Source organism: Mastigoproctus giganteus, chromosome 2 (assembly GCF_048544385.1).
Source record: "Mastigoproctus giganteus isolate SK-2022 chromosome 2, ASM4854438v1, whole genome shotgun sequence".
In the NCBI taxonomy this organism is placed as follows: Eukaryota; Metazoa; Arthropoda; class Arachnida; order Uropygi; family Thelyphonidae; genus Mastigoproctus; species Mastigoproctus giganteus.
The window spans coordinates 143,140,997-143,384,429 of NC_143576.1; the positions used below are offsets into that span (position 1 = coordinate 143,140,997).

The 243,433-nt window shown below is 37.5% G+C and overlaps 1 protein-coding gene across 2 annotated transcripts; it reads right to left on the reverse strand.

Annotated features, from left to right (window-relative positions):
• Nucleotides 1-5,309: 5,309 nt before the first annotated feature.
• LOC150089627 (U-scoloptoxin(11)-Sa2a-like) lies at nucleotides 5,310-175,224 on the reverse strand. 2 transcript variants are annotated; one of them, XM_090368694.1, is made up of 5 exons: nucleotides 175,094-175,224; nucleotides 53,236-53,398; nucleotides 17,287-17,451; nucleotides 11,126-11,344; nucleotides 5,310-5,738 (listed from the first exon to the last, which is right to left on the reverse strand). In XM_090368694.1, exons 1-5 carry the CDS (start codon nucleotides 175,183-175,185, stop codon nucleotides 5,556-5,558), a joined length of 822 nt encoding a protein of 273 aa, XP_090224820.1. In that variant the 5' UTR covers nucleotides 175,186-175,224; the 3' UTR covers nucleotides 5,310-5,555. The 2 variants fall into 2 exon arrangements, with proteins under 2 accessions (XP_090224820.1, XP_090224821.1); XM_090368695.1 differs by lacking the exon at nucleotides 175,094-175,224 and adding an exon at nucleotides 117,789-117,875.
• Nucleotides 175,225-243,433: the final 68,209 nt, after the last annotated feature.

Below are 243,433 nucleotides of genomic sequence, written 5' to 3' on the forward strand. Positions count from 1 at the left end.
CGTGGTTTCCCCAGGTAAACGACGTGAACCGTGGTTTCCCCAGGTAAACGACGCACACGTACCCGACCGTCCACATGGTGCAACAGAAAACGTGATTCATCGGACCAGACGACCTTCTTCCAATCACTCAATGTCCAGTTTCGGTGCTCGCGTGCCCATTGTAGGCGCTGTCGCCGGTGAACCGTGGTTAGCATGGGCACTCGGAGCGGCCTGCGGCTATACAGCCCCATTTTCAGCAGAGTTCGATGTACTGTGTGTTGTGACACATTATTCCCGTCACCAGCATTCCAATTACCGGCGAGTTGCGCCACGGTCGCCCTTCTGTTGCCATGTGCCATCCGGGAGAGCCTTCGCTCACCCCGAGCATCGACGAGCCGTGGTCGTCCAACACCTCGCCAGAGATTCGTGGATTTTCCCTCCTCGGACCACTTTTGGTAGGTACTAACCACTGCTGACGGTTTTTTTGATTTTTGATTTGGTAGTTGTTGGCGCATCGGCTCCTGTGGCCATATTGCACCTCCCAAGGTTTTTTTGCAGTACTTTGATCCAAGCCCGAGGCGGGAATCGAACCCGCGACCTTTGGGTTGCCGGGCAGGTACTTCACCCACTCGGGCTGCTGACGGTGAGCATCCCACCAGCCGTGACGTTTCGGACACGCTCTGACCCAGTTGTTTGGCCATTAGAATTATTTGGTCGTTATCAAACTCTTAACTCTACTGCCTTTCCCATCTGAAGAACAAGAGTAACACTGATTAACGGAGCTCAGTATCATTTTTTTATACCGTGTCCCGACTCGCAGTTCACCTGCAGTTGCTTCGATTTCCATAACGACTCGCTGGTCATATTTTGGCTCATTGGTGTACATTGCAACAGTAGTTTATCCCCCACTTCTCTGTGCTGCAGAGATTTGGGCATTCGCATCTCCTTCTACTACCAAACCAGTGTTCCCCTCCGAGTATTGGCTCTTCAAGTGGGCTTGTCACAAGCTTAGCTTACCTCCTCAGGTCTGGACCATCGATATGTCCACCACACTGAACATCCCATGTCTCACTGATGAAAGGAGATTAGTCACAACGGTTAAGCTATTGATTGACTGGTCTCATCTCATCTCTCTCCTCCTGGGACAACTGTACACGAAGGATCGCAGTGGCAAATCTGCGAGCAACTCCACAGCTATGCCCTCATCAAACACGCCTTCACTTAACGGACCGGTTCCTTCCTCAGCAAATGTTATCACGCGTCCAGGACTTAGATGTCGACCTTAACAAGTTTAGTCAGGACTGACAATATAGAAAGAGAATACTCCGTTGTGGATAACCAATTGTCTGTACGCTCACTTAATGTTCTCTATCTATAGTATACTCAGTCGTTTCCACACTTTGTTTATTTTATCTATTTATTATTGTAACTTTTTTTTGTTTGTTTGTTTGTTTGTTTATTGAGGCAACTCTTCTTTATAGTACTGTACATCGTAAATCCCACCGTGACGAGCAGTTGGAACTACTCTACTGCGTAAAATCGTCATCTGTGTGTTGTAATAAAGATTCTTATATTTCCACAAAACTGCCATTGTGTGACCGTAGTCAAGTGACTAGCGTGTCAATACAGAATTATTTTCAAGCAATGCATCCGAATCTGTGTACTACAAAATATCCTTGTATTCTCTATCTTGTAAACTTTATCTGACACAGAGGATAAATAAAAATTATTTTCATTTATATTCAAGTTTCCAGCTATGTGTGTGTGTGTGTATATATATATATATATCTCATTTATGTTCAAGATTTCAAAAAATAACTTCCGGAATTATAGGCATATCCCTAAGTGTTGTTGGAAAGAGTTGAAATTGTGGAATATTCCTATATTAGGCATGCACTCGAGTTATTCGACGTTTAGATTTGCATAACTGTATAGTCCGAGCGTTGTGCCCATGCTACCAGTTGCCTACTGTTAGGGCGAATGAACAAACTGATTCAAAACACGACGACAAAATGACTAGTAGAAAACTTCATTATCTGTGTAAACACCATTCCTTTGATGCGACCACCACTGGTGTCTCCAACACATCTGATCTACAATAGGCTAATCTGCATACCGGAATATTTGTATCATATTTAAAGTCGTCTTCAGTTCTGCTATTGTTGAGACGCTCCGGCATAAATTCTGGACAGCAGCGAAAAAAACCATACTATATATAGGTCTGGAAACCTCATTTCAGGAACGAAATCTGCTTGCTTGAAAGGGTCCAAAAAACCAACAAGATTAGCTGTTCACGCAAAGGATATTCTTACAGGAAGAGACTCCAGTTTTGCAAACTGCAAAGTTAGAAACTAGGTATCGATATGCATATAATTTAAGGGTTCAACACATTTAAGGAAGGTAGTCTTATTTTCTCTTTTTATGACACAAACAAGGGGATATAGATTTAAATTTAGTTAGTTATTAAGCGCCAAATAAAATAATGCCATGAGGTATCAGTATATTGTGTTTGTAATTGCATGCGTTTTTCTGTCGGTTTGCTGCAGAAAAACCTGCGCTTCGGGGGGAAAAACGTGACTTCGTCTGAGACCGACTAACTCAGAGGTTCTGATAAAAAAAAAAAAAAAAAAAAAGCCCATAAAATTTCCTAGTCATTGACGGAATTCGTATTGACTATATTACCCGCTACAGATTCAAATTTAGAAAAGATAAGTTATAACAGGACCTGACAAAAGATATTATCTTTGAACAAAGTAAAATGTACTTGGAGCACGTTACCATCTATCTTTCTATAGTCAGGGGGTTTATATTTGATTTCAAGAGCAATTAGATAAATATTTCAGTAGTTAAAATATTAAAAAAAAAAAAAAAAAAAAACGAGGAAGACGTTTTATTTCTATTTATTCATATTTATTTTTATAATTCTATTTTTGATGGCATTTGCTACATAAACTTTACTTCTTGCAAAATCCCTTTTCTTTGTTGAATTAATTTAATGGAACAGCCGGGCATTCGATATACATAATTCATCGTTCCTTCTTTATGCAGTAATTGTTATAAAAGTCAGAAAATATATAATCTTGCAATCAAACTTCCTTTCAGAAAATGCGAAATTCTCGAAGCAACTTTTGAACTAACGAAAATTCAGAAGATATAAAACAATATACACTGTCCTACCATTAATATCCGGACACCCCTACATGAATGGGGAAACAGATCCTATGCATACAACACGTCACAGAAAAACTGCTATAAATATGCACACTGGGCTTCGAACAGACAATTGCAAAAGTGGGCATGCAAGATAACATGTTGAACAGAATTGATCACCTCAACAAATGCAAGACGCCGATTAATATGGTGTAGGGAGCGCGAATCCTGGACTGTAGAGCAGTGGAAAACAGTCATATGGACAGACGAGTCGAGGTTCGCACTCTACCAGTCTGATGGCCGTTTCTGGGTGTGGAATGCTAGGGGAACGGTTCCTTCCTGATTGTATCCTTCCAATAATCAAGTTTGGTGGAGGCAGTATCATGGTATGGGGCCCCTTTCATGGTTTGGCTTGGGCCCATTAGTCGTTATCGACAAAACCATGAATGTTGTGCAATACCAGGACATCCTGGACAATTATGCACTTCCAACAATACGGCAATACTTCAGGGAAGACCCATACCCGTATCAGCAAGAAAATGCGCCAAGCCATACCGCTCGGATCGTAACAGAGTGGTTTGAGGAAACAGGTGTGGAAAAGTTCGATTGGCCAGTCCAGAGTTCTGCTCTGAACCCTATCGAGCATCTTTGGGATGTATTGGATCATCGGGTACGTGCACGTCGAGATTGCCCAAAGTACAAGGCCGAGTGGAGGAATATATCACCTGACATTTATAAAAATGTTGGTTGAGAGTATGCCGCGAAGATTGAAAGTACAGATTCAGCACAAAATATTAAATAACACAATAAAAGATCTTTTTTGTATAAATGCAGGCGTCCGGACATTAATTATAGGGCAGTGTACTTCTAACATCACAAGAACAGGGTCAGTTTCGTGTTACATAAGTATGTCGCGTTTGGCTAGACCAAGAAAAACGCCATACCATCTTCCACTTTGTTAGGTTTTAATTTTAAGTTAGAATGTTGGATGACTTTTATACTATGTACTGAATATAAAAAGATATAAATAAAAACAAAGATTGCAATAAATAAGATGGAAACGCGTTTTATAAATTTTAATCCAAATACTGAAAAGTAAAAAGATATCAGTTGGAAAAACCACAAATAACAAAGGTTTACATTTATTTCTTAAGAATCGTTTTATTTTCTAGTTATTTTTTTGCCTTGAATTGTGTATATTGTCTGTAAATTACGTGTGTTCTGTGGTCGATTTTCTGTTTGCTGAAGGAAATACTCCCGAGTTTCCGGGAACAAAAACCATGCTACGACTAACTCAACCACGTTGTGAAAAAGGCCCATAAAATTTCCTCCCGTCATCGACGGGAATCTAATTCAGATCTTTTCCACTCGGTGTGGGGAGGACGATCCTACCAACTGTGCTACCCACGAAGGCTTAGACTGTAGCATAAGTTACATCCTGCAAGGGTTAATGACGCTTCCCTTAGTGGAAAAAAAGACACTGGTTCGTGAAGAGATTGTATTTCCAAGATATCTGAATTTTTTTCCAAAGTTCTGGAGAAGGGGGAAGAAACACTTCCAGTATGCATTATTATAAGTATCACTAATTGTATCACAATTGAAAATGATGACTAATCTTGATATATTTGTAATTCATTCGTTAATAGTGCTTTACGAACACAAAAATCAGTAAAGAAAGAAAACGACCTTTTGAGTATAAATATTGAACATCTTATTTTTCTTTCAGGTACACTTTACAAACATTAGATATCTTTATACAACCAACTTCGATTATTTTCGAATGAATTATTTTAACAAGTTGATGCACATTCTCAAATACTCCAGAAACAAAATCTTAAAATATTATCTTGGTTTTAATATTTCTTTCAAAAATCTTTTTTTGAATGAGGAGCGAGAATTGATGTCAAAAAAAAAAAAAAAAAAAAAAGATGCTCATAAAATGGTTCAGATTAAAGACAATATTAACGACAACACATCATTAACAACATACATATTTTAAGTATTTCTCATTTATGTATGGATTTGTAATTTAGTTTATGAAATTTTTAAATTAGTTACACAGTTAATTACGACATGAATATTCTTTACATGAACCCAATCAGATTTTTAAGTGACTGTTTATATTCAGATAACATAAAATATGAAACGAAGGAATTAAGCTTTAATATTTTCACGTATCAGTTATTACTTTTAAGAAAGTCGGTCGTTATCGTTAATTAGTTTCTTTTTGAATAACTGTAGGAATGGCTTAGGGGTTAGAGATGAATTTTCGGTCTTTTAAAATAAATTCTTGTCAAGAAAACGACGTTAAAAGCCCGCTGCAAGTTCTCATGTGGAACTTTCTGTTCATTAAAGAGGGATTATCCAACATCTTTGGAGATGATAGTTAAGTAGAGCATTACGTCATCCTGAGTCTTGGGAGTCAGTCACAAACAGTGCATCATGTAATAAGCTCCTCTATCCAATTCTATTCGTTCGGAAGCCAAGCGTATATTGTTTGGACAGAAGAGACCAAATGGGCATGCGCACTTCCGTGTTATGAAACTAGTAGCATCATCAAATGATTCCGTGATCCCCATGCAATAATCATCCGGTAAGCAGTATGGAGGCTGAAAAGGGGAAAAAAAGAGACGTATGATATAAGAATTAATAGATTTATATAAGTGCAAGTTTGTAGTTTAAAGATATCACTATGGTAATAACATAGATCCATATTCTGCAATATAGCAACTTAAAAAAAAAAAGCACGTGAACTGGAAATAAGTCTGCAAACCTAAAGTATATATTTTCATTATTTTTTACAAAACTTTGAAATCATCACTGTAGGAAACAGAATTATTAGTGAGATTATTAAATTTACTACAAATAAAATAAATAAGAAAAGAGACTCATTCCAAGAGAGCAAACGCCTTAATCCCATGCAGTGAACTAAAGGGAGTTTTCAACACAGATGGAGAATATAAATGAAATATTCTATTAATATTTAATCCGAACGATTAAATATTAATGGAGTACTTCTGAAGGATTAAACAAGATCAATTCATTAGAAAAATTTTGGGTAAATTATGTAATGTATAACTTATGAAATAAAAGTATAGTAATTATTCAAATCTAAATTCCCCAATATCCCGTTAGCGATAAAAAATTTATATTATAGTGACCTAAAACAGAAAAGGCCATTAGGATCGATATAGTACTATAACGTTAGATTGGATTCGTGTTGTTAAGGGCCAAAGCAACCAAGACTATGAGACGTGACGTCAGTATAATGTGAGCAATGCGTGTGCTCTTCGGTCAGTTTGCTGCACGAAAAACCTGAACTTCCAGGGTTAAAAATGCGATTATTTTTTTCGCAGGGTAACCGACTAACTCGGCCATACAGTAAAAATAAGTCATTAAAATTCCTCGAGTCTTTGACGGGATTTGAAATCGGGCCTTTTTCACCAGGTGTGGGAGGACGATGATTATAATCATTGTGGTACCTGCGCGGGCCAATATAATGTTGTAAATGAGTTAAAAGCCAGAAGAAACTTTCCAGCACTGAAAAATTCAGTAAGTCGAAATTTTCAGGAAGCATATAAGGAGGGTAGCTGTTCAAGAGAGTAGACGAAGGGGAAATGAGAGTTTGTTCTTAACGGGTAAATTTGGGGTTCGATCATAAATGAATGGTGAGTTGGTGAAACAGTTTCGAAGTTGTATCATTATAGATGCCAGTTCAGAAGAATCGTTCCATGGAAATATCTCTAGAAAAACAATACAGCATAAAGGTTGACTGTTTCTGTGATAGGAGAACAGCGAGTTTGTCAGAAAGGAATAATTATTTTATAAGGTTTTGGGTACACTGCTGCATATACTGTATACACGAGAATAGTATCCATGTCGGCTAAATTTAAGATGATTTTTAATAGTCGCTCAGAAGAAAATTAACACCGGAATTGAATAAGAAAACTTAGAATTTTGGAAGCAAATGGAAACTATATGTATATAGCTTCCATTTGCTTCCAAAATTTTAAGTTTTCTTATTCAATTATATATATGATATGTTCATGCACAGGTGGCCTGGGGGTTGAATGATTCAAATAAAGATAGCTTGATTCAAATAAAGTTGTGTTTATACGTTGTTATCGAGAAAAATGAGTGTCGTTGAACCTAAGAATGGGAGTGGATTCATTTTTAATGAGAAATATGGCAGGATCAGGTTTTAGAGAGACTGCAGTTCTGTACCTCTCCTCCAATTCGATAATTTTATGGAGATCAGAATTAAAGGAAATGGTGGATATTCGAGAAATTGTGGCTTTTTTCGCAGAACAGTTTTTAAAAACAGGAATATAGGATACTATCATAAGCAAAACGGGCAAGGATTTCAAGCCAGTCAAACAGAGTCATCGGATATACAAAAGAAGAACAAGAATAAGTTAGAGAACAGAACTGCGACATACTCCAAAATTGGTAGAGAAGTTAAGGACAAGAAGAATGCATTGATCGACTTAAAAATCAGAAATAAGCATACAACGCGACCTTGCTTGGAAGATCGTGATGTAAAGCCTGATTAATGCTTCTAAACTGAATCTATACTGAATAATCATTAATTCAGATGAAAAGTTTCGAAATGATGTAAGAGTTTGAAGTTACTGGATCCCATTCTATTTCGTCATCCATTATTTTATAATGGATGACGTAATATGATGGGATAATAATTGAATTTGCCTCCTTTCTTAGAAATCTGGTGGAAGAGACCTTATACGCAAAACATAATGAAAGAGAAAATCGTCTAGTAGAATAATAATATTAAAAAGTACTGCAACACAAAACAGAAGTTAACTCTGGAGCACGGTTTTAAGAGCAAGCAAATAAGCGCCAGGAGACGAATTAGCATCACGATCAGTCAGAATTCTTTTCTCCTACCGTCAAAACAGAACTGAAAAAACAAAACAGGCATTACGTTCGTTGACTGACTGGTTTAGATAATACGTCTAAGAAATCAACTCTAAGAGGTGTCGAAATATCGTGTCTATAAATAGTTTATTTAGTTTCTTCCCTTTTGTTTTTTCTTGCAATTAAAAACAAGAATTTTGGAGAAAACGCCAGGTGACCCTCGACGAAACTGCTTAAATTTGACCACGGCGTGAAAAAAAAAAAAAATAAATAAAACAAAAAATCAAATAAAAATTCTTCCCGTTACAACGGACGTTTTTACTCTACTTCTGTGGACAAGTATCTAATTCGCGTCTTGTTAATTTTTTAAAATATTTATTATATTTGTTTGCCTTTGAGGTTTTCATTTCAATTTTTTAATGATCATAATGTGATAAATTCACCAGTGTGCTTTTTAAGGAAACATTTTTAATAGCAGTTATTATGCTCTGTATAATAACGCAATTTTAGGGTTATAGCCTCAGGTCGCGAAAGAAGTTAACTTACGTACAAGTTAGTATAATTACATCATTTTTTCACGCAGCCAAAAAATCGGCATCATTTATATATTTCATATTGTAACTCACAACGAGTTACCATGATATTGTATTACCTCGAATAAGTAATGCTTCGCCATAGAAGACTATTGTTATTTATTCTCGGCGAACACCACCACCCAATACGGCACCGTTTCGGAACTTATTGGCTCCTCATCATGGTTGGGCAGGTACCCTAGTGTTGCAATGATGACAACTCAGTAGTGAAGTATAACTCCACAATATGAGAGAAGACTGATCCGAGGTAGTGCAGTATCATGGTAACTCGTTGTGAAGTATTCGCAATATGAGATATACTTAAATGATGCCAATTTAACTACTTAATAGTTGGCTGTGTGTAGAAATGTAATTACACTAACTTACCCTGTATAACATAATATATTTAGCATTATTCTTACCATAATATTCGGTTTTGTATCCCTCGCATGTATCTATAGTCATTGCACAAATCTTTTCACTGCTTAATTAAGTAATGGCTCAATTAGTTAAGAATAAATAATAATAAAGTTAAGGGCGTAAGGCGTCCGTATATCATGTCTATAGCTTTCGTGTGTTTTACAGTCGTTTTTCCTGTTTTACCGGTGGAAAAGCATGAAATCTTCTTTAGACTGATTATGGCTATTGTGTGAAAAAAAAGTTAGAGGATCCTCCTGTGGACGGGGAATTCAAACCCAGGTCGTTTCCCATACTCTGACAGAACAGCGGTTGTAGTCACTGTGGCAGTATAGCAAAGAACGGATAAGAATTACGTGATTCATTATGCTCTAATTCTTACATCTCCTCATGTGGTATCCTGATATTCCAAAGTTTTCTTATTTGTGATTTGTCTGTTTTCTATTGATTTCCATGTGTTGTTCTGCAAAAAATTGTGGAATGAATAACACATTTTCTTTCAATACGTATTGCTGATGGGTTGACAATTTTGACATTTCTATAGTGTGTCGGTATGCTGGATAATGGTTTCAATGGGGTTTTCATATATGCTAGTTATCATATATGTTCATTTGTTATCATATGAACTATATATAGGAGCACATGTGAATTTAACATAATGTAGCAAGTTGTAAGGATTTGATCATTTTATATACATACTTATAATTATCATAAGTCACATTACGCCATTTTCCATACCAGCTCTTTGTGAATATTGTAAGAAATTAAATAATGTGAAAACATCTTTGACGGCACCTACATTTTTCGGACTGAAGTTAAACCGATTGGTAAGGAAAATACGAGACGGAAATGAGGTGATCGCTTCCCTGGTGACAAAATGGCCAGAAACAACTAAACAACACACGCACACTGCACAAACATATCACTACGCACATTTCTGGACTTTTACAGAGTTCTGTATCCATCACAGTGTACCAAGGCGGAGTTGAACTGACGTTCAGGTGCCGTCCTACGTAGGATACTATACATGTCTAGAAGCTAATGACGCTAACTCAGTCACTAACGTTGTTTGTTTGTTTGTTGTTTGGTTTTTAGGAGCATTAGCAACTAAGGCCATATTGCTCCCGGAATATGCGGTTGTCATTCCTTGACCTTTCCGCATCCTCTGTATTTGGTGGGGATGGGCTCGAACCCCGGTCTAAACAAGAAGCGTGTGCTACGCACTGTTGCTCCGTTCCCACCTGGCTACGGAGGCGCCCACTAACGTTGATTCGGTAGAGTAAGTAATGGGTTTGAGCATAAAACGTTACCTCGTTCTCGGTTCTAGCTGTTCGATTTTAAAAATTTAAACGTTTTTATTTTCGTGAAATATGTTTTCACATAAAATAAAACATCTTTCGTGCGTACAGGGTACACGTGTTTTTTGATGTGAAAACATTTATAGCGGCACATAACAATGGAATGTAACGAAAATGCGACATGAAAAAAATTGTTGACAAATATTTGTATTGTTGCACTCATACTATTCAACAAATGGCTACAGTCATACTTCCTAGCTATTGGCTTGGATTTCACTAACTTCTTCCAAACCAAGGATGTTTTCACATAAAACATCTTTCGTGCGTACAGGGTACACACGGGTTTTTTAACCGCTCATTGAATTCAATTATATTTAGAGGACCCTTGAAACACTAACAGTTGAATCTGTCCTATTTTTGTTTTTAATTCTCTCGCTGAGCATCTCTGCAGTGTGGTTAATCAACATTGTACCATATAACACAATGGTAGGCCTCCTCTTGTAATTTGCCATTAGGAGTAATTCTTTTTTTCGAGTAACTAGTGTTCTTTTAAACCGAAATGAAAATAATATAATATTCAGTATATTTGGAACAGAGAAGAATACCAAAAGTTTGCAATTTAAAAAAAAAAATGAAATGCAACTAATTTTCAGAATGTGTATATGTGGATCAACGAATAGCAACAAACTAGACAATGTTTCATTTTTGAAAAACATCACAGCTTGTTTTAAAAGAACGATAGGTTCGACTATGTACTGCAAAAATACGTCAACTTTTGGAAAAAGTATGGTTCATATAAAATTACATAATTAACATATACGAATTGTTACTTACTGGAGCACAAATGTGGGTCACACTGAAGGCACTAATCCCTCCCAAGAACTGATGAAACTTGGTGTTATTCCGCTGATACAAATAAGTTGGTGGACACAAACAGTGTACTCGGGCAGTATTCGCTACCATCTGCATGGTGTCACTGACCATTTCTGTGTACGAACTATAGACGACATCGTGCTTTGAACACAAATCCAAACGTGGAGATCGTTTGCAGAACTGAAATGCAAATATCCAAACAAAGAAAACATTATGATAATATACATAAGTAACGTAGATAATATCATAGGCATATATATACACACACAAAATGCAATATTCTTAAATAGGTAATGCCATAATTTTCCGTTAATCTACTTGATTTTGTTTAACCTGGTGTAATGGATCCAATACACAAAGCTACGTGAAAGCAAATTGACTGTTTCCTTGATTAATTTGCTGTATTACTTCAGCTGTAAAAATTAGCACATAAAAGCAAAGTATTTTGTCCCTTCAAAATGGGCAACTGATTTCTTTTATCATTTCAAAATTTATTAAAATTCTAAAAAATATGGCATTTAACCTTATGAATTATATTAATGCAGAAAATTTGGCGTTCTTTTAGCCGTGCATTCGTGCCCAGATTGATGGAATTAATAGGCTTTTCAGGCAGCGTGTTTTGTGTATAATATATATATATATATATATATATTAGTGTGTGTGTGTGTGTGTGTGTGTGTGTGTGTGCGCGCATAAGCGCCTGTGTCTTCACATGTCCGTCCGCATGTAATACCTCGACTCACACTGGACGGTTTTAAATGAAATTTTAAACAATTAAACCTGTAAACATTTGTTTTAAAACATTTTGAAAAGTTTTAATACAGTTAAAGCTGCCTGTTGAAAGAATTCAAGGAAAGAAGTGCCAGAGCAGCCAAGGTCATACAGACCCATAGCACTCCTGCCTGTTTTAAGCAAAATATTTGAACGTCTTCTTTTATCCAAATTGGAAAAACACTATAAAAATGCAAATCTCCAGTCCCCAAACCAGTTCGGTTTTCGGGCAGGCCGTTCAGCAGAAGATGCTCTTGGACAGCTCACGGATTCAGTCAAAAATTCGGCCACCAAATACTTCTTAGTAATATCAGTGGATTTCGCCGGGGCCTTTGACTTGCTCTGGTGGCCAAGTATACTACGAAGACTCAGAGAAGCTAGTGTTCCAGCAAATCTTTATAGCTGCATACAGGACTATCTTCACAACAGAAGTGTTACAGTCAGAAATGCCTATCGACAAGTCTCCAGAAATGTCTACAGAGGATGCTCCCAGGGCTCTGTCCTTGGCCCTTTCCTATGGAAAGTGGTCATGGACGAGTTCCTGAACCTAGACCTGCGGGATGTTTCCACCCAAGCCATCGCAGACGACTTGATACTGACACTCACTGGAAACTCCAGAGCTTCCCTGGAAACAACAGCCAACGGAGCCCTTACAAAGCTACAAGAATGGGCCAGCCTCCATAAACTCCATATATCCCCTGAGAAAACTACTTCAATTCTACTCAGAGGAACCCTTCAAATAAGCAGGCCACCGCAGATTAAAATTGCTGGTAGAACCACCAAACTGACAACTGAGATGAAGTACCTTGGGGTAATTCTCGACCCCAAGCTCACGTTTTACCCGCATCGCATAAGTCAGGAACTACACGGCAATGGTAGTGAGGATCAGCAGGTCTGACTGGCTCCTAAATCGCCGCTCACTGCAAATGCTATACAAAGCTGTATTTATTCCCACTATAACCTACTGTGCAGGTGTCTGGTATCATCGTGCACTCATTGTTCGTAACCAAAGGAAACTCACCTCCATCCAGCGTAATATCCTTCCCACTATCACCCGTGCCTGCTGCACAGTAAACAACCCAGCGCTCCAAGTCTTGGCAGGAGCTCTCCCTCTGGACCTGTAAATAATTCGCAAAGGCGTGCACTACCGGCTCGTAAAGGGACTCCCTACCACCATTCTGGATTTTACTAGAAACCCAGCAAACGCCATCAAAGAAGAAAAAAGCGCCTTGCAGTCTACCTTCTTAACGCCCGGCAAAACAGATGGAATACCACCCCCAAAGGTTCCAACACTAAAAAATTCTTACCTGAAATAGCCCAGATCTACCCTAAAGCTCCAGCATGGTACAGCTCAGGGTTATATACTACTTTCCTGATTACAGGCCATGGATCCATAAATCACAAACTTGACTCTATGAACATCGTGGATGACCCTCGCTGTCTTTATGGTGAAAACGAAGACTGGGATCACCTATTCTATGTTTGCCCGCTCTACGAGGACCTGCGAACGTTGCTCATATCAAAAATACATGCCTTGCCTCGAGGAAATTAACATTTTCTGATCAATGAGGAAGACCAGTACCACGCTTTCTCTGCCTTCGCCCATGATCTCTTCACCAGAAAAAGATCACTGGTACAACGTCCTGGAACTGATGCACATAGATCAACACCCTTTTCTCATATACTGAAAATCTTCACCTAGATTGTGACCATTTCTAGCTACTGAACTTGACACTCAGGTCGCTTGAATTGTTTCTTCCTTGTCTCTCTTGATACGTGATTGTCTTCCCACCCTCTCGAGGGCCCTCTTCTTCCACTTCCGCTTAGGTGGAAGAATTCCCACTCAACCTGCGGAGGATGCCTTCTCTTACATCCTCCGTCTATACCTCCTTTCCTTTACCTGTACCCTATTTTTTTTAATTTTTTTTTTTTACTTGGTCTCTTTCCAGGAAGTTCAGGCGACCTGGAGGAGACTAGCCAGAGAATTATGGGCAGCCTGGCTACCTCCTAGTGGTGTGTGCGGGCAACGTGGTGTCCCACCAGGGGCCCTGCGGCCAAAAGCCAGGACACCCAACAGAACCCAGCACAATACTTCATTTACAACACAAATTTTTCTGGCTTTCACAGTGATACTGTTTGTCTCCACATAGTTCATATGGCGCAGATGTGGGAAACCACCAGAGGCGCCCCAACACTATGCACACTATGTTGAAAGAAGTGCAATTCCAAGGAAACTGGTTACAAAGGGTCTGTTTTGCTGTGAGAATCAAGTCAGTGTCATTATCCATGTAGTTTAAATCTTGATGCCATAAAAACAGAGGCCCTCATGGTAGCACAGTTAGTAGAATCGCCGTCCTGCCCACACCGGTTGGAAAAGATTTGAGTTCGAGTCCCGCCACTGACGTGAGGAATTTTTATGGGCCTTTTTCACACCGTGGCCAAGTTAGGTCTCAGGCGAGAGTAGCATGGTTTTAACTCCCGGAAACTCAGGTTTTTCGTCCAGCAAGCAGAAAATCGACCACAGAACACACGCAATTTACAAAAACAGTATAGGAGCAATATGGCCTTAGTCGCTGATGCTCCTAAAACCCAATAAAAACAGATGAAATAACAAGATAGTCATTATAAATACAGATGTAAGTAAATTTATAGTCCTCAATATTCACTGAAATTTGCTCCTCTAAAGATGCTCAACCACTAGGTATAATCCTATTAAGTCTGGAAAAGTGCGAAATCTGGCACCTCTAAATCCCCTAGAGTGCCGAATTTTAAAGCGTTTACTGTAATTATCTTTATATATCATTAGTTAATCTTAATACCAAGTAAATTACTATTTACTTGGTATTACGGCAATTAATTATTTACTTTTTATTAATAACATAAAAAGAAAACAAATCAATTAATTTAAGAAATCGAACTCACTTGAAATGTAACGCCCGGTGTACATGCGCTCTCGTGAGTCAATGGCATGAGGAATTTATGGACTTTTTCACAACGTAGCTGAATTAATCGGTCACGGGTGAGAGTAGCATGGTTTCCCCCTCCCGGAAACAGCAAATAAACAACAGAACACAGGCAATTTACAGACATATTATATATACGACGCAATATGGCTCAAGTTGCTGATGCGCCAAAAACCCTACAACAAGAATTGCCTAACTAGAGACCAATACTAACTTGGCCACAGCATCGGTCTCTAGCAGGGCCAGTCTGGGGAAAGTGGGTTTATGAGGGTCATTCTAGCTTAATAGAAGCTTCAGCTTTTCAGATAGGTTTTTTTCCTCAATAATTAGTGCATTTGTGTAGAAAAAGGCTAGAAAAAAAGTTGTTAAATAAGAAGTACAGTACGTTGCAATTATGTCACATTTTGTGTCCTATTCTGTTTTCTGGTACCTTCATTTTTAAGCGCGTTGGCATATATGCATACGCAACTATTGTCTTCACCACGTCCTTCCGTCTGTCAGTCTGCCCGTACGCATGTAACATTCGCATGTTTTCAATGAAAGTATGTTTTCGCATTAATCAACAAGAAAAATGCGGATTACTATCAAATTTTAAACACGTGTTCTGTTGGTCCCTGAGATAGTTCTAAGTTCAATTTCATGGAATTTATCCCCATTTTCTCCGTACAGAAGTATTACTGTAAATTTGGAACAGGAACTCTGATCCATTTCAAAATTCAGTGCTTACTTAGAATATTTTAGGAATCTCTAACAAATTTTCATATCGATGACTTGATTTTTGTTATAAATTATTACCGTTTGTTAACGTTCCTGAAATTTAACTCACTGTGTGCAATCAATAAACTTGTTTATTATGGCTAGAAGCCTCAAAAGTTGGAAGTATTTCTGAACCTCTGAGAAAGCCCAGTTTCGAGTGAGAACTGCATCCCCCCCCCATAAACTTGGTTTTTAATCCAATAAACAAAAAACATACAAACAAACTGACCAAAGAATATATGAATACAGTAGATACAAATATTATTGCTTTGGAACAGATTTTAAGCAATCAAACCAACAGTAAAGAAGAATGGAAGCAGTACATCTCTTGCCTTGATTGCTTTCCAGCCGTAGTCAGGCATCTTCATAGTTAGGCGCGTTCTACTAGTAGAAATGAAATCAATCTGCTCTCAGATCCACTCTAAAAAATTTTTCCGGATACCATCTCTGAAGCTCATATCAAAACGACCACGCCCGAGCTTAACTGAGTGCTTTATTTTATTCTCAATAATGACACCCCCTATGGTGTCACTGTTTCAGAATCTATGCGTACATTAAAAAAAAAAAAGATAAGTACCAGTGAAAGAGCTTATCATTTAAATTGCTCTTTCTATTTTCGTGTTTGCTCTCATGATGTCCATAAATCGTCAGCTATCCTGAATATGCTCAGTTGCAATACAGTAGCAGCTTAAACCTTGAAAGCTACATATAAACGCTCTGCTGGGAAAAAATTCAAAAACTACAAAGTTCTGTTAAAACTAGAAAAGTTTTATGCATTGAGCTCTGTTACAATCAGCATGGGATATAACGAGTGAGCTATTTTCGTGCGCTTTTGTAAAACTAATAAATGAGCTAGAGAACGTGTATAGCTTTCACAATCATTATGATCTGCTTATGCGAAATACATTCTGTACCTTTACCACAATTACATTTGAAGCTGGTTCATTTCCTGGACAGTAACCTTGAAAATCTCAGCTGGAGCAGCAATTAATACAATTAAGGTGGTCTAATAACAGTACGTAAAATCGCATGCTAAAAAAAAAACACACTACTTTGCTTATATAATTTAAACTAAGCTAGAGTATTCGATAATCTGGATTAGGATGTTATATTCAAGTTAAAAAAAAAAAAAAAAAAAAAAAAAAAAAAAAACCAACCCCGGATTGTCAGTCCCAAAGAAATAATTAAATCCGGGACATTAAGCATTAAGACTCTTTCCTGAGTATAATTATCTCGATCATTATTTCCGTGAAATGAAATGTTCTAATATGAAATTAGAACAGTCAACATTTCAGGACATAGGTTTCCATAATTAATGATAAAATAACTTGTTTTGTTTAATTAACCACATCAGAAGATTTGGGTTTTTACTGAATTACAATTCCCTCGAGCAATTACGTTTTCTCCAATTACAGATAATTACAATGCATACACTATTTTAGGAATTTCACTGAATATTTTAATACTTGATAAATTTAGCCAGGTAAGTATTATTGCTCTAATTATGATTTTTTGTCTTCTTCGACCTTATGCAATAACATCTCTGAACCATCATGTTTAAATAAACAGGTATATTTTAATAATTTGTTGCTAATTAAGCTTAAGCAGAAAAAACTAAACTATTGTCTTTACCTTGTACTGATCGTTGCCATGAGTAACTGTTCTGCCGTCTAGAGGATCCCATTCTAATGGACAATCAACCCCTTCAGCACAGCTACATAGAGGCTGCACGCTGACTCCTCTTGTGTTCAGCTGAACGTAGCCACAGACACTGTTCGATTCACAGGGCGGAAGATCCTGAGCGACAAAGAAAGATTGCATGTTGCTGTTAGTATAAAACAGCTTTTATACGTGCTTATTAATAATGGTAATTATTCTTGTTATCATTCAGCAATTATTGAAGACTAAAAAATATCGGTAGTTTCTGTAATGATTTTTCGCAATTTTAACCGATATTCTATTGTTAAAATGGCGAAATTCTAACTCCCTGTGCAAGCATCAAGTATGCAATCCATTAACTTGTATCTATCCGTATGCTGTGCATGTTCTATGGTTGTTTTGTCTGTTTGACATAAGGGGATTTCCAATTCTGAGGGAACCCTGTAATACCGAGGTCGAATAATAGGACCACGGAGTTCAAAGAAGCTCATAAAAACTTCTCCCACAACAGACAAGTAGGAATCTACTTCGGCTGAGACGGATATTTAACGCAGGCCATTTCCAATCAACGTAATGACGCTGTCCACCCGCTACCCCCTAGGACTTTAACCAATGTTTTAAAACGTAGCCCAATAAATAATTTTTTTTTTGGATTCTGTAAGAAAATGCGAAAGCGTTTGCAGTAGTGCAGTGGAATAAAATCGTCACTCTCAACTGAATGGCCCAAGTTCGATTTTCGTCGTCAGCCGAAGTTGAAAGACGATTCCCATTGGGAAAGAAAGTCTTTATAGGCTATTTTATAGATATATCCGGCAATGTTCGCATGATAACCCCACCTCGTCCAACACATTTTTTTTTATTTGGGATCAAAAAATACAAATATCCATTACGGCCACTATACCAGGGCCTTAATATACAATCATAATGAACTACAACAGTATTTAAGAGAAATCAATGAGAAAAACAATCTAATCTAAACAATTTAAAAGAGAAAGAACAATTACAGCAATTTTAGCATGAGATAATTTGATAATTATAAAACAAATTAAACTGTGTAAGAGTTAGGTACACGGTAATAAGAATTAACCATGAAAAGATAAAATATCAATCAGAAAGTAATTGCACACAGTTACAATAGAGATTATATAACGCAAATAGCACCAAACGAATTTTTTTTTTTTTTTTTTGATTTGGTAGTTGTTGGCGCATCGGCTTCTGTGGCCATATTGCAACTCCCAAGGTTTTTGCAGTACTTTGATCCAAGCCCGAGGCGAGAATCGAACCCGCGACCTTTGGGTTGCTGGGCAGGTACTTTACCCACTCGGCTAGCCCCGTCGGCTACCAAACGAATTTGAAATTATTATGAGGAGTCCAGAAAATGAAGACTCAACCCCTCTACAAGCTACACAATACTGGGAATAAAATTTTATTCAAAAATTTAGGTTAGATATTTAATTATTTTTCTACATAACAGCCAAGGACTACTTATCTTATCTAGAGAGCAATTTCTTTTCTTCTTCCCCCTCACAAGGTAATAAAAGTCCGTTACCTGATCTTTTAGCCAATTTGTAACTTCAGTTTTCACTTCTTCGCCATCGAACTTTTTCCAGCCATGTTTATCTTCAAAAGCAAACAGAGGTGACAAGTTCGGACTACATTGTGAGTGGTCAAAGATTTCCCAGCGAAATGGAATTAACAAGTCTTGCTCTGCATGCAAGTGGCAAAGCGAAATTTTGCCTTATCGTACAATAAATCACGGTTTTTGTTTTGAATGGCTGGACGATGTTTCTGTAAAATCTCGCAGTACTGTATGTGCCTGCATTTATGATTGTTCCTTGTGGCATAAATTCAACAAACTAAACATCCTTTCCGTCTTCAAAAAACAGTAGCCGTAATTTTTCTCTCAGAAAATGTTTATTTGAATTTCTTTCGAAATGTTGTTGTTATTTGATTTTTAGGAGCAATAACAACTAAGGCCATATTGCTCCGGGGATATGCAGTGGTCATTCCTTGACCTTTCCGCATCCTTCGTATTTGGTGGTCACGGGCTCGAACCCCGGTCTAATCAAGAAGCGTGTGATACGCACTGCTGCTCCTGCCCGCAGTCCACCTGGCTACGGAGGCGCCTTCGTTCGAAATGAACCCGTATGGTCCCACTGTAGTGAGCGCTCTTGACTACCTGAAGTGCGATGGCTAAGTAATATTAACGTCAATATTGATAGTCTCGTAGTTCAAGTACAAGGCCAATCTTCACATTAAATTGTTATGTCGTTCATTATATTATAAATATTTATGTAGAGCTTTATACCAAAGCATTATATTATAAATAAATGAAATATGAAGTAGCAACTTGTTTTAATTCATTTAATATTAATTTATTTTATTTAATAATTTGGTCCGGCCCTTGACTTGGAGACAGAATGATAATTTGGCTTCCGAACTAGGAAAGGTTGCCCATGCCTGATCTTTATTTCCCGGACATGCCTCGCATTAGAATAATCAGGATTTTTACAAATGAATTTTCGGTCATGAGGAAGATAGAATATACAGAGGTATACGGTGTAGTCAGTGGAGGAGCGGGTGAAGGATCTTGTCCATAATGACCAACTAGGCGGTAGCTTAGGACGCCAGAAACCACAGCATGTTTGCCCTTAAGGCTAGATGGAGGAAAGATGGGCGATGCACGGTTCGCATGTGAACGCACACTTGTGCAGACATAATACAAGACGGAATCATATGAACTGGAGTACATAAGAACTGACGCACAATGTCCTGAGTAACCCATGCACGAAATTTTCCAAGCATAACAGAAAAGAAATTATGTTACGTTCAGTTTTGTGAGAAATCAAAACCACTCAATCTCAAGTATTCCCTTGCAATACGAAGTCGGTAGAAATTTACGTCTAATTTGGTCCGGATTAATTAATTTCCAATCCTTTAACCGAATGAGTCAAAAACTGCCGAATGTCTTAAAATTAATTTAGTGTTCCACTTGACGCGAATTCTATTGCATACAACATGTAGCCGAGCGAAACTTTCGCGCCGTATGCATTACTAACGCAGCTCATATGACCACTCCGCCACTTGACAACAACTGAAACAGTCTCGCCGTCTCCGACGCTACCTCTTGTCTGTGGATCGATTAGTACACTGCTTTAGAAGAGGCATCACTTCCGATAAATAAAATGAAGGTATAGGCGAGTAGATATAAAATAAGTGCAAAACAAGACATATCAGAGTCGCCCCCCACCATCCCTTCACGTCGCTTTCAAGCCGCGACCATTTCTAAAATCTGGCTTTACGAATTCTAGAACGAGCATCCATTAAGCTGTCAATAGCTCAGTTTCTGAACTTCACGGATAAGTTTAAAACGGCAATAAATAAAAGTACGGTCGAATAAATGGTGGTAGAGATGGGCAGATAAGAGTTTCAGAGAATATAAGGAAAGTAATAGCAACATTTAATGCAATAGAGGTGTGTCTAGCTGATGGGGAAAGAAATGGAGAAAAAAAAAATCACTATCGTGTTCAGTGTAAACAATAATATAATCGGCCTCAAGAGAAAACTGAAGATGACGTAATCTGAAGTTTTATTACGGGAAGAGAACTCCAAGAAGAGATCTGGCCAAAAGCCAATAACGTGTTCAAGGCCCTTTCCGAATGTTTCTTGTTATCTGCATTTCTTAGTGTGACAGTCCACTGACCTCTTACAGTGCTACTTCCGATTCAAGCCATACAAGATTTACAATTATGCTCATATATAATGTAATATTATACTCGTATATTGCGGAATATATTATTACAAATTACTGTATATATTCAGGATGGTCATAAAACAGCTAAACTTAAAACTATGTAAATGTTTTGACATTCATTTACATACAAGAAACTATAATAACCAAGTTTTATTGCTGGACTTGAAAGGAAAAGAAGAATATTTAAATAAGTAACACGTTGATAAATAATATTCAAATTAAGACTAAGATATGTACAGTTAATAAAATCGCAGGGCCACGTATGGATGTCAAATGTGGCCCTGCCATAGGCATTCACCATAAACTGAATGAAGATTAAAAAGACTGAGAATTTTCGAATTTGTAATTCATTTTAAAAATATATGATTAGAATTGGCATTATTTGAATAGGTTTTTGTAATCCTGACGCTTTATATAATAACTTAGTTATTTTTAATTAAATTAATTAAATTATTTAATCAATTCTTAAACATTGTTAATATTATGCTTTGATTGTATTTTATTTTCTTAAATTTATTTAATAATCAAACAAATTATATTTAATTTAATTATTAAATAAGAATTTAATAAGTCAAAAGTAGAAGGGAATCACCAAGAAAGAGACCCTGGGTGTGCCAATTTTCTCTTCATCACATATTTGTCCTGATATCATTTAAATTAATAAAAGTTGTTGGGTTATGAAGAAATTTGTTTCGTCTATGACATGAAAACATTTACAAATTATATTCTATAATTCGGGTTTTGTGAATCTGTCTATCCATTTAGCCCGAATTACTGAATTTCTACTGTACTAAAGTTACAACACATGCAGAACTAATGGTTAAGAGAGGCATTCAAGACATACAAAGAAGCTTATACATAATCAAAAAGAGTTATTTTTGAAAGAGAGTAAGAAGAGTAAGAGCTAAAACAGAATACGGTAGTAAAATAGTTCTCTTCTCAATCCAATTTGCCACAGAAACTCTTCTTGGCATCTAAAACTGACTTTCAATCATAATTTAATGATCTAATCACCTCATTTGACCAAAATCTAGTTTTCAGCACTATTCTCCAGGCAGATCAAAAATATCTATCAACTTGTACGATACAGAGTTTCAATTGGACTAGAGATAAACCAAGCTAAGAGAGCTTAGATGTTTATCACTTGGAAGAAGTTACGGAATGATATCAACATCAAACGATCACCCATTCAAAATGGTAAAACTCACAAAAAACAGGGGTTAGTATATGAGATAAGGGGCTGACACTCAAAACTGTCATTAGCCTTGGTAGAGTCATACGATGCAAGAAAGTAAGGTTATGCAGCCAAAAAAAAAAAAAAACACCCTCCCATTTCACCCCTCCATTCGTTCCAAATGCCTGTCCAGCTCAGCCTTAAATTATTTAGACTATCAACTTCCACAAAAGATTGAAGTCTGTTCCACCAATCAACTACCCGTTAGCTAAAGGAAAATTTCCGCACATCTATTCTACAACTGTCTTTCCTCAATTTGGATCTGTGCCCCTTCAGGTCCTTAATCTAAGCAAGAGAAAGAATCCATCAGCATTCAGCTTGCTCAACCCATTCAAAGCCTTATACACCTCAATCAGATCACCTCGCAGTTGCCTACTTTCCAGGCGCTGCATTTTGCAGAACTGAAGCCTTTCTTGGTAAGAGCACCCGTTTGTTCTCCTCACCAATCTCGTTGCTCTTCTCTGCACTCGTTCCAGCAGTTCCACATCATTCCTAAAATGAGGATTCCAGACCTCATTTTAGGAAGGATGTCGAGCTGCTGAACTTAGAAAGGAGGAATGCAGAAATTTAGAAAAAAGAAAATATTATATTTTTTATCCATTTATTTTGTATAAGTAAAATGATTAAAGTATTTTTCAAGTATTTCTTTACATCTAGTGTAAAGAAATACTTTACACTAGATGTAAAGTATTTCTTTACTCCATATCAATGGCCTTTTAGGTAGCATTGCGGTTAGGATCCATGCCCGTCACACAAAGGAGAAGGTTTTTTATTCGTGGGTGCTTGGTTCCCCTTCCCCACCTGGTATCGGGTTTTTTTATGAAGCAAACAAGGCAAACAGACAACACAATGTATGCTATTCACAGTCATTATATACAGACGTCTCACGACTTTAGTGATTTGGTACAAAAATAAACACCCTTTTAACTACCGTCCTCCATGCTAAGTATCTTTTGATATACCATCGCATATTCAGGAACGTCGAGAAGTGCCACGGGCCCTGGTGAAAACGCTTCACTGAGCCAGAGCGTTTTTCCATATAGGATCTTTGACTCCGATTCCGACCCCTACAAAATCCCCAGGGAAGCTTACCTGCCTGCCATTTACCCATTCGTGCTACTAGCCTACTATTTTTCAATTAAAAAACTATAGCGTGGATTGCAAACAGAACGTCAGAGATGCACAGCCGGTTGTCATGCACCGAATAGTCATACAATTAATAGGCGTGCCCCCCCCCCGAGCCCATCTATAGTCACTCCGTGGAAACAATATACTATGACTATCGTAACTAACCTACGAGTACTTGCACTGTCCAGATTCATCACAGGACGCGTCGACGCCCCTGATATCGTAGACCTCATTATAACTCCCAGATTGCCGAAAGAAGCCAAAACTTCCAATCCGAAACTGTACAACATCAAAGGACCGAGACTCATTTCTGGAAACACGGTAATTTGATTAATAATCTGGTAATTTCTGCCAGCATAAAGGCGACCCAAAACTGATGGAAACAGAAATTTATCATTATCAAGTCAAGGGTAGCAGAAGAATGAAAATCAGATGCCAAAGCTACCCATGACGGTTAACAAAATAGTATAAGTCAATTTTCTCCCTCTAACTACGACATTACAAGAGGTTCTGTATAGCAAGCTGAGCTGTACTGAAAAGAAGTAAAACCTCGGACGCCAATGCAATATTCTTAATGTTATAATTGCAATTAAATCCTTTATGACATGTTTCTATTTTTGCATAATGACTGTAGAAAAAGTATAGTAATGACTCTTCACAGTCCAAATAATTGTAATGTAAATATTTAAATTAAATAATTGCAAAATAAAATGCAACAAAGCACGTTATTGTACATATTAGACAAAATTAGATAAGAAACTATTTCTGCAGTTTGAGTATGTTATCCTCTGAAAACTCGGACTATGTAAATTCTTTACGGCTCAAACAGAAGCATACTCCTACATGTTGCTCCATGTATCCAAGGGCACATGTTCCTGTTTTAAACCCTCGAATCTAATATCGACATCCACCTAACCGTCGTTCAAGGGGGTGGCTGATGAAACGAGCAATAAACAGATGCTTACTACTACTATTAATTATATATCTATATTGTAATAATAACAAGGCCATACTAAGTATGTGTCAAAGTCCATTAAGATGTTCATTCAGCAATAAATGGGCACAATTTAGAACAAAAACAGTTCCTAAATATTGCGAAGGATTATGAGCAGTTCTTTATATGTTATAAACCTATCAAAGTGAATGCGTAACGTTCATTTACGCTACATCAGTAGATGCGTGTACTTCATTTGTATTGCTAATATCAGCTGAAGAATCTCATGGGAAAAAGACGATATCAGAACATTATCAGAGAGAGATTTATTTTTCGTATTTTTAGTTGGCAACATAGAATATTGAAATAAAATTTGAATTTTGATTCCACATTTTAAATTAGTTACATTTCAAAGTTAATGGTTGAGAAATAGCCATATTTTTCAGACTGGTTTTTCGTGGTAGTGATTCATTGAGTCAAGAAATTCTGTCCTGGACATTTCTGCTTGATTACGTCCATTCTTGGATTGTTATTGGGAATCGTGTGCATCTATTGTCGAAGGATAGCATTGTATAGTAACGAATGGGCCTGGTGTACTGGGGTCCATGGTTGAAATAACATACACGTATAAGTTATAAATCCAGTTTAATGTAAAAATACAAATATATACTAACAGGCTGTTAGTATATACTGTATTTGTATTTTTACATTAAACTGGATTTATAACTTATACGTGTATGTTATAGCATGGTATCTAAAGCATAAGGATAAAGGAGATTGTCTGAATACGTTAAAACAAACTATCAGTTATTCCACCAAATGCTGTTCATTAACGTGATTGCAAATTCAGATTTCAGTTTTCAGATTCAAATTTCATCTTAAACTTTCAAAGCATCTGTAGAATCTATAAAAAGAATCTATAAAAAATCTAAAAAATAATAAAATTGGTGTTCATAATTGTCATTTAATTCCTTTTTTTTTTTCTTTTAATTCGAACTTCGTTTCTTTATTCTGTTACTTTAGTCTTAAAATTGAAGTATGATAGTTGACAGGCAGCAGATCAATGCTGACTCACTTTAGAATTATATATAAAATAGAGTTTTATTATTCCTTTTACAACCCAGTGGAATCCTTTGCTTGAAATGAAAAGAATATAAAAAAAGATTTAAGTCACCCGACAATCTCTTTTCAAGATAGATATTTACTACAAAAGAAGGGATTCCAAGAAATCTATAAAACTGCTGCTATGGTTTCAACCTGTTCGTCAGAATTAAAGTGAATCTTGTGCATTCGTCTGGAAATCCTCCACCAGTGCACATCCCTGATGGAATATAGAAAAATAAAATACAATATTTCATGAATTCATAGGAGAGGCTACCTCTGATATTCTCCGATGTTAGATGACGTAGAAAGACCGTAAAGAAAGGGAAAAAAGTGCTAATGGATACTATTTCGGCAGCGCCACTATTTTAGTGAAAAATTTAAAAGTACATTTTGCAAATATGTTTACAGCAGTCGTATTCGTTTTAGTAAAAAAACATATCACCAAAAATATGGCATATTTTTGCTATTATTAGATTTCTACTGTTTCAGTGCCATCTTTACTGAAAAAGAAAAGTGATGTAACAAAACAATTAGTCTCGAAATTTCGGACTTGTCTCTAAACACACACTCCGAATTAAATAAATTTGCACTCGAATGAATCCCCCCATCCCTTTGTATCTACATCACTCAGCCCTAAATCCCAGGAATTCGTAAATTTAATAATACATTTTTCACAAAACAGAAAAATCATAAGCCCTCGTGGGTGGCACAGTTGGCAGGATCGCCATCCTCCCCACACCGGGTGAAAAAAGACCAGAGTTAAGAGTCCAGTCGATGACCTGAGAAATTTTAATGAGCTTTTTCACAACGTGGCTGAGTTAGTCGATCTCAGGAGAGGACAGCATGGTCTTTCTTCCAAACAGAAAATCTACCTCAGAACACAAGTAATTTACAGAACAATATACACGGAGCAATATGGCCTTAGTCGCTGATACTCCTCAAACCTAACAACAACAAAAATCACTATATGAATTGCACGTAAAATAACATTATGCCCATCAGTTACTTACTAAAACATTATGATACCAACTTCGAGAATTCGAAGTTGGTATCATAATCGTCTACGCTAGTGTTGTTTTAATTGTGTAAAACAAAACAAAGTGTGTTTGTGTGTAAAACACAAGTACACCATACATAAAAAACAGTTAGCGCATTGGTTTCAAGTATATTTAATGTCATTACATCCTATTGCAAATTTCCCAACTGGTTCGAAATTTTTATTCCAGTTAACCAAGTGGTTGGGGTTTTTTTTTTTTGTTTTTTTTTTTATGTTGGTGCATCTGCTTCTGTGGCCATAATGCACCTCCCAAAGTTTTTGCATTTACTCTGATCCAAGCCCGAGGCGGGATTCGAACCCGCGACCTTTGGGGTTGCCAGGCAGGCACTTTACCCACCCGGCTAGCCCGGTCGGCGTGGTTGGGTTGGTTTCTAAATTTGTTCTTTGTCCCCAGTAGTTAACTAATGCTTTCCAAAAATAGAACGTAGGCTTATGAGTGTATCAAAATGTTTAGAGGACACTCCAAACTCTTATCCAATAACTGCGGAGATCATTCCTAGTACTGGACTATTTGAACACTGTTTCCGACTGGTCAATGACCATAATAGTTAACACTATTTTTTCTGTAGTTCTTTTATTTGTGTGGAAGATTCTCACGATTCTTCACTCGGAAAATTACTACTTTTTAGTACATATGTGAACCCACGGTCTTCAGTTTTGATATGATTAATTTCCATGGTCTTCAATTTAATCTTCAGAGCACGGTCTTCAGTTTTGATATGATTAATTTTTACCGACTGCTCAAAAACGTTCACAGTTGTTTGTTCGTTCGTGGCCTGTAGCGAATTTAAAGTTTGTCTCGAGAAGATTTTGATTTGGGAAAGGCGAACAACGTCGTGTTTTCAATAGTTACAGTGATTTGTTTTAAATTCCAAGAGAAACCCAATCTTATATAAAAACAACGGCTTTATTAAAAACAATGTCTATATGCTGCAAGATTAGCTTTCCCTGTTTAATATCGATATTTGTTGCTCAGTTAAACCCTTAACATTTTCAGAGATGAAAATTAATTAATTAATTTTCATTCATTTACAGCCTATATAAGCACTTGGTACTCCCAGCTGAAAGTTATCTTTTTTAACTCCCAATTATAAATTATTTCATACGAGTACTTATTCAGCAACATCTAACCATGTTTTAGGTGAGATTTAATTCGTTTCTATGCTTCGCAATCCTTTCATTCATCCCATTACAGGCAGAGCCGAACATATACCGAGTTAAAGGCTGGTCATTCCGTTGCCTGCCTTTTATGTATAAATTTGCAGTTATTGTGCTCATTCCTCTGCCTAATCGTTGATAGATTTCTGTTTCATTCAGAAGAATATAGCTGGAATCTATGCCATACACTGTCACTTTGCAGCTGCTGATCTTAATTCGTTATGTATGCATTCTTCAGGACATTTCGTAACCAATTTATTATAACCAATTTATTATATCCCGTTTTTATATCGGGTTTACTTATTTCAGGGTCAAATTTGGTTTTTAGAGTAACATTTATTTTTATTACCATATTTTGCTTTATTATATCAGTACTGTTATGCTATTGTATCCTCGCCCACATTAGAATTATCCACAGTAAGCGAGAATTTCTAATAGCAGTCAATCGATTAAAAATATGAACGATCCAAAAACTGTAAAATTAATGAAATAATTCAATATAAAATTAGCAAACACTAACTTTCGATCTTTAATATATACATTACGCCCCTATTAAGCAAGTTAGAACACTAATTATACTTTTTTTTTTTAAATTTCAATAGACGAAGACAGCTAAGAACTAGTCTGAAAAATAAATGACAAACGCATTTTGTGTCATTTTTTATTGACATTAATTTCTTAAACTATGAGGGAGTAATCATAACGAGTTGCCTCAATGACACAGTAAAAATAAAAATCACTTCTCCTAAAGAAATTATAACGCCACCTATAATATGTTGCATTTATCTGTCCCAGTGATGGGAGAGGGGGGGGGGTCTTTGATCGTATCTTTAGGCAACCCTATACAGGAGAGAAATCAGATAAAAGAGGATAGAATCAGGATATAGGTTGCATAAATTATATCAAAGATAGCGTTTTGGAATCGAGACCCACCGATTTAAATGATTTAGTTCACAGACAAATTCACTTCTATTCTAAGGAGATGAGTTTCTATAGGGATTTCTTCAGCGTGTAGCACTCGAGTTATTTGATGGCGAAAGAGAATTTCCAGTGAGAATGTACAGAGACGATGGCAGTTTGTCCACTTAACGGGAATTAAGTAATCCATAGTATTGATTTCCTTTCTATGATGTTCCTAGGACAAGGAGCATCTTTATAAAAACTCGTCTCCTTTAAGCAGAGCAAACTAAAGGTTACTTATAATCAAGTTACCTGAATTACCAGTACCAATTTGCCACCTTTGTCACTTCGATCGATTCATTTAATTAATTGTTGTCGTAGAAAAACACAAGATGATTAAAAGCCCCTCCCGTATTTTGTCGAGCGGTGGAGGGAAGTTTCTAGATGTTTCATCAAAAGAAAACAAAGTACACAAAGAAAAACAAAAGATTTTTGTTATTTTTTTCGCTATTCGAGAGAGTGTGTTGCTGTAAAACAAGAACTTTGGATTCTCAGCATAGAAAACTATATTCCTTAACAGAAAACGGTATCTATTTAAAAAATCTTTTTGTCACTAAGTTCCTAAATGATTAACTAAAATAATTAATCTTTTAACGAATTTGTAATTACAACTGTGTGCCTATTCAAAGAGATTATTCAGCGTACTTCTGATGAATACAGGGCAATTTCGAAAAGTGGGAATTTCGAAGATTGTATCAGAAGCACAGCCGTAACTAGGTATACCTAGTCCCCCATAAATAAATATTACGTATTAAAATATATAATAACATATAAATAAGTAATTAAAATGAAAAATACGTGTCGTACTCGCTCAATTTTTTATATATAATATTTTGAAACCATATGGTTTTGTGCCCTTGGTTTTGATGCTTGAGGCAAGTGACCCGCTTGAGTGGTTTAATACCGATCACTGTTCGGCAATATTCAATGAGAAATAGTTGCTGTGCTGAAATTGGCAGAGAGAGAGAGAACGGTTGTTCAACCCTTGGAAAACATGAGTACAACGTGATGCAAACCATGTAGACTTTTCTAGTAATAAGATATCTGAAGTATAATCATACAAATTAAACTTGAAAAATGCAATTTTAAGTCCAAAACAAAAAATATAACTATTACTTGTAATTCATACATTTAAAGCAAGCACTGTGGGTGGATAATCTTATTGCTAGGATAGACCTGTTTGTACTAATCTGTGTAGTGACACCTAATACCTAACAACTAAGAATGATACTGATGATTTCGTTACTTTCTAATTTAATGTACTTTTAGAGTTAATCATCTACAAACATTTTAAAATCAAAGTTTCACTAAATTCCGATAGCTATGCTCAAAATGCCTGAAGATATCTGTCCAAATTTCATCCCTTGTTCTTATTAACTGTCAATGCTTGTCAATCGCAGAACAATAGCCGCAAAAGATTGGCTCTGAATAACTTCTTTGAAGACTACGGAATAATTGTCAAAATCAGAGACGTTCTTTTTGAATTTCTCTGGAATTTTTTCCAGATTAAAAGCATATTCTGAATAAATAAACTGTCTCCTTAAAGATTCTTCTGTTTTTGAACTTAGTTCTATTCTGAAGAAAAGTGTGTAAGATTATTTAACAGTTATGTTTAAAAAAACTTAAATTTATCTGAACTCCTATATGTTTTCGAAAAAATATGTATGTTTTGCTGGACTTTTAAACTTATTTATAGCATTAAAATTAGATAGGACATCAAACGCTCCTCCATTTCAGTTCGCTCACCTTCATAACTAAAACAGGATCAGTGAACATTGTCTTAATTTATATTTTATGCCTCCTCATTCCTTAACCACAGTAGTTCCGAACATGTTCGTATTTCTTAAACTGTCTTTCGTATAATGTTTCACAATTCAGTTTATGTTCGATTTTACCGAATTTTTAAATTTTTTTTTCTTTACGCCGGAGTTCATTGCCCTTATTGTATCAACCTACTCTCTACTGAAATTGTTTTTTAAAACACTATACTTCGATGTACAGTACTTCATGGTGAACTTTAAAAAAAAAATTAAGTATCCAGCAGAAAATTACTTGAAAATATGAATTTCCATACACACTCGTCAAGCATACAAAATTGTTAAGATGCTACTTAATACCTATTTGGAAAGGTAAAAGTTCGAATCTTTTCGATGATGTGAATTTACCTTTTCAAGTGGAGTTAGCGCTCGGTTTTTCGGTCTAAGAAGACCGTTTTCAGCTATACGAGCTTCAGAAATCCCTCTGTGCTAAAGTGCGTTTTTGTACATTGGCAGCCGCTACGCACCTCCAATTGGACCAACTCATCGTCATGGTACTTAACTTTTATGAGATCTTCAGGTATCACACATCGCATTTCAGTAAAGGAGAAAATACCATCGCAAGAAACAGAATCATGTTCTTGATAAGCACTCAAAGAAAATGCAATTCAACTAGATCGCCCATATTGAATACAGCTAAACCCGTTCAATCCATCGTTCTTCCCTTCAGATTATAACCTGTTCATGCTGTTGAGGAGCTTCATTAAAGAGAAGCCCATGGAGATAATGAGGCAGTCGAAAGGGCGGCGTGCAGCTAACTGCAAATGGACTTTATCACAAAGGGATTTTTGAAACATACAGCGCTAGCGAATTATATAGCTGGTTGTGACAAATCTATCTACACTGAGTGGACAGAAAATATTGGGATACCTACCTAGTAACGGGTAGGCCCGCCTTTCGCCCGGATAAGGGCAGCCACACGACAAGGCATTGAGTTCACCAGTTCACGAAAGCGTTCCACAGGTATTTCCATCCATGCTTGCTGCACCGCTGTCCATAATTCCGTTGCATTCCTAGGTGGAGGATCCAAAGCTCGAACGGACGTTTCCACAGCTTCCCAAAGATGCTCCACAGGGTTCATGTCCAGTGAACAGGGAGGCCATTCCATGGTGGTAAAATCTGCGGGATACTCTTCGAACCATGTTCTAGCCACCACGGCTCTGTGGGGAGGTGCATTGTCCTGCTGGAAGAGTATTGCCCTGTGGGTGCACGATGACCATGAAGGGATGCAGATGGACACGTAAGCTGGATCGTTTAGAGATGCATCTAGACGTACCAGAGCTCCCAACGTGTGCCAGTTGAATACGCCCCAGACCATTACCGACCGTCCACCTGTCTGAACAGTTTTGTTGACATGACAGTTCCATAGCTTCGGGCAGTTTCCGCCAGATACTGCACTATCCCGTCCGCTCGAAATAACTGGAAACGGAACTTATTGGACTAAGAGACCCGGTCTCTACTCATCCAAGGTCCGGTGCAGATGTTCTTTCGCCCAGTTAAGGCGTACAGTCCTGTGTCGTGGTGTTAGTAATGGGACTCTGGTGGGTAGGCGGCACCCATAACCTATTGCGGCTAATGATCGCCTGATGGTCTTGGTGGAAACGTTTCTGGCACCCACCTCTCCCGTTGAAGTCAGCGGTGATTTTTGCCACTGTCGCTCTCCGGTTGGCTGAAACAATGTGAGACAAACGTCGACGGCCACGTTCATCCACCACCTTTCCCTGCCCACGTTGAGATATTATTCCAGAAATGGCATATTCCCGATACACTCTTGATACTGTCGAACGGGGATAGTGCAATTTATGTACCACCTCCGCGATAGTTATCCATGCGTTGGGCACCCACTATCATCCCTATTTCAAAGTCTGTTAACTCACCACGTTTATCCATACTGACATCGAATTACCGTCTATGTGAATGTAGTGATGCAATGTACCTATATACCTGCCAAGCTGTGGGTTCAGCCACTAGCGAGAGGGGTGACAGCGTCGCGTTGCCCAGGAACTCGAAGAATTCTGCCCTTTCAGTGTATACTCCTATCTACGAATGTTTATGCAGTTTTAGAACAGTGAGAGATGCCCGAGACCATCTTTACCAGATCATACTACAAGCAGGTGTGGACCGTGACAGTATACCAAAGTGACTGCTACAAAATAAAACTATTTCAAATATCGTGAATTCGAAATTTTTCCTTTAAGAAAAACAATGTTCGGTGGGCTATGGACCGTTAAATAGGCATGTAAATATATTCTTGATATGATGTGTATATCTTAATTCTCCTGATGATTAATTTGTAGAAATACGTGGATATTAATAATAATGTAAAATATTCAAAAATTAACTCTTTTCAACAAAGACTTTGAAAAATATCCACAAAACCGAAAAAGTTACTTTTTAATAACAGTCTATACCTGACGGCCTTATTCCAAGTGTTCCTTTCACTCAAGATTTTTTTTTTTTAAGATAAACAACTTCATTATTTGTACGATTCTCGTAATTTATAAGTAATTTTAAAAAGTAATTCACCATTTTTGTATTCCCAGTTTCTTCTTCGTGCCTGTGTCTGAAAATAAACCAGTGCTTTTTACCCTTTCCACGGTTGGCCCATTATTATTATTATGTTTTTTTAACTTTCTTTACAAACTATAATATCCTAGCGAACAAATGTTCAAAAAATGTTCCTAATCTGAATAGTAGGAGCATTTTTGTTCACGGCTCACGCTGCCTCCAAAAACAGTCAATTAAGACTGACTCTCCGCATATAATTAGTAAAATGGGGAAGAAATAAAATTACAAATGCAAGTCTCGTAACAGACAATACTCTCGCAGATGAAAAGTGCCATGTCCTGCGGTTCTAACACACTCTTCATAGATGGAGCAAGTTAGTTAATATACGCAGTGCGTTACATTTCAGAAGGGTTAGCAAATAATAATAATTCACGATTTATAAAAAAGAGTAACAACGACTTGTTTGTTGCACGAACTGAGAACATTTCGTTTCAGCACATCGGCGGTCCAATTTTAATGAAATTTGGGAAGACTCGACATATTGTTCTGAAAAGTCCAAATATAAAATTTCATGAAAATACATCCATTGGGTTTGATTTTGATTTGATTTGGTAGTTGTTGGCGCATCGGCTTCTGTGGCCATATTGCACCTCCCAAGGTTTTTGCAGTACTTTGATCCAAGCCCGAGGCGGGAATCGAACCCGCGACCTTTGGGTTGCCGGGCAGGTACTTTACCCACTCGGCTAGCCGGGTCGGCCATCCATTGGGAGTCGAGTTAATACATGCAGACGGACGGGCAAAGAAATAATTTCCAGGTTTTTATTGGTCTAATTTCAATTATTAAATTAGTTCGGGATGGCTCGAAAAATCTTTTTAAAAGAGCTAGATGTAATATTTCATGAAATCCATCCATGCTCTAAGATCCCAGCTATTGGAATAATCGCTTAGGTACCCGATGTTTCATTTCGAAAAGCATACACCGGACGAGTAACTTTTCTCTGTATTATTCAACAATTTTAAATGTTTAACCTTCTGGATTGTTTTATGAAAAATCCAATACTATATTATCGTTTTTGTTTCCTTTTGAAGTCGAGTTTGAAGTCATTTGTTAGGCGCATTAGCATATATGCTTTAACACACATGCTAACACGCCTAACAAACAGACCTACCGAATTAACTAAAAAACACTGCCAAAGTTCCAACCATCAAAAATGCGCTATCAAACAGCAATTAATGCTGATGTTTCTTTTTCTGTTGGATCCCAACAAAACATCATGTGATTCAGAAAAAAAAAATAAAAATATGTATGTTGCTCTAAATATTTTTTTTCCCTGAATGAACATGGTACGATGGGGTATGCGGTCATTAATTCAGCCATTCGTTGAGAAGAGCCAAACTTCTTGTAGGAAGGGCACTTATTGAAAAGTGGAAAACTTCTACATTTCCAGTGTTGTTGAACCACGAAGGTGGGGCCAACCGTATTGCAGGCAATCTATAGTGTGTACACTTAGCCGTATTTGAATCAAACAAGGTCAAGCATGGAAGCTTTCCGGTTTGGAACCATTGCCCATTCCTAAATTTGGTAATCTAAGGAAAACAAACCTGCCACTATCTACAGCTGTACGAAGCGAAATTACGGGGTGCACCCTCTGAAAAACGAACAAAGTTGTGTACAAATTGGAAAAAAAAAAAGAAAAAGTTCGGAAAAAACTTCTTAGATAATCATAAACCTGCAGCATCTCACTCGATATCAGAAGGATGGTGACGCTTTTGTAGTAATGCAAATATAATTAATCGCAATATATCCTTGGAATTTAAGAAAGCAACGCAGGATAATTGATCCATTTGGAGAATGATGTGCAGGGATTGGCCAATAAATTCTTTCAACTGCGATCGACACTGGTTTATACAAAGCGTACTATTTTCAAAGTGAAATATTGGGACTAAGTGATATGGCCTTAGTCGCAAATGCGCCTAAAGCTCTACTACGACAACCTTCTGGATTTTTTTTTTTAAACCGAATACTGTGTTATCTTTTATACTTCCTTTTGGTGTAGGCAGAAACTGCATAGCTTCTACCTGCAAAGGATAAAAGAGAAATAGCTGTTAATTTAATCATATTATGGTCTTCTTTCTCTTTGTTTTAAAATCCATTTAAAATTTCTGTTTCCTCTCCATTTTATTCTGTCGCTGCTTCTAATTTTAGAGCATACTTTATCATGCACACTTGGCTTATCCTTATTTGGCCTTCCCCTTTTGTGACAAGTTTACTGTCTAGTGCGACACCATATCATCATTTTTCTTCATCGAATTATTTGGGCGTATGACTGCCTCGAAAAACACCTGTCGTTTTTCTTCTGTACATGTCAGCCTTTATTAATGTTTTTAAAACCATGTGCGAAGGAGCGCGCATAGAGCAGCTATAAGAAGGTTTATATTGTGGTCTTTACCTTGGACTAAAATTTTCTTGTTATGCATTTACCTTCAATTTTTTTTTTTTTTTTTTGATGCCCCTAATGATTATTCCATCGCGTGCAACACAGTGGTAAACGATATTCCGTTTGATGCCATGCGAAAAAGGCAGAATTTCGAACCCAGTCTCGACGGGAGGAGCTTTTAACAACGTGGCCAGCTATTCAATTTAGGACGAGTTTTGCATCTTCCAAAAACTTTTTTCGTTCAAGAAACAGGCAAATCGTTCGAAGAATACACCCTATTATAGACATAATACCCTGACGCCTCATGGCCTTAACGCACACCACCTTTAATGGATAACCTTCCAGGGGTTTCAATTTCTTTTAGTACAACTACAAGTTCAAAATTTTTTTCCTAAGGACCTTAATGTCTAGTACTATCTGACACCAGTGCAAGTATGACTTCGCCACATTGTTTTCCCAAGGAACTGTTTTCCCACGGACAATGAAGAAAACTTTTAGAGTTCTCTTACTCATAGGAGTTTAGATTCCTGACAATTGATCTTATATAAGCGGTTAATGGTTACGTGACTGTCAGTAACATTTGTGTAATGCCTGGTCGTAAAGTCCTCTGATATACTGTATATGATCATGACGGAATGTAAACAGAATATTTTTAATGAACTGTTTTTGTTGTAGGATGCAGTGTCGACTTCGATGCTGCTGTTTATGGGGAGAAAGTAGTTACAGGGGTGATGAATATATCAGCAAGTAGCTCTGTACAAATCTTTTATCAGCTCTGTGTCAAACATAATGAGAGCAGCCAAGATACCAGATGCTTGGAGGGAGAGTCTTACAGTACCGATATATAAAAGGAAAGGAGACATACAAGAGTGCAACAACCATGGACCTGTCAAACTAATGAGCCAGTCAATGAAGTGGTTAGAGACGGTTGTCGAAAGAAGACTGATAGTTAAACTGAAAGACCAGATTACCAAGAACCAGCTTGGCCTTATGAAGGGGAGAAGCACTACCGATGGAATATTTATAGCAAAGGTCCTGCAAGAGAAGTGTAGGGAGAAAGAACAAGCTCTCCACTTAGCCTTCATAGACCTACAAAAGGTTTATAACAGAATACCTAGGAGTCTTTTGTGGAAGTGTCCGAGGAAGGTGTGTTCCTGAGACTTATGTCAAGCTTATCCAGGATATGTACCAGGATAGCAGAACTAGAGTACGTAGTGCAGCTGGAGTTAGTGATTCCTTCACTGTTAACGTCGGCTTACACCAGGGCTCTGTCCTTAGCCCGTTTCTATTCATCATCATAATGGACACACTAACCAGAGACATTCAGAGCAATGGCTCTGACAGTTTACTCTTTGAAGATGACATCATGCTTGGTGGCGAATCGCGAGAGACAGAGTACAGGAGAAGCTAGAGAGATGGGTAACAGTTCTAGAGCGGGAAAGTCTAAAAGTCAGCAGGAACAAGACAGAATACATGGAGCGCTTGCAACCGAGACGGCTCTCTCAGCATTGGCAATGCACAGCTTAATAGGGTTAACAACCTACAAGTACCTTGAATCAGTGCTAGACACAAATGACAGCTGTGAACAGGACGTCCGAAGTCGAATAAAATCTGGATGGGGCAAGTGGCTCGAAATGTCTAGTTTTGAAAGACAGGAGGATGCGAACTAAACTGAAATCAAAAATTTACAAACGGATGGTAAAGCCATGTATGTTATATGGTTCGGAGTGCTGGGCTGTCAGAACAAAAGAAGAATGAGATTTAATGTAAGCAGAAATGAGACTGCTACGGTTGAGTTTGGGAATAACCCTGAGAGGTATTCTGTCATAAATGAAGATGTGAGACAGGAGATGAAAACTGCACTCAACTTGAAAATTAGGGAGAACAGACTTAGATGGTGGGGGCACGTCCAGCGCTGTGAGTTTACCCACATTACCAAGCATGTGCTTAGCTGCACGAGTTCCAGGTCGAAGGAGGAGAGGCAGGCTGAAGATGGCAATCGAGAGCAGAGTGAGGAAAGATATGCAGGAACTAAGGCTCACTCCAGCAGTTGCAGACTAAGTAGAAGCGTTCCATCCATGTTGCTGACCCCTAACCGGGACAAACAGCGCGGATAAAGTAAAGTAACCCTATACAGTTCTTTTATCAACTCTGTGTCAAACATTGCTCTGCTAAAGATTGAAATAAAGTTTCAGGCAGTGTGCACGATGGTAAAACTTCGGATGCTTTACTGATTATCTGTCTAACAGATCTTTTCTATAGGGACTGGTTGGAATTTAGAGTCCTCAGATCGTGAAAAGTGTACGAGGTTTCAAGCATACGGACCTTTAAACAGATTACATTTCATGTGATGCGATAAGATTTGATATTAGAAATCTTTATTAGGATGGATTTTTTTCTTAATAAGAAAAAATCCATCCTAATATCAAAACTCGCTGAAAGTGGGATATGGTTTCGTAAAGATTCCGTCCTAGACTAAAATATTTGTTTGGAGTTTATCATAACACACGAAACTTAATCACTATTCAAACATTCTGACATGTAAAATTCATTTTTTTATCTTTCAGGGTCCATAGCGTGGAAATGAATAAACGAACGTTTCTTTCGTACCATTTATATACAATAGACAGTCATGTGCCACGCCTAGCGGGAGTTCATTCGCGCAAAACATTTCATACTGAAGCTGCCATAAGTAAAATGTCTGTATTTATCCTCTAAGCATTTAGTATAATTTTCTGAGAGTATATTACTTTTAATTTCATGTTTCGTACCACTGAATTTGTCCTCATAATGAATCTCTTCTGCCGAATTAAAGGCTTTTGCGGCATAGTCTTGTTTTTTTTTTTTTTTTTTTTTTATCATTCTTGGATATAATTTTTGAACCCATGGGGGCATTTTTTGTCCTTCAATTTGTATATTATCAATCATAGAGATAACTATAATGACTATTTCGGCGAGGTCGTTAACACCTTCGTTCAATCATTTGTTCAAGGCCAAATAACAGAAAGTTCTTTTTATATTATAGATGGTCAAAGGATCTCTCTCTAATTCCATGCATGCAGTTGGTAGAGTAGTGACATAGTAACTCACCAAGAAAAATATTCTTAAGAAGTTACATACGAAACGATAAACTGTGTTCTTAATAAAATAATCAATGAAAAAATAGTTCTGAATTTAAAAACATCGAGATTCATTAAGATTCCACCCGGCGTACAAAACAACCAGGATTGCGAAATTCCTTGCAACCATGTGAGAGTTAAGTCACTGCTTGGTGTTCCAGGTTACTCTGTTGGTCAAATCAAATCCGGTAATATTGAGTTTATTAATCCACTTATGGAAAGCAAGTCACCACCTCCGGAATTATTAAAAGTTTGTTTATTATTATTAAAACCAGTTTATTCATCAAAGCTGTTTCTTCAATTTTAGGAAGCAAATCTTGTCAGCGGCAGCTTTTGTGCAAGTGAGTTTTGAGATCTTGGAAACGTATTCTCGAGTGTTTGAAGCTTAAAGTATTGACAGAGGCGACTAAAATTTTCTAACGGTAGTACATTGCCTCAAATTAGACAGCTGATAAATTTTCTTTTTTTTCTTTTTGGTTTCTCAAGCTTGTTCATAAGGCAGACTCGGAAGGGATTAGTACATGTAGAGAATATTTGAAGGAGGGCTAAAGCTTCAGTCGTCAAAATTGAAAATCGGTAATGAATAAATCGAAAGATATTAATTTTGATAAAGCCGAGTCTTGCATACTTGGTTTACCATTTGTGCGATATTTGAGTTGAAGCAGCAGTTATTTGAAGTTAAAAAAATAATAAAAGAAAAGAAAATCCTTTACTTGGGAAACTTTCTGGATCACTTACTGTTTAACTGAATAACGGTTCAGGAACTTTCTTTCTCCTATTCTATGAATGTTACGGATTCACATCTGGAGAGATTAACCTCCAGTCCGTTTTCGTTTGTTCAGTCAGCGAAATAAGTGGTAGTGTCTCTGTTATTGTCAACTTCACATCAATGGCAACATCAGCAGTTGCATTCCATTGGCAATGTAGAGATTGCAGAGGTGTTTAGTAAAGGTTCTGAATAGTAGTGGGCTTAGCAAAGAGCACTGAGAGACGTCACTCTGTGGATAGAAACCATGCGAATTAGTATTATCAACTATTATTAATAGTTCTATGGTAAATACAGATGGAAATCCGAAAGTTAATCTTGTCAATAATATGGTAGTGATAATTTCTTACAAAGACGCTTATGATGCACTCTGACAGATGCATGTGCTAGATCGGCCTATATAGCATCTGCTGTTTGGAAAACTCCAATGAGACACTGCTAGCCTGCATTCGTGTACATTGGTCTCGAGGGCTGTTCTATTATTATTGGTCTGATATTATTGAAGGCTGACGTAGTCAGTCTTCAATAATATCCGACTAATAATAGTCACTCCAATGGTTATTGCCAGAGTGCAGTAGCACGCGTTTGAGTTGACCGTTGTTCTAGCTCATACCACTGCTATGGGCGGGAACGAGATTAGCTCGGTACGGGCGAAGTTTTTACGGCTCCAGCTAATAGAGAAGTTTCTTAAATTTTTACCATTTCATTTACTTAATTTATTTTCTATATGTAGCTTTATATTCCTAGTTACGATACTTAGTTTATTTTTTAACTTAGATAGATTTTATAGGTTATTATTTAGTATCGGAAAAACTTGTACCGTTCGAAACTTGCCACCATTGTGTGGTATCGATACGGATGTGCGTAACGTATACTTCGAACTTGACAGCGTAATACGTAGCACTGTAGTAGGAATCTGTTAGCTTAGTTATGCTGTTAGTTAATTAAATTGTATTTAAACGAAAATCATGCCCCAGACTAGAGCAGCAAAGCAACGTGCACAAAGTAGCGAAAGTGCTGTGGTTCGGGGGAGAACCGAAGGGGGCGTTTCTCCAACGCACCACAGTCTAAAAAATGTGCAAAATGCGACATGTTTGCGGAACTCTCTCTCTCGAACAGGAGTTGATCTAGCCATGGAGGATGTCTTTGTGTGTGAAGAAATTAGGCACCAACTCGGGGTTCTGATGGGAGTTTATAAGAGCTTGAAGAGTCTGGTAGATGTCCTCGAAGGAATTAAAATGGAAGCCCATCACGCTTTCAGCTGCCCAACTCAACGCCAGAGCGCAATCTTGTGCACCAGGCAACAAAGTGGCAATCTTCAGGGCAGAATGCGCTAATCCCAGAGAAGCCAGATATTGTCGGTGACTCAATTGTCAGGGAAACAGGAAATATATTGTGCAAAAAGGATAGGTGGAATAGAACCATAGTATGTGTGCCAGGGGCAAAAGTTGATGACGTTGTAGAGCAGATATCACCTTTTAAGGGCAAAAAAGGTGATAAAAAACAAACAAAACTTATTTTTAGGCCATTCGAATAATTAAATTCAGTGGCATTGTGTATTATGTGGCATTGTGTATTATGTCCGTAAATTGAGTGTGTTCTATGGTCGATTTGCCTGTTTTGCTGGACGAAAAACCCGAGTTGGCGGGGGGGGATACTTTGCTATCTACGCCTGAGACCGACTAACTCGGCCACGGAGTGAAAAAAGCCCATTAAAGTTCCTCGCGTCATCGACGGAATTCGAACCCACGGCCTTTTCCACCCGGTGTGGAGATGACGGTGACGATATCACTGTGCTACCCGGGCAGACAAAAGGTGATATCGTTTTACACGTTTGCACCAATGATATCAAGTGTAGGAGATCTGCGGGTTTACTTAGCAAGTACAGGTCAATGTTAAAAAAAGTCGCGATATGGGTTAAATTTGAAAGTGTCTGCAATCCTGCTCACGATAGGAGGGAGTATATGATGAGAGCCTTGTCAATCAATTCGGACCTGCACGGTTGTGCAGGGCTCATGGGGTAGAATTTTTCTCAGCGTGGTCTGTTTTTTAATAGGAGAGATTGCTTCTACAGGGAGAGGATACACTTAAATAGAAAGGGTGCAAGAATATTTTCTGACGTTATGGAGGCAATAAGTGGGTCAGAAAACTGCTAGCTTAGGGGGAATTCACAGACTAATCAGTTAACAGTAGCCACAGGCAGAGATGGAAATGATTCTTGCACTGCTTCTATTGGAATGAGCAGTAGTCCAGAAAGCAAGTTGCTGGGAGTCATGAAACAAGTACATGAGCTGTGTTAGAGTAACTGAGAGAAAGAACAGGAGCATGTATACTTCCATGTACACCAATGCCAGAAGTATAGTAAATAAATTTTATGAATTTGGAGTTCTGGTTAAGACATCAAGGCGAGGTTATTGTTGGGATATCAGAGACCTTGGGATATAAGGGATGCAATTCTGCATCCCTTATATCAGATATCAGAGACATCAGATATGCAGAATTGGAATTTGAGGAGTACAATGTATACAGAAAGGATAGATGGGATAGGAAGAAAGGAGGGGTTATGCTGTTAGTTAAGAAACACAAAATCTAAGGAAGTGCATCCAGTTGACATAGATGGACAGTGCAATGTTGAGTCAGTTTGGAATGACAAGCACTGGGAAAGAAAAAATGAGGGTAGGAGTTTGTTATAGGCCTAATGACTGTGATGAGTACAATGAACAATTATACACAGAAATAGAGTGGGCTAGTAAATCGGAGTGTCTTATAATGGGGAATTTTAATTTCCCAGATATTGACTGGAATTTGTGGGTTTGTCATTCACACACACTAGTAAGGCATTTGTGGATTTAATGGATGATTGTTTCCTACAGAAGCATGTTCGGGAGGCAATTAGAGGAAGTAATACTCTTGATCCGATTACCAGTAGTGATTCTTCATTAATTAAGAATATGCAGATAGAGGAACCACTGTGTGGCAGTGATCACAGTGTGCTGAAGTGGGATTTACTCAAAGAGGTAACTACCATCAGGGGTAAAGGGAAGGGTTTTTGCTTTCGTAAAAGGTAACTACAGTGGTCTCAGATTTTAGGTTCTATACAGTGGGACCAACTGATGATGTTACCAACATCTAATTCTAAATGGGAAGCATTCAAGGAAATAATTTTGGAAGATACTAGGCTTTTTGTTCCAACTAAGAAATACTGTTCAAGGCATCAAGGCAGTAGGCCCAAATGAATGTCAGATGAACTAATGATACTCTTGGCAGAGAATAAAAATGCACGGGATGCATATAAATTGTCAGGCGACACAGAAGACCATGGTAGGTAAATGCTAGTCTGTAATCAAGTGACAAATGAATTTAGACCAGCGAAGGCAGATTACGAGAAACCTTTGGCAAAGGATGCAAAGAAAAACAGTAAAGACTTCTTTACTTATATAAATTCTAAAAGTAAGGGAGAGAATAATCAGATTGGTCCACTTGATATCAATGGTTTGACTGTAGATGACCATTCTCAGATAGAGCCAAACTAAATGAGTATTTTGCATCTACATTCACACATGAGGTGTTATTCAAGGAGGAGAGGGTCAGATGTTTATGAAACTCTAACAGGGAGTTAAATGATTTTGTAATAACTAAGAGCAAATTGGAGGAGAAATTGTTGAAGTTAAACATAAGAGAGGCACCTGGAGTGGATGGCATCTATCCAGTTATATTAAAGGAGGTGGCAAAGGAAGTAAGCAAACCCTTAGCCATAATTATGAGGTCATCCTTGGACACAGGGGAGGTCCCCACGGACTGGGGATGTGCAAATGTATCTCCAATTCACAAAGGGGGATCAAAGGGTGACACGAGTAATTACAGATCTGTTAGTTTGACTTCTGTTCCAGGGAAAATAATGAAGTCACTGGTTAAAGAAGCATTGCAGGATCATCTAGACAAGACATCAGTAATAATCCAAACACAGTATAGGCAAGTTGCTATAAGGGATAGAAGGACGGTTGAGCGGGAGAAGACAGAGTGGTAATAATAGATACTGCTTTACGTGGACTAATGTTATTAGTGGTGTCCTTCAAGGTTCGGTGTTGGGTCCACTGTTGTTTTGCATATTTATCGATGATATTGATGAATGTATATCAAGCTTAATGTCAAAGTTTACAGATGATTCAAAGGTTGTCCTGGTTGTTAATAACAGTAATAACAGTATGCTGTTGCAACAGGATCTGGAAAAGTTGGAGAGATGAGCTGAGACGTAACAACTGAAGTTTAACATTTACAAATGCAAATGTACTGTATATGGGTAGCAGTAACCCCAGAGAAATGTACCAACTGGGTGGTGCTACACTCACGGTAGCGGAGAATGAAAGAGAACTTGGGGTAATTGTGCAGTCAGGCTGCCAGAGTCTGTTATGGAGTCTTGTCAATGATATACAGGAATTTTACGAGCAGGGATAAGGGGGTTATTATCCCCTTGTACAAAGCAATGGTCAGTCCACACCTTTAGTTATGCCTACAGGTTTGGAAGCGTCATTTTAGGAAGGATATAAAGTTGTTAGAACGAGTTCAGACAATGGCAACAAGACTGGTGAAGTCAACAAAGGGGTGCTGCTACGAAGAAAGGCCTAAGTTATGCAAATTGCAGCTTCTGGAGACTAGGCACCTGAGAAGCGATCTGATTGAGGTGTATAAGGCCTTGAATGGATTGAGCAGGCCCAGTGATGGGATTCTTCCTCTTGCTGCTCAGATTACAAACGTGAGGGGGGTTTAGATTCAAACTGAGGAAAGACAGTTGTAGATTAAACGTGCGGAAACATGCCTTTAGCCAGCGTATGGTTGATTTCTGGAACAAACTCATCTGTTTTTGTGGAAGTTGATAGCTTAAATAAATTCAAGGAGAACTAGACAAACATTTGGTACGAATGGATCAGTGCAATGGGAGGGTTTTGGGTTTTTTTTTTTTTTTTTTTTTTTGGCTGATACTGTTTGGCTGATAGCTTGCTTTCTTGCATCATATACCTCTACTAATGCTATATATTAACGATGGTATTCTTGCCATAATTAGTTTTAATCTCTGATTCGTTTGGTTGTGCCGAAGTACAAAGAGAATAATAGAAGACCAATACTACACATAGTAACAACGCTTGAGCAGCTTTGGTAGCAGAATTCTAGTAGCCTTTCTATCCTTTTTTTGCTATTATTTTTATGTTAAAATTTTGCTACTATTATATGCAAATTTAAAATTACTGTATTATTCAGAGTACGATGTGCCATCGTGAGTGCGGTTTTTTTTTAATTTTTTTTTTTATTACTGCAATATTCTTCTCTAGTTTTGATAAATAAAGAGGAGTGTGTCCCGCTTTTCTCCCTCCCCATTATGCCTCGCGAAACTCCTCCCCTAAAAATTAGACCACTTACAGGCACATCAATCTTTACAATCAGATACTTCACCAGAAACTGGCACGTATTAGTTAGTGCCGCCCTAGCTCATTTGTCTCTTCCCACACACTCCCACCAACGTTTCTAAAGTGAAATCCTTGAAGTATCTTATTTTCACAATAATGTATTTTAGAACTGTTATGTAATCACAGTATATTTTATTGCCAGTCTTTCGACGTTCAAAAAAGTTCCATGATTTGTCGCATGGTTGTGTACAATTTAAGAAGGTGCCCTGAGGCTTATCTCAGCCGCTTGTTAAAAGAGAAAGAAGAAATGTGAATATTTCGTTTTGTGCCGAAGCGCACTTTGTAACCCAATAGTAAAACGCTTCGATCTCCACCATTAGGTCATAACAGTGTTATTTGTAATGACATGTGATGTTACTATGACAGCTAGCTTTGAACATTTGAGATCTGAGCCTCTTGAATATTAATTATCTTTCCAGCAGATCTCCATCGTTGTCTCTCCCAGCCCAAATGGTTTGCAAGAGTAACTCCACAGACGTTTACGCTTTTGACGTCAATGCTCATCACGCAACAGAGACATCTATGTTGTTAGGCTTCTCTGGTGCATTTACTTTCAATCTGATCATACAAAAACAGTATCAGTTTCCAAATCAATCTCTTTATATCGCGTATATTCCTTCGATTCTCTAAACGCACGCTATTTTCAGAGTGCTCCGCTCCATCTGAAAAAGAAAATAAAAGTATTTGTTTAGTAACGTATTGTTTACGCGCACCTTATGCATAGTTATGGTGAGCAAGCTTACATCCCACTACACAGAAAATTGAACAAGCTAATATCCCATAATAATAACAAACTGATATCCTAAAAGGATATTTTCCAACAAAACATTGCTAATGATAATCATTTTCGTATTTATATACAAAGTGATACTCTAACTTTGTGTAGCTTTGGAAATCTATATGACTCTCTTTATGAGAGAGAGAGAGAGAGAGAGAGAGAGAGAGAGAGAGAGAGAGAGAGAGAGAGAGAGAGAGAGAGAGAGAGAGAGAGAGAGAGAGAGAGATACACACAAGATTGAAAAATGCTTTTTTTACCCTCAACAGCACTGTTCTAGTTATTGTGCAGTATATCACTGGTTTCATAAAGTTTCTTTTAATAAAGAACATGAGAAAACGTTACGTGGTGATTTTCCATGGAATCTAGATTTCTATAAGGATCACTCTTATACCATGAGTTAGTTTATTTAACTATTAACTAAATCACTATACATTAAGGTAACGTTTCGGGAACCTTGTCGAAACCCATCCCCAGACCATACATAGGCTGCTGCCAGCCACTTGCTTGCCGAATGTCTCAATTCCGACTGCACCATTTTGTCTTTTAAATTAGCATTTGGTTCCCATCACCACTCGCATTAAATGAAAAATAGTTTCTTGAACAGAAAATCAATCTGAAATTGTTATTTTTGTTGTTGTTATGGGGGCTTGATGGTGCATAAGCTACTATGCCTATAATGCGCCTGAAATTGTTATATTTTTGTCTGAATGAAAACTAATTCCTCGACAGGAAAAGTGGAAAAAAGATTAGCTTCATTTCGTTGTGCTGTTGCAGAGAAAATCTTTCCTCCCCCACACATATAATCGAATTTATTTCTTTTGAATATAATAAACCGATTTAAATGATACTAATGAGACAATCAAAATATATAGTTTTGAGTTATTCGAATTTGGATTACTAAACACTCAGATTATTTTGAAAAATAGGCTTACCATATCCATGTGTTTCGCTATAGCAAGCAGAAAAACAGCAAACAGCTCAAGGTCACTCAATTTGCTTCCCCCTCCGTACTAACGCTATTGAGCAGAAGTGTGTTCACGGACCGATTTGCGCTAATTGACTTAATTTGACTTAAAAAATCCAATTTAATTTCACTAAAATTAATGACTAATTAGCCCCGAGATCGGCTAATTACAGCCTCGATTGAAGAGAACTTTAGAAATTCCTCCAGTCGTCGACGAGATTTGAACTCAGAATTCTCCAAACGAGTGAAAAGTGGTGGAATGAGTACAGAGAAGAGCAACGAGTTTGGCGAAGTGAACAAAAGGGTACTGTTATCAAGAAAGGCTTCAGTTCTGCAAATTACAGCATCTGGATTCTAGGCACCTGCGAGGTGATCTACTTGAGGTGTTTAAGGTTTTAATGGTTTGAGGAAGCTCAGTGCTGAGGGGATTCTTCCTCTTTCTCACTTGAGGGGGTCATAAATTCAAATTGAGGAAAGACAGTTGCAGAATAGATGTGCGGAAATTTGCCTTTAGCCAGTGAGTGGTTGATTGCTGGAACAAACTTCCATCTGTCGTTATGGAAGTTGATGGCTTAAATTCAAGGAAGAAGTAGACAAACTTTTGAAGGGAATGGATAGGTGAAATAGAAAGCGGGGTTTTTTTTTTTTTTTTTTTGGCTGATGCTATATTCGTTTGCTTTCTTGTATCATCTGCCACTAAACTGTCACAAATAACTAGCAATGCAGACATGATGTAGAACGGTACTCTTAGGGAAAATGTTATAATTTCGATCAGATATCTTAAAACAAGATGGTTGCCACTCAGAATTTAAGCGCCACTTGTTTAAAACTTACGTGTTTATGGCATGATCGAAACCAAATTTATAGCACATATGAATGGGGATGATATTCAGACGTATATATATGAAAAATAATAAATGCAAAAACTGATTTGGGTGGTGAGGAAGAGACCCGATGGGTACTTCATATATAATTTTTCAGCGTAGTCTGTACTACCATAGCAATATAACCAATCGATTTCCGATTAACTGTTGTCATTCTCATTTTTATCAGCTAGAAATTCTTAATTTTTGATCATACTTATTATGCAAATGATCATACTTATTTTTTTAAAAACACCCAGGTTTATCAAATACAGTATACCAAAGACAAACGAAACGAATTTTCTTGTACTTCAAGCATTGTAATAATACAATACAATTATTCCTTCTTTTTCTCTTTCCTTTCGACCCTTCGAAGCAGACTTTTTTTTGCCAAAGATGGAAAGAATAATAGAGGTTTCTTTTCGCCCTTTCTGAAAGCACATGAAATTTTTTAAAATCTTCCAAAACGTATTTTTTAGTGTCTATCCGTTCTTTTTCCACTTCTTTCGCAATATCAACTTAAAAAGCGAAAGGAAACAATCCCAGTTCTGATGCACGCTTAAAACCATCGATCCCTACACAAAAGACAAAAACGTTAGTAGTGTTTGCTACTTTAAAAGTTACCCGTCTATGATTTTGCTTTTCATATTCAACGCTTTAATTTCCAACCTACAGACACCAGACTTCAGTGCTTTCTCGATATTTAATACAGTCGGCAGATTGTTCTCCAGAATTAATCCAATTTACCTCTGACTATCGTAGACTTTATTGAAATTATGTAACATTTATAAATTCTTTATGACCATGTGTGTGCAGGTATCAATCGCATAAAATTAGAGTTAAGAATTATTTCTAACCGCTGATTGCACAGTTTTCTGTGCAGAATTCACCCCAACACAGCCAAAGACCGGGGCGTATAATTAGTTTCAACAGCTTTACAGAAATAGAATTATGCCTCTGCCTTTCATTACTTTTTATTAAATTATAATTTAATATTTAAATAAATGAAATTCATTAAATTTATTTCATAAAATTATTATTAAGTAATCATTTCATTAAACAAATTAATTATATTATAATATTAATTAAAATGTTAAGCTTGCTTAATTTATTAATTATAAGATCAGTTAACATTCTTTATTTGTTTATTGATATTCATTAATTATTATAATATTTAAAAAATAGATTTGAATTAATATAATTACATTTATTAATTAATATTACAATGAATTAACATTTTAACCAGCAGAATTACCGCAGTTATTAAACAAATGGCGGCAAATAAATAAAATTTTGCTTTTCTCAAATTATTTATTTCTCATAGTATCCCTATTTTTAGGCGCGTTATCATTTATGATGCGCCTATCTTCACCATGTCCATCCGTCCACGTGTAGCAACTCGATTCCCAGTGAATGGATTGTCATGGAATTTTATGTTTGCTCCTTTTATAGATTTGTCGACCCATACCAAATTTCATTAAAATCAGAACAATCTTTGAAATCTTATTGTTTCTTTATCCGTCAGTCAGCAGGTAATAGTTCGCCTGTCAGTGAATGGATATTCGTTAAATAAATAAATAAATAAATATATATATATATAGGATGTGTGTGTGTGTCACATGGACTATCCATATATTGTAGTGGAAGCACTGAATACTCTGTGTTGCCATGCCCTGGTTGGAGGAATGAATGGGCAATGTGACTGGTGCGCAGAAACGAAATACTGTTTTTCGCATAAAATTCGTTGCTTTTTTTTGACCATTTTTTGTTATAAATCATGAATTATTACTCTTTGCCAATTTTGTTGAACTTGTTTTTTTTTTGAAGATAAATCATAATGAACAAAAAACATCCTAGATAAATCCTCTAAATGTTTTAGAATGTTCACGTGAGATTGACAAAGTTGAGTACAACATCTGCAAAGGCGCACAATTACCAATCTAAGTTCAGAAAAATATCCCTTATTAGAAGTGGAATGCAGGATTAATAACGAATATAGTATCTCACAATTTCTCTACTTTCTGTTAAGAACATGGCCTCCATGAAATAAGAGCTTATACAACGATGATATTAAAAATCCTGAAGCTTTTTGAAAACCAAATCAAACCTCATGGGTTGCAAGGCTTCAGAACGAAAGAAGTATCTCTTTCAAACAATTTAAATAACACAGTTAACGGAAGCTTATGGACAACATCGAGTCTGATCTAAATAGATTATCCTCACTTTAATTCTGATATCTCGCCATGTTGTATTTTCTATGTTTATTTTATTTTTCAATACATAAATGATCTGCTAAGTTCGTTTATGTAGATTAAAACCATCTGAGCCGTTTACCTTTTTGAGACTCATTTTAATCGGCACAATTGAACTTCCAAGCTGTTTTAGTAAATTTAATGTCGTGATATTTCGATTTTACCATGATATAAACTTGATCATCTCCATCTGTTTTAAATTATGTAAAGCTCCTTCAATACTCTCTCGCAAAATACGCTTACAACTAAATATTTCTAAGTGTGCCTTACGAAGGATGCGAATCTTCCTCTGAGACCATCTGAACTCAACTCAGAGTGCAATGATCATTAGAAATTCTTAAACTCAGAAACAGATTCGAATATGGGAATTTTCAAAAGTTTCGGCGTAGCCACTACAGTGCTACAAAGGAATAAAGTGAAGTTTAACGAAAACTTCGAGTGAGATTCACAAGATAGGGTCAGTTTTTTTTTCCCTAATGGACAAATGATTTTTATATGAATATTAATCGCACCTACGCAGGAGATGAATATTAGGGATGTACTCCACTAGCACATACTGCCGTATAGGGTGAAACTGATAGAGTAAATAAATAAAGTAGAGTCTAATAATGCTAGGGTTAAAATTGTCATTAAGGCAACCCAAAAACAATTTCATTGTCCATAAATTGCACGTGTTCGCTAGTCGATTTTCTTCTTCTGCTAGACGAAGAACCCTAGTTTCTGGAGGGGAAAACCTCACTGTCCACGCCTGAAACCGACTAACTCAGCCACGGAATGAAAAAAAAGACTCATAAATAAATGTCACACTAGGATCACCCAGAACATTAGTTTAACTACCCAAGTGTATTACGCTCGTGAATTGAGTGTGTTCTCTCGTTAATTTGTTCTCTCGTTTTGTTTATTTGCAGTGCCATGCACAATGAGTCAATTCGCTTTATTCAAAAGAAGTAAATGAGTAATTTGTATAGCTCTAGGCCACTGTGTCTACAATAAGAACAGTATACTGTAATACAGAAGCAAAATAACCCTCGAGAAAATATTTGTATTGTTTGAGTGAAAATTTTTTTGCTTTTGTTCGAGTTGTTGAAAGAACTTTCATCACACGCTGTTTTCTAGATATGAACTTGAAACTCTTGGACCTTCGACTCAGTCGTTAGCTGTCGAGTTTATATTACGTGCGGGCATTTTCTTTGTTTTGCGTAGGCCTGCCACACACAACTGTCTAGAAATAACTTCAAAGCGGGGTCTACTACAGGCATTCATCATCTGTGCTTATTTCTTAGGCTGAATGATTACTACTAGCAGTAATCACAGCTAGGGTTTGGTAACTGAACAATTGCTAAACAAGCAACAGTTATTTTCTTTATATCCCGTATAGTCACGTATTTGAAAGTAATTAGGAGATGACTTGTTTCTCCGAATTTCGAGGAAATTCTTAAACTTTTTGACTTAGACTAAAAGAATATTTACGACAAACATCAAGAAGCAAAAAAAAAAAAAAAAAAAAAAGAAAAGAAACGCAGGAGTGGATACTCCTGGAAAGTGGAATGCAATTTGGATTTCCATTTCTAAAACTTTCACTTTCAAAAATCATTACCTACAATTGCCCCGAGCCATCCTCGAATAATAGGGGTTTAAAATCCTTTTGAGTCCAAACTTATAAATGTTGATAATCCAAATCAAGTAAGTTTTGTTTAATTCTGAAAAAGGCATAAGAAACTTGAACAATTAAATGACAATGTTTTCGTGATTTGAATGTTTTCTTCAAATGTAGAAAAAAAAAATTCGCTATGAAATGCTGAGAGATTCTACTTTAGCATGTATTTCTTGTGAACTTTTTAAACCTCGTTAAATGTTATATTTTTTCCCCCTTAAAATCTGATTATGCTCGGTTTCACTTTAAACCAGACTCCACTCTGCTCCACGTGCGGATTTCAGATTGGTACACAAAGCGTCTTTAAAATGAATAGTATTATACTCCATGGAGGAAGGGAAAACAACCGACAGCAGACATTTGTGCCCGAGACAGTAAATGCAATTATTTTGCCAGGAGTAAGTAAATTACCCCGTCAAACTAAAGGTTTTGCACAATGGCAGTGAATTTTTACAACTTGGAGAATTTTACGAAAAAAATTGTTCGGCTGTCGGCAAACAGCGTTTACGACGATGGCTCACTGGCCACTTTACACGATTGATCGTTTTAATGTGCGATTTTGTTCGTTGAAGTTACTCCCGGGACTGCTTAGTAACATTCTAATTTCAACTGATGCCACAAATAAAATAAACTACCGGTTTTATTAACTCATATCTTGTAAATTCGAATGAATTCCTCAAATTTCGTTATCTAATACTAAAATTGACAAAACAGATATTTGGACAAATTCAGAAGATAATAAAACCTACCTGTTAACACCAACGAAATACAGGATGCGCAGGTTTTACATCTTACTCTTAGCGTAAATCAATATTCACTCTTACTTTAGGAATTTAAGTGTTTACGCTTAAGTGTCAGATGGGTTTTATATAGAGATAAGAGAACCACCAATTAGTCAGCGTGTTTCTATTACTATTGGGGTGTCCAACCCTCGGCCAACGCTTTCACTTGTGTGACTCGCGGCCATGTTGGCAACTTTCATGCGTTATTAGCATTTAGTAGAGGCATATGATGCAAGGAAACAAGCTTATATAGCGTCAGCCAAAAAAAAACCTTCACATTTCACCCATCCATTCACTCCAAATGTTTGTCTAGTTCTGCCTTGAACTTATTTAAGTTCAAGGCAGAACTAGACAAACTAGATAAGTTTTCGATCTCCACAACGACAGATGGAAGTTTGTTCCAGCAGTCAACCACCAGCTAGCTAAAAGCTAATTTCCGCACATCTATTCTACAACTGTCTTACCTCAATTTGAATTCATGGCTTCTCAAGTGCGTAATCTGAGCAAGAGGAAGAGTCCCATCAGCACTGTGCTTGCTCAAACCATTCAAGGCCTTATACACCTCAATAAGATCACTTCTCTGATCTAATTGAATTCGTAAAGGCTTAAGTTCTGCTGCAATTTGCAGAACTTAAGCCTTTCTTGGTAACAGCAAACTTTTGTTCCATTCACCAATCTTGTTGCCCTTCTCTGTACTCGTTCCAGCAGCTCTACAATCTTCCTAAAATGGGGCACATGCGTCTTCCAAGTTTAAAACTAGCTTGTCACAAAATATACATTTCACATTAACTTTTGAAAATATCAATTTTTAATATTTGATTATTCTATGTTGCTTTCTCATGTTTTATATATCTTCCTCAGAATATAGCATTATTATTATAACTACATAACAGGAATATTATTAGTATTATGTCATAATTGGTGATTTTCGTATTTAATTATTAAATTTAAAAAAAAACTGCAAATACGAACGTGTAAACGATAATTAAATTTTATTTCGAAAAATGCAAAATTAGTGGTAAGGACTTGCAGCCAGCAATCTCTTGCCGCAACCTTCAATATTTGTCTTTTGGATCTCAGCAAAAAAGGTTGAACACCCCTGTATTAACTATTTTACTAGATAATATAGGGTTATCATAATGCAAAGTACTAATTAATGTCGATGAATTAATAACGAATTTCCTCCTTACCTGCCATTTGCTTTTGACGTCATTTGATTTTCCCGAAACAGGACAGAGCTGAAGGGTAGTTGTTATGACCAATAGCACTGCCATGACCTCCTTCAGGTACAATGACGATTGCTTCAGTGATTGCCACATTGAGGTAAAGGAAGTCTCACTCAACACTCGTACTCTGAAAATAAAACATTGGTATTTTAGTACTGTTTTGTTATTTTATCGGAAAACAGAACAATACTTACTGTGCAGATCTATTTTCTCGATTAATTAATAAAATAATTTCAGAATTTACATTAATTATTCAGTTCAACTGTTAAAAGGAAGTATTGTGGAGGCTTTGATGTCAAACAGCACCTACGCCCGTTTGAGAGGTCTGAATTTAATTCTCTTAGTCGGATCGAATCTGAGTATTTTCCGTCACTGCCTACAGGAACTTCTAAAAAGGTCTTCCCAATGCCTTAGGGATCTGGGTGCTTACTCAAAACAACCGAACTCGTTCAAAGACTAGTCAAATTTCTTGATCAAGCTCTGACACTAATTCAGGACTATGGGTTGAAAAACGCCTCCACTTTAAGTCCTGGATTAGAGTGAGAGCTTAATACCGATGTGTATTCCCGTTCGGAATATGTATCGGCAATGTCATATACAGTATATACTTTCTGCCAATATGCCAAATTTTTTGGTCTTTCACTTAATCCCCAGAAGTCAAGCTATCATCTTTTTTCCAAGTCGCATGACGACCTTACTTCCGGAATTAGCAGGAAAGGTTCTGACTCCCACAGACAGTGTCAAGTTCCTAGAGGTAATCCTGGACGCAAATCTCACTTTTAAACAACAAATCAAAGCCCAGCATTCCAAAGCCTTGCGAGCCTTCTGGGGAATGAAAATAGATTTATGCAAATAATCAGGAAATACCTCGAAACGTACTTCTCTAGCGTGCTTTCCTATGCCGTGGAAATTTAGTCTGTCGCACCTCCCAACCAGCCTCAAGAAACTATGAGATCTAGAATTCTGGGTGCTGGAGTGGGCCAACAGGTGGTCTCACCAGATCAACACGACATCCAAATCTGTACTATGCTCCAACTTGCAATACACGCCCGAAGTCCACAGAGCCCATGTGCCGAAAATAAAGGCATTCCTTCATCTGTGTTCATCTAAGCATGATCATATGAACATATGGAACACGGTTGGTTGGCGTTTGCCAGGAAGGCGCCTTCGCATATCCCATCTTTGTGCTCAAGGTCCCAGAGTTTCAATACACTTCCCAAATGTGACTTTGGACACTCAACTCGCTGAACATCAACTTGGACCTATGGTCGATTGACAAGTCATATCGAGATGACATCTTGGGCTTTTTTACTGTATGTAAAGGACAGGTGTGCAAGTGCCGATCCTAGTATGCCAATGTCATTTTATTGCTTAATTTCTAGTCTTATTTTTTTTATCAAGATTGATTCCCTGTTCAGATATTTTGTCTTTAATGGTTACTTTGTAGCTGAACTTTGTATTTTTGTGATTGGTCACTTGTATTATGAACGTTTTAAGATTCCTCTGGTTATCTGTGCAGGGAATCAAAAATGTATACCAGTTAATTTATTAAAGAAATTTATTTTATTATTATATATGACATTAAGGATAGAGTTGCTAGAACGAGTACAGAAAAGGGCAAGATTGGTGAGGGGAGCCTTTAAGCCTTTCTCTTACCAGAAAAGGCTTAAGTTCTGCAAATTGCAGCGTCTAGAGACTAGGCACCTGCGAGGTGATCTGTTTGAGGCGTATAAGATCTTGAATGGTGAAGGGGTTTCTTCAGGTTATAATCTGAAGAAGAGGAAGAATTATAATTAAATTATAATAATTTTTCTAATTATTATTCTAATTATTAAATTAGAATTAAATTATAATTACGAACCTGAGGGGGGCATAAATTCAAATCTAGGACAGACCGTTGTCGAATAGATGTTGGGAATTTGCCTTTAGCCAGCGTGTAGTTGATTGCTGGAACAAACTTCCATCTGTTGTTGTGGAAGTTGATAGCTTAGATAAATTCAAGGAAGAACTGGAAAAATTGATTACTTGTATCAATCTAAAAGAGACGATATTTCATTTAGTAAGAACAAAGGATTTGGCAAGGTTCCCAGAGAATAAAATAGATGAAGCATCTTCTTCTAATAAATATATTATTGTAACTCAAACACTGAAGAGAATGATCAAAGTACAGAATAATCCATAAAAGATTAAATCAAAGCTTGGTTTAAATAAAATTCGAAACGTCGGCTTTTGTCCGAGACCAAAGGAATATTAGTCAAAGGCTTTTGCTATTCTTTGCATCGGAGCTGCACTGCATAATTAAACGGCTAACACACACACACACAGAGAGAGAGAGAGAGAGAGAGAGAGAATCATATCTTCTATTGACGACAGACAAGGTTTGATCTTAACCATCGCTATAACGATGGTTCATGCGAGCATACGAAACAACTTGGCTTGTGACAGGCGGTGTAATTGTAGTTGAGTTTTGTGCGACTTCTAAAGAAATATTTTTCCAACGACTCACTCACCTCAGGTATTAAGTCTGTGTTCATGTAATATTATTATAAGTAAAATAACAGTCTGTTCGATTATGTAAGTTATGACATGCTTAATTTGCTTAAGACAATTTTGCCTGCACGTGATTCCTTAAAGGGCTCGTTGATAACTTCCGACAACTGCACTGGTGTTCAAAAGTTAAGGAATATTCTTCGTTTATTACTTGCATTATCAATTTCAAGGTAGTCGTGTATAATTTTGCAAAACGATTGTCACTGTTTTTGCAAAATTTTGCATATTTTCAAGGTGCAAAATATTTTTGCTGATTGCTTGTTATAAATGGTAGAAGTCACTAGAAATTTTGATTGAAGTCATGATCAATTATAATTCCTTCAACATAAAAAGATTGTTTATTAACAGTAAATGGTATCAGGCTGTAAACAGCAATCTTGAAAGGGCTCTACCTTCGGAAACCCCAGTAGAAAATTCTCTAGGAATAGACGCCTTTATTATTTTGAAGGTGAAATACTGTTTGTAAGAAGAGATGTGAGAAACCGCAAAGCGCTGCCTTGAATCAGTGCGAATATTTCGTAGATATGAAGCAGAGTTGGTATATTGATAATGTCGAAGGCTGCTTGCATATTAAAATAGAAATAATGAAGGCGAAATCCACTTTTTCATTTATTTCCGTTGAAATCCATTACAAATTCATATAATGAATTTGTGGAGGATGAGATAGGATGTGGATGATCGGAAATAGGAGTAGTGTCTATTCTAGCAGTTTAACATTTTAAGAAAATCGGACAAAGATGTTGGACTTCCTTGGATGTCATGATAGTAGAGTGACAGATATGCTGATACGTAAACCAGTCGTCAAGCTTATTCGAAAAATGTAGCCCGCAAGTAGTTTCCAATTCTACATGACATGCACGCTTACTTGCCAATTCAAGTCGCAAATAAATATTCTTCTCGTACTCGCCAATCATATGATCTCTAACACACCACTACTATCAGCTTTTCCACTGAAAAATGTAGGGCTGATGTATTACAACTAAGAATGGTTTTTTTTGGAATTTCACTTTTGTCACTGTTAAATTTGCACTGCTCTTCACGAAGGCGGACTACTAATGTTATTAGTAGGTCCCCCCAGGGTTTATTGCTGAGCCGATTGTTTTCAATATTTATTAATGATATTGATGAAGGTATATCAAGCTTAATGTCTAAGTTTGCGGATGATACAAAGGTTGGCAGGGTGGTTAATGGTAGCATAATGAAAGTAAGCCACTACAACCAGATCTAGAAATATTAGACAGATGGGCTGAAAAATGGCTCAGCCCATTTCTGTTGAAATTTAACATTAACAAATGCAAAGTACTGCACATGAGTAGCATTAATCTTAGATTAACATACAAATGTGTGGTACTATATTCAGCTTAGTGGAAAATGATAAAGACCTGGGGGGTAATTGTGCAGCCAGATATGAAGTTCTCTGAGCACTGCAGGCAGGCTGCCAGGACAGCTCATGGAGTTTTGTCAATGATATACAGGAAATTTGCTAACATGGATAAGAAGTTAATTATGCTTGTGTACAAGGCCCTGGTTAGGCTGCATCCTGAGTGCTGTATACAGGTTTAGAAGCCTCATTTTAGGAAGGATACAGGTCTACTATACAGGATGCAGAGAAGGGCAACGAAGATAGTGAAGGGAACAAATGAATACTCTTACCGAAAAAAGGCTTCATTTCTGAAAACTGCAACGTCGGGAGATTACATATTTGTTAGATAATCTGATTGAGATATGTAAGGCTTTGAATGGACTGAGTAAGCTTGATACTGATGGCGTTCTTTCTCTTGCTCGGACTACACACATGAGTGGAATAAATTCAAATTGATGAAGGATGGTTTCAGCATGGACGTGTAGAAGTTTGCCTTCAACTAGCGGTTCGTTGATGTTTGGAAAAAAACTTCTGTTCTGGTGGAAGTAGGTTGTTTCAATAAATTGAAGGAAGAACTGGACAAACTATTAGCGGGGACAGACAGGTGATGTGGGAAGTTTTGTTTTGGCTGTTGCTATTATAAGCTTGATTTCTTGCATAATTTTCTACTACTAATTTCTAAGTAGCAATTAAAGCGCTGCAATTTGTACACTGCTGACTGAATATCTGGAAAGATTGCACCAGTAATTAACTCTGTACTAGCTGCAAGCGAAACATGGAAGTTTAATAATGGAATAAACATTTTAAATACTATAGTTCAAACCAGATGTTCACAAAATTTCGCAATCGGAAATACTTTCCTATCAAAAACAATAAGCTACTCATTTGATTGAAGAAACTGTTGTAAATGCGATATATGCAAATAATTTGGCCGATAAAGGAAATCAGCAATTAGCTCGGAATTCATTTAAAAATTGTGAGCAGTACGATGATCACCCGAAAAGAGCTAAGAGTTTCAGAGTAGAATTATAGTTACTGTTATATACTGAAAATGTCGACACGTGCTATTACCTAGGAAATAAACATTTCGAAAGTGAGAACTGGCAACGTGCTGAAGGAATGAGAGTCCAAGAGGTGACAATATGCCCCACGAAACGACCATATAGGCATAAAATACTGACTAATTGGAGCCTTGAGATGATTACCTTATTCTGCCATTAGAACTAAGAGTTTGGAACAGCTACAGATAAACCTGTAAGTTGTTCCCTGACATGTAGAGAGCAGCATGCTGTGAATTTTGACGGAAGAGCTGCAATCCGGAAGTTTTCATTGATAAAAACATAGGCATACCAACCAGTGGCATGGTGCAAGGCACAAGGAACTTGGATAGGAATCAATGGAAATCGACCCTATGGAGCGACAGATCAGACTATACGTTCTTCCAGTCTAACGGGTGTGTTGAGGTGTAGAGGCCTAGAGAACGCGTATTACATGTGTATGCTGTCCCAACTGTGAAGTTAGGAAGAGCAGGTGTCATGGTTTGGGGACGTTTTTTATTATTATTATCCGTTTATTTCCATAAGGAAACCACCCCGGGACGGCAAAGTGCCAGGAGGGTGCTAAGTACATATCAGGGTACGAGATACTACGTGCAGTGGGTTACATATACTGAACACGTAGTCTCGTCCCGAAATATTATATACACATTTTATGTTTAATATATACAGTATTTACACATTGATGATTCTGTACATACATTATACAACTGATATATTTACAATTCACTAATAATTCCATCTATAAATTACATATTTACATAACTGTTACAGAAGGTATATTTTTACAGTCAACAAATTATTATTGTTCTGAAAGCAGAAAGTTTCTCTTTTACTCTAAATTCTTTGGTACTTTGCAGCCGGTTCATATTTTGGTAAGTCTATACGAATCCTGGAAGATCTCTTTCCGGTATGTTGCATCCTCACACAGTTTTTCGGCATCTATCTGTAGTGAGTTAAATATTCTCGCTGCATTTGATGGGAAGAATCTTTGCAGGCTACTAAGATTGTTCAGGACTGGACGCAGTGGATTATTTACTTCCCCGCAACGTCTAGCAGTGGCACGCGGTTTGACTAGAATATTATCCAGGACTGGAGCATCCACTCTGCCTGTGAGCATTTGTGCGAGAGTGTGTATGTTCCTGTTAATTGTCCGCTGCATCCAGGGTGTGATGTTAAGGTTTGAGTTTCTCGTGGCATGGAGAGAGTTCGCCAGTCGCAGCGCTTCGAAACACGAATGCTGCGCCCTTTACTGATGTTCTGGAAAGTTATGCATTTATAAATTGTGATAACTTTATGGAAGCGGTCCTTATACATTTCAACACGATAACGATCCCTCTTAGAAAACAAAAAAATTTTAACCTGTGGTCTGAAAGGAATAACATCGGAACACTGCCAGTAACAGAACGCAACCCATGGAAAGCAGAATTAGGGCAAGGCCGTTTTGCTACACAGAGATGGTCCGACCCACTTCGTTACTGCAGAAGCTCACGAATGCTTTAAAGGAGTGGAGCGCATTTCCAACTTTATACTAGAAATTAGTAGAAAAATCTCATGTGGCAAATTGAAGCAGCCAGAGTTGTCAAAGCTGAGCTAACACACGCACGCTATTAACTTCGGTTTATAAAATACATGTTTTTTTACATAATTACCAGGTGTCCATGACTTTTGGTAGAATAGTACATGTTTCCAGGTGTGATTCGTTATTCATTTATTTTTAATCTTTTGTAAATGTAACAAGTCAGCAAATGTAATTGACAGAAAGAAAGCGGGAGTGTATTTTATTATTATTTTATTATTATTTTATTATTATTTTTTTAATTTATAACAGGAATATATAGAAAAGACAAAACATTCATTTGATTCAACAGATCTACAATACCAGTTTATGGCTGGAATAATGTAACTCTTGTGTCCATGTCTCACAATTTCCTTGAAATTCTAAGGGCTTATGAAGTGAGGTGTCATACCTCGAGCTGATTTAAATAAAATAAATAAAAATGATTGCATGGCTATTATATTTATGCAGTATGCTATAGGATGCGCTCAAATCAAGACTTAAAGAAGTGTTCTTTCGACGAATCCCATTACTTGAATATTTTGTAACTGGTATTCTGAAAGAAGAATAATTACAGTAGATCGGAAAGAATCATTAAGAAGAGTTCAAGAAGAGCTTTTCTTCCTCGTTTATCCCTTCTACTTTTGAAACAACTTTCCTTCACATGTATTTTCCGAAAGTTACAATTGACACGGATTTAAGTCTAATGTGAACAAGCATCTTCTGTCTTCCCAGCCTTCAACCCATACCTCACTTCAACCCAAGTACTATGGCTCCTAAATACCTTTCGTGTCGGGATTTTTCATAAAAAATCATTAAAAAGAACCTAAAAAGAAATGGTCTGAAAATTCTAATCGCCCTTATTGTTCATCAATAATGCTTTTAGTTAGTCAAACAGAATAGATAAAAAGTAAGATGCGGGTTTAATGTTTCAGGCTTTTGCTTTCATCCGAGATGTTTTATCTATCTCTCCTCCATACTTCTTTATTTCATGGACCAATCAGAACACAGGGAACTATGCTAGACAGTCTCATTTATTTTTCGATGTTGGTCCTGAACGAGTCCTATTTGTCTTTTTTTTAAAAAAAAACTCTTATAAGCGCAGACAATCCTTCTTGATGGACGCAAGTTTTGTAAGGCAATAACGGACTTTAGATAAAAAAAAAAGAAAGCGGCTGGCTTCTTTTCTTTTAAGTTACGAAACGTGTAATTGAATACAAAAGAGCTTATCGAAAAGTGGAACAAAACTGTTCGCAGACAACCACAAATAAAATTTCAGTTTTTGCCAATGAAACAAAATTGGCATATTCTTTGTATGTTCGTATTAGTTCTGAGGAATCTCAATGCAGGAATTTATATAAATTTTATATTACGAATTCTGTATCAGATTTTTTGTTTCAATATTTATTTTAATTTTGAAAATTTATAGCATTATTATAATAAAGGGCGAATCTGTGATGCGTTTTTTTTTTAATAAATCAAATCAAACTTGATTTTATGTATCTGTAGCAGAAGGATTTAATGCCAAAGTTTAATATCGATAATCTCTGAAAGCAACACAACATGACAGACACTAAGAAAATACATTACACAACTTACACTCTCGGAAAGATTCCAAAAAGAATGGATAAGAAATGATAAAAGAAACTGACAGACCGCATAACTCCATCATTCAGTCTAAAAAGTGTATTTGTCTGACTCAATTCAGGGCAGTGGTTCCGAAGTAGGGATGGAAAGACATGAATATCTGTTGCCTATGAGCTAGCTGTTTATCTGTTAGCAATGGAAAACGCCTTGGAGATACGAATAGCCTCTGGTCTCTGTATCTGAAAATTCCTTGATAGTTATCTGAAATCACTTCGCTGAGATTTCCTTAAATCTTCTGAAACCATTACGACTTTCAGAAGATTGGCCTCTTCTGTGCATGAAATGTTTACTCGTAATGCATGTACGAAATAGATGTATACCTAGAGGTGGCCATATTCAGCAAACCTCCGCACAAGATAATTAGCCACACACAAGGTAGTTATCAAAGGATATCACAAAGAAAATAGAACCAAATAAATCTTCAGAACTTCATTTATAGTAGTAAAAAAAAAGTAAAGTGCAGCCATTATCAACCCACTGCAGGATGGAAGCCTCCTCAACAATTCATGCTGAGGGAAATGGACCATAATCTGCCACGCTGGTCCAGTGCGGGTTGGCAGATCGACCGTATTCAGCAGTCAGGGGCTTGAACGCCGGTCTACTCAAAGAGCGTGTGCTACTGCACTCCCGCTCCTGCCCACTCGGCTACGGAGGCCTTATAGTAGTACACTAGTGTGAAAAACTTAAGGACCAGTCAGGTTTTCACCTGTAGCTTCTCATAGGAGTGGCCTGGATATGGGGAAAAGCATACCAAAGGAACCTCGTGAGGTATAGAAATGAAGTAAACACCGACACAACAACGGAAACAAAACGGTACAGAGGGACTTTATTTAAAAATGGCAACTTAGCACTGGCTGCCATGATACAGATGAATCACTGCCAAAGATGGAACAAAGGGAAGAGGTGGTCCTCAGTAGGAGATATGGTCACTCCTAATGTCGATGCAGGCTTTGCACCGCCTGTCCTTACTTAAAACAAGGTTGTTGATAAGTTCCTGCGGTAACATCGTCCAGTCCTCTGTCAGCGCCATCTTCAGCTGGTGAAGATTTTCTGGTGGGTGTGGACGTACTGCTAGGGGTCTCCCCAGAGTGTACCATATGTGTTCGATGGAATTTAGATCTATGGAACGGGCAGGCCAATCCATACTAACAATGTCCTCGCTTTCCAAAAGCATATCAACAGCTGCAGTGTTGATATGCCGATGGGATGTGGCGTTATCACCCATAAACACGAACTCGGGGCCAATGGCACCTCGGAACAGACGCACATGGGGAAAGATTACCTCAGTACAGTAGCGTGCACCGGTTACAGTACCGCCTTCCAGTATCTGGAGTTGTATACGTTCATCCAAAATAGCGCCTCCCCAGACGAGAACACCTCGACCGACATATCGATCCCTTTCAGTGATGTTTGCGGGTGATACCGTGTGCCAACCCCTCGCCAGATTACCTGAAGTCCAGAATCGCTGCTGAGACTGAATCTACTCTCATCAGTAAAGAGTGCCTTACCCCATTGCGCTGCTGTCCAGTCCTTGTGTTCGATGCACCACTGTAAACGGTGTCTCCGATGGGCACGTGTTAAAGGGACACAGCGTACTGGCCGTCGGGCAAACAGTGTACCTTTGTGGAGTCGCCTGGCCACAGTAAACCGCGATATTCTGCGTCCTGTGCAGGTGGTTTGCAATGGATTCCGCTGTCTGGTGTCGGCCCCTCTTTGCCTGTAGGAGTATATAGCGGTTATCATTGGGCGTTGTTTTTCGTGGACCACCACTGGTCCTTCGAACAGCTGTACCTATCGTTCTGAAGGCAGACCACGCACGTGAGACGATGCTATGGGCGATACCGAACTTTAGAAATAGCGTTGGTCCTTAAGTTTTTCACACCAGTGTAGTACTGGTAGTAGCAAATGACGCAAGAAAGCAAGCTTATATAGCATCAGCAAAAAAAATAAATAAATAAATAAATAATAATAATTACACCACACGCTTCCTCATCCACATCCTCAAAGAAATTGTCTAGTTATTCCTTGAATTTATTCAAACCATCCACTTCCACAACAGCAGACGGAAGCCTGTTCAACGATCAACCACCTGCCGGCTGAACGCAAACTTCCGCACATTTATTCTGTAACCATCCTTCCTCAACTTATATTTATGACCCTCATCTGTTTAATATCAGTAAGAGGAAGAATGCCATTCACATTCAGTTTTCTCAATCTATTCGAGGCCTCAATCAGATCACTCCGCAGGTGCATAGTCTCCGAAAGCTGTAATTTGTAGAATCGAAGCCTTTCAAAGTAAGAGCACGCTTCTGTTCCCTTGACTGCATATCTAGAGGCGGACAAATGTAGATCTGCGTTCCGGCAGATCTACAATACTCAAGATGCAGCCAAGTCATTGCTTTATGCAAAAAGATAATCACCTGCGTATCCCTGCTAGCAACGTTTCTGTATATCATTAACAAAACTTTATTAGCTGTCATGGCATCATATGCTCAGCGAATTTAATGTCTGACTGCTCAGTTATACCGAAATCTCTTTCATTCTTCCCTACCACACAGTTGATAAGTTACTTCAGAGTAACTTGTATGTAGTAGTATAAACTCATACTACCCATGTGCATTTGTCACTGTTAAGCTTCAACTGCGATTCTCAGAACATCGACCCAATTTTCCTAGATCTTGTTGCAGTAGCTCACTCTGATGACTGTCGTTAACTCCTCTGCCAACGTATGTATCATCTGCAAACTTAGACATTAAGCCTGATACACCTTCATCAATATCATTGATAAATATTTAAAACAATGGAGCGCCTCCGTAGCCAGGTGGGAAGGAGCAGCAGTGCGTAGCGCACGCTTATTGGTTAGACCGCAGTTCGAGCACGTTACCACCAAATACGTAGGATGCGGAAAGGTCAGGGAATGACCACCACACATTTCAGGAGCAATATGGCCTTAATTGTTAATGCTCCTAAAAACCAAATAACAAACAAAACAATGGAACTGAAACATGGGAAACTCCACGAAGAGCAGTGTCCTTTGAAAACCACACTGTTATCTTCCACTTAACCATCCCTTTATCCATAGCAGTAACTTGCTCTTAATGCCATATTGTCCCAGTTTATACAAGTCTTGTGTGCAACAATATCAAAGCCTCCCTGAAATCAAAGTATTTGATATCATAATTATTTTTTGCATTCAGTTCCTTGGTCACTGCATCATAGTAACCCATGAGATTGGTTAGACAAGACCTCCCCTTAACAAATCCATGCGGTGACTGCAGTAAAATTGCATTCTGTCCAGATGGTCCTGCATTACTTCTTTAACCAGTGACTCCATTATTTTCCATTGAACAGATGTGAAGCTAACAGGTCTGTAATTACTCGTGTCACTTTTTGATCTCTTTATGAATTATGGATACATTCGCACATTTCCAGTACACAGAGACCTACCCGAATAAAAAGATGCTCTCATAATTATGACTAAAGGCTTAATTACATCCTTTGCTGCCTGTGGTGATTTTAGCTCTGCTGGACCCCTTTCTGTGCTATTGTTCTATGTTCAAAAATCAGTTATGTCACTGTGTCCATTTTGCACCCACAATTGCACATTGGCAACTGCCGGTATTATCTGCATGGAATGTCAACACAACAGAAAACATGCTTTTAAGTAATTGCCCACTAATTACGAAACCGAAAGGAACAAGTACTTAAATACGAATAATCTAGCCATAAGAAGCATAAAAAAATAAATAATAAAACTGGTTAATTTGCGTGTATTGCTGTGACAAGGCAAAAAAAAAAAAGTTTCAAAGAAATTGATACTTTATATTTAGCGGATGCGTGCAGTAAAACTGGGCCACTGTAATCTTAGTGAACTTAGCTTCGCCGTATTTTTAGAGTGGAAGAAGCATGTAATGAGAAACCTGTTTACATGAAAGTAATGGTTTAGTCATGGTTTTACTGCGCAGAACAGATAAAATTGTAAAAAAAAAAACCTAACTAACATAAGACTAAATCGAAATAAAGAAGAGTTAAACTACTAGATTAAGATAAAAGTATGATTCACCACCAATAGGACCATGAGTTAATATGTTGAACCCCAGTTTAAGGTCATCTCTGTGCGAAACGACTTGGTAACAACATCAAAATGGTGTTGAAAAGTGAGCGAGAAATACTGAATCATTCTTGTAACAAAAATTTCCTCAGTTCCTATACAGTCCTCTGTAGGCAGGGGATTGTACTGACCAATACACCTTTCGGTTCATCTAACGAATGTTCGGTGGGATTGTAATCCGATTATTAGGCTTGCAACGACAGATACCCGAAGCTTTCCATGTACACCAAACCATTCTTTAGCACACCTCGTGCGATGAATAGCCGCAAGGTCATATTAAAAAGGAACGTACTTCCTCCAAGGGTAAGCATGCAACATTGCCGGGTATACCTGATCTACAATGATGTTCACTTATTCTCTGGTGTTCACGATCGCCTCCAGTGGGATCAGGAGACCAAGGGTATGGCACTAAAACATTCCCCACCATCACACCTTTTCCAGCAGCGTATAGTGTTTGTACACAACATGAAGATTCCAACGCCTCTTGTAGTTTCTTCCATATGTGCACTCATCCATCAGTGCCCAAAAGCATAAATCGGGACTAATCGGACCGCATGATATCTTCTGTTTTCGTGTGACCATCGTTTGCGTTCCTGGCTTCCAATACAGCTGCATTTTCCGGTTGGTGTCCTAGATCAGTGGCTTCCGTTAAAGTCTCCTACTCGCGCAGTGAATTCTTTGTAGGGTTCTTCGCATGGTGCGAAGAATCATGCCAGTTTTGCCTTGTGAAGTTCCCACAATAAATTCAGAGGTTAACTGTTTGGGGACAACTGCACGATTATCCGCTCAAATGTCGAACGTCTCGCTCCGTCACTTTACATTTTCAGTCAAAGTTGTGCCTGTGTTCAGGGATGTTTCTCGAACGTCACGCTTCGTTAAAAACCAAGTGACACTAGTTTTTAAATGCTCTCCTCTTTACTGCAGCATCTGTTAAATGCGCACAGAATCATTCCTCATTGGAAGTCTGCCCGTTCCCCATTGCTGACAAAATAATTTGGACATTAGTTGGGTCACAAGGCTTTATAGTGCCGTCCTACACACTTCATCCACCACGTGACCTCTTAGATGTTGCAGATCGTTCCAGAGAACTCAAACCTCCATGGTTCTAATGAAGTGGCCAAGCAGTCTACAGGATGCCTGAAAAGTCTAAAATCATAGGGAAATACTTTATATACAAAATAATTTAGAATTTGTTTTAATGTCTCGAAACATGCATGCAATCGAAACCTCATGCTTTGAACAGAAAATTAATTTCAATTGTAACAGATTTTATCCAACTTCCTCCGGATTCAGAGTTTTAGGACATCATGTAGATCAAGTTAAGTTGTTAGCGTGTCATTTTTTTATCATTTTAATTGGAAATTAGTTCGCTGGGTGAAACAGAAAACCTCCTCCTCCTTCAAGCCACACATGTTTATGAAGAGTAGTTTAAGCAATAAAGCGTCGAAGAATTATCTGGACGAACCAGTAAATTAACTCAATTTATTTTTAACATCCTTTTCTAGAGAGTAAAACCGAAAGGTATTAGGTGATCAATATTTTTGCATTCTATCGTATACGTAGGACAAGCGTAGGCATGACAGTCGACAGAGGAACTTATCGTTTTTTTTTTACGCTGTGGCCGAGTTACCGATCACAAGCGGAGGGTCCATGGTCTCTCCCACCTCACGCAAACAAAGCATATCGACCAGATATGCTTATCTTGTGTGATGAATAATCCCATGTCCACTGCACTGCACCGACAGTATAATGGACACAAGTCCGGCTCCGTGTGACTAGGAGCGGGTGCCGGGTAGCAGTTACCCTGATGTTGACTGCCCCCTGGTGGCTAAGTGGAATGAGTATAACATTAACACACACACACACACACTTACACTTGACATAAACCTAACATCTTTTTCTCAGGCCTGTTTTACGTTGTACGTTTAACTAAGTCAGCAATATTTGGTGAATTTTGGCCACTAGACATTTGTCCGTCTTTGGACAAATGTCTAGTGGCCACCATAGGCCATAACATATACGCACATAACCTCATTTAATGATATACTAACACCTGGAGAGTTTAGTTACCTCTAAATAACCACAAGCAGACAATTTTAGGATTACCCGAACCGAATTTCATGCACCCATATGTTTAATGTAAACCGCGCGTGTTCCCCGGTGGGGTTGCCTGTTTGTTGCGCAATAAAAACAGGGACAAAACCTCACTATGAGCCCAATTAATTCAGACACAGTGTGACAAAAGCCCATTAAAGTCACCTGATGACCGCAGTTACAGCGGATCAGAATAAACAGCCATCGCAATTATTTAGTATAAAATAACACAGCAACTGGGTTGTTTGAAATTTGCACCATGGCAACCAAGGCCGAAAAGCATCAGTGAATCGCCTTTGTAAATAGTATCGCAGATTCTGATAAGTTTGTTTTTTGCAAGATGAAAACTGAGTTTTTGGGAGTAACTAACCATGCAACTCTCGTCCAGCAGCAGTTTATAAGCGCGACCACATTAAAAAAGATGTCCTTGTGATTCCAGCCTGGTAACTAAAATTTGGTATTCTGAATACTATGTTTGAGCAAACTGGAAATGGAGTGTGCAGAATGTACCGTGGGAGATGTGCAAAAACAAAATAAAATTTTGAAATTATTGCATACTTGTACAAACTTATGTACAATTTTACACGATTTTGTACAAGACGTTGCATTTATGCTTCTTTGTCCTTACTCTATTGATCATTTCACTCTGGTCTCAAAATTAAGTGATGCGCTTAATTCACTAATGCGGAAGTCGAATTGAATCAATAACTTTCCACAAATGTTCCATTTAAACTTTTACATTCTTTGATTTTTATATTTTAAGTTTTCTTAAACGGCATGTAGTAGAAAAGTGTTCAGTTATTTGACATACAGCAATACCCATTGGATTCAAAAGGATTTACTTATGAAAAGACTGTCTGATAATTATTTTTCTTACATTTTTCGAATTTGTTCCCCCTTTGTAAAATTTAAAGAACAAATCTATAACGAATCCAAAATAGTTCGTGAAAGAATCGTCTTGCAGAGTGTCCTTGTTCTTTGTCCAACTGAAAAGAACTTCGACTATGCAAATGAATGGCTAGACATGGACAGATTTTAATACAAAGCTGCAAAAAAGGGAAAGGTTTAGGTTGATTGCACCAATTATTTCAGCCATTAGTTACTAAGTTAGTTTATTCTCAAGAATTCATGAACGCTCAGATTACTTCAGTACAATTACTTCCGTTTCGTTTGCAATATTTTCCTTAGATATTTACATTTTAAAGCATACTGACGTCGAGTGGTGTGACAATTATGAGTATTTTCATGATGGAATTCGATAACAACAGCAAACTATAGTTGCATGCCTGAAGTAATCGTTTACTAAACTCCAGAGGAAACACTCTTGTGATGATGTACATTGCTTATAAATTGCATTACAATGTTTCGTGACCGCCCCAAAGGTCAAAAGGCGTAACAATTTCAACGGTTGACTTACTTCTCTCGCACTTTTGGCAGACTACATCGCCACAAATGCCAAGTTCTATTTTATATAATTTGAAATTATAACTCATGAATGAACGTGAGTAATAATTTTCACGCATAATTATGAATAATCCAATATAAATAAATGCCCGTGCGCAGACAAATATGCATTTTGCGATATCAAAAATTTGAAATACGTGACCAAATGCCCATGCCTATTTTATTATACAACTTTTCCACATTCATATGCGAGCTGAAGATATACAGTTTATGAGAAAATATAGTGCATGGGACTTACGTTTGTTATTTCATTATATTACATACACTTTTGAATACACTGGCGATATTCGAGTGTTTTTATCCTTTATTTTATAAACAACATTTCGATTTTTGCGATTTGCTGCTTAATTCAACAGATTCTATTCAATGTATTAAATTCAATATAGATGTCGTTTTGTACTTATTTTTAAGAAAATTTCTGGGAATTTTATCATTTTTCTATTCAAGCCTTTTATGTGCATTTATTCGAACGCAGAAAATCTTAAAATTGAGGATGATGGTTTTTCAAATGATTCTATTAGATATAATCGCAGACTTGAGAAAAACTACGTTAACGCCGAGTGTATATTGTTACATCCTTGAGTTCATTAGTAGAATAAACATTCTCCGATATGCATTCGAACATTGAGTAAATATTGGAAGAGAGAACTTTGACTTCGCAATATTACGATGAACGTAAATTGCCTTCAGGCGTAAAATTTCTTGATAGCGTCTAAAGTGGAAATAACGAAGGTAAATAAATCCAGAAACCAAATTATTGGGTGCATTCAAATTGGAACAAATTTGCTACTATAGATTTGCAAAGCAAACGAACGCCAGCTCCATGGATGGTCTAAAGAAGCCAGATCAGATGAGTAGAGATAGAATGAATCTTTTAATGCGTTTTATTGGTTTTCGACAAATTGGTTTTTATTGGTAATGAAAATCGGTGACTATTTTTAAGCATTCAAGAATTTATTCGATATATCAAGTGAATCTTTCTCGCACTTTTCTCCATTTTAAACGGGTAAATAAGAAAATGACTTTAGTAATTATACCAGTAAATCTTAACCCTTCATTGATGACGCTGAACGTTTCTTCCTCTCGAAAGATTATTTTTTTTTGGTTGAAGGTTTTTTCATCAACCTTTTTTCCAAATTTTTTCTACCTTCATAAATATAAACATTTTACTTGGTATGATTTGCGAAGTTATTTTGTATACTTTCGAAAATTAATTACACGGGAGAACCTGTCAGGTGCGCGCAGCCGTTGAAACTTCTTTCTGAAGAGTGGCGTAGGGCCTGACAGATGCCGACGCTAGGAAGCTTGAAATTCTGTGTTTGATTCTAGTTCAAGGTTAGTTTCTTTTAGACTGACTAGATATTTATAGAATTAATTTTCCCACGAGTTTTATAAATATTTAATCTTAAATTACTTGTTTTTGAAATATTCGCTATTTTTTTCGTATAATTCAATTTTCGAAGTGAAATTTGAAATAAATTTGAAAATGTATATGAATAATGGTATCTAATATGATGTATTCTTTTCTAATTTTTTTTAGAACTATTTACGTATTACATACAGTAATACAGTTTGAAATTTCGCACGTTTAATAGTTTTTAGAAAATGGAAGAGGGGAATAGTTTTATCTTTATATTATATGCCCATAAAGGTTTGTTCTTTTTTATTTTATATTCATCCGAATTAAGAATTTAAAAATAGTTTTAAAAATATAAAAAATGCGGCTTTTTAAATGTTTGATTTATTTTTTATTCTATCTGTGTTCGACTTTATACGGCAAATTGTAGCCTTATCGTTCCCATTTTTCAATGTCGCCGCCGGACTTGGGCATCTTCAACTTTCAAAATTCTCTCTCTCATAGTTGACATTCCACACTCCCATGATTTTCTAGGGCGTCCTCGTCTTCTCTTCCCTTGTGGTATCCACTCATAAAATTTTAGGCCATCTCTCTTCATTCATGCGCAGATGTCCAATTTACCATCTCATTCACCTATTTTCAATTCATTCTATAATATCTTCATTGCGTACAAACGCCTTCTAATTTCCTAACCGTAACCCTCTCAAGCTTGAAAACTAGCACTTCGACGAATGTAGCCCATCTCTAGGGCTACAATCTTCTTTTTGTAATCCTTTCAGTTTCAGTGTCCAGACCTCACATCCATAGTATCGATTCCACTAACGACTGTCCGACATTTTTTTTTAGTTCTAAGGGAGATAATTTTTTGCTTCTGCAACTATCTCTTGAGTCTTATTGAGCTTCCGCGAACATTCCATGTACCAAAACGAACCTTCCTTTTTCCGCGCATAGGTCGTTTTCCTTTAAGTCCATCCAGCTTCTTTGTAACAATGGTATTTTTAGCGGCAAAGTGTTTTTCCAAGTGCCAGGGTGCTGGCCCGAAACCTCAACCTGAGGGACCAGGGATTTGAGTCGAGGTTACCTTCTCCTTTGCTGATCCAACAGCCCTTCTTGCAAGGCAGAAAGTTGGCAACACTTATAAGGCGACGTTTCCTCGCCTTCAACACAAATGTCATTGAGTTATTGTGGCATTTAAAAAAAGAATGAACCTGCCACAGTTCATCCCTCCACACTTCTCTGCCCCCTCAGTCCGGGACTACTTATTGGTTATTCGCAGCTAATCCACCTACTATGGGCCATTCGCTATCCACCACCCGTCTGGTAGCTGAGGCTTGCCCCAGACTTTAATTTTTACTTAAATTTTACATAGCATAAATGCTATGTCCATTAAGCCAGTTCTGAATAGTTAAGCCAGGTCTGCAACTGATTTAATAGCCATCCAGAAAAACAGCAAATACATACAAGAGATTTCACTCTTAATGGCTTTAACTGCCTCAGCAAACCCAAAATAATCCAACCCAACGTATGTACTCCGTTGAAGATCATTATGAAAAGGATCAAAGAGTTGGATATAGCTGTTGTTTCTTTCTGAACATACTGTTCAGAAAGAAAATAAACGCCTATTTTCTCTAAGATATAGAAGAAATAGGCGTTTAGTTTATATACTGGTATGTTTTATATAAATGAGCATTATATAAACAAACAAAAATATTTATATTTTGATATAATATTCGATTTGTGCTACATGTTTCACTTGAAGACCAAAAGAATTACTTATTTCATCGCACAGGTAATCATCATAGACATATTACTCAACCGATTATCAGAATTTTGTTGCACCCACCCCATCGCAGTGTCTGAATATCTTAGGTGAAACCTCCTCATCTGATAATAAAAGTATGCTTCGAATTAAACTCAGTTCACTTAAAACTGGGAAGAAGCAGCATACGATCATTAAAATACAAGAATGTTTCCAGGTATTTCTGCTAAGGTAAATGTTATTATTTCCAGCTATTGTTTACAGTTGCGTGTAGCTGTTGTCATTTCGGCTTCTTAAATAGCCTTTAACTTTTATTTCATAAAGTAAGGTGATTACAAGTGTTATACATGTTTGAAAATTTTATTATCTGTGCATTAAAATACTGCAATTAGTTTTTTCCGCTTTCAATTTCATAATGGGCAAGTTTCAAAATTGAATTGATTTAAGTTGCTTCCGGAGATATGGCAATTTGACTGCTTTTAATTTTTTGTGGGAAAATGTATTTTGCCATGGTTAAGTAGTTGTATACTTGTCAGAAACTAAATTACTTTAAAGAAACTGTACATATATTGCAGTACCATACATAGAAAGTGTACTATTCTAAAGAATTTTATTTATCATAATTTAAAAAAATGAATTTTGATCATAATTTGAAAAAAAACCCTGAAATCTGAATTTTTTTTTTAATGTTAACTAGGGGTTCCACTCCCTGCTCGCCAGCCGCCATGCACACTTTTCTACGTAAAATGTAGCTGTATGACGGAGTAAGTCAAATATTTTCTACGTAAAAGACATCTGTGGAGACGCACTGATGTTCTTCCTTTCCTTTTTACTCCCATTCTTCACTCACTCATGCTTTTTTTTTTTTTTTGTTCTCCATCAGGAAGCTCAGACAACCCCTGATAGAGAGCAACCAGAGTATTGTGGACAGCCTAGCTCACCTCCCAGTGGTGGTGGCGGGCAACGTGGAGTCCCACTAGGGGCCCTTTCACCAAAAAGCCAGCACAAACAACAGCACCGAGCACTAAACTACACATGCACCACAGCACTTTTCTGGCTTTTATAGAGGTTCTGTATTTATCACAGGAGTATTGATGGCGCAGATGTGGGAAACCATAGGTGGCGCCTTACTCAAACACTATGCTCTATATCTAATCAGGAAATGTATGTAATTATTTACCTGTGCATTTGTAGTGACGTAATTTACCCGCCCACCTTTACCACGTCCGCATCCTTCTTCTCCCATTGGCTATCCCATCCCTATCACGCGGCATTCTCAAGATTGAATAAATGTCACTATATAATTATTTACTTGCTTTTACATAGGTCACTTAGGAAAAGTGCCTTTTTATTCGGGTTCCATAATGCATGAGGAATATTGTTGCATCCCAAAGAGCAGGACTAAAATATTTACAAACTATACAAATATCTAAAATATTTATAAAATAGTAAACTATTTAAAAATATATAAACTATCGGGTCCCTTCATCGGCTGGCATTACAATGGAACATCAAATGATGCGTGGGCAGTCATGTATTACAGAGTGAAGCACGTGCACGAGGTTGGTGAACGGCACGGAGACAGTTGTCTTTCAATGGACGAGAACAACAACAATGTAATTATTTACCTGCGCATTTGTAGTGACGTAATTGCCCCGCCCTCTTCTCCCATTATCTCGAATAAATATCACTAGGAGGAAAACTTTTTTAATATATAGAGAGACCATAAGATAATGTTAACGTAGTAACAATTCTTTTCATTAATCATGCATCACGAGCCATTGTCCTCGTGGATTATTTCCATTGAGAGAGAAAAGTGAATTAGATACACCACATAGGCAACCCCTGGCTCTCTACTTCTTTTGATCCGGCCCTAATCTATTTCAGCGAAATTTGTCTGATTCATGGTGGGAAGAACACATGGTGTGTTCTACTAACTCACATTAAGCTGACGTCATATGACTTGCGCAAAACACACCATGTTTTCTCCCACCAAGGCCTCTTTCTCACTTTGACTAGCGGCGTGCATGCGTTGATGCTGTGTTCTGTTCGGTGCCTGCAGTGTAGAAGACAGTTTGACAGTTCTGAATATCGCTTATAAATTTGGGACAATGTCAGGGGTTATGTCAAAAAAAAAAAGAAAAGTAGATGCAGAGGATCGTCAATTTCAAGACAACTGAACGGAGGATTATTATTTTATTCTGAAGAAAGGATTTCCTGTATGTTTGCTGTGCAAGGAATCCATATCTGTTAACAAAGAATACAACTTGAAGAGACTTCACTTCGAGACATGCGGATCACCAAAAAAAATTGATGGACAACTACGAAAAGATGAAATACAGAAGTTGAACTTGGATACCCAGCACAATGTTCAACAAGCAAAGAACACAGCATTGTCAAAGCCAGCTTTGTGGTAAGCGAAAAAAACCGCTAAGCATTCTAAGTCATTTGGTGAAGGAGAATTTATCAAAGAATGTCTGCTGGATGTTGGAAGTATAATATGTCCTGAAAAGAAAAAAGACTTCGAGAATATTCGTTTGTCGAGACGTACTGTTGTCCGACGGATAGAAATTATGGCTGATGATATCAAAAAAAAAAGTTTAAAAGAGAAGATTGCTAGATTGAAAGCATTTTCAATTGCTTTCGATGACAGCACCGCTGCCTCCGATACAGCACAACTAGCAATATTTCTTCGAGGAGTTGATGCGGATTTCAACATCACAGAAGAATTATTTGCGCTTCGGCCGTTAAAAGGAACAAATGCCAGTTAAGATATATTTGAAACAGTCAACAGTCTTCGAGAGATTTGGGCTTAAATGGAGTTCACTATCTGGCATATGCACTGATGGAGCCCCTGCAATGGTTGGTGCACGGAAGGGATTTATTGGAATAGTTCATGAAAGAGCAATAGAACTACAGATCCATCAGGAAAATTTAACAAATTTTCACTGCATTATCCACCAACAAAATCGATTAAATTCTCAAATGTTATGGAAGTTGTAGTAGCCAGTATTAACTTTATTAAGTCACGTGCACTTAATTACCGCCAATTTAAGGAGTATTTCGCAGACCTATTTTCGGATTATGCAGATGTCTTATTATTTTGAAGTGAGGTGGTTGAGTAAATGTAAAATGTTAAAACGATTTTATGATCTGAGACAAGACATTGCAGATTTTATGGACATAAAAGGAAACACAATTAACCAAGTAAAAGATGATGAGTGGGTGTGTGATTTAGCATTTCTTGTAGATGTCACCGGATACCTAAACGAACTGATTCTCAAATTGCAAAAACAAGGACAATTGGTTCACGAACTGCATGGACATGTCAAAGCTTGATGTAATAAACTAATGTTGTTGGAAAGTCAGATAAGAGCTAAAAATTGTTATCATTTTCCTACTCTCGCAACTCATAAAAATATCCCTTATAATTGTTATGGAGAAGAACTAAAGGCACTAATAGATCAATTTGATACAAGGTTTGCGGACTTTCAAAACAAAGACTCCACATTCGCTATTTTTGCTCGTCCGATGGATGCTGATGTAAATAATGTGCCAGAAAACTTACAGATAGAACTTATTGAGCTTCAGGCGGATTTAGTGCTAAAATCACAATTTAACAATATTACTTTGACGGATTTTTATAAATTTTATTTGGTGGAAGAAAAATATAAATTTATGCGCCTTTTCAAGAAAAAATCATTTGTCTTTTCGGCAGCACATATGTGTGAACAGTTTTTTTCGAGGATGAAATACAATAAATCAAAAATTCGGAAAAGAATAACGGACGAAAACCTCAAATTCTATGCCATTATCCTAATATTAACGTCAATATTACTAGTCTCTAGTTCAAGTACAATATTCACATTAAATTGTTATGTCGTTCATTATATTATAAAATTTATGTACAGCTTTATACCAAAGAATTATATTATAAATAAATGAAATATGAAGCAGCAACTTGCTTTAATTCATTTAACATTAATTTATTTTATTTAATAATTTTGTCCGGCCCTTGACTTGGAGACAATGATAATTTGGCCTCCGAACTAGGAAAGGTTGCCCATGCCTGAGATACACAATTAATCCACAATAATAAAACTGATTTATTTTGAGCATTATGTTGCAGAACCTTTGCCACTTTGTTCACAAGCACTGATAATCCACATAATAAACCAAGAACAAAAATACAAAATGTAACCTAATTAATTTTAGGTAACGACAGATACATTGATAAACATTTAACACTCCCATGTTATATATTATGTAAACAAGATTCTGCATGTGCTTAGCAATGCCCGAATTAAAATAAAACTCGCTAATACCTGGAATGTGCCCAGATGAGAAATACTATCACGTTTAAACGCTCACTCAGAAAATGCTGTATTTATGGAATCCAGGAGTCATTTCTTTTTTATTGTCATTTCTTTCCCATGCTTTGATGTCGTAGTCTTGTTAATCTTATATTGTTTTTGGGCTCCATTTTTTTTATTTCACCAAACTAGCGATTATACAAAATATGACAGGAAAGTTCTCGCGCTCGCTCTCTCTCTTATTGCATTGTGCTTGTTCGTTCCTCTCACATGAATGGAATAGTAGTAGAAACATAAAAATTTTAAACATGTTCAGTTGAACGTTACTACTACAAACTTTTCTCGTTTTGTCTCCTTGTTTATCCCTATAAAAGAGAAATTTTAGGTAATGGAATATACGTGAAAGGAGACAGGAGAAAGTAACGAGATCGAGACCGAAAAACAAACACGCTCTTCGAAGAAAACATGAAAAGTTCAGCTGCAAGTTGCTTACCAAGAAGCCGTCCACTGATCAAATTACTGGAGCAAATTTGGTTCATTTTCAGTAGTAACTCTTCTTTCCTCCTACCATGAAGTACTTCCAAGAATCCTTTTGATCGAAAGTTTAATATACAAATAGTGCACATTATTCCCCAAGGAACTCTCGTTAATGCATTGTGTTCTGAAAACAAAATTCAGAAATATGCTTCAAATAATAAAATGGAGCAACTGAGAGGTTCTTATGCATTTTCCTAAAGGAGATACCGATAAGTTTCCAGTTGATGTCTCTTTGATACTTCGATTCGAACATATCTGTAGTCCTCTCTAACAATATAATGATTTCATTAGTTGACACTCGTTTGGAAAGGTCCGTGTTCCAATCCTGATCTCAGGCGGTGGGAGCAGAGTTTTCCAACGCACACATTACGCAAATTGCCCCTGAACGCGAACATGGACAACTTGAGCAATATGCCTAAGTTAGTGATGCCCTTAAGAGATAACAACAGCCTTCTAGAGAGTTACTATCCAATATTTGAAACAAACTTCCCACGCATAGCTTTATTTCAAGATAAAATCGCCACGGTCAGGAGTTAAATCTTCTCCACTTAACGATTCAGTTGACAGTGGTGCGAGTTTTATTCTTCTCCCAAACTACAGTATTTTCCATTTATACACGATATTCACAAATTGTTTTCAAAGCCTTTTTTTTAGCAATGTTACATGAACCCATTCTTCCTAGAAAATTTCTTGAAAACCGTACCAGCTGATTTATAAGCCAATTGTATTACTGACGAACAAATATAAGAGGTTGAATCCTATTACAAGAATTTTAGGTGATTCCTTAGAAATATTACGTAGTATTACGAATGCGCAGGGGACCGGAATTTAATTGCGGACTTGTCCTCAAGTATGTGGAAACTATCGACCCCCCCCCACCAGTGTTTCACCATAAAAAAGCCCATAACAGTTTCTCACCCGTAGATGGGACTAGAACCGAGGCTTTCTATCCAGAAAAAAGCAGCATGGTCGTAAAATACCTGTGCTAGCCGCATTGCCACCAGCTGACAATGAATAGAAATGTCTCATTTCTAACACTGTTAAGAGATTGATAGTCAAAGTTCTATCACTATTTTTACTTCCAGATAAAGTTATCATGCTGCAATATCTTCATATGATCTAATTACACCTAATTCAACTCGTGGACCATTTGAGTTGTATAAATGATATCGCATTTGTTCCCCTGTGCCAAATTACAATTTTTTACAATAAGAAATTCATTAGTTTACGGAACTCCGGACGTAAACAACATTTGCTTTCCCATCTTTACGTTTTAAATTAAAATCACCACATGGCCACTGCTATAAAATGAGTTTATTGCGATATAAAATGTAATAACCAGCGGCAGGGCTAGTTGCTTAAAACAACCTTTGTTAGGATATTAGTCTAATTTTTAAATCCCTTATGATCAGCAGCACAGTTTTATTTTCTATTTTTCCCAGTGAGCGGTTAATGTCTGTTTTAAATGCGCCGCTTTTTAATGGTAGTAAATTATCGTTATTCTTCCCCAAGCCCGAGGTTCTTCCATAATATTTCATTTCTTAAATTAGCGTTGCAGCCTTTACACGCTGTACCGAAGCGCTCAGTCTCCAAAAGTCTCAGATTCAGAAAGGAGCTAAAAAAGTTGTGGTTAGATACTAAGAAATTTGGTTTGTTACTTCATCGCTTCGAAAGACAGCAAGGTTGCATTATATTTTTACTCACTGATTGTCCATAATAAACATTCACTAATGTTACTGACAATCACTGTCAAGCATCTCTTCTGTCTCATATTTGCTAAAACTTAATATCATTCCCCTCAAAGTTCTGTGCAGTAGTATTTTAATGGTGCTTTCCTCTTAACAAATTTCGATTTCCATTATTTATTTTAACCATTAGGCTCACTACATTGTTGTACTTCAAATGGGAAAAAGTATTTTTAAAATCTCATAAACGTTTGGTAATGTGAAGCACCAAAGAAAGTGACTTGAATATTGATATTTAAAAATATACATTAAATTGCTTATACTTTTTAACGTGAATGAAGTCAAGTGGGAAGGAGCTAAAGTGGTTCAGGACGAAAAATATTTAGGTGTTATGACTCACTCTGTCAATTTCTCGTGAAATAGTAATAGAGGCAAGAAATATGATGTATCATATTTCTTGCCTATCATCAAGTAATATGATGCAAGAAAGCAAGCATATGAGCCTATGTAGCATCAGCCAAAAAAAAAAACATGCATGTATATATTCACACAACCATTCCCTCTAAACGTGTGTCCAGTTCATCCTTGAATTTATTTACGCTATCAACTTCCACGACAGATGGAAGTTTGTTCCAGCAATTAACCACCCGCTGGCTAAAGGCAAATTTCCGCACATCAATTCTACAACTGTCTTTCCTCAATTTGGATTTATGCCTCCTTAGGTTCGTAATCTGAGCAAGCGGAAAAATCCCATCAGAATTCAGCGTGCTCAACCCATTCAAGGCCTTATACACCTCAATCAGATCACCTAGCAGGTGCCTAGTCTCCAACCGCTGCAATTTACGGAACTTGACTCTTGGTAAGAGGACCCCTTCGTTCCCCTCACCAATCTTGTTGCCCTTCTCTCTACTCGTTCTAGCAACTCTACATCCTTCCTAAAATGAGGCTTCCAGACCTGTACACACACAGTACTCAAGGCGTGGCCTGACCATTGCCTTGTATAACGGGATAATCACTTCCCTGTCCCTCCTATCAAAATTCCTATATATCATTGACAAGACTCCATGACCTGCTCTGGCAGCCTGTCTGCATTGCTCAGAAAACTTCATATCTGATTGGACAATTACTCTCAGGTCTCTCTCATTTTCTACCATCCTAAGCGTAGTACCACATAGTTGGTACGTTCCTCTGAGGTTACTCCTACCCATATGCAGTACTTCGCATTTGTCAATGTTAAACTTTAGTTACCACATCTCAGTCCATCTGCCCAAATTTTCTAGATCCAGTTGGAGTCGCATACTGCCATTACTATCATTAACAACCCTGCCAACCTTTGTATCATCTGCAAACTTCGACACTAAGTCTGATATACCTTCGTCAATATCACTGATAAATATACAAAACAGTGGGCCAAACACTGAACCCTGTGGGACTCCACTAATAACATTAGTGGAGTTTTTTTTTTTTTTTTTTTTTTTTTGATTTGGTAGTTGTTGGCGCATCGGCTTCTGTGGCCATATTGCACCTCCCAAGGTTTTTGCAGTACTTTGATCCAAGCCCGAGGCGGGAATCGAACCCGCGACCTTTGGGTTGCCGGGCAGGTACTTTACCCACTCGGCTAGCCCGGTCGGCTCATTAGTGGAGTCCCACAGGGTTCAGTGTTATTAGTGGAGTCCCACTAATGTTATTAGTGGGACTCCACTAATAACATTAGTGGAGTCCCACCAATAACAAGTCTCCAAAATGTAAATAGGTGACTAGGAAGACACATGGTGTCCTGTTATTGGATCTTTGCTAGTAGGAAGAAGGATGCTATTGCTCCTCTTTACAAGGCAGTAGGGATAGGTCTGGAGGTTGCACCTAAAAAGCAGAGCTTGTAGAGCGGTTTCAGAGAACGGCCACCAGATTGGTGACGAGTGCAAAGCGACGCACGTATGAGAAACGGCTGTAATCCACGGGGCAAAAATATAAAATTTCAGGTAACAAAAAGATCGTCGAATACTCAAATTTGTGGAGGTAGTGATTCTTACTAAGTTTAAAGCAGAATTCGATGTTTACCTTGTGGGAATGGGAACAGTGGAAATATTCGGTTTTATCTGAATTCTTATTTATATCATTTTATTTTTTTTGAGTGATGCTGAAAAAGCTCGCTTCCTTGCGTCATTCGGTCTTAATAATATGAAAATATAGTAATATCGATAGTAAATGCAGGCAAAAACATTCTTAAATCAAAATTCTGATATTCTGTTTCACCATTTTTCTTGGGAGAAGTGTATCCGCATAATTATAACAAAGTCTCCAAAAATGGAGAACAAATGTATTTTCTTTTACTCAGAAACCCCATAGCTTCTTCGTCGGCGCATCAAACATTTAATTTGCTTACTATACTATTTCAATGATCTGATATTTCTCATCGCTACAACCGTGGCGAATAAATTATTGTAGTTTCTGGTACAATGTGATGATACCCTGTTGTAGAAGAAAATAGTCTCAATACTTATATAAGATAGATCCAATAGAAACCCACATCATTCAAGAATAATGCGTTATTCCACGCCACACATCTACAAGGATAGATAGGAATACGGTGCCAGTAAACGTTTTTCCAAAGCAAGTGATCAATGTGTGAGGTGCGAAAATCAAATTATGGCCAATCAGATTCCACTAGTGTCTCACTAGAGTACTATTAAACAGTTTTTTGGTGAAGAACTATTTAATAGTTTAGAGAGCGGAGATCCAATCCAGGATGAAGGCAGCGTACGGCAGTTCGTTTCCGAAAGGGCCGTAGTGGACTGGTGTAAACAGTTCCGTTAGAATCGGCAGTCAACTTTCGGTCATCACTAAGTGAGGGCGATGCCCACATCTTGAGGTATTAAGTGAATCAATGTTAAGTGGATTGCGGTTGAACCTTTTGGAAAACAGCCTCTTCTCTTACAGTCCGTATCACTACCATGCGATTTCCATATCTTCGATCTTTAAAGAAGCGCTGAAAGAATGGAAATTAGCTTCACCAGCAGTTGAAGAAATTTTTGAAGCTATCCTGCGCTTTCCATGATTGTAGTGATCTCTGAAGTTAAATTTTTAAACATTTGTAGAGAAGTTTCCATTAACCAACGACTTCTTCAAGCATCACCGCGAACCCATGCTTTAGTCATAAATATGAATAACCTCTCTTTTTTTTTTATCTCGCTCTTCATATTTTAATAAAAGATGTATTGCGCCAATATGCAGGAAACAAGATGAGTTCGCAAGAGTTTGGAAAACAATCACACATAAGCAGGTAAATGCCGGGCGAAAGAAAGTTTGATTTCCTCTCCAGCACACAGCGCTCTCTTCCTTCCAAGATGCGTTGAGAATTGGTGTTGGTATAGAAACGCTGAAGTGCGTCTGCGGATCTGTAATCTGCCCACTTTACGGTGCAATTGGGGCTGTGTCTCCAGGCAGCACGATGAGTGCTTAAACTGTTACCGAGTTTTTTCTTTCAAAAATGGTCTGTTAAGCTACAACTCATTACTTTTTTTTTCAAAATTAAAAAAGGGAATTCGGCTTATGTCGTGGAATAACAAAAACTGTCATACCTCTTGAGAGTTAATCCCGGAAGAGTTTCTATTTTTATTAGGAAAATTCTTTAAAACTCCTTATTTACGAAGTAAATTTTATTCGTAGTTGCCTTCAAGTCTTACATAGCACGGGAAAAGGAAGGTTATATATAACCATGCACCTTCGTTTTTACAGCGTGCAATTTTATTGGTTTTTTTTTTTTTTATACTTGTTCATTAATATTGGATTTGTGATGTTTTATTTTTATTTTGTTTGCCATTTAGAATAAAACACTTCCCAAAACAGAAATAAAAATAGTACATTAAAATGTACTATTTAAACACAATATGATCAAATGATATAAAATTAAATGCTATTACACTACTAAAATAAATTTCCACGAAAATCTGTCCATCCGAGTCGATCTGATAAACGCGTATATACACTAACACGCCTTAAAATCCGACTTCCATTTGCGTCATACTTTAAGCAGGAATCTGTGTCTCTGTGCTTGTCTGAGCGAGTCAAGACACCTGTTTATCTATTCTATATTTTAGATATTTATTTTATTTAGAGTTTTGATTTAATTTTTGCTTGAATGAAGGGGCGGTTGACACTTCACCATTAGCAGTTTCAGTTAACAATTCCTTTAGCGTGGTATAATAGTGTTCAATCTTGTAAATCATTAAAAATAGTACAATTCATAAGACATGAAACGGTATAACAAAAAAAAGATATAGTAAAGATGAAACAATATACTTGCGTGTATAGCATATAAACAAGACAGTGAAAAACTCAATCGAAAGAATTTTAGATTGAGTTTTTCACTGTCTTGTTTATATGCTCAGAATCCGAGTGAATGGATCAAAGTCTAATTTAAGTTTAGTACATATTTAAAGAAATTATTTTAAGAATAATTTGTTCTAACATGGTTTTTGATCAAACACGCTTTTTTTTTTTTTTTCAAAACATCTTGAGCTAATTAAAACTGAGTCCAACCAACATGTTTAAGGAATCAAGTTTTTCTTTAATTAACTTATAGTACCCAATTTCGAATTATATTGAGAATCGGATTGTTAGATAAGAGGAAACACATGGATTAGGGCAACAAACTCAAGTAAAGGACATTCTTATCAAAACTAAACAATTAAAATGGTCTTGGGCAGGACACACAGCTCGAAGACATGACAGATGGACTAAGAAAAACAGAATGGTACTCAAGAGCTAGAAGAAAACCTAGTAGGCAACAACGGACATGGACAGATGAAATTAACGAGCTTGTGGGTAGTAAATGGATGGCCATTGCACAAAACAGAAGGAACTGGAAAGTTACTGGAGAGGCCTTCATCCTGCAGTGGATTGAAAATGGCTGATGATGACCCAATTTCTTATCTGGTTTGGACGTTTGAATCGAAAATTCTAACAAAGGGCCAGAAAATATCTACCCCGTTCTTTGTAATATTTTAATTTATAATAAAAACCTAATTTTAAACAAAATTTCACCGAATTTCATTATATGTCATCCAAATCAAATGCTTATATTAGCATAAATGATTTATACGTTACCATGCGTACAGAGATTACTGAAATCTCAGAGTTCATAATAGCCTCCTCTGATATTTTGGATACGTAAATGAGATGATTATAAAATACATTATCCGAGTGCTTGATTTCATGAATTATTATTGCGAATAATAAGGGGAAAAGATACTAGAGACTACGAAGAATAGTATCCAGAAAGATTTGTTGACCAAAATGATACTCAAAAATAGAAGAATCTTCAGAATTAGAAATAAATAGAGCAATGCACGAAATATACCATAAGCCACCGGCAAATAAACCATCAAACATATCAGACTCAAATTTGCTGGCCGTAACCCGAGTTGAATTTAAAGTAACACAATCTTCTGTTGAACTGTTTGATAATTGCAGAACAACATTTGACAATTTATCTACGAAATACCTGAGAATTTACTAAGCTTTTTACACATAATCACGTGCCCGCACACACTGTACCCTCCAAAATACTGAGAGAGAATAGAAAAAATAAATGTTTATTCAAGTAAGAAACTTAATTACGTGTGGCCCAGGCTAAAGTGTGGACTTTTGGTCAACACTTTAGGCAATTCGAACAAGTAATGAGGATAAATTGCGATTGGGGATTCAGAAAGTTCCACGACATATAGAGACCACGAATGTTTCCGACAGGCTGTCTTTCTTTTGGTCAGCGGGATTACAAATCAATAAGGAATGTATCTGATAGTTCAGAGTTGATGACTTGTAGGCCATTATGCAATATAAGACTAAAAAGGGTTAATTAAGACAGAAAACTAATCGGAAGAAGTTCATATAATCGTGAACTGGCACTTATTTATTTATATATTTATTATACATATAGTAAGGAGATTTTAACAACAAATTTTGGTTGCTGATGAAAGCTTACATCTGGGTTTAAAGACAAATTAAAATTCTCCACATCACTTCTGTAAGAATTCTCTCACCCTATCAGACACTATTCTTCGACAGTTTTGATGATTAAGAAAATACATCCAATTCCCGTTACATGTCGCACAGACGAAAGGATTAAATAAGATGACTGTGTTCTTCATTTAATATCTGCGCAGATTCCTAGAGGCTGATTATTAAACCTAACAAAAACTCATTAAAATAAGAGTAATTAGTTTCATCATCCTGGTTGTCTGTTCCACTTTTATACTGCCATTGTGGTAAGTTATATAAAATCTTCGTCGAATGCGAGGCTTATTTTCAACGTACAATATTTTATCATGGTCTAACCAAAATATCCGTACTTGCCGGAGGACCTCTATATTCATTATAAAAAGTAGTCATATTGCTTTGACGAACACTGAATCATTTTAAAATTATTTTGGAGTTAAAAGCTTCTTGATAAATGTTTTTTACTAATTTAAACATATTTTCCATGAAATCTTGATGAAAAAGTTTCAGAATCACTATTTAGCATTGCAGTTGTTATTACATCTCCCCAGATGGGAAAAACATAAGTATTGGATCTAAACAGTCGTTTATATCCAATACTTAGTCGTTGTTGTAAGATTTCTAGATGCATCAGCAACTTAAGGGCTTATTGCGCCGTATAGTCTATAAATTGCATGTGTTCTTTGGTCGATTTTCCTGTTTGCTAGAAGGAAAAATAAATTCTATCCTTGCCTGAAACCGACTAACTGAGCCACATTATGAAAACGGCCCGTGAAAATATCTCCAGTTAGAACTCTGGTTTTTTCCCATCAGGTGTGTGAAGAAGAGGGTCAGCCCACCAACTGTGCTACCGCGAAAGCCCTTTGGGAACGGAATGGATAAAATTACAGACACTTAAATTGTCTTCTTTATAAATTCAGTCATTTGAAGTTATCATTTCAACCTTGTTCGAGTTTGGAAATGCGGTTGTAAATAAATAATAAATAAATAAAATAAGTTTTATTCAGCGTCAAGTTTTTGACAACAGTTTAAAAATAATCGCTGACTTTCACTTTGGTTGCCAAGCATCCTGGCGAGGTTTTCCAACATGCCCGAAAACCTCTATAACACCATCAAAAGTTACCTAACCAACAGAACCATCAAAGTCACCGCCTCCTATGGCACACTCTTCGGGCGTGTACATCGGGGCTGCCCTCAAGGTTCGGGGCTGCCCTTGGTTCACTACTGTGGAATATCGTCTTGGACACCTTTCTTAACATCGATCTCCATGAAGTACAATCTCAGGCATTTGCGGACGATCTCATTCTGACGATACAGGCAAACTCAAGAACCGCGTTAGAGGTCCTCAAAAATCGGGCTGAAATAGTAAATCTCCAGCTGGATCTTGCAAATGACCCCAAGATAGAGAAGAGGAGAATCACCCAACACCTACAAGCGATATGGCAACAGAGCTGGGAAACCACGCAGAAAGGAGACATCACGAGGCGATTCCTCCCAACTATAAACCATACTCACCCAGAACCCCCTCCCTGGTTCTCACCTGGTCTGCACATGACGTTTATTATCACTGAACATGGCCCCTTCCGTCAGAAACTCACAGCTATGGGGATTGAAAGAGACCCGCGGTGCCATTGTGGAGAAGAAGATTCCTGGGGGCATCTCATGTATGAGTGCCCTGCCTATGACAACAGTAGAATCAAGTTTGCTACCGCAATTCAAAGGAATCCACGTAACCAAGAGTCCTCGCTGCTGCTCGATGAAAACACGTACAGGGCAATAACTGTGTATGCGCAGGAAATCTTCGCACTGAGGCTAGCCAAGATTGCTGAAATGAGAACAACATTGGATCATGCTGCCCAAGGCCTGAATCAGACTGGCGTGGGTTAGCTCCTTCTCCGCTAGAGGACACTGCCTTGACAACTTGCTAATCCTTTAAGGGTAGGAACACTGCTGGTACCATTCTGGTGTGGGACTGCTGGCACTCATCGAGTGCGGGATACTGCTGCAAACCCCTTATAGGGTAGGATCAGCCGGCACCGTTCTGGTGCGGGATGAGTGGCACTCTGGAGAACTTCTGAGTGCGGGATACAGAGTCCATTGGCCTCTGGTGATCATGCAGGGGCACCTGTCCCCTGCTACTTTAACTCCCACTCCCAGACCCCTATTTTCACCTCACAAAGAGCGGACTGTTCAACTTCAGTCCGTCCTCATTTTCCCTCTTTCTGTTCCTTCTAACTCGTACTCCTGCTCTGTTTTCTCCCCCCCCCCTTTTTTTTTCACTTGACCTTTGTCAGGAAGCTCAGGCAACCCTGGCAAAGGCCAGCCAGAGTATAATGGGCAGCCTGGCTCACCTCCTAGTGGTGGTGGTGGGCAACGTGGGGTCCCACTAAGGGCTCTGCGGCCAAGCAGCCAGAGACACAACAACAAAACATAACACTACTCTGACAGAAACCAGACATTACACTTTTTCTAGCTTTTACAGAGATTCTGTACTTCTTCACAAAGTACCATGGTGCAGATGTGGGAAACCACAGGTGGCACCTTTCACAAAACACTATGCACTACCTAGACACTTCACTACCGATCCAGCCAACAACAGCAACAGAGAAAAAAACGTCTTATCAACCATCTCCGGCAAACCTGGCAGTTCCGATGGGCAGAGTCAACTAAAGGCGCCATAACCCGGAAATTTATCCCGGACGTTACCCAAGTCTACCCCCAGCAGCCGGCCTGGTTCTCACCGGGGCTCTACGCCACCTTCCTTCTAACGGGACACGGTTCCTTTAATGCCAAACTTTCGACCTTCGGAATAAAAGATTCACCACTATGCCACTGCGGTGAAAATCAGACATGGACACATCTGATGCATGAATGTCCCCTCTTTGAGGATATAAGATATCACTTTATAACAAAAATATGTTTCAACCCGAAGGATCGGGAACACCTTGTACTGTGGGAGGAGGAGTACTACAGAGCCCTCTCGCAATTTGCGCACGAACTGTTCAGCAGACTACGAGCACTACCACAATTTCCCTAGACTCGACACTGGAACTCTGACAACTGAAACTGACAACAATGACTAGGACAAGTTTTTGACAAGCAGTGGACGGGATCCTATCCCAACACTGACCAACTATTGGACGGGACACTGTCACGGACCTGACGAAGCCACAGCTTTGCTGCATACACGCCATGTTGGCGATCTGAGCCGGCTCCCTTGTTCGGCCCTTTCTTCTCCCTCACCCCAGCGGGGGAGAGGTGACGGCTTTTCTGTTTCCTCCCCTCCTTGCAGACCCCACTCTTCCCTCTGGTGGGGCATGGGCATGCCCCACCAATTTTGCAAATCAAAAGTGTCTAAAAATTTTACAGATTAACGCACAAAGGTCTAGAGCTGTGGCTGACGAAATCCGAGTGGCCGCTATTGAAAAGTGCTTTGATTTGGTGTGCATTCAGGAGCCATATTATTCTGTTCAAGTGGGAGGACTTGTCTTTAAAGTCATTGGATATCCAACTTCATGTAGAGTGGTTGCTGCTTCGGATGCCCCTCCCAAGTCTGCGATAGTGGTATTCAATCAGGATATTGTGTTGACCGCCGTTACTGGGGAGTGTTCCGCGAACGTTGTTTGTGTTTCAGTGTCATTGATGGAATTTTCCTTTGGCCTGGTTTCTGCATACTGCTCTCCTGCGGAAGATTTTCAAGTTTCATTACATCCTATAGATAAAATTTGCTCGAGGTTTGCGGAGCGTGGATTGATTCTGGCGGCTGATTTGAATGCTAAATCTGGTTTTTGGCACAGCGGGGTGGTAGATTCTTGGGGTTCTCTCTTGGGGGATATGATTTTGCTACATAATCTCAGTGTTCAGAATCTACCTGGTAAACCTTATACATTTTCTACATGCAATGGAGAGTCAAACATTGATGTAACTCTTGTTTCCTCGGGGTATGATGGGAGGATTCTGAGTTGGGATGTAAATCCGGACATGGTAAACAGCGATCATAACGCTATTTCGTTTTATGTTGCCCCTGAGCCGGTACGAAGGAATTTTAGTATTGGAAATTTAAAAAGGTTTTCTATGGACAAGATAAACTGGGAAAAATTTGGAAATTACTTGAAATCTATTTACAATGATGACAATGCAATATCTTTGAACGATTTTAACGCTGAGGAATTGGTAGCTCATGTTGAACATCATCTTTATCAGGCAACGCTACAGACTACAATTAGAAAACAATTTAGAGTGGCCCCGGTTCCTTGGTGGTCTCCGGTTTTGACTGAGCGAAGATCTCAGGTAAACAGAGTCAGGAGAGTGCTGCAGCGAAGTAGACATTTGTCAGTGGAGGATGTACAATTGCTCAGTGAAAATTATAAATCATTGCGTAGAGAGTACCATAGGGAAATCGTCCGTGCTAAGATTGAGAGTTGGCAGAGTCTGGTCAAAGAGCTGGGTAATTCAGATCCTTGGGGACTGATTTATAGAATATCTCGTGATAAACTTCTACATGGAGAAATTTATAACACTGTTGTGGCCAATGGGGAGGAAACTGACAACCGGTATGATACCGTTGAGCACATCGTCAGGGAACTTTTTCCCGAGGACAGGTCAGAGTTGGACACAGAAGATCAATCTACAATCCGGCTGGATAATGCTGAGTATGTCGGTTCGTTGGAAATATGTCTTTTTTCCCTCCTGGAACTTGGAGTAGCCATTGCTAAACTGAATGTTAAGAAATGCCCAGGTCTTGACTTGATAGAAAACAAAGTTTTGATAAAATTTTTTGACCTTTGTCCGCATATATTGTTAAAAATGTATAACAAATGTTTGATCGAGAGAAAGTTTCCGAGATCTTGGAAGATTGCTCTGCTTAAGATCCTGCATAAGCCTGGTAAGCCTAAGGGGGATCCTGGATCATACAGACCTATTTCTCTTTTGGCTAATCTTGACAAGCTGTTTGAAAGGTTGCTGGCTCCTCGAATTGTTGATATGCTGAATGAAGGTCATGTTACCTCGGATTGTCAATTTGGTTTTAAACGGGGTCACTCAGCTGAGGAAGCTATTTTGACATTAATCAATTACATAAAATCCTCTCCTGAGAAGTATGTCTTGGTTGTGTTTGTGGACTTTGAGGGTGCTTTTGATTCTGTGGTGGGAGAGTGTGTTAACATCCTTAAGAATGTCTCGATGTGACAGATACATATATGGAGTAATTCGTTCTTACTTCTGTGATAGGCAAGTGAGGGTCTGTGCAAAACATCTGATGTTTGGAAAATATATCAGTCGAGGGTGCCCGCAGGGATCTGTTTTGGGTCCTATATTTTGGAACACAGTTTTGGATCAGTGGCTGAATAGGCCTAGTGCCTCAAGATGCCTGCAGGTGGCATACGCGGATGACCTGGTTGTTGGAGTTCCTGGTGGGTCTAGATTGATGCTGGAGCAGAGAATACGAGATGTTCTGGAGGACCTTTCTGAGTGGGCCTCCTTAAACAAATTAAAAATTTCATCTAAGAAAACTAACTTCATGGTGTTTAAAAAACATTTTGATTATAACCGTCCGCCCAGAGTATTGTTAAATGGAAGACAAATTCCTTTTGTGTCTAGCACTAAATACCTAGGAGTTATTCTGGATGATAGGTTGGGATTCCATTTGCACGTATCACACCTCAATGATAAAATCAAGAAATTCACGTCTTCGGTGATTAGAATCTCCAAAAAAGAATGGGGACTTAACAAACGAACGATGTCACTGTATTACAAAACTATCTTCCTGCCAATTGTTGCTTATGCGGCTGGTGTGTGGTCGGGATCAGTGATTAAAGTAAAAATAAAAAACAAACTCATGTCATTACAAAGATCTATGTTGTTGGCCCTATTGCATGCCCCGAGGACGGTATCTACGGCTGCGCTACAGGTAATTGCTGGATCTATTCCTCTTGATCTCTACATTGCATATCGTGGAATGTTATATGCTATGAGAAAGGAAATCCCTGCTAATTATTTGACATTTCCATCAACCTGGATGCCAGTGTTAAGGAGGAGAAACTTAGAATCTGGAATGAACTAATAGAGATTTGGAGGAATCGGTGGATTTCGTCGGAGGTGGGAGTAATAACTAGGAATATTATTCCTGCTGTGGACTTTGCTACTTCTCAAACAGTTTCGTCATGGTTTTGTCCTTCAATGTTCACCAACTATGTGCTGACAGGACATGGGTCCTTTCGAGACAAATTATGTTCATGGGGTCTGGAGCCAGATCCGTGGTGTTCTTGTGGTGAGGCGGAAACTTGGCTGCATACACTGTTTCATTGCCCATTTTATAATGTTGAGAGGCGTCGTCTTTTCGAATTGATTCCCGATCTAGCTGAAAACAACGTGCAGGAGTTTGTGAACGGAGTGTCTAATTTTCAGGCATTGCATGTTTTTGCTGCTGCAGTGTTCTCTAAGAGATCAATTATAAGGAACCTATCAGAAAATGAACTGGCAGTGTATGTTGGGAGTTTTGCTTGATTGCATCTGGGCTTGGGAGCCTCAGATCTGGAAGCTTTATGTCAATAGTATTGCACTTTCTCTTTTGGGTGTAGAAACAGGTTAATGTTTCTAAGTGTTATTGTTAAGTTAATGTCATTCTAAGTGTATGTATTTGCTATCTACCAGTATAGCACTACTTCCGGTAGGTGCGAGATTTGTGCATTACAACACACTCCGAGAATGGTTGATCCAGGTGTTGGTTAATCCCTGGTGGCGAAATGGCCTGAAATAACTCTTTTTCAGGCCTGTTTTGCAGACGTTCTGATATTTTACAGAAGTAAAAGGTGGAGATGGGCTTATGTCTAGGAGCCACTCTTCTTATCAGAACACACACAATCAAATGTACAGAAAGACTACAGTATATATAAGAGTATGTATATAAAATCTGTATATAAATATTGTATATAAATTGATTAATGTATATTAGAGAATGTATATACAGTTGTGTGTTAATAAAAAAAAAAAAAAAAAAGTTGTCAGAGTTCCAGTGTCGAGTCTAGGGAAGTTGTGGTAGTGCTCGTAGTCTGCTGAACAGTTCGGGCGCAAATTGCAAGAGGGCTCTGTAGTACTCCTCCCACAGTACAAGGTGTTCCTGATCCTTCGGGTTGAAACATGGGCATGCCCCACTGATTCCACCTGGGGTCGTCTTCCCTATTGACCCCATTCTTCTGTCTTTATCTCCCCAATCTTGATTCTCCCTACCCAACTCTATCTGTATGCAAGCGAATGCCCCACACGCCAAAAATAACCGTATCTAAATTACGCTGTTCACCCACCATTTTGGCTTTTCCAATTCTAGCGCAATATCCCCATACAATTTATGGTCCTAGCCACTGAAATCTCAGGAAACTAGGTGGCAGGACCTGCCAGAGTGAAAATTTAAACTAGTGGTTACCTGGTCTGCTTCCACGGGGCGAAGTGCGGGCAACGTTGGGCCTCAGCTGGGGTCCAGCGGCTAAATGGCCAGAAGAACAACGGTACATAACATAATACACTCACATGATCCACACACTTAAATCTCTGGCCCTCCCAGTGAACTGGTACACTCACAATGAAAGCAAAGCGGAGATGGGGGGGAACCCCTGGTGCCGTTAAGACACTTAACACACTTTGCACTTGTACTATCCAGACAAAGGTACCCCACAGACTTTTCTGGAGTTCACTATTGACCTAACCAGCAACAGAAATGTGGAAAAGAAGAGGATACAAACTCACCTGCAGCAGGCATGGCAGGAAAGGTAGAGCACCTCTCAAAAAGGGAGACATCACAAAAAAGTTTCTACTCAATATTGAACAAAATTACCCAACCTCACCAAACTGGTTCTCCCCAGGTCTACAGGTAACTTACCTCTTAACGCTAAACTGTCTCTACTTGGGATCCAGGATGATCCAACTTGCACTTGCGGGGGGCTAGAGAGCTGGCAGCATCTCATGTATGACTGCTGGCTCTATGAAGAGCTACGTGGCGTTTTATTCACCAAGATCCACTACTTACCACAAGGCCAAGAACATCAACTCCTAGACACGAAGGAGAAGTATCAAGCCTTCTCGGATTACCCACAGGCACTGTTCGCGAGGAGGAGAAACCAAATCGCCGCAGTACACAACCCACTACAACCAAAGAACATCTGTTCTTCAGCTCGCTTGGACTGGGATACTAGAAATGACCCACCCCTAAGAATTAGAAAACTCAGGAAACAAACTATACCAAAGTAGACTAACATGGACGGGACCCATGTATGACAAATGGAGATGACTACCAAACTTAGACAACCCACCAGCTGGGTCTATGTGAACAAGACACATTCTCGAGAACTGGAAGGCTTAGGAAATAAACCACACTAAGGTAAAGTAGTAACATGGACGGGACCCCGATCCCACGGTTGACAACTCGGACATGACACCAGATTGGACACCACCAGCAGTGTCTATGTATAGTTTTCCTGCAGACGCCTGTTGGCTATCGCACCGGACTCACTTGCCTGGTGCCTTTCCACCCCCTTCCCCTGCGCCAGTGGGGGTCCCCACTCCGGCTCCCCCCTACTTTCTCCTGGAGCTGTCTTCCCTATTGGCTCCATACTTCTGTCTTTCTCCACCCCCCAGTCTTCAGCTCTCCCCCTCTTTATCTTCACGCTAGCGAAGCCCCACACACCTAAATTTAAATACATCCAAAATATCTTCCCCCACGTTCTGGCCCAACTCAAGCGACGTCAACCCGACGATTGACGTTGGCACATGTGTGCACGTTGTGTGTACATATGTGCATGTTTGTATATATGTGCTTGTATGCACGCAATATAAATACAATATAATTTATTTATTTATCTTTCTTATTATTTATTTTTTATTTATTTTTTATTATTTTATTTCTTTATTTTTTTTTTTAGGTCGTAGCCACTGAAATCTCAGGAAATTAGGTGGCAGGACCTGCCAGAGTAACTTAAGTCTACTGGGTTCCTGGTCTGCCTGCACGGGGCGAAGGTGGGGCAACGTTGGGCCTCAGCAGGGGTCCAGCGGCTAAACGACCAGATGAACAACGGTACATGACATTACACATATACAATATCCATACACTTAAATCTCTGGCATTTCCAGAGAACTGGTACACTCATAATGAAAACTACGCGGAGATGGGGGAACCCCTGGTGCCGTCTGACACTAAATACACCTTCAACCATATTATTGAAATACTAATTTAAAACCAGTTCCCTTTATACCACCTTTATTTATATAATTCAATATTTAGTTTATAAACAGGTTTGGCACAGATACATACACATAATTAGTGTAAAATCCCAACCCAGGTACTACTGTTAACTAAATAAATAAAATAAAATTGTGGATTCCTTGCGAAATCCTGCCAGCAGGTCAAAAGGAATAAAACTATTTACAAACAGGAGTAAACAATAAATAAGATAATAAAAGTGCAAAATAACAGAGGAAATAATTATCCCCTCACAATCCATAATGTAAAGTAAACTGTCATATTATGACCGACCGAGATCAACTCATCTGCCCATGTGCAATATGTCCAAAAATCGCGTGTGTTGTATGGTTTGTTTTCTAGACAAACAAGCCGAGTTTTCGGGAGAAAAACCTTGCTGTCCACGCCTGAGACTGATTTACTCGGCCACGGAATGAAAAATCCAATAAAAAATAATAAAAAAAGTTTCTCGATTCATTGATGGGATTCGAACCCGAGCGTTTTCCACCCGGTATGGAGAGAACAGTGATTACCATTGTGCTACCCCGCGAACCCGCACAATATAAAAGCATTAACTGCCTGAAACCAACCTCTATTTTGATTTACGTATATGATCAGGTTTTGGCGGATTATAGCCTTGGTTGCTAATCCGAAACCCAAACCAAAGCCTTTTACTATTACTATTATTATTTATAGCGAAATCTTCAGTCGTGCTATCATTCCTAGTTCATGATTTTCTCCCAGTGAACTGACCTTGATGATATACTTGTAACTGGATTTCGGTCTTTGTGGTTCAAAGCCTCGAGACGTAGCTAGAAGAAAGCGCTAAGAAAAACTTACATTTTTACCAACCTTCGCTATCATACTTGGAAAACTCCTATGTATGAAACAGAAGAGGCAATAGAAACGCAAAATAATCCAATTTCATTAGATGGAATAGAGCACGCAGGTTGTATTCTGCCGTAAGCAGCGAGCGAAGTGTAACAAATATCATGAATCCAATAACACACGTTCGGTGCATGGGGAAATTAGCAGAATTAAATATAAAAGGCGCATCCATTTTTCCCCGCTGTCACGGATACGGTGGCATCCAAGTAAATTGTGATAGCATATGGAAGAAGAAACGTAAATACGTATAGAAAATGCAACCCATTAAAGAACAGGAAGAGAAGAATAATAATATATTATACAGTATATACCATACTAGGGAGTAATGTGCAGCACACGTTACAAACGGTTTCTAGAAATGTCAAAGGGAAAACAAAAAGTCAAAAGAGAAACTAAAAACAGGCGTATTACGTAATAATGTAGATTATTTCTGTTACGAAGTCCAAATTAAGAGTTTTTAGAAAACTATTTAAAAGGTTAGTATAAGTTATCATACATTTTTGAAACAAACGTTACTTTTGTATCTATTATACATCACCAAAACCATTCTTCAATATGTCTGTTCATGATCGACTTCGAACGTCTGCGTTTCTTTTTATAATCAGTCTTTTTATTGAAAAATTGAACGAAGACTTAGAGCCTTATTTTTGACCTTTATTTCTCACATCTTTAATTTAGCTTTTTTTTTTTTTTTTTTTTTGAAAATTGACCACGCAATAGTAAAGCATCAGGGCGAATCTGATCCATCATCACGGTATGGTGTTGAAATATGCAAATCTGTAGTGACCATGATAATAAAGCCACTTTTCGCAAACGAATTCTGGTTATTGAAATGGAAGAAATAAACATCAAAGCTTTCATCACAACAGCGAAATACGGCCCTGGTAATGTCTCAGATTTCAGAGGATCCCATCTCATTAAGGCAGCGTTTCCTCATTACAATGCAGATGCTCCTCGGATAGATCTCGTTTAATTTAATATTGCGACACACACAAAAACCAACGATCGTTGTAACGATAGAAGAACCAGTGATACAACATGTATTGGAGGCTTTGTCGTTAGTCGCGAACACAGCGCCTTACCGTGGCTAGTTCTGGAATTTTCTAGCCACATCTCGTATAATCTTGAGAAAAAACTTTTTATTCAAGATGGTACTCTTCCATTTCTCATCTCACGTCACGTCACGTCACACCATGGCGAAATGTGTTAGATACTGTACAACACATTTCGCCAATGGGGCTAGTATTATTAGTTGCATTTTTTACGAGTCAGTCGCTGATGCTCCTAAAACCCTATTACAACAACCCCTGTGACTTTAATATTCAATGCGGTGCTCAGTAGAAGTATCACATGCCCTTTGTTATATATAATTGCGTCGTAATAAAGATATATTTTCCATCTTTTCTAATATTTTACGTACCAGTGTTAGGCATTTCTTTGGTTTTTTAATCGTGTTATTATAGCCAACAAAGGACCATAATCAAAGTCGATTCCTTAATCCTAGCACACCTGTCCATAATTCCAACATCTCACAATCCCTGGCGTTGACTTTTGAACTAATTTTCATTTTGTATGTATTTCGTCTGCATTGTCTCCATAGGGTGCTTACTAATCACGAATGCTTCCTGTCATTTACTTTTGTTTTTTTTGCTGACACAGATTATCCTGTATGAGATCTATATCTCTCTCCTCTTTCCTTTTAATTCTTTTTCATCTGTTCTATCAGATATTTACTTCTTTGCTTTTTATTCTTCCTCCTCCCTTTTCTATTATTCTATCCTCTATTATGTTTGTACTTGCTGGCGCAAGTCTTGTACTGGTGCCGGTTTGTTTGTAGTTTTACTATAAATTTTCTATTTTTTAAATTAAATTTATTTTATATTTTTTGAATGGATTGGACATTCAGTACGTGACACTAGGTTTGTCGCGGTTTGCGCTTAGTTGTGGACCGCCTCCTTGTGGCATAAGCGGGTACCAGGACGCACATTCCTGGTAGCCAAGTGTCCAGAAACAACTAAACAACATATACAGCACTACACACATTTCTGGCCCTTCTGCAGAGTTGTTGTATCATCACAGTGTACCACGATGGTTGAATTAGCATTTGGAAGCCGCCCTACATAAGATACTCTACACTTCTATATGTCAATTAATTTTCACTGCAGATGCACTGGAGAAACGAACTTCAGTTATAGCGATCTTGTGTAAAGATAATATTCTGATTTATAGATATGATGCTAAACTATGAGGAGTCTCGAAAAACATTTAATTAACATTTTATTGTTGAACATTCTTTCTTAGCTTCCATTAATAAGAAAGACAATTCGCAGGAATTTTATCCCTGAGAAAAGAATTACAAATGGAGTATTCCACACAAGGGATATAATTCAAGCATTTGAAAGGCCAAAGGTGTAGAAATGCCGTAGAACAGTAAAGTAATAAAAAGCATCCTATAAACGGAACTCATTAAAAGTATGCAATGAAATAAGAAGCAACAGAAAAATAAAAGTCATTTCACGAGGAGATATGGTGTCGGTGATCTTTGATGTGAATTCGTTAAAGACAAAGGTAATATTATTTTATTTTAAATTGTGTAATCATGGAAGTTATTTCCCATTATTACTTAAACTACATTATCAAAAGATTTGGTAATACCCAAGAAGTTCGAAAACTCAGAGTGGTTACAGTGTAGAGAATTGCATCAACAGCACAATACAGTCTACAGTTGTATAAAATCAAAGAACTACTGGATATATCATTGGTTTAATTTCAAAGCCGAAACAGGATGAATTAGCGTTAAAAGGAAAAACAGATGTTCCCGAAGTAATGTTTCTTTCGATATTTATCATTCATTTTCGTCATCTAAAAATAATATTACGAAGGACAGGAAAACTTTCTCTGTACCTCCAACGAATGGAGAAAGATTTCCTTTCTTTGGACTTGGCGCATCATGGCCTAGTCGCCCTTGCGCCATAAAAACCAAAATCAAATCTATCTCTTTACATTGGAATGAAACATTACCGTCCATCATGTTATGCAAAAGGAGTTTTGTTTTTTGAGGATGTTGGATGGAAGCAAAGCGGCATCACAAGATTCTGCTCTGTTGAGAGATCTTTTTTCTCATCTAATAATCTACAGAAGTCGTGTAGCTGATAATTTCCTTAGTGGGAGTTCATTTGTATTCCGCATTTCTTACCAAAAGACCTTTGAGCAGTTTTGAAGAACGCCGCGTGTGATCCTCCTCTTTGACAGAAAGTACGAAAACATTTAGTGAAAAGATGATCAACCCCAAGGCAGAAAGACGCTACAGCCTCCGCCCGAGACTGAATAAATCAAAAGTGAAGTAAACACTGAACACGTTAGCCACAGCGGACATAACGTTTTGTCCTGCAATTAAGATGTTTATATAATGTTTTATGCAATATATAATTATTTTGCTATAATACGAGTTCAAATTTGAATTTCATTAGAATCTCTTTCAGAAATTCTTATTTAGAATTTATTTTCTGTTGTGCTTGTAAAAGCTCGCCTAATGAAAACGGAGACACGGCTTGTAGAAGACATACTTAATACGTCAAGTTTCAAAATGGTGAAATATATAGTGTTCGATGCAAACTAATATGAAGGATCTGGTGATAGCAGGAAGTCAGTATGCCCAGTATCCATTGCCCAGAGATGCAATGGATATTGTGGGTGCTACACAAATTTTAGCAGCTAAAGTTGGCAAACCACAAATTTTTCCACTGTAAAATAAAGACCGAAGATATCCGCTTGTTTGAAGACTGCATCTGTAATCGGGGTGCAGAGTTTTAAAGGAAGGTCTACATGATTTGCACACTTACGTTACAGGAATGATAAATCCTGAATTCACTGCAAAAGCAGAAATCCTGATTCGATGAATTTGGCGGATAACTCGCGCATGACCTCATCGTAGCATTCATACGAGCGCTTTCTGTGAGTATAATTAAATTAATAACGAGCTGACAGTATAAAGTCCTCGTGCATAAATCACACGTAGAATAAAGAAGAGAGGCAAATGATGTCCTACTCTCCCTCTACGAAACAGAAGAAACTTGTCTGGAGCCCTCGAAAGCAGTGGAACTTATTTTCATTCAGCGACCAAACGTTTTTTGCACGATGGACTTTTATATCATTGGTGAATCATCAGAATAGGCTTATTGAGAAAGTGAGTTAAAATATTTAAATACAGTGTAAGACTTCATAAACTTGTGCCAATTTAATTGTTTTTATAATTTTAATTAAATTATATCTACTTTGTAAACAACCTGAATAGAGAAACATACGCAACCCCCCTTTCGTAATTTACTGCTGGAAATTACGAAATGGGCTGAAATTTTGCAATGAGGCACTTTGTCGTTTGATGCAAGGATGTGGTTGGACTAAATAGACATGGGATTGGTAGTTTGGACTGAAACCAATTGTAATTCAACGGGAAAATTAAAAATAATTTAAAGAAATAGAACTTTAATTAAACGGAAGATTATCCAGTTAATTTAAAATTAAGTTGAATCGCGAGCAGGAAACAAAACACTGCATTCATTAAAACAAAAACGCGAAGAACTATTTTTGTGAACACTGATATCCTGCTGCCATCAGATTCTTAGTTTGCATGGAAATGTGATCATGAAAAACTTGATGAATTAGTTTTAATTTATTATCAAAGTCAGTCTAAATTATATTATAACGCAAACGTGATAAAGGATTATATTACATGTTTTTTAAATTAGAGAAAAACGCATCAAATTTCCTATTACTTCCGGATATAAAAAGACTGCGTTTCTGAAGAAATTAGTTTTGAATAAGATTAACTCATTCCTTGTTTTCTTCCCTAAATATTTCTTTCATTTTATGGGAAAAAATAAAAAAAAATAAGCAGAGGATTATGTTATCTGTTAAATATAATAATCCTTTTGAAGCCGCTAAGTTTGGTATTCATGTCGAGATTTCATATCTGGTTTGTATCAAAAACAAGAACTTCGTTATGCTCTTCAGAAAATAAATTGTTCCAGCGCAGTTGCTTAGAGAGAAACTCTAAAAAAATAAAAATAATAATAATACACACACACCTGAATAATTCTTTCGTTTTCGGTGATGGAACTTACCAGAAATGTGGGTTTCTCATTAGCCAAAATTTAAGGTTCGCAAAATTATATAGTATAGAATCATATTGCAATAAAGATTTCCTATAAGAGGTAACATTGTCGAATGCAAATGACTAAACTGCATCAGAGACAATGACATTAAGATTAATTAGATATATCTGATAACAGTCAACATCATCTCAAAGAGATAATTGGACCAACGTTTCTCGTCTTTTATAAATTAAAAATACCGTCTGTTTCATGTGAATAAACACGAGCAATCTTAGAATCCTTTAAAATTCGCGGTTGCATTTAATTAATGCTTCATAATTCGAAACTATGAAGATTAAGGGGATGGTTGAAATATTTGCACAAGCATGCAGTACCCTATCAGAATATTATGGAATGCAGTTAGCATCGAGTTGTTCTTCCTTCGCACAGGTATCCCTATGTGGTATAAAAAAAAAAGTAAACTGCAGCCATTATCAACCCACTGCAGGATGGAAGCCTCCTCAACAACTCATGCTGAGGGAAATGGACCATAATCTGCACTCTGGTCTAGTGCGGATTGGCAGAGCGACCGTATTTAGCAGTCAGGGGCTTGAACCCCGGTCTACTCAAAGAGCGTGCGCTACTGCACTCCCGCTCTTGACCACTCGGCTACGGCGGCCTTGTTAGGCCAATCCTGAAAGGGTATACTGTTCAAAATTTCAAATATTCATCGCAGATATTTTCGACTGGTGCACCTTTCCCAGGGATCCTTTTCTACTGGATTCAAATTCGGAGACTGTAGAGGAATCTATACCTCTACAGTCTCCGAATTAGTAACTGATACCTCTCCGAATAGTAACTGATTAGTAACTGATTCCTCTCCGAATAATTCGAAGAGGAATCAGTTACTAATCCTTGTTTTAGAAGTGATTTTTAAGCACCCGTGGCACTAACTCTACTTTCTTAGCTCGTTGCATTTGGGACGGACGTCTTCAATACGATTGGAAGCAATCATATTGAAGACGTCCATGATTTTAAGCTGTGGTTCCGTTCAATTATTGGCTTACTTCACAGAAAAAGAGTATTGGCCCCGACATGCTGCCATTGCATACAAATCATGCTCCTTGTGAACTCACTAGTACAGTATTTATTATACTTATTATCCCACAGAAAAGCATTAATGACAACAATGAACATAGAACTCGTTTCTATACATTACATAGCAAAAGAATACTGCATTTTCGATTCATATTTGAGAGAAGTTGCTAGCATCTCCACTCAAATAAAAATCTGGTTGTATAAGAATGATCATAATCGTTTGACTCCAATGTCCTGTTAACAGTATGAGTATATACTATCCTACCCAAATTATTTGGACACCATGTTTGAAAAACACAAGTTTCAGTGAATAAGTTAGAGGTGTGTGCTTATCTTTTTTCCGAGTGACAGCCGATCGTTTTCAGAATACTTTTGATCAGTTGCTTGTAGAAGGTAGCAGTAATTAGTGCTCGCTTCTTTATTAGTATTGTCTCCAGTTTGTCTGGAGCAGAGAAGCATAGTGATCGCGTCCTGATCCAGCGTTCCAGTTTATCCTAAGAGTGTCCATCGGATTGAATTCGAATTCTAGGCAGGCCAAAAGAGTTGTTGACCTTCTCTTTTGTCAAACCAGTTGGTTTTTTTTTTTGCACTTCTGTGTGGCGTGGAGAATTATTGTGCTAGAACACGCAGGGCCCATTTTCATAGAACTGCCAGGGTGTGAGCATCACATAACTGCATGTACAACTCGGAATTGATGATTTTGGCATAACTAACAGTTCGAATTCAAATAGACGAGCCCACACCATGATTCCAACATAACGAATACGTTGCGTTAGATGATGTTTTGCAGGTATTCTCCGCACTAACACTCTGATAACCTAAATATTGCGACTCGTCGCTCAATCGGGACTACCACCGGGACTTCCACGCTCCAAAAAGGTTTCGCCAGGCAGCAATGCGAACGATGTCGGTATGAGGCTTTTGAGCCGCAGCTTTTCATGTAAATTATATATCCGCATTTATGCTTATATTTTTTTTCCAATTTACGCATTTTCATTTAACTTAAAAAAATCTATATTTTAATTTCGACTTACGTAATTTTCAGTGAATTTGATGTTACCAACATATTTGACTGCCATTAAGATTGGGCTATTTTATTATTACTTTGCCTTGAAATACGTATGTAGTTGCGATTTTTTTTTTTTTTTTTGGGTGTTTCATCCGAATCTTTGTAGCGTGGTGTATACATGCTATCCTATGATATATACTAATCTCAATTATTAATACATTCTGATTAATGTTTATTATTTAATAAATTCATATACACTAGGTGATCACTAAAAATGACCGTCCCATCCGTAAAGGAAGATGCTGCATAGGTCGCAGTATAAAAGACGGAAAAGCTTCGTACACTAGAGCAGTGGTAATTTGCATCTGGTCGTGCAAGTAAAAGTGATAAAGTAGTAGTTATGGGATGTAGTAAAGACATCAGTTTCAAAAGGGCATGATCGTGGGAGCTCATGCATAGAGTACTTCAATATCGGAAACGGCACGTCTTGTTGGTTTCTCTCAGCCCACTACGATTAAGGCGTACAAAGAACGGATCAAATCACCTCCAGCCAACAGAACTGCAAAGGATTATGCAAAGTGGGTGTTCGTGGTGAGCAACGGGTGCAATGTTTTTGGGAATGCAATAATATCCCAAATGACGATGCGCTGCACACTCAGACATATGGGGATTCCACAGCAGACGACCCAAGAGGCACCCTCTCCTCACCGCTGATCACCGTCGACGGCGAATGTTGTGGTGTTAACAACACGCTAGTTGGACAATGGAGAACTGGAAACGAGTACTAGTCGGATGAGTTCAAACACTTGGTGCAACATGCCGACGAACGCCACGTGCATGGCGTAAGCAAGGCGAGTCCGTGAACCCATCCGTGCACAGTGCCCACTATCCAGGTAGTGGCGGCGGTTGCTTAATATGGGGCATATTTTGCTGGCAAGAACTGGGACTCCTGATAGATATGGACCAACGCTCCACTGGTGGGGTCTACTGGCAGCTCTTAGTAGACCATGTGCACTCTGCTATGTTGCATTTTTTCCAGGACGGAAACGGATTCTTCTAAGACAATAAAGCGCCGTGTCATCGGGCCCGCACTATACAACACCTCACTTCCCTTTCCAAAACATCCCACACTGAGGATGTTTTGGAACGGGAAGTGAGGTGTATGGATACGCAATCGTCATTTATTCCGACACTGTGGAAAGTCTTGTAGGCAGCATGGTTGCAGATCCCTATGGACGTCTTCAGACATCTAGTGGAGTCAATGCGTAGGATAAAGGCGGCTGTTATCCGTGCGAACGGTGGTCCAACCAGTATGGGTAGGTGGTCATAATTCAGTAATCACTCGTATATCTATAGAATATATATGTAAATAATATATAAAGTATATATATCTATAAAATAATGATTTAAATGCGTGTAGGGATGTTAAGAAACTGGAGTCGTCATTTAAGGATTATTCTAATCACTAAGAATTATTTAGAACTTTCAACTATTATTCGAATAAAATTATCTTCTCTGTCGCCATCTCCTTTTCTATTACCTTCTCTAACACAATAATATTATCACAGACTATCAGCACTGGTAACGCCATAGTTTGGGAAACGAACTGAAAGATATGGGTTTGCTTTTAAAAAGATAATCCAGCTCTGTAGGTCTATAAGCTGCGTATTGATCCGGTGACCTCTTCGAGATAGATGCTTCTTTAAAATGGCAACTACGAGTAAAAGTGGGATATTTCTTTACTTGATTTCACCTGTTACACAAACAAGGAGACAATAGTTTATACCGAGAAAGGATAATCGGGTTTAATGAAATAAAATTTACTTTTAATCGAAAGAGTAATTAGCCACAGGAAGAAAGGGAATTAATCTTGTGCAGCTAGAAAGTTCGTGAAAATTTAAAGAGGAACTGGACAAATACATAGGTGAAACGGGTAAAAGAAAGTAATAAACGATTCCTGTGATATAATTGTGTAATGTGTTTAAAAACTGATAATTAATTGGCATTGCACCAGTTTTCTATACTACTGTAATGTTATTATTACTCCAATGTAGAGAAAATGTCGCGAATTCGGTTAGTAGCATAAATATCGAAAACCAAGCGATTCAAATTAATAAAAAGTAAAGAGGGGCATCAGAAATGGCCTCATCCTAAATGCAAAAGAAAAAAGTTAGAAATGCAACGCACTCAGTGCGTTACATTTTTTTTCCTAATTGAATCTTTTTTTTTGCGATTGAATTTTCCTTTTCCACAAAGTGAAAATTAAATAATTATCTTGTTACTAATTAATTAATTACTAACAAATTAATAATATATAAAACTAATTATTTTGACTTCGTTAAACTTACCTTAAACGTAATATTCCCTCCCTTTTTATATTTCCTAAACTGAAATGAAACACTTATTTCAGGTTTTCTGTGATTAATAAAATTATTTACCTGAGATCATGGTATGAGGTCAATATTTTTGTAATATAATTTAATTATTTTCTCCTTGATCTTAATAACTTAATTGTTATTTATTTTACGTTTCTGCTGTGGTTAATACCATAAACTAATAGCAACGTCATGATTTATGTATTAAGTAAACTGATAACAAAAGAGCGAGCTCTTAAAAATGCAGCGAATTTCATATGCGCGAACTGAGATCATTTTTTTTTTTGTGAGTCTGCCATTTTGCCTATTTATTCCTCCAGTGAGCAAATAGCAACAAACGATATCCAGTGCATAAGCTACAATATACAGTGTGTGGGTAGCCTATGTGATATTTATGGAAAGAAATAATTCCTGTATTTCTATTGATCCGATTGTAATGAAATTTCGGATGGCTCAGCAAATCTTTCGAAAAAAGCGAGCCAAATATAAAATTTCATGAAGACTCATCCACTGGGAGTAGAGTTGTTGCATGCAAAGGGACGGATCGATGTGCGAAAGGCAATGGGTGTTTTAAGAATATGCGAATGCACTTAAAAGGACTAAAACAATCTTGTAACTGCATGTTTAAGAATTTTGTAGGTAGAAAATTTGTGGGTTATAAGATTGTTTGTGGTTACAGGTATAAAAAAAAATGTGTAGAGTGGTTACAAGTATAAGAAATACATAGACATACGCAGTAGTGCGAGTATGCCTCTATAATTCACAAATATGGCAAACAAATCGATAAAAGTTTCCCATAAACCACGTTTCCCAAAAATCTACGCACAAAGTGCTGGAGGCATCAGTAACCAATCCACGGGTTGAGAGGATTTTGTAGAATTATGACTTTTTTATTATTATTAACATCAACAGTAAATACATTTCAAAAAAGTACGAAATTCTGTTTACATCTCATAATTCTAATAAAATAATTTAATTATAATATAGGAGAACCCGGGAAAAACCACACTGGAACAATAAAGCAGTTTCTACGCTTTATTTTTCCAGTTCCAAAGCACAAAGAAAATCAATCGATCATATGGTGTCTTCAATGATGGTGAAGAGGCGGATATTCATCTATTCTCCTTTTCTGATAAGGTGGATCGCGGTCTCTTCGGATCTGTGATGGTAGAATTTGAATAGAATTCAGTTGTGTAGTTATTACTTACGCAGAACCGATAATAGGTCTTTCTTTGAAGTTTCTCTAGAAGGCACATTGCTCTGCTTCTTGTGTGTGTGTGCCCCGGTGGTCTTCCAGGTTGTGTGCATGGCTACAGTCGATCTTTGGAGTATCTAAAACATACGTGAGGGTTGTTGTTGTTTGGGTTTTAGGAGCATCGGCAACTAAGACCATATTGCTCCGTATGTGTGAGAGCAGGCCAAGTAGTTGTGTTCCGTGTGGCACAAAAGAAACGGATTTGAGGCGCGTAAACTCGACTGTAGTCTGGCAAAGAGGAGAGAGTGCTATGCAACAGTTTCCATTGCACGTTTGTTGGATTTGTCACCCTTCGTACTGTACGTAAAGTTCCAGTGAAAGTTGGATGGTGGACTGTTGCATGTTGAAAAGGACGTGGATATCGGTTGGCAGCAGGATGATATAATGGTCGCGGCTGCTTGACTTGTAGTGAGCAAACTGTAACGGAACTGTGGCTTCTGGCGATGTGAACTCCAAAGATTTATAATTTTTAATTTCTTGCGCGGTTATGATTGCTTGAAGCGCTTTTGTGATGTTTAATTAAGCAGTTGGTGTAATTATCCTTCTTCGAAGATTTCATTGATAACGCTTTCCATCAGTTGGTGACAAAGTTTATGAAAAGAATACCGTGCTTTTATTGCATAAAAAATTTCGAATGGCTGCTTGTATTTGATAGAGGAAGTCGATGGTGTGGTCATCACTTTAAAAGTATGCTATAGCTAGCATTCTGCTTTTGATTACTTTTTTTTACAATTCTTCTCTCAGTGAGGCGGTTTCCACAGTATTTTTCAAGCATTCTGTTGAAACGACTGAGCAAATCAGACCAGAGAATCATTGAATGACAAAAGTACCTAGGCGTGTATGATCACTCGGTTATGGAATATTATCAAAATACACGCCTAGGTACTTTTGTCATTCAATGAACCAATTGTACTGAATCAGGGAGTCTATCGTGATATTTAATTTGGCACCCACACGCTGCTGGTTTCATTGTAGTAAACTACAATGAATATGAGACTTTTGTATACAGTTCACGAGCAATTTGGATGGCCACAAATTCTCCCATTGAGTACAGTAATAATGTTCTTCTGGAACATTATTACAGTACAAAAGCGGACGTCCTTGTTTTATCCTTCTGGATGGAGTGAGGCCCGACTTAGTCAGCTGATCAGAGCACGAGATAGAACATGCGTTTGAGTAGACCGTTGCTTAACCTCGCGTGACTGCTAAATACGGTTAACGATTGTATTCACTGTCGAAATGATTAATTGTAAACTTTTGTGACCTAGTGTTCGTACCGGACTACAAACAGATTTTTTTAAAGTGAAAGCAATAAAATTACTTTCGCTTTAAAGTGTCTATAATGAAGCAAAATTTTACCTCTTGGTATAGCAGACGGATTATTTTTCCATAAAAAATCATATTCAGGCGTTTTAGGCAATTCAAACAAGTAGTTGTGTCACGCTCTGTGAAAGTGCCTTTTTTTAGTCCATATTAATTAGTGCGAGGTTTTTCAGCTGACAGTTTGCCGTGTGGATCAGGTCAGGGATTGAATTAAAGAAAAAAATTGTCGTGTATCGGTCTTCATGGTACAGGGTAGACTGTAATGATTGATGATATCAAAAGAAGTGTTTCAGTCCGTCGGCAGTTGTGGGTTTGGAAATTAATTTGCTACCTGCAATTCATTAAAAAAGATTGAAAACCGCTTCTGAAGGTTTGTCAGATCTTCGTTCTTAGGAATTAAACAGATTACACAGGTTGTGAGTAATGTTGATAAAGTACGTACATTTTTGTGCTCCTTTAAACATTTGCAAGAGAGAACCAAATGTCCCAATAGGCTCAGAAAAATTGAAGTGTCAATCCACCCATCCCCTTGGAAATTTGTTCTTGGGAGAGGGTTTTTCGCGCTGCAGTAAAATTCAATTTATTTCAGAAATTCTTTTAGGGTTTTTTTTGAGATTAGTTGGGCTATGGGGTGAGACTTTTTTTTTTTATTTTTTTTTGTAATACCTGAAAATATTTCCTCATTGTTCTTGTAGCCAGGTCCTATATAGTTGTATATTTTTGGTAATACCTAGCGATTTCAGAAATAATTTCACCACAGACTTCGGTGTGTTTCTATCTACCAGAGATGGCGATTGATTTTTGCATTTTTGATTGATTGATTTCCCCTATCCAGCCTTCTTCTTTCTAGAAAGAAGAAGGCTGGATAGGGGAAATCTCGTAAGTCTATACGTAGATAGTCTTTATCTCTACAGAGAAAAGGATTCTACACGGTTTCGTTACAAAAAGCAATGTCAAATGGTTGCTTGTATTTGATAGTGTGAGTTAATAGTGTGGTTATCACTTTTAAAGTGTGCTCTAGATGGCTATACTCATCCCAAATACTGAGAGTACATATGTACTCTAAAAATAAGATATTGCCTCTTACATTATTTTTAAAAATTAATTCGTTGCAATAACTCAAATGGTGTACTAAATTACTTTGAGGAATGATAATAAATGTTAGAATAAGTTAGACTTACCTCTAATGGTTGCACATCCAGCTGATTCAAATTTTACAGCTTAAATTACTAGTCGTAGACATCTTTAATTCTACACAAAAGGTATCACGAAGGAAATCTACTCTACGCAGCGAACCAATTTAAATTTAGAAACTGTAGCATATGTTAAAAGTTTAATGCAATCCGCTTTGTCCCTTCTTACCCTCACAGCTTGTAATAGTGTAAGGCTGGCTGTCTATCTGATTGCATCTTGATGGTGTCTTATTATGCGTAATGGACAAACAACCAACCAACTTTATTTTGGAAAAACTTGACTCCAAGAAGCGAAACTTATCGGTGGCACATTTTAACAAATAGAAAGCCTTCAGTAATTCGAAGAGCCCACATCAAAATAAGTGATGTGCTATTGTCTGTTCCTAACTCTCCCACCATTTCGGGAACGAACCACCTGTTTAATATTAAATACCATAGCTCCTCAGAACTCTGACAAACTGGAACGTATATTTAAATATACTGCCTCTATTTTATAGCTGCTGCTTATACCTTTTTCTATCTTTCGTCATTCACTTATTTTTTTCAATGAGAGGAGCTCATGTATGGTACAGTTTGAAGAAACTGTAGTATATTGGATTTGACTGGGATTGGACTTAAATCCCTATGAATAATAAAAATGTTATTATTCTTAGGGATTGGATAATGGACAAAATTGCCTTATGGTTTAGGAACATAATTAAAATGCTAGAATTGAAATGCTAATTGCTAACCACAACTTATATGGACCAGAAAAGAAGGCTCATTACTTAGGACGAATTTTCAATAAATTATCTCCATTGTAAGCCCATATTTAAGCATTGTAAAATTCAAAAGCACCTTTACCAATTAAAATTCTTTTGTCTGTATTTAGTTAAAATAATTATTTTTATTTTGTTCCCTAATTTATTGTGGTTAGCTTTTTCTGAGTAAAAAAATCCAATTTAAAAAATTAATTTTGAAAAAAAAAAAAAAACTGGTCTGATAGTAATTTCTTTCAGTACAGAAAAATGAAAAATAATGAATCTTTAAATTACCATCGCTCGAAAAGAGAAGCTTTTCAGGACCATTCCTGATATTTTTGAGGATTAAAGGGTGAATAAAGAAAACTATTAGTCAGGCCAAATGGTGCGAGAAAGCGGAAATTTTCTGCACCACCCAAAATTAAAAATAATAATAATTATTAGTAGTAGTAATGGCCACATGGTGCAAGAAAGCCTATGCCTTATGCTGCACCAGCCAAAACAATAACGATAATAAAATAAAATATAGCGATACAGCATCTTCGCCTTCATTCTACTGTTGGCATTCGTGACGAGTAGACGTGCCTATTACAGCTCTTCATAGCGATAATAGAACATTCGTATTATTCCCATTCTCACAAGGCAGCTATCCAGTTCTGCTCTGAACTTAGCCAAACTCACCGCCTTTTCCGAGTTGGTAGGTAACTTATTCCTGAGTTCGACAACTACTGCCCATTCATGAGATCCAGTCATCTATCATTCCTTGTGGTTTTATATTTGGTCTGTGGTTCTTGTCTCACCTAAGAAGGAAAACAGACATTCATCATTCATTTTACTTAACCTCTTCAGCGCCCTATTTGTATAGAAGAGTATATTTTATATATCATGCTATATAAAGAGGTAATGACGCTGTCCTCTCAATTAGTAAAGGTCCTAAAAATCAGACAGAACTTGTCTTCCAAGCAGCTAGTTTACACTGCATGGAAAATTTCATATCACTGAATTGCAACGCCTAGATCTCTTTAGTCTTGAACCACTTATTTTCTCTTCTCCTACCTTATACGTGACTCCAGGAATTCTTTCCCAAACCTTACATCCAGAAGCATTAAATTTAAGTTTGCCATTTTTAGACCATATATGCAACCGAAGTGAGGAAGGGTTATAGATACGGAGAGATGAGGAGGGCTAAGGATAGGGAGATATGGAGAAGTAATTGAGGGTATACGTGGACCAGCGCCCGTAAGATCAGCGATACAAGTCTTTTTGAAGCATAATGATCTGACCCGAATTGTTAACTAACCTTCCTGCCTTCAAATCATCAGGGAACTTTGATAGCTTCCATTAGGTAACTACATCAATACCAGTCATGAAAATTATAAAAGGGGGGGATTCCACTTATTACACGCGTCCACCCTGAAGACTAGCCATTTATAACAACCCACTTCTGCTATATTCTAGCCAGCCTGCCATTCGGCGTAGTAACTTTACCTTCTGTTTTATATATCTAGAGCTTCACTACACTATATATATATATATATATATATATATATATATAAAAAGTGTCAAAATTGTTACCGGTATCCAACCGCTTAATGACTGCTGTGTATAAAAGTAATTTACCAAACTATTAAGAGACATCTTAACGAACCCATGCTGGGTTCAATTAAAGATACCATCCTTGTCGAGATCATCCTGAATCGCATCGTTAACCTATAGATTCCGCGATCTTCCCTACCGCGGAAGAAAAGCTCACTAGCATATAGATAACTAACTCCTTTTTAGCACTTCTCTAGTGCAAGATAACCATTCTGGAAACTAATCACGAACTCATTAATTTCTAAAAGTCTGATACACTGCCATGCAGCCTTTTTAATTATAACTAAATATATACCATCCTCCCCTGAAGCCTTCCTTTAATCTCAGTAGCTTTTAAAACAAACACCTCTCTGATATCATCATATCACTTAATTTACCACAATCCAGCAACTATTCGCCCGCTATCACGGTATTTGTGGGACTGCGCCATTTTTATATTCCTGTGAATTAAAGTCTAGTTCGTATCGCTAAAAACTCATCAGTACGTTTTTAAGTGTAACCAAAGTCTTTTCCCTGATGGCATGATTGCAGAATGAGCGCCAATAAAAGTGTCCCGATTGGGAAACTGGCATCATTACCAATTATTTCTAATCTTTTACGGTTTTGAAATAGTCCAACATTAAGCTTTAGTAATTTTACGTTTTCTCTCCAGATGGAACCTTATCAAATTATAGGAAAAATATGTAGGTGTGTTATTTATGGAAATTTTATATATATATGGTTTCTGTTATTAGATATATCTACTGGCCTATTACTGATCCACATACCTACAATGTCCAGGGCCATTACTAACACGGACGCTATATCGAGCTCCCGGATTACCCAACCATGAACTTGTATTCTTCATTCATATACCGTTCACTTTCCACAAATTCCTTCTACATTCTGGGCTACTCGTTTATTCTAGGGAAGAAGTGTATTTCTGTCCTAATCCCTTATCTAATTTCGCCTCCTGTTAACCAAACTGCTATACCATTGCCTGTGACCACAACGCGTACAAAAAATGAGTCATATATAATAAAGTTCTCTGTTAGCAGATCAACTGCCTTCTTCATAAATCTCCAAGGAAAGTTTTGTTAGAATCAAAACCAAGAGAAAAATCACCTGTTTGTTTTCAGATAATTCTTCTGATACCGGAAAAATTAGATGGATCGAAAAATTTCCATCTAATTTTTCACACATTCTTAATATTGATTCAATATGAGAGAATAATTCTCCTATTTTTTTCCTTCCATAACTTCTCCTCATCATTCCATATCCCTTAAGCATGTTTTTCCTCTTTTTATTCTCTCACTGTGCGAGAATACCTTCAGGCCACGTTCTAAAAGAAGAAAGACCATCTTTCTCTCTGGCATTTATATTTAAAAATTAAGGAATAGGGAAGGAAATGTGCTTTGCTTCAATTTAAATATTTAAAATCATTTAAATTACTTAAGATTTATCTGATTAACGGCCTGTATTTCGTGTCGTTAACAATCATGGCATCCGCGAGTTTTTTCTTGTTAGAATTCATTAATCACATACATTCGCCTTTTTAGAGGCGAAAGAAGCATCAGCGAATAAAAATTCAGATTAAATCACAATATAACAGTTTTCTTAGTCCTATGCTTACTCCGATCAGATTAAATACGTGAAATAAATGAACATTTTAAAATTAGTTAACCAAAATCTCACTTTATCTACGCTCTCTTTGGTTAATTATTTATCTGTTGAAGTTAATACCCTAAAGTAATTAATTAAGTTAATTTCTGCAATCGCAACTCAGCTATTTATGCTCAGGTGGAGGAATAGCTTCTGATATGGATATTAATTTTAACTTTCATTTGCACTCTCAATGACCATAAGAAACTTATTATAACAATCTTTTTCTGCACTTAATATATTCGGGTAAAGTTATAAACTAGTTAAATTGACAGAAGTCCAAGCATCTTAATCGCAAACAACAATTAGCTCGAAGGAAAAAAAGGTCCCCTACCTTCTTCTTGGATACTCTGTCTCCAAACAGCGGAGTTTTGCTGTAAAGTTTGATTTCAGTGAGAAGACCAACAGTTCACGTCTGTTGAGCGTGTTCCCCTTCCAATAGCAGCAGCTCGCTTCGGAGAAGCCGTTTCATGTAGCAAATACCACGTGACAGCTTGCGCCAATGACCTTCTCTTTAATACTAACACGGATACCCGAATAGACGCTCTTGTGTTTGAATCTTTACGCACGCTATATAAAGAAGCGTTAAGCAACAGGATGCCTTTTCTTTATGGATCCATCGGTCGTCACTTATGGCAAGAACTTGAAAAACGTATCTTAAATCGTTTTTCAGGTCACGTCAGAAAAATTCGATTACTTTAAAACAAACTTCAAATTTTCGATGATATTTTTCATTTTATTTCATTATTTTTGTGCGCGCTTCTGCTACACCGATTCCGTGAACGAACTTTCGTCACTTTCCACTCGCAGAGCGATTTCAAAGTGTTCTAACTCGATGGTACATTTTTACCATAAAAAGATTTGAGGCTTCATACAACTGTCCGTGGCAAAACTACTTAGATAAAGTAGGATACGTTTGTTTTCTTTCGTTTTATATATAGTTGCGCTTGCGTAAATTTCTCTCGAGACTTAATCAAGATTGAAAAATAATCATTCTTGTGTCCAACTTTAAGTGACCACTGGCGACTGCATTTCGAGTGATATTTAATCCGGGGCCATAAAACATGGATTTATCATATTCTACCTTTATTATTATAGTGAAGTATTTGAATATTTTACCAAGATGGTAATGAGAAACAATTAAATTCACGAAAACATTTCGGAAAATGATTCAACGATTAAGGTGTCAGAAGGCGGTAGTGTTCACTTGGGGTAAGTGTGTTTAGGGTCAAGCGGCACCAGGGGTTTCCCCATCTCCGCGTAGTTTACATTGTGGTGTGTACAGTACGCGCTGTAAATGCCAGAGATTTAAAAGTATGTGGGTCTTGGATCGTTTAGTGTCGTGTACCGTTGTTCTTCTGGTCGTTTAGCCGCTGAACCCCAGTTGGGGCACAGTGTTGCCCCACTTACGCCCCGTGGAGGCCAGACCAGGAGCCCAATAGCTTATATATACACTGGCAGATCCTGCCACCTAATTTCCTGAGATTTCGGTGGCTAAGACCTAAAAAAACGGGGGAAACTTAAGTTTAGAAAAGGCCAGGATAGGTTAATGTGGTTCAGTTTTCAATTTAGAAATCGTTAATTTTGATTAGTTGTGTGGGGTTTACGCTGGCGTATTAGTCAGAGTAGGGGGAAGAGACTGAAGTATGGGGTCGATAGGAAGGCAACCCCAGGTGGTCAGTAAGGCATGCCCATGCCTCACCAGGCGAAGTATATAGGGTGGTAGGGGAGGGAGAAAACAGGACGACCATCTCCTCCTCCCCCTGCCGGGGAGAGGAAAATAGGTACCAAGCAAGGGAGCTGGTACAGATCGCCATTTGGCTACGTGGCAGCGAGGCTGCACTAGTTGTAGTGTAGTCATAAGATCATGTCCGGTAGTAAAGTCACTCGTGGGTCAGTGTCCGGTCCAAGTTGAATGTCTTTGTTTTTGGTTCTCTATCTTCAGTTAGTACATTTGTCAGTTTCACTTAGGTTTCATATTTGTTGGAATATAGGCAGGGTTTCTTGGTATCATTGATACGAACGAACACTGAACACTTCCTACAATGATACGAACGAACAGTGTTCGTTCGTATCATTGTAGGAAGTGCACCGTCACTATTTCTAGGCAAGACAGCTAGTATCTTCCTCATAATTATCATTCCGGGGTGTGTCTGAAAGGATGTTTTAATTTGTTATCTGGCTGGTCGTCTTTCACGCCTGGTGTATTGCATTTAGCGTTCTCCTTCATGAGAAGAGAATTTGAGCGAAGTTGGTCAGGACTCTGTATTCCTCCTCTGAATCCAGTAGGTGAAACTCTTGCCCTCTGTGGAGGTATCTTTTCGTGATTATAATGCACCTGAGATCCTCATATTGCGGACATGAGGTGTTCCCAGATTTCAATCTCTCCACATGTACAGCATGGTCCTCTACAAGGGGCCGTGTCCAGTTAGCAAGTATGTTGTTTGCAACCCCGGAAAGAACTAAGTAGGCGAATTTGGATAGATTTTTTCTAGTTGCGGCAAGAACTTGTGGGTGATTGCTCCTTTGGTTGTTTCTGCCCACCTGTCCTGCCACATCTGCAGCAGGTGAGACTGAAGCCGGATATTTTCTGCCTTATGGTTGTTTGTTGGGTCTATTGTAAATTGAAGGTTATTCCCTTAGATAAGTGGTAGAGGAGTCCTGTTCTTGCGATTTCAAGATCAAGTGGAAGTACTGCTATCACCTGAAGGGCTGGGTTACTTATCGTTCTGTAGGCGCGGGTGGTAGTGAGCAGGATGGTGCGTTGAATTGCATCCCGGGTTCTCTTATTTACGACTAAGGCAGTTTTGTCGTACCAAATTGCTGAAGCGTATGTAATTATTGGGAGGAAGATTGTCTTGTAGTATAAGGCTAAGGTACGCTTTTTGAGACCCCATTCTCGCCTTGTGATCCTAGGCTACCATGGCAGAGTAGTTTCTGATCTTTTGTCTTAGTAATTTGAGATGTGGTTGGAAGGATAAGTTATTGTCTAGTATGACACCCAGGTATTTTAGTTGATTGGCGAACTTGATAGTTGCCCCATCAATCTTAATCTGGGGTGGTCGTCTCAGATGCAGGGTTCCTTTAAGCAGCACCGACGATGTCTTTGTCGGTGACATTGTTAAGAAATTCTTCTTGGCCCACTGTTGGAGTATCTGCAGGGCCTGATTAGCTAGGATTTCCAATTGGGCTCTGGAGTTTGCTTGCACTGTCAAAATCAGGTCATCTACGAAGGCCTGCACTCCCACCGTTCCTAGGTCCATTCTCAAGAACTCATCAGATACCAAGTTGCAGTTCAGTTCACTTGGGAACTCTCGCCCTCGTGGGTAGTGTATGGTGGTTGGAAAGGCATGCATTTGAATCCCGTCAATGACGCGAAGAAATTTTTTTTCCAACGCAGCCGAGTTGGTCGGTCTCAGGTGAGGGTTGCATGGTTTTTCTCCCAGACACTGTTTTTCATCCAGAAAAACATCGTCCAAGAATACACGCAGTTACAGACAAATGTATTGCCCCCTTAGTTGCTTTGGCGCTTAATACACTATACCTATCACCCTCCTCAATACTAACATTACTCTGCATTACATTAGCTTTATTGTTCAGCTCCTACGAAACTTTTTGGGGACTTAATGTTTTTTTTATTTTCAAAAAGTGAGTAAATTTTTATGCGCTACCAACATGTTATAAACCAAACCTAGGTATCTTGTAGATCCTCTGCACATCATAACAGCTTCAATTCGACGTGTCGTGTATTCACTTAGTGGTCGAAAAGTATCTATTAGTATAATTTTAAAGTATTGAAGGAATTATATACATTGCAACAGCAATATCTAGTTCCTACTGTAATAAGTAGAGGACACCTGCCCATTACATTTCAGTACGTCAAATTTCTCAGTGGAGTTTAGATTTGGAAACTTGAAATGGAGAGACAGGGAAGTGAATGAATCCATTGTTCCTTGAATCACTTAGAAACTGAACACGATGGATAATCTCATGACATTGCATTGTAGGATAAACTGATAAATTTCTTAAATGTGCTATAGTCTTTTGATGTTGTTTCAAACATCAGCGGACCCAGCACATGTTATGAATTTTCCCCATCTCCTCTTGGGCGAAGCATTATGGATCTATCATCTTGCCGCCTGTAGAGAAAAGTGTAAATCGGGATTCACCTTATTGCAATACATTTCCTGCATTCTGTTTTCGCTATTATTAAATTCCACATTTCTCGATAATAAATTACAGTAATACGAAAAACTTTGCATCCCACTCCTGTAATATCCTTATTCTGATTGATGAATACGTATACATACATATGCACCCACACTTTTCCCTCGTTTGAAGACATGTCAGTTCGAAAGCTCTTAAGAGACTGAAAGGATTATCTATGCAAGTTCAGCCTGTAAACTTGCGCAGCCCTAATGTACGAGGAGCGGTACGAAAGTAATGCTTCCTATTTTTTCCTCAGAAAATTTAATTCTTACAACTATGCTTTTTACATCAATTAATTCTCAATCATTAATAAACACAGGCACCATCATTTTCTATGCACTTCCGCCATCTGAGTTAGACGCTGTATTCCAATCTTGTAAGAGTCCTTACTCTTGCTCCGGAGGGCTTCGCGAACACCGTGCTCGAGCTGGTCGCGTCCGGAAAATGGGTTCCACGGAGTACATCCTTCAGTGGGCCAAAGAGGTGATAGTCGGAAAGTGCAAGATCCGGGCTAGGAGAACAGGTGAGGAAGAATAGTGCACCCCAGTTTTGCAATGGCCTCCAACGTGCGAAGACTGGTGTGGGGTCGTTGTCATGGAGATTAAGATTTTTGTCCGTTCAAACTCCACGGATGCGGGCTTTCAACTTTTTCGACATTTCCACATATCGATCTGAGTTGATTGTGGTGCCACGCTCTAAAAAGGCCACAAGCAAGACTCACCTTTGTCTCAAAACACTGTCGCAATGACTTTACCGGCAGAAGGCCGTCTTTTGAACTTCTTGCGCGATGCATTTTGATGGTGCCACTCCATCGACTGTCTCTTCATTTCAAGGTCATAATAGTGGACCCAGGTTTGTCACCTGTGACTATGCGTGAAAGAAAAATAAATTCAATGACCACTCTTTGCTTGATGCGTATATCTGTAACACCCACCAATTTGAACTATTCGTGTGCTGCACTCATGAGACCGATCACAGCACCACCCAGTATAGTGAAACTAGAGATCTTTAGTGACCACTCAGTGACACGCGAAATGATGTACAGCGCCACATTTGAAAGCAAAAAATTAGGAGGCATTACTTTCATACCGGTCCTCGTAATACAATAAAAGATTAAATCCAGCATTTGGTGGCATTACAACTAAAGTAAATGATGCATCATATCTTCTCCTAACATCTAACTGCAAAAAATTGACAAGGATATAAGGCTTCGCATTTCCTATTAATAAAAATACGGGCGCCATACTATAGCTGAAAAGTAAATTGATGAATACATATATTCATCAATTTAATTCAGTTGTTCTGAACTTGTTTATACTGGATACCATGTGCCAAGAAGCATTTTAACTCGAACAATCCTATCAAAATAAAGGCTTACCTTATAAATTCCTCCTCATTCCCATTCGGCAATACTAAATACATGTTTCATGCCGCACTCTGAAGGTATAGCTCTAAACTCTGTAGAATAGAAGAGAATCTACAAAAAAAACACACACACACACACACACACACATTCAATACAATACCAGTTGTTATATTTGTATTATGATGTACTTTTAAAAATTCTTACGGTACAATTTATAATATAGAAATGTGCACAGTTTAAGTTGCAGTAAAATTTACCAAAAACCCATCTAATTTAAGTGTAGATGGTCTGAATGGGTCTATAAGTTCACACGACGCCATGTTAGTCTCGAGCAGAGTAAAATTTCTAGGATAGGAGTTAAATTTGAAAGAGGACAGGCAAGTGGTCTGTTATCATTAAAGACATTTTAACGTGATTTTTGGATTAAGATATGTAGAGTCTTAAACCCAGTCCTGAAACCTAGGAGCAAAAAATAGAATAATTTAATCGGGGTCGAGTTAATATAATGGTACGAAAAGGTTGTGTTACTGCATTCCGAGTTACATACAATGAGGCAGTGGCGTAGCGGAGGACCTTCTGCTGTTTTATGATCAAAGAAAGATTTTAGAAGAACCGAGAAGTTTCAAAGATGATCAGGCTATATATTATTATATCATTTCTTATAACTTGTGGAAAATCTAACCTGACGTTGGAAAGCCCGCAGCTTCCACGATACGGAAGGGAGAGTTGCGATAACGATGGCAAGGGTGAATTCACTGATTCTCAACGATGGGAAGAAGACGACCTATCGTAATGGTTGATGTTGCCCAGACATTGAAAAATTTTATTGCATTTTTAACATTCAGTCTGTTAATAGCTGAAGCCGAAACACTTACTAAATCTGCAGCTAGGGCAATGATTTCGTTATGTGATTTACCTGATGAATCACTTAATGTTTACTCTCCAGAACACTGTTCCGACAACCCCCATCTCTTTCATCATACAGTATGATTGATTTGTTTTGAGGTTATGATGGATCAAAATGTAAGGAAGATCCAATCTTTCTTATATTTCGAGGGTACAACTCGAAAACAGTGTTCGCAGGTTGACCGCTAGTTAGCCCACCGGACCGAACCTATTGGAAACTCACTAGGAGGCATTCGGATCAATTCGTGTATAACCTCGCTGCCTCTACTCTGCCAGACAACGACTAGAGTCCGAGTAGTGTATGCGGGGGGAAGGCATTATGGAGGCCATGTTATATAAGGAGTTGGGTATATTCTTGCTGTGTGCATGCCACAATCAAAGATTTAATTACTTCATACATATCTTCTTCAAATTTTCGTTAGTATTGAATATATCATGAATAGTCAAACTAAGAGAACAAACTTAACTACGAATAGATCTAAACCACCCAAAATTTGCTCGTTCTTTTCACAAATATACGTGGTCTCGATTCCAATCTTAATGATGCCCATTTACACTTAGTCTAACGAGCCTCACTTACTTTTCCTGAGAGAATCCCAATTATTGGACAAGTAATGGAGAAATCCATTAACAGCCAACTCCTAAACAATATCAAACCTTCCATATCATCAATCATCGCCAATATTGATTCTGTCAGTGTCGAGCCACTGATGATATTTAGGCTTATGTTAACCATCTATGAGCAAATTCAATGCAAAAGTTGAGTCCAACTTAAGCAGTTTCTCGTGACATATTTAAGGCTTTTGGTTAGCATTTAGCATAGAGATTTTCTTAACAAGCTTCTATATAACTGATTATCGACTATTTTTTGCAATTAGATATCCAGTTTTCTCTCTGACCGCTCTCAGCGAATGATATTAGTTCCCCAAGATTCTGGTTTTTCTTCTTTCTCTCTTATATGTTACTGAGGTGTATATTAATGATCTTCCACAAACTGGAAATCCAATCCCCAATTTTACCTTCTAGTTTGAGAAACCTTGCTCTGCGCAAACAGCTTCAGCTTCAAATATCCACCACCAATTCCTTAAATGCTGATCTCAAGGTAATTATCCAACAGGGCAAATATAACTTAGTTAATTTCAAGCTAATTCAGAAGAATATGCCCATGTAAGTATCTATAGAAAAGGTATGCAAACAAAGTCTATAAGCACACCACAAATATTGCTTCCTTTGCATTTGAAACACTGGAGTTTCTCTTTCGCTCTCTGCATTATGTTTCTTCTAAAAAAAAAATAAATAAATAAATAAATAATACTCGCTCTGTACATATCTCAGATCTGCCCTACCATGGAATATTGCTCCCATATCTGGGATAGTGTTCCTAAAAACCTCTCAAGCTTCTAGACTCCATTAAAAATAGAGCAATAGTGTTAGTTAATGATCCATCTCTTAGAAAGTCCCTCCACTGTCTTATATAGACTTCCGTTTGCATGCCTTTTCCACAGATACTTCCATGTGCATTCTTCTTCTGAATTGGCTTCTATAATTCTCCCGTTCTCTTCCAAACCAGTTCGAATTCATGTCGCTACCAGCTAATATCCGTTTACTGTCGACTTCAAACTCATACACCCAACTTTTCTTCTTCCTCACTAATCCATTTCAACAACTTTCTGGAAAAACCTCCCGTCACAGGTATTTCCTGAAAATTGCAATCTACAGAAATTCAAATCTGATGTCAACAAGTATATATATTCTTCTATCTTCCCAGGCTTTAATTGTAGTAATTCTTCTATCTTCCCAGGCTTTAATTGTAACTAAGTACTGTAGGCTATAATTACTTTTCTGTTTGAGGTTTTCATAAGAAAGTGTCAGAATGCATTCTAGACGATAAATTTGGCGAAACTTCCTTAACGGTCGTAGCGGGCTGTTTACAAAGTTCTGTCAATAATATACATATACAATACAGAATATACATAACTTTCTGCCAAGAAATACACAAATTCTTGTAATTTACTGCTGATTGGTCATCTCTGATAGCGTGGGATGGTTAAAATCTTCTGCGATATATGAATAAAAGAGCTGTTAAATGCATTAACATTCAATATTTAGAGCATTTCATTAATTATTTTGATATAATAAGAACTATATTGTATCATTTGCAAAGATATGCCATTTCTTACAGAAATGCGTATGCCTTTGCAAATTCAATATCAGGTTAGGTTAGCCGAAATTTAGTATCGGGTCTCCGTATAATAGAAAAAAAAAGATAAATTTTAAAACAAATAAAAGTCACGTCATTCTGAATTGACCATGACCAATGCAACAAAAGATGTATTCTGGATAGTCAATTCTTGTTGTAGGATTTTAGGCGCATCAGCGATTTAGACCACAATGGGCCATTGTACACTGGTGTGCAAACCTTAAGGGCCAACACTGTTTCTAAAGGTTACAACCACAAAATCTTTACTTAAGGTACTCTTTACTGATGAGAGTAGATTGTCTCAGCAGCGATTCTGGTTGTTGTTGTTGTTTGGTTTTTAGGAACATTAGCAACTAAGGCCATATTGCTCCGGGAATATGCGGTGGTCATTCCCTTGACCTTTCCGCTTCCTCCGTATTTGGTGGTGACGGGCTCGAACCCCGGTCTAATCAAGAAGCGTGTGCTACGCACTGCTGCTCCTTCCCACCTGGCTACGGAGGCGCCTAGCGATTCTGGAAGTCAGCTAATCTGGCGGGAGGTTGGCACACGGTATCAACCCCCTCAAACATCATTGGGATAGCATTGTCATTCAAGGAGGATAGCATTGTCATTCAAGGAATGTGTAAATTCAGTAAAGAACCTCTGTGTAAAAAGGTAATGAATGTAATACACATTGAGCATAGTAAACGCTAAGAGAGACACTCTAAAATACTGAGTATATATATAGCTATTGAGATTGACATAGCGGGGACTCAAGATCTGTTTTTTTTTTTCCCTCTTGAAAGAAAAGATCAAGCTACATTATCATCTGACGATAAGCCACAATTCACTCATTATTAATTGATTATTTCTAAAAGTATTTCGCGTTCCATCGACAATTCAAAATTGCCCATGTTCGTAACTGAATGTAATTGCAATTGTAAACAGTATGACACGTCATACTATATTAATCTTTCTGTATTTGATTTTTAAAATTTTATTTAAATTTGACAAAAGATATGAAAGAAAGTAAATAAAATTAATTTATTTAGCCCATTGTCATTTTCCATGGTATTTATAATACTTCAAGTGGTGTCGACCAACTGTCCAGTCCAGATCTGGACTGGACAGACTTCTAATGAGAAGTCTTCGAGCTCCTCCATTTATTCTCTGAATATGGGCGTTCTTATGACAGATTCGTTTCACAAAATGAATTAACCACTCAGAAATCAACATATGGTGAACAGCACTCCATCGCTGCTCTTCAGCAAAGCCAGGCCTAATGCTATCAGACACCCCCACAATGTGGAGATCATATTATATCAATGGGGCGGGGATTACTTTGAGAGAATGTAACTGCTAAATACTTGTAGATAAAAAAATTTGTAAGAGCCCGTTCCCAGTACTTTTTGAACAACCTACTTCAACAGAAAAGTTATTTGTAATCTAAACGTTGTTATTGCATTTCCTATGTGTTCCGAGTCTTCTGTTGCTATCAACAACTTGACAAAAAGAAGTCAACCATAAGTTTCCTAACGTACAATTAATTAAATTTAGGAAGTTCTGCCATCTTTCGATAATGTAACCAAAGATAAAAATAAGCACACAGAAATTATTTTCTACTAACAGTTATTTTATTGAAATTTGTTCTACGTGACAGCCTCAATTTAAAGATTACAGAAAACGTGAACGTTTAAAGCAAGTCGTAAGGATGAATAATGTTCATTTACCATTTTGGAACACCACAAATGTTTATCTTTAATGAAAACCGTCATGTAGGCACAAACTAAAATACCACTACGTAGAAAGGCTTTTAACTATTTAAGGAGAGAAATGAAGTAATAAAAATCGGAATATTTAGCTATGATTGAGAAATTATGCACCATCTAGAAAAACAACCTAAACCGTGATAATCGAATACCACGATTAAGGTTGAACTCAGACCCAGACAGGGCTTTCTTTATACGATCGTGGGATCTTGACATCATGGTTCCTTGAAGCTCTTTTAATAATGTTGATACAATTAAAAAAAATCTGCTTTTGATCCCTTAACATCCGGAGCCGCTTTCACGTGAGTCCAGATTAAAAGATAGTCATATATCAGTATTGATCCAGTGTATTATCTTTCCGCGAGGTGTCAGTGCATAATTGTTTAAAGTCAGCGCAGAGCATCTGCTTTAAACGCTTCAAATTTTATATAACCTTTAAATGAAGCCGTCACGTAGATACAAATTTCAATGAAAAAAACAGCTATTAATAGAAATGGTAACAGTTATTTCTGTATGTTATAACGAAATGCCACGTTTATCTTATGTTATGGAAAGATGGCAGAGGTTTCCCAAAGGAAAAACCCGAGTTTCGGGAGATGAAACCATGTAACCTCGCCTGAGATCGACTAACTCGGCCACACTGCGAAAAAAGTCCACAATTCCTTGAAGAAGTTAAATCCAGAAAATTTCCGCATTGTGTGAAAGGATGATAGTAATCACTGTGGTAACCGCGAAGGCAGGAGGAGAGATGTAAATAACCGAAAAATGTACGAAGTTGCCCTTATTTTTTAGGTCATTATTAATTTGTCTTATTTTTTAGCAAATAAGTTTCAGTTCTTAGAGCACGTTTGGGGTACTAGTAAATCAGCTGTAACTAAGTTGCCATTTAATTTATTTCGCGAAATATTTTTAGTGAAAATTTCTCTGAAATCATGCAGCTTTTCCAATCAAAAATAGACTGTGGGCAAAATTGCCGATAACAAGTGATAAGAAGATTGAGTTCAGATTACATTGTCGCTGCAGAAACGTGGCTATTTCTTTAGCCATTAAATGCCTCTGTCTTTCACAACTACCTCAACTAGCAACGTGGAGACAAAGTGTTACCCAAGCTGAGGCGAGAGGTTTATCGGTAGAACTTATCTTTGAGCCCGAATCAGTAATATTTCCCACATCACGGGATTGGTCCAGCCAAATGTTGAAGATGGAACCGAGATTTGGAACCCCTACAGGAGGAAGAACATCGGTAAACAAACAATCAGTTAAAAAGGAATTTTTTATGATGTATCCTTTCTGTAAGACTTCATCTACTATTCTTAGTTCTGATTGCTGTAAAAACATTCATCTCAAATGCTGAAAGATAGCGAAGTCCAAATCTTAAGTCATTCTACGCAAGGCCATCCCACAGTGATCTAGGAAAATATAGCCTATTCATCGAACTACTGTGCTGTTAACAGCATTTTTTTTTATTTCCAAAATGAATCCCGTTAAGTATTTTCTGGACATTGCTAAATCGTTACATTGTCACGCAAGGGGCTAAATCCCGTCTCCAAAAGCCTTATTATTTGGCAATTTTTTTAATATTTATTTTCTCTTTTTAATTTTTATAATATTTACTAATTCATTTTATTATTTTCTATTTTAAGTAAGATTCTTTTAATATGCATATATTTTTATTTATTATTCCCCTATCTGCGGTTTCCGATTTATCAACTTTAACATTACCAAACAACAACTACTTCACGTTAAGGATCTGGATGTGACTCGGCGGTACGTATACACCTCTGTATACTCCGTCGTGTTATACGCCTCAGAAATATGGGCATCTGCAGTCCCCACGAATATCAAGCGTGTGTACTCCTCCGAATACTGGCTCCTTCGTTGGGTCACACATAAACATCATCGTCCACCCCAGCAAAGAACAACTGCGATGGCAACCGCACTGAACTTTGCACGACTGCCAAACCTTATAATGGAAAGACGCCTCACCCTAACTGTCAAAATGACCACTGGAATAATCTCAGAGCCAAGCATATGGGAACTGTGCAGCTGGAGGATCCCTCAACCCGGACTGAGATCATCTCCAACACTTATATCCAACCATAACAGACTAGCCCTTAGCGACCGCTTTCTCCCCAAGCAGATGCTTATCACAGTCCAAGCAATCGAAGGCGACCTCTACAAATTTGTCAAGGACCGCAAATACCGGAGGGAGATTCTTGAGGACCTACTCTCATCCAGGAAAACTGCACAGTAATGTCGCAGTATAATAAATTTAAAAAGGATGTCTGTATAATATTGTATATAATGTCAAAAATACTGTATAACATTCTTATGAATATTGTGAATAATTTAACTGAAACGTATTATATTATTGGCCCTGGGGGATGAACCCGAACCTCGATGTGGGCCCCGTCCTCAAGGCCTTTGTACACCAGCCAATGTGAAGCCCCTGGCATTCCTGCCGTGAAGGGTAAATTGTATACATTCTTTGTACACAATAAAGATTATATTTATATACATGACCTATTTCTGTAAACTCGTCATTATTACAATGAGCGCTGCAGTGTACGTTATGTTTTCCATAAAACAAAAGTATCGAAAAAAGAAATAGAATTACGAATATAAGGACAAAAATTGCATAAGTAATAAAAATACGAATAATAATTATAGAAATATTAATTAAACCCGCATTAGATTAGCATTTTGATTCAGACCTTGGTGCATGGTGGAACAAAACGTGAATTTTAAAGCTCGCTTAAAAACAAAACAGAAATTGCGAAACAAAAATAATGAAATACTGCACGAACAGCAAATTTACTTTCGTACAAAAAATATTCAATTTTCTAGGAAAGAAAAAAAAACTCGTTTATTCGAATGAAAATTTTATTTGAAAGAAATAAAAACCCATGCTGAAATGAGAACTGAGTGTTCCATGTCTTGAAGGTGCAAAGAAGGATACTTTATTCTAATCGGCGAACGCATGGTCGATGAGAGAATGACGTGATGAACGCGAGCAAACCTGACAAAGAAACAGCGCGTTGAAATAAAATGCCCGAGTTTTATCAAAAATTGTATCCCACAATCCTGAATCGACTTCTTCACGGAGCATTACCTTTTGGCTGAAAAGAAATTCGAACACTTGGCGGAGACTAATGATTAGTGTCAATTTATATTCACAACATTAAGCGGATTCACAAAAGAAAATCTATTCAACTTCACTTTCGAGCAGAAAAGCCAGATATTTTGCAGCTAATATTAGCCAGCTTGCTTTTTCCCACTCCATATCCCCCTTTATTTTTTAACGCGGATGATATTTGGAGGGGACGCAGCATTTTCGATGTTTTTATAATTCTGCATTAGAAATTATTTGTGTCATAATCTTTTAATATATCTATCTGTCATTTATGAAGTAAAAAGCTGATTCAGCTTTTATCTTTACAAATGACGTTAAGCCACCTTTGAGACATGTAAATGCCTTGACGGCAACCGTGACCGTACAGTGGTTTTGCGACTTGTCACTCGTTTCGAAAGGTCTGATTCTTGATTCTAGTCATAGACTGGAGGAATTTCTAAAGGTCTCTTCAGTCGGAGCTGTAGTTAACCGATCTCAGGCGGAGGAAGTGCGGTTTCCCCCAGTGAGTTATTCCTGATTTTTCAGCCCCCCCCCACATGTTAATCGACCCGTAACACACACACACAGCACATTACTGATCAATATGGTCTAAGTGGGACCCTGGTAGCCATGTTAGCAAGAGCGCAAGGCTGTATTGAGTGGAGTGTGCGGGGTTCGAGACGGTCGGGTGTTACTAGCAAGTCAAACCCAAGAATCCTGACCAGAAATGCATTCGAAATAAATAAATATGGTCTACGTCGCTAATGTTCTTTAAAAAAGAACTCTCGCATACATCACACGCACTACACAATGTGTTCATTTGTCGATATTCCCATAAACACGCTTCAAAAACTCAGTGGTCGTGATAAAGTGGCCGAATAATGTTAAATACGTGTATTTTTCACTTGAAATGGAAACTGTTCATAAAACAAATTCGTACTTTGCTTCTTTGCACAGCTTCCTTTTTCATAGCTGTACTCTAAGGGCTGTACACTTTACCGTGATGGTGCACCTGCTCTTGGGGATGATTTGAACATTTTTTGGGGGAGGATATGCATGAGGAAAAAAATAATCATTAAAAAATGGACATTAATTACTATGATGCCATAGGAAATTTCTTTCCTTTGTGTTCATGAAAAAATATTCAAATCGGTCTTAGAATACAAGAAAATTTATAAGCCGGAGCAAAATTATCTCGATGCCAATGCAAAATAACCCAATCCAATTAGAGCTACCAAAGAAATATCGCTTATACAATACTTCTTAAGAACGCAGGCATCGGAACGTCAACCAACAGTTTCCGCGCTATGAGTCAATTTTTTTCTCCCAGAAAATTCGATTTTTCGTCCAGAAAAATACAGAAAATCGACCACACAACACAATTTACAAAAGTACACTGAAAAGTGCCAGAAACGTCTCCACCAAGACTATCACACGATCATTAGCTGCAATAGGTCATGAGAGCCGCCTACCCACCAGAGTCCCATTATTAACACCACGACACAGGACTCTACGCCTCAATTGGTGAAAGAACGTCGGCACTGGACTTTGGATGATTGGAGACCGGTCTCTTGGTCCGATGAGTCCCGTTTCCTGTTATTTCGAGCGGACGGAATGGTGCGTATCTGCCGGAAACTGCACGAAACTATGAAACCGTCACATCAACAAGGAACTGCCGATCGGGCTAGCCGGGTAGCTAAAGTGCCTGCCTGGCAACCCAAAGATCGCGGGTTCGATTCCCGCCTAGGGCTGGATATCACGATGGTGCCGAAACAACCGGTTGGTTGGATATCCCGGCCACGATACGCGAAGGAAGCAAGAAAAAACTGGTTCCTTCGTGTATTGATCACATCATACGAAATAAATAAACAAGGAACTGTTCAGGCAGGTATACGGTCGGTAATGGTCTGGAGCGTGTTCAGCTGGCACACGTTGGGACTTCTGGTACGTCTAGATGCATCTCTGAACGATCCAGGTTACCTGTCCATCCCTTCCGGGTCCATCTGCATCCCTTTATGGCCATCATGCACCCACAGGGCAATAGACTCTGCAAGCAGGACAATGCGCCTCTCCACAGAGCCGTGGTGACTAGAACATGGTTTGAAGACGGTTCCGCAGATTTTACGATCGTGGAATAGCCTCCCCGTTCACCGGACATAAACCCTGTGGAGCATCTTTGGGATGCTGTGAAAGGTCCGTTCGAGCTTGGGATTCTCCACCCAGGAATGCGACGGAATTATGAACAGCGGTCCAGCAAGCATGGATGGATGGAAATACCTGTGGAACGCTTTCGTTAATTAGTGGACTCAATGCCTCGCCATGAGACTGCCCTTATCCGGGCTAAAGGCGAGCCTACCTATTACTAAGTAAGTATCCCTATCAAATGGAGCAATATGAACTTAGTCGGGTTTCTTGCCCAGGAAGCAGAAAGTCGACCACAGAACGCACGCAATTTACAAACTGTATACACCGAGCAATATGGTCTTAGTCGCGGATGCTCCTAAAGCTCTATTACAACAACCACTACCACCACCACCACCACCTCCCGACACCGGCATAAGTGTAAAGAAATATGCAAAGGGGACATTCGTAGTGAGCGAAGGCTGCAGCGCGTTGTACGAGTTGAACAGCAAGTCAATGTGACATCACAATACAATATGGGGATTGCAAGAACAATATTCCAAATACTCAGGCATATGGGAATCCACAACAGACACCCTATCCTCACCGCTAATTATCGTCGACGGCAAATACTGGGATGTCAACAACACGCTAATTGGACACTGGAGGACTGGAAGCGAGTGTGTTGGTCTGATGCGTCCAAATACCTAGTGCAACACGCCGAAGGACGCCTTCGTGTGGCGCAAGCAACACGAGTCCATGGACCATCGTAAATGTTGCTCACTATCCAGGCAGGTGGCGGCGGTTTCTAAATATGAGGAACGTTTTTCTGGCAAGAACTAGGACCCCTAGTGCATATGGACCAACGTTTCACTGGTGAGGTCTAATTATTTATTGAAGAGCGCTATTCTCAAAATTTGGCAACAGCGCTCTTCAATCTACAGATTGATTTAGATCATTACAGTGTATTTCCTTCCATGTTTTTGCCCAATTACAGGGTGGAAAGACCCTCTAAAACGACAGATTAAAGCAGCACAAAAAATACATAGAAAACAATTCAAAATTCAGGTTGAGGTATCTATGTCCAGATTAAAGTGTCCAGGTTATAAATAACTGTCAGCCCATTTCAAAGTCCACAGCATCATCAATTAAGATGGCTACAGCAAACTATACCAAATCACAAATCAAATAATGGTGAGTAAGGAAATCCTGATGTATCAAGGAGTTCTTCGAGAATCTACACCCCAGAGTCTATAGAAACCAGGTATTCTGCTAGTAGCTGCCTAGGACAGAGCTACGAGCACAAGGAGCTGAAGCTCTGTAGTGTTACGAACCAGAACAAGGGGCTGCCTGAGACAATCACCACAATACTGGCAGCACCGTGAACTGCCAGAGGTATATCAAGAGAAAGCCGAAGACGTCGATTTTGTGGATACTACCGGCACCTCTAAGGAGATCATGTGCACTCTGCCATATTGCATTTTTTTCTCAGACAGAAACGGGATCTTTCAAGACGATAATGCGGCGTGTCATCGGGTCGGCAATGTGCACGAGTGGTTCGAAGAACAAAGTGAAGATATCACCCATCTTGATTAGCCTTCAAATTCGCCAAACCTCAATCCAACTGAACATCTGCGGGACGTTCTGGAACGGGAAGTGAGGCGTCATAATCATCATCAGCCATTTTCAATCCACTGCAGGATGAAAGCCTCTCGCAAATTTCACCTATTCCGACACTGTGCAGCCTTACCGGCAATATCGCCGAGATCTCTGTGGACGTCTTGAGACATCTAGTAGAGTCAATGCCTAAGCGAATAACGGCTGTATCCGTGAGAACAGTGGCCCATCACGGTATTAGGTAAGTGGTCATAATTCAGTGATCACATAGTGTATATAATTATAATAACTTACGGTAACCATGCTGTAATAAAAAAAAACTGCCACTACGGAGGTGGACTCATTTAAGATGTAAGCTTTAATCAATTCGAATCGAAAAAGGAGTGATGTAAAAAAGGTTAATTAAAAGTTAAATCACTTTTTACTAGTACTGTTGATTAGTAATTTATTGATACGTAACAGTTCATGGGTTATGCGAGCTTCATTCGGAACATCAATTGAGCTTGTAATGAAGTAAACATAAGAAACTCTTGCTACTGCTTCCTCCCCTGATTGGGTAGGATATTTTCATAGAAATGTCTCCTTGCATGTAGCACATTGGTTATAATCACCAGCCTCCACCCGGTTGAAAAAGCCCGAGTTAGAATCCCGTCAATGGAGCGAGGAATTTTTCACCTTTTTTTTTTTTTTTTTTACAATGTGGCTGCGTTAGTCTGTCTCAAGCAAGGGTCGCATGAATTTTTCACCCGGAAACCCAAGTTGTTCGTCGAGCAAACCGACCGAAGAATACACCGCAGTTTCAGACAATATGCTGATGCCTCTTAGCTTTAGCTGCTTAATACATACCAAACTGGCATACATTGGGACCTTTGGTGTCTGCTAGAGGTAAATTCGCTAGCAAAGTTTGATTATATTTCTCTTTTAGAATTAGACCATTGTTTCCAGTCAAGGTTACAATAGAAGATTCCTCGAGGAATTGTGGACGTAAGCGTGGTTCCCTAATGGCTTATTATGCCATATAATAAGGAGTATTCCATTTAGGAAAGTTTAAGTAGGAAGTTAGAGCAGGATATTACACTCTCGTGAATTCCTACTTTACAATGATTAATGTAGAAATTGGCCATCCCAAACTAACCCAAGATCCATATGGATCTCACTTTATTAATAATACAACCTTTAAGGATATCTGATTTCTCTGCTCTTTATGAGCTTTGATTTTTTTCATTAATGAAAGCTATTTTGGCTTTCTTGGATTACTTCAAAGGCAGTTTTGATTTACCTAAGTAAATTAGCTCAGGGCGTTATTTCTTGAGCGATTAAAAAAAATTGATTACTTCATCTATTCTATTGCACGAGAAAGGAACATTTTTGGGCTGTTGTTCAATGCTAATAAACCCTTATGCGACGCCAAAAAATGGATCCATGGCTACTGCAAGCAAGATGGCGGACAGAATAGAACTTATAGCACTACTTTATTCACTAGAAAGTTTATACTGTTATTATTCTATACTATTATTCTATTGTGGGTTACTTTTATCTTTGTCAAATGGAAGGTTGCTGAGTGTGCCGAGGACATTTCCTGTTATTCTACAAAATTTCTCCAGAATGAAAAGGAATAGAGGCCGCCGTAGCCTAGTGGTCAGGCGCGCGGGTGCATAAGTACACGTGCCTTGAGTGACCGGGGTTCAAGCCCGTGACTACTGAATACGGTGCTGTTTCTTGTATTCTGTCTATTTTGTGAACTCCTCTGACCGTTTGGTCGTCCCGGAGTATAAACAGAAAATTTATTAATTGTTGATATAGACTTTGTCATAAGCAAACCCAATGTCTAAAAAGACAATACCAATTTCGAGTGACCACATGAGCAGAGCTGAGTCTTAACATCCATTCGGAGGAGAAATTTCCGGAGGGTTGACTGCAAATCTATTAGGTGCGGACTTCCAAATATTAATTTGGGAATATATTTTCTAATACAATTTTCTCCGAACCTGATATTGATATTAATTACTTAACAAGTGATTACACTGAAGATGTCACTGTACAGCATATTTCTTGGAAATAATGTATCCGTTTTTTGGTCTTCATTATTGTCCAAATATTTAATATTTTCAAAAGATACTGAATATATCTATTCAATTATAAAACCAGGTTAATAGTTTTAAAGAAGTCGAGTACGTTAGTTACTAATTATTGTCCTATAACTCTCGTAAGTTCTTTGGCCAAAACTTTCGATGATTCTGCAGTAACCATTAAATCGACAGTTTTTTAATAAAAAAAGTAAATAAATAAACTTGCTACCGAACAACTTCCCTTCGCTCTCGCAGATCCACGATTTCAAATCTTCGTCATTCTGGTAAAGTGTTAATACATATTCTGCCATGTCGTAGTATATGTGATTTACCAGATTTTTTGGAGCCTTTGATTCAATTTCACAGAGGTACTTTACTTACAAGTAAACTATAGTTTTATGGCATAAGAGGCCTTCTCTTGTCATGGTTATCCACGTGTCCAGAATCGTAAATTCGAAATAATCGTAAATCAACTTTATCAGAAGAATTTACTTTACAGGTTGGAATTCCTCAAGGCTGCAATTTCGTCTTCTCATAATACGTACATACGATTTTCCATATAAATTAAAGGATTCGAACATTTCATTATTTGACTTATGCTGACAATCTTAATATTAATAAAATTGCTAAAGGACATTACAGTATTTTAAATGAGGAATTTAATCAACGCGCTGGTAATAAAATTTTAGCTTTATTGAAACATACCGGAGGGTTAAAGCCTTGACCAGTACTGTAATCTCATTTCACTGAAACTTTATAGGCTATGTTTAAGGAACGGAACTCATCTTCAGGCCAAATGGAGGAGGGGGGAAGATAAAACATTAATATGCAAAGCTAAGTAAATATTTACAAACTGAAGGCTTTATCTTAATAAAGTAAATTTATATGAAGTAAATGACTTCGTACAAATTGAAGATAAATTCTGATTATGAACAGAGCTCATTGATGAATGATAATCACAGAGCAGCATACTACATAGTTAGTACAGAAAATTGAACGCTTTATGTTCAATTGTTTATGCTTAAATGGACGTTGTGTTCAATTAAGAATTTTTAATTTGAACATAAATGTGATACCGTTTTACTGTACTTAGAAATTTGTTTTGTTTAATAATATTGAAAAATGTTACTTTTAAAAATAGAGACATTAGGCACGAGCTATTTTTGTTACGCGGATAACCTAGATACGTGTAATCATTTTGGAGAATTTAATCAAAGTTTTAATCCTACAGCAATTCAAAGAATATCGGATACGGAAATCACTTCCTTGAAAATGATTAGGTTTGAGAGTTCTTAGAATGAAAGAAAAACGAGAAAAACTTTTCCAGGAAACGATAAAAATGCGAGCAGAGTGAGCTTACGGTTTATTTTTTTGTTTAGTTTCCATCTAAACACTATTTTTCTGAATTATACTCGTGAAAAAAAACATTCTTGTTATGTGAACAACTGAGCGTGCATCTAGATGTTATGTTGAGCAAGAGTCAATTATATTTAGAAATGACAAAATGAAAATCCACATTTTTTTGCGAAAATCCTAAACACGAAAGATATTGGAACTTATAGTACTAAGTACCATACGTGAGTTGAAGAATGAAGAGACATGTTGACATTAGACTTGAATTTATGTAGATTGTAATTTTCAGGAAATACATGCGAAGGAACGTTGTTCCAGAGAACGGAAGTTTAAGAGATAAATGAGAAAGAAAAGTTGGTTCTATCAGTATGAGATAGGACAGTAAATTAATGTTGGCTGGTTGCGATGCGTGTTCGGACTAGGTTGGAAGACAGAAGGGGAATTATAGAAGCCAATTCAGTAGAACAGTACCCATGGAAATAGCTATAGAAAATGCATGCAAACAGACATCTGTAAGACAGAGTGGAGACTTTGTAAGAGACAAGTCATTCATTTATTAACCTGGCTTTCCTCATTCAAATGAAGTCTAGAAGCCTGAGAGAGGTTATGGGAGCACCATCTCAAATGTAGGAACAATATTCCATGGTAGGGGGAATTTGTACAGAAGGTGTAGTTGTTCAGAAGAAAAGTAACGCCGAAAACGAAATAGAAAATCCATTTTTTTTTTAAATGTAGACGAAGCAATATTTGTGATGCGCTTATGCCAAGAAAGTACATATCTCTATTAGGAAGTACTGTACAGGGTAATCCCTAATAGAGATATGATTTTGTCTAGAAATCTGAGCGTCATTAAAGATAGTCAGCCCTTGATCCAACGAAGGATCTTGTCTTTAATCCCAATCTGCTCCAGTTTATATAATAGCCTTTCGTGAGAATCACATCGAAAGCTTTACTGAAATCAAGGAAAATAATGTCTACGTTGTTTCTTGCATCGAACTGTTTAATGTCTTCATTGATATTAATTAACTACGTTGATCAGGCAAAACTTTCCTTTCACTAACCTATGTTGTGATTCATTAAGGATACTGTTCCTATTGATCGCCCTTAATTACAGACAATCTTTCTCGCCCCTGAAGTCAAACTTATTTTCTATCAACATGAAAGTCGTTTACACCTCCTCTGAGGATGGAGAGACGTGAGCACTCCTCCATTCCAGAGAGAGAGAGAGATCGCCCCGAAGTCTAAAGATGATCTTGTTATTATCCCCATCAGGATGATGCACTACAGTGCCTTTTTAGTAATATAGGATTTATACCGTCCATTCCTGGAATCTTAACTTCGCTTATCTTCAGCAGTAAATCTCTGACACTGATATATCAATGTCAGAGATTTACATCAGGCAGACTCATTATCACCGAGAATGAGTCCGAATGCTGTAAATTAAGTGGTCCTTCATGATTTGAATGGCTTTTCATTAGTAAAGCTCATTGAAAAGTAGCTATTCACCTATGCAGCAATGTAGCTGCTACACCAAGAGAATGCAGGAATACATTATCCTCAGCTTATTATGCGATATGTTCAACGCTGCTTTTATCCCATACCATTATATTCCTCCATCTGGTTCTCAGCACCCAAAACCCACTTCAAATTTCTTGGGTATTGGATCCTTGTATTAGATCAACAGTATTGGATCCTTGTATTGGATCAACATAATGACAATAACAGGGAGGCAGAATACCATTTCTAGGTGGGTGCTATACTCGAATTTAGACTTTATGCCTTGGAAACAGTTGCTGCCCAAAATATTCTCACACTTAAACTTATAACCGGACGCATCGATGGCCCCAGAATTGACGATATCGTAACGATTCCCAAGGACAGCAGGATGCTACCAGGCTGATCCTCGACTTCCTATTCAAGCGGGACAGGACAATCTAGGTCGCTTAAGTAATTCAACTTATAAACAACATACTAGCGATTGATGTAGATAAGTTCTGTGAATCAAAATTATGCAGATCAGAGAAACTGACAGAAACTTTCATGTGGATGGAACTATAATATCTGCTATCCACTGAAAATTCCCGAGAAACTATGGTTCCAGGTTCGCCCAAACAAATTTGTACTTAAATTTGTTTGCTGTTAAATCTACTACTTAAATTTGTAAATATTTCTTATTTATGGCTGTTAATTAAGAAAGTTGACCTTGTTTTTTTTTTTTTTTTTTTTTGGGTAGTTGTTGGCGCATCGGCTTCTGTGGCCATAATGCACCTCCCAAGGTTTTTGCAGTACTTTGATCCAAGCCCGAGGCGGGATTCGAACCCGCGACCTTTGGGTTGCCAGGCAGGCACTTTGCCCCAAAGTTGACCTTGTGAAATCTACTGTGTTAAAATTGGTGTGTATATATAATGTAAATGTTTGTTTACATAATAAAAAGGTAAACTGCAGCCATTATCAATCCACTGCAGGATGGAAGCCTCCTCAACGATTCATGTTGAGGTAAATGGACCATAATCTGCCACGTTGGTCCAATGCGGGTTGGCAGAGTGATCGTATTTATCAGTCAGGGGCTTGAAACCCAGTCAAAGAGCGTATGCTATTTCACTCCCACTCCTGACCACTCGGCTACAAAGGCCGCCGAGGTTTATATAATGTAAATAATTAATTGTATTACGGATAGTCCTCTTGGCTGAATGGCCGTGTATATTCACTCCATATATCATCGATCAAGTAAGGAACTTATGTGATTGATTCACTCTTCCTTGCTGCACTCACGTACGAAAAGAACCGTCTCCATTTATAGCTTTCTTTTCTAGCGATTTCTTGAATTCAGCTTTTGCATTATCTCCCTAGTGTTTTCTTTTACATATACTCTTATAATACTCATAAATCGGTATCTCCAGACAGTCTGTAACTGTCCCATGCGTTTTTTCTTTTCTCAATTAAGCTCATGACCATTTTTTTCTTTTTAGAAACTTCTCCACTGGTTAGTGTAACAAATGGTAGATGTTAGGTACGTGTTAACTGCCAAAACAACTGTAAGGCATCAGTATATTGTCAAGGTTTATTATTATTATTATTATTAATTTTCTGTTTATACTGAAGCACGACCACATAGAACCACGAACATTTATTGCACCCTTGCGATAACCATTAATCTACGCCAAGGCGTAAGTAATAGGAGAAGTATTTAAAGCGAATTGAGAAAGGAAAGATTTTATGCCTACTGAAACGATTTTCGTATTGAGATCAGAGCTCAGGACTTTTTGGAAACCTGTCCACAATACCAGGCGAAGAAAGCGTTTAAATGTTTTCCTCTTACCTCGTTCTGCTTTTCCATTTAGCCACTTCATTTACTTCTTTTATTTTTAATTTAGAAGAAAATGAAGCAAGTTGAAATAATAATTTTAAAATAACTTTATACGAAACAGAATGATAAATTATCTTCCAGTAGCTTGCATACACCTCCTCGATTTCTATTTTTTTTTTTTTTTTGCATAATTAGTGTTACACTATTACCATACACGATTCTTCCATCTTCACTTTAAATTTTACTTAAAATTGCAAGTTACTGAACAAAAGGTCAAGCTTTTTGTAAGTTCAAGTACAACAAAATTCTCTCAGAAATGAGTTTTCAATTTCGAATGTGTTCCTTTTCTTTTTCTTTTTTTTTTTTCATTATCCAAAAATAGTATCCTTCCATTACTGTTAATCGCGATGTGATACTGGAATTTGGAACTTTGTTTTAATTGTTTATTTGAGCGAAATGCGTATCCAATTAGGAAATCAATTTAAATCGCATTTCTCATTTGTTTTGTTCTGTGTTTTGTTTTGTTTTCCCCCCTAAACTACCATATAAAGCTGACAGAGGTGTCTTTTCTCTTCATATTGGACGAATTTCTTAATGCATTTATTATTCTCGTGGGAAATAGAATAAAGAAATGCTTCTGTAAAACCGCATGCGGTTATTTGGAATACAATGGATTTCACACTGCCTTCTGTGAATACCAAATTCTATACTGTGAGATAATTAGTAAAAAAAGTGTATAAGAAAGGAATCTCTTCACAAAAGCTCCAAAGATTCACATCAATTAAGAGCTGCAAAAATTCGTAACTTCGCAGCGAGTCACTGTATTTTACACACTTATCGTGATTTAAGTTTACCGAAAAAGAGTGATTAAATGGCAACATTTTAAATTGCATGAAATGCTGACACTGGCTAAAGTAATGAACTTTTGTCTTAATTGGGGGACCTGTTTTCAGATAATCCTTCTCATCTTAGGAGAAAGGCTTTACGAAATCTTAAATTTAATTTAAGACTTGTGCCATAGCCTCTTAACCAAGGAACCTCTGCAGCAGAGTTAAGCCTACCAAAATTTAATTTACCAATTTTTGAACAAAAATAAGACAGGCGAGTTGTCAGGGCCAGATTGGAAGGGAAGCGACCGTACAAAAAGATTAGAACTCTGCTTTATGCTATCCATTACGTATTTGTTCAAATAAAACTTTAATATTTCTGTTTATGTTGTGAAAAGGAGTGGATTGCACTAGAAACAACGGAACAGTAATGTTTGAAATTAATTTCACAATGCCTAAAAATTAAAAGACAAAATGACAAGTTTCTTCTAACATTATGCTTCAGATCAGACTAGTCTAGTTTCCTTTACTTGGATTTCTTAAGGCCATTATTTTGCTTGTCGGAATATCTTTTTATTTTGACTTGATAAAAGGCTCCCAACAAGGATCCCAAAACATCGCCCGTATTAACATATTTTGGTGAATTTACTGTACTGGATATAATGAGGCATACATCGTCCATACATTTTGAAAATTAAATTTAATAACTGGGAGCAAAGTATTTACCAACTTATTGTATTAAAAACAAGTTTCTTTTTTAATGCCTTCCTTTCAACGTGATTCTTTTTATCTCCATTTCCTCTCATTTCTTTGTGAATACTAGTTTTTCGCCTTATCCTTGATTTTTCCAGAAATTAAAAAAATATATTTTAATGAAATTCGTATGCAAATTTATTATACTGGAGTTTATTATCGAGGTTCCTCTCTCATTCCGTTGCCAAAAAGAAATCTATGAATCAACTGAGAGCAAACAAATCATTTGGACAATTGCTACCCAAGGAAAATCAACTAAACTTTTGTCAAAAATGAACATTCCAACCTCTTTCTTCTCTGTTCCTCAAACTAAGCACGAGTTGTATTCACACAACAGATTTCTTCAGTGACAGTATAGTGGTTTCGCGAGTTGCTCGTTTGGATTCACTTCGCGTCATAGACTGCAGGAATTTGTAAAATCCTCTTCAATCGAAGCTGCAGTCAGCCGATCTCAGGTGGGAGAAAGTAGCGTTTTGGACCCTTGAGTTATTTCGAGTGTCTCAACCCACATGACATACAAATTCGTGAACACGCACTTGTACGGACAACATACAACGGCGTAATTTATTATTTCTCTTGAATTGAATTAGGAGATCCAGCCAACTTTTGGCAACCTCCTGTATTTATAATATCATATAAATAAAAGCAGCAAAAAAGAGTTTCAGCGATGCCTACGTCCAGATCAAAAACGCAATTCTCAGAGATATCACATTCCAGATTTTATCAAGGGTGACTAACAGGTGACTATAGTTAATACTCGTACATTATTAACGTCCAGCGCTCATTTTAAATTCTGAGGCGCTTCATATAACGACTCTGTCCACTTCAAGAATATCATACTCAGAAATAAGATGTCAAATTCTAGAATTTGTTGTCCAGGTAGGTGTATACAATTTCTCTCCGCAGCAAAACGGATCGCCTGGATCCGTTTTTCACTGATGCCCTAAAACCCTACAACAACCCCATAGCTTCATTCCCTCTTCTCGATCAACTTCATAGTCTTCGCGCGGAGCACAGTGGTTATAATCACTTCCCTCTTCAAATCCCGTTAATGGTCCGAGCTACTTTTATGGGCTTTTTTCACTTCACAGCTCAGTTGGTTGGTCTCAGGCGAGGACAGCAAAGTTTTCCCACCGAAACTCGAGTGCCAAACTGAGCAGAGAAAGGCGCAATTATGGACATAATACATAGGGGTAAATGAGGTAATTTTCGGAAGGCTCTAATATGACGCCCTCGTGGGTAGCATGGTTAGTAGGATCACCGTCACGAAACTGTTAGGTATTTCTTTTGGCCTAGGGTCGTCGTGAAAAAATTACTGAGACACTAAGGGCGCCGTGAACCTAGAAAGTTTGGGAACCACTGCTCTAATACGACATTTAACTCCCTTCATTACTTGAATTTCTAATGGAAACATTCCCCTGCTCTTCAATCCGTTCGCTTAATTTGTTTTTTAGAAAAGTTAAAAGTGCGAGTGCTCGTAGAGTAGCTTTAAAAGTGGCAATTCAAAATAAAAAATTGTAGAACCTATGAGATTCCTTTTCAGAATCTTGGAATTCCGCAGAATATACTTTGAAAACCACTATTCTAGACATTTCTGAACTTTGGATATTTTTTAATCCAATATTTAGAATCCTGTATTGTCAACACATCTCGAAAACCTTGATCCCAGACCTTTTTTCCGTTATTTTCCTTCTCACTTTAAAAACAAAAAGAACACGTAACAAAGATTAAAAATCCCGCGGAACCCAGTATATTTTATAGGTATCCAGATGCCTATTCCCTAGATCATCGGTGGAGAAACTTTCGTCTTGCGTGCCAAAAATAAGTTAAACAAAAATACAAATTTTCAAGTGCATAGGGAAAAAAAAAGTAATCATAAGTACTATTATATAAAATGACTTTTGATTATGAAAGTCTTAGACAGGAAAGGTGTTAGAGCCTGTGGTATTTAGTACCTTTCATAGGTTGAAGGGTGAGAAGACAGAGGTACTTATTGATAATAGACTTAAATCTCAGACTGATTCCTGGGAAATACATGCAAAGGAGGCTGTTCCAGAAAGCAGAAGGAATAGGTAACAATACTCGAATATTTCTAATAAGAACTTTGTTGCTATAGAATTCCATATACCATTGCTCACTGTTTTCACCGCCAGTTGTGGCTGACGACCATAAAACAAATTTAACTTTAAATAAAAACAAAAAAAAAAAAAAAAAAAAAAAAAAACTTGTTCTTATAATACAAATTACACTCAGATTGAAATTGCAGCACCCAAAAGGAATGATTTGAATATACAAAATCAGCAGGCGGATGAGTTGCACCGATATATATGAATGATTAAAATACGAGACCAATCGGAACCTCTGGCTGATATAAAAACAAATTCAAGTGTTGAGAAGCGGACCCAGGGTTTCTCCCATTAACCGTATAAAAACACAAATGTAGAGATCGTGTACTTCAAAGCAACGCATGTGGCTTCCTGTCTCCCAGGCACCGAATTTAGAGTGCAAAGAGATCGTAGAGAACGCAGAGACGTCATATTCGACACCACCAATGTCAGCAACTCGACGAATTCGAGGAGCCCGGTTTTTCGGCCTTCCAGAGGCTGGATGGTTGCTTCGTCGTGTAGCATAACGAGCGGGCTGTGACAATACTACAGCGCACAGATATTAGCAACAGTGGTTACGGGAAGGTACGACTGATAATCGAATGGGCAGTGGATCATGACGGAGGACTACAGGACAGTAGGATCGTCTTATTCGTCGACAGGTTTACACCTCATCTAGAGACATGCTGGCTACCATCCAACGAGCTGTGACATCAACTGGCTGTCACCCCATTGCACACTGACTAGTAGAAGGGGGGCCGCCATGCATATTGGCCATTGTGTCGATTACCCTTGACCGCTGCAGGCGCCTCCGTAGCCAGGTGGGAAAGAGCAGCAGTACGTAGCACACGTTTCTTGATTAGACCGGGGTTCGAGCCCGTCACCATCAAATACGGAGGATGCGGAAAGGTCAGGGAATGATCACTGCATATCTTGGAGCAATATGACCTTAGTTGCTAATGCTCCAAAAAAAAAAAAAAAAACACCCTTGACCGCTGCCTATCAACGGCGTCTAGAATGGTGCCGCGCACTGGACACCTGGGAAATATAATCAAGTAATATTCCGCTATGAATCCCACTTCTGCCCAAAGCAGAAGTGTAAAGTGTGTAAAGTGTAAAGTATGTTTGGGGTCAAACGGTACCAGGGGTTTCCCCCATCTCCGCGTAGTTTACATTGTCGTGTGATACAGTACACTGTAAAGGCCAGAGATTTAAAAGTGTATGGATATTGTAGATGAGTAGTGTTGTGTACCGTTGTTCTTCTGGCCATTTAGCCGCCAGGCCTCTGCTGAGGCCAGACGTTGCCCACACTTTGCCCCGTGGAGGCAGACCAGGTACACCAATATTTTAAATAAGTACTCTGGCAGGTCCTGCCACCTAGTTTCCTGAGATTTCAGTGGCTAGGACCTAAAAAAAAAAAATAAAATAAAAAATAAAAAATAAATAAAATAATAAAATAAATAAAAAAAAAAAAATAAATAAATAAAATAATAAAATAAATAAAAAAAAAAATAAATAAATAAAATAATAAAATAAATAAATAAAAAAAAAAAAAATTGAGAGGTTATCGCGTGGTGGTTGTGCTAGAATTGTGAGGCCGAAAATTGTGGGCGAATCAAATTTGGCTGTAATTAAGTTTGGATGTGTGGGGCTTTCGCTTGCGTGCAGGTAGAGTGGGAGGGAGACTGAAGGCTGGGGGGGCGACAGACAGAAGAATGGAGTCGATAGGGAGGGTGACTCCAAAATTTGGTGGGGCATGCCCATGCCCCACCAGAAGGGAAAGTGTGGGTGGCAAGGAGGGAAGGAGATAGAGGGACCATCACCTCCCCCCCCGGCCAGGGAAAGGGGAGAAAAGTGGACCAGGCAAGGGCGCCAGGTCAGATCGCCAATAAGGCTAGTGTGCAGAGAGGCTCTGCAGTTTCTTCAGTCGGTGGAATGTCATTTTTGGGACATTGTCCCATCCGAGGTTTACAAAGTCCAGTTTATTTTGTAGCCATTCATTGGTTAAGATCCCATCCGAGGTTATTTAGTCCAGTCAGCTTGGATGTGCATTTGCGATTTCATTTTGTTTCTTCTGTTATGAAGTCGGATCCCTGGGGGTTTGATTTGTTCTGGTGGTCCTTAGTGGTGTCGAATTGTTTTTCTGATTATGGGCAGCTTTGATGGGTACTTGCATTCTCTTCATTGCAGTGGTTGCGGCTGGGGGAAGGTCCGTCTTCTGCTGAAGAGGCCCTGGGCGAATTTTGTTAGCGCTTTGTAGCTGTCTTCTTCTTCTAGGATGAGGTGTTCCTGGTTTTGCAGTGTGAATCGAATTTCAGTGATGAGCCGGCAGCGTAGATCTTGATACAGGTGACAGTGATACATGAGGTGTTCCCATGTTTCTGTTTGGCCACAGTGGCAGAGAGGAGTGTCACTGAGTCGGAAGCCTGATAACTTGTGTCTGAATGCACCGTGTCCGGTGAGTAGGTATGTGACGAGGAGTCCTGGAGACAGCCAGTGGGGATATTTTGGATATACCGTCTGAATTGTCGGCACGAATTTCCGAGTGATTTCACCTTTGATTGAATTTTCCCAGCGGGTTTGCCAAGTCTGTTGGAGATGCAGTGTGAGTCGCTTCTTTTCCATTTTAGAAGTGGGATTTTCCATTCTTTTCCATTTTAGAAGTGCCCAAAGCAGAAGTGGGATTCATAGCGGAAGACCACTTGATCGCCGACGACGTGTGGCGACGACGTGGTGAACGCAATGATTCTAGACCCATTGAACGCCATATTGCCCTGCAGGTATGTATAATCTGAGAGCAATCAGTTGTGATATTCGGTCGTCGTTGATGTTCATCAAACCGCATTCTGACTGCTCCCCGCTATGTCGCTGACATTCTGAAACCCATCGCTCTCCGCTTTCTTACCGGAGTTCCTGACGCCATGTTTCAGCAGGACAACGCCCGAACGCATACCGCAGGGATTTCCTCTGATGTGTTCGTGGTGTGGACGTACTGTCTTGGCCAGGCAGGTTCTCCGACTTTATCCTCCATCGAGCACGTGTGGGCCATGATTGTACGCCATCCACAAAGCCACCTGCAGCCAGCACAGACCACGCATTTTCTGTGTAAGAGCTGTGCAAAAGGCTAACAATACCTGTAAAACTCAATGCCGAGAAGCTCAATGCATTCGCAACCGTGGTGGATCTACATCATATTGATCTGTGCATTGTAGGCATCACTGTGTGTTTACAATGTATTTACCCCACATTAGCATCTGCAACTTTTATGTATTCCTTAGCTAGCATTACTGTAAGTGTTCTCTCTGTATTCCTGTTCCTTCAGGTGTTGCAATTTCAAATGTCAGATTTTCGCCACTCTGCCCTAAACGATACATATTCAAACCAAACGTTCTTTATCCCACTGGATGCACGTGTTTTACCTTTTAGAGATTTAATTTTCTTTTATCCTTTAACCTTTTTTTTGCTACTGTTTTGTATATATACGGTTCGTCATCGAAATTGGTCCATTTTGAGCGAATGTGCATCTAGCTTAAGCAATATGTATGAACAGATAAGGAAATGATTACATCTGCAAGTCAAAATTAACTAATCTACTTTTGACAACGTCAATATTAAGATGGTCCCATAGCAATGATAAAAACGGCTGCAAGTCGTAACAGCGTAGCGAATTTAAAAAAAAAAAAAGCATGGTGAGGAACATGATTGAAAACGCGTACGTAACGTCAACTTATAAAACTAATCGCTAAGCTTTATGAAAAGCTATGCTATCCCTTCTTCAGTGTGTGTCTGAAAAAGGCATAACAAATTTTTCCAAAGTTTTTTTTTTTGAATATACAATAGTTTTTCTATAATTACATGATTAAAATTATACCCACGTTTTCAATTGAATTCTCCACGATTTTCATTCATCGAGGAGTTTTCTACTAAAACTATACTGCAAAACAGCTTTTGCACTTCTTCATTTGTTTGAATATATTAGTTTGACTTGGCTGATATGCGAGTTTATCCCATTATGTACCTACAGTTGTTTATAGCTTGAAACTTATCTGTTTGAAAATTACAAAAAAAAAAAAAAAATATCGAATAACATGAGACAATCATGAATTTTTTTCTTGTGGAGAAACAAATGTTCCTTTTTTTTGGGGGGGGGGCAGTATATCAATGACGATATTACAAAAATCATCTTGAATTTATGCCTATTGATAGCGAGTGGGTTCCTCTTAGCCCTAGGAACAGCCTGGATTCGTAGTAGCATGGCCTCAACGAAGTGTTCAATCCATGCCACGTTACAACTTCATCATTTCACAGTATGCCTGTACAAGAATTGTTTCCACGCCACAAATAAACAGAGAAACCCCTGTCAGTGACTCATTTTACAATGAGCGAGTGATTCTGAATTTCGGAGGCATGTTCTGGTTTATAAATGAATCATATTTTACAAGAAATGGAATATCCCAACTCTCAAAACACTCATGCCTGGGCTGAATTCCAAATTTCATTATTATCAGACCAACAAACATCCCGCAATTATTTTTTCTCTACCCATTCGTCCGACAGCATGTAATATCTCGAATCTAAATGGATGGATTTTTTTATGCAATTTTATATTTAGCCCTTTTAGGAAGATTTGTCGAGTCTATCCAAATTTCATTAACATTGTAGCTAAAGAACTGGATAATAGGTTTGTTGCCATGCGCTAATCGAAGAATAAATGGGCAATATGGCAAATGCGCAGAAATGAAATGTTTATTAACAAAATTTATTAAATAACAGCTGTAAATGTCTGACGTGTTTTTTTTTTTTTTTTTTTTTTAACAGTAAGGCTTTCAAAAAGTGCATACCTACATTTTCTGGAGAACACTTTGTGGCAACTATTGCAAGACATCCTCTGATTTTCTATCGAAGGCTCCCTAACTGAACTATTTTGGCAATTTGCAATAAGAGTCCGTCACGGGGACTAATTGTTCCGTTGCCAGAAGTCTAATAGCGCCAGTGCTTTGAAGTTATTTTGGAAATTAATAAATTGCGAAAGAAAGAACAGCTACGAAGAGAATGAAAATGGGGGGGGGGGGAGAGACTCACTGAAGAAAGTTATCAGATAGCAGAATAAGTTCGTACGGTAATTTAGTGACAAGGAGGGCGGAAGGCAGAACGTTCCACACATCTGTGGAACAGCAATCCCAAAATAATTTATACACTTGGAGTTGAATTAAAAACAACAGAGAAAGAAAGGATCTGATAATTATGATACGGGCGGAAATGAAGTTCTGAGTAGTGTAAACAGAAGGGTAGGAAAGCTCATGATCTCATATGGATGATTTAACGAACAATAGCTTTTAGAGATATCGAGGTCGTAATCCCATTGCATAAGTCAATTTTAAGACCACACTGCTGTATGGAAACCAGATGTAATTATGGAGTTAGGAAAAGAAAAAAAAAAAAAAAAAACTTAGCTTTTTGTACGAAGACGGTCGACTAGCATGGTAAGATCGGCAAAAGATAAAAGAGCAACCGTATGAGGAAAAACCTCGATTATGTATGTGGGTGCAGAGTTTGGCACCCAAGCAGCTTTAAGTGGGACTTCAATGAAATCTAAGGCTCTGAAAGGGGTTAGTAAAATGAAGGCAAAAATTTGCACAGTTATAAAGAATTCCAGAACTAGGAGCCATAAATTCAAATTACATGGGAAGGGATTTAGACTAGATTGTAGAAAGTTTTCATTTATCCAGTTAGTTTTTGATTACTAGAACAAGTTGCTTCTGCAGATAAAGACCGACAGCATGAAGAAAGTAAGGTGGGAAGCGTATAATTTGTCTGTTTTCTTATCTACTTTTTTGGCCGGTGCAGAAAAAAAAAAACCTGTACCTTCATTGCACTATACGACTAATATTAAATCTTGATATACTACGTTTTATTAGCTTGAAAAGAAGATGAGCCTAAGTGTGATACCAACCCTTAGACAATTTTAATCATTCTATTTAAAACTGACGGAAGTAGCGTCAGTTTTAAACAGAATGATTAAGGAAGCATGTTATAGGAAATCTCAGAATCTTGCATGCATTATGATCGATGCTGTGCTTTTTTGGAATGGAATACTTCCATTGGAAGGCAGAAATTATGCTTTAATTATGAAAACCTAAATTGAAAATATCTCGTTTGAGATTTTTCTGGTGAGCTTAATATTGAAAGTACGTTGGAAATGTATTGGATTTTGTAACAATGAGGTGTTGCTGCTCGCTAACGTCCCTTCGATGCTTTAAAGTATCCTTGAAAGCCATTTCATTTTCTGGAAAGCTATTTTGCTCTTTGGTCGTGGACCTCTGGATGGTTGCTGTTGAGCCAAAAATGTGTTACATTTATGGAAGTTTTTGGTCTTGGAAGCAATTAATTCAAACAGGTCGGAAGAAACCTGAATTCGTTTTTTCTTTGATTCACACTTTTCCCTTGTTGAGATGGTGTCTCTCTCTGTTCGTTCATGTTGAACCGATCATTTTGTTTGTCAAATGTCGATCAGAATGAACCACATCCTTCTCATGGCTAGTAAAATTGTTATAATCACCGTCCTTCCACAACAGTATGAAAAAAGCCTAGGTTCGGATTCCGTCTCGATAGGAGGAAACTTTTGTGGCCGAGTTTAGGTCTCGATCATGGTTTTATCTCCGGAAAAAAAATGCGAGTTAGTTGCATAACAGATGGAGTCGCGCCATTTATATACAGGGTGATTCATAGTATGTAGCACTTTTATGGGAGTTTTCAGACTGTTGCTTTGATTCGAAAAAATATGGCTGACAGACTTTTTTTCTTTGTTAAATTTTGTGCGCAGTTTTTTTTTTTGTTTGTTTATTTATCTTCTTCATCATTACAGTGATAATATACTTATGAATCATCCTGTATATTGTCATCTCGTAGGCTTGTTTCCTCGATGTGTAAAACTCGGTCATTGTCGCATTTTCCATATCCAAGTTTGTTTTGGAAGATAATCAGCCTCCATATCGCGTCGGGCACGTTCAGCCTTCTTTCAGTTAACCCCTCGATCCACTCAAAACATGTGACTCGACATTGCCTTTGCTATAAGCTAACTTCAACTTGTTCAGTATGCGCATGGACGTTCGTTTAGTGTCACTAAAAAGTTCACGGTCTTTGTTTTCGAAAGTGATAAGGTTGTTTCATTCTGTTCATATTCCTTGAAGCATCAGTAGTAACTTTACTCTTGATAACATTTGACAATTCTTGTTCTGTTTTAAATAAAGAAAAATATCCACTCTAATTCAACCTTTCTCGGAATTTGCTAATTAGCCTTATTTTCAAATCTCCATTCGGTACAAGTCAAGTCATCTCAACTCTCAGCAAACACCTTTTATTTCAGTCTATTTGGAACGGTTTACTGCTTTCATTAGATTCTTTTAATTAATATAGAAAACAAAGATTACTTCAGTGCAACAATATTCTCTTCCAATAATTTCTTAAAATACTTTTTGAAAGCCATTCTCGTTTAATGACTGATGCGGATTCATTAAAATTTATTCAGTGTCGCATTTTCCGTAAATAAACACAGCTATTCCTCTTTACAAAGAAGACCTATTTCATATACAGCGTGTTTCAAAATTGCACTGAAAAAATAGGAGCATATTCTACAGATAAATACAAGAAAAAAATACTTTTCTTTATTTCCGAGATATTAAACATTAATATTACGGAACATAAAAAGTAACTGAAAGAAACTTCTGGAAGGAAAATGTCTGAAGCATCTGTTCAAAGTAACCTCCAATTTATTCAATGCAGCATTTAGTGCGGAATCCGCGATTCTCTGGCGTGTCTTATTGTTCAACAGTATGCAATAAAGAGTTCTTCTTCCTAAATGTCATTTCTCAGTTTTTCTTGCCTACTAATACAGTAGAATAATAAAGTAGAATAAAATAATTACTTTGTATGGGCCCACATGACCCCATAAAGTGTAGGTTGTTAGCTTTGTGATGATGGTAGTCATCGGACTGCGTCGACTAATTGACTGGCTGTTTCACTTCGTCTTTTTAAGCCAAAAACATGATAAACGTAGACTGGTATATTGCCGTGCCTAAACCACATCCTCTGATTTTCAAGGCTGGACTCCTCCTGGCCGCGAAGGGCCAGGAGGAGTCCAGCCTTATGCAACAGCACTGTTTAATTTCGCTCGTTGTACGATATCTTCTCCTTTCCTATTTCAGTTATTTTAGCTGAAATGTTTGTAATTGATCCTTTTTTCTGATTTAAAATTTTTTGCAGAAATACGAGAGGTGGTCAAAAATTTCTGAGAACGAAGTGTAAAAGATATAATTAGCTTATTTTATTTTTCGCTGTATTCACCCCGGAGTTTAATCCTTAAATTCAAGTCGGGCACCAAAGCAGGCCTCCAGCTACTTTTAGCTCTTCGTCATCATTTAAAATGAGTTTCTCGAAGATGAAACTACAGGTTTTTGAACAAATAGTCACTTGGGGCCAGATCAGATCTGGCTGTACGGAGGATTGGTTTAATGATTTAAATTCGGATTCATGAATTTTAGCCTACACATCCTTGGCTTTGTGCACGGGTACATTGTCATGGAGAAGCAAAACCCGATAACCCAACTTGCCTTTTTTTTTTCCCCCCCAAATTGCAACTTTTAAAATTGACATACGACTGGACTGGTACAATATACTCCTGTTATTGTGGTTTTAAGCGCAAAGTAATCAATTCCTTTGTGTCCCAGAAAATTGACACCAACACTTTTCCAGCTGATGGTTGGGTTCGAAACTTTTTTTGATCCTCTGCATACACTCTAATTTGGATTTAGGATCATAAAAATTTAGCCAAGTTTCTTCATCTTCACTAAACGGGATAAAAATCTATCTGAATTAGCAAGAATATAATTAAATTCTCTTTTGATGACGCAACTCTTTGATGTTTACCCTGAATGGAAATGGTTCTGGGAACTCACCTCGCACAAATTTAGGACATTCCCAAATGCCATGTATTATTGTTAAAATACTTTCATGGGAGGAAATGTTAAGTACTTTTTCAAGTATAAGTACTTGAAAGTAACCTTAAGTTCAGATTTTTTTTTCTTTTGTTGTTTCAGAGGTGATTGTGTCAGATAGCCAACCAGTCCTTGAATCATCTTCAGCTTACTCCAGTCCTCTTTTGAACTCTGCCGACCATCTTGCAACGGTAGCATAACTGAATGATTCTTGTCCAAACACTAGTCATTCATGTTCACAAGTTGGTTAATTAGCAGGGCTTGACCGGGAGGCATATCATGTTGCACGCTATCTGCTTGTTTGTAAGAATTGAATTCTTTAAATCTGTTTTGCATACCTTCAGTGCAGATGTCAAAATTGCTTGTTTCCATATTGCATTTTATCCATTCGAAAACTAGATTGTGCTGTAAGGTAGCTGTTTTTGTAGAAAGTGCTCTTTTAATTGTGCTTTAGCGTGGACATAACAATTTTTGTACAACTGAATTTTTTTTTAGTTGAAACAATGCTCTACATCTGTTCTGTAATTTATTAATGCACCCTACCCTCAAAAGTTTTAGCCCCCTGCGTATATCTCTAAATTTTGCAAAAACACTGAATATCTGGATTGCAGGTTTTTCGCATCTATTTGCAATACGCTTCAGCTGATTTGATTCCTTCGCGTATATCCATAGTTATTTCCTGCGGGGCAAACACACTGTCGCCATGGAAACAGCTTCCAATTCATTGTTACTGTCATTCTACTGAATGATAAGTCAGCATTTGTAAAAGTCAATGGGATTAGAAATTTCTGTTGCGCAAGCCAAAATACGATCAGTTTACTTAATACTTGTTATTTGCACTGTGGTGTGAGTGAGGCAGTTTTATATCTTGTGTTATAGTGAAAAAGAAATAGTGTGATGCATTACATCACTTAGACAACACGGTTTAAGATTTGCATTTAATTTTCGTTGGCACCTTGCTACCTCTCTTTCTGGCTCATCTTTTGAAAGCAAGAAACGTTTTGCTGGAAGAAGCACATATTGAACTTATTATCTGTTTATTAAATACATTGGTAGACGAGAGAAATCGATTTTGAAAATACGCGTGTTGTACTGTAGTTAAGCTGAAAATGATATCTTTTATTTTATTAGTTCTGTTCAGAAAAGCAAAAAGCAGAGCTGCAAGAAAGACAAACCTGAATCGTGATTTATCTTTTTATTCAGAAATTAGTCTTCGCAGGTAGTTTAGTAGATAGCGTTTTGCCTTTTCATTTACACTCCCGCCTAACAGTTTGGAATCGCGTTTAATTTTTCTTAATTTTCAAAGTTTTTATTAAAATAGGACCGACTTTTTTACCGATTTTTATTAAAATATTTTCTTTCACGTATAAAAATCGAGAATTTTCTAGAAAGGTGAGTGTGTGTTTCTGCGGTAGAACGTTGTGATTATTCTAGAAAATGGGAGTATTGTTTCAATATTATGGAAGATTGTAGAAGATTTTAGATCATTTTGCACTAATGTAAGTTAGAGTAAGAGTTGTAACTTATAAAACACCTGTAATTCAGAAAGTGTTTGTAAGTTTATTGCATTCCGTAATAAAAAATGGTGATGTTACGGCCGAGCGTAACAACGGAAGCGTAAGATAAGACCATAACACCGATTTTTAAACGCAATCGACAACTTACTGCACATGAACTCCGAGCTGAGTTCAGCAGGAAGATTGACACTCTCCCGTCTACATCCACTGTAAAATTTCGTCTTAAACAAGCAATATTTCATGGTCGTGTAGCGGTTCAAAACCTCTTATTAAAACCGTTAAATCGAAAGAAACCGTTGGCTTGGGCTAAGAGCCATCAACATTGGACAATTGAAGAATGGAAAAAACGAACGGATGAATCCAAATTTCAAATTTTTGAATCCAAGTGTAGAGTTCGTGAGACGATCAACTGAAGACAAAATGGTGCCACATTGTTTAGTGCTTACAGTTGAGCACGGTGGTAGCTCTATCAATGACCTGCGGTTGCTTCTGTTTTTCTGGAGTGGGTGACATCGTCAGAATTGAAATAATTTTTAAGAAAAGGCTTCTTGAACATAATGCAATATGCTTTGCACTTCGGCTTTGTGGAATAAAGTTTATATTACAACAAGACAATGACCCGAACCACAGCGTTTAGTTGTGCAGAGACTTTTTAGCAACTAAACAGCAAGAGGTGGTATTGCAAATTATGGTGTGGCCATCCCAATTGCCTGATAAACCCAATAGTTTTTTTTTTTTATGGGATCTAGATAGTTAGGTCCGTGAAGTCTGCCCATATTCACAAAATTGACGGGAAACCTTGCCAGTTCGCTTGGAATAATGTTAGTCAAGATGCTGTTATAAAATTAACGGCCAGAATGCCACGTCTGTAAGGTAGTGATAAAATCTCGCGGAGGATATTTTGATTAAAAAAAAAAATCAGTATAGGTTTAATATTAATCATTTCAATATTTTTTGCTGTAAATTTTTCAGTGCTTAATGAAAAAAAAAAAAAAACTAAGAAATTAAACATACTACTGTAGGAAAACATTGGTTACATTAGCTACAATTGAGGCTATATACTGGGAAAAACGTATGTGTATTAAGCGCTAAGGCTATGAGAGGTTAGTACGAGTATATTGTGTCTGTAAATTGCGCCTATTCTGTGGTCGATTTGCCTGTTTTGTGGATGAAAAAACCGAGTGTCCGGAAAAAAAAACTATGCAACCTTCGCCTGAGACCTATTAACTCAATTACGTTATGAAAAAGCTCAAATTCCTCGCGTCAATGACGGGATTCGAATACACATTTTTCAATTGGTATGGAGAGGATGGTGGTTATATCCATTGTGCTAATGAAGCAGTTACCAGTGTGTGAAGTGCAGGTCACATTCTTAATAGTTAGTGCAGAAGCGCGGAGGAATTGTCTAAGTACTGAAAGAAAAGTGAGAGGAGAGCGCGTGTTTTTTCTCCGATTAAGGAGGGAATGGCGTATATGGGTGGATGGGATGTTGGTAACTGGGGGAACGTCTGCCACCTTGCACAATGCCAATGCTTTAAAAATAGGGTTGCTCGCTGCTATTGGTCTTGTTAATTGTAAATCTGGTTCTATAGATGTCAACTGATTCCAACCAGCGGTGGATTTTAAATTCCATCCATAATCTGTTTTCGCAACGTTTGGTAGGACGCTATGGATATAATTAGAGGTGGGAGATAGCTAGGTATGCAACTAGTTGGTGCCTTTGGCGTGGGCTACCAGTGGGGAGAAGATTGAGGGCAGTAACAGGTGTTACCTCTTGTCCTATATTATTGGTAGGACGGTACCTGTATAGTTGTGGCGTGGATGGGTACTGGAAAGTAATCTTCCTGGTGATCGCTGGTTCCCAGTAGAAAAGAGGCCAAAAACAACGCAAACATTGCACTACTCATTTCTGGATATTTTACAGATTTACAGAGCTCTGTATCATCACAGTGTATCACGGCAGAATTGAACTAACATTTAGGGACTCCTCTACATAAGATACAACACGTCCACATATAGTGTGCAACTTCTTCTAGGTAATTGCATTTTACAAACTTCGCAAGATTCTGAATGCACTTTGCAATACTCCTCGAATAGAAAGGAGCCACATCGGTGGGGATGTGATTCAATGTCTAGTAAACGCGTTGCAGATGACGTACCCTCATTTACGTGTTCTTGAGTGAAAAGCAATTCCCAGTAATGTAGGAGTTCCTCAGGGAAGCCGCATTCTTGGAGGCCCGCTCTAACTTTGCTTATTTCTTTCTTCTATCCGAGTCGCTTGGACAATGTGACCGTTCCCCGCTCCGCTCTGCTCTGCTCATTAGCGCCCGGACGACGCTATGTCGATGAGAGGAAACGTGGGCCGAATTGTAATTAGTGTACTGGCCTCCACACATTGTTTTGCGGTATACTGACGTAAAAAAGTGCGGACGTCATGATAAAAAGAGCAGGCTGTAATACTGTATACAGTACCGCCTATTGTAATGTCTCCTAGTTGAGAAAAGCTCCATTACTGGAAGCCAAAAACTGTTTATCTATTTTGTTTTTATCAGATTTATTATTGTTATATTTTAACACTTTTAACAAGTTTATTTTAATTTATTTATATATGCCATTCACATGTGTGCGCGTACTATTGCTTTTATCTGCAGTTCTCATTATTTTAATTTATAAATTTTAATAATACAGAAATAAACTTCATTACTAGTCTGGTTGGTATCTTCAACGATTTGTGTAACTGTCCTATTCCCGACTTTAGGTTCTTTACATCTTATACTTTCACCTTAGACTACTTTATAGTCTTAGATGTATTCATGCATATTCGAAACAACCAAGCCACTAAATAATTTCTAAGAATATGATTTACAGGCATCGGAGTCATTTTTCTTAAGGGTGCGAGTTTTTCTGGGGCATTTATTAAAGTCCTTTTCCGTCTGTGTGAAAGTTTTGTTAATGTGTTTATTTTTACTCTTTTTTGGTTGTACAGTATATTATTGGCGGTAGAAAACTTTTTCTGTAGGTTTAAGGAAAAGTTTTTTTGCTGTTACAGAGGTAAGCCAGTCTTATAATTAGTAAATAAATAAGTAACACTAAGTTCTGTTATTTTTGTTTACATTCTGTTTCTGTTAAGAAACAGAATGTTAACAAAAACAAAATATGATCAGTTTGTGCATCTTCCCTCGCGGAAGAAGCGATATTCTCTTGCAATGTTTATGGTGTAGGGCTTTTGTTTTTCGATAGAGCAACGCTCGATGTGTCACAGCTTGCTTTGAGAAGAATTCAGACTTACTAGCTTATTCAGGGCCTCGATCTTACCCTGGTAAAATCACTGTGGTACGAAATGAAAAAAGCATGCGAAGGCTCTTCCATGGAGACCAATAACATTTGTTCAATTAAAAACTGTTCTTCTGGAATAACGAGAAATGTCCATCGATAAGTGTCATCAAGTGGTGGAAAGTGCTCTAAGAGGAATATATACTACAGGGTGTCTCAAAAATATTGGTACAAACGTTTAGGGGAGGTAGGTAACATCTAAAGGAATGTGAATCGCATAGGAACCCATAACCGGAAACGTCACCGTAAGTCGGTACACGGCGCTGTTCATCAGTTCGCGAGAGGGAAAATTTCTGGTTTACTGATTAAAGCAGTAGTCGCCGCACGAAGAGCATGCATCGATATACGAACTGTGAGCTGGCAGATATGCACCTAGTGTATGGATTAGCAGAGGGCAATGGACGAGCCGCTCAACGAATTTATGGAGAACTCTTCCCAGACAGACATGTACCGGACCACCGTTTTGTTTGCGAGTGTGCAGCAAAATTTGTGCGATTATGGGTCATTTAGAGGTAACAGGAGTAGTGCGGGCAGACCACGTTCGACGCGAACTCCAGCCATGAAAAAAAGTGTGTTGAATGTCGTCCAGAATAATCCTACTACCAGCACACGTGCCGTTGCCTCTGCCTTAGGAGTGTCTCGTCGCAGTGTACAGCGTGTCTGGCACGACGATTCCTTACACCCCTTTCATCTCCAAAGGGTTCAGTTACTGCTCCCCCAAGATCATCCTGCACGTGTGGCTTTTGCGCAGTGGTTTCTCCAAGAAATTGTTCAAGACTTGAATTTTCCAGCCTATGTTTTGTTCACGGATGAGGATTATTTCACTCGGGAAGGCTTATTCAATCAACACTTTTCACGTGTGGGCTAACGACAACCCACACGGTGTGCGCCCCCATGCGGCACAACATCGCTTCGCAATAAATGTGTGGGCAGGTATGGTCGGTGACTGCTTAGTCGGCCCATACCTGTTACCATCCCACATGAACTCCGCTAAATATGGGATCTTTCTTGAACAAGTTCTACCAGGGTTACTTGACGATGTTCCAGCAAATGTGAGACGCAACATTTGGTTTCAACATGACGGGGCGCCTGCCCATTATGGAAGGTGTGTTCGTGACCATTTGGACAGGCGTTTTGGGCGTCGATGGATTGGCCGTGGTGGACCCGTTGCCTGGCCCCACGCTCACCTGATTTCTTTCTGTGGGTGGGCTCTCAAATCTATCGTGTATGAATCGCCTGTGGAAACGGAAATGGAACTCGTGGCGAGACTCGTCTGCGCTGCGGCTACTGTCAAAGAAACTCCAGGTGTGTTCGACCGTGTCCGCCAGTCCATGCTGCGTCGGTGTCACGCATGCATCGCGTCTGATGGTGGAACCTTGGAGCATCTGTTGTAACATCATGAAATGCATCCATCTCGTACTCCATTGTTAATATTATGTCAAATAAATGTTTGCCACTAATTACTGCCTTGTGTCATTTCTGCTTCTTGTGCCTCTGCTACTACTTTCCCGTGACGTTTCCGGTTATGGGTTCCTATGCGATTCACATTCCTTTAGATGTTACCCACCTCCCCTAAACGTTTGTACCAATATTTTTGAGACACCCTGTATATTGCAAGCCAAAGAAATTATATAAAAACTTATGGCAACCGAAAAAAGACATGAACACAGCATATAGTTTTAGTAATGTGGGTAATTCTGCGATAATAATTTATTGTTACATCTGAAACAGGATGTCTTTATCAGTTAATAAATATAAAAGTGTCACTTATGAAATCTAAATAAAACACTTTAAATAATTTTTTTTTTGTAAATTTTGCAATATTAGCCAGAGCAACTGCCTTGTTTGATTGTTACGCAATACATTTTGTTTTTAAATCTTTAAAGCTTTTAAATCTAATAATATTTTTGCTTAATCAAAAACTTAGGACTGTACCACACTCAGATTAAATGTGAATTATGGCACTAAGGCAATTACAATGAGTCTAATTGCGAGTATCCTTCGGTAGGTTTATTGGTCCAAAAATAGAAGTTTCCAGGAAACAAAAAAAACAAAAAAAAAACTATGCGATTCACGCCAGAAACCGATTCGGTCTTTAGCGAGATCGGGGTCACGTTTTGAAAAAAAAAAAAAAAAAAGTCTCCAAAAATTACTTGAGTCAACGATTAGGATTAAAAATCAGGCTTACTCCTCCTCCCCCCCCGCCCACAGTTTTCCCGTGTGGGGAGCACGGCGATTTGAGTGTAACACGGAAAATGTGCGAGTAAGTTATGTCAAAACAGTTCAGTTGTCCTCTCCTAAATATATGTATAATTAGTGCGTTGTGCGCGCGTATGCGGTAGCACAGTGGTATCGTCACCGTCCTCTCCACACCGGGTGGAAAAGGCCAGGGTTCGAATCTTGTCGACGACGCGAGGAACCTTAATTTTTCTTCACTCCGTGGTTGAGTTAGTTAAACCTTTGCTATCTCAGGCGTAGATAGCAAGTCCCCGTCCCTCCAGAAACTGAGGTTTTCGTTCAGCAAAACAGGCAAATCGACCAGAGAACACACGCAATTTGCAGACACAATACACATGGGTATATGTAAGAAATTACCGAGTAATCATAAGTTTGTTTTTTTTTTTGGTGCTACGTGTATACGATGAGTGAATGTCGGTGCCTAAATGAGTGCGTGTTTCAATCCCCCCCCCCAAACGTGACTCCGGCAGTGAGGCAACCTACACACGAAATCTTCTACTTGCTGTGCCACCATGCTGTTCCACTCACATGGTGTGGAATTTGCTCATACTGGTTGCAGCTACTCTGACCAGTGTGAGATTTTCGCAAATGTACTAGTAACCACAATTACGATCCCCCATAGGGCACCGGATCCATGAATTTATTTCCCCTTAACACCTAGAATCACTCCTCCCATCCCCAAATTTTCGCCTGGTGGGTTCTACAACCTTAAATCTTTTCCTCCTGTTTTTAATAGTCCTTCCCCTGCGAGATGGGCTTCCCCCCAGGGAATACCCCTCTGTTCCTTTGACTTCCGATTTCATGGTGAGAGCCTTCCTATCATCTACTTTCTTTATCTTCACCTTTTCTCCAAAACTCGAACAATATGGCCCCCGCTCCTTTTCCAATTAAAAAAAACTTTTTTTTGTTTTTTGTTTTTTTTAGGGACCCTCCCTGGCAAGCTCAGGGTTCGCCAAGCGACATACTTTATCTACATCGTATGTCCAGCCTACCCTTCCCCCCTTCGAAGTGCTGGACGGGCAACGAGAATTCCCACTAGGGAACGTCCCACTAAATCGCCGGAAGAACAACAGACCAACATTAAACCCTACATTACACTACGCTACGCTGACTAAACAATAAACTTACATTCTCTGGCCTTTACAGAGTTTGGTACTGAAACAGAATTCGGGGTAGGATTTCCGATGCCGCATGCCAAGTAACACTATATACTGAATTTAACCCACCTGATCCGCAATAGTAGAAGTTTATTGTAGCTACTCACGCATACCACCGAAAACTCGTGTACGTAAACAACTACATTTTAAATTCAAACTCTTTTATATTCCCAATAATAAGAGAATTCTAACTGTATGTTTACATTGATTTGCACATAAACAATACTGTTTCAAATCTATATAAACTTAAGATTTTATTAAAGGTATTAATAAAATTAGAGGTGCGTGCCAGTAATGGGAAAATGCAATACAGGCGAGCCCAAAAGTCTTAATGAGGCTTGCCTGTAGAAATCACTTTTCACCGCTCTGGTTTAACATCCGTGCTTAGACGCACATAATCTGAGGCTGTTATCTCAAACGAGACTCCTCGAAGGCTTACGATCTATAAAACAACCCATAGTCTCTCTCCATAAATATTTTTCTTCTTAATAAAATCCGCGCAAGAGCATGCGGACGTTCAACTCCCATTTTCCCCACTTGGTTCCCTAGCCAAGCATAATTATTAATCGATTCATAGAATTATACGCCATATATTAAAGCTAAAACAAGAAATAATTGTGATCTCTCTCTGTATTTAATCTCACCTTATTATCCCAACTATCTTTAGTATAAAATGATTATAAAATAAATTTTTACGTAATATAAAAATGATATTTAGATCCTGGCTATTCTTTTGTTTTTCTGTGTAAATTTAACGTACTAAACCCCTTTTTGCATTAAATCTTATTTGTTGAAGCTTGATTTTTGAATAAACTTTGTTACTGCACTTCCTCCCATATCGGAAGCTACCTATGATCGAATGTTTTCAATAAATAAATTAAAAAACTGTTAATTATCAACTCTGTTCAATGTTATGAGTGATCCAGACCTTTAAAGCTCGTTGCCAGAACACAACTCTTGAGCTACGATCCCGATTGAAGGCATTGAGACAATCTAATAAAAAGTCATCAGAAGCAAAGGAATTAAGTTCTCAGCAGAGCTAGCAATTATATAAGTAATAGGGAGTTTCGTATTAAGTGCAATAAAATTCCGTTAAAACGAACTTCTCGGTGTGCAAGAATCATTTCGTTGTACTGGAATTTCGTTCCAACGAATATCACTACAAATTATATCAAAAGAATCATTATTTATGTAAATAAGTTCTGTTGCGCTTTTCTGATATAAATAGCAATTTCTGCTTTGTTTTTTTAACTAACTTTACAGTAAAAAGAATATAAAATGACAATAGAACTAGAAAGCGAAAAATAGTTTGCTTAGAAAGAATTTTATTTATAACACCACACACTCAGAAATAGATACAATTAAAATATATACAATTAATTCTTACCTTTCACATATTAATAGGGCAATTTTGTTTTTACTTTTCTTTTTTTCCTGAATTAACATGAAAATTCAACTTCATTGCAACCTAAAATAAGTGGGTAACGCGGGGGTTAATATCTTTCTCAGCTTCTGTTCAGAGAAAAAAAAAAAAACATTAAAGTGTCTGTTGACTCCGTGTACTATTTCTTAACTATCGCACTGAACTGTATAAAGAACAGTTACAAACTTGGAATGAACGGTTATATTCCAGATTATGGGCCCACCTCCGGAGTAAGTGGCTTCTTTTGATTGAATCTTAGTTAGGGTGTTTATCCCACATTGCCGCTATTTCAAAATCGGTGTTTATAGCCAATATTAAAATCGCGGGTTGGGCTTTGCAATCTGGTACCTCTTCCGATTGATCTTTACAAGTACAAGTGTAAGAGTACTAACAATAGCCCGCTATGGTTGGTCTTAGGGTGTTTATCCCTACCTTGTCGCTGCTTAAAAACTGGAAAAAGAGTTCCTGATTTTAAAACAGCGGCAAGGTGGGGATAAACCCTAACTAAGATTCAAGCAAAAGAAGCCACTTCCTCAGGAAGTGTACCCATAATCTGGATATAACCGCATTTGTTGATCGCATAGTCTAGTACTGTTAAGGATCAATGCAGCTATATTTATAACACTCCTCCCCTTCTCTACATCATTCACGAATCGCTCCAAGAATGTAATAATGTCTTCGACTTCTTCAAGAGTGGTATTGTCATTTATTAATTATAGCTCGCCTAACCTTACAGTAGTTCTGGGAAGCGCTATAGAAACAACCTTCCTCCAACCACATAAGTCAAGCATCACAGCTACTCCATAAGTTCTCATTACAACACTTAAAGTTATTGAAGTGTTGTAATGTTGTATTCTTCGTGACTCAAAGGTAGAAGAGCGTTTTCTTATATAAGCTTAAGGGTAAAATAAAACTTGAAGGAATTATAGCAAAGCTTCTAGTTACAAAAACTGCTGATTTTGATTGCGTGACTGAGCAACGATTCTTCATTACAACTTAAATTAGTATTTTGTAACGACTTTGTTAGAAATTTCTTCAGGCAAAAAGTAAAGATAAGACGTCACCTACTGAATGAGCACATGTTAAAAGAACAATAGAAAAAAATCACAAGAAATCGATTGACTTGTCTGACGTAAGTTATATGGGAGAATCGTCCCTTATAATACATGTTTGGTATTCATTCCTTTCCCATGTACTTGATTTAAACTCTCCAGAAAATACTAAGGCAAGTTATTAATAAATACGCAGTGCTGAATCATTTAATCCGAAAATAGGGCGTAATGTTAATCAATAAAAAAAATTCAAAAGTGCTAAAAAAAAAAAAAAAAAAACACAGAAACGAAATCTTCACTCACTGTACTCAGAGAAAAGCGACAGAGCTGTAAATACATAGCGAAACAGCCCAACTTAATTCTTACAACTTCACGTTTAAAATTGAATTTCTTGAGTGCAGTGAATACCGAATAGTTGACTTAAGCAGAGATAGAGAAAACGAACAAGTGCGTCTAGCTGCGCCACCTAAAGAAAGAATCTTTATTGCAACAAGGTGAATAATAATTTTAAAAAAAGGGTCAAAAATGACATTTTTGTCTCGTTTTTAAAAAAGCTTTAAAAAACGCTTAAAAATTGGCGCAACAATCTATAATCATAATTATATTGTAGGATGGCTGCCATTTTGGGTTTTAGTCATCCTTGTAACCACAGGTAGAGGCGCGTCGATCGAGTGCCGAGAATTCCAGCTGCCGGTGGTTACCACCACTATTGAAAGAGGTCGACAATTTGTCACAAGCCTTGACAAAAAGAATTTCAGTTCAACAGTGTTGCGTGTCAGTAGTTGACCAGTAGTCTGTAGACGGCATTTGTTCTGTGTGCTTGTCAGTTGTTGCATACACACTTGAAAGTTTTTATTTTATAATTTTAAAAATTTTAAGCCTCAAATTTTAAAAAAGATAAATTGCGCATTTAACGAAGACCTTCAAAAAGAATTCAAATTTATTAAACTGGACAATTGGTATAGTGATAAAACAAAAGTGGTTTGTCAACATTGTAATGTTAATTTTTCTATTCCTCATGGAGGTAGGAGTGACATTAACCAACGTCTACGTAGTCAGAAACATAAGGATGCTGATAAAAGTTTGAATTCAGTTCAAAGCATCAGCTAGTTCATCGTAAGACGTGGAGAAAGTGATAAAACCGCAGCATGCGAAGCTGTTGTTGCCTATCATACCGTGCATCAAGTTTTCGTACAAATCACTGCTTGTACTTTTAAGCCAAACTGTGGCGTTAAAGTTAAAATTACAGATTTTACTTCTTTACCTGGTGAAACATCCGAACTACAAAGTTATGTTGAAGAAAATAATAGATAAATTCTCCTTACAAAACAAAATCGCTGCTGTGTGCCGATAATGCCAACACAAATTTTGGAGGTTGTAAAAGAGTTGGTAAAAATAATGTATGGAGAAAAATTGAAAATGAGTTGGAGCGAGAGATTATTAGTTTTGGTGCACATATTATTCACAATTGTTTCCAGAGTGCTGTCGACTCTCTACCAATCGATATTGATTGTTTTGCAGTTACAATATACTAATATTTTTTTATATACAGTCAGAGTCAAAGAACTTAACTTTTGTGAATCTGCAGGGGACAATTATGCAAGTTTATTGGAACATGGAAATGCAAGATTTTTGTCCATGGGCCCATCAATTGACAGAATTTTAAGCATGTTTGACGGACTTCGTTCATATTTTCTTTCTCAAGAGAAAAGTCCTGTTATGTTTAACAATTATTTGAAGATCCCCGTTTGAAATTATGGTTGTCATTCGCAGGAGATCAAGTTAACATTTCAAACATATATTAGTTTTATTGAAAAAAGTATTTCAGCTACAGAAGGAGCTATGAATAGTGAAAATGTTACAAACATATTAGAAGCTAGAAAAAACGAACTTTATAACAGATGTTAAAAATAAATTAAATGTTAATATACGGAGGTGAAATTAGTGTGGTCAAGTTTTGAAGTAGTTAAGAACTTTTATGAAACCAGCTTAGAATATGTAAACAAGTGGAAATGCAGTTTGGGAAATACTGAAAACTTTAAATGGGTATTACTGAGAAAGGTACCTGAATGGAAAGAAATAACGAACAGTTTCAACGAGGAGCTTATTACACGAACACATGGAATAAAGAAAACATTTCTGCATCTGAAAGATGGGTTCAAATATTTTCTGAAGTGCGTGAAAAATGTCTAGCTTTCCAGGATTTTAGTAATGTTGTGGAATTTATTCTTTGCTACCTGGAAGTACAGCTTCTGTGGAGAAAATATTTTCCATAGTGAATAGCATGTGGTCGAAGGAGAAATTCAGATTAAGGGTTGAAACCCGTGTTAATTATAAAGCAAAATTGTAATATGGAGCGTGATAAGTTTTACAAGATCTTAAAAAGCAAAAATTTGTTACGCAAAATACGTTCATCCGAAAAATATTCTTGGTGTGAACATGATGAAGTGCAGTTCTCCCCCCGCCACGTGGACCTAAAACATTGTGAATATTTTTTTCTGCTCTTTCCGAACAAGATTTCTCCCCGTCCCGTTTCGGCCTCAAGGAATTATGGTTGTCATGAGTCATGGAGGTAGGAGTGACATTAACCAACATCTACGTAGCCAGAAACATAAGGATGCTGAGAAAACTTGGAATTCGGTTCAAAGCATCAGCTTGTTCATCGTCCCCCGTCCCGTTTTGGCCTCAAGGAATTATGGTCAGCCTATGTATATCATACACGCCCTCACATGTGTAGGCATGAAGACGCTCAAGAACAGTGCGTCCTTTGGTATTAATTTCAAAACTTCTGAAATGTTTTCGCTGTATGGATATTTCGGTGTTGTTTTATATAAATCAACATTATAAACTTCGCACTGCATATTAGTTGCATTGCAATTTTCTGATTACACTATTTGAAACCATACGAGTCTTCTTGAGTAATAAAATTTAGACATTCAGGCATAAATTTTATTAACCATAGATAAACAAATGGGTAGAGAGTGAAGCTTCACAGCGAACAGATTACTACTGACATTTCGAAACTCCAGTTTCCTCGATGTCCTGACGGTGAATACTAACCTTAATGAAGCAATATTAAGTGTCCATCAGTATAACAGCAATTATTCATTAGGATGCTAGTAAGTGAGTAAACGTAGAACAGCATTAATTTGTTACTATATATTCATTACTATATATAGTCAGTTTCCTACATCTACTCTAAAACGAAATTCCTACAAGATTTGTTTCCTTCATGTTTCGTCGACACTAATTTCAGACATGTCATCACGTACTCAACAAAGGGATGTTTACACATGAACCAAATCTACTGCATTATTTACTTGACCTTTCATATGTAGCTGTGATGCCGGTAAATGTAATGTAACTTGACTTGGATTATTGGCAGGCTGTAACAGAAAGGTTAGGGGACAGATACGTCTAACAGGTTACGTTTTGGAATCTCCAATTCCACGAAATACGTGACCATTGTTAACAGTGAGTGCCACTTCGATCTACTCTAAACCACCGTAAGTAGACTTCGGAGAATTCAATGCCATGTAATAAACGAATAGATATACAGTACACTCTCCTTAATCCGGATCGAATATGAAAAATTCTGTTCACAGTTGAGTACCTTGAAAGACACAAGGTTTAGGAAGGCAGATGAGTAAAAACTCTGCGCGCGAAACATACATCACATTGTGTTGTTCAGAATCGTTATTGAACGAGTAGGACGGATGTTATTGCTTATATCGTTTCATTTGCGGGCTACTTTATAAGTATAAATGTACATAAGTTAACATTTTATATAATTATGGGTTCTAAAGAATTAAAAAGTGAAATAAAAAGAAAAACACTTTAGTTTAATTACCATTAACAAGCCCAAAGTGATAGAAAAACTCGAAAATGATGTTCCTGGGGAAAAAAATAATTGCTGAAGAATTTGGAATTGGCCAACTGGCTATGTGAGATATTAAAAAACAAAAAAGAATATAGTTTAAGTCTCTACAGCGATTTTTTTTTTTTTATCAGCACTACCTATATCATTAAATTTTCCATTATTTGTGTTCGAAATTTTTTTTTTCTATATCTTTTACGGCTATCTTTTGCTTCACTAATCCAGATTATCGCTTAATCCGAATGACCTCTCCCCCAATTACTCCGAATTAGCGAGGGTGTACTGTATTTAAATTTAGCCTGAGTTAGTGTAGTTATAATCACCGTCCTCCCCAAACAGGCTGGAAAATGCCCTGGCTCGAATCCCGTCAATGATTCGAGGAACTTGTGAGTTTTTTTCAATCCTTGGTTATTTCGTCGTGCTCAAGAGTAGATATCAAGATTCCCCTCCCCCTATCGGAAACTTGGGTTTTTCGTTCAAAAAAAAAAAAAAAAAAAACGGACAAATCAACCAAAAATACTGCAGATACTGGAAGTTTAAGTGAATTGTAGCAGCGTAACCAATATCAGCAATGGATTAAACTATAATTTATAGCGCTACTTACATGTTTTAATAATTTAACTTTATCACGTAGTCCGCAATGTGTGACATTAATATTCGTAGAGCTTTTAGAATCGGTAATTTGGCGTAGATATAATGTAGTATCGCAAATAGCTGAATTAGTTAGAATCACGTAGGTTGGCAATAGATAGTTAAATTTATTATCTATTATAACTACTTAGAAGTTACAAACGTAACGTTCTAACTTAATACATATAACTTAACTTGATAGGAGATACTCAATTCATATAACGGAAACTTCGTTGGAAATACGAAATACGTATACCGTAAGTTTAGTGTAGTGTTTGCAATTGTATTGAAATTGAATAAAAATCATGTCACAGTACAGAGCAGCACAGCAAAATTCTCAAGGCAGTGCGAGTGCTGTGGCTCGGGGGAGACCTGAGGGGGAGGGGTTGTGCTCTGAATCAGAGCCTTTTGAAATGTACTGCTTGTTTGATGTTTATAGACTATCAGGAATGGACACGATACTGCCAAAGAATTTTTTGCTTAACGTAAGCAGTGTGAGGAAGTTAGGCGCCAACTCGGCGTTGTTATGGGCCTTTATGAGAATTTGAAGAACAGGGTGGATGTCCTTGAAGGATTTAAATTGGGGGCCCATCAAGCTCTCAGCTGCCCACATCAACGCAACACAACGGCAATCCTGAAATATATTCTGCAAAAAACGATAGGTGGAACAGGACCAGAGTATGTCTTCCAGGGGGAAAAAAAAATTGATGACTTGATTATGAAAAATTGAAAAAAATAGAGCAGATATCATCTTTTAAGGGTACAAAAGGTGATACTGTTGTACACGTTGGCACTAACGATATCACGGGTAGGAGACCTGCGGAATTACTTAACAAGTACAGGTCAATGTTGAAACAAAGTCGTGAGTTAGGGTTCATTTGAAAGTGTCTGCAATTCAGCCCAGACACGATAAGAGGGTGTATATGATGAGCTTCTTGTCAATCAATTCGGCCTGGATAGATTGTGCAAGGCTCATGAAGTAAAATTTTTTCTCAGCGTGGTCTGTACGTGTTAACAGGAGAGGTTGCTTCTACAGGGATAGGATACACTTAAATAGAAAAGGTGCAAGAATATTTGCTAATTCGATTGAGGCAGTGTAAGGTGGGCCGAAAAACTTCTATCTTGGGGTATATACAGACTAATAGATTAACAGTAGCCATAGGCAGCAGTGGAAGTGATTCTTGACTTTTATTGGAATTGGGCAGCAGCCTGGAAGGCAACTTCATGGGGAGACTCAAGAGCTGCTGGGGGTCATCATGAAACAATAAATATATGAGCTATATTACGGTAACTAAGAGTAAGAACATGTACATCAATGCTAGGAGTATAGTAAATAAAATTGATGAATTGAAGTACTGGTCAAGACATCAAAGGCGAATATTGTTGGGATATCAGAGACGTGGTGTAACACAGATATAAGGAATGGAAAATTGGAATTTGGGGAGCACAATGTGTATAGAAAGGATAGGAAAGGAGCAGGGATTATGCTGTTAGTTAAGAAACAAAATCTAAAGCAGTCCAGTTGACATTGGTGGACAGTGCAATGTTGAGTCTATTTGGTGTGACATAAGCACTGGAAAAGTAAATGTGAGGGTAGGAGTATGTTATAGGCCAAATGACTCTGATGAGTACAAAGAACAATTATACACAGAAATGACAGTGGGCCAGTAAATCAGAATGTCTTATAAGAGTGGATTTTAACTTCTCAGACAGACTGAAACATGTGTTGGTCATTCGCGCACTAGCAAGACTTTTGTGAATTTATTGGATAACTGTTTTCTACAGCAATATGTTGGAGAGGCAACTAGAGGGAGTAACACTCTTGAACTTATTATCAGCAGTGATTATTCATGCATTAAGAATTTGTAGATAAAGGAATCACTAGGTGGCAGTGATCACAGTGTATTGATGTAGGATTTACTTAAAGATGTAACTACCATTAGAGGTAAAGGGAAGGGTTTTTGCTTTCATAAAAGTGACTACAGTGGTCTCAGACAGTTTTAAAATTCTATAGTAGGACCAAGTGATGATGTTACCAATAGCACATTCTAAATGGGAAGCATTCAAAGATCCAATATAGTTAGGGAAGGACGTTACGTGGTTGTTAAAGTGGTATTAATATAATAACAGCATTCAAAGAATTAATCTTGGAAGCTACCAGGCTTTTCATGCCAACTAAGAGGTACTGTTCAAAAATTCTGTGCTAAATAGATGTCGGATGAACTGATAACACTCGTGGCAGAGAAGAAAAATGCGTGTGATACATATAAATTATCAGGCGATACAGATGCCTATGGTAGATAAGCTAGTCTGTAATCAAGTCACAAATGAATTTAGGCCAGCGAAGGCAGATTACGAGAAATCTTTGGCAATGGATGCAAAGAAAAACAGCAAAGACTTCTTTACTTACACTGTGCTGCCAATTTATTAGGTACACCTACCTAGTAGCATGTTGAGCCGCCTTGAAAACAGCTTGATTTCGTCTAGACATGGATTGAACAAGACGCTGAAAACGTTGTGCAGGAATGGAGTACGTGCAGACATGTGTGTCACGCAATTCCTTGAGATTCGACGGAGGTGTAGGCCTGCAGCGAACAGCCCTTTCCAGCTCATCCCAAAGATGTTCAATAGGATTGAGATCCAGAGAATGAGCGGGTCACTGCAGCAAAGAAAAGTCATTGTCATATTCCTGTAACCATTCCATGTGATTCGAGTACCAAGGTTGTATTCGAGCTCTGTGCACCGGCGCATTATCCTGCTGGAAGTAACCATCTGACTGAGGATAAACTGTCAACATGAACGGATGCACTTAGTCAGCAACAATGCGGCATTCAGATGTGAATCTATGGGTATCAAATGGACCCAACATATGCCAAGAAAACATTCCCCACTGCCCCCATCACCTTGCACAGTAGTCGTCAGACATGACGGGTCCATGGATTCATGTTGTTTTCGCCAAATTCTGAGCTTTCCACCAACATGATGCACCAGGAACTTCGACTCGTCAGACCAAGCAACTGTTTTCCAATCCTCGATAGTCCAGTGCTGGTGTTGCTGTGCCTACAGGAGGCGTGCTCTCTTGTTCTTCATTGATAACAAAGGTACGCGATGTGGCCGTCGGCCATAGTAGCCCATTCTCGACAAAGTGCGACTAGTGGTCCGTTGCGATATTTTGTTCTGCGCACCAAGGTTGTATTCTGACGTGATGTGCGACATTGTGGCCCGTCTGCTTGCACGATTCTAGCCATCCTCCTCTGACCTCTCTCATCAACAAGCGATTTTCTTCCACAGGAGTGCCGTTGAGAGGATGTTTTCTGTTCGTTGCACCATTCTCGATACACACTTGAAACTGTGGTCGTGAAAAGTTCAGGAGAACTGCCGTTTCAGAGATGCTTTGTCCAACACGTCTTGCACCTACTACCATGCCACGTTCAAAGTCCGTTAGATCATTACTTTTCCCCATTCTTGCTACGGTTTTTTTGGCTGATGCTGCATAAGCTTGCTTTCTTGCATCATATGCCAATACTAATGCTAATAAAACACAGGCAATTTATGGACGTAATACAAACGGGTATAAGTGAATTCTTGGGTGACTTTAATGTGACAGTCTTTAACAAGAGTAATTAATTGCGCAAGTCACTGGTAAGTCCACACTAAATCATAAATACGCAGGTATATTTTCTTATTTTCTACTTGTGGGTGCGTTTGAGCATCTAGCCCTGCAGATATTTTATAAAGCTGTTTAGAATGGTATTTCCATAGTGGATATACTGGTTGTATTCTAAATTCCATTTGGTTAATGTACTGTTCGAATTCCATTTCATCCCATTCTGCAGTTTCTCACACCATTTCGCTGTTATCTGTACTGAAACACCCACACGAGACTAATTACTTCATTTGACATTTTGTACTATTAATCACGCAATATTCCTTCCTATAATTCGGCGAAAGTAGTAACGCACGATTATATCATCGGACTTTTCCTATTCATTACGATGTTGTCCCTACAAAGTGCAATTGCAATGCAAACTCTGACAAGAACGTTTTCAATACTGCAACAGGAATTCCTCGCCATTAGAGATGCAGTTTGCCGGAATGTCAATGTAGACCTAAGACCGTTTATGTTTCTCGTAAACACGGACTATTCGTGTTAAAGACACTATTTTCAGTTATGATTACCCCTTTCTTCACATTCCAATGATAATTAATTGTTACATCTCGACAAACAGCTGGAAAGTTTCTCAAGAATGCTCTAACAAGGTCTACGGTTCATGCGCAATTAATTTACTTTAATACCCCTCGTCAAACAACCTCAGAGTCTTAGCTGTAGAGCAAACAATCAATATTTCCATGACTGTCCCTGCCTGCTTTTGTCGTGAAGAGTAATAGGTATTATCAAAGACCTGGCCAGTGGCTGGGCGTAATCGCCTGGGAGAAGCGGGTGTTTCCAGAGGACCAAAATGTTAAAGTTTGTACGGATAAACCAATTAAACAAAATAATTAGCTGAGCTCCGAAACCATGAATGGTGAAGCGTTCTTTGTAAACGTAGCCAAATTTCTAACTCACTTTAGGTGTTGGAAGAGAAGGGGATTATTTCTTGAAAAGTGGCCCTAGTAACAGAAACTTTCTGAACCTTGACACGGCGTAGATCAGTATTGCTATACGTTATCGTATTTACTAGCCAATCTGTTAGCCGTTATTACCTTCGTCCTTGAATATACAGTCTGAAAAGTAATGAGATAAATTCTAAAAAACCAAATGTTCAGAAAAAGATTTTATTTGGAAAATCCTCCAAAATAGTCGCCTTGTCTGACTGTCGAATTCTTTGTAGTACTGTCATTTCTAAATGGGAATGTTGCAAATAATTCGAGAAGTCAAACCAAACTTTTATGAAAAAAAAATAACTAGTTTTCATTGTACGATATTGCACCTGCGCATTTCGCGTTAATGTTCGAAGATTTCTTTCGAAAAAAAGAGGTTACTGATATCAACTTTCCCATTCACCAGGTCCGGTTCCGACTGACTTCATTCCTTTTCCGAAGTTAAAAATGAAGAAAAGAAAACCATTTCATACCATCCAAAGTACCCAAAAGAATATGGTAGACCATCAAGGAGATAACTTTTAAGAAATCTCAGGAATGCTTACAAGATTAAAAGTGGTGTAACAAGCGTATAGAGTCCCATGGAGACAATTTTTAAAGATTTTCATAATAAATTGTTTTTCTGAACACTTTTTTTAGAATTTGTCTTATTGGTTTTTAGGTTTTCTGCGTTTTATTCATGATATGAGCTCCTTTGCATCTACAAAGACAAATCATATAATATTCAAAGAGCCTCAACCAGGAATCGAATTTATGATATTAACTAGAATTTAATCACTTAATTTCTAAGTACGAAATTAAGAAATTTATGTGTAGTCAAATAATTAACTGACACTAAATCTCGATATTATACGCACAAAGTAATATAATGGATAAAGGAGTTAAGTGTTTCTTTTTTTCAGATATATATGATCAAATCCAAACTTAGGCATTTTTATTTTCTTAACTATTGTTTGATGCATATGTCCACTTATGAGTTGTAGAAGTATATTAAATGCAAAATCTCTGTACTAACATATATAACGCACATTCTCAAATATTGAATATAGATGACTTTCAAAAACATTATTACTAAATTACATCATTGCAAGGCAGTATTTTAAATCTTACCAACGGTACGTCGGCTTAGATCAACTTGCGCTGTAGATATGTGAACTCTAATCTTTTCGAATACTATTTCATTGTCAGTTAGCAACATTACCATCACCGTAATAAGAAGAACAGTCAATAGACTATTCCATCTCACTCCGACGACCAATCTCACTAAGATCATCGTCCAAATAAGACTCCGGGCAGTTCTCTTTTCCAGCCTATCTAATTCCCAGACTGACTTTCATTGCACGCTGGAGCTGTTCTTTCACGTGAAGGTTTGACATGAATCCTTCTTTTGAGAACTTCTCAAAATACTTCGCGTTGAAAGTAGCCAGAAATCCTTTCACTTTCACAATAGAATTTAAATCTCTGTGGAATGAAACTAAATTAAGAACTTTACTTCCGTGCTGACCAGTGATATTACTGATATGAAGTTTTTATGCCTCCTACAACCCTAGAATGCAAAGTCTTAAATGCAAGTATGCAAATCAGAGTTAACATGGACATATTACACAGTTGGTAAGATATTCGAGAGGCATTTACATACTCACCCTTATGTACACTTCTCTGCATATCTTATGAATCTTGCGGTAACGGTATTTTACTCAAACTAAGAGTATAACATCTGTTTTATTATTATATTTGTTCGTTCGTACCCTCGTGGGTAGCACGGTCGGTAGGATCGCCGTCCTCCCCGCACCGGCTGGAAAAGACCAGAGTTCGAATCCTGTCGATGATGGGAGGAATTTTTATGGGTCTTTTTCAAAACGTGGCTGACTTAGTCAGTCTCAGGCGAGGGTAGCGTGGTGTTTCCTCCCATAAACTCGGATTTTTCGTCCAGAAAACAGAAAGTCGATCTCAGAACACATGCAACTTACAGACAATATACATGGAGCAACACAGCCTTAGTTGCCGATGCTTCTAAAATCCTATTACAACCAACGAACCTCATTTGTGTTTCCCAACTCTGTCTCTCAATGTTCATTGTTTTGTTTTAATTTCTTCTATTTGTTGTTGCTTGATTTTAGACTTCTTTTTCCCCTCTGTGCTCGTTTATTTCTATATTTTTTTAATTCTGCTTCTTTCGTTTCATTCTCAGTACCTCCCCTTTCTTTCACTTTCCAGTATTCCTTCTTTTACTCCTGTCTTCTCTTTTCCTTGCCATGTTATCTCGGCGCATTATACCGATCTTTTTAAAGGAAGTCGTTTCAAAAAAAAAAAAAAAAGATGGTAGTTAAAGTTACAATAGAAACACCAACAATGGTTTTTCATTGCCTAGCTGGGCACATTATCTTTCTGTGATTATACCAGAAAGTTCGTGCCGTTTCTTAGGGATCAGATCTCATAAAGACTTGTACGATTCTGCGAAACTGAATGCAATCAATACTTGAAAAGTTTGTAAGAGGAACATGCGAATGCAGTTGTAGATATGGACGATCTTAGTGAGTTACTCCATTACGAAAGTAAGGGAAGTGGCTCACATGCTAATGGTATCACGAAAGTCGCTGTAAGAGATAATTATCACCCATTTAACTCAGGTCTGCTGAGGATCGAGCTGTAAATTCAAGAAAACGCTTTATTTATTTTTTTTTTCGGAAAAGGAGACGAATCGATTTCATGTAGCGTTGTCTACTTTCATGCTCACTTTAGGGGAATGATTTCTACAAAACAGTACTTCTTCCAAATTTTTAAGAAGGAAAAATGATTTTGGAATAGTTTAAGCTTATAAATAGATTGAAACAAATAATGTCGTCACTCTGACTGGACTTTGTGGGAAGCACAGTTGTTATAATCACAGTCCTCCCCACATAGGGTGGAAAATACAGTTTGAATTCCGTCAGTGACGCGAGGAATTTATATGGGACTTTTTTTACACTGTGGCTGAGTTAGTCGGTCTCAAGCGAGGACAGCATGGTTTTTATTCCCGGAAACTGTTTTTTTGTCCAGCAAACCGACCACTAACACACGCAATTTTTACAGACATCATATACGGGCGCAATATGACCTAAGTTGCTGATGTGCCTAAAACCTTACAACTAACCAACCAACACTAACTGAAAGATAAAAGCAGCAAACTTCAAAAATTTTATTACACGTCCATCATATCATGAAACCACACAAGATGAGTCAAACGAAAACAAAAATTACTTTGAATTATTTTTTATCAATAACTGGTTATTTATTTTTCACCAAATCTCGATCACAGTTTAGGAAATTGTCCAATCCGTATACCAGACTTTGAGCAGATCATCTTCCTTCACGTCACCGTCCTTGTGCAAACTGCGTTCTGTCAAATCACTCTTTCAAATATTTTAAAATCGTAAACCGAGTAGTTCAGGCTGTACGGAGGATGTTTAATCACTTCCCAACTTAATTTCACTTCTATTCATGAATGGCACAACAGCAGTCCTGGCTGCTGTGCCATTTCATGAGTGAATGTGAAAGAGTCAACTCGAAGAACAGCATTACCATTACGTTTTAGTGCTTTCGAAAGTCTTGCATTGACTTGAGTTGGTGTGACGACGACTGATGTTTCCACTGGATGCTCTGTCTCTTGCTCTTTGGTCAAAAGTACCTGCACTATGTCTCGCCGTCACTGTGAGATTTAAAAAGCCATTTGGGGTAATTAGTTTGTTGAAGAAACCTTCCTGAAAAAATTGGAAAACTGCGTTGCCGTAACTTCGATACATTCGTCACTGAACTCCATATGTCTCTATTGCTCCCCGCGCATAAATTTATTATTAGAAGTGGTGAGTTGGTGGTGGTAGTAGAAAGACAAAATTATGCAAGGAAGTGGGCTTCAGCATCAGTCAAAAATAAATAAATCTGAACATTCATACTATTCCAATTCCTGTAAGATAACCATCCAGTAATGTCACTGCAACGTTGAGAGGCGACTGATTTTCAACCAGTGTTCTACAATTTGCTGTCCATAAGTGAATTTCATGTGATCCAGTCTTCCATTAATCCAAAAGATTTTATATTTTTATCCCTCCCCTGTTCTCATCTGACCTACGAGGGAGAACAGACTTTCTTAATTCATTTCATCACCTTGCAATTGTTCAATACACCTCAGTGAGACCTCCTCTCAGATGTCTGTTTTCCAAACTTTGCGATGCACACCTAAGTCGTTCTTATGTGCAGTGCATCAATTTGCACACAACACTAATCTGATTGCCCTTCTTTGAACCCTCTCCAGAAGTTGTCATTTTTTCAGATGCGATCTCCCAATCTGAATACAGCATTCCAAATGGAGTCTAATGCAGACTTGTGTGGAGGGATAATGACCTCCTTCCTACTAGAAAAGGTCCTATAAACAATGGACATGACACCGTGTTCCTTCCTTCCTATCTATATGTTTACACTGCACGAAAATTATGTCAGATTGAATAGTAACACCTAAGTATTTTTCGTCGTGAAACACTTTTAACTTCTCTTCCCCTAGCTTATACGTAACCCGAGAATTTCTGTTCCCCAAAAGCATAATTACATTTAAGTTAGACATAATTAAGCTTCTAAATGTAATTTTATAATAATTACATTTATAATAATTAAACTTTAGTTGCCATATTTCAGAATACAACTGATACAAGTTCTTTTGAAGCAATATGACCTGGCTCCGTTTGTTAACCACCCACCCCACCTTCATATGTTCGGCAAACTTTGACAGCTTCACTTGTATCCCCTTGTCAATTTACATACGTAGCAGTAAGTAAGTTAAATTCAGACAATCAAAATTTTCTTTTAATTTCACTCATATTTTGAATTAAATGTCAAATATTTGGTGCTACTTTTATTTTTAAACTTAAAAATGTATTCTCGTATTTTTCTATTTGTTTCATATCTTTTGAGTACCAGTATATATTTTAAATATACCAGTGGATATTTTATAAATATCCTACCTGATATTTTTAAAAATTATGATCAAATTAATTTTTTCTCAACTTTTCATAATCCAAAGTGTTTTCTAAGTGGTAAGGACGCTCGAATGAAAGATGCAATGTGAAACGAAGCTAAAATCTCCAAGCGATAATAAAAAAAATTCCTCTGCCCTTTCGAATAACCATGACAGTGCCCAGAAAATACAAAACAGAGTTCAGATTTTATTTTCTACATGTTAAAAGATTTATTTTATTATCTCACAGAAAAATCCTAGCAACTCAAAGAAAGAAATCCAAATTTGTAAGAATTTGTGCCAACGTGAAGCACTTTTATCGAGAGGGACCAATAACTTTTTTAGGGATATGAAGATATTCCAGCTACAAAAATTTAAAATTCCTGAAGCATATTGCCGCTACTTTTCGGCACTGTTATGGAAATTGCATTTGAAAGTTAAAATTGACTTGAAATTTGATTTCTATTTCTGCCTTCACCTGCGGTTCCCAACAAAAAATAGACTTCTACTCTCTTTTATTCCATTCTGTAGACGTTTATAGTTCTCCCTGTGCGAAAATTTTATGTCGAAATAACCACGTTGAATAGCGATTTCCCACCTCTCACTTTTGTTCAGTATGAACTAAGTAAGACCATTATTTCTTCTACGAGTAATATAGTTTACTTTCATAAAAGTGGCAAAGTATATTATACACTAAAATATTCATTTTGAACAACTATAATGCATTGTGATTGCCATTTGATCACACCGGCTTATTTACTAAAATATACGATTTCCCTGAAGGTGTAGTGCATTTGTCACTCGTTTATAGGGGTCTCAATTCGCCTACAAAGAATTCTTAAACTTCTCTTCAATGGAGGCTATAATTAGCCAATCTGAGACGAAGATAACAGAATCATTAAATCTATCAGTTATTACGGTGTTTTTAGCCAGTACAATATGCAGATCAGCTCTTGAACTACTGCACAGAAATAACACACACACAGCAGCGGAATATGGTTTTAGATGTTATGTGCTAAATAAATAATTATACGGACAAAAATATACACTTTAAAAAATTAAACTATGATTATACCACTGTAACTCATGTTCGAAACGACAATAACAATGGAAATAACTGGCGGAAAATATTTGGTTATTTATTCAAAACATGAAAGCGGTTCCAGTACCATGTGTTCAACATGGTAAACCAAGTGGACAAGTTCATCGAAACCAAATCAGCCACATCTGGACAACCATCATTCATAACAAGTTTGTTTCATACAGAAGCACAAAGCAGACAAAGTATTTATGTATTGCAGTAGGTAAAGTACCTTTTGAGGAAACAAATGCCCTCTGCTGTCTCTCTCTCTCTGGCTGATATTCAACTTTGGCATTACCAATTTCTTACCTGCATATAATAGTCCAAATAGAGATCTTCATCTTTGGAATGCTGAGAAGCTTGGAAATCCATCGCGTATAATAAGCCCTGTTCGATAGCATTCCACCACCTGTCCGTTAAGATTCGCTATTCTTTCCATTTGAAACTTCGATTGCAAACCTGTTCCTTCTCTTGCATAATTTCTATATTTGTGCTACCGCACTGCCCTCTACAATATGTGTATAACTAAAATTTGTATATAAAGTATACTTATTGGTGAAGTTCAGAAAGCTTTAGTAACATCATAAATTCGTATCTTAAAATCACACTTTTCATTCCTGGGGGAAATTCGCAAAATTCCAACGTATACTGAGCGAAGCTGTTCGCGATTTTCTTCTTGATGTCTTTCAGTTATCATTCTTCAGTTCATATTTTAATGAAGTTAATATATCACTTCCTTCCAAATTTTTACTTCTCTTTCCTTACTTCGACTCTTTTTTTTATGGTAATCTATCGTAATAATTAACTGGAATGTAATGCTAATTTAGCATTCATTGTGCTGAATCAAAACAAAACAAAGAAAAAATCGAACAGATCGTCTTCAAACATTCGAGGAACTAAATACATAATATTTTAAGCACTGCTGTTTCAATAGTTTAAAAAAAGTTAGGCTGGTTTAAAAACGCAAAGGGCATCTTTGTTGTTATTATGACTTAAGCGTATCTGCGACTTAGAACGTATTGCGCCTTATCTAATGTGTCTGTAAATTTTGTGTTCTGTAGTCTTTTCTTGTTTGCTGGACGAAAAACCCGAGTTTCCGAGAGGAAAAACCCATGCTTCCCTCGCATGAGACTGACTAACTCAGCCACGTTGTGAAAAAAAAGTCCATAAAAATTTCCAGCGTCAGTGACTGGTTCGAACTCAGGTCTTTTCCAACCTGTGGGGAGGACATCGATTATACCAGCTGTTCTACTCACGGAGGCTTGGCAACTGCGGTTGGGCAACTAATCGGTTGCTTTGATGGAACACATTGTTTTTAATGTAATACGCGTAAGGAAGTTTTTTTATTTTATTTATTTTTTTTCACAACAAAATTGTTGCCTGTATTAACTGTGATAAAACATGTTCAAACGAAACATTTTGATGAAAAAACTCTGCGGCCTAACAAGTACATATTATCAAAGTTGATCGAGGAACATGTTCATCGATCACATTCGGAATTCATTCGAAATAATCGAAATATTATCTTAAATCCGCTTGTAATTTATTAATTAAAAGTCTTTGATACTGGATGTACCCAACTATGCATTTGTGTTGTCATTCCTTCATACCACGAAGTGTAGCACATGCATACGCGATATCTCCGTGATTTAATTGGAAAAAAAATCACAAATATGAACAATTGTACCATTCCAGTGTTTGCACGCTCGCTACCATCAGCAACTTAATTACCATCCCAACAGTTTAGCTACCAGTGTGGGCTTAGCATTAGTCTACAGACAATCTTCAGACTATTTATTTACATCCTGTTTTTGTCCAAGAATTCTGTAGGCGGAATATTTCTCCGTCTACAGGACCGCGCTATTTTTTTGCCCTCATCGCCTTTCTCTCTTTGCGAAAGACATCTTTCATAATGTGCGAGTCATTTCATTTCCCTTGCTTCTCATTTCCTGCGTCTCCCTCTGCGTACATCTTCCGCCATCAAGGAGTCGCAATGTCTTTTCTCCATAAACAGCTATTCGAGTTCGAAGATAACAGGAAACATGCTGTATCGGCTTCACGGAGAGTTATATAAGACGGTCGCCCAAGCAGCGAACGTCATTTCCGTTGTAAGAACATTGGTGACAAGGACGCTTTGCTACTTACTCTTAAGAATGCTAAAAGGAGAAAGTTACTATTTGTGTTGTAACGTGAGGGCGTCTCTCCAGGTGTATTTAGATATTAACTTTGCATACCACGGCTAAAGCCGAGCGAAAAGAAATATTTGTTGTTTCAGGTAACTCAAACACACGGTTATTTACACCACTGCGTCTAAACTGAAACATCGAATGTTGTAGTAAGTGAAGCGTAAAAATGTATTGATCGATATTCCCACGTTGTTATTTCCCAGGGAGAAATTTTTTTTATCCCAAAAAGGAACTTAGAAACAAAACAACAGATGGTCACATGATTCTAAATCTGTCAGAAACTACTAAAGAAATATGCCCGCATTATTATAACTTACTCCAAAATGCAAGGACTATCGGAAGTCCAGGAGTAAGAAAAAAAAAAAAAGAAACTTGGAGGCCTTAGAATCGGATCACTAATACGACACTACGAAAAGTGGGCATACAAGGGTTGTTCGCAAAGTAGTAGCAAAAACCTTTATGTGACCAAGGGCTGTTGTTCGAAAAGTCGCAGCAACACAGCTCCCTCGTGAGTAGCACAATTGGTGTGATCACTCTCCTCCCACACCGGGTGGAAAAGACCTGAATTCGAATCCCGTCAATGAAGCGAGGAATTTTATGGGTCTTTTTTGTAATTCTCTGAGTAGTGAAGATATACTGCCAGGACAGCTCATGGGGTTTTGTCAATGACATACAGAAACTTTGCTAGCAGAGTTAAGGAAGTGATTATACCTTTGAATAAAGCCATGATTAGACCGCATCTTGAGTACTGTGTCTGGAGGCCTCGCTTTAAGAAGTATGTAGATCTGTTGCAACGGGTGCAGAGAAGGAAACCAGACAGGTGAATGGACAAAAGAGTGCTCTTACCTAGAAAAGGCTTCAGTTCTGCAAATTGCAGCATCTCGAATCTAGGTACGGGGAGATCAGATTGAAATCTCCCCGCACGTACCTAGCCTTGAATGGATTGAAGGGAGGCACAGGAGAGGCACAAATTCAAGTTGAGGAAGGAAGATTGCAGGATAGGGGATAAATGTACGGAAATTTGCCTTCAGCCAGCGGGTTGTTGATTGTTGAACAAGCTTCCATCTTGTGGAAGTGGATGGGTAGAATAAATTCAAGAAAGAACTAAACAAATCCTTGGAGGGTACTGATGGGTGAACTCCGTAGCTGTTTTTTTGGCTGATGTTATATAAGCGTGCTTTATGGCATCATTTGCCATTACTGCTACTAATGCTAGGAGGAGGCGTCAATATATTGTATTTGTAAATTGAGGGAAACAAAATAAATTGCGTGTATTCTGTGGTCTCTAATTACCTGTTTACTGGTCGAGTCTGCGCGGTAGCACAATGGTATTGTCACCTCCGTCCTCCCCACACCGGGTGGAAGAGGCTCGGGTTTGAATCCCGTCGATGACGCGATTTGGGGAGAACAGTGATTATACTAACTGTGCTATCGCGATGATCATTGACCTGTGGACTTTACTTAATTGGCCAGAATAGGAGAGAGAAAATCATGCCTAAACGCTACAAGCCACCAGAAACATTCCTTTGGGTTTTGGTCCCAAGTAGCTTCAGCCTTTATCAAAGAGCGTTGCTTCATAAATGAAGATCAGGATACCTACATCCAGCACTTACATTTCTCCGTTCAGCGAAACAGAGTTTCCTGTTCATTTGCACTTATGAAAGTGCTGCCGTTATTGTATAATTGTTCTGTCTCCTTCATACGTAGCCTAGATGATGCGATTTATACTGAGAAGTGTGTGCTTGGAAATGTTGCCATTACTTTATAACAACCCACACGGAGAACTGTTCTCAAAGAATGTCGCTTTTTTTACCTTTTAGTTATCTAAAATAGCAACGCATACCGCTATGGTCCATTTTCAAACCTTCAAAATTGTATAACTTTGAAAGAGGAGCATAATGGATGCACCGTAATCCGGTATTCCAGTTGATACTAAAGGCTTTCGATAAGATTCGGGGCTGGGTTGTGGATTCTCGCCGTTGTGTCTATTCTCGCCGGAGACCGACTAATTCAGCCACTTCGTAAAAAAGAGACCCTTAAAAATTCCTGGTGTCATTGTGGGATTCGAACTCAGGTCTTTTCTACACAGTGTTGAGAGGACAACGATTCTACCAACTGTGACCATCACCGAAATGTACAACACGTCCATGTACGACCTGGCATTGATTGTTTTTAGCATTATGACCAACAGGCGAATACGGACTACAAGAAGCCCAACACTATGACCTCGTCTCATCTAGATTCAATTATGAGCACAATACATTGCGGTAGATGATATTCTCCAAGTACACACTTGACCAACTGATCTGAAGACTGTGTGCAATTAATCGCTTCATATGACCTGTTTCCACTGTTTCGTGGTCCAAGATGAGCGAACCACCCCAACAAACGACGTCTGGATTTCGATGAGCTTCTGAACAGCAACTCCCTACAGACCATAGACGTACTTACATACGTTCCTATGGCTATCCGAAGCTCCGATGTAATGTTTTCTAAGAATTACACTAAGTTCGCTTTCCCCACTTTCTTCAAGGATCAGCGATTCCTATCCATCAGATTTTTTGAATCTCGTTCTTCTATCTTTTTACTACATCGGCTACGGTTGACTTGGCGAGGTTCAAACGTGTCTATCACACGTAGTGATAAATTGTTGATTTGGCGTTCCGATGATTTAAGTCTGTCCGAAAAAACTAAGTGCCTTGTGATTTTTTCAGCTTCTTTGCGATATCTGTGCTATCACCTATACGCGTTTAAACCTTTTTTTTTTCTATATCTCTTTCGCACCGTTCACTACATTAATGTCTGAATACTTTTTATAGGGTAGGGCATCTCTGGTTAATTCTTGTAAACTTTTTACGCTTAATAATAGTTTTACGAAACGCATACTCTACCAAACTAGCCATTGAAGACCCTTGCTCCGACATAATAGACGGCCTGAAGGAGAAGGAGGAATGCAGTTTGATAGCTTTTTTTTTATAGATCTCTTCAAAGCTTTCGATTTCATCAACAACAAACTGCTTCTAGAGGTAATGTATTTCTTTGAGATTTCCTTCCGCACAGGTTTGTCTCTAAAATAAACGAGTGCTTCTCTTCCATCTGCCATTCTGCTAGAGGGCGTTCTGTGGGGCACACACGCCTGTCTGCAATTTATTTTATTTATGAACATTCTCATAAAATTACTGTCCTGTAGTCTGTTGATGACATATTTAAACATGATAGGCCAAAACCTTCAGCCGGGGAAAGGTTAAAAAAAATAACAAAACACTAAATCAATGTGACTTGACCTGAAACCATATGACTTGTTCTTAAAACGAAAACATTAAATTACTTTCACTGAACCTGTCTAACCCAGGAGTTCATTTATTTCAAATTATTCATGGGAAAATAACCTGAGAGTTAAAAATGGTTACATTTTGAGATTGTTTAGAATTTTTGCCGAGGGAATTTTAGTCATGAGGTGTCAACATATCGTCTTTTTGTAAATTTCATTTATTTTGTAGTCAGTGGGATGAAAAACTTGAGTTTCCGAAGAGAAAAAAATTTCGTCCACAACAGACTAATTTGGCCACGATATAAAAAGAGCCCATAAAAGCTCATGCCTTTATATCTTCATTTTTTTCTCTCCCAATTACAGCAATCACTTTGATCGCATTCTTTACGATTGCATAATTTATAAACTTCAGAAATCATTGGGGGAAAAAAAAAGTTTGCAATTATAAGCTACTCGTAATTAGTTTACAACTTGAAGGATTTAAAATATCAGGGTCTGTTACCATCTTGAAAAAGTATTAAAAGAGATGTCACTGCGATTAATGAATTACATTAACATCTATTAACGTCCTGTACAGGTGTGGTAAAAAAAATAATAATAATAAAACTGTTTACGGTGCACAATAATTGCCAAATGTCAGTGGCTGCAACCGCCCACATACATTCACTGCAAACAGTTACTCTCGACTGTCATCTCCAAGCAGTTTACTTTGAAGCCTATTTTTAAATGCTGCCTCTGTCTGTCTGTCCAGATTATTGTTTTCTCATGCGCGCACTAACCCATTTATTGATTCAGTGACGCTAAAAGGGAAGTTCGTTCTTAAAAGGGAAAAGTTACTTCATGCCCGATAGCATGGTGTGTCAATATTTACACTAAGGAGGTTGTCTTTATTTAAAATCACACACTGGCGCATCGACGCGATTATGCCTTTCTACTTAAAACAAAAGGAAAAGAGAAAGTTACGAAAACTTTAATTGTCTTTATTAATCACTCATTTATCGTACTTAAAAGATGTTCGAAATGATTTGTTTGCTTAGCCACTGTTTATGACGAAAGGCTTCTTAAAGCGGTCATTCGCAACAAAATTTGGATTAACTCTTTACTCCTGAGTTACGACCCAAAAAATATATATCCGCCACTTCCTTCCCGTCCGATTCTTCGAGTATTATTCCAGCGTCAAAAGAAGAGCTGTAATGGAGGATGAGACTGCAGTGAGTCATTAATATTTCAAAAAATAAACGCGCATAAGCTGCTTAGGAAAATGTAACGATTCACGCGACGTCTCCCATTATTTTTGATTTATTTTTCAACAAACCAGAATATCCATAAGGGTATGCTTAAAAATATAGGCTGCAAGAGCTTTCCGAATCGACAGTAAAAATAAATTCTTTTCGATAAGACAATATGAACAAGTCATTAGTACCATAGCTAACAATCTTAATATACAGGCTGTCCCAAGAGCCTATAGCCATATGGAAAAAAAAAAATGCATCATTGTTAAATGACAAAAAGCAACATTGCATCGTTCACATACTACACTCACTGGTCAAAAAATTAGAAAAAGTTTGGCAATTGGCGCAACAGATAATTAAACATACGTTATGCAAATATAAGTTGGCACATGGTATGATCACACACCATAACATGCTTTCGGAATAATCTCAAGGGGGTATTATCCTAATTACACTCGTAATGAATAAATAATAAATTCTGTACTTTTTATCTATCTTTCTGTTATTCATATTTTAATGGGATTTGCAACTGCATTCTAAAATGAGAACTCAGCGGTTTGGAAAGGTCAGGATTCAAATCTCATCGACGAGTAGAACTCTTAAAGGACTTTTCACTTCAATTACACTACAGATAAAACTGGTCTGCATCAATTTCCTCCCTGAAATAATTTCTACAGATTCTCGTAGGAAATATGTTCGAAAACTGAGATGTGCTCTTAAAAATTTCTCATCACCCTCGATTTTTAAAAATATCGTACTTTAGTGACCGAAAACCAAGACATATAGCTGATTTTATCATCTGTTTTATCTATTTGATTTTTTTCTAGAACATTCAGGAATTTTTAGAGCATTCGGGAGCTTTCTACAACATTCGAGAATGTTCTGGAACGTTCTAGGATATTGTTACGTATGGAAGAAAGGTCGGGTTGTTTTTGGAAGGGTCTAGAACTTTCGACGGAGTTTTCTAGAAACATTGTGAGCCTTCCAGAAACTTTTCTACGGTTATATATACGAGTGCATAGGGAGCTTTAGGGTCAGGCGCCACCTGTGGTTTCCGCATGTGCCACATGTGCGCTGTGAAGAAATACAGTACTACTGTAAATGCCAGAAAAGTGTTGTGTGTTGTATATGACATATTGCGTTAGGTTCTGTTGTATGTCCTAGCATTTGGCCGTAGGGCCCCTGGGGGACCCTACGTTGCCCGCACACACCACTAGGAGGTAGCCAGGCAGCCCATAATTCTCTGGCTGGTCTTCCGCTAGGGTCGCCTGAGCTTCCTAGGCAGAGGCCAAGTAAAAAAAAAATATATATATATATATAAATAAATAAATTAATTAATTAAATAAAAATTAAAAATAAATAAATAAAAAAATAAATAATAATAAAATAAAATAAAATAAAATAAAAAACAAATAAATAAAATAAAATAATAATAAATAAATAAAATAATAATAAATAAAATTAAATAAAAATAAATAAAATATTTTAAAAAATAAAAAATAAAATTTAAAAGAATAATAATAAAAATTTTAAAAAATGCTGGGTCAGCAAATCCTACCCTACATGAGGGTTAGCAGGGAGTCATGTCTGGTCGAGTTGTGGCAAGACCGTGGGGGCCATGTCCATGAAAATTGTTTTCAGTTAGGGAGTACCGATCCAGTCCTATTCTTGTCCACTTACAGAGGGAAGAGAGTGTCCTTTAGAGATGAAGGATAAGATGAAAGTCAGAAGGCAGTTGGATGTGCAAGGTGTGATCTTCTTACAGCAAACAGGTCCTGGGCAAACTTGGTAAAAGCTAGGTAATATTCCTGCTCAGTGATGTACAGATAGTTTCTATCTCGTGGGAGATCATGTATTTTGGAAATTAAACGGCATTTTAAGTCTTCGTAGTGAGGACACGTATAAACCATATGATCCCAGTCCTCTTCCTGGCCACAGGAGCAGTAGGGGTCTTGCTCAATACCCATCAAGGTCAGCTTCTGTTTGATAGATCCATGCCCGGTAATAAGATATGTAGCATGGAGACCAGGAGAAAACCAAGAGGGAGCTTTGGGGAAAACTGTAGTGACCTGGGGAATAAATTTCTTCGTGATTGGTCCTTTGCTTGTGTCTGTCCATCTCTGCTGCCAAGTTTGAGTGAATATAGAGAAGAGGGTTCGCTTTTCCATACGAATCTCGTTTATGAGATTGATCGTGCGATTAAGGATAGTGGCAGGAATTCCTCTTGATAGGCGATAGTGTATTCCACGGCGGATCACCTCCAGGTCCAAAGGCAGGACCCCAGCCAAAACTTGAAGAGCAGGAGTGCTGACTGTGCGGCAGGCCCTTATCATCATGAGTAACATGCAGCGCTGGATGGTTCCAAGTTTCCGTATGTTTCAAACAGTGGTGACTCTGGTAAACCATGCTCCGGCACAGTAAATAATTATAGGCAGGAACACAGACTTATAGAGAAGAGAGAGTGTGCGTCTTTTTAGCCCCTCGTCGCTCCTACTCACACGTGCGATCATGGCCGTGTAGTTGCGGATTTTTGTATGTAGATATGCTAGGTGTGGATAAAAGGACAGTTTACTGTCTAACATAATTCCTAAGTAATTGAGTTCTGTGACCAGAGAGATTGTTCGTCCTGCTAGCTTGATCTGTGGTGGTCGGGTGGTCTGTAGGATTCCCTCGAGTAGAATCTATTTGGTTTTAGCAGGAAAGAGCTGCAACTTGTCGAGTATCTTGGAGTATCCTTAGGGTATAGTTTGCCTTGGCCTCGAGGGATGCTCTGGAGTTTGCAGTTAGCATGAGGATAAGGTCGTCAGCGAAAGCATAAGCAGTGACGTCGCCTAAGTTCATCGTAAGGAGTTCATCCAGGACGACGTTCCACAGGAATATCTGTGCCGACCTAAAATTGGTAGTTTTGCTGACTGGGTTGCAAGGTGGATACACTAAATACTGTTGCTTTTTATGCGAATAAGACAGCCGAGCGAAAGATTGCCACTACAGGGTAAAAAAATGGCTAGACCGTTCAGAAACTACACCAGGCCATAAAAATGTAGCACACCCTCCTTTGGTGGATAAGTCAAAAATCTATTTACCTCCATTGTACATCAAGCTATCTTTTGTTTAAAATATTTGTGAAAGCGATGGACAAAAAAGGAGAAGGATTTTCCTGTTTGAGGCAAAAGTTTCTTCGAATCAATGAGGCTAAGATAAAAGAGGGAATTTTTGTTGATACTCAAATAAAACTATTCCAAGATGAAGAATTCACTAAAAAATTAAATTCTACAGAAATAGAGACTGGAAAGCATTCGAAAACATCTGCCGGAACTTTTTAGGAAATGAGAGATTGTGGATGAGCTAATTTCAGCGTACAGAGAGTTGGGATACAACATGTCGTCGAAGCTTAATTTCCTACATTCCCATTTATACTTTTATCCTGAAAACTTGGGAGCGGTCTTCGATGAACACGGTGAAAAGTTTCACCAAGATATTTCTCAAATGGAAAAAATATACCAGGGAAAATGGAGTCCAAATATGTTGGAATCTCGTACGGATGATTATAAAAGGCAAAAAACGACAAAACAGTGTTTTGCTATCAGATAAACATACATTTAAAAAAAAAAAATAGAATAAGGTTAACAGACCAATTGTTCAATATTTAGTATATTTAGTACTGCATGTAACGTTTTGTTAAACTATATGAAATCTTTTTTTACTAGAAACTTAGTTTTTGATTTTAATCCCTTCTTCCTTAAAACTTGTGGGTGTTACAGCAATATGGTTGCCATATTAAGTTCAGCAACGTCAAATCTGTAAGAATCACCCTGAATTTTAATGGGGAGCGAAAAGAATGGGCTCTTTTTTTTTGTGCAGGACAGTGTAATCTAACTGTAGCGAAATCTTCCCTCCGAATATGCAAACCAACCGATGAACACACTTTTCTACAGACAAAACATCCCGACCCGTTATTGTTCTGTTTGGTTCCCGTAATAATCACAGTGTACACAGCGTGTTTTAACACTCGATTATTTATTACTGGCTGCAACATTTAGCATCCCACTGAGGCATTTATTACCTTTGCAGGAATTTTCAGTTTGTTTGTAGCATTTATCACCTGTCATTATCACACTACTTCATTTTAATTAGAAATCAATCCCCAAACTCAGTTTCACGTCAGCACGGATTGTTCTCCGATAGGTTTCAAAGCAACGGAAATTGCAAACTTCTAAGTTTGTCGAAGAAAAGAAATAACAAATCTATCGCAGTGGCAATTTACTGCGAAAACTGTAGCAAGTAAAATTAATTCCTTCGTGTCTGAGAAATAATTAACACGGTTACATGTAATACGAGATTTACATGAGAGGTCCGCAAGCGTGTTAAAAGTTAGGGGAAATTCAGTTCGTTCGCCATGTTGTAGAGCGATAAGAAACCAATCAGAAAGGATCTGCAACCTAATTACTGATTGTAATAGAAGTACTCGAGCTTCAGTAAAAGTACATCTTGTAAAGGCAGATGATGCAGCATTTGATGTAACTCGAATTCGAAATTGTCATTTGCCGTGGTAAGTTAATAAATAAATAAATAAACAAACCTGTTGAGTTCTCAAAATCATAATTTTCTTTTGATGGCCACGTGACAGTTTTCAATCAGAAATATGAGTGAATTAAGTTTGGGACAATTGCCTATGAAACACGGAAAAAACGTTTTTGAACACATGCTGAAACGCGACTTTGAGAATCTGTAATTTTAAAAGGAACTCACTAGTAGACAACGGTGATGTTGGTGTCTATCATGGAGGGAGACGAAGTTTTGTCGGCAGAATGTGACGTCCACTTCTAAGTAATTCTAAAAAATAAATATTAATAGTAACTAATGACAATCTATATTTTAGTGAATGCCTCATTTTGTCTCTACAGCCTACGTGTTATAGTCTAACAATTCATGTCAGACTATAACAGGAAGACCTCAATAAACTAGCAATTTGAAAGAAAACGTCATGAGTACAGTAAGCTTGATTACGCCTTGATTTTAACAGCGTGTTTTCTAGGCCACAGGCTTTATTTACTCTGGCTGAAAAATATCTAACTTTTCATTCAATATATCTATTTATTAAAGTTTGTTGCGTCTTCTGTGAATGCTTTGTGATGGTTGAAATTTTTCGGCAGGAATTCTTTCCAACGTTTTGCGTAGTAACAGAAATCACAGTTGGTGGAACGATGCAATAGACTAAAGCTACGATAATCAACTGCATTCATAGCTTATTTAAACTATGACTGGCTTGTTTGTTGTAAACTTTGTTTTTTTCACTCATGCTACATGAAATACGGAGTCAAAATGGAAACTTTTATGAAACGGAAAGCTCATTCATAAAATATTTTATTCTTAACCATACGTACAGGCCAAACCGGAGAGACATTAGGAACAAACTTATTGGCACAGAGCCATGATAGACTGAAAAATAGAAAAAGTAAATGAAGACTGCTGATTTTTTTTTCTTATGGAAGACTGCTGATTTTTTTTTTTATGGAAGACTGCTGATTTTTTTTCTTATGGAAGACTGCTGATTTTTTTTTTTTTTTTTTATGGAAGACTGCTGAAGCCTATACTGCTCTCGTATCACAGATTGGGTAAGGGTCGGTAAATTGAAAGAAACTTGCTAGAAGAAATTATTGATATAGAGAAGTATTCCATTGAAAAGCAGCAAATTTTTCAATGGATTACTATTTAAGACTTGCTACTTTGATATTATGGATGAGCTGAGGGTTGACGAACAAGAACAAACTTATTGGCACAAAAACCAGAAGTAATGAAAGTAAAAGCAAACGAGAACCATTGCCATTTGGAATGGAAGACTTTTGAATATTGCAAAACTATGGATCAGTTGAGTGTTGGGTGGGTGGTCTGAGTTAATTTTTTTCGAAAAGAGAAAAAATTAAGAAAGAAAATAAAGTATAAAGTAATTAAGAAACCAGAAGAAAAATCTTGATTTACACAATCAGTAATAGCATCAGAAGATTACTTTTATAGAGGCATTCATAAATTAGCCTATAAAAATAAACTTCCATATATTTTATAGACCCATGAGGGCTTACCTTCAGCATATCTATCCGTCTTCACAATATACAAATTTCAATGAAATTTCATATTTGGTTGTTTTAGAAGCATGTCCCAAACCGTTCCAAATTTCATTAAAATCTGTCAAATAGAAACCCCAAATGTTTTGTTTATATACATCATCAGTTATTTTTTATTTATTTATTTAATACACTTTTGTTTATATTGAAGAGATATTCATAAAATTTCATAATATCAGTTTAGCATGCTACATGAAAATAACTGAGTGAAAATTTATCTCAAAGACTTATTGATTTAAGAAAAATATTTGAAACTGTCCAGCATAATCTCTCTTAAGAAAATGAAAGCCGTTCCCTTTGCCTTTAATAATTATAATTTCCTTGGATACTTCCCATCAGGAAATCGTTTTGGTCAATGCCGGCCACTGGCTCCTTAACTTGAAGACTTGAAGACTGGCAAATGAGTGTTCGGTAATAACCAAGTCAAAAATATTGATTTCTCCTTCCCGCCAATTGTATTTCTAAAAAAAAGTTGATATGGAAAATAGCCAAACAGATCTCATCATTCCCAAGTCCCAATTTATGTCCGGGTTGTTAAAGTCCCCCATAAAATCATATTTTTATAAAAAGGTCCAATAATACCACTACATTAATTTAATAGTTATTTACAAAGAGGCAGAGTACATTTTTAATATCTATTTTAATTTCTTAAGTTAACACGTTTTATTTCGTTGTTGAAAATAAGGCTTCTCTTTCATTTTGTTGATTAGCAGAAAAGTAAAATATCGAAAAGTGCAAATGATGTAATTGCATCTATGTGGAATACAGTAACGCCACTTTTTGGAAATTATATTGAAATTAGAAAAGCGGGCATAGGTATATAGAAAGCAGTTCATTTGTATATAAACATATAATTCTCCTTGAGTTCTCATTCTGTATCATAATCAATACAAACGGCACATATTGTACAAATACTATTTTCACTGGAAGTTGTGTACAGCAAAATTCGTCGAATCAGTCGTTGGTTCTAACTTTATCATCATGAAACTATTCTTGATGTTGTTGAAAATTCAATTTCAGAGAAATTTCTAGTAATGCTACATTCAACATCCTACATTCATTCTTTAAACAAGCTGTGACTCCTCGCTGAGAATTCTATTTCTTCCAAGTTTTTATAGAATGAGTTTTCCATAGAAAATGGTCACATAGTGTTCTTCTCTGCATTGCATTTGTCGCACAGCATCGTACCTTCTCTACCGTACTGACTCGATGCCCTTTGTGAGCCGCTATCCTTTCCCGTTCCCATATGATTTGTATCATAAAAATGATGAAATTTATTTATTCCCTATCTGGCGTTCGAATAATCAGATTGTAAACATGTACTGTGAATCTTTATTTTAAAAATTTGTAAAACTGGCATGCAAAAAAAATCATTTTAATCCAGGAAATGTAGATGACATTATCATAACCATCGAATATGGCATTATTGCATCCGACTCTATTATCACACAAATTGTACATTATCGAAAAACCACCAGTTCGGAAATTCCTGCGTGCTAAAAAAGTGCCACCATTTCCAAACTAAGAACATGCTTTTAAAAGTGCCACCATTTCCAAACCTGGGAATAAAATTAATGAGCCATTTTTGTGGATGCGCGGAAGTGACCATAACGTCGAAAGACTGTGTCGGGAACAACACAGTAACCCTCTCGGATGTTAGGTTTAGATACTCCTTTGAGGTACGCATGAAGTAATAATTTGCAGCTTTCAGAAATGGTATGTTCTACTCATAAATTTTCCCACTGCACTGTTGCCTCTAGTCTCATTTACTTGTATCAATAATTTTGCACGCTATTTCACTATTGTGACCTGTAACTGAACTTTCAATCACCGGTGCGCATACATTACAAAGCAAGTTTTTGTTTAGGAGCGGAAAAAAGGCATTTTCTAGAGAATTGTCAATGTTTTCAGTGGGTATGACCTTTAAAGAGAATTCCTAGCTGTTCCCTATCTATGACCCAATTCCCAAAGGATCACTTTATATCTAGCCAAATAGGATTTTCCAACATACTGACATCGCTATTCGCTGTTACTACCGTTTGTCTGAAAACGTTGGCTTCGTTTATAAGACAAAGAGGCCTCTCCACTCAAGAATGTACTCGCTTGGTCAAGTGCTCCAAATATATGCTTGATACCATATTTAATGGAGCGCATCTTATCCAGAGTTCCACGAACGGGTATAAGTCGATTTCCCTCTTTACAGTTATCTCTCGCATCATTTTTAGACGGAGTTGAACTGGAGTCCAGAAGTCGCCCTACATTAGACACACATGCATCTTTTGAATCACGCGTAGTGGGGCATTATAGTAAAATCTGCAGGAATAACAATTGTATTTTTTAATTCAACTCTTTCTGCTCTTTCTTTTAAAAGTTTATTGTGACATTTATTGCACAGCGCAGTAAACTGTAAAAGAAGCGGTCGCTAAGTATACACGGTACTCTCCTCCTGTATCACAAGTCCAAAATCTACAGTGATCGCTCTTATTGATGATATATATACACTGGTGTTCAAAGAAAGTGCATCACCTAGGAATTTCACATTTCTAACTCTTTTTCGTGATGGTATGTTATCTTAATGACTAGCAACACAAATGGAAATATAAACAAAAGATATTTATTAATAGTTAAGGCAAAGCTAAGTAATATTTGACAGGTGCTCTCAAAATATTCCCAAATGAGCATTTGCAACATTTATACAACAGTTTTGGTAAACACAACAATTATGGCTGAAAAATTATGGCAGAAGCCCTCAGTTTGCTTCAGTTTATCATTTTAAATTGAAAACAAAATGAAAAGTTCACCAGGTGCAAACTAATATTTAATTGAACCGCCTCTGGCCCTGATGACAACAGCACACCGTCGAAGCATTGACAAGGTCAATTTCTGAAGATAATCAACTGATAGTTCGTGGTTCCAAACACGAATTATGAAGTTCGCGAAGGGTCTTTAGTTTCTTTCTGGCAACTACAGATTTCACACGATGCATGCCAACAATTCCCTATAGGATTCGGGTACGGCGGGCTGTTTCCTGGCCATCTAACAGTTGCAATGGACCGTTCTTCCAACCATTTTTTCACCTGTAACAAATGTAAAGACATTACTGTCGAACCTCTAATGCAGAAATGAAGCTAAAGTAACTACAGAAGTGCCTACTTACACTTTTAGCCCGATGACAAGGAGCAGAGTCATCCTGAAAGATGCAGTTACTTGGCAGGTTGAAATGGTCTCTAATGGTTGGCAAAAATTTGCCTTCCAATATAGCCAAGGTTCCGTAAATGCCAGGTATCCATTGGCATTTACGGAACCTTTTATAAACTGCAGATGATACGAGCACCCCCCATATCATTTGGCTGGTAAGGAATTTCACTGTAGACACCATACAGTCTGGATGGTATTCTTCTCCACGTCTACGGCGAATCGTTTGTCTCCCATCAGAGTCATGCAGGTTGAATTTCTTCTCATCCGAGAAAATAACTGACTTCTACTGCTCGGGGGGTCTATTTGACATGCTCCTTACACCAAATTAATTGGGCCTTTTCCATTTTTTGTGTTAGGAGGGGCTTCTTCTTAGGACGACGGGCTACAAAAAAAATTGGGGTGGGTTGTGTATGGGGACACAACCGCAATCGTTTAAGGCGTGAATCCGTCTTTGTGTTATTAGAGGAAGGGTAAGATTTAAATGAATAAAGTCTTGGTGGTTATAAGTGAAGTATAATTTTATTTATCAAAGGCCGATGATAGGAGAAGTAAGATACATATGGCATAGTATTTACATAGATGTTTTTTACAAAGGTTAAAGCTATACACAGAGGCGGATTTAACGGCGGGCGCGCGCCCTAGGCCCCGACTTCTGAAGGGCCCACGCAAAACCCCAACTTTATGCGCAAAACCCCAACAAATTAGTTGAACATATTAGTTCAACTATTAGTTCAAAACTTTGTGATTATTATTATGCTATTATTAATTATATTATACATATATTATATTCAAATTTTATTGGAAATAAAACATTAATAGTACATAATATTTTTTATTTATTTTAAAAAATGGTTAACATGTATTTTTTTCCCTGTCTCTCTCTTTTTTTTAAGGGGCCCAATATTTTCTTCTGCGCCCGGGGCCTCAACCGACCTTAATCCGCTCCTGGCTATACAAGTGTTGCCCAGAGTAGTGGACGATGTAGAAATGTACTTCAAGTTGAACTCACGTTGCATATACTCTATAAGCGATTTGTTTTGAGTAACATCGACATTGAAATCGCCGGTAAGCATAATGGGTATATTGGTATCTGGAATCATATTGGGTACGATTTTCCTGATGGAATCTGAATATTTACATAGCATTTGAAACAGAAACACTTCAATCGAAGTTTGTGATACATTGGGATGTATGTAGACAGAACCGAGTATGAAACGAGATTCACCGCGCACCATCACATCAACTAAACACATATCACCAGTAATATAATTTTTATTTCCAATGATATACGTTTCTTACATTTCTGTTCACATTTCCTTTGCAATTAATTTTTTCCACATTATAAAAATTTTCTTCAACTCAGCACACTATCGGCTTATAACTTTACAAATTTTATTTTATCGGTTATTATTGCTAAATAATATTGTAGATCCTGTTATTCTCTACAAATCGACACCAATTTCAACGTCCTATCTCTTTGCAATCCAAAGTTACACTGCCCAAACGCCGCGCGGCGTCGCCATTTTCAGTGTTCACGCGCAAGCGCTACCCATCCCTCCCTCACCGCTGCACACCCCCACTGCCCACCATTTTAGATACGGACAGAAACCCTCTATCCATGAAAATTTAAATCATTAGATTATCATTTATAGTTTACGAGATATAAGCGCGACAAATCTTGCTATGTTTTTGGTCGCTAGAGTTTTCGTAGAGACCCCCCCTATACCGGACCAAATTTAAAGACGTATTCACGTCAAAAAAAAAAAAAAAAAAAATTGAAGAGGCGTCTTCTGACTGTTATTGCGCTTGTAACCACTCCTGTATGTTCTTCCCATTCTCTTTTCAGCTCAGACGAAGAAGCTTTACGGTTTTTAAGGCATACGCGCTTCAAAACGCGGTTCTGTTTTGGCGTAGAGACTTGTTTGCGTCCGGTTCCTTTTTTCCTATCAGCAGAACCAGTATTCTTGAGTTTGGAAAGAAATCTACTCACTGTCGACTGATTACAAGATACTCTATAAGCAGTATATCTGGATGAACATCCTTCTTCACGTAAAGCAACAAATAGCAACTCTTTCTTCTTGGCGTCAACTGCACGTAACTCGCCATCCCAACACAAGCAAAGAATGACTGCGACTCTTGCAGAGCGTGCTTATATAGCTGAAAGTAACAGCTGATGCAATATTACGTCATCACCTACGCACTTATCTGATGCAATATGTAAGAAATATTGCCATATACTTACGTTATTCGGATGACAATTACAATTTTAAGGAATGATGCACTTTCTTTGAACACCAGTGTATATATATATATATATATACACACACACACACATGCTTTATGTAACCGAGCCAATCCTTGCCTATTTAGTACTGTACTGCAAGTTGGGCGTTAATTTCTTATAGTCCTTTCTGCAAGAAATTGATGAGAACTCGAAAAGTAAACGTAAGTTTTCCATGAATTGTCACGAATATATTTTTATACAAATCTGTGTATGTCTATATATTAATTGTAAGTATATCAGTATTAAATTGTAAGTACAATTAAATTACAATTAAATTGTAATCGGTATTAATTCACATCTTTCTCGCCCTAAGCACGTGCCTTTAATTTAAGCTTAGGATTTTATACTCTAAGTATAAGTTGATCCTGAATTTTTAGCTGGATTTTAGATTTTAAAGGTCGACTTATACACCGAAATATACGGTATATTTCATCATATACCTAGTCTCAATAGGTCCCGCGTTTTTATTTGAGCATTTATTTGGAATACCATGTTGAAAATATCAATTAAAATAACAGAAAATCTTAAACCGTCTGTGAAAACTTGTTATCCACAAAAAATTATCGAGAGAGAAAAGTAAATCACTGTAAGTTCTCAAATGAAACGTGCCGCGTGCACTGTACACTTATTTATTTATTTGTCATTTTTAATATGTATATCCAAGATTATGATAGTACTTATTCAGAAAACGTTCCATGAGCAGAGCATATTAGCTTAACTCTTTCAGTGAATCATTTTCTGAGATTACCTGCAGTTAAATGTATTGAAGTGTTGCTGCTGGCGGATGGGTTGTAATTATTTAAGTATTGTAATGTAATTATTTAGTTGTAACCTACTTACAACTAATTTACCAAAATTACCAGTTGGTATTATCCATACTTAGAGATTTTTTTTAATGTTTCAACTTAATTGAATTTAATTCTATTATTACTTTTACTTTGTTTTTATTAGACTCATTCTTCAATATGGTATGAAATAAACTACACAGTATATAAATCATGTATTGTAAAAAGCAGATTAAAACCTTTTACGTTTCATTAATTAAAATTATTCTTTCAATGATCATCACAAAACTTATTTCGGCTTTTTTATTTTTTTGAAGTAACCTACGATTACTTTTTTCTTTTGTGGCAAGTAAAAGTTCTGCTTAATCAGCAAGTAATGGATAGAAAAAAAAAGTAGAGGAAAGGAAAATAAATTAATCCGGTCTGCACCCAATTCCCTGTTGTCTACACTGAAGTGGGTGATAAAAAATCATCGATGCCACGCGATAGTTCTTCTCACAGGCACAGCAAGATATGTTGTTCTACTTCTCGCATATTTAACAAGAATTAAAAGATGCACGTTTATTTACGCAAAGGCTGCGTGCAAAGCCCTTTCATAAATAGATATCAATTAATCCAAACCGCTTAGTAATTACTACGTAATTAACTTAACACCCTTTAACCTCACAATCATTTATCTATTTTAGCGATCGATCATTCCTATTTTGCTTCTGCTTTATATTGCTCAATAACCTTACAGGAATCCTCCACAAAAGAAAATAATCTGCAAGGACTATACAGAAATATCTTTAGAACCATACAGATCATATAGGAAGCATATGTGGAAATGTGCTTCTGTCCGCGATGGTATAAAAATCATTGCATATTCTTTTATATTTAATTTTAATCATTATTAAATACAGATTTATTCAAACACCTGGTACTCTTCTAAGATTAGAAGATATTAACTAATATAAGATTACATTTTATTAGTTAATATCTTATAATACTTTTAAGATATTAAGTATGCTATAACGTGCTTTTATCGAAACTATTTTTAAATATTACAAAAGTCTGCTACGAAGTACTACATTTTTATATGATGAGAGTTTTTTTTTCATAAAGTTTCCTTAATAAAACGATTTTTATTCGTTTATTTGTATCGCAATGAAATAATCTCAAGTATTCACCTTTTTTAAGATCCCATAGTGTACCTAAAACATCATACGCAATTTTTATATTTACTTAGGCACCACTGGGTTAGAAAAGAAAGCATATCCTTCATGCCAAATCAGCTTCATACAAGTGCAGAAAAATGTAGTTTGAATGCATCAGTGGTGATACATCCTTGCAATAAGTAGCAAACGCAAATGTATTGTTGGAGTTTCAAAACCTTTAGGGCTGGCAGCGCTCTCCAATGACAGCATCGGTGTCTGCAAGTCTTCAGTTGTGAAAACTAAACATATGGGGTGCATTCGATTTTTCTTTGCCTTTTGGAAAAGAATGAACACGTTGCTAAATATCTTGGACAACATCTAAATTAGGAATTTGAACGAAGGCCCGATGCGTGCATTACTGGATAAAACCCTACAAAATCTTATTCAGAAAAATATAGCACCTTACAAGATCCGAAGCCATTTTTCCCGTGTCTTCTAAACAGAGCGTATAATACTTCACCTGTCTAGATATGAGAGAGTGGAATGATTCGATTTTTCCAACGTGTTTCCTCGTGCTTGATTTGAAACGCAGGTGGAAGTGACATTTTTAAGTTTTTTTGTCAGCACATGTACGTCGGAAAAGATACGTCCTACGTTCAAGTACGGACAGTATTTCACTTTGATGTTCAGGGATGTGTGTATGTGGATATTTATATACAGGAGAGACTTAAAAAATTCAGGGAGGAGAAATAATAAACCATAAAACTCTCGACAATGGACAGTTTTAGAATTGCTAAACTATATTAATTTTTTTTTTCATAAAGATTATTTCTGTGTTGTGTTTCTGAAATATTGTCAACGAAACTTGGAAGTTGAATTCTTTACCGCAAGTTTCTAGTCGTGCACCAACGTTTTCATTTCGATTCTTACAGTCGACGTGTTTCATTAATGCACACTTAACTGTGCATTCTGAAAATATCGGGATCACAAAGAGCTACTACTTGTTTCCATTTTACAGTGACAAGCTTGGAAACAAACGATCTCAGAATCAGCGCCGGATAATATAAAGCAGTGAAAATTTATTAAACGTTTACATGAATATTTAATAAATGTGCATGTAAACTATTTTAGAAAGGGTGAGAAACAGAGGCTGAATTCCAAATAGGTGCAAAAACGCGCGCTTTGGGCCCGCGATTTTAATTTTTTGTTCACAACAAAAGGGATTGCTATTACCGTTTTATTTCACTTCGTTGAAGGGCCTGTAAAGCATATCTTTCATCACCGGTAACCAGAAAATATACAACATTCTAAAAATATAAGGGGCGAGAGTTGTCGAGAACATTAAGCTTATGACGCTCGTTGTTTTCTTACCATACGATAGACATTTAGTTTAATTTTTGAGTTTTGTGCGATAAAACATTAAAAAACGAATAAAAAAGAAATATAAAAGTTGGGTGATACTTGCTATTTAAATAAAACTATTTAAAATGACTTATTTTAAGTATTTAAATAAAAGCACGTGTTCAGTCCGGTTTGGAAGGGAATGACCACCGCATATCCCCAGCCCGGATAAAGGGTGAGGGTTGGCGTCAGGAAGGGCATACGGCCGTAAAAATTGCATGCCAAAACAATAAAAAAAAACGCTGACCCCATATATAATGGGAAAAAGCGAGGACAAAAAAAAATTTATATTATCAATATAAGAGTATTTTCATTTTTTTTTTTGTGGATTATATAAAATAAAATGTATAAAAGACTACTGTAAAAAGTGGAGCAGTGCGGAATTAATAGAACGTAACCGCTATGGATAAAGGGTTGGTTAAGTGGAAGAAGAGAGACGACTGGTTACCAATGGACATGGCTCTTCGTGGACATTATTAGTGGTCCCACTGAGTTCAGTGCTAGGTCCATTGTTGTTTTCTATATTTCTTAATATCATTGATTAAGGCGTTAAGCTTGATGTATATCAGGCTTAATATCTAAGTTTGCAGTTGATAAAGACTGACAAGGTGTTAATGACAGTAATCAAGATAAGCTACTGCAACAAGATCTAGAAAAATTAGGCAATGGGATCAGAAATGGCAGTTGAAGTTTAACATTACCCATATGCAGTAACCCCAGAGTAACGTACCAACTGTGTGGTACTACACCCAGGGTAGTGTAAAATGAAAAATACCTCGGGTTAAATTGTGCAGTCAGATATGAAGTTCTCCGAGCAGTGCACACAGCTTGTCAGGACAGCTCGTGGAGTGTTGTCAATGATATACAGGAATTTTGCTAGCACAGATAAGTAGGTGATTATCCCATTGTACAAATCAATGGTTAGGGAGCATATTAAGTACTCCATATAGGCATGGACGCTTCATTTTAGGAAGGATGTGGATCTGTTGCAACGGGTACAGAGAAGAGCATCGAGATTTGTGAGGGGAACAAAAGGCTTCGGTTCAGCAAACTGCAAACTCGCAAGTACCTAGTCTCCAGACGGGAGCTGGTACTTGCAAGGTGAGCTGATTGAGCTGTTTTAAGGCTTTGAATAGATTGAGCAAGCTCAATGCTGATGACATGCTTACTTTTGCTCAGACTACACACAGGAGGGGGCATAAATTCAAATTCAAGAAGGATGATGGATGTGCGAGAGTTTGCCTTCAGCCAGCGTGTAGTTGATTTTTCTCAGAAATTAACAAATTTATAACTCTTGTTGTAAATTTAGGTAGTTTGAATAAATTTAGAAAAGCTGGACAGACTATTAGAGGGGACAGACAGGTGATGTGAGAAGTTGTTTTTTTTTTTTTTTTTTTTTTGGCTGATGCTTTATAGAAGCTTGCTTTTGTTGTTGTAGTAGTGTTTTAGGAGCATCAGTAACTAAGGCCATATTTCTCCGTGTACATTATCTGTAAATTGCGTGTGTTCTGAGGTCGATTTTCTGTTTGCTGGACGAAAAGCCCGCGTTTCCGGGGAAAATACTGCTACCCTCGCCTGAGACCGACTAACTCAGTCACTTTGTTAAAAAATCCCATAAAAATTCCTCACGTCATCGACGGGACTCGAACTCGGGTCTTTTCGACCCGGGGTGGGGAGTATGGCGATCCTACCAACGTGTGCTACCCATCAGGGCATAAGCTTGCTTTCTTGCATCATTTGTCACTACTAATACTAAAAAAATCTGTTTTAATTTAAAACTAACTAGTTAAGGCTTTCGCACAAGCAAACTGGCCTACAGAGATGTCAACTTCTATTGAGAGAATGTTTTAAGGTTCTTTTGTGTGTCTTCAATACAGCAGAACCAGTAAGAACGAACTTAAGTTTAAAACGTTAGCACAGTTAGTTCTTCAATTGTGTTCCATTTTTATATTTTACTATTCAGCATTTATTTGTTTTCAGTTACAGTATTCTTTAATTACGTTCTCAGGTTTGTTCCAGGTTTCATTTGGCGATACTTCGTTAGCATGTCATCAGACAAAGGTGATAAAATCGTCTGTGTCATCTGTAATAAAGAGGTGAATATTTACCTGGTTTGTTCGGGGTGTAAGGCCATCATCTGTGCCTAATTTGCGTGTAAAATATTTAAAAAAATTATCACAACTATCTAAATCCCGATGCAAGTATACTAATTGTTTCAAGTATCTAAATCAAACTACAGCTAATCAAAAGAACGAAACGGAAATGTTATATTCAGATAGCGAATACGAAACAAGTCAGGATAGCAACGTTTTCAGCCATTCTCCCTCAAGATCGGCCATATACAAACGAAATACAACGTTCTCGGTCATATTACCAACGGATCTGAGCAAAAAATGAAGTCCATTATGTACCTTCTTCTCCTGCTATAGGCTGCAATTGAAAAGCAAGATAAAAACTTTAATATGTTACGCAAAAACTACTTCGAACTATCTGAAAAATTGAGCGAAGGGGAGAGAGAGAAAATCTTTATTGCAACTAGGTGAATACAATGTAGAGTATGGGTAACATTGCAACTGCCCTGTTTTGTTTGTTTCTCTTGTTGACTTGTAGGTGCAAGCGAGCTCCTACTTTAATTTCAGTAAAATAACAGATTTATTCATAAAAATATAGCTCGCAATTTCTTCTTTAAGATACAGTATTATAGCTCAATTTTTAAAATATATTTTTGCTGAAATTAATGTAAGTTCTGAATGTGTATACCATAAATAAAAATTGGTGTATCAAAGCTGTCTATTTAGCTCTCATTTCATATTATTTCATTCTGCGTTACTTAATTCGAAGTTTATAATTAAACGGAAATATCGTGACAGTGAAAGTTTACATTTACCTATTAGCGGCTTATTGAACTGAATTTTTTCCCATAAAAAAAGTACTTCATGTATTAGCATTTTATTTTCTTTCGCAGATCTGGAAAAGATTTTTCCATATTTGAAAAAGAGCATTCTTTTTTATTTGTAAATTGTTAATGTCAAAATCATATTGTTCTTAATATTCCTTAGCCCAGACGAGCCTTTCAAGTAATAAATCCTACTCTAGCCGCCATCTTGATTTCGTGCCGCGACCTGTACTCTAGTAGGATATGTTACTGTACCACAGTAACTACGTTAGTACAGATTCCTTTTTGTATTCCTTTTTGAAGAAAAGGATTTAACTGCAACAATTATTTTTAATAAATATTCTAGGAGACCTGACGAAATCCCTGTCTTGTTTTTGAAACGGTGCTGGGAATCAGTAAAAAGTCACTTAACATATTTTTAATAAGTCATTGAAGAATGCATTTATCTCGAATATCTAAAATCAGCATACCTATTCCCCATCCATAACAAGGGATCAAAAAGCAAAACCACCAGCTACAGACCAATAACAATGCTCAAATAGCTTGGCTAAAATTCTGGACACCAATCTATCAAAAACTCACTCCATATTTTCAACCTATATTATCAAAGGCATTACACGGATTTCGTCAAGGCGGGTCTACTGAAACGAATCAAATATCCCTCTGGAACTTCACTTCTATGGAACTGAATAGGCGGAATTGTGTGAAAGTTAGGGGCGTATTCAGGGGTGGGCAGGGAGGGAATATGGCCCCCCCTTAACCAAAATTTTGAGATTAAAGAAACAGACCGGAGGAGGCGTTTTAAAAAATATGTATTACTTTTTTTTTTTTTTTTTTTGCGTATACAAACAATTCGGGTAGGGTTCGTTCCAGTTACGACAGCGAATCAGGCAGTCAAAAAGCAATAAATTCGTACACTTTAGCAGCCAGTATACTAGAAGTTATTCGAGATTAATTAGAAGAGATTAAGATTAATTGAAAGCTTTTAATTAAGTAGAGTCATCCGGGAAGTGTTACAACATACTGACTAAAGCTGAGAAGCATTCTTATAGGGATGGAAATATTGCAATGTTAGAAAAGTTTTAAAATAAATTCATTCTCTTTATTCTGACAAATATAAATCTGGATTTCAAATAAACGTGTGCTCTTACATCAATTTTACTCTTAAAAGCTTTATAATGAATATCAATACTATACTGTTGTGCAGATTTATCACAACGGTATAATTAAGTCCGGTGTGAAGATGACATCATTTTTGACAAAATATATGAAAGTTAATATGATTCTGTGATGACTTTATTTATGTGACACATGCATGTGTGGCAACGTTGAACAATCCTAGATGCTTCTCTGTAAAAACAGAAACAAAACTAGAATTTCTCCATTCAAACAAAATTCTCATTCATGTGTTAACTACCTTTGAAATCACTGGCAGTTGGCTATAAAGTGCCATTGAGCACTGCCTCGATGACAATTAAAAAAATAAAACAAATACCCTTCTGTATTTGTTTTATGTTTATTTTGTTTATTTTAAATTTAAAACAACCGATACTATAAATGATTAAAATGTCATATAATGTATCATATCCGTAAGCTAACAACTAAAAGCGACCTCCCACTCTATAACTGGCTCTCATAGTGTAGATGTAGCTAATTATCGATATGTGTATAGCGAAGCTTTGAAACTCTACCAGCTCGATGGATGAATGAGTGTGCCAGACAAAGAATGGCTCCAATTATAGTCTAGCGTGCTTTTTGTTGGCGTTTGTTTGCAAGGAATAATTTTTTTCTTAATCAGAAAACCCTTTTCGGTGATACGCCTATTATTATTTGTTTATTTATTATTATTATTATTGGTGGTTTTTTTGGGTTTTTTTTTTTTTTTTTTTTTTTGGCACTGCCAACTGAATTTACCATTGGTCGCTAATCAGGGCCATGCAAAGGTGCATGGGGAGCCCGGATGCAAAAGGAGTTAAGGGAAGTCGTTTATTTATGTTGAGACTTTAATGGCTTCCTCGATCGGGGCCCTGGTGCGGTGCATCCAATTTGAGTAGTGCAGCCTGTCTGCACTACTCAAAAAACTTCATATCTGACTGCACGATTACCCCTTGGGTCGTTTTTGTTCTCCACTACCTTGAGTGTAGTACTGTATAGTTGGTACTTTAGGGTTATTGCTACCCTAATGCAGTATTTATCAAAGTAAATTTCAGTTTTGTTTTGTTTGCTATTTGGTTTTTAGAGCATTAGCAACTAAGGGCATATTGCTCCGGGGATATGCTGTGATCATTCCCTGACCTTTCCGCATCCTCCGTATTTGGTGGTCACGGGCTCGAACCCCGGTCTAATCAAGAAGCGTGTGCTACGCACTGCTGCTCCTACCCACCTGGCTACGGAGGAGCCTAAATTTCAGTTGTCACTTCTCAGTCCACCTGCCCAACTTTACAAGATCACGTTGGAGCCAGAGTACCATCATTACTGTTTTTAACAATCCTGCCAACTTTTTTATCAACTGCAAACTTGGACATTAAGCCTGATATACATTCATCAATATCATTGATAAATATAGAAAACAACAATGGTCCCAACACTGAAACTTGGGGGATTTCACTAATAAAATTATTCACCGAAGAGCAGTGTCCATTGATTACCACTGTCTTCTCCCACTCAACCATCCCTTTATTCATAAAATTAACTTAACCCCTAATGTCATACTGCTCCGATTGACACAGCAGTCTTTTATGTGCAACAGTATCAAACGTTTTCCTGAAATCCAAGTAGATATTTTGCATCCAGTTCCTTTGTAACCACATCGTAGTATCCAATCGAATTGGTCAGGCAAGATTTCCCCTTAACAAACCCATGCTGTGTCTGAATTATTACTGCAGTCTTGTCTTTCTTTAACCAGTGATTCATTCCATTATTTTCCCCAGAACAGAAGTTAAACTAATTACGCATGTTACCCTTTGTGAATTGGAGATGTGGGGACCTCCCTTGAATCCAAGGATGCTTTCATAATTATGGCTAATGGTTTGCTTACTTCCTTTGCTGCCGCCCTTAGTATAACTGTACAGATCCCATTCCACCTCTGGTCCCTTTCTTTTGTTTCCCTTTCTTTCTTTTCTTCAACAATTTCTCCTCTACTTTCCTCTTTTATTAAAAAAATCATTTAGGCCCCTGTTAGAGTTTGATAAACTTCTGGCCTCTACTTCACTGTAGAATTTCTCATATGTGAATGCAAATGCAAAATATTCATTAAGATTGTTAGCTGTCAAACCATCGATATCAACTTAAACTATTATATTAAGGTCACCTGGAATGTTAATTCAAATATCCATGTGTATTGTGACTGTAAATTGCGTGTGTTCTCTGGTCGATTTGCTTGGTTTGCTGGGCGAAAACCCCAGTTTTTCCGGGGAAGAAACCTTGCTATTGTAAGCTTTGACTTACTACTAACAAAAAAAAAATATATATATATATTTATATATTTAACATTGGAATATTATATCTTCTTACAACTTAGATTGATTCAGTAAACATTTAATTAAACACGCTGCTAACAATTGTTTAAAATAGGATTAGGTCTTAAATGTTTTAGGAATGTACTTAAAGGCGAAGCAAATTTCTCAGAAGGACGGTGAACTTCAACCTACAGAAGGTCAGGTCAGAATTCCTCGAAAAGGACCGAGTCAGGAGAAGTATACGGAGAAACAGGCTGAAGGAGCTTAGGAAGTCAAGGGCGCAGGAATTTATCGGATATTAAAATAGGGGGGGGAAGGAACTTTAGAACCAGATGGAGTGTATAACGATTTAGTTGGCGGGAAAGAAAGGGTAAGTTGGTCGTTTAGTGGGGGAGTTGGGCGGTGAGTTCTTTTTGGAGGAAGTATAGTGGTAATAGTGTACTGGGGAATATGTCTAAAGGAGTATAAATCGGAAAAGTTTAACTGGAATAGGAGCAGTATAGGCAAGGAGGGAATTTTGAGCGGAGTCCGAATAGCTGAATGTAGGATACGCGAAAGATGACGAAAACCAGATAGTCCGTTAATACAGGATTTCGATCTGATAGTAAAAAGTGAGAAGAGGAAGTACAGAACAAAGGAATCCCGACAATCAAAACCCGAATGGGAAATCGTCCTAAAACCAAGGACTGGCCCAACCTGGAGAAGGAGACAATTAATTGCAAGTACTCTTTATCATTAGTATACCTAGTCCAAGATGTAGTTCGGGAGAGAAGTAACGTAATGTTGGAACTAAAGAGAATGACAAAATAAGGCACTCTGTATTCCTCTCTGCGAATGACTTGATTAACCTGTACGATGGAAGGAGAACACCCAACTGATGTCTTTAAAACTACTGAGAACTGTAATTATTCCTCGAAGTAAATGAGATTTAGTATAAACTTTGGTAACTGTGCATCCCTGTGGAGTTTACTTATACCTGGACAATTAGTTGTAAAATTAACCCTTATTATTAATTTCAGTAACGTATGTACATAAGTTTGAACCCTTATATTAAACAATGTTGCATTATATACGTGTATGTGTCAGTTTGTCTCACTCTATTCCAGCTAACCTAAAATCCCTGGACTTGTATATGCAGTCAGGCTGAAGTTATAGTTACCTAAATAAAATAACGGTAGGAGGTAAAAATATATATATAAACTAATTAAATAATTATATATATAGTACAGTACAAAGTCATACCCCTATACTATCTACGCCTGAGACCGACTAACTCAGTCACGGAGTGCATCCATATGAAGTGGACCAACCTTATTCATCCCCAGATGATGTCACACTAAACTGATTCAACATTGGGGTGGCCACCTATGTCATTGGATGGCCCGCCTTAGATTCTATGGGCTTCTTAACTAAAAGCATAACTCTTCTCCCCCCCCCCCACTGTCCTTTCTATTGTAAATAGGAAAATTAACGAAAACGCTGCTTTTTATGTATGTTTGTGGTATAGTTTAGGGCAAAAGCCTCAATTTATGTAGTTTAACTAATGCACAAGTTAGTGCAATTGCATCGTTTCAGTACATATCCAACTACTTAAGTAGTTATAAATGGGCATCATTAAGTATATCTCATATTGTGAATGCCTTTACAGCGAGTTGCCATGATATTGCACTACTTCGAATAAGTAACGCTTCACCATAGAAGACGATTGTTACTTATTCTCAGCGGATACCATCGCCCATACGGCACAGTTTCGGAGCTTATTGGCTTCTCATCAGTGGGTGGCGAAGGTAATCACATCAGTGGGTGGTTGTGAAGGTATTCACAATATGAGATATACTTAATGATACCAATTTTAACTACTTAAGTAGTTGCTATGTACTGAAATGATGCAATTGCACTAACTTGTACATTAGTTAAACTTTTTACATAACCTGAGGCTTTAGCCCTAAACTATACGTAATCTAAATTTCTCCACACCATCAGGCATTTCTCATATTGTGGATTTATACTTCGCAACTGGGTTGTCATCAATGCAACACTAGGGTGCCTGCCCACCCACTCACCCACCGAAGAGGAGCCAATGAGCTCCGAACCGGTCCCGTCTTGGGGGGTGGCTGATGGCCACGGAGTTTCCGAGAATAGGTAACAACAATCTTCTCTACTGGGGGAAGCGTTGCCTATTCGAGGAATTTATGTTTTTGAGTGGTGTGAGTTGAAGGAGTAACTGTCCCTTTCTTCCTTCGACGGCAATTTCTTCCTCTCCTTCTATCGCCTTTCTAAATCTTTTTTTCTTTCCTAAGTCTAATAGGGATAACAGAGATCTTTATCTCATACCATATTTCAAACAGTGCTATTTCGTTATTGGAGGACGTTCTGTAAAAAATCTTAGGGAATTTTTTTATGGATATTGTAAGTGTTAATTTTAATTCTTTTGCTGACCCTGGTAAAGTTTTCCAGGGTGGGATTAAGTGCTTTGGGCACGGTTTTTGTTTTTTTCTATATACGTGAGGGAACTTTGGAGTTCACTCTGGACACAGAGTATGAACCGAGACAGGTGATTGAGGAATTAGCAAAATGTGTGAATTTATCGAGATTGCAGGGGTTTACTCTCCTGCCTTTGAGGAAATGCCAAGTAGTATGTAACGACTGCGTGACTAGAGATACATTGTTGAGAGGTTTCCCTTTTGAAAATCAAATGATACAACACCATTTGGTGGGGAGTATAAGAAAATATATAACCATTGAACGGTATCCAATTGAAATGCTCAATATATATATTTGAAAAACTCATTAGAAGGATACGGTAAAGTTACGAGAATAGATATGCATGCGTGGGATGGCTTCCCAGAGCTATATACGGGAAAAGTCAAGGTGCAAATGGAAATAAGAAAGCCGGTTTCTAATATTATTCATGTCATGGGGAACAGACTACTGCTGAACTATAGAGGGGTAGAAAAAAAATGTTTGAAGTGCGGAAGTTCGGACCATTTAGTCGCACATTGCACGAAAGGGCGTTGTTTTCATTGTAAAGAAGTTGGGCACATTGGTAGCGACTGCCCAAAATCATGCAGTAAATGTGGTGAAACAAGCCACAAAGCGGACAGCTGCTCAACTCGATCATATGCAGATGCCATTGGAGGAGGGGAAGAAAAGAGAAGTGAAGAGAATTTGAAAGAGGGAAACAACATGGTCATTCTGAAGCCACAGGGAGCCATGAAGAAGGTGGCTTCAGTAGATCCTTTTCAGTAGAACGATTCCACAATGAGGAATCGTTCTTGGTACGCATGGCAACCATTGGTACCTTGAATGTTCGGGGCTTTTCCCCGGGATCCGGAAAAGTTGTCCTCCGCATTTCGCCCCCGGCACATTTCGTCCCCAACACATTTCGCCCCCAGTAGATAATGAATAGGCTATAGAAATGTAAATAATACACCTAATTTTTTATTAATTCTAATTTATTTTGTTTTAATAGAATGAATCAATCAAAGGTAATCAAAGGTAAAGGTAATCAATCATAGAATAAATGCACATTATTATTGTTTAAAACTCGAAGTTGTATGCAGTGCCTCTAAGGTAATCAATCACATTACGATTTTGAAAATCTTGGACTATTCTTTTGATTCTAGCAGGAATTGCAGCATACTTCTTGTTCCATCAGAAAACCACTCCTGGCTACGCGCCAATAACTGAAGATTGTTACTAGCGGAAAAAATAAGCATGCGACCCGGGAGCAGTTCGTCCTGAGAATCATACATTATAAACTGTTTAATAGATTTGATAATTGAGAGCTATTAAGTGCTCGATAATTCCTATATTCTATTATATTATAAATCAACAGGGATTACCTTTATTTTAGATATAGGAAGCTTCTTTTCCAACTCTCCTAGTCCAACTCGCTAATAATTCTTGAGGATGGCGATATCAATTTTGCAAAACAGGTGGGACATCTTCCCCACTGTCAGAACCGTAGTGTTCAGATCGTGCGATCTCAACAATGAGCGCTCAAGGCTTCTGTCTTCAAACACCATACCTCTGGCAGCAAGGAAACCATTACGTGGATTGGCATAAAATTAGATTTTTGAAAGTCTAAACTGTTTAATAAATATGGACCGATTATTTCTTTTGGTCCTGTAGCTGGACTTTAGAGTTAAATTTAGGGGTATACTCATTATCTACTGGGGGCGAAATCCGGGGGGGCGAAATGCGGGGGGGGCGAAATGCGGGGGGGCAACTTTTCCGTAAACCGGGCGTACGCAACATCATGTCTGGAGAATTACGTTATTGATGGGAATCAGAATTTTGTTTGTTCAGGAAAGTCACTTTTACAGCGTATTACAAACACGAAAATTTCAAAACAGATTTAAATGCTTTAGTTTTTGGAGTTTTGGCGAAAGAAATGCCGGGGGGGGGATTATAATCCTACCACCCATTGTAGGAAGGTTTAGTAACCTTCAAAGAGATGTGGAAGTTAACGTAGTCTGTATAGACTGGAAGCTAGATTCACACACAATACGGCTGATAAATGTGCATGCACGAAATGTTGCTCCAGAACGGATACGATTAATTAATAATTTACGTCCATTTATGATGAGTACCCGTTGGATTGTTCTTGGGGGTGATTGGAATTGCGTCTTAGACGCAGTCAAAGATAAGACGGGCACAGGTGATCCTGCAGGAGAGACAAGGGGCGCTCTGGAACGACATCTGTGTAAAATGCAATCTGATAGATGTATGGCAATGGCATAATCCTACAACACATGGCGCAACTTGGTCTAGGGACACAGTAGGCACACGCATTGATCACATTTATGCACCGAGAAGTATGGTAGATAAAGCAACCAGGGTTAGGTATGTCAATATTTCTGAATCACGACCAGTTACAGATCATAAATTGGTAATGTGAATCTCCCTCTATGTACAACAATTGATCATGGTAGAGGTACCTGGCGCCTAAACTCGGCTCTCTTGCAGAAAATAATTTGTGTAACATTGAGAGTCTAACGCATGAGTAAATTTTAAGCAGGCAGTAAAGACAACGTTTCAAAAATTAGAGAAGGAAAGAGGGGTGGAAAGTATGAAAGTGCTAAGGCATCTATATGAAGTGAGGGGACTACTAAAATATTGTTATGATGAAATGGGGGTACGAGAGGTGCAAAAAGAAATACAAACGCATCTGGAAACGCAGGCAGAAAACAAAGCAATACAAATGCGATTGCGGTATAGGCTTGCAGGCAAGAGGGCAGGGTTTATTTTCGATCAATATAACAGGACACAAACAAGCAGTTGCCCCATAAGGCAGATTCAAGTGGGATCACGTCAATATGATACCACAAAGGACATCATGGAGTGTTTTAATGAAGCGTACAAACAGTCGTATGCAGCATTTCAAGCGTTACCAGTAAGCTGGGAGATGTCGTGGTTCTCTGCAGCTCATCGGCAGGAATATAACCAGCCAATCTCTCTGAAGGAAATGTCCCTAGCCTTGGCAGAAATGAAAGGCAATAAAGCGCCAAGTCCGGATGGACTTATAACAGAATTTTACAACAAAGCTTGGGAAAAGATTGGGCCAATTTTGGCTCCAATATTCTCGGTCAGGGCCATGGCAGGTCAAGTCCCGGAAAGTTTTCTGGAGGCCCAAATGGTATTTTAAGAAAACAAGGGAGGATGGGCAAGGAAGTAGGAGACTGGAAGCAGGTATCACTACTTAATGTAGATTAGTAAGAAATATTGTTCAAGGTTTAGCCCTAAATGGTTGTCAAATGAACTAATGAGACTTGTGACAGAGAAGAAAAATGCATGGGATGCATGTAAATTATCAGGCGACACAGAAGCCTATGGCAGATATAAGCTAGTCTGTAATCAAGTCACAAAGGAGGTTAGGCAGGCGAAGGCAGATTACGAGAAATCTTTGGCAAAGGATGCTAAGAAAAACAGCAAGGATTTATTTACTTATATAAACTCTAAAAGTAAGGGGATGAATGTGATTGGTCCACTTGATATCGATGGTTCGACTGTTGATGATCCTGCTCAGATAGCAAACAAACTGAATGAGTATTTTGCATCTACACTCACACAAGAGGAATTATTAAGGTTTGAAAATGCCAGAAGGTTATCAAATTGTAGCAGGATGCTTAATGATTTTGTAATTGAGAGAATAATTGAGAGAATAAATAAAGAAAGGCACCTGGGGTGGATGGGATCTATCCAGTTATATTAAAGGAGGCGGCAAAGAAAGTAAGCAAACCCTTAGCCATAATTATGAGAGCATCCTTGGACTCAAGGGAGGTCCCCACAGACTGGAGGTGATCTGATTGAGGTGTATAAGGCCTTGAATGGGTTGAGCACGCTGAATTCTGATGGGATCCTTCCACTTGTTCAGATTACGAACCTAAGGGGGCATAAATTCAAATTAAGAAAAGACAGATGTAGAATAGATGTGCGGAAATTTGCCTTTATCCAGCGGATGGTTAATTGATGGAACAAGCTTCCATCTGTCGTTGTGGAAGTTGATAGGTTAAATAAATTTAAGGAGGGGCTAGATAGACATTTGGAAGGAATTGTTTTGTAATTTTTTTTTTTTTTTTTTTTTTTTTTGGCTGATGCTGCATAAGCTCGTACACTTGCTTTCTTGCATCACATGCCACTACTACTACTACAAGCTATATGCCAAAATGCTGAATGGTCGCCTTAAAAGACATCTAGGATCCATTATAGGAGCAAATCAGATATATGGGATGCCAGGAAGAGCTTTTGGATCAAATCTGTTTTTTTTTTCTTGAGAGAGACTTGCCACCATATTGTAAGCGGAAAGGTTACAGTATAGTCGTAGTGGTGCTTGACCTACAGAAAGCTTTTGATAAACTTTCCCACAATTATCTTCAAAATTTGTTATACACTGTATAGATATGTTCACAGTTAAGAGCAGCTATTATTAGCTTATACAAAGGGGCAAATACTACCCTGGTGATCAAGGGGCATAGCTCGGATAAAATAAAACTGGAGCGGGGGGGGATGAGAGAGGATTGCCTACTAAGCCCTGCTCTCTTCGCAATGGTATTTGAGCCTATGTTTAGGCAGTTAGATAGCTCCAGAAATATCAGAGGAGTTCATCTCCCTGGATCATATCCTGATTGCAAATATATAGCTCATGCTGACGACGTCATTTTAACTGTGTCTGATTGCAATTCTCTACATAATGCGCTGGATCTCTTCAGCTACTTTAGTTTGCCTAGTGGTCTATGTCTTAATAAAAGCAAAACAAAATGTTAACAATGGGTTAGGGATGCTCCACTACAACTACCAATGGGCCCGTCTTTCTCAGTGGAGCCCATCACCATTCTGGGGGTACTCTTCGCAAGATGGCCAATAATAACAACCCGACAACTATTGAGCTCCAGAAGAAAACATCGCCCGGTGGAACCTAGGTCTATTATCATTCTCTAGAAGAGTATTAATCATGTGGATGATTCTCATCCCAATAGTGATGAATACTGTGGTCGGTAACCACTTTTAAATATCTCACACAGAAAAGGTTACATAGGAGACTATTTAAGCTCTTTTGGAATAATAGGCAACAAGAGAGATTGTAGGCAAGAGAGAGAGAGATTGCATTGTAAAAAGGCTCTCGGAAGCTATGAAATACCACAATTAAAGTGGCTACGGTGGGCGTATGTAATAAAGCACATTCGATCGGCCCTGTGAGACACGCATGTAGCTTCCACCCAAGTCCATGTGACTGCCTGCTCATCAGGCAGTCACATGGACTTGGCCCTCCACGGAGTATTTCTGAGCGAGATTGACCCTAATAAAATACCACTGGGGAGGTTTACTAAGTTGCTAGGAGTTCAGTATACAGACCCTACAGCAGAAACAATAGCACCCTTTTATAAACTTATTATCAAATATCTTCAGAAACTATCGGTAGGACTTTTAGATATGGAAACAAAACTAAAAGTTTCAGAAATATACTGGAAATTATTTGACAGTACAGAATCCCCTAGCACTGCACAGTTTTGACGAAACCCAGATGTTTAGCAATCTTTATAAACATATAGGGTATCGGTCAAGAAGTGACTTAGCTTGGAGGGTGATTTACGGGCATTTTCCGGTAGAGTAAATAAAGCTAAGTTCCGGGTTGAGTGTCAATATTGTAAAGCGCGGGAAACAGTAGAACATGCGCTTTTTTTTACCCTATCCTGCTGCTGTTCAACGTATCTGGAACAGGGTTCATAAAATTATGAGAGTATCGCGATTAACAAGGGATCAGGTGCTATTTTTGCAATTTCCGGCGCCTGTCTCCAAAGCCACACATATTTTGATGTTCGTAATAAATGAAGGAAAATACAAAGCATGGAAAATTAGGAAAAGAAAAATAGAAGGAACATGTCTGGAGATATATAAATATACTATTCAGTCCATGCATGCTGCAATTAGAAGATTTCTGGTGTTAGAGCTACTCCAACTGGGGGAACAGAAATTTCTAAAACAGTGGTGTTATCCAGCACCGCTGTGTCGGTTAGTAGATAATATTAACCCCTATCTTTTAGCCGTGAAGGGTATTGTGTACGGCATGTGCGTTTTGTATACAATAAAGAGTTCTTCTATATGATTTATGTGCAGCTTAGGTGGTAAATTCTAGTCTAAGTTTCTAAGTTAGGGATTATGGCTCAGTAATCTAACTAGCTTAGTCTAAAAGAGATAGGGACTAAGCCGGTTGCAGGCAAATGGTCTCTCTCTCTCCCCACAATGCGGCTGCTTGCTTTTAAATAAAGCCGTGTGTAAAGTTGGAAGAGTGAAAGAGGTGGAGGTCCTGAGAACTCATGTAGGGCAAACCAACGCCAGGAGACTGCCTGCTGAGCAGGCAGTCACATGGACTTGGCCCTCCACGGAGTATTTCTGAGCGAGATTGACCTTATTGGGATATAAGATCATTGTAATGAGTACAAGTGTGACTGGATGGTTGAAACTGCCCCTTTCTGTTTCTAACAGCAGGTTTTCTTTCTTCCCTCTGCTATCCTCTTTTTTTTTTTATCTTTCTTCTTTCTTAAATCTAATAGAGGCAGTAAGTATGGAAGAGGATTATTTATCCCTTACCCATATAAAAACGGTGCTGTATGGGTAATGGTATCCGCTGAGAATAAGCAACAATAGTCTTCTCCTATGGTGAAGCATTTCTTATTCGAGGTAGTGCAATGTCATGGCAACTCATTGTGAAGGTATTCACAATATGAGATATACTTTGTTGCCAGATATCTATGACTGGATTAAAGGACATGTCAGATTTCTATGACTGGATTAAAGGACACTCAAAAATAATTAATGCTACCACTAATGCACTAAATTTGGTATTTGATACCAAGCTAAAGTAATTTTAGGCAGGTGAAAAAAAGAAAAAAAAAAAAAAAAAAAATTAACGTACTGGTTTAATAGCTAGAAATTATTCACATTGAACATATTTTGTACTACTTCGAGCAGCCTTAAAAACTTCGGCACCATTTTTAATTTTCTCAGAAATCTTTAAAATTGAAGTAGATCATTAGTTTGCTTCTTTTTTTTTTTTTTTTTTTTTTTGTGAAACTGAACATCTATTTAACCCATCCCTCCACTTCGAGTTCATTACACTAAAAATTCTTTCTGAATTTGCTGAAGTCTCCGGCACTGAAAAAAACATACGAAATGACCTTGAAAATATTTGAAAGCTTAAAATCAACACTTTTCAAAATTAAATGCCATTGACTCGAAATACTCGAACAAGTTTTAAATTTTTCAGAGGTTGACAGTTTCATAATTTGTTTTCAGTACTAAAACCTCATCAAATAAATCACTGATATCCAACTTTAGTTTTTCTATTAATTTAAAATATTCTGCTACTTCAACGGGTCACAGTTAGGACAACCATTTTTAAAGCTTAATTTGCTGAGTTTCAAAAAACGGGTATTTTCATTAAAATTAAATTTCTTTCCTAAATATTTCAATGCAGCATTATAAAATGCTTTGAAATCATTTATTACTGTGCTTTTAACTACAGGGTCCAATTTCTGAAAATGCTGATGAACTTGATACCCAAAAAATTCTTGATCAAGACGATTCTTCAGTGAATTTTTTAGATCATTCATTATGTAAAAAACATCAGTGGCACACGTTTCATTCTTTTCAAGCTCTTTTATTGCTTTGCAAATTATTTCGAATGCATACATTGAGAAAAGAAAATATAATCCTATAATTATAGGGACGTATGTTGAATTTTCATTAATTTAAAGGCTCAAAGCTTTCCATGAAAGCAAAATTCGTTCTATACATGATTGTAAAGAAAGCCATCTAGTTGGTACATGCCTTAAAATCTGTTTCGGCAAACTCACGAAATTCTTTAAGGTTATCCCTTCTTTTAGCTGAAACAGAAAAATGACCATATATTTTCAAGACAATGTTTTCTATATCAATATAGAAAACATTGCTGGTAGTCATTGCGGTACAAGTAAACACATGGGTTGTGTTAGGGTAGCTAAGAATAGAAACAGGTGCATGTATACCTGCGTGTACACCAATGCTAGGAGTTTGGTAAATAAATTTGATGAATTTGAGGTATTGCTAAAAACATCAAAGGCAGATATTGTTGGGATATCAGAGACGTGGTGTCACACAGATATAAGTAATGCGGAACTGGAATTTGGGGAATACAATCTGTATAGAAAGGATAGACAGGACAGGAGGGGAGGAGGGGTTATGCTATTAATTAAGAAACACATAAAGTCCAAGGAAGTGAAGCCAGTCGACATCGATGGACAGGGCAGTGTCGAGTCAGTTTGGTGTGACATAAGCATAGGGAAATCAAAATTGAGAGTAAGAGTGTGTTATAGGCCTAATGACTCTGATGAGTATAATAAGATATTGTACAGGGAAATAGAGTGAGCCAGTAAATCAGAGAGTCTTATAATGGGGGATTTTAATTTCCCAGATATTGACTGGAATTTGTGGGTTGGTCACTCAAACACTAGCAAGGCTTTTGTGGATTTATTGGATGATTGTTTTCTACATCAGCATGTTCGGGAGGCAACAAGAGGGAGCAATACTCTTGATCTGATTATCAGTAGTGATTCTTCATGCATTAAGAATCTGCAGATAAATGAACCACTAGGTGGCAGTGATCACAGTGTGTTGAAGTGGGATTTACTCAAGGAGGTAACTACCATCAGAGGTAAAGGGAAGGGTTTTTGTTTTCGTAAAGGAGACTATGATGGTCTGAGACAGTATTTAAATTCTGTGCAGTGGGACCAACTGATGATGTTACCAACAGCAAACTCAAAATGGGAAGCATTCAAGGAACTAATCTTGGAGGCTACCAGGCTTTACATACCAACTAAGAAATATTGTTCAAGGTTTAGGCCTAAATGGTTGTCAGATGAACTAATGAGACATGTGGCAGAGAAGAAAAATGCATGGGATACATACAAATTAATGGGTGACATGGAAGCCTATGATAGATATAAGTTGGTCTGTAACCAAGTCACAAAGGAGATTAGGCAGGCAAAGGCAGACTACGAAAAATCATTGGCAAAGGATGCAAAGAAAAACAGAAAAGAGTTCTTTACATACTTGAACTTGAGAAGGAAAGGGATGAATCAGATTGGTCCACTGGATATTGATGGTTCAACAGTTGAGAATCCTGCTCAGGTGGCTAACAATCTAAACGAGTATTTTGCATCTACATTCACGCATGAGGAGTTATTCAGGAAGGAGAATGATGTAGGTAAAGTAAACATTGGCAGTGAGCTGGATGATTTTGTAATAACTGAGAGGAAAGTGGAGGAGAGATTGTTGAGGATAAACATAAAAAAGGCACCTGGGATGGATGGGATCTATCCAGTTATATTAAAGGAGGCAGCAAAGGAAGTATGCAAACCCCTAGCCATAATTATGAGAGCTTCTTTGGACTCAGGGGAGGTACCCATAGACTGGAGATGTGCAAATGTAACCCCAATTCACAAAGGAGGATCAAAGGCTGACACAAGTAATTATAGACCTGTTAGTTTAACTTCTGTTCCAGGTAAATTAATGGAGGCACTGGTTAAAGAAGCACTGCAGGATCATCTAGACAAGAATTCCGTTAGAGCTCAGACGCAGCATGGTTTTGTTAAGGGCAGGTCTTGCCTGACCAATTTGATTGGATACTATGATGTAGTCACAAAAGAACTGGATGCAGGGAATAACTTTAATATTATATATTTGGATCTTAGAAAGGCTTTCGATACTGTTGCACATGGAAGACTGCTGCACAAATTGGAGCAGTGTGGCATTGGAGGCAAATTGCTGCTATGGATAAGGGGATGGTTGAGTGGCAGAAGACAGAGAGTGGTAATCAATGGACACTGCTCAACGTGGACTAATGTTATTAGTGGAGTTCCTCAAGGTTCAGTGTTGGGTCCGTTGTTGTTTTCGGTGTTTATGAATGATATTGATGATGGGATATCAAGTTTAATGTCCAAGTTTGCAGATGATACAAAGGTTGGCAGGGTCGTTAAGGACACTACTGACGCTATGCTGCTGCAACAGGATCTGGAAAGGTTGAACAGATGGGCTGAGAGGTGGCAAATGAAGTTTAACATTGACAAATGTAAAGTACTACATATGGAATACAGTAACCCCAGAGCAACGTATCAACTCTGCGGTACTACACTGACAGTGGTGGAGAATGAAAAGGACCTGGGGGTAATTGTGCAGGCAGATATGAAGTTCTCTGAGCAGTGCAGACGAGCTGCAAGAGTAGCTCATGGTGTCTTGTCAATGATATACAGGAATTTTTCTAGCAGGGATAAGGAGGTGATTATTCCCTTGTATAAGGCAATGGTTAGGCCACATCTTGAGTACTGTATACAGGTCTGGAGGCCTCATTTCAAGAAGGATGTAGAGCTGCTGGAACGGGTACAGAGAAGGGCAACAAGATTAGTAAATGGAACAAAGGGTTGCTCTTACGAAGAAAGGCTTAAGTTTTGCAAATTACAGAGTCTGGAGACTAGGCACCGGCGAGGTGATCTGATAGAGGTGTATAAGGCTTTGAATGGTTTGAGCATGCTCAATGCCAATGGGATTCTTCATCTTGCTCAGAATAATCACCTCAGAGGGCATAAATTCAAATTGAGGAAGGACGGACGTCGGATAGATGTGCGGAAATTTGCCTTTGGCCAGCGGGTGGTTGGTTGGTGGAACCGACTTCCATCACTTGTTGTTGAAGTTGATAGCCTAAACAAATTTAAAGCTCAACTGGACAGGTATTTCGAACGAACGGAGGCGTGAAATGGGAGTGGGTTTTTTTTTTTTTTTTTTTTTTTTGGCTGATGCTGAATAAGCTTGCTTTCTTGCATCATATGCCTCTACTAATGCTAATGCTAATGCTAATATCTAAATTACCGAAAGCATATTTATCTAAATTATGAATAATGTGAGCATGGTAGTTTGCTTTAATTACGTCTTCATTTAATTTCTTAATATTTTTGGAATAAGGAGTTATTACTCACAAAATTACAATTTGCATTGTCTGCACTGAAACTAGATACCCTTTGCCAATCCAATCCTAAATTACTCATTGAATTTTTTAGGCACTCAAGCATTCCATCTGCACTTTCATCAGCATTTTCAAAAATATCAACTAAATAGTTTGTAGGACCGTATTCTTTGTTGAAGTACTGAATTGACAAAGGAAACATTTTCATATTCTTTCTATTAGAAGCATCAATCTGTAAACAAAAAAATAATGGTGAGTCATGATGTTTTAAATCATCCAAAACAATTTGCAATGCTTTTTAACCTAAAACATTACAAATAATGACAGCGGATTTAGTTCTTCCACGATATTTTTGGTACAATTTTTGAATCATTGTAAAGTTTAGAGTTCAATTTCCTGCTACAATCTAATGAGTTATAAGAATGGTGAAGCTTAGTTGAATGATAAATATGAGTTATTTCAGCTGTAGTAACTAAATCCTCTTCTTTCGTATTCTTTTTCACAAGAAACCTATCAAGACGATTTGAAGAATTTTCCGAATAATGAGCTTGTGAGTCTTTATGCTGAGTAACTGCTGAGATTCCCATATAACAAACTTTAAATGCATTTCTGCATAGGCGACATCTCGCCTCATGAGGGTCGTTTTTGTTTAAGCTATCCATTCGTATTCTTGCTCCCAATTTTTGTTATAAAAACAAAGCCTCTTCTTTTTTTGGTGTGGGGAAATTCCATTTTTGATGGCTAAAAAATAAAATATGTTTGTATATAACATGAAATATGTAGGTGCCTATAAATGAAATAGATAAATGTTTCTTTGTAAAGTTATGGGCAAAAACCGACGTTGGCTACATGGAGCCGTGGATCCGTGAATAACGTCATGTGAAATGAAAAAATACAATTTAAGCTTAATAAAATCAGTTTAGTTTTATTTTATTCGGTATTTTCATTTGCGATCAACAATAAAGGTTTGTGGTAACCTTTATTGTTACATGTTTGCACTGTTCTTTTCGATGTTGATGGACGGACATTGACTCTAATTGATCTTGCTCGCGTTCACGCTTACGACTCTCTCTCTCCCTTGCGTTCCGCCGCCGACTTTGGTGCTTGCTTTTCAACGTTAGATTTCTGATTCTGTCGAAATCTTTGAGCACGTTTAGTTAATGTAAGGGGCTCGCATATGGTGAGTATGGACTTGGCACACCGGGGGTCCTGAGCTGAATATCATCATTCTTCTCTTTCTTGGCGATTCCTTTCTACTTCTGACTCTTGCTTTCTCTCAGAGTAACTCGGGAATTTTTTTTTTTTTTTGTTTGGTGCAGCATACGCCTCAGGCTTCCTTGCACCATATGGCTAATAATAATAATAAATAATAATAATATTATTAAATATCAAATTTTCTAATTTTTTTGCATATTCGTCGACGGCATTATATACTCGCCAAAATAAGTATAAATTGTTTATACTATTGTCTATTAGTTTAGAAGATATAACAGCAGTTAGACGTTTCACTTTTCGTGACAGCCTGGGCGCCGTAGGGTACCCCCCCCCCCATCATAGACGTTATTCACGCCAAAACAGTTTAAACAAAGCCATTGAACTCCATATTATAAAAAGTGAGTTTTCCGATACCTGTGATTTTATTAATTATCTACCAGTCGCACGATTTTCGTGAAAATTATATCATGGTCATACAGGTGCAAGTTTTTATGCTTTGTCAAAAAAATATAATTTCATTGACAAGTATGAAATTAAGTGCATGGTGTTCGTGAAACTACATATATGAGCCGGAGAGGCTAGAATAGGTTAAGATTATATCTTTATGATTCATTTTTCAGTGGCGGATTTTTCATTTGAGGGTCTTCTCAAATTTAAGGGTTTTTTTAACATATCCCCTGTTAAAGCTTTGAGCTAAAGCTTTGAAATGAAATTGTAATTTTTTTGTCGGTTTGGGGGCCCTGTGCATGTGGGGTTCGAATCGTACGCCTCCTATGCGGAAATCCGCCACTGTCATTACAAGGCACAGGCATTGGAAAATGAAAATAAAGGATAAATTGCGTCCTTTCTCGTTTCAGTAAAGGACAAGGACAGTTTAGCTAAAATAAAGGATTGTCCTTTGAAATAAAGGATGTCTAGCAACCCTAGATATACTTAATGATGCCAATTTATAATTACTTAATAGTTGACTATGTACTGAAATGATGCAATTGCACTAACTTGTATATTATGTTTGCATATTTATTATGAAACCTCAGTCAATCCCTTTACGTTGCTGGCATCGAGTTTTCTCTTACAAAACAGTGCACTAATTCGCATAGCTTGTCCTACATTGCGGGTAGAGAAAGCGATGACAGCGCAGCCAGGAATTAAAAGAAAAGGAAGAGTTTAATTATTATTATTTATTTTTTTTTTTTTTCTAGAGCGAAGCATAGTGCCTTATGACAGTGATAAAATAAAGGAGCTTAAAAGTTGTCATTTGACGATAGCTATATACAGCTATAGTTTGTATATGTTGTTGAGATTTTTTTAAAAGATAATCCTATGTATCATTATTTTTTTTGTATTTGGTGGAATTGCACCGATTTATTCCGTTCACTGTTGAAACTTTAACCGCTGCAACGGAACGCGTTAGTTATTGAGAGACCACATTATTTATAAATCTGCTCGCCAGAGAGATATGACTGGATGAATGATTTTTAGTTTCATTCATAACGCTTGTACTTAGGAATTAAATGCATGAGAAAGGGAAGGCAATGCTAACACTATTTTAGCTAGCAGGTAAAAAATTGAGAGAACTAACTTGATTTGATATTCATAAATATGCTCCTTACGATTATCAAGACAAGTTTTCATTCTCATGAAAGCTTGCCTCTGGAATTTTAAAAATATGCTGTTATCTAGCTAATCGTACTAAGATGTTTGAGTAACACAAACATTTGCATAAAAGATAATATATCACATTTCATAGCTTGTGTACATGATGTTTCTAATACGATACATAAACCATTTGTAAATTAACAGCGATTGACCTGAAACGGTGCAATTTAAAAAGGAGAACCAAAGTTTACATTGCGATAGCCTTTGTCGAGAATATTACTCGGACAATTTTTAGTTGTTATATGTGTGGTTAGATTTTAGATGCATACTTATTATTTGCTCAAAGACTGATGCGACTTATACTTGGGGAGGTTGACACTACATTCGTACTCACCACATTTAAAATTTGCATCTCTTTTCTCAGTGGCACCATGTTTCTGATAACCTAATGTCCGCTTTTGTTGACTTAACCATTACCTCGAATTTATCAAATTTGTTTATTATGCACTGGCGCAGAAGCAAGTACATGTGCTTCCTTCGGTTTTTGCTTGGTAACCCAAACAAAGCCATGTATTTGCTCGTTGTGGATTCCCAGTAGGCCTTGTAATCCCTGATACCTTACTTTCCGGGCTGCTTCATGTCCTAATGACAGTGTAAGAATCACGTTCACCTCTGTTGGCAGCTATTGTTAATCTATTTCCTGTTATAGGATTTTAAGTGCGTCAGTGACTTAAACCATATTGCGCCTTGTACATTGTCTTAATTGAGTGTTCTGTGGTCGACTTGCCTGTTTGCTGGCAAATCGACACAGAAAACCCAGGTTTCTGAGTTTTTCCGTTGGGAAAATGCAACCCTCGTCTGAGACCGAATTACAGAACCACGTTGTGAAAAAAAGCCCATAAGCATTTCTTGCGTCATTGACGGAAACTGAACCCAGGCCGAATTGACAAGCTACTCCTACGTATCCTGTCTGGACAGAATTGCACTTTCAAATTTAATCCTAACTCACGACTTTTTCTCATCATTGCACTACACCCGTTAAGTAATCCTCAGATCTCCTATTTTTAATCGTTAGTTTCAACATGTATAACATCACCTTTTGTGCCTTAAAAAGATTAGAACTGCTGAACATTAACTTTTGCTCCTGGCAGACATACCCTGGTCCTATTTCAACTATCTCTTTTATAGTATTTCCTGCTTCCTTGGCAGTAGCTACTTTCTGTGGGATGGACCAGAGGGGTCTGCCGTTGAGAAAGTTGTGGGGTGCATTAAGAGCAGACGCTAGCGTTCAGCTGGATAGCTGAGTACGTGATGGTTTCCTCATTTTAATTCCAAGGGCACCAATCCTGTTCAAGGCCTTGTATAGGCCCATCAGGACACTGATGGGCCTCATACATCAATTAGGCCCATCAGGACACTGATGGGCCTAATTGCATTTTATCTCCCTACACACTGCATCGAAAACACGCAAGGACATGTCCTTTGGCTGTATTATGCTCCTCCGACATCACAGGGAAATAGACAAGTAGCACATTATATAAAGCTCCGATTTGTAAGAGAACTCGAGAACTGCTGTAGGCAGTTTTCTCTAAATCCACAAAATTCTCACTATTTTTTTTGTGTTTGTTTCTTTTTTTTTTTTTTTTGCTTTGCTGCTCTAATCTGATTCATAATTTCAGTCCAAGTTTAATTTAAAAATACCACATAAAACTAAGAGATACACCTATCATAACATTATACTACTTTAAGTGACATTATGTAGTATTTGATATTGATAATTATGTTAATTAGTCACGTTTGCTTTGTTATAAATTTATAATTTATTGACGTAATAAAAACATTTCTATTAAATATACTCGAACGAAAATAGAATATTATATTTTATTCATATATTGATATATCAACAACGGTAGTAGAAACTTCTCCCATTTCCATTGCTGTTATTTTAAATAATTTCGAAGACCAAGTAAGACACGTTTGCACCTCATACATCAAACAAAAATAACTACCATTTCAAACAAATGGATAATATACCAATACATTTTAGAAAATACAACAAGTCTACTTACCTGCTTTAAAAATTTCCTCCCACTCCTTGCTTGTGTATCCATTCATAACTTCTGTAATGAACGAATGCACGGTGTGGAGTATTACAAGACCTCCTGGGATCCCCATGGGACGAGCAAATATACAGACTATCAAGGGTACAAGAGCAAAAACAGGCACACATATACTTGCTTGTATACCAATACACTGGTGTTTAAAACTTAAGGACCAACACTATTTCTAAAGGTTACAACCACAAAATCAAACGAAACAGCCTGTGGCGATTTGCATAACTGTGGCCGTTCAGTAGAAAGCTGGTGTACATTCAAAAATTTGAATCGTGATGAGAATGCTCACATAACAGATAAAAGCAGCAGTTATGTGCAAATTACCGAACGGTGAGGACGATTGTTACAGACGTTCGACTGGTTTCGTACAGTGCTACAGACAACGAAATGGCCAGACAACATCTGGATGACTTTACCCGGGGTCGAATAATTGGGAAGCTCGATAAGTGCGCGAGGAGTTTGGCTACAGAGCTCGGTATCGCCCATAGCATCGTTTCACGTGCGTTATCGGCATTCAGAACGACAGGTATAGCTGTTCGATGGGCCAGTGGTGGTCGTTCACGAAAAACAACGCCCAATGATGACCGCTATATACTCCTACAGGCCTAGGGGGACCGAAACCAGACAGCAGGATCCATTGCAAACCAACTGCACAGGACGCAGGTTATTGCGGTTTACTCTGATCAGGCGACTCCACAAACGTGGACTGTTTGCCCAACGACCAGTACGCTGTGTCCCTTTAACACATGCCCATCGGAGACACCGTTTTCAGTGGTGCATCTAACACAAGAACTGGACAGCAGCACAATGGAGTAAGGTACTCTTTACTGATGAGAGTAGATTCAGTCTCAGCAGCGATTCTGGGGGTCAGCTAATCTGGTGAGAGGTTGGCACACGGTATCACCCGCAAACGTCATTGAAAGGATCGATATGTCAGTCGAGGTGTTCTAGTAGTAGTAGTAGTAGTGGCATGTGATGCAAGAAAGTAAGTGTATGAGCTTATGCAGCATGGTTGTTTCACGAGAGGTACCATGAATCGAGAGCGAACGACGAGGAAGCCAGACAATGAGGAGAATGTCCTACGTCTTGCAGAAGGCAATCCGAGTACGAGTACTCGAGCGATAGGCCAACGATTGGGTATTTCCCAATCCACTGTATGGAGGATACTATCAACAAACCAAATGAGTTCATACCATCTGCAATGCGTCCAATCATTGGAGCCTGCGGATTATCCACTCTTGCTAGTTTTGCTACTTGGTTTCTTCAACAGAAACGGTTCGCAAATGCTGACTTCCAGCGAGATCGCTGTTCACGCGACCTCCCGTTCAATGTCCTCTACCGCATGACGAAGGCATTTCGGACCCTGCAATGCTATGTGATTCCGATTCGTCTTTGTGCCCCCTACACCTCCTGCAAGTTTGTCGCACTGGTAGTGAATCACCCTGTATAATTTAGTGCGTACTATGTATGACATATATAGGTAGATCGCATAGTATAGCATTAGCTGCATGGTTGAAAATATGGTTTCAGCGGTGTGCGATTGTGTTTTTTATTGTTTTTGGCGTGATTACTTACTGATAATAATCGTTAGTAATTTAGAAGTTGTAGTTCTAAATTACTAACGTAATTTATGAAATTACGTTAGTAATTTAGTTCTGTTAAGCATCTGTAATATTAATAATTATTGTATTAACATATTAAAAATAAGAAATTGCACAATTATAGATGCTTTACTTCAAGGAAGGCACCAGGAAAGTTTTACAGGTCAAGGGAGGCGTGGGCTCAGAAAGTTTGAGAACCGCTGCCTTAAAATATGATATATGCTTTACAACGTCATCAACTTTTGCCCCTGGCAGACATACTCTGGTCCTGTTCCATCTATCCTTTTTACACAATATAATCCCCGTCTCCCTGACAATAGAGTCACCAACAACAACTGGTTCCTTTGGGACCACACATTCTGCCTTGGAGATTGCCGCTGTGTTTCCTGATGCCCTAGAGTGAGCTCTGGCGTGGAGTTGGCAGCTGACAGAGATTGACGGGCTCGTCATATTAATTTCTTCGAGGGCATCTACCCACCTCAAGCTCTCATAGATGCCCAGTAGAACGCTGATGCCTAATTTCTAGACTCTCTGCACCTGGCACACACAAAGACATCCTCCTTGGCTAGATCATGTTCTGTTCCAGAGAGTTCGGCAAACATTTCACAAGTTTCACATTTTTTTAGGCTGTGATGCATTGGAGAATCGCCTCCCTCAGTCCTCGTCTGGATAGGCGTTATCTTGGATGGACGTACACAACTCCAGATACTGGAAGGTGGTACTGTAACTGGTGCACGCTACTGTACTGAGGTAATCCTTCTCCATGTGCGTCTGTTTTGAGGTCCCATTGGCCCCAATTTCGTGTTTATGGATGATAGCGCCACACCACATCGCACTGCAGCTGTCGATGCTTTTGCAAAGTGAGGACATTGTTCGTATGGATTGGCCTGCCCGTTCAACCGATCTAAATCCCATCGAACACATATGGGACGCTCTCGGGAAACGCCTAGTGGCACATCTACACCCACCAGAAAATGTTCACCAGCTGAAGATGGCGCTGACAGAGGAATGGACGATGTTACCGCAAGAACTTATCAACATTGTTCTAAGTATGGACAGGCGGTGCAAAGCTTGCATCGACATTAGGGGTGGCCATATCTCCTACTGAGGACCACCTCTTCCCTTTGTTCCATCTTTGGCAGTGAGTATCATCTGTATCATGGCAGCCAGTGCTATGTTGCCATTTTTGAATAGTCCTTCTGTACCATTGTTTCCTTCATCATTTCTGTACCTCACGAGATTCCTTTGGTGTGCTTTTCCCATATCCAGGCCACTCCTATGCGAAGCTACAGGTGAAAACCTGACTATTCCTTAAGTTTTGCACAGCAGTGCACTAGTATAGTAAACAAATTTGATGAAGTACTGGTTATCATCATATGCTGTAGGCACGAAACCAAGTACATCTTGTAGGCTTTCTTATGATCAAAGTAATAAAGTAATACATGATTAATGCTTGATTCCTCAGAACACTGCTTTATCTCCCACCCCCTTTATAAAATCGTGAAACCACATGATGTAGGGACATTGGAAAGAGGGCTATTTAAACATGAGATATAGTGAGCACAATTATTATAAAAAAACTGAAACTGTCATATCAGAGCCACCCAAGAACAATCTTCTCTGTCCATGTGTATTGCCCCAGGGGCTGATCTTGGGGATGTATTTTGATTTTGGTGAGCAATTTGGCATAGCGATTTGATTGGATTTTGAATAAATCTAAATTTCTGTTTGCAATTATTACAAATTTTCTTTTGCACGAGTTTTCCGAATTAGTTGCCTTATGTCTGGAGTGGGCGGTTGGGGGTTTCGCCCTAGCCGGCTATACGGGTTTCGAGGTGGTGAGGAGTTTCAAAAGTTAATCTGAGCATTTCCGTGCCCTCGAGTGATTGTTCAAGCTCCTGGAACCTTCCATTAAACTTGGATGGGGAAGGAGTTTTTAATTTGCATTCCTTGAATAGATTTTCGGAACTGTGAGTTTATTGTTTGTGAATATGTAATTTATGTTTTTCATATGATTGAAGATTTCAGTGAAGGGGAAACACATTTCACCATAACATAAAAATCCAAAATTCAAGCTGTCGGTATTATCGCAAATGCAATTAGATCGAGTTTACTACCCATTTGTAGCAGATTCCACCAGCTGGAACACAACTAGAAATTTTTTGTTTTATGGTACTGATCTCCAGAAATGTGTTTTAGTAAAATGTGAGCTAGCAAGAGGTGATAATAGTGTTTGTCTTTACTGCTTTGTTTATTCAGTTGCTACAAGCAGGCAGCTTTGTGTATCAAGCATGCCTTCTCATTTTTGTCCTTTTTATACTGAAATTCTTTTATTCTCTAAAAATGAATAAAATACTCCAGAAAAGTGAAAAGGAAGCGTGCTGGTGAAAATACTACAGATTCAGAGAGAAAAAAAAAGCATTATAGATAGACTGTAAAAAATTCTTAAGTGGTAAAACTTGTAGCAGCCTCATACAGGTGTTTACGGCCAAAATTACACTGGACTGTGGCCCACCGGGGTCCAGTAAGGCTTTATGGCCAGTCTGCTTCTGTCGATAGAGGAAAAAAACGAAATTATTCGACACTTTGAGCGAAATTAAAGATCATGTGATATTGTGCGTATCGCTAAACAGAAAATTTCACTAATTCATAGGTCCGACAGACATAGGTCAAAATTTTTGGCGCCCTCTTGAACTGCTACCCATAGGCGGTGCTTACCTTGCCTACCCACTTGCAGCGGTCCTGTATGAGGTACCTAAAGGACTACTCACTTCTACCATGTACTTAGAATGGTTGTTTGTGAGAAAAAGATCAAGTGTGTTGGCTGTATGGTTAGGATTATCTAGGATTCTGGTAGGTAAACGAACAATCTGTGGTCATTAGAAATTGCAAAAGCCTCAGCATCTCGACCAGTTGGGTCTGCTTGACTAGAAAACGGAAGCCAGCTAGAGTTGTGAACATTAAAATCACCACGGAAAATTACCTCACTGCTAGGAAAGTTGGACTGTAGTAGAAAGTCAAGTTGCAAAGAGAGGAAGTCTGTTATTGTTATTTGGTTTTTTTTAGGAACATTAGCAACTAAGGCCATATTGCTCCGGGGATATGTGGTGGTCATTCCCTGACATTTCCGCATCCTCCGTATTTGGTGGGCACGGGCTCGAACCCCGGTCTAATCAAGAAGCGTGTGCTACGCAATGCTGCTCCTGCCCACCTGGCTGAGGCGCCGAGAGGAAGTCAAAGAGCTCCAAGTGATTTATGGAGTTGAGAGAACGGTAGAGACAACAGACCAATTTGACAGAATGAGATAGAGATTTTAAGCCAGAGATCAAAAAGAGGAGATTCCAAATTACCAAGTCTCTGACAGGGAATATCAGAACAGAACTATCTCCCAGTAGCTGGGAGATAGTTGAATCAACCAATAACTGAGATTCTGTTGGAAAAAGTATGAGGTTGGGCTGACTGTAAGTGGAAATGGACATCATTGAGCTTAGAACTGAGACCACATATATTTGTGAAATTAACTAGGAAGTGTTTGGGAGGTTTAGATCTTTTCACAGATAAGTGTGCTCTATTAGTTTGACAAATCATGGTGTATTCAATAGTAAGAAAAAGTGTGTGGGGGGGGAGACATGCTGTATGAAGTAATGAAATTTTTGGATATGGTTTTTGAATATACCCAGATCCTTGACATAATATGGTCTTGACAATGCCCCCTCCATACACACTATTCGGACACCTCCAGTCACTATCTGGAAGAGTAGAGGTAACAAGATTATACACTAGCTGATCTGAAAGCCTCCTAGAGAGTTACCAATATGTTTAGTCCGGTGTACTAACTAGCAGCCGGCCTGCAAACACCATTTTAGAGCTATACTCTCAAAATGTAGGGAAGTTTGGATCTCACCATGTTCATCATAACCTCAAAAGACATAAATCATACTGCATGATGGAAGAGATAGGGAGGGGTTGACCGGAATTTAGCTCTGGAGACTAAGCATGGATTCCACCACTTCAAGCCTCCAATAAGCAGTTGTGGTACTGCACTGGTTGATGAGCCATCTACCACCTAGTATTGCCTGGTAACACAGAGGGGCAGCATTCCCCCATGTGGTGTGGGTGCCACACCTCAACCCCCTGCTTACATTGGTTCACACAACTGGGTGGTCACCCACAGTGTGCTTGAACATGGAGGTTATACCCAGGATTACTAACAGTCCCACCATCATGAAGATGCAAGCAGAGCATTTGGATATCACAGACTGTCTGGACTTTGCTGAGTCTGCAAGTCACTAAGACAGACAAACTAAGGCAGATAAGACCTTTGGCTGAGACTGCAAAGAAAAGTAGCAAAATATTATTTGCTTATGTTAACATTAGAAGGAAAGGAATGAACCACATTGGCTACCCAGACATGAATTGAATTGCATAACTACTGATTATTCTGTTTCAGTTACTGACAAACCAAATAAATATTTTGCATCTACATTCGTGCATGAAGAGATCTTTGGATGGGAATACCAGTTGCATACAAGTTATAACTGGGAGATAAATGATTTTGTGATAACTGAAATGTAAAAAGAGAAATTCTTGAATCTAAAAGTAAATATTATATCTGAGGCTGATGAAATCTATCAAACTATATTTTTTGAAGCAGCAAAAAGGGTAAACAAACCTTTAGCCATGATTATGAGAGCATCTTTGGATTCAGGCTTTTGGATTGGGGATACTTTTATTCCGGGGAAATAATGAAATCCCTAATTAAAAGAGTAAGGCAGGACCATCTAGACAGGGGTAATCTTGTCTGACCAATTTGATTGGATATTACTGATGCATTAACAAAGGAAATGGATGCAAAAAAATAATTTTGACATTATATATTTAGATGCCAGTGAAGAAAGGCTGCTTTACAAACTGAAGAAGTGTGGCATTAGGGAGAAGTTGTTGCTATGGGTAAAGGGATGGTTGAGTAGCAGAAGACAGAGTGGTTATCAATGAACACTGCACTTCTTGAACTAATATTAGTGAGGTATCCCAGGATTCACTTGGCTTGTCTTCAATATTTATTACTGACACTGATGAAAGCATATTAAGATTAATATCTAAGTTTACAGTTGATAAATAGGTTTGCATGGTTAAGGGCAGGAAATTGAGGAATACTATTGCAACATGATTATGAAATATTAGGCACATGGACTGAGAAGTGACAATTGAGGTTTAATACTGATTATTGGAAGGTATTGTATATGGGTAGCAGTACCTTCCACAATAACATATCTATTGTGTGGTACCACACAAGGTAGTAGAGAACCCAATAATCCAAAGTAGATTCTGTTTATTTCAACATAAAGTTCTCTGAACGATTGTTGTAGTAGGATTTTAGGAGCATCAGTGACTAAGGCCATATTGCTCCATGTATATTATCTGTAAATTGCATGTTCTGAGGTCACATTTTTGTTTTCTGGATGAAAAATCTGAATTTCCAGGAAGGGAAAACCATGCTACCCTCATCTGAGACTGATTGCGAATAAGGCCCATAAAAATTCTAACTCAAGCCTTTTCCATCAGGTATGGGGAGGACTGCAATTCTACCAACTGTGCTACCCACGAAGACCTGAGCAGTTGAGATAGGCTGCTAGGACAGGTTGTGCAATTCTATCAATGATATACAGGAACACTGGCAACATGATCAAGGGGATGGTTAGCCCACAGCCTGAGTGCTCAATACAGGTCTAGAAGCCTTATTTTAGAAAGGATGTGAATCTATTGGAATGAATGTAGACAGGCAACAGGATTAGATAAAAAACTAGTTCCGCAAATTGCAGCATCTGAAAACTGGGGTGAGTAGGTTGGGGTTTTTTTTTTTTTTTTTTGGCTGATGCTATATAAGCATGCTTCCTTACATCACTTTCCACTACTAATAATTAACATTTAGATCACTGTTGTCCATAATTTTAAAAACTTTCCGTGTAAAAATGGATCACCAATACTGTTACTATATGTAGGAATTGCATCAATATAGTCAGTTCCTTTCTTTTACTGCTAACATAAAGAATGCTTATATTAAACAGAAAAAGTTGCAGAATAATAGATATGTATAAACTACCTTCAGCAGAGTAATTCATTGTTGGAATAAACTTCCTTGATGTTGTGGAAGGGAAAATTAAAGATTTGTATTTTCACTTTTTTTTTAATTTGGCTGATGTCATATGAGAATGCTTCCTTCCTAACTAATACCAACCAGTTTTACATCCCTCAAAATATTTGTTTTCAAGGTAAAGTTAAAAAAAAAAAAAAAAGACTGCAGCTATTATCGATCGACCCACTGCAGGATGGAAGCCTCCTCAATAATTCATGTTGAGGAAAATGGGCCATAATCTGCCACGCTGGTCCAGTGCAGGTCAATCCAGATCAACCATATTTAGCAGTCAGGAGCTTGAACCCAGTCTACTCAAAGAGCATGTGCTACTGCAATTCCGCTCCTGACCACTCAAAGATAATAGTTACAGCTTTATAAAGCTCTTTCTTTTAAAAGATAATGCATAATTAATAGAATTCACATATTTTATCTTTCCAGCAGCTAAAAAAATTATAAATTAAAGATCATCCTTAAAAAGAACCAATAATCATTATTTCATTGAGTAATGCAGCATTTATCAAACTAGTTAGGACAAATTAACTGTGTAGGAATGGAGAATGGTAGTATCTCCAGGTAGTGATGAAGGTAATAAATATACATGTGTATTTCTAGATGTGTTGAAATGATTCGCTCAGTTCAGTAAATCATCACATTTGTCTAAATGCATTCTTTTATTAATGTGAATTAAAACAAATTTGAAAATTCTAGATGGCTTATTCTATGAAATCACATCAAGGGTAGGAGCCTTTTATGCAAAAAATCAAATATTTAAAAGCTGTATTTCTTAATACGTACTGTCTTACCTACCACTTATACTTTACAAGTCCTTATCTGAATCTACACTATATACCACATTCTGTACAGAAAACAACAATTACAATCTGCAAAGTACATGTATTCAAACTATGAATTAATTACAAAGCAAATTTTTACATTCTTTTTTTTTTAGTAACCAATTGTAGAACTAACAAATTCCAACACAGTAATTAGTATATCTTCATACATTAATACATACAATGTAACAAACTATTTCTTAATTTTAAAACATCACCAAATGCACAAACATATTCTAGCTACGTTGCCTATAGAGACAATGTCATGAAAATAGTATTAGACAGTGGCCAGACTTGGGAAAATAGACTTTGCTTCTTTGGTTTACATTTTTTTTGCTACCATAACATTTTAAGGTATACAATTGTGCATATTCTTCACATACAGTATGAACATCACATCACATCTTAGGCAGTCAATTACAACAGTCTGGAAAATACTGATATTTTACAAGGAACCTTAATGAAACAGCAATATACATTTAGATTGCCAATTGGACCCAAATAAATAAGTAGCAAGCAAGTAATCCCAATATTTTTATTTTACCTTTTTTTTTTTTTTTTTTTTTTTTCACAATATAGTATAAAAGGCTATTATACAATATAGCACACAAGATCTTTGTCTCATGAACTCTGATAATCATACATTATTTACTGCAATCAGGAAAACTGGTGCAAAATACACCTATGCATATTTACAAGTTGTCAGAAAGGGATGATGATTTATGGATGGAAATTCTAAACTATATTCATATAGGAATGATTCACTGGTGCATTTTTTTAGTTTGAGTAAGAGCAGGGTGGCCAACCATCCCGACATGGCCGGGTTTGTCCCGATTTAGAACTTCAAGTCTCACTTCCCATCATTTATGCCGATAAGAGAGGAAAAAACTTAATTTACTGATTTTATGTATTTTAATTAATTCTTATTGGAATCTAACGAATGTGTTAAAAATTAATTCTAATAACAAGAGAAAAATGAGAAAGTCTAAAGGCATTTTGTTCATAACTGAGTAATGAAGAAAAAATGCGTGTTGATAAAAAATGGGGTGCAATTTTTCTCAAAATTTCCAGAGGCAAATAATTCCACACCCAAATGTTTCATCAGAAAGAGAGAAACCATCTTTTATTATAAAATTTAGAAGCCAAACTTATGGTAAAAGAAAATTAAAACATGTTCGGTTCAGAATTTAAAAACTTTTTAAAATCTTCGGAAGGAGAAGAAATTTTAAAAGTTAGCGAAATCTAAAGAAAAATATATGAAGTAAAAGTAGTCTTCCTTGCTATTTTTAAAAATAACTGTTATAAATAATATTATAGTTTATATAGAACAAATACATATTAACAACAATCATAAAATAAATAAATGGTAATGACATTGATTGATAAAAAAAATGTATTTTAATTGTAATTTTATATTTTTATTTTACTTTTTGAAGAAAAAAATGCTATACTACACATTTGGTTGCAAGTTGTCCCATTTACCAATTCTCAAAATTTGGCCACTGAGTGAGAGTACGTTAACCTTTGAACCATTTTCAGTATAAAGTAAATTTAAGAGTTTCAGCGCGTACAATGCATCGATGCTATCCTGGAGAGTATGGATGCACAGTATGCAATCCAATGAATTACAGCTACTTTTGCAAACGTTGTTCTAATTTCAATGTATTTTAAGCACAGAACAAAACCATGTGTAGTGGGTTAAAAATTGCTTTGATAGTTTTCATAGCTTAATTGTATCAGTACATGCTGAAAATTTAAAAGAAAACTGTTGTTAAAATCTGTTGGGATGTGGTTGCTAATTTAACTTTTTAGCAATGATATTCCACCAGATCTAGTGTAACAGTTTAGAAATTAATGAATAAACTATAACAGATATTATTAAATAAGTTATGAAGCATTTATTTGTTATTGTTTTTTTTTTTAGGAGCATTAGCAACTAAGGCCATATTGCTCCGGGGATATGAGGCGGTCATTTCCTGACCTTTCCGCATCCTCTGCGTATTGGGTGGTCACGGGCTCGAACCCCAGTCTAATCAAGAAGCGTGTGCTATGCACTGCTGCTCCTACCCACCTGGCTACGGAGGCGCCATAAATAAATAAAGCATTTATATTTCCTTTCGCCTTATATCTGAAGTACACCTTCAAAACAACTGATTATCTGAATCTGTTTACTTTCAGAAAATATCTTTACATATTTATCTTGATTTAACAGTTCTTCGTAGCCAAGTAATATTAATGCATTTTTTTAATTTTAGAAATAACAATACATTGTTATTTCTAGAGGAAAATTTTTTTTTAATTAACAGCCACTGCGTTTCACAAACTAGTTTAGTAATAGAGTTAAAATACATATAATACCATAACTGTTAGGAGTAAACTATAGTGCATTTATAACTCTCTTTGTTCCCACAGTCAAGGGGAATATAAACATATCACAGTTTATATTTATAATTATTTGGTATATCAGGAGATTATTAGTAAACCTATATACATTGCCGACGGATGTGTTTTTATTTGAGAACCACTTGCATTCTACAAAACTTTTTTTTTTTCTGAAATAAACTGAGAAAACAATATTCAAATTACACACTTAAGATTTTCAGATTTTAATGCCTTCTAACATAAATCTATAGCCACTCACTCTGTTCACAAGTTATTTTGAAAGCATAAAATTACATTTAAGATCTATATGTTTCTCATGTCTCATCAAAAGTATTTGAAGTTATGTTCAGAAGTTATTTTTTCAAGCTGTGTTTTAATTTCAGATCCATTTTTTTTTAAGTATTGTACTGTAAGAAAAAAAACTTCATTTAATAAAGACCTATAAAATATCTATGATTTTTGAATGAGAGCAACTTAACCTGAAAAATACTATGTTACAAGAAACTAAGGAAATAGCATAGGAGTATTAAGGAGTCAATAAAAGAGTTGCATGTCACTGAGCACCAAACCAAATACCGCTTTTTAAACCAAAACACACACACGCATGCAGAGTAGAAATGAAACCAACTTTTGGAATAAAAGGAGATGGCATGGAATGAATAATCATACTTGTAGAACAGATAATATCTCCCAGTATTAGTATTAGACTAGCTTTATAATGGAAGAAAGCAGACTTTTTTTTTTGCACCTGCAGGCAGTGGGAGGTAGATCCAGCCACTCACTTTCCTCATTACCAAACTCTTTGCCTTGGCAAGTCACATATTCCAATAATCTATATGCTACAGATCCAGCCTTCTGTTATTGCCTACATTTTTATGTTTGTCAGAAATTAAACCAGAGGTAGGAAGAGTGGCCTCAGTTTGTGCACTGGACAACACAGAAACTACTAAATTTCCAAATGTATGGTGGGGTAATTTTTGAGTGAAGAAGGTAACTATCACTACTGCTAAAAATATTGATTATTAATGATTATTACTGTACAATACCATTTATAAGATGGAATGTTTGAAACATGTCAGTCTTCCAGTGGTGTAAGAAATTCACACAACGGACTGATTAGTGTTTGGTATAGTTCTGCTCCAAATAGTGTGAAACCCTATTCCTGGCATATAAAATAATCAGATGATAGTGTGCCACAAAGATCATATTTAATGTTATTAGATGTGATCTTTGTGTATTATTTCACAAATATTTCAGCCCACAAAACATGCTGATCCGCATGTTTTGCAGGCTGAAAAGTCTGGCATAACTCATTGGGGGGTGGGGGGGAGACATACTCCTACCCAAGATTAGCTAACTACAATTCCAACTGAAGAGTCTTTTAAAAATTCCTCCAATATCTGGCAAGATACAAATACAGACCAACAAGTATTTAGTGGCAAAAAGGCTGCTATGGAAATTCTATGCCTTTCAAGATTCCTTAGGCAGTATTCCAAATAAACGACAAGTTATGAATCCACTATACTGTCAAGGATTTTATAGGTGAGAAGTATGGTCCCAAGCTAGTGTATGCTTGAGCTGTTGCCTTGATGTCCAGCACACCTCCCCTGGGAAGGTGGACATTCAAAGATAACACCTTTTACTCAGACAATGAAGCTTATTCTATTGTTCCCCTCACACAATGTGGGGACCCTTCCACATTGGTTTCACCAGTTGATTTCCTGGTGACACAACGGGACATGAATCCACTATACTGTCAAGGATTTTATAGGTGAGAAGTATGGTCCCAAGCTAGTGTATGCTTGAGCTGTTGCCTTGATGTCCAGCACACCTCCCCTGGGAAGGTGGACATTCAAAGATAATACCTTTTACTCAGACAATGAAGCTTATTCTATTGTTCCCCTCACACAATGTGGGGACCCTTCCACATTGGTTTCACCAGTTGATTTCCTGGTGACACAACGGGACTGCTGTTTCAAAGCTGCAGGTGACTGCCTTCAACCAGGTTTCTGAACTGTTTATTCCAAAAGTGTTTCATTTTAAAAACCTTTATATAAGCCAAACTTGAATCAAACTTCAGCATAATAACTGAAAACAATGAATTTCAGTCTCAGCCCATTATTCAGATAACTGAATAATGAATTCCATGATATAATGAACATTTTTCCAACAAGATTAGCGCACAGATGCACACACACACACACACCGAACCACACTTTAAAGATCAGTAAACATGAGCAATACCAGAGTGAGTGAGTGTGTGAGTGAGTGTGAACGATATCTAAAACTTCTTTTAGATATCAATATCTAAAAATCATTAATTAAAATAACACATTTATATTTTTGAAAATGTTTCAATTAAAAAAAAAAAAAAAACTGGTGGCAGTAAAACTGAAATAAATTGAATACCAATCTGCCACTGCTGTTGTGCATAAATTTCAAAAATGGCTTTAAAAGATTTCACTGAACAGACTTACAGCGTTATGGAAAATTCATAAAAAATGCCTGTTTGTGTAATCATCTTGGCAGATGTGGTTGCTGAGCAAAAGTGAGTGAGGGGAACATTGTAGCTGGTTCAAAAAAATTTTACAGCAAAGGGAAATCCATAAGGCATGCCAGTTGTGAGCATCACATGCTAAATGCAACAGGGTGTAAACTGTTACGTCGCCATTTGAGGATGAAACCATATAATGAACAGCTCTAGCAAGAGCTGCTCATCGACGACAAAACCAAGAGGATCAAATTTTGCTGGTAAATTTCTTCAGATCACAGTTTTGTGAGTATGAAGTCTTCTGCTGCAACACACATTTTCTAATTGGTGAATAAAAATTTCAAGATATCATCTATTACTTGAAACTGGTTTTTGATTTGAATCATACAGCCTATTCACGCAATAATGTTTTAATTTGTAAAGGTTGTGGATACCCTATACATTTTACAAAAATGCTATGATGTTTGACATTGCTTTCATAACTGCATTAGCAGCATAGCAATGTCCAGTTTTTACTGAGGAATGAGAGTTATCCCTGTACCTTCACTTTCCACTTTCACTCAGCAGTGAGAAATGGCAGTTGTTTAAGTAGCTAGGTATAAAGTTTGTTCATGTTATGCAGATTTTCTCTTGGTATGCTAGTAAAAATTTTCTAGTAAGGCAAGGATATATCCTACTTCAGTAAAAAAAAATTGTGAGCAAAAATGACAAATATGAACTAAAACCAATAAGTGATCTAATTATCGATAAAGAAAATATTTCCAAAATTAACTGCTCTAAACAAAGCCATTTATATTTATTTAACTAAAAGTTAATTTAAAAACATATGTACAATGGATAATCGATGAAAAAGACTGAGTAAGCAACCAATTCCAGTGAATTTCATTTTTCCAAATTATTGAAACTAGCTATACTGACCTCTGCAAAGTGGATACCTGCCTATAGTGGACATTTCTTCTGACCTAACAGTGTCCACTTTAGATAGGTTTCAATGTATATTAGTGTTCTCTGCCAAATGACAGCTAAACTTTAGGAGGAGGTAATGCTTAGGCAAAATTTTAATTGAGAATGTTACATTAACCTGATATCCTACTCAGCTGGAAAATACCACAGAGAATTAATTAGTCACAATTTTTGCACATCTACAGAAACTCAATACAAGAACAACCTTTTTTTTTTTTTTTTTTTGTTAGTGCATCGGCTTCTGTGGCCATAATGCACCTCCCAAAGTTTTTGCATTTTACTCTGATCCAAGCCCGAGATGGGATTCGAACCCATGACCTTTGGGTTGCCAGGCAGGCACTTTACCCACCTGGCTACCCCGGTTGGCAAGAACAACCTCCACAACACAAGTGTACATACTAATATAAAAGTCAAAACCAAGCATACTCTACTCAGCAGAAAGTGGCAACACACATCATACATCCGACATCAACAGACTGACACTGATCTTGCATTACCCCTAAAATGTAATCACTCCTCCCTTGTTTCATGTGTTTTATATGGTCTTTTATTAATCATAATTGTTTTAGTCTAATTGAGGAAGAGCTTTGGTAAGGATGACTGAAATATTTAGAGTGTATTTTATGTAAGACTGCTTATAATTATATTAAAAAACTGGTCACACAGAAATAACTTTTTTTTAGCCATATCACAGAAGAGCATGTTCTTTTATTTATTAAGAATAGATCTCAACTGTAGAAACTTTATAATTGCTACCATATGAAATATTCAAAAAACAGGGGAAAAAATTCCTATAAAAGTAAGTAAATTATAGATATGTATTGTGAAACTAATAATAAATAAGTAATAAAGCCTGGTGAATGATAATTATCTTAAATAATGAAAACAGGTGAGAGAAATTCATTCAGATATAGCTATTTATGCATAAAATTCTAAACTGTGGTATAAAAAACACCCTATGCAATGACTTTTTTTTATATAGCACCAAAAAAAAATAAATAAATAGAGTAATATCCTTATGGTGTGTAGTACTAACTAGAAAATAAAATTTAATGAAAATATTCATGTAGGATTACAGTTCTTTTATGTGCCTAAATTTTGGGGATCAGTACCACTCAATGATTACACTGCACTACAAAAGAGAGAAACTACTAAAGAGTTAAAAGATCTACTAGCATGAGTTTACCATACCACTGCTTAATTTCAAAACAGGTTCCTGTCCTGGTATTCTAAAACTCTAAAATAAAATCCTAACGTAATCATACTTTACCAAAAAAAAAAGGGGGGGGAGGCATATAATAAAAGTTAATAACTATATGGAGGGTATTAACATGGAAGCAACTGCAGCCATTTGCTAGATGATTGTAATATACACAAAAAGGAAACTGCACTTTTTTTTTTTTTTTTTTTAATTGAAGTTAGTATTACATGCTGTCATAGAATTTGTGTGCAATGGAAAGTATAACCAGTGTCCAATAATATTTAAATTCTGCAAAGGTATAAGGTAAGAATATTATTTATTTGTGACTTTATTCTTCCTCTATTATTTAGGAAGCATATCAGTATAAAAATTCATAGACCACAGATTTTAATGAAGTGTTCCTGTATTAAAGTCTCTTAATTAATAAAATATATCTTCATAAGAAGTGGGTTTCAAACAGTTATATGAACTGCTACTTACAGGGTTTTTTAATTAAAAATTGCATTTGTAAACCGGATTTAGCAGCATAGACACTAAATTATTGGTTTACATTTTTAAAAAAAAGCAAAAAGTAATTAACATTTTGTTTAACATCATATTTTAAGTGTAATGTACAGGTTAAAGGTAAATACAAATTTACCACGCTACTAAAAGATAGCTGAGAAATAGTATCCTCTTACAACTTTCTGTAAGAGGTTAGTATCACACAAAGAGGATATATGTACAACTTTTAACGAACAGCAAACAAGTTACAAAATACTAATTCTTTTCATTAAATGTGCATATTACAACCAGTTTTTAATAAACTATTAAAGCTGAAAAATGTTGAATAATGACAATAAGGAGAAAATTTAGTCTAAAAGTTCAGAATGAGAGAGAGAGAGAGAGAGAGAGAGAGAGAGAGAGAGAGAGAGAGAGAGAGAGAGAGAGAGTGCAAATAACAGCATTTTCTCCCTCTCTTTCTTATGCCAAATTATATTTTAGATGAATATTTTCCTTAGACTGCAAATTACCATGCAATGTAACTGCACAATTCTCAAAAGTTGAAAAAAATAAGACTCCAGTAATTTTATAAAAAAAAAAATTTACAAAGGGACAGTAATCAAACATGATTAATAATGAAATATAAACCAGTTTTATGCCAGAAATATATGCACTATATCCTCACTGCCAAAGACCAACTGAATATGCTTTCCACTTCGTTCTTCACTGAAATGCATCATATGAAACAATGACAACAGTTACCACTGTTACTATTCTTGAAAAACAGAAGTTGTGGCATAATTAAAATTAATTAATTATGCCATGTTAAACAAATTTGAGATCTACATGGACTGACTATTGAAAATATACCTCTGAAAATTTTTTTTGTTCGAAAGTTATGAACAGAATTCAGTTGCTCACAATTAATGTTCAGATGCTAAAAACATGTTACTAATGTTGCTATTGTACCTCTGCTTCATTCTATCATACAGTGGTTAAAAAAATTAATAATTAAAAAAAATGGAGATAAACTGATATATAGAGGTATAGCAACAAAACAAAATCAAAAGCTTATCTGAGGTGCGATGCAAACTGAAAATTTTAATTGTATGATATCTAGAGTTCACATGTGTATGTAGCTTTGTTTAACATGCCTGTGAATGCCAAAATGTTCACCCTTATCACATTTACTTATATCTCATGTTCCTTTTATATATAAAGATGTGATGTACATTCAATATTAACATTCATTTTGTAAAAAATAACTTTAGTTTTTACATAGTAAATACAAAGCCTAAAGTCATACAAAAACATGCGAGCAATAAAATGGCAGTGCTTAAGACTGAATGGTAATGTTATATATAAATTTAAATAGTTTTAATTTCACAAGATGTGAACAGGAAGTATACTTTGTTAGCTAGGTACACAACCCATCTACAATAAGGGAGGAAGATTAATTAATTATGAATAATAAAATACTTTGCAATATAAAACAATCAGAAGTTGATAAATATTAGATAAAATTATATTTAAATGTGAGACAATTTAAACTGTTTCCAACTGTGTAAACAAGAATAACCAATACAAGTGATAATAAAATGTTCGATAGAAAATAGAAAAAAAATTAGAGACAAAAATATATATATTTAAGTAAGAAAAACGGTTTCAACCTCCAAAAACAAAACTAATTTATGATTAGTCAGTGAATCAATAACTAATTTCTTCATTCTCCATTACCACTTAATATTAAAACAAAGTACTCTCATGAACAAATGAGAAAAAAAAAAAAAGGGAGGTTCAAAATACAACATGAAAATCTAATCAAGTGGCATACATAAATGCTGCACAGATGGGCTATCATTTTAAACTTAGGGGAAACCCAGATTAATACTCACAATTCACATTAAGATGATGGATTTTACAGTATATACTAGAACAGGATTGAGCTACCTATGGCAGTAGCCAAGGGTGGCACCAGAGACTATTTTGAGTGGCACTATGAAACAATCATCACAATAAAGCATTACTAGAAAAGCTACTAAAGAGAGAGATGTGGTGACATGGCAATTTAAATTCAAAGTGAAGCTCCCTAAATGTATTTCAACCACCCCTATGCTTGTCCTTTTTGCAAATAAGCAGTAGTTTACATACAGTCTCCTCCAATTGGCACTAGAGACGCTGAATAAGGGTAAACCGAAGTCTCAGTTACATCCCAGCTCCACCCCCCAAATACACCAAGTTTGAGGAGATGATCCTCACTAATCTTCCTGCCTACTGCTTTATAACTGGTCAAAACACTATTAGAGCAACAGTGATGGATAATGTTTCACTTGACATGAAAACCACTACCAAGTAATATGCAAAATAAGCAACCTGCAAACTTCTATGATGAATTCCATCTGCCTTAAACACAATATCAATATTTTCATTTATTTATTACAACAGTAAAAATGTCAAGCTACATTATATCTCTCATGACACTCCTGTCTAGGAACCTTTAAGAAGACCTATGAAGGAAGTACATATTTAAATTTGTTATTTTCTTTATTTGTATGATTATATATTAAATTAAAAACAGCTTCAATAAATAACAGTATGGGTTGCTCATAACATATTGATGATTTGAAGGGCTGTTTAAAAAACTAGTAGACAAAAGTGCACAGTTAAACTGAAATTTGTGTCTCTTTCCCCTGCCAAGAGGAACTGCTTGTCTGCATTATGGTTTTTTTTTTTTTTTTTTTTTTTTTTAAATATTGTAATTTCAGATACTTCAATGGTTGGACTAAAATGCTTTGGACTCTGATAATTTTCTAAGAAGCCAATTTGCTTTTAACATTATATCCTTGGTCCAGCTTACCTTCTAATATCCCTTGAACATGCACTGTAGTGATATACCATAGTTGGTAATATTATTTAACATTTCTGTTTCCTCACTGAATTTAATGAAATATTATTAAACATGTCTTGAAAGAACATGATTAGCCACATTCTGTAAAGCTATATTACAGTGCAGTTCATTTCAGCATTGTCAATGAAAAAAGAATGCTGTATTTTAAATGTGTTTTTGCTTTGGTCGAATAGTGGTATATCAGAACTGTCTGCTATGAAATAAACTGATTTAAATTTCATAAGAAATGTTTATTGCTATCTTCATAAGAACTATTTGCCATATACAGGTCAAATTTTATTGAAAACCAAGAATCAGGCCATTTTGAAGTACATGCGGAATTAATCTAGAAAGAGAAAGTATCTTCTTGGATAAGGAGTCTGTCATTCCAGAAAATTTTAGTTAACAGACTGGGTAAAGTATGTTTCAAACAAACACACTTTATTAGTTATCCTGTTCCCTTATTACATGATTTAGTCACTGCTCTGCTGGATTCTTTATTGTTGACAGTTTATCTATTAATGGTGCAATTTGGGTCAACCAGATTTTGAATCTGTTAAATTTGCCAGTTTATATTTGATAGATATTTGTGTAACATTTTAACAAAATGATTAAAGAGTCACTTATTCGTTACAATTTAATTTTAAATTTGGTTAACCATTACTTTAACTCGTATGCTCCTTGGTCACAGCTTTAAATATTAAATTCTTGCTTGTGGTGGCAGAGTGGTAAATATACTTGCCATTAGTCTTGTTTTAAAACATTTTCCTGAATGAATGGAATAATTCTAGCCTGTAGTCAAATTTAAAATACAATTTATAAAATGTACAGTAAAATCACAATCAGCTTTTGGTTTTGAGAAAGAATACAGATTGCAACATTAATTCTAAACAATCCTCAGAATATGCAAGAGGTGATTTTCATATTTGGATGATTATGATAAACAAATACTAGGATCAGCTGGATAGTTCTTATATTCATTGCTACCAAATAAGAAATCCAGTATATATCACAGTCACTGGGTAGGCAACTACAAGGATTATCTAAACAGATTCCAACTTTGTGGATTACATAGTCTGAACTGCAGAGCACAGGAAGGCCTCACAGAGGCATACAAAATGATTGTTGGGAAATATAGCTTGTCAGATAGGATGCTATCTAATTAAGAGCTACTTAATCAATACCTAGATTCATTATGAACAGGAATAGGTAGATCAAATTTCAAAGTAAGATATGGCAACTTAATACTGAAATCATATTAATATTAAGTGGAAAGGAGTGAAATAAAAAAAATAAAAAACTACAGTAGCAGCCAGCCTAAAACTGATGCAGTTTCTTGGATGGCTTAAGATGGCAATCCTTTAAATATTTGCCAAGTGCAATGGCAAATAAAATGTATAAAAGTGTCTCATTACTACTCAGATAGTTTTGTGTAACATTTTAACAAAATGATTAAAGAGTCACTTATTCATTACAAATAGTATAGTATATTCTATACTATTTAGTAAGGAAATATTTAATGCAATTTATCTGAAAAGGTACACTAGATAAGCAGAGTTAAATATTTAACAGAGAATTATAGAAAAAATGCAACTTAAAGAAATAATGTTAATGTTACTAATTTTAAGAACAGATATTCAGTAAGTATGTGCCCAATAGATAAACAATTACTGAATACTTGTATACTGAACATGCTAAAAAAATTTAACTGTTTTTAAACACGGTGATTATCACAACAATATAAAATAAACAGAATAAATAATTTAACAAAAGTTAGGAATGAACTACAATGCTTTTCAAAAAAACAGGAGGTAAAGCAAATAACCTGAATAGCTTATTTTATTCACCCACTCCCCATTTAGACAACCTTTAAGATTAAGAATATTTATACTTTATGTTCAGCATACATCACAGTAATAAATTCTAGTACAAAACTTAACTATTTTAAAATAAACTATATTTCTGAGAAAAAAAATTATTTTTACTTGTGTTGGCATTTTCAAGCTAAACTGACCACTTCTAGAAATGGATGAAAGCCGGGAATTTAACCTGTGGAATTAATTTAGTTTTCATTTATAAAACTTTGGTTGATTACAGATATGTTTGTTCCCAATTTTTTATAATAATCAATTTGACTTTGTACTTTTCCAGGTTTCAAAATAGGGAATTATGATTGCATTTTACTTTTCCTTTAAATAAGAAATTCATAATTCACTCATTAATTCTCAAGATTATGTAAACTGTACAGCAACATCAACAAATTTGAATTTCAAAGCATCAATATTTCAAACTGTAATCCAGAATGTTACACAATCAAGATTAAAATATTAAATAATGGTCCCAGCAGGCATCATTAAATTATTGATGCCTGCTGGGACCATTATATTTTTACGATTTAGCATTTAATCTGAGAAACAGAAAATGGGATTTTACAGCAAGTAAGAAGTGCCTATAATTTACAGAGCTACACCTAAAAACTTTTGTCATTTTTCTAGTTTTACATTAAATATATGCTAAAATCAATCATCTTTTAACATGGTAGCATCACAGGTATGCCTGAAACTTGCGTGTGCATGCACATGCATTACTTCAGATTCTTATATTTAAAAAAGTAAAAGATTATACCTCAATCTTTTGCGTAGAATGCTTCCAGTCAATGTTCTCCAAATGTAAATAAATAAATTAAACGGATAAAATAATTTTATGAATTCTTTCACTCACAGAGACATGACTGATTCGATGCACAACAGAATCAAAAGCCAAGAGCCCCAACCCAACTCTGAAACACAAACCAACCCAACAAGACCCTGAGTGTAGAAAGATATTGTGTTAGAATAATTAAAATAATTAAAAACAGAAAATCGTTTACGAGAATAAATAATTAAAATCACTATTATAAAATTTGGATGAACACATTAAACATACAAATTTTTTTATGTTCCTTTCCTTCCTTGAGTAGACTAAGCTTTGACTAATCTTCTTCACAGGTCGGAAATAATGCCCACAGTTCTTCCTTCTTTCTCAGTACAAGTAACCGACCTTGTATACAATATTTCTTGTAGTCAGTGTGATTCATCATATCAAGGGTCCACTCATTGTACTCTAGATTTGTGTGTGAAACAACACGCTGCTTCGGTCCGAACATTACACGCATTCCTATTTAATGAAGTGAAAATTTTAAACATGCAACATAAAATTATTAATTGCTGAAACCCTTGAAATGAAGTTACATGTAAATTCTATCAACGTGTGCCATCTTTACCTAATTTTGGATTTC

Excerpts from the sequence above, each read along its gene's own strand:
- LOC150089627 (XM_090368694.1), bottom strand. The coding sequence starts at position 175,185 with ATGCTATCGAACAGGGCTTATTATACGCGATGGATTTCCAAGCTTCTC. Across the intron at positions 53,399-175,093 it reads ATTTGGACTATTATATGCAG|AGTACGAGTGTTGAGTGAGA; the intron begins GTAAGAAATTGG and ends TTTTATTTTCAG. Across the intron at positions 11,345-17,286 it reads ATGGCAACGATCAGTACAAG|TTCTGCAAACGATCTCCACG; the intron begins GTAAAGACAATA and ends TTTGCATTTCAG.